This window comes from Gavia stellata, chromosome 9 (genome assembly GCF_030936135.1).
Source record: "Gavia stellata isolate bGavSte3 chromosome 9, bGavSte3.hap2, whole genome shotgun sequence".
Lineage (NCBI taxonomy): Eukaryota > Metazoa > Chordata > Aves > Gaviiformes > Gaviidae > Gavia > Gavia stellata.
In genome coordinates this window covers 3,428,789-3,679,150 of record NC_082602.1, presented here as the reverse complement: position 1 = coordinate 3,679,150, position 250,362 = coordinate 3,428,789, and the positions used below count along the sequence as shown (strand labels likewise).

Genomic DNA, 250,362 nt, shown 5'->3' with positions numbered 1-250,362 from the left:
GCTCAGGTTTGTTGAAGAAGGTGTTGGTGGGCGTATCATAACCATATTAAAGGTTCCTTTTATCCGGGCATTTTCCTTCACAGCCTGCAAGCCCCCGGCCTCCTGCGAGTTGTTGCTTTGTATTATATGCAGTAAATGAAACAACGTTGAGCTTAACTATGAATGAGCACACAATTCCTAGCTGTGACAGCCTTTTAAAAACCCATTTTCTCCACTAAAACCTTGAGTGCTTTCCAAAGGCTCTGTCGGCATAGCCTGAAGAGTCCGCAGAAGTGTATTAAATAGGTAGGACAATAGCTATGTATTAAATGGGCAGGATAATTGGGAAGCGCTTATAAGTCGTTTGGAGGAGTAGCAAGCGCTGTCACTTGTAAGTGCCAAGTGACAGCTTTTTTAATATTGGACAGGTATGTGACAAGTTCTAAGTACTACATCATGACAACTGTACAGCCAATACCTCTTAAAAACAAGACTGAGGTACGCAGGAGGTGACCGGGCTTGTGCCGTACAGGCAGATGGATGCTCAGCCCTTGCTGGTTTAGGTCAAATGCAGGACTGTAAAAGCAAAAGCACATCTGGGGCAGCGCAGAGAGCAGTTGCTGCAAATTAGGCACAGTGTGGCTTTGTGCAGGATGCGGCACTGGAACTGGCAGTCCTGTGGGCTTCCAGGTTTTATGAGGCAGCAGGACTTTTTCTGTGTTTGTGCTCCTGGAAACAGGGGGAAAAAAAAGAAAAAAAAAAAGTCTTTTTATGACCCTGGGGAGCGGGAAAAGCGCCAGGCAGCTGAAGGCTAATGAATTCAGGCCAGCGACCTGTGCCAGGTTATTTTTATGCACGCTGAATTCCCAGGCCCCCTTGTCCGAGGGGTCAGAGTGTGGGTCACCTTCAGTTTCTGGGTGCCACCGCGTGGTGCGACAGCTAACTGCACCCGTCCCCGCAGCGGGTGCGGGCAGCCTCTCCCACGCATGCAGGGCAGTCTCGAACCACCAATGCTTCAAGGCTGCGGAGGCACGGAGCGGGGGCGGCAGCCCAAAGCCGTGCTCGCTGGCTCTTCCTGGACCTCACTGCCTTTGTCTGCCGTCAGATACGTGCGCGGTTGCTGGCTTTGTGCCCTGGGAAACTCCGAGACGCCCTTCCTAACTCCGCTTTGCTCCCTTTTTGTTCGTTCAGGCTGGGACGGGGTGAAATGGCAGCCTCTTCCTCATCCTCTTCAGCCGGCGGAGTCAGCGGCAGCTCTGTAACGGGATCGGGGTTCAGCGTTTCGGACCTGGCGCCGCCCCGAAAAGCCCTCTTCACCTACCCCAAAGGAGCCGGGGAGATGCTGGAAGGTGATTGCTCCTACCCTTCTTCTTCCCCGCTCCTCCTGGTGTGCGGGCAGCCTTTCAAGGGAGTTGCAGAGCTTGGCACCCCGCTGCCTTTTTGGGCTTTAGCTGGCAAGAGCTGGAGGGAGGAAGGAAGCACCAGGGTTCGGGTAGATCCCGAGCAGCCCTGCCTCTCCCACCAGTTGTTCATGAGGAAGTGATTTTTCTGGCAGTCACCTGTTTTTTAGCTCCATGACAACACTTTAGACAAGGAAGTGATCTACCTGAAAGGGAACATGACAGTGTTAATTGCTCATTGTTAGCTAATCCTTTGATGTCGGGCAGGAATTACTGTAAAGATAGCTGAGGCAGGAGTATTTTTCTTGGCAAAATGCGTTGTGGGGTTGGATTTGACGGGGCTAGTACAGGAGGCAGCTTGTATCCCTGCTGCCCAGGAAACGTAAGGCTTGCTTTTGCCCTTGACCCAAGTTAAAGCCTTGCTGCAGAGGTCTGCGAGAGGATAAATGGGAATAGACCTCTCTTTTAATTCTTCAAGGCTGATCACGTTCCCTTTTTGGGCTCACTCTTGTCAGGGTGTTTTTCCAGGACCGCCCTGCGACGGTTGGGGCTCTGATGCAGTGCGGCGTCTTGGTTTGGGTGCCCGAGCCTTGCCACCCGCTTCCTTGGGGTTGCCTGAAGGAGGGCCCAGGCACGTCACAGCTGCGTGTCCCTGCCCCTGCTCTGGGTGAGGGAGGAAGGGCAGGTCCTCCAGATGACAGGGTTAACCCAAGGTCTGTCTGTCTGCTCCTCTTGAACGTCGCCTGTCACCATGCCGCACACTTGACTGCGTGAGCCTGAAGTTCATTGGGGTGGCCCTGCAGCTCAGAAGTGATTGCATTCCGGTGGAGACGAACACGGCGGCGCAGGGCAGCTGGGAACTGATCGCTACCTTGTTTAAGGACTGTTTTTATTACACATTAGAGCCCATATGCCAGTCTATTGAAGTAATTATGACTAAAGGCTTGCTCATACAACGTAACGAGCCCTCAAAACAAATTAAAATAATGAAGCACTTCGTGTTACCAAATAGACAGACAGCTGTTCCTCCCGAGAGCCACTCGGCAGGACGGCCGGGCTGGGGAGTCGGGGGAGAGGGAAGGGTATGTTTGGAAGTAGCACGGGGCAGCACCAACACAGCATTTCAACAGCTTGCGAGAGGATGCTCTGAGCCCGGTGAAATCCCAACTCTTCCCTCTTACCTGGGGTTCAGCTTCAGGTTAGATTTTCCAGGGCCCAGGGGTCTGTTTCTACCCTTAGTCTTTAAAATTGCTTCTCTTCCTTGTTTTTACGGCATGGAGCTTTTACTTGATTTCGCTTTGGGCTGACCTGTTTACCAGTAACAGGGCAGTTCGTCTGCTCTGGGTGGCAGCAACAACTAAACACTGTCCCTGTCGCAGGAAGCTTTAGGTTAGCTTTTTGATTTCTGAGATAAAAGGTGATACACCCATTCTTTCGTCAGGCAGGTGCTAGTGGGTTAGCTGCATACCAGCTTCCCCTTGAAAAATCCCCACTAACTGACTGATTTTTATTGTTACTTTAACTATCTCACTTTTTTTTAAATAAACCCTTAGGTTTATTGGGGTTTTTTTAGACGGAAGTATATAAACTATATCAGTACTTGGCATACAATTAGCTGTGTATTCCAGATTGCTTTATTTCTGAGACAGTTGTGTGATCAATTACTGATTTAGATGGCAAGATACACATTATTTGAAATCCTTTATGCAGGGTGATGGTCTTAAGCCTGTGGGAAATCATAAAGCATTACACTGACACAAGCGTCTGAGCCTCGAGGGAATTGGAGACTGCCATAATAATAGTTGGCTGCTCCTTAGCTTACCTTCTATTTAAAATGGACTAAAATTGCTTGACAGAGGGGATGTAACAGAATATCAGCTGGGGTGTCTCCGAGGTAGCGCAGCCGTTCCCCGGCGGCACCGGGAGCCAGCCAAAGCTCTGCGCAGGATTTGAGTCCGAGGCCGTATGGGCCAGAAACCAGAGCGCTGCATGCTCGGCGCAGGGGAAAGTGTCGGCAGGAGGCAAGCAAGGAAACCCACACCTCGAGCATAAAAATAGGTGGTCAGCGGCACTCAGTTAGGGCTGCTCAGTCTTAAAACTCTCAGATTAAACCACCTCCTTTTTTCTGTTTACAGATGGCTCCGAAAGATTCCTCTGTGAATCTGTCTTCAGCTATCAGGTTGCATCTACATTAAAGCAAGTGAAACACGGTAAGCACCGAAGCGCCGTCTATTTTAACTGCATGTCGATCGGGGAAGATGGCAGGGGAGCGCGGAGAAAAGGCTGACATATTCTCGGGTGCCAACCACAAAAAAGCAGAATGGCCTTTTAAGTTGGCGAATTAACGCTAAGTCAGACCATCATCGAGTCCTTTTGCAAGCCCTATGCAAAGTGACGGGAACCCACACAGCCTGGGCGGGAACAGGCTGTGCCTTTCGAAGCTTGTTTTTCCATCGCTGTGTGCCGCGCTGCCTTCACGAGAGGTGAGGCCAGAAGAGGAGGTTATGGGCAGGAAACGCCCACGCTCTGATCTTGGCCCAGCGCTGACTGTCTCTCCGGCCTCGGGCAAAGAGACACTTGATTCCACCTTTGTTTCTCTGCTGAGCCCTTGTGACACCTGCAGGGTCAAGCAAGGTTTCCGAAGGTGCTCGGGAGACGGACACGCAGGTGCCTGGTGTGGCGTGACGGGGCTGACTCCGCTCCCTACCTCCCCAAGAAAGAGCCTTACGTCTCATTTGAACTTCTGCTTCCCTCCCGGGGCCTTCGCCTGCCACCCAGGTGCCTGTAACTGAACGATGGGCTTGACTGCACGGCAGCTTTCGTTCTCGAGACATTGGGCAGAGCTCAGCACCAGATCGCATCTGCTGCTTGAGGGTCACATCCTTTCCGGTCCCCGCCTCTTGTCAGCTAGAATGGGTACTTCCACGTGTTGTCTCAGACGGGAGAGGTTTTCCTGTTCTCCGTCGGCAAGGGTTGTCAGGAGGAGGTCTGGGGGCGTGCAGCAGCTTGCGAGGCCGTGATCCTATATTTCTGAACTGAAAAGCAAAGCCGAACTTCAGAGCCATTGTTTCCACAGCTCCGGCACCACTGCGGCTGTAGCTACCGGGGGCTGCTGCACAGACTGGCACCCTGATAAGCACCAGCCTTTGAAACTGGTTTGTGGAGCGCCAGTCGCCTCCCTGTAAGAAAGGGGAAAGGCTTAAAAAAAGATCGAGGTCATCATTTTTTGGCTTGTTTGTTTGACAGTTCCCAAAAGCACTCGCTTGCAGGAGGTGGAGTGAGAACAGTCCCTCTTAAAAGCACCCGCTGCTGCAGTCAGCATAAATCGTGCACATTTTATGTGACGCCTCTTGCTAGTAAGTCGGCTTGTACTGGGCCGTTTTTCCAGAGGCCGCTGCGCTGTTAAACTTCCAGCAGAGCCGAGAGAAGAAGGGCTATTCTCATCTCCGTACCACTGCAGCTAATTTAATTGAAAATGGAGCCTGCGTGCCCAACGCACAACCAGTTTTAAATAAAGCTGAGAGGAACAAATTGTCTTGTGGATCCCCAGGGAGGCAGCCCGTCTCTCCGTGGGGACCTTTGTGTCATGAGCATGCTCTGGTTGCAGAGCCTTTCTGCTGCAGTCATCCAGGTCCTCCTCAAAGGACCTTCATTAAAATGAGGAGTTCCTCGTGCTGCACCCAGCTCTACCGTGGGCTGACCAAGCTCTCTCTGAACTTCTCTGTTCTTTTGCACTATAAATATTTATGCTCAAGAAATGAGCTTCATCCTGTTTTCACCCTCATACAGTAATCGGCCTTGTGTTTCCCTGTTAGGACTTGAATTTACACGGCACGGGCAGGGATGGGTAAATACACATTCAGCACCGGACGAGGCAGAAAAGCCTGTCCCTGCTTTCTCCTGTGATCTGGCGAAGTCTAGCCGTTTGCGCAGGGCGTCGTGTAGAGTGGGTTTTATTCTACTCTGTTCCCCACTGACAGCTGGGAATTTACATTTAATTGAGAGGTTTAATTGCGCTGTCGTTGCAAACCACAGTTACCTTTGAACTTCTCGCAGATCAACAAGTCGCACGGATGGAAAAACTAGCCGGTCTGGTGGAAGAGCTGGAGGCAGATGAGTGGAAGTACAAGCCAATAGAGCAGCTCCTGGGATTCACTCCCTCCTCGGGCTGAGCGTGTCTGGATCGCTGCTGTCAGGGAGCAGAAGAAAAACATTCTCTGGCCTGGCTTCAAAACACACCCCCATTTATCAGGATGCTGACAGCTGAATCGGCAGGACTGGCCTTTTTTTTTGTTTAAGTTGCGAGTGGGGATCCCCCATAAAGCTGCCAGTAAATGGAAAGGACGGGATTCTTTTAAGTCATCTGCAGCGTTATAGGCTGGCAGGGCTCAGTTTCTGTAACTTAGAAGGTAGGATCAGTTTTACAGAACGCGGAGAATCACCTTACTGTTTACAGAAGAGGGGAGACTTGCAGCGTAGTGGCGGGGAAAGCAACCCAGTAACTCAGTCTGGCCTTTCCCCAGCGCGTGGCCGAAGGACTGGGAGATCCGCGGGTCGGGAAGCCTGCATCTTTGCCTCTGTAGAGCAGAGGTGCGACATCCTGCCAAAAACGCTCTTCAGCCCTGGCCGTTGTTTTGGGGGATGAACAGGGCGAGAACTGTCCCGGGTCGGTTGAGAGGGGCAAGCAGCGATGCTTCCTCCAGAGGTACCTCGTGTATTGCTGAAGCTGTTTTCTCTCCGTTGCTGTTTCTCTTGTGCCTGCACAGCGAGTGCTGGTAGGACACGGCTCTCTAATGCAGAAGCTGTATCTTTAATACCCTGAAACTCTTTGTCCTTTTTATTATGTATTAGATTGCTCTGTGATAATAAAATACTTCTGTCTTTGAAACCGTTTATCTTCTCAAAGCTTGCTGCGGTGGGGTCTGATGAAAGAAAGGATCAGGTGTTCAGTGGGTAACAGGAGGTTTAATGAAGCTCAGAGGCAGCTTGGCTGTTACGGTGGACAACTTAAGGTCAATTTTAAAAAACCCTCAGAGAGGGTTTACACTCAAAAGTGGATTGATTTTCTTCCAGCAGAAAACCCGTATTTAAATCCATCCATTTTAATCATCTTGCTTTTTGTTTGTACTTCACTTCTGTTCTTGAGGGGAACTGGATTTCCATTTTCTGGTGTAACCATTTCAACATGTTAATTTTCCATTGATTCGAGCCTTAACACCACGTTTTTGCTAGCCAGCAGGGGGGTAGGCTCAGCACTGTATTTAAGCAATTGTACGCCTTATTGCTCCAGATGCCTAATTCTTCCATTTTCAACATCTTAATTTATGAGATGATTTTATTTTTACTCACTATTTCAGTCCAGCCACATCTGCACTGAAACAGATTAACTGGAATCCATCCCCATCTCAGTTATATCACCAGCAATTTGTGTTAGCTAAAACTAAGGGGGGAAAGCATGCAAGTACGCTCTGCGTTTGTTTCCGTTCATAAATTAGTTCTGGTATCAGAGTCAGCTTTTCGTGATCCAGAGCCACGCGCCGCCCAAAAGCCAGCTCCGATCTGCAGACGAAGCCCCAGTTCCAGCTCCGCACCCGCGGAAATTTACCGTACAGTTTCTGAAACCGTGTACGAGCGTTCTCACGTAAAGGCTGCAACTCAGCTGAGACATGTCCCACCCCGCCTCCCCCGTGCACGGCCCGGAAAACCTCCTCCCCGGTGCTGGAGGGCTGCCAGCCCCTGCTCTGCGGGGCTTTAAATGTGATGGCATTCGGTATAAAAACTCCATCCCAGATGGGGCTATTTTGAAAAGAAGGGAGCGTTTCTATCATCAACTTGTTTGTTTGTTTTCTATCATCCATTTTTAATCCTGCTTACTCCGGCCACCTAAACTTACTTTGGCCAAATTTGCCAAAAATACCCCCCATATCAAGACAACATTGTGGGGTTTGGGAACGGAGCCGTGCGCCTTCCACTGCTGACCGCAGAGCAGCGCCCTGAACCCCTCTCGCTCACTCCGAGTCCCACCCGCTCGCCTGCCCTACGTGCTGCAACCACCGTAATCAGATGCAGAAAGCGCCTTTCCTTTTTACTGCTCGACGGGAAACTTTTCCACTCCGCCAGCCCTCCGGGGACGCCGGGGGATCGGCGCCTGCGGCTCTGCCGACGGGATGCGGTGCCCAAGCATTGCCCAGATCTCCCCACGTGCCAAAGGGTCCGAAACACGAAACACGGCGGGGCTGAGATTTCCCCAGGGCAGCGCCCCCCCCTCGCCCTCCTCCCGTTCCTTGTTTTCCAGCCATTTGTCGGCGGCGTGCCGGGCTTGCGGCTGGATGGAGCGGGAGCAGGGAAGGGCCCCGGCTCCGTGCCGTACATGGCTTGTTTGTATGTACGCCCAGCACCAAAATAGACACATGTGCGAGAGCCATTGAGAGGAAGTGAAAAGTTCACCATGTACAGTACTACAAATGCAAAAACATGTTGTTGGCCGTTCCCTCCTCCTGCTCAGTAAACACTTTATGTAAGGCGGCGAGAACCAGAGGGATTGCTGCACGGTAAAATAAAAAAAAACCAAAACAAAACCCTGCGCTCCCCCCCCTCCAAACGCAGGTTTTCCCTGGCAGCTGGAAACTCCCCAGCTGCCCTATTTCTGCTTTGCAGATCTGTGGGGCAGAGCCAGCGCTAACTACTCCTCGGGGGCTTGAAACACCGTTCCCCCCTCACCTCAGGGGTCTCTGCAGCATCACCGGGGGCTTGGCGAGCAGCTCGGGGGCTATTGGGAGGCTGCAGCTGCGAGCGGAGCGGCAGGGGGAAGGGAGCCCATCAGCTGCGAGCAAAAGTTGATGCAGGGAGGGGAGGGGAGGGAAAATAAATAAAAAAAAAGCTGAACAAAGAGCCCCGTTCAGGGCTGCTGGTTGGTTTTCCTGTGGGTGCTCGCAGCAGAACGTTATGTACCAGCGCGCAGGCCCCGCTCGCGCCTCCCCTCCTCGCGCTGCTGGCCACGGCCCCAGCGCCGGGGACGGCGCCAAGGCACGCGCTCGCCTTGCCGCCCAGCCAAGACACCCGGCCGGGAGGGCCTCTCCCCCCACCGAGGATGCAGGAGTGTGGGGCGGCACCCTGGCAGTCCCCCCCCCAAATCACCGGCTCACGGCTTTTGCCTGGGACCGGGCAAAAGCATCCAAGGGGAGATGAATTTCAGAGCCCCCACCCTGCAAACGGCACGGTGCCGATCCGGCACTTGGCATCTCAGCTGCCAAAACCCATTCACTGTCCTCCTCAGGCGCACGTTCCTTGGTTGTCTGCCCGAGTCCCGCATGTCGCGGGCAGGCAGCCTGCCTGCAGCTGCTTGGCCCCGGGGGCGAGAGACGGGCCCGCAAAGTTTGGCTGCAGTGGAGACCTGCCCGGCCGGCAGCACGCTGGGACCTGCCGCGGCGTCCCACCCAGTCCGCAGCCTTCAGCTCATCTGTTAGAGCTGGCCACGGGCTTGGCGCGGTGGCGGAGGATGCGTGGGGGTCACCCTTTGTGTCCCTGTCACTCCCTGCCACTACCAGGGACCCGGTGACCAAGGTTGGGACCAGAGAAGGTGCAAAGGACACCCACCCTGCAAGCACTTAGGGGACACCCCAAAAACCGCAGCCTCCCCCCCCAGCTCAGCCACTTACATTCCCCAGGTGAATGCTTGGACACAAGAGGATCACACCAGCCTCGGTGCCGACCCCGGCCGGCGATCGCGTGCCGAAATAATGTGTAAATCTACCTAAAAGCGGTTCTTTGGGCCACGGAGCTGCTGGGAACCAACGTGAAGTCGGGGACTACACCCTGGGCAGTGGCAGCCTCCCCATGGGGCAGGAATTTGCCCCCCAGCATACGTGGGGCACGGTGTGTGCGCCGAGGCACTCACTGAGTCCCGCTGTACATCTCCTCCCTTCCTCCTCCTCCTCCTCCCCCCTGCAGCCCTGCAAAACCGCTGAGCTCAGCACATCCCGGGCAGGGGCCCAGCCAGGACCCTCCCCAACGCCAGCCGCCCCCACCGGCTCCCGCTTAACCCTTTGCAAAACCAGCCAGGCTGGAAATCGGAGCGACGGAGCAAATCTCATCGAGGGGGCAGGTCCCACAAGGCGCAACCGGCTGGGAACAGGCTGTCCAGAAAGTTTCATCCATCATCTTAAAGCCCCGCTCTGCTCTCCTCAGAAAGGAGGGCAGGTCGGGGGGAAAGACACGCTGCTCGGCCACAAAAATCACGCTGGGTTTACGCCAGCAGCAGTACCCGGGGAGAGGAAACGCAGGGATTACTAATACCGTCGTTAAAACTTTGCTTTCCAGCCCCAAACCATTTCTAGAGGCCCTGCTGCTGAAGAGCAGCCCAGGTCACAGTCTTTTGGGAAGGAAAATGAGCTGCAAGCCCCGCAACGCCTCCCCTCCCAGCAGAAGCGCGAGCGTGCAGCATCACGTTAGGATTATTTCATTTCAGAGATCGAAAATTACATTCCCCTTTAAAACTTGCCGCCACACCGGAGGCTGCTAGCTCCCCTGCCTACCAGGCGATGTTATGGCAAAGAAAGAAAAATATTTATGCTCAGCTTTAGAATTCAAGCTTATTTTTAGCAAGGCGCCTTCCCTGTGGTCCTTTACCTCTTTTTTGTTTATTTGCTGTTTTCCCCCTGTTTTGACCCCAAAGCCAGCAGTTCCTCATCTATTTTCAGCCTCACCCAGCGAACGTTCGTACCAATGACTTGGTGGTTGTGGGGAGAAAAAACCCCACAAGCTAGATTTTGTTAAAAACAGGATCCCAAGCACCATCCAAACGTTTCCAAGCGCGTGTGTGCATATTCCGCTGTATTGCCCACGAGTGCGCAAATATCAGTGTACATTTTTAACAGCTGGGGTTGGCTCGTTCTTTTTTGTACCGAAAAGCAGAGCAGTAGCCCTGCGTGCTGCGGGCGCAAGTCAGGGCTTGTTCCCAGCTCCCCACACATCCCCTCTGCCCCACTGCTCCTCGGAGTGCTACCCGCTCCCCCAGCTTGGACCTCCGCTCCCAAAACGGCGATGGATTCAAGCCCTGCTTCTCCTTTGACCCCTAAAAAGCGATTTCCCCACCGCTAGAGCTGCTGGTGGCAAGCCCGGACCCTCCGCACCCGCCACCCCACAGCTCTTGGGTAGGAGAAGTTGTCCCCGTCCCCGCAACCGCAGAGGTGACAGGCAGCAGGCGCGACGCTGGCATGGGGGGCCTGTCCCCCTCGCTCCTGGCCGGCGTTTGCTCTCCGCCGTGTTTACCGCTGGGCTATTATCAATCTCTGCTCAGGAAGGACAGTACCCAAGATAGATCCCCGAGTGACTTCAGAGTGTGCTCAGCTCCTCCGATAAAGCCGCAGGCAGCACGGCAGGAGGACAAACAAAGCCCTTTATCGCCAATTAATGGGCCTTCGGCTCCCTGCGCTCCTCAGGGTCTGGCTTTGGAGAGGTCACGTACGCAGGGGCAGGCACGCACGGACCTGCGGCGGGGGGACACGCTTCCAGAGCAGAGGGCTCGGAGGAGGACGGTGTCTCGCCCCTGCTTTAGAGGACCGCTGCGGGAGGCAGACGGGGGTTACCCCCAGCCTGGCACTGAACAAAATCCCTTGTCCCAGCCTGGCCATGCCCTGCTCTCGCCCCCCTCAGCACCCTCCGATTTTTAACACGTTTCACTCCAACAGCCCTTACTTTCTTAAGAAACCCGGACGACACCGGCTAATGGGTCACTGGCACCCCAATGACCTGCAGCGCCTCAGGCTCTGGGTTTGGTTTACAACCCGAAGCAGGGCAGCGGCGAAGGCCATTCAGCCGCATCCACTGCCTGGGCTGCCTCAGCAGCAGGATCAGGCCCTGTCGGTGCTCACCACGCAAACACCGCCTGGCAGACGAGGGTGATCAGCAGGCACCTTAAAAACACCACATATGAAAACTCTCACCGCCCAGTCACCTGCTGTCTGTTTTTGTGCCAGCTGGCGCCTCTTTCACAACCCAGAGAGGTGTTGGGGATTGGCCGGGACAGGGCACGAACCTGTCTTGGCATGCGACCCCCTTGCCGCTGCTGTCCCCACCAGAACATCTCTGAAGGCAAGCAGCGAGGCCTGGGATGGGGTCTGGCCCTGGGGGTGCCCGGGGTGAGGCCCAGGCCCAGGCCGGGCACTGAGATGGGGGCCGGGGTGAGGCCCAGGCCCAAGCCGGGCTGTGAGGGGGTGCCCGGGGCTGGGGATGAGGCCCAGGCCCTGAGCGGGTGCCCGGGGTGAGGTCCAGGCCCAGGCCGAGCACTGAGGCAGGGGCCATGGTGAGGCCCAGGCTCTGAGGCGGTGCCTGGGGTGAGGCCCAGGCCGGGCACTGAGGGGGTGCCCAGGGCTGGGGGTGAGGCCCAGGCCCTGAGGGGGTGCCCGGGGTGAGGCCCAGGCCCAGGCCGGGCTGTGAGGGGGTGCCCGGGGCTGGGGGTGAGGCCCAGGCCCTGAGGGGGTGCCCGGGGTGAGGCCCAGGCCCAGGCCGGGCTGTGAGGGGGTGCCCGGGGCTGGGGGTGAGGCCCAGGCCCTGCGGGGATGTCGGGGGGATGAAGCCCAGGCCCCGAAGGGGTGGCAGCAGCCGGGGAAGCCCGGCGGGCGCTGCCGAGAGCGGCAGGCGGATGGCACCGGCCCGGCCCGGCCCCCCTGATGCAACCCCCGGCGCCGTTTGCAGGGCCCGGGCCGGGCCCGGATCGGGGCCGCGCGGGAGGTAGGGAGGGAGGGGGAGGCGAGGGGGCGGGGCCTCCCGCTGTCACCGGGCAGGAGAGACGCCGCGGACGTGCCCCGCACTCCCATTGGCGGGCGCAGGCTGGAGGGGCGGGGCCTCCCGCACCGCCCCTATATAAGGCGGCCAGCCGGCGGCCGGCGGAGCAGAGCGGGGGGCGGCGGCGCGATGCCCGGGCTGTGGGAGCGGCTGGCGGGCGGCGAGCGGGGCCGCCTGGAGAGCTCCGACTGCGAGTCGCTGGGCAGCGCCTCCGGCTCGGAGGGAGGTGAGTGGGGGTCCCCGAGCGGGCGGGGGAGGCCCCGCCGCGCGTCCCTGAGGGGCCGGGGACATCCCTGAGGGGCCGGGGGTCCCTCTGAGGGATGGGGGGGTCCCTGAGGGGCTGGGAGGCGGCTGACAGTCCTGGGGGGGTGCTGTGCCAAGCCCCTGTGCCCCAGTTACACCCCCCGATCCCGGGGTTCAATGTCCCCCCACAACCGTCAGACCCCGGCCTGTCCCCAGGCCGTGCCCCGGCCCACCCTCCCCGCGGGCCCGCTGCTCACCTGCCTCCCGTCCCCTCCGCAGATGCTGAGTACGCCGAAGGGGCCTCCCTGCCGGACCTGGACCTGCTGCACGACCCCGAGGACGAGCTGCTGTGCGCCAACCTGATGGACGTGGTGCAGGCCACGCTGGGCAGAGCCCCGCTGGGCGCCAAGCGCTGCTCCCGGCTCCTCATGCCGGCCCAGCTCCTGGCGCAGGTGAGGACGGAGCTGCTGCGCCTGGCCTGCAGCGAGCCCTGCGGGCTGCGCGGGGCCCTCCTCGACCTCTGCGTGGAGCACGGCAAGGCCTGCCACGACGTGGGGCACATCGCCGTGGACCCCGCCGTGGTGCCCACCTTCCAGCTCACCCTGGTGCTCCGGCTGGACTCCCGCCTCTGGCCCAAGATCCAGGGACTCTTCACCTCAGGGCCGGCTTTCACGCCGCTGAAGCTGAGCACGGGCTTCAGGGTCATCAAGAAGAAGCTGTACAGCTCCGAGCAGCTGCTCATAGAGGAGTGCTGACGGGCCGTGCCGGAGAAGCGACTTACCCAAGTGCTTTGGAAGAGCCTGTTAGAGTGTGGCGGCTCCCGGCAGCCTCTGTAGTTTAGGTTAGGCTGGAGTAGGGCTGTAGGTGGAAGTAGTTTGGGCAGGCGGAGGTCCCCACGGGGCACCTGCCTGTGCCGGGGCGTCCCTGACGCGGAGCAGACCGGGACCCAGGCGGAGGTCGCTTCACACCGTCGATGATTGTGGGATGATTGCGGCGATGCGGCAGCGGGGCTGCTGGGGGGCGGACGGTCTCCTCCTGTTGGCTGATTAATCATGAGGGGTTTTTGTAACAAGGATTGTAATCAATGGTGTTTCTGGGGGAGGGTGTGCGTGTGGGAGTGAGTGACAGCTGGGCTGTAGGTCTGGATCAAAGACAGAACCCTGCTGCGGGCACCTGGGGGGCTCTGGGGGGGCTCCCAGCATGGCAGGAGGGGGGTGGCCCGAAGTCACATTGAGTCTTTGATCATGAGAGGCAAGAGTGGTGGGAGAGGGGAGGCGGGGACGGAGGGCAGGACCCCTTGCTGTGACACGCCGTGGGCGCTTCATTGGTTACAGTTTACACTCATACACTTGATGTTCAAGTGCAAGACTTCCTATGCAATCGTGTTGGGGTGGGTTTTTTTTACTTTTCTAATAAAAGCTGTCTTAACTGATAACCTGCTGTCTCCCTGTTCTCACTTGGGGCTGGAGAGGGATGATGCAACCGCTCCCAGCTGGTCTGAAACCCCTGCTGGCATCCTCAGGAAGCCTTTCCCTGGCAGGGCAGCCCCTGCGGTGGGAGCTGAAGGTTTTGGGAATGGGGAGGGGAAATCCCACTGTGCCTGCTCCTAATTGCAGGCCATGGGGCTGTGACTCAGGGGGAGCTGAGTCAGGCCCCAGCACTGGCCAGGTGCCTGCCTGTCCCCTCGGGGGGGAGCACCCTGGCACCCCAACAAGGGGCTGCTGCTCCTCGCCTGGGAGCTACAGGGGGGGTTTGGGGTAGAAAACCAGGAGAATCAGCTAAAATTGGGAGGGAGATGGGGAGGGTCACACCTGCTGGGGGGAGCACTCCCCAGCTCCAAACACATTCTGCAAAAACAAGACCAATTACCCAAGCCTGCAATTAGAGCTGCTCGGAGAAAAAGCTTTCACTAAAGTGTAATTAAGCCGCTTGGCAAGTGAAGAGCCCGGCGGAAGGTGCGGGGGATAAAACCAGCCCAAAAAGAAAATACTTCCATTCAGATGCAAGTTTGTTCTGGCTCAAGCTTACGGTGTTGGGGTTTTTTTTGCCCCACCCCCTGTGGACAGACACTGACTTTTTGATGAAAAGTCTCACCGAAAAAAGTTGTTTCTGAAAAGGACAACCCACAGCCGGAGCCTTTGGAGCGGAGGTTGCTCACCCACATAAATACCACCTAGGAGCAATCAAAGCAGTGCCAGGCGGGTGCAGCTGGAAACGCACCTTTACAAAGCCGCATTGTGAAAAGGGGAGGGTTTCCCTTAAAATTTTGGGGACTGGGGTGTTTCTCAGCGGGTCACGTGCCAGAGCGTCGTCCCCCCTTGCCACGTAAGGGGCATTCCCATGACGGGATCAGGCGGTGCGGTGTCCAGTGGCAAAACCACCGTCAAACCAGCCCCGGAGCCCCTGAGGGGGCTGGAAAGGAAACGCCAAACCCAAAGTTTTTTGGCAAAAAAGGAAGAGGAGCAGATTTTGGCACTGCTGGCACAGGACAGAAACAGCATGTTGCTCCCCAGCCGTGGCGAGAGATTCACGGTGGGGTGACGGCAGCGGCACCGGCGGCTCGGCTCGGGCCATGCCGTCATCCCCTGCTGAGACGTATTCTGTCTTGAAGCTACACATATAGCTCCATAAATACGTGTATTTTTATATATTGAGCCCCTAAGCATGCGGAGGGGATGGCCCCGCGTCTCGCCCTGCTGCCGGCAGCAGCGTGGCCCCCGCTCGTCCCCTGCCAGCCTTTCCGAGGGCGGGCGAGGGACTCTGCATCACATTGGGTTTTTAAGTTATTACAAGGAATAATCAAGGCTTTGCAGAACGCCCCCCCCAAACTCACAAAAGCAACCACAGAGCGACAGGATGGGCTCTTTGCTGGGGGGGGTGCCCAGTAAAACCTTCCGTGCGGCTTCACGTGCCCCCGAAACGCCCCATGGTCCCAGCCCCAGGCACGAGCGATGGCAGGTGATGCTTTGCTTCTATTTATAGCAAAATGGCCTTTCCGTGACAAATTTGGGGGGCATGTCAAGGTCCCTGGGGTTTGGCAGCTCCCTGGAAGGTGCCAGGAGCTTCCAGCGAGGCTGTATTTAGCCTCTCCTGGGGCGGGGGGGTGGGCAGAGGGATATTTTGGGATCCGGGAGGCGGTGATGGGGTTATTTGTGGCACCGGCATCGGCCCGGGGCTCCCTGGGGCCATTACAGTGGAGGGGAAAGGGAGATTTTTTTGGGGTGTCACCAGCAATAAGGCAAAAGAGGATTTAAATCCCAGGGTAAGGCTAAATCCTTATGTTTTGCTGCCAAAAAGGATGGTGGTGAGAAGTGTGAGGGGGGTCCCCTTCACTCCCTACCTGCCAGAGGATGATGCTCCTGGGGCACCCACCTTCCCCTGCTGCCTCCCTGCCTTGGGTGGCCGCGCCAATTAAAAGCTCGGGCTAACGAGCAGCCAAATGAGGAAGGAGCTAAAGGGCAGCCCAAATCACCCACACCTTTGGTGAGCGGGCAGGGACCAGCACACCAAAATGCAGAGCATCTCTTATTGCTCCGGGCTGGGAATGCCCCAAAACGCAGCAAAACCACCCCAAAACCTGGGGCATGGATGCACCTGATTGAAAAATTAAAACCAAAATGGAGCAGAGTCTGCGCCGATGGCAGCGGGGAGCGGGGGGGTGGTTTTTGCCCAGTGGCCGCGTTGGTTCATGCCGGACTCTCCCGGCCGGCGCGGGCGTTGCGAGAGGCCGCGGGGCTGACTCACTGCCGGGAACGCGGCGCCGATGGGAAATGGAAGTGACTTGACCCCCTGGCCCCTGAGAGAAGGGAAAAAGCGGATGGCAGGGGAAAAACCCACCCCAAAACCTCCAGCCCTTTGTGCGTGGGGCTGGGGAGGAGGAGGGGAGCGCCGATGGCGTCAATCCTGCCCCGGGTGCTGTGGGAAAAGCGTTTTGCTGCCTGGGGGAGGGGGGGATGTGGGAAAAAGAGACTCCATTTGGGAGCGTGGACCCCAAATCCGACCTTGAGGATTTGGGGGCTGGCAGTTTCCGAGCCGCTGCCGTTGGGACGCACATCCAAGCCAGCATTTCCACCCAGGACAAAGGCAGCCCGAGCCTTCCTGCCCGCCGCTGCCCTCCCCAGATGGGGAGTCATCCAAAGGGCACCTTAAAATGCCAAGACACTGCTGCCAGGGCGGTGGCATCCTGGGATGAGAATAAAGCATCCCCCAGAAGAGCTCGGCCAGAGGACGCGGGGGACACGGCTAGCAGCGGCGCTTCCATGGGAGGGAAGGCAGGCACAGCCCCCTTCCCCAGCACGAGGCACCCGGCTGGGAGCATCCCAGTGGAACCAGTTTGAAGCAAAGACGTCCTGCTGAGCGTTCGCTGCCACCTTGTTGGGACCCGTGGCTAACTTGGGGGGCACCACCTCCTTCTCCATCTTCTCCCCGTCCTTCCCTCTCCCACGCCGGGGCGGCCGCTGCAGCGCTGGAGCTCTCAGCCGCTGGGCTTGCCGGGACGGCAAAGATGCTGAATTTCATTCACCGAGCGCCCGTGCAAGATGCAAGGAAGGCGGCGCGAAGGAACTGTAAAACCGGAGCTGGCTGGGGCAAGGATTTGCAGGACACCACCACAGCTGGAGCCTTTCACGTTATAAACATTTATTTATAGATGTACAGTTGTATAATTAATTCTAAATTGAGAGATACAGCCTCTGTGAGCATCCGTTAGGATCTACGCCTTCTCGCTCGTTATTACCCATGGGTGATCTACTTGAAAAAAAATCATCAAAAGGTTTTGGCGGGCAGGCTCTGGGCAAGGAACGCCGTTGTGCAAGACAATTCAGCACCTTCTGCAAACGTGATTCTCATTTAACCCCCTCCCCACGATCTCTTCATGCCGCCTAGCCTGTGCCTCTATTAAGAGCTCTTTCCAAATGCTGTACTTCCACCCAATTCCTTCCACAGGTGGAAGAATCATTTAAAAAAAACAAAAAGAAAAAAACACCCTTAAAATCAGGTCCAAGTCATGGTGGCTGTGGGATGACAAGGCTCACGGTTAACGGGAGGGCTGATAATTTTGCACGATAAATAAACAAAGAGCTGAAGACGGAGCACGTGGGTTCCTAACGACAAAGAAATAAAACCACCTTCCGCCTCGCCTCCTCCAGCCCCTGCCACCCCACCCGGGAGCTGCCGCGCTTTCCATTCATTCCCCCGCGCACGTCGGGGGACAGCTCTCACTGGAAACATCTTTAAACAAAAATGAACTGCAGAGTACCAAAAAAAATTTAAAAATCCAGTTTATTCCACGGAAGGCAGCTCTGCTCGTGCCAGCTTTGCTTCGAAGAGATAGCTCCTAACCTCCCGCTGCCCTAATGCCGGTCCCGCCCGACGGTGAGCGAGTGAGAAATGCGGTGCAGAGCTCAGGCGGGGTCAGAGGAAAGATCGGGCGCACCCTCCCATCTCCCCCGGCAAAACTTCTTTCAACAGAAGCAATAGAAAGCGCCGTTTCTTAGGAATTAGCAGTATTTCACAGGTCTCCTCCAGGAAACATCAGAGAGAGGGTGTCGAGGCCACGGCCACGTTGCAAACGGGAGTGCTGGTGGGTGAGGAACCCCAAGTGTAGGACACACAAAAAAACCCCAACAAAGGGAGACGGCTCGTGGAAAGCCCTCTTTACAGAATGAACGCCGCACGCTGATTACGAGGCAAAATTAAAGCAGACTCTGCAAAAAACAGAAGTTACGTGCACAAATAAACCCAACGACTGATGAGCAAAAACCATCCAGGACAATCCTTCCCGTCGCCGAGTGCGACGCCGGGGCTCAGCTGACCCGCCGCAGCTTCTGCCAACGCTGCAAAACCACACCACAAATCTGGACAGTTTCCCCGATTTCTTTGTTACCCCCTAGAGATTTGGAATTTCTTTTATTAAAACCCGAACGGCAGGTATCGACATCCCAAGCCACAGAACGCCGCTGTCCTCCAGAAAGCAAATACAGTAAATGCAAAGTGATTCTTGTTTTAGTGTGTCAGGCAGGAAAGCGCTGCAGAGCGAGACACCCTGGGAAGAGACCTCCCGCTTCCCCGTTTGCCAAACCGGGCAGAAAATAAAATAATTTAATCATCCAACCCCTGCATAGTTTAAAAGTACAACATATATACAGCTATAAATTAATTCTAAATAGATTATATTTTCTTTTTTTTTTTTTAAAGTTTTCTTTTATCACCAAATCGTCCAATTTCTCTCTCCGTCGGCAGTGACCAGCGCAGTCGCGAAGGGTCTCCTTCCGCTTCACGGCTTCTGCAGTTAGTTCGTGTTATTTTACACTCTACGCGTCTGTTCTCGGGGCTGCGGGATTCCAGGAGCAACGAGACCGTCGCACGCTGGCGGTGTCAGGAGGGCAGGAGGAAGACGGGCAGCTTGATTTCCTGTCCTAGTCGCCGCCTGAGACGTAGGTCGAACGGCGGAGACAGGCAGAGAGAAGAAAGAGGGCGGTTGTGCGTTGCTAATTCTGCAATTCCATTTTTAAGATAAGGTTTGATTCTTTTAAATATCAAGTCCGTCACCTCGGCTCAGTGCACTTCACCAAAAGTCTTCAGGCATTTCAAGAGTCTGGGAACAAAAGCGGTAGCGGTGTCAGTCTCCAGACAATTGCACGTCACCGTACTCCCCCCTTCCTTCCCATCCCCACATTACAGGCAGCGGCTTTTTCAGTCACACTATTTTGATCCTCTGCCTGAGAGCACAGCTCTCTTTTCAGAGCACGGGTACAGAGAGGGAATTAAAGAAAAGCAGGCAATTCATGCCGGTCTATCGTGAAAGAAGAGGCACAGTTAACAAGAAAGCGGGCGTAGCAAGGTAAGAATGGTTCCAAAAACGGGATACACCCAAAAAAAGGCCGAACACGACCCGGAGGATTTGCTTTAAAGGCCAAACTTTCAGATGCCAAGGAAAATAAAAACCAAATAAAATCTCCCCTGCTAATCCTCCTTACTTGTGTCTACAAACCAAGCAGCCAGATGTCCAACGTCCCCAAGAAGTCTTTGCAAGCCTAAATGGTGTCCGTACAACTAACGCTTGGTGCAAACTTCACCTCCGATTGATTTTCTATAGAAACCCTGTTTTCAACTCATTTTGCAGTGGGAGGGACCTGTATGTTTTACAGGCATCCCAGCAGTATCTGGTAGGTGAAATCAGCCCAGCTAATTAAGCAGAAAAAGGACTCTAAACTCCGTGCCGATTTTTTTTTATGATTTTCGTGCAGCTCTCCGGCGACCCAGCACACCCGGTCTCAGGCGTGCTACCTGGGCTCACCTTAATTCAAGCTCTCCAACCCCTCTGTCTTCCAGACTCCCTCTCAGCTGATTTTTACTTTGTTCCCCAGTTTAATGCAATAAGTTACTTCTACAACGTGTTGTGAACTCTGGCCGTTTGCTTTGTTCTCCTTGAGTGTCATGGGAAGGCAAGAGGGGGGCAAGGAACACCTGTTTGGTAGGAGTCCGTTCCCTGTCATTGTATTTCTTCCAGTGCCAGGGGATAACAGCTTTTTCAGTAAAACAGACAAAAAAGCAACCAAAAAAAGGTTCATGAAAATGCGGCAGCTGGCTGCCACGGCCGGTAAAGGCTTGGCGAGATCGGGGAAAAAACTCCCAACCAGCCGAGGCGCGCACAGCGGCTGTATCGAATGCGCAGCTGACAAGACCTCAGCTGAGTCGCCAACACGCCCCGGGGCTTTTGCTCTGTTCCTAGAGACCCAACACCGACAGCGCCAGGGAAAACAGTGAGCCTGGAGAGAGCCGAGGGTGCCGGCATGCAAACTAAAGAAAATCAATTTCCCAATTAACGAGTGTACACTTGAGGGAGGGGGGTGCTTCCCCCCCGTGACGTGTGTGCATCCAGAGGAGACTCGTGAAGATCTGCATCTCAAACAGAGATTTAAGTAAGTACGAAAAGGACGATCGAGCCCCGTTCCGCTGCCAGGGGAAGCGTCACCAGCTCGTACTTAGACCTCTGCCGAGCGGGCAGGCGGTGACTATCCGTGCAGAGAGGCTTGAACGTCTGACAGTCTGCTACAGCTGGGGGTGCCCATCTTCTGTGCTCGCTGATACAGTTCCGAGTCTCCAAAGTAGCGTGCCCGGTACAACAAGCCTTCCTCTGCAAAGGGAAAAGCCCAGCGTTACAGATGCGATGTGGAAGGAGATCCACCCGCCAGGCCACGTCCCGCCACGGGCTCTGCTAGGAAGAGGAGGCACCTCAAGTTCTTCAAGGCTAGCTGAAGCACAGGATGAGGCTGAGGAAATACCCCGTGCCCTTTCGGACAGGATGGGCGTAACATCTGCTGACAGCTCATCCATCCCAGGGGAAGCCTTAGGAACCTGACGGGACCTGCCTCTAGTCCCAGGAGGCACACGAGGCAGCCTACACGAAGGTTACCCCAGCAGCACGGGGAAGAAATGCAGAGGCTCAGAGCTCGATGCAGCGGCCTCATTCGGCACCACTGGGGGCTTTCACAGCCCCTCCTGTGTCCCAAGCGTGCAAATCCTACACCCCGGCCACTGCTCCAAGCGCTGTGATCATCACCTGCTGGGAACGGGCAGGCAGAGAAGTCAGGTCACCCCTGGGACTCAGCAAACAGTTCGCTGCCCTCGCCACGCTCTGCTGCCTGGCTAGACGGCCAGATCATCTCTCAGGCTGTCTGGCTGGGTCGCCGTCCCTCCTAACCCTGCGCGCCTTCAGCAGCACGCAAGGCCGTGTCAGGGCTGCCACCGCAGCCTTCTGAGCAGGGGGGGGATGCGGGACGGAGCACAGCACAGGCTGCAGACTTTTCAGACACGGTCCTCGAACAACTAAAATATTACACAGAGCTGTCAGGGGCCTCCTGAAAATGAGATGGCTGCAACCTTCCCCCTCCACTGGAAATCAGAGATCTCCTACTGACACGGCAGGGAACCTCCAGGGCACAACTCCTGTCTGACCAGTTCTACAGCAGCATTAAAAAACAAAACACAACAAAAAAACCCCACGTACTGGATTGGTCATGAAGTCAGATGGAAAAAAAAGCCAACAACACAGGAAATGTGCTCGCACCATGTTAAAGTGTAACTTTAGCATAACTCAGTCCCCAGTAAAAGACCTTTCCGAAGCTGACCTCATGCAGCAGCCAAGACCCTCTGCTCCTGACCCCACACTACTCACTCTGCTGCTTCTCTTTCCAGCAGTTATTTCGAAGGTTTGCAATATAGTCGTCCTCCACGCTCCTTTCAACATTTTTCAGGTTCGTGCCCGTGTATTCATCTGCAAAGTTCTCAGATACGTAGTAGATGACTTTCAAGTGCTCTGTCATTCTCCGGTGTATGTGACCCACAGACCTAGTTCAGGGAGAAGAGTCAGAACAATGTAGGACACACTTCAAGGGCAGAGCAAAAAGCTCCCAGCTCTTTATAATCCACAACATGCCACAGCACCAAAGCTCTGAAAACATACATCACTCCTATGCATCCACAGACTTGAAGGTTTGGAAAGGAGAAGTATTTCTGGTGGAAACGAAACACCAACATAGGGAGAGAAAACCTGCCAGGTCTCTAGTTAGGTGGGCAGAGCTCTGAATACAGACGTAACTCTGAGGCAGATTGCCCAAGGCCTAAACCCACTTAAAATAAAGTGTTCATTAGAATTTTCAGCACTAATTAAATCTCTCTGCAATTTCCTTGCTGACGACACCATCATCTGTTTTTGGCGGTGAGCCCTAAGGATGGTTACGAAGCTCGGAGGCCGATGCTTGTGCGGTACGGGGTGAGAGCAGCCAGCGAGGCAGAACGGTGCCTGCGCAGAGGAGCGCGGCAGCGCCGAGGTGAGGGCAGAGCAGGGGCTGGCTGCCACAGCTCCCCAGCAACCCGCCTTCGCTCAGCAAGGCTGCCCGTCAGTCGAACCCAGTCCCCTCTGCTAAGATATCCGCTAACCCCAAGAGCGTCAGCTTCCTCTACCACATCACATGCTGCAACCAACACTGCTGCTGCAAGAACAAAATTAGACCTGCTCTGCGCTCCAGCCTGCACCGGCTAGTACAGAAAGCACTTTCTAGAAGCAAATCTCTTCTTACCCTACCCTCGTGGATTTGCATTTCAGACAGAGCCCTGGACTTATTTTCCCCAACACTCCAGCAAACCTGGAGATACTCACTAGGGTGTGTTTGCAAGCTGTAACACAGGACCTGTGCCCAAACGCTAGATTCATCAGGAACAGCTCCATCTGGAGACGCGCCCAAAGTTTCCTATAATAAATACCAGCTGGCTGCTGCGTTAAAAGTGAGCCTGGTTCTTAAGCCAGGTATAAACATTAACTCATCCGGCTCACCCTTCAGTCTGTTATCAGGGTTTACAGGAGTGATTCAAAGACTCCTGCACGTTTCATCAAGGTCCAGCACTCAGCGACGAGTAGTGGGTAATCGGATAGACTGAACATGACCAAAAAGCTCTCTTGGCATTTTTTGAGGCAAAGGCTAACGCATCTCTGGCAGTGCCTGCTGGCAGAGACACAGTCTGGAAGAAGCTCAGCTCACTATTTGACCTGTCAAGACAGAGCCCTAAGCTCTCCCGAAGTTCATATTCCTCTTCTGTATAAAGATGAACTACGGAGGTTACAAAGTGTGCCCTCAAAGGAGGAAAATTTAAGCTCGCAGGGCTTCAGCAGCATGCTTGAGTGTAAAGCATAAAAATAAGGGCAAGACCTGGCGCAAGAAACCTGCCACCTGAAGTCAAGACATGCAATTAAGTCAGGCAAATTCGATGAGGTGTTACTGAAGAGCAGGGTGAGCACAGGCAGGCCCACAACTAGGCAGGTCTTTCGGCAGAAAGCTGATTTTTGAGAGAGATTTACAAAGGCAACGGAGTGACAAATGGTTCTTTAGGACTCTGCCCTTCTCAGTGACACCTTCACGATCAAGAAGTGGCATTAAAATCTCCCCGTGCCATTAAAACCTCACCAGGTTCAAAAGCTTCTCGCCTTCTGCTCACTGAGCTGAGCGCAGCGAGCTCCAGCTTTCTGCCAAACAACAGCCAAGCACAGCATTTCCCTTTACACCAGGCAGCAAAAGGGGCCTGGCTGCCTGCGTGAGCGAGCAAGCGAGCAAGCGACCAGCACCGCCTGCCGGCACTGCACGCCTTTTGCTGGCGAGCTCATTTCATTTGAGGTGCCTTGGTCACTCAGGAAAGACGATGGAGGACTGGATCTGCTCGTTTGCCATTCTCATCCAAATCCAAACTCGGAAATGGGTTTGCTTGCCGCTACCCGAGCACGCGGAGACAGGGACAGCACAGGGAACGGGGAACCGAGCAGCAGGGAAGCACCTGGGGCTGGGGGATGCCTTTCCTCTGACAGCTGACAAGGCTGGAAACAAATCCCTGCCCACTTAAAAGCTGCCCTCCGCTGAATGCCTTCTCGCCCCATAAACTGCTTCTTCACCAGTATAAACTGAACTGGTATACATATATAACGCTTGATTTTATAGTCCTAATATCAACTGCAGAAATCACATCTCAATACTCTTTAGTCTCTCAGAATAACCCTTAACTGTGTCCACTTCAAAACCGCTCCATCTTCCGGTTCCAAGCACTAACGTCATAGTCTTTACCTCGATCCCAAAAGCTAAGCTGGGTTTTATAGTATTTAACATCATCGATGGCAAATGTTGTCACCTGTGAAACTAAACAGGGCCCACTGGTTGTAACCAAGTCTACCCTCTTTAAATACACATAAGGAACTTCCACTGAAAATACATTAAGCTTTCATCAAGAATGATGCAAGCAGCCAGAAATCAAGCCTGTTTTCCCATTCTTCGTTGGCACTGCAAAGTGAGTAAGAATAAAGACTCATTTCATCTGTCAGCCAAGTGAGCAGATCGGGGCATTTCCACGGGATCTAGAATGAAACAGCTTCACTTTCGCATTGTAAATGTCTGGCCATAGCTATTTCACGGCAAGGTTAGAGTTCAAAAATAGGGGATTTCTCTGGGAGTGTCTTTTACTCTAGAGGAGTGTCTTTTATTCCCTCTTCCTCTGTTGCTTTGTACTAGGCATAAACCGAGGCTTTCATGAAGAACAGATCTGGCTTTTGTTTCTCACACCCCAATTTAACTCTACGTCTCAATTCATTCTGCACATGGGATCTCGGCGCTGGGCTACAGTCTCTCAAAGTCGTTTTGTCTGTCCCTCTCTAGGACAGACACACCCAGCTGTGGGTATGGGCTGCGGAAGGTCCCTGTCAAAGAACATCCTCCCTTAGGCAAGTGAGCACCCTCCAACCTTCCCCACACCTTCCATCTCGAGCCCTGTTTGGGAACCAGGAGGCCTCCACTGATGTGTGAGACATCTGGCAGCAAGAGCAATGGTGTGATGAGATAAAGCAAAAAACAAAAAAAAAGAAGAAGACGACAGGAGAAACAGAGAGCCTAGATCCCTACCCCGTCACGCCACCCTGCCCTCCAGAACCCAACTCCCCCCGCAGCTGGATAAATTTTAGAGTAAAAAGGGTACTAACGGCCTCTGGCTCAAACTGTAGGGTGGGCTGGAGACCATCATCTGGCTGAGAGCAGACACAATGATCAGGATGAGAATAGGCATCAGCTGGACAAACAACCCAAGGCCACCCTGAAGGAACAGAAACACACAGTGGAGTGCCACCCATACACTTGTACGCGAAGATCCCATAGCAACGCTCTCCCTCCCAGCCCTAACACAACCTCGATTCTCCCGCTTTTTGCAGGCATTTGGCTTAGGAGGCACCCCAAAATAACTGGGGGGAACCCAGCAGCCCACAGTTCCCTTCCAGAAAGGGCAGCGTGACTCCGGATGCCCCTTCTCCGGATGTGACAAAGGGCAGAGGGGACTGGCAGGGGAAAACTTGTGAGTGAACTTCGAAAGCCTCATGCCCATTTTTAGTTTTTCTAGAGCATACTTCTGTCCTGCTTGTGCTAGTGAGCAGAACTGGTTTTATAGAAAGCCTTCTCCCCTCTTCAGTGTGGGATGAAAGTCATTCCCCTTCTACCTCACCTCCTGAGCTCCCTCCAGTTCCAGCAAAGTACACTTTCCCCTTTGAACTTGAGAAAAAATATTCAGGAAGTTCTTGTTGTTAGGTTTTTTTTTTTTAATATAACTGGCTATCCCCAGAAAATAGTAATCTTCAACACATAACCCTGGTCTCTTAAATAATAAGTCCCTTATTCTCACTTCTCTAGACCAGAGGGCGTTGAGTGCTGGAGATATACTTAGATTTTCTGTGATGAGAAAACATAAAAATAGCTCATGCTATAAAGTATCTTCCTTGGTTAATTAAGCATCACAGATTAGAAACACCCCATCATCCATTACTGGAATAAAACGGAAAATGAGTTCATGCTGGAAGGAGCCACGAGTATCCATATTATGTGAAAAGTGGATATACCTTTTGAAATTACAGAATTAAATCAGGAAGGATACGCTTACTCTGTGGCAAAGACAGGCACGCTTTACTGGTGCAATCTTATTTCAAGGCGGCACTGTTTCAAGACACACCAGCGTTTTTCCCACTGGATGACAGCTATGAGAGTCCCGGGAGAACAACCACCAGTAAATTAAACCGCAACTTGGTGTAAATTCTGAAGGCAGCTCGCTTCCCACGACTCCAGCTTTCTGTTCAGGGGGGTGGAAACAAGCAGGACTGTTTCACAAGACAGCCACACCAACTAGCTCACAATTCATATATCGGAAAAACCTTTAGACTCCCGGCCCCCAGCCTGTTCTCCACTTACGTCACCCTGATGTTCTCGTCTGTCCTGCCTCTGATGGTAGGTATATCGCATCCTGCCATTGCTGTATACGTGAACGTTACCTATAGGCAGAAGAAAACCGTTACACGAAAGTCAGAGTACGTAAGACGGTGCTGGCTGGCCAGGAAAGAACCACAAAAGGTGGCCATGTTCCACATCAGCCTCACCAATAAAAACACAGTAGGAAAAAGTAAACCGGGTGCTGGCAACAGCAAATTCAGGAATTTTAACTTTGAACCTCGTCAGAAGGGGCTTGAACTGTTTCTTTGGTTCGGGCCACGCTCAGCAAAGACATAAGGACATGGAGATTGTAAATGAATCCACACTGTGCTCACACTTAGATCTGGTCTGCCATTACCACCGCTCTCAGTTCAGCCTGAGCAGCATGCCAGCCAGTTCAGAGCTGGAAGAAGGACAGCACATCTGCCCCGCTGGGCTGCTTCCACAGGCTGGAGCTGGGATGTCTCAGTGAAATGGTGATTTGACAGACTTGGGCTATTCCTGAGATCCCTGCGTATGTCCCAGTGCACGAGGTGCATGTCCCTGGTTTTGGTCAGCAGGCCACATGGCCGAAGCCCCTGACTCCATCACGCTGTCTTGACAGAGATGGCTGTAGCTTTAGGGCGAAGCGGATATGGGACTCCACAGGAGACTGATAGAAGAATTCATACAAAAAAATTCTATTCATCACCTGCAGCCAACATTTACAAAATGAGCTATATAAGCCACAGCTGAAAAAAGGGTATTCCTAAGTTGTACTGAGCAGATCGTGTCTGAAGGTGAACTGGTGGTGGGCACGGAGATCCATCTATAGGATTTTGTAGGATCGTATGAAAATTCAGGTTGGAAGTGACCTCAGGAGGTCCCATCTCCCGCTCAAAGCAGGGTCAGCTATGCAGAGAGAATATCTTATACAAGCCTCCTTGCTTCTAATTGAATTTACTTTAGATTAAAACCAATTACAAAAAGAAATCATTCTGGTAGTCTTTCCACCCTAAAAACAGAGCTCTTCCAAGTCTTGTTTTAAATGTCAAAACTGCAGCTGAAAAGGGAGACCGCTGAGAAAGCGGTCCTGAATTCTCTTGGGACAGTGAGGAATGGGAAAAAAGACTGAGCTAAAATAGTAACCTGCTGTTCTTACTGGAGTAGCTTTGCCTCTTTGACAGGCAGAACACAAATGCTGCAAAAGGCTTCAAGATGCCTTTGCAAGTACTTGAGGTTAGTGTGTTAATTCTTACATACCGGATAGGAAAGAGCTACCAGAGTAAATCTTCTCAATTGAAACAAAAATATTTCTTTTTCCAAGTTGGTCCACAGAGGTCAGATAACCACTGCCTCCACTGCCAGTCAAATATGACTAGAGCAAATACAAGGGAGTCTCCTAAAATACCCTTATCCTTACATTACATCTGTGTCTTTTTGATCGGACCTGAAACAGTTACTCGGTTCTTTCCTGCTACCCAAACCATGATCAGCACTGTGGACAGACAGAATACAGATTTAATTTTCAGTTCAAGAGGTTTAAATTATGCTCTGAAAATAACACTTTCCTCTTTTTTATAGGACACAGTGGAAAGAAGGAAGTGGACACTGATCTCGGAGAAACTGCTTCAGCTGTGTAGCAGAGCAGATAGAGATCAAGAACAAGGCCCAGGCGTTACCATAGTTTCTTCCGATGAAAAAGATTGAACTTCTAAAGCCACCAGGCAGAAAAGCCTCCTTCGAAATAGGATTATTTTTACAACTAGCCTTAAAACAAGTCATTTTTCGTTCTAACATTCAACCCAACCTAATAAGAGCTAATGTTGCCAGCATGCAAACGAATACCTGAAGTTGGGAAGAAGTCCAGCTCTGATGGTATTACCTGCTGGATGCTGAGCTCTCCCAAGTACCCGTCTGAACAATTTAGAAAACTCTAGGTGTTTAGGTCATGTGTGAAGGAGAACTCTCTCTCATCAAACTCAGCAATCCTTGCACGGCCAAATAATTCACTACTGCATTGCTGCTCTGTCAAAAGGATCAGGTGCCATTCAAGAGATTAAGGTTTAACGTGCTTACTAGAAGGAAAACCACCACCAAAAAACATGTTGAAGAGGTCCTCGGGGGAGATGTCTGCCTCAAACCCGCGGTGGAAGTCCGAGTGACTGTGTCCGTGCCGAGCAGGGTTGAGTTTCTCGTCTCCAAACTGGTCATATTGCTTCCTCTTCTCTGGGTTGCTCAATACCGCGTACGCATTACCAATGGCTGAAATATTGACAATAAGGAAGCAATTAGCTTCTTTCTTCTACAGATAATACGTTTAGCCCTGCAAACTGCCAGGACTTGCCTTTCTCATTACACAAATGAGATTCTCAACTACCCACGTCTTTTCAACAGGCTACTTCAGCAGCGCAGCACTAGTACCTGGCACGCTTCTCTAGCAAACACAGACAGAAGGAAACCACACCGAGAGACTCAATGAAAAAGGCCTTAATTAATTCAAATGAAGAAGTTATGATATGACTGGTATGAATTCAGTATCTGTCCCTAGAGAAACCCTCTCAGATGAATGAAACTATGAATTGCGAAGGAAATGCCGGCAGTAGAGCAGCTACACATTTCACTTAAATAAACCTGTTATCTCTTTTGAACAACTCATGCCCATATCCTTCAGCCATAAGTAACTGTACAGGAAAGTACAAGTTTAGTTGACAAATTTTATTCTAAAGTGGCATTAAGGGAATTCAATGTCATAACCTAAAACCGGAACCGCAAGGGATTTAAATACGGGCTAGATCACTGAAAGAGACTTTAAAACCTCCCATAAAAGCTAGTAAGGAAACCTTGGCTAGAAGTTGTGTCTGTCAGCTATGAATTTCAAAATTTCCAGATGCCAGAAGTAAGGTGCGCAATTACAAGGACTGTTAACCAGCGCCTGTGACGGTGGAAATGTACTGGAACCAAACCCCCGCCCGTTCCCCAGGTCACTCTCCTTCCAACCTCAGCATGTTTGAGCCTTTCTACCAGAACGTCTGCCTGCCACCCTCCTATTTCTGTACTTCTCTCTCGACATAGTCCAGCTTACCACTTCCCCTCTGTACCACCCTACCCAAGAGCCTCCCTACGTGACTGCAGAGTCTATCCTCTCTCCTCCCTGTGTCGCAAGGAGGCAAAAACGTTCACGGCAGTAGTTGCCTGGTGTATTAAAGGCAGGGGCAGAAGCAGTAGAAAAGGGAGACACATGCCCTTTGGAGGAGATTAACTCCAAGATTCAACATTTTCCCGGTAGTCAGATCGAGGTGTACGGTTTCTTCTTGGACTAGAGATTTGGAGCGTGGAGGATATAATGTCAATAAACTTGTTCTCCTTCTCGGTTATAATTAGTGCACACAGAGCAAACACGTCTACAACCAGGCAAGGAAGCTGGACAAGGGCTAACTCTCAGCATATTAGCTTCTTTCAAACTGTGTGGTTAAGCAATGAAAATGGAGCGGTTCAGGGTTTTGTTCGTTGTCTGACTTTCTGCTGACAAAGCCCAAGAAACACCTCATTCCAAATCAGGATTTTAGCTCAAAGTAGCCAGGTTCAACTCTTTTTCCAACGTCAGCCAAAGGTAGCGATGCAAATCTGCTCCAGGACAGACTGCAGCCAAATGCAACTGTGGACTGAAACAAGTTCTCAGGACAAGACGTAATGCTTTATCAGCTGTCACTGGGAAGACGAATGCCAAGGCTTCAGCTAATACATCAACGTAAGAAAAAATTAACTAAAATCCTCATAGCAGTGCACATTTCCCCCTTCACCCTCTGGAACCAAACAGCTGGACTTCAGCGAGCCCTGCAAACTATAAGCTCAGCTGGGGGGCTGAAGGACGGGGGAGCCAACGAGGCAAGGCTTTGAGGAGAGATAACCCGAGAGCAGATAGCTCTGCAGTGGAGGATAAAGGGCACCTTGCTTAACGCACGACTTCTGGCACGTAACTCTTGTCAAAGCCTTCGGCAAACATCATTATTTAAGATTACAGGTGAAGAAACCTGCCTTTCGCCACTTAGCAAGGATTGAGGGATAAACTATCGAACAGCGGCTTACTGCACATGCGGTGTAGATAGATGTCTGCAGATGCTCGCTCTTTAATCTGGCCCCCATACTAAAACAGGCTCTCCCAAGTAGCTGGGGGTCAGCTCATTATTTGCTAACAGCAACACACTTATCGGTTATGGATTTAAGTCTTAAAAGACTTGAACAAACCTTACGTAAGACTTTTACTGCTGAATTCATGTCTACTAGAAGCTTACCCGAATACTGTATCAATACACTCACGCCAGGCTAGCCTTGCTCCCTGCTCCAGCAGAAGTCTCATGCATTGCACTCCCAAGACGGCCAGAATCAGACCATGCTATTTAAATGGCTTAACACTGCAAAACCAGCACTGTACAACTGGCATCAAGAAGTTCTGCATTTAGCTCAGTGGTAATAATCAAACTTCCACAGCTTGCAAGGGAAAATGGGGTTATATGTTCCAAGCAATAGCATTTCTCTTGGAAAATTACTCCAGTTTTAAGGTATCTTACCACCCAGGAAACACCCCTGCTGCCTGTGTAGAAAGGCCCTGAGAATTGGGCTCTCGGCAGCAGAACTGAAGCTCCTGGTGACCTTTTTTAAGTTCTGGCTGGGCTCAGTTGTATGGCTGGTGCAGCTTCGCCCTTCACCTGGGGTTTCTATCCACCAATTCCACCCGCAGCCTTTTGCAACGGTCAGGTGCTGAGCGCTTGCTTAGAAACCTGAAGGCTTACTGACTGCCTGAAACGCTCAATGAGTGGAAGAGTCTCAACACCAGTTCTGAAGAAGATGAGTTTCCTGCCATTGGGCCTGCCCAGCAATGTTTCTCTCGAGGGATTCGTGAACCCCACGGCTGCCTCTGGTGCTGTAAAACTTACTGGGTCTCTGCTGGATTTGTCAGTAGACAGGGCTGCATCCCAGCACCCGCCCCATGCTGGACAGCTGCAGGACTTGGAGCTTCTCCCTGCTAGGTGAATGCTCCTGCATCTCTCCAAAAAAGAGGACGGTTAACATCCCGAGGGAATTTCCTCCTGAGCAGCGCGGCAGGAGGCTGGAGCAACACTCAGGAAGGGCTGCTAGGAGAAAGGGAAGGAAGGCTTCTCCTTGTCCGACTAGCAGAGGTGAATCCTACTCATGCCAACCTGCGTTTATTATTTTAAGCTTATACTTTGTTCATAATACAACCAGCTCAGAAGAGAGACAACTTTACAAAGAAGAGCTTTATTTTGCTCCACCTGACTTGTGAGGTTGTTTTTACGAGTCCCTGCTAGCCCAACTCAGCACCATCACCTGACAGTTGAGGGCAAATCACAAAGTTGGAAATGTTCTTTACCTTTAAATGCCTCTGTAGCCCCTGGCGCGTGGTTCTTATCTGGGTGAAATTTCAGCGCGAGTTTCCTGTAAGCCTTTTTCAGGTCCTCGTCAGAAGCTTCTCTGTTTACTCCCAGAATTTCATAGTAATCTTTGCATTGCTTTACCCTGCCAGTAGAGAGGGGAGAAAACACGGACAGTTAGTTTCAGCTGTGAAAACCGCTTTGCATTGAATACATCAACGCTGCAACATCTCACGCATCACAGTTTCGATCGATGTTGTTCGGTGAACTCTGGTTTACTCAGCTCTAATTCTTCAGAGGGTGACCCAATTTTTTTCACAGACTCATTCCCGCTGTGCCTGCATTACCAGCACACAAACACTCCCACGGAACAAGTCAAGCCAGTGGAGGTAGAAGGGCCTCTCCTCAGGCTATGATATCACCCGCAAAGGAATGTGATTGGCAAATAAGCTTCAGATTCATCATGCTCACGTTTTGGAGGCTATTTGGGAGGGACTACAAAGGGCAGGATCTGAAGGATAGCTGGGCTATTGGCTTTTTTCTCTCCTCTCCTCAGACTCTGTTAAATCACAGACCTAAAAACAACATCAGCTGAATTCTAGAGGAAGGAAGAGGGAGCTGCCCAGGCCTGTATGCGCAGCCCAGTTCGTTCCGGGTACACTCACAGCCCAGCGATGGTTTCTCCTTCTCACATGACTTCGATGAGACAGAATACGGCAGGCTGGGTTTTTGGAGAAACGAATGACGTAACAAGCATCCCCAAGCTAAGTCCATTAGCCAGAGCAGTTCTTGCGCAATTCAGACCATGCTCATAACCTTAAACAAAGTTTACCAAGTGACTGTGCCTGCAGTTCAGTCCTTCAACTTCCAGTATTTGCAAATGGTAGAAAGGAATAAAGAACAGCTTGAAACAGGGTTTGGAAAACAGGTGACTGACTAAACATGACCTGGGACTTCCCAGCAGGAGCTTTAGACATGTATCATGCTAACAGAGTGAGGCATCCTGTGGTGGATTTCTGCTTTATCGGGCTCTAAGAGAGACCATGGGCAGAATATCATCAGGAGAGAGAAGAAGGATATGCCCTGTCACTTGCTACCAGAGCAAAGCTTAGAGCAGGAGGGCCACCTGCTTCAAGCTATGAGCCATGACTTCCACCTACAGGATGTCAGGAGCATATGGGATTTTTCACAGCATTGCTGAATAACACTAAAGCAAACATTAATGTGAAGTCCGTGAGATGAATGCATCCACAATGCCTCTTTGGACCTCAGCCTGGAAAAGGCCTACGTGCCTACAGTTCTAGCCCTCGTATGTGCCTTTGGGGGAAAAAATCTTATCCCTCGTAGACCCAACCCAGCTGCCTCCCAGGGCTGCTGTAGCTATAAATCCTCCTAAATAACTTTTTAAACACTGAGTCAATTAAAAACCACTCGATATGGTTCAAAGCTGACCTGATCTCCTTACACGGCACAGAACATGAGTTGTTGTCCAACTCTACCTACTCTTTCTGCCTTCTTCTTCATGTTCCACCATTACATGTTTAAAACATTGTGAAAAACAGACTGGTATCGCATGATAAACTACGAGTTGAAGCCATGGAGAGCTGTGCACGCACCTCTTCACTGCATCCACCTGGTCCTGAGTGTAGCCCTTGGGGGCCTCCCCACCGGCCTCTCCGTTGGCCGACGGGAAGTCTCCACTCATTTTCTTGAACTGGGGATTTGTGGACTCCCCGGACTGGGACTGGCCATTGGCTGATTGTTCATTCTTGTTGAGTGATTCAAGCAGAACTGAAATGAGAAAAAGAAGGAAAGAAAAAAAAAGAAGTTAAGAGACTGCCAAGTGCAATCTGCTCTTCCCACTCTCCCATAAAAAGACCCCTCTTCATCAATGCCACTGCTCTAAGACCCCCCACCTTTCGTCAGAAAGACCCTCACCTTTTCACCCAAGCCTTGAGCTCCCACTGCTTCTTGCCCAGATGTGAGGGCTACTGCTGTAGATATTGCCTGCTTCTCCCTGCGCACGCAACCTCCACCAAAACTCCAGGCCTACCCAGCCGGACAGTCCGGGAGCCACAGTGGATCACCGCGGGCAGCACGGTAGGACCCGTAACACGTGAGTCAGAAGGGTGCTTTGTTCTCTTGCGCTGTCTTACCTACGTATTCGATGTGTGTAGAAGCAGCTGTGAAAATCATCTTCTCTCTCAATTACTGAATATGAATTGCATAAATTCAGTTTCCCTTTTCTTAAGTGGAGTGCACATGGGTTATGGGTAAACTGCTGCGGACTATCGCCTCCTCCTTGCAAGGCTCAGACATTGTCCTCTGTCCTTTTCAGCCAAGAGGGGACAAACATTCAGGCCTGGCCTAACAGCACAGGTGACAACACTGTGAAACCAAATAAGGCTCCTCCAAGCACAGAAGTATCTTTCCATCGTGCATTTCCCTGGCAGCTGCATAGCGCCATCTTTTTAAACTAATTTTGTCTTTTTTTAACCAAATATCAGACCGATCTCTTCATGCCTGTAGTTTCTGAAGTTTATATACCGCAACCCCATTAAAAAGAATAGGCACATGCAATATGATTAAAACCAGGCAACGTTATTTACAAAGGCATCAGTAAGTTGACGAGTTTGCAGTCCTTTATCCAGAGCCTAGAAGCGAGAAGGACGTTTCATCTCCTCCTGCAGATTGCACATTACAGACCTTGCACTATGGGGTATCACGTTCTTTATGCAAGCGCAAACAACGCTTGCAGGCGAAGGGACCAGCCAAGATATCCTATCTGCCCCACAGAGCTTATAGGGGCAAGAAAAAACCGCTCGGTAATCCAACAGCCAATACAGGCAATTGTTACAGGACGAAGGATAAAAATGACAGCGGGCTGACGAGCAGTAACTCACTGGATGAGCTTTTGAGCTTGAGGGCTTCACGGATTTCGGCTTTCAGAAAAGTAAGTCCTTCCCTCGCTCATATTTACACCACTAGAGTATTCATAAAATTATAGTCGTTGCTTTTGTGCCTTCCAAACCTGGAGCAAACCACCAGGCATTTTTAAACCTTGTCTCGCGAGGCAGTCCCTCCACCCATCCCACTCTTGCTGTTTTGGGCTCGGTTCCCTACAGCTTGCCAAGAGATTTTTGGTAGTGTGGTTCGCCAGACCAACCACAGAAGTCCACGTATGGCCACAGCTCAGTCCTGTTTTGCTCTACAGTCCCATTCCTATTGCTTCTGCATCCCAAAGCCACGCTGGTCCTCTGTGCAGTCACAGCACAGCGCAAATTCATAAACTACTGAAGCAGAGAATGCTGAATTAGTTTTCAGTTCTGCCAACTCAGCTCCCCACCAGGCACGTGCTATGGATCGCTTTTCCTTGCTTATTAGCCAAGGTCTGTTCAACTTCTGTTAATTTTTCCAAAACTCTCGCTGAAAAGTGACCAGCGGGATTTTGTCTATACCAGCGTGCCCGGCTGCATTTACATAGGAGAAGAGTTTTGCTGAAATCCCCTTGCAAAACCCTTTGCTGATCCTGTGACGAGACCTGTAGGACCCAGCCGGGGTCAGAGTCTGAAGCGCTGGCTGCGCAAGGTCCACGTCGTTGATCGTTGCCAAACCCAACGTAACTCATGAGAAAGAGAAGAGATTTCGCAGCGGCACACGAACTATGTAAAGACTCAATGACCACCGTGTAACTGCGGGATCTTTGGCAACATTTCCCAACTACAGACCCAAAGTGCACGGGCGAGCAACCGCAGGACATCAAGCGAAGGGTCCTTGGACAGCAGCTCTGATGTGAAACTTGTACCAGCGGCTTGACTGGGTCTGGCTACAAATTAGCACGCTGTATTCAACACTAACCTACCCTGCTGCCCCCCTTTCCTCTGCTTTCCTCCCCGTGCTCCAGTTCTCTAACAGCACATACCCCACCTTTTATTCTGGCTGTCCCAGGGCACAGGATTAGGGCAAAACGTGACTGCTTCACATTGCAAACGTGTGCTTGCTGTCCTCCAGATCCGCTTTTCTGGTGCACGCCCTAGCAGAGCTGCTCAGGAAGAGCAATCCTTGTCAGGGCGGGCCTTTCTGTGTGCTAGGCCACGCTTTTTCCTCCAAAAGTCACTGTTCCTACCCAGTAATTTCACAAAAGTATAAACTCTGAACAGTGAGGAAAACCACGCCACACGTACAACAGGCTGATACACTGTGTTTGAGGGAACGGGAAGAGGCCTCGTGCAACCAAAGAGAGGATTACAGGAAGCCTTGGGCTGTCTGCAGGACAGACAAGCTGCAAAACACAGCTGAAGAATCAAAACTCAGATATGGGCTGTGAAAGTAAAAAAGGAACAAAAAGAAAAAAATTTACAGCCTTTTGTGTAAATTTCTGCAACATAAGAACACAGGGAAAAAGAATTGTGTTTGGCTGCTTCTACAAACCACTTCCCAGTTGCTTTTGTGACACATTAATTACATACGCCATAAAGCTTCCAGGAAATGAGGTTGTTCCTGAAAACCCATGAAACTGGCAGAAGGTCTTCAAGAAACAACGTTATTTTTCACGTGCGCTGAAATGAACCGCAGTAGCTGTGCTGTGGTAATCAATGGGGGTGTACGAAACGAGAAGCAACACTTGCTGAGCGGAATAACCGGGGAAAACGAGCACGCTCGAGCGCATAAGCTCAAACAAGGTCTGCCTGCCTGCAAACTGCGTGAAACTGCTGCCTGCCGCTCCTCGAGCTGAGGTGCTTGCGGATGGGATACTGCAGCTATGCTCAGGGCCAGCGTGGTTGTGCTGCTGGACAACCAGAGAGGAGAGGAGAGGGAGAGGGAGAGGAGAGGAAGGGGAGAGGAGAGGAGAGGAGAGGAGAGGAGAGGAGAGGGAGAGGGAGAGGGAGAGGAGAGGGAGAGGGAGAGGGAGAGGGAGAGGGAGAGGGAGAGGGAGAGGAGAGGGAGAGGGAGAGGAAGAGGAGAGGGAGAGGGAGAGGGAGAGGGAGAGGGAGAGGGAGAGGAGAGCGAGAGGGAGAGGAGAGCGAGAGGGAGAGGAGAGCGAGAGGGAGAGGGAGAGGGGCTTTCCGCAGCCCCACTGAGAATCTTTTGGGCCTTGCCAAGGGCCTTCTCTCCCCACAGCGACATCCTCACAGCGATGCTCCCACGAGCAGTCGCGACCGCGGCCCCCACACCCTCCCACGGGTCAGGGGTACAAAAGCAGCGAGAACTGAGGGAGGTACCAAAGCCACCGCGCTCCGCTCCTACTGTGCCTCTTCCCGCCCTCCCCTCCGGACAGAAGGCCTCTCCTCACACCCCCACGCCCGCCCTAGTTAAGGAAAAGGGCCGTGAATCGGGGAGGGGCAGCACCGGGGAGACACACGCCACCGGTAACAGCTTACAGCCGGTAAACAGCCGCCCCAGGGGGCACCGCGGCCCACCGGGACAGCCCCGTCCCCCCCGGGCGGGGGGCACGGACCCCCCCGGCTGACGCCCGGCCCGGCCCGGCCGCCGCAAAGCCCGCTGGGAGCGGCCGCGCGCCCCTCGCCCCCCCGTGGCGGACTCGCCTGCCCGGCGTGCCCCGCGCGCCCCCCCTCCCGCAGGCCGCATGGCGCATGCGCGGTGCGGGTGAGAGGTCAGGCGCGGCGGCTGCCGGCGGCGGCGCAGGCCCCGCTCCCCCGGGCCCCCCCCCCCCCGCGACCGACCCCCCCCTCCCCGGCGCTCACCGCGGACCCGCGGCGAGGGGTACAAGCGCTGCGCCTTCTCCAGGAAGCGGCGGGCCTTGTCGGGCTGGTTGGCCTTGGCGGCGGCCAGCGCGATGCCGATGCACCGCTCCGCCTCGTCCCTGTTCGACTCCATGGCGGCGGCGGCGGCCGGGCGGGGGGGGGAGGGGGGGAGGAGGGGGTGTGGCTGCGCGCGGCCTGATGGCGTCACGGGCGCCCCGCCCCCGCCCGCATTGGCGCGGCAGCGAGGCGGGACCGGGGGGATCGAGCTGGGCGGGGGGGGGGGGGGGCGGCCCGGGACTCCCCGCAGGGCCCCGGGAGGAGGGGGGGAAGCCGCCGCCTCCCGCCCCCGGGGAGCGGCCGTGCTGGCGGCAGCCTGCCTTCCCCCGCCTCTGGCTGCGGGCGGCGGCAGCGGAGGGGGGATCCGGGCCCGGCGGACCCCTCCCGGCATGTCCCGGCCCTGGAAAAACCACTCAGGGAGAAAGGCGGCCCACGGCGGGATGAAGAAGACCTGCGGGCACGCGGCAGCTGTGCCGAAACCCCCCTTCCCCCAACCCCTTCAGGGTTTCTTCCCCCTCCCGTCACTGCCTCGGCACCACAACCCCCAAATTTAGGGCTGCCCACATAAGGGAGGCCGAAGGGCAACCCCCAGGGCCTTACTCGCAGAGGGGAGTGGGAGGGTAAAAGCCCTCCAGGAGATGAGACTCCTTCTTTTAACGTTTCCTGCTTTTTAAGCAGCTCCTTGGACCAGGGATTGTACCTGGAAAAGGCTGAAAGGAGGAGACGCTCGCACCAGAGCTGTGCTAATGAGGGATGAGGCCACTCGGGGGGAACGACGCTCTGCATTGATCACTGCTTTCACAGCAGAGGGGGTTTGATAGATTCAGTCCTACGGGGGATGCAACAGGCTTCATTTTGTTCCAGAAGAGAATTTTGAGACAGGTGACATTTCCACAGAGGCTTCACAGCTGCCCATGGGCTTGTGGGGAGCAGGCAGGGCAGGCAGCAAGAACAAGGATCCCTGGGGGCAGGAGAGGCAAAACCCCCACCCCAGCATGTAACGTGTGTGACAGGGCAGGGACCAACACCTGAACAGAGCGCATACCGGGAGGCAAAGTACAGGAGAGGAGAGGAAGGAGATGACAGTAGATCCTGCTCAATAGCAGGATCAACAGCCGAGTATGAAAATTCTGTTTTATCCCCTCAAAGAAAGCCTGGAGCTTGTGGCTGCCCTTTTAACACCCACAGAGAGTGCTCTTCTCTGCAAGATAAAGGCTGTGGCAGATTGTTTAGGGAGCCATCCTGAACTGGAGCGCATGCCTGGCAAGGGCTGGCGATGCGGGACAGCAAACACGGCAGCACTGGCCTTCCCAGCGCCGACTTCTGGCCTCTGTCTTCCCAGCTCTGGAAAGTCACCCCGTTTTTTTCTCCCCCTTCCAAAACGCCCCATCTCCAGTGACTCGCCCCCAGCCTTAGGTGAAGACCTGAAGCAATTGAAAGAGATGAGCCACATTGTTGTGAGCAACACCTTTACACAATACTTTACAGAGAGGACAGCACTCCGCAAATAACATCTCTCAGCCTGTTCCCGTTACAGAACGGCAATTCCCCACAGAGACGGCTCCCCATTTAAAAAATTAATTAGAGACCTCACGCAGCAGGTTGCTTATGCAAGGCAGGATGGGCAGGAGAGCCAGTTGCTCCACTACTTTTAACTGCTTTTACAGTAGAGACAGCACCTCGGCTCAAGCAGCCCCTCTGCGGGTGCACCCGTCCCCTCCGCCCCCGAGCAGTCTCGGGGAATATGGAACATTCAGCCAACCGAAATCCTGGGGTGCTCTCAGCACCTGGCTGCTCCAGCCTCTGCTCCTAGGTCTCACTGGTACGATCTATCCAGGAATCCCACGGCTTCTTCCTTAGGAGCAATCTAAGAATTAAAATAAACCCCATACCATTTTGTAATAACATTAAATAAAAGTGATTTGGGTGCAGCCCTACGAGCTCGCTCAATGCCCAGCTCTGCAGGCAGGGCGCATCACAAAGCAGAGGTGGCAGCAGTAAGAAAAGTCCTTTTCTTTTTCCTGAGAGAGAGGAATATTAAGGGGCCAGTGGCAAGCAGAAGCTGCAAATACAACAGGCTTTGATTTCTAACTGCGATTTACAAAAATCTCCTGGTATGAACAGTCTGGGCTTGCCAGAGCCTGATGCCACCCTGCAGGCGTCTGCAGCAGCGGCGCTCGCCCGCAGGTGGTGGTGGCAGGGCTGAGACAGGGAAGCCAGGCACTTCTCCCCAACCCCGCTACTGCTTGGGCATGGTGAAGTCCCATGCCGTCTCCTGGGCGCATTTCCACATCGCCCGCATGAGTCGCGTGAAGCCCATGTCCTTGGGCTTCTCCAAGCCTCTCATAAGGCGCTGCTTCATTATGGCAACGAACTCCTTGTTGCTCAGCTCGCCGTTCCCTGTGAGAAGAAGAAAAAAAACATATTAGAAACACTAAAACCCAACAACAACCTCCTCCCTGCATGCACTAACTTTAAAAGGCAGCAGCCACAAGTGTCATTTCTTGCAGAGACTGAAGTCACGTTTGGCTTCAACCTCCCAAAATATCCCGCTGAGCAAGGGTTGCCGAACCACAGCGTTTAAATCCCAACCCTACGGACGCCACCCTGCTTAGCCTGGCACCGCCACGTCTTGCAGGGCCTGGAGCGCTGGGGCTTGAAGACAGAAAAGCAAATGCCAAGCAAATCCCCATGCACCCGCAGGAAACTCTCCACTTTAAGTGATTTAGGAAATTACAGGAGCACAGGGTAACGGAGCTCAGATTTTTCTTAATAGAGTAGAAGGGAAGATTCATAAAAAGTAATCTAGTGAGGTTATTGAGAATTATGTCAACTAAATTTATGTTAAAAATCAGATTATAGTAAATTGGGGCAAATTGTATTCCGTAGTTGCTTAACCACCAATAAATTAAAACCTCTGGGATTTTTATTTAGGGCGCTGATTGATCAGAGGGTACAGCAGCAAGCCACAGCACAACCGACAGCCTGACGCCTGTCTGCTGAGGGGCTGATGCCTTCTGCCACGATGCTGCACATACCCCATTGCCTGTTTTGGTCCCCTGCCTATGCCTCGCAGCTGATAGCACTGATTTTAACTTCTGGGGAGCAGCACAGGAAAGCAACCCACCTTTGGGCAGAGAAGTAATATGAGGGACATCAGCCCTCAAGAAACAAACCCACAGCGCCATCGGTTTCCCCAGATCAAAGGAGAGAAAAATCTCTCTGGCTGATACGGGGAACCACATCATTGTATTTCATGAATGAGTTACTTTATTTCAGAGCTTTTTTCCTGCGTTACATCTGAATGCAAATCTGGGCAGCGGAATTCCAGCAAGCTATCAAGGGGCAAGTAAAATTCCCTGCAGCGCTGCAGGTTTTTGATGTGTGCATGGTAATGTCTATAAACACTGACTGAGTGAAAACAGAAAAAAAAAAAAACCAAACCAAAAAAAAAAAAATCAGGTCTGCGCCTGCTTTTCCACTTGATTCCTTCCTTACAGGGACTCCTCTGGCAACCACAGTCTTTCCCCCCAAAGGTTTGCTATCAAAATATTTAGCAGATTCTCCTATGAGAGGATGCAAACAGAGAATATTTGGCTACGGTTCGGTTTGCTCTAATCTCCAGCCTGATCATCTGGCTTGAGGATGGTATCAGAAAGTGGTACTGAAGCACAGAGAAAAATAAAACAAGAGATGCAACCTTTGAAAGGTGCAAAGAAGGAGGTGGGGCTGAAAGCAAGAGGGACAACAAGGAATAAAATAAAGATTTTTTTTTTAATGTTCATATTTAGATCAGAAAGCAAACAACTGTCTAATTATGCATCATTGCTGCCGCTCAGAGCTGCCAAATCCCGATGACTGTGCTGGAGAAGCAGGGTGCCAGCAAGGTCTCTGGTTTTGGCTTGATAGTTTGGGGCAAATGCAGAATTTTGCTGCTTTCCAAGTCTGAACTGCTGCCATCACCCCCTGGTGGCAAAGAGGCCAATAATTCTCATTAAATCAACCCAAGACTGCTTCAGTGGGGCAACAAGCTACCCCAAAGCGCTCACGTCCTCTGCGGGCCAGCAAAGCAATGAGCTTCCCAGCAGGGTACAGAGCTGCCATTAATTAAGCTGATATTTGTCCAGGACTTTGGAGATAACAAAGAACCAGATAGGCTTGTTGCCAGCACTGGAGCACAATAGCTCATTCTCTTAAACAAAATAGAGTTTTGTGGGAGGGGAAAAAAAAAAAAAGCTGTGTAGCAAGCTGTGCATGCCGAACACTTGTGTCCAGTGCTTTAAGATCAACGTCTCGGAAGCTGGGTACCATCAGATACCCTTCCTAGAAGGGCAGGAGCATCAGTACAGATCCACGGCCAAAAAGCAGACAGTAGCATGGCAAGAAGAGCCAAGGCCATGGCAAGCTTTCATGGCTGGCATTTTTCCCTGTATTTCTTCCCCCGGATCGACTCTTGCCCAGCCTGGCGAGGCTGAGGTCACTCACCGTCGCAGTCGAAGAGTGCGAACACCACGTCGCACACGTGGTCGGAGAGCTCCACCTTGGCCACCGTCCTGGCCACTTGCTGCATTGTCACTGCAAGGGAGGGAGGGCACAAGGTTAGCGAGATGTCATGATCTGCCAACTGCGGCCAACGCAGGCAGGGGAGCGGAAGACTCTTGTTCCTCCACGGAAAACTGCCTTTACGAAAACATGTCATGTTCAAAGAGGTTTGAAATAGGCTTTGTCCCCAGCCTGTTCAACGCATGCCTCAAAACCAGGCTCCTCAAAGCCTTCGCCTTCCTACTGCAACACCCCACGGGGTGTGGAGAGGCTGCTGGTGAGCACCGACGTGCTGATACCTGTGCGTTCAAGATAAACACTAAAAACACTGAGATGAGATGTTTTTTTCCTCCCTTACAAAATCAGAAGTGTCAGCACTACAGCAAACACCAGGTGGGAAACCTCTCCTCATGGGCTTGATCAACAAGGCAGCTCCTTCTGACAGCATCTATGAACCAACTATTCCAACAGGCTGGGAATAAGAAAAGCTGGCTTTCCTGTTAAGCACCCCAGAAGCAATAATTGCAGAACGAACCCATCTCTCCCTGCAACAGGCTCTGCAGCGAGCAGACAAGGTTAACCTTGCAATAAAATAAAGAGTTGTAATGAATTATTTCACTCCCCCCACCCTGACTGGCAGCTGAGCTCATCAGCAAAGAAGCAAGCGGTAGTTTTATTCACGCCTCTAGAAAAGAGCAATCTGTGGAGCTATCAATCTGGCAGAGTTATGCAGTAGATTTTGCTGCATAAAGGAAAAAAAAAAAATCTTCACTGGGCTGGTTTAGCTGTTTCTCCACATATATTCATGCATATCTGGCTGTCCTCTAGTCTCCCTTTGATGGCTGCTAATTGAAGGAAGGAGGGGAGGTAAGAGCAGCTCAGTGTCACTGTCAGGGCTGAAACACCCTGCTCCCTTCCAGATACTCGATAAAACGGAAGGGCTTTGCATGAACGTGAGCGTATCTTAAGTTAAATTGCTTTCCTACAAAGTCTGACACCAGGAAACCCCGTCCAGAGAGACTCTGCACCACGGCCGTGAGCCCATAGCAACTGGGAGGAACATTTAGCTGCAGAGCTCCCCTTCAGCGAGGCAAGAGAGGGAAGTGGTGTGACAAAATCAGACTGAAACAAAAAAAAAAAGCCTCTGCTTTCATCCACAGCATCCTTCTGGGTTCACGCACTCCGGTCCCTTTGCAGAGCTATTGGCCCTTCAGAAATTTTGAAGTTACACGTCAGAAAGGAAAAAATAAGCACTCCATCTATACCATAACCGGATTAATTAGAAACTGCATAAAGTGTTTCTAATAGGATTTTTTTTTTTATGAATATTCAGATTATTGGTTCTTTCCACCCTATTTCTGCTCCCCTGAGTGAGGTTTGGGGTTTTTGGGGAGGAATCCACAGCCATCATCAGGTCCTTTTCCCCTATAAAATCCCTCCTTTTACTAAATAATGCAGGAGAAAATGGAAATTAAACACAAGGTGGATTAAAATATATATAATCTCAAGAACGCACCCGCTGTTTCCCTGCAATTATTCTTTTTGAGTTAAAATCCTTTCCTAGATGAGAGATGTAGCTCTGGTCTGCAGTTATTACCCTATATTTCAGTTCTGTCACCGTAAGTCAGGATACGGCTGCCGCTTCTGTGCATGTCCTGCTGGCAGCCAGAGCCTGCTTTGGAGAGGGCAGAGGCAACATAATCATTAAAGAAAACTTGATTTGTTCCCCAGCCTTACGCCCAAACCTTGCCAACCGAGCTATGGGGAGACCGCACGTCTCTCCCAGCCCACCCACACCAACCAGGCTGCAGAATATACCGCGCCATGCACGCAGCACAGCTCTCAAGAAAACCTGGGTAGCAAAGGAGACTGTGGAATTCACATTTTAAGTGCAGGGACAGCCACCACCTCCGTGCATCCTGTTCCTTTCAGCTCTCTTCTGAATACGCACGGATTAGCCAGCAAGATGCAATATGATCGACTGAATTAACTACAACACAAGCGAGTGGGCGCATTAGATGGCAGTAGCCCTCCAAAAAGGGCTTTAACGGTCCGCCGTTTAGTTAGCTCACACTGACATCAAACGCTCACAAATTAAGTGACAAAGCTGCCTTCAGCTTTCCCCCTTGATCTGAGAGGGGAGGGACTGATGGCCAGCAAAACAGAGCAGAGGGTGACTATAAATTGCACGGGTGTAATGCAGTATTTATAGGTCCTCTGTGATCAAACGCCACAATTGTGAAGCGGCAGCAAACGCCGGAGCCAAAAGGTGGATGGCATAGTCCTTTTTACCAAGAGAGATGCCCTGCCTCTGGATTTTATACATGCCTTTGTAAAAGGCGCCTTTCTCCTCCCCAATTAGGCGATGCTTGTTCCCTAAATACAGTCCTGGCTCCAGCCAGCTGCAAAACACGCGCTGTAATTCCTACCTGCCACGCGCGTTGCTGGGGGACTTTGGTAACATGTGTAAAGCTCAAGGAAAAAGAGGTTTAGGTAAAAGAGTTTAAAGAAACTTATTTCTTAGCTTATTTTTTCCCCAGAAAGTCCTTCTGCTAGGGAGGCACTTTAAAACACCTCAACTTTGGCAACGGCAGAGGTTTTAAGCGCTATAAACCATCTCTTACCCGAGACCCAGGCCTTCACACAGCAAAAGTAAATCTGGATTTCCTGAGACAGCAACACCAAATTTCATTTAACTCCTTTTAAATGGAAATAATCTTTAAAGGTGCTCAACCAAGCTTTGATACCATCCTTTTCCCCTGGTGCCTTGGGTACCCTGCTGAAGAAGTTATTTGCTACAGCCTTATACGGAAAAAAAAGAGTTAGAATGATTTCTTTAATGATAAGTCATGTTTTTCTGCGGAGTTTTCATCCCCCTCCTTCCATCTCTACAGGGTGTCGCCTGATCCCTCCCTCCTCTTCGACGTGTGCTTATTTATTTTTCACGGCCGCAGTTTTACCAGCTGTAATTTGTACTTAAGGCAGCTGGTTACTGCTTCCTCCATTATTAATCCAACTGCACAAGTGTCACCTCCATGGCATCGTTCTTCCTCGATGCAAAAATTCTGCAAAAATGTTATTTCACAGGGACTGCGTGACTGCGCTGTGCTCGGTAACGATTTTGTTGGGTTTTAAGGAGTCGTAAGGAAGGGGAAAGCGTTTCTGCTTTCCACTTTGATGCACACGCTGCAGACTACAAGGTATCTCAGTGAGGCAAATAAAATTGAAGTAAACCTCCCAGTGTCATTTCTTTACCATTTCACAAAGTGAAATAGGTTCTGTCTGGGGAAACGTCTCCTAAAACAAAGCTTGTCCAGATTTGGGGTTTTGGGGTGGCTGCATCCATCTCTACACAGGCAAGTCCCCTGGATTTTATGCCACCAAAAATGAGTTCCACGTTTCTATCTTGAAAAGCCATGAGGCTTTTAAAATTTCAAGTGTTAGTGCCTCCCACTGGTTCCTTTAATGAGCCATCCGAGTTATTTTATGCAAGTTTAGTGTCTGACACAGTTATCTTTTTTTTCCACTCCAATTCTCAGAACCACACCATGAGTAATGCCTCACCAAGTGCTTACAAACAGGGCTTTTCTATGGGCGAGAGCCTAGCCAGATGGCAAACTTCACTTTTTTTCCTCCATCTTGACATTAATCACACATTTGGCCAAAATAATGGGCAGCTGGGCTGCTGCCTTCATTTCCTGAATGGCACCCAGGGTGACAGGAGCAGGGTTCCCTGCCCTGGGCGGTCCCAGCTGCGGAGGCAGGACATACGTATTTTGGGCTCCCAGAAATCAGGCTACGTAGGGTCTCACGTTGATATACACGTTTCATTTTAAGCATCCCAGTTAGAAACGTTGGATGCCATCACTGACAATATAGCTAGCAAAAATATATTTAACATTTTTTCCAATTGCACGTGTACATACCGGAATATCCATCCAGAAGAGAGATGTACAAACCCTACGCAATCCTGTGGCACAGCACATTTTTCTTTTTCTTCTCCAAATGTGAGGCTGCAGCCCTGCAGCTGAGTAAAAACTGTTTTGACATCAAAGGGAGCATGACAGAAAGTCATGGAGATCATGCTTCTAGGAAAAAAGTGGAGCTACCAGGCCAAAGGCAGAGCTGATCCACTGTTTATGTAACATTCGCAGTCATAAATAAGTAAAGAGAGGAGATTCCAACACAGGAAGTGGTTTCAAAACTGAAAGGTATTCTGCATCTTCCAGGGGCTGTTGATCCACAGAGAGCTTGTCCTCAGGGTTACCGAGCTGATTTCTTAAAGCCTTGTGGACAGGCATCCTCTGCTGTGACAGAGCTCTGCCCGACAACTCGTTGCATCTGTGCTCAGCAAACACCGCACCGTAATCGTGCATGCACTAAAACCAAAGGGCAGGTGAGCTCCAGACCCCTCCTGCTTGAGGACACAGTGCCAAGCACTTCCCTGGTCCCTCTCCGTCGGGACACGCACATACACACATGTCAAAGCACTGCTGTGAGGGCAAAGGTGACAACCCGTGACCCTGACTTGCCTCTGCGGGACACCAGATTTCATCGTTCGACTCTTCTTCTCACAAATTATCGCAAATACTCATCCAGGCTTTCTTACACACCCGGAGAGGCTGTGGCATCTCCACCCTTGGAGATATCCAAAACCTGACTGTAGGTGGCCCTGGGCGAGCTGCTGTAGGTGACCCTGTTGGACTAGAGGGTCTCTGGAGATCCCTGCCAACCTCACCGACCCTACAGAAGTCCTCCCCACCCAACTACCAGCACTGACTATGTGCCATTACTCCAGAGGAGCGATCTGAGCTGTTCCTCCATGGGGGACTGACTTCTTTCATCCAGCTCCAAAGGCAGATTAAAGCAAGCAGCAATTCGATGACAAATACACATTGCACTCAAAACTCAACTCTACCTCCCTCCAAATTCCCTATCAAGTCTGCAGCTGTTTCAAGCTCCAAACTACAAATAAAATGATCTTCCATTAACCCCTCCTGGGCTCCAGCCCCACTCCGAGCCAGCCGAGCCACCGGAGCGAGCAGCAGGCTCAGCCGTCTCCCCTCGCCTTGGCCCATCCCTAGCGAAGCGCATCTGTGCCTTGCCCTGAAACACAAAGGAGTTAGGCCCTGGCTTTCTGCCGGCACCAGAAGAACGGCTGCTTGGAAAGTCTGGCTGCAGGCGGTGCCAAAAAAAAGTGCAACTCACACCCTCGCCTCGAAAGGGGAATGAGCGACGAATTCGGCTCCTGTCCTGCTGCCAGCTGTAAGCCCAGGCTGGGAAAGTTTTCTAAGTAATGCTTATGATTTAAGAGAATGATGGCTATCATGTTTCCAGTAAAATGAAAGATGGACTAACAAATAATCTGTGTGTTATTCTATGGGTCATTAAAATAGAGGTTTATGATCCTTTTTAGATGAAGAGACTACTTGATTTCAACACAGAAAACAGGTTGTCAAGCTATGGCTGTTTGCTGCCATCCATTTTTTTTCCTCTTCAATTTTAAATGGCACTTCTAAAATTATAATAACGTTTGCTGGATTAGGTTAGCAGCAATTTATATGACACACAAAATATCCTCTTCCACTCCCTCCCCCCCCCCCGTACGATGAGTAATTTGTACATTTGTTGGTTTTTAAATAAGCAACCCTGTAAAAGCTCGACTTTTGGAAGAGTACACCCCATTTACTGCAAAACCCATGCGTTTCACTGCAGCTTGCTTTGCACCTTTGTTAGGGCCGCAGTAAAATGCTCTCTTCGCATGTCCTGCCAGATACGCAGGAGCATCTCTGGGTTGAGCAGCACAAAAAGATACAAGGGACGATTCGTGTCAGCTACCAGATACACGCAAAGAGGCGATTTGCAGAATAACCCTCCTCTTCTGCCTGAGTCCGGGGAAATCTTTCCCAACAGCCGGGACCCTGCGGGCAGGGATGGGGGTCCAGGGACAGCAGAGCCCACGAGCGGTTTGAAGCCATACCCTGCACACCACCAACCCTCCCCAAGGTTTACTTACTTCAGCCAAATACTCCCAGCTCAACGGCTGTGGCTCCAGCACAAGCTCATTAATTGCACATAATTAAACAGCAATCACACTGATTTACCAACTGCACACGGACTTAAATAGTCCACAAATACATATTCTATGACTGGGCAATTGCTAATTTACTGTAGGCACCGAGTAAATTGGATTTGCTGGGCTATTACCTCCTCGTGGGACGCTGCAGAAAGGGCTCTGCGCAGCAGCAGCACATCCGTACTTCATATTTTTACTTTTGAATGAAAGAAAATCCTATCACCGTCTTTTAACTTTAAGACTTCAGATAATGGTGATCTAAAACAACGAGCACAGATGATTTCCCCCCAAAAAATCAAAGACGAGGAGGGCTGCTGACACACGCAAGAAGAGATGTTACACGTTTGACTCCCTCTAATTCCACTGCCCAAAAACCTATTAATGTCTTAATATTCCCACAACAGCAGCAGTTGGAAGAATAGCTTACTTCCTAAACATTTAATTTTGCAGCTGCCTAAATACATCAGCATTAACTTTCTAGTAGACACAAGTTTCCACTTAGCCTGAAAAACTTTTAACGAGTTTGCCATCTTTTTTTTTTTTTAAAATATTCACGGTCTGAGTGTTTTAAAAAAACCCAATTCTTAAAAAAAATCTAGAAAAGAAAAGCACACACAGCTCTTATTTCTAGGCAAAGCCTCTCATTTTTAAGAAAAGCTGAAACAAAACTAGGCTTAAAATATTCCTGCCACCATCTCCACTGCTGGTTAGTGCCTCTGCCGCGTCAATCGCAGAGACCTCTACAGCAGATACAGTTCGCAAGAAAACTTCTTGTAACACCAGTTGTCTTTGCCAACAATAATTTCTCAAGTACTTTGTAAAAGGAGGAAAAAAAGTCACTCCAGAAGATGGGGATGAAGAAACACCGCTGTGCCTGGGCACTGGTACCAGAGCCCCTCATATGCTCACTAGGTCATCTTGCCTCTGCACGCATCAGGGCTGAATGGTCCGGCTGAAGGTATCACCATGATATCACTGCTTACTAATTGGTCACCATGATATCACCGCTTCCTAATCTATTCAGGCTATACATTTCAGCCTTTTTTCCCTCTCTATATCTAACACTGGGGAAGTATAAAACCTGAAATCCCTCTTTATCCACAGACTGCAGCGAGTAAAACCTTTCATTACAGGAAGGAGCTGAGATTTCCGTATGTTTTTAATCCATCTGACTGGGCTCATTAGACAGCTTCCCCAGTCCAAAGACACGGCATGAGTTGTGCTCCCTCAAGCTTTCAGCGCCTGTCCGTCTCGTAAGTTTTAATACCTTTATCAAGTGAAGCTCCAGCCATGTGGTAGAAGCTCAAAGCCGTGTCCACGTCATTTATGTTCTTCAGAAACGTGAAGAAGCTCTCCACCTCCTCAAACGTCAGCCCCTGCAATGGAGAAAAGATGGTCTTACAGTGATGGGTAAAGAAGATCATGACAGTACTTGGATTAGCAACGACAAAGTGACTCATTGGCACAAAGCTGTAGCCAGAGGAGAACTAACCTGCACACTTAAAACACTCCTACCCTGACACCTGCGGATATGGGTTGTGACTCGTACTTTACATTAAACACCTCTGCTCCCCTCCCAGCCCCATCAGTCATATGATGGGAATGGCCTCCCCAAGCACAGTCACTGGTGGCAGAGACCAAAAAGCCTTTCTCCAGCACTCGCTCTGCAGTCAGCTCTTGCCTGGGGGATGGACACGCCACGAGCTTGGTGCTGAGGTGCCGGAGACTGCTGCAAGCAGGTTCGTTTACATATTTTTTCCCAAGCCTGCATGCTTGCAATGACAATAATGAAATAGTTGACATGCTGCACAGTCTCTCACAAGAGATTCAGCGATCCCTGGGGGATCCACGTCTTACCCAGCGTCGCAGAAGGTGACACTGCAAACCACAGCACGCATAGACGTGCCCTAGTTAGCTCTGCTGCTCATGGCAGGATGGCTGCCGGGCTGGATCGCCGTCTGCTCTACTTACTGGCACAGTCGCCCGGGGCTCAGCTCACCCTGGGACAGGCGAGCATGTGCTTGGTAAGCGCCTACAGCCGTGCATCCAGATAGTCACGGAAAGGCATCCTGAGATCCCCCCAGCGCTAGCACCGCTGCATCCCAGCACAGCCAACGGGCAAGCAGGGGATAAGCAACACGTTCCTCTCTGCACCGATCGGACATGGCAGGGAGCACTGCGGGGGAGCGGCTGCCAAGAAACACAGCTCCAGGACCCCCACCCGGTTACACTACACAACACCTGATTTTATTGACCCGTTTAGCACCAGCACGACTGCATCAGCGTTGGGACAAGAGCTGCAGCTTCCAAATTCCCCCACCACGGCCATGGCCTGGAGCCAACGAAGGAGGTAAATCATCACCACAGTAATAACCACTCAGCCCTCCTCTCTGAAGAAATAAATCAGCTTGTCAAGAGGAGTCCAGGTTTAGGCCCCTCCTATCCTGTCTAGCACGACAGAATGATATAGGAAGGTACTAAAAATCCCAACTGCATAACACAGCACGGTTTCGTGGTCTGGATGGAAGAGCACACATTCAGCAGGTACTGTCAAATAAAAAAATTATTTGATCCATTGTAACCCTGCTCAAACCCTTACCAACACTTTCTAATCAGGGAAGAACCCACCTATCTTGTTCTGAAAGAAAAAGCACATTTTTTATGATCTTCTCATACAGACACGGTGCCTCTAGAATCGCAAGCAGAAGAATTACAGAAAATTTGCAGCTTGTTCCTATCTTTGCTGTAACTGTGCAAGCGGCAACGCACCGCCGATGCACGGTGCACAGTGTGCACACCAACAAGTGCAACAGCAGGCTCTGCCAGTGCTGGATTCGTGGATCCAGACCAAAAAGGATGAGGTAGCAAAATGCACACATGGATAATGGATCTGAAAAAAAAACCACCAAACCCACACCCATTTACTGTACAGGGAGCTTTCTTTAAATGTATACCTGCTCCGCTTCCCAAGCGGTATGCTAGATGATGTATGGCATAATTAAATAAAATACTGTCCTGGCAAAAAAAAATAAATCGATCAAACAGGTACTTGTGCAGGAAATACTGCAAAGATTCCTCTGGTTTGTATAACAGATCTAGAGAAGAAAAATATCTTTGCAACTCACATACCCATCCAGATGCCTCCCTGCTATGCATTTTCCGACTGACATGTTCCTGCCTGGGAACAGAGCACTAAAAATGTGGAAAGCCTGTAGGAACCAGGAGGTGTGTGGCCACTTTCAAGCCAGCAGAAGACACTGTGCTGTGGTTCATCTGCTCCGTTTGGGACATCTGACGTTTGCAGTAGTGGCCGCAAAGCATCCCAGCAGCTATTCTAAGCAAAGAGCCCCAAACTTGGCATTTTCCTGGAATTTTCCACCACAAAATGGCAGATGACAAGGCCAAACAGCATTGCTGCCTGTGCAAAACGGCCCCTTGTTTAGTACCAACACTGCGGTTGCTATTGCTTCAGCGGGTAACAGGGAAGGTTTACATGCTTACATACATAAACTTGTGGTCCTTTCACCAGCTGAAAAAGCAAAAGCAATGACGTACGGAGGCGCCCTACAAATCTGGGCTTTCACATGGATAGAGATACTGAATCTCCGTAGCAAAAATGCCATCGGTATTATGAAACTTAGTATTTTATTGATAAATCCTGTAGTTGAGGTGGCATCAGCCTTGATTCCTTTCCAGCTACAAAAATAAAATCAGAGACTGGGACAGCCTCAGCATCGCACCGATAAGTCGACAGATGAACGATCGCCTTCATCAGTCAGAAGCCTGGGTATGGGAATTGATCTATTGCCCATCGATGCGTTTGTCAGTGCTGCTCGGCTCTTCATAAGTTATTCACATCTCCATTGACAGACCAATAGATATTTCTATTGTGTATTAGAGGCTTGTGTTCATTTGGAATCACAAGAAATTGCATTTCTGGAGAGGACCAGGGTAAGCAATTATGGGACCTGGGTGATCACTTCTTTCAAGGCATTTGTAGATCTAGCTGTTGATTCATAAGCCTGAATCCTTTCATCATTTAAGTAATACTAGCGATACATAAGCAGGCAGACCCCAGAAACACGCATCTGCTTGCAACGTGCATCTCGCAACAGCTCAAACACCTTCTGCAAAAGATAGGGCTTTTCACACCTGGGAACCCAGGATTCAGCCGGGGAGAATTACATCCCACTCCCACCTTCTGCCATCGCAACAGAAAAATATGCTACACAACCCCTGAAGCACATGTAGAAGGTGACCTGAATCAATAGGTTCTGAAGAGTCAGCTTGCTTTTCTGGCTGTTAGGGAGACAGAAACCAAATACTTTGCTTGTAAATACTGCCGACGACTCCAGTCCTTTTTTACGAGGAGAAAAGCAGCTGTGTAAGTAAAACGCAAGGGGGAGGATCATAGGCAATTTTAAATAAAGTAGAGTGTGGCAGCTCTGCTGAATACGCAGAGGAGTTCCTGTACCCAGGGTAAGATGGGATTTTTCCTCAAGAAAAAAAAAAACAAAGCAGATTATCAATTAACACAAGAAAACATGCCACTCAAAAGCAGGAATGTAGAGTAACGATGCAGGAAAATGGCTAAAGGTTAGATTAAAACCAGAGCTTTAACATTTTGGAGGCTGCCAGGAGTGCCTTGTGCAGAAAAGGTAATTGCATCAGACAATGGAGATGATGCTTAGCAGATTTGTAAGAAAGCACTTGCAAGGTAGATGGCATTTCCAAGGTAAAGCTTGCCAGGTAGGTTTGGTACAATACTGCCATCCCCCCTCCCAGCATCACGCTATCAACATCGTTTTGTTCCCACTTTCTCTGGAAACCTGTACTGCTTTTGGCGTAGAGGGGAGTTACAGCAGGTTAGTAAACTGTGCAGATAACGATACTATCCTGCTACAGAAGTAGGCCAGTGAAGTGTGAAAACGAAGGGATTTGGAGAGAAATTCTGCAAAACATGTTTGCATCGTAAACCGCTCTGACCTACAAGGTATTCAGTGACTGGAAAGTACTGTAGGATAAATGAAGCATCTGGGGGGCTTTAACGTCTCTCCAAGGTTTGGGAGCTGAAGAGAGAGTAGTAGGTAGCACCGGCTCCGCTCCCTTTTTATAGGATGGGAGTAAAGCAGAACCGGACCGAAGCAGCTGCTTGCTCTGCAGATATCTGGGTTACAAACACAGAGGAAGAAGCAACGCCAGCATCGAGCTTCTGCGGTTTCGAGTGGGAGAACGCTCTCTGGCTTAATACTCCATTCGCTTACAAAGAAAACTTTGCGAGTCCATCCCTGAATAAGTTATCTAGAAAGCTCAAGAGGCTGTTAACATGATTCTGGTCACAGTGGTTCTGTTTCTAAAGAGATGGGGAAACTTAAGCTATGTAAAAACACTGACGGCTGCACCAGGGTGATCCAATAAAAGTAAGTAAGTGTATTTAGATACAAAGTGCTGCACACAAATCTGCAAGGGATAGGGTCTTCTAAAATAGCCCAGAGGAAAAAAGAACCCCACAAACTTTCAAGAAAAGGTTCTCTTGTATAAAAGACAATGCAAAGTTAGGCACCAGGCTGGATTCTCCGTGAGCTAAGACCTGCTGAAGTGGAGGATTTCAGTGCCTGATTTCTCTAGCTCTCCATAAGCACTGACTTTGAGCTGCCCTGGCTGCAAAAAAGGCTTATCTGCCTCCAGTGCAAAGTGTCTGGTATTCCAGGCATCCTTTACATCTCCTTAAACCACTAAATATCTCGTACTTGTTAACAGAGAGACCATCTCGTTTTAGGATTTTGGGTGTTTCATTCCCCCTGTCTAAGGAATCAGGTGTTTTCCACCAATTTTCGTCCTATTCCCAAATTTCTCTCCTTGAAAGTCCTTAGAATAAAGACTTGCTCTGAATCCGGTTATCTGCAAATAGAAACACAATCTGGCTGATTTGGGGATGAGGAATAAGGTAAAACCAAAAAGTTCTTCCTCTGCCACAGATACCAAGGTCTTGGCTTACACATGAAAGGAAGAAAACATCTGCTGTAAGAAACCTTCTAAAATAACTCCCTCTGCCTAATTTCTCATACACCCAGATACTGTTTGATAATATATATTTGTGTGTGTATATATATATATATATATATATATATATATATATATATATATAAAAAACCCCAAATCACAGTAAAAGAATCAGCAGTTTGGGAACCTTAACACCAGAGCTGATATCTTCTGTTAGACACATGTCACAGTTAAGTATTTTTTCCAAGAGTAATCAAATGATTCCTGTTAAAACTCAAGAGGAGCACAGGTATTGGAAAAGCTGGATCTGCAGCGTCTCGCTCAAAGATCAAATAAATGGACACAACCTTGGAAACATCAATAGGCTTATTTAAGCCGGTGACAAACAGCTTGAGAAGTGAGCTTTCCAAATATTACCACACAACACATCTCAGCTCCGATGACATGTTGACACCATCTATTGATAACAGCCTTTTAAATATTGAACCTATTTTCCTACAGAAGAGGAGGGAATCTGCAAAAAAACCCCAAAACAACCCGCTCTTGCTGGCACCCCGAGGCCACGAGAAGCTGGAGGTACCACGGCTCCTCTGGCAGGAACGCAACTCTGAGTGTGGCCTTTTGGCTCGCTTACGGTTTCCTCCAGTTTTTAACTTTCTGGCATTATTTGCAGTTAATAGAGACCTATTAGTCTACGTGCTCTGCTGTTTCAGTACACCCAAATTCTCCTCCAGCACCAGTGAAAGAGGGAGAAAATGGGGGAAAAAAAGTCACTGCAGTGGCTTCACGTGAACCGAGGATTCCTGCACATCACAGGAGACCAGTTGAGGCACCAGAAAGGGACAAAAAAGGACTACACCCCGGCCAAGACTTGCGTTTTATAACACACTTTGCATCTAATCCAGTTAAGAAATAAACACCAGTTCTGATGTCAGAAGGAAGCGGCTCCAAAACAGTCAGACTGACCCAATACACAGCCAAAGACTTTCCATGCATTCTCATTTTGACTAATTGCTTGTTTATAACCTAGTTAATAAAAGAAAAATCCATTTTTATAGAAGCAGATGTGAAATTCTAATACTGAAGTAATTTAGCAGTCCATACTTGCCTTACCTGAAAAAGCACGTCCTTTTGGTACGTGTGTCTTATTCCAAGGTCTTTTGCTAAATTAAGACGTGTAGAATCTGCAACCTTATTCCTCTCTAAATCATGAGTAATTCAAATATTTTTTCACATAAGTTCATAACTAAATAATAAACTACCCAGTCACAGAAGCTAATTAATCCAAGGTCAAGCCAGTAACTTGCAACACGTCTTCAATGTTTATTCTGGCTCCAGACCCAGGGTGCCATTCAGCCAATTTAAATTTTGAAAATTACAGCATCCATTTTAATCGGGGCAAGCCTACACCCTGACCTGGACACTGACCACTGCACTCCCACCTCTTCCATCTCCCTGCTGCTAGCGAAGTATTCATCATCTGCAAAGTCAGCGTGTCTCCCCGCACTGCGTAACAAGGTGCGGGTGCTTTTCTTAAGATGGAGATTGCTTATTCATTTCTCAGCATGGTACAGGACGGCTGCCCCCACCGCAACTTCCCAAATTTGCCACCGACGCCACTGACCTCTCCGTCTTGGAAGCGCTTCTTGAGCTGCTTCAGCATGACAGTGAGCTTCTTGGACTGCACCCCGCTGTAGGCCAGCAGCATGCTGCCGAACTGCCGCTCCGTAATCCGCCCCTCCACTGGGTCATGCCGCTCAAACTGGAAAGGGAGGGGGAAAAAAAATAAAGAGAGATGAAAACAAGGCCGTGCAGCAGAAAGCTCCATCCAGGGGAAGGGTGTAAAAAGGCACTGTAATACAAAATGAGCATTGCAGGAAACACTGCTGAAGGAAAGACCCTAACGCATTTGAATATTCGCTTCCCCCAAGACTGTCTCCATCAATAAACCAACATTTTCCCTATGTGCCATTCCTCGCACAACCTGTGGAAGAAGTCTTTGTATCTCACGCTCCTAGTTTTATCTCGCAGGGGGACAGCATTTGTAGAGCTGGACTTGAAAGGGCAGGATGATTACTTTAACTTGAAACCAAGCTAGCATCCACAGGTCTCCAAAGGTGTGAAAAGCAAGAACAAATACTAAGGTGTTCTTCACAGGCACTTCCAGCTTGGACATCTGGATAAGCATCCAAAGAAGCTGGCTGCTGCAGTGACATTTTCTGATCGATTGAAAATCTGCGCAGGACTGAGCTAACGTGCAAGCGTGTGCTTCAAAAGAAGGATGTGTAGGAATGGTTCTGTGATTGATATAAAGGGGGCTGGTGGTCAAAAAACTAGGGAAGAAAAATCTTGCTAAAACTAAGTCTCATTGTAGCTCTTCTCTGCTCCAAACCCTGTAGAGGTGGATTCAGCAAGGGAAGGTTCATGGAGGTCTCCAGATCTCACCTTGCCCAGTCCCAGAAGTTCTCCTTCTCCTAAGCCTCTTCAACGCCTTTACAAACACTGCTGTGAGGCCCCTGCAGAACCTCCCACGAGCCTTTTGGCAGAGGAGGATCTTCTCCATTAATCCATCTCTCCAGCACTAGTTTATGCTCTCCTGGCTTTTGTTGCAGGGGAGAAGGGAAGAGCAATTCTCCTGACTTGGGAAGGTGCTGGGGTTGAGCACCATGTCTTTGCTAGATGAATAATGCAGATTTCATCTTTTCCTTTTATTCCCCCCACTTCTTTGTGGCTCTAGAAACATCAGCATTCGACTTCAACCGACTTTGATTTCACAGATCTCAGCATTCAGGATCCCTTATTTGATTTCCTTCATATTTATCAGAAAGCATATAACCTACACTATAGCTGATCACAAGCCAGACAATGACATTTAACAACAAAATTAATTTTTAAATTCCTATGGAACAACTCAGTACCACTAACTTGACATTATATTGCCTGGTGAGTTAACCATTTCTGCCTCAACCATTCTTCTGTGCTTAATTACACAGCTAACACAAAAGCCAGCAAGGCACCTGACCGAGATCAAGGTGGGGAGATGAAAGCTGGCAGATCCACCAGCCTTGCTTTCAATCCGCGTGTAGGCAGAACTCCAGACGCGGCGGCTATATATGCTTTCAATATACAGTGCTCTTCAGCTACACTATAGAGCGACTAGGCTGCTTGCAAACAAGCTATTACCATTTCCATGCTAATACCAAGCTGGGGGTAAATATTTTTTGGTTATTAGCATGTCAGCCAGACTTTTGCTGCTTTTCCCGGTAGGACACCACGTGATTCCTACCACATTTGAAATGCATGAAGCGCCAGGGCTGGAAGGTTTGGAGGCAGCTCCCAACCAGACAAATTCTGCTTCTTAGTACCTTGTGCTTTTGCTTGAGTGGTCCACACAGTATTTGGGACAAAAGATGGAGCTTTTTACTGGTTTCCGATACAGACTTTAGGGTATACTCATGATGCAAAACACTGGTCTCTCCCCTTCTTACGTGCTGGGGAAAGGAGAGGGAAAACTCATTTGGAGGAAAAGTAGGTGTTCTTCATTAAAAAGCAGAGGGAAGCATTTCTGCCATGTTTGAAGAAGGCAAAGAAGTTTTACAATACCCAAGAGACACAAAAATTCCCAGTCAGTACTGTTTCAAAAGCAGCACCGATGCTTTTTTCTACTATAATATTCCTAATTTCAGCCTGAAAGACACAAACCAGTATTTTTCTACCAACCACCTTCAAATATCCCAAGTTTTAGCAGAGCATGAGATAGCATCTTTTATTAAAGGATAAGAAGCGGGTCTGAATATCTCAAATCAACCTCGTAAGTGGTGAAATATGCTTAGAAAAGTCTTGAGTCCACATCTAGAAGCTCGCTGCATTAAGGAGCAGGCATTGTGCAGCTCCACGGGGTAACACAAGCAGCACAGCTCCCTGCAGTCTTGCAGATGGGGAAATAGAAAAGGGCCAACTCCTCACAGTTTTTTTGTAACCAGGCGTTCAGATTGCAGTCAGATTTGCGCTACTGGATGCAAAAAAGACCAGAAAAGAAAAATTTAAAAAAACTCTTTTCATTTTCATTTTTTCCTGACGTGTCTCACACAAAGCCTTTTGGTACCAACTTTAAGAACGTTGAAGAAGTCTTAACAGGAGCGCAATGATAACCACATCATTTCAGCTCAGCTTTCCTCTTTCTTTCCCATTTTCAACCGTGCCCCTGAGATGTTCAAAGCAATTGGCCCACTGCTGCTGCAGAGGGTCTCAGCGAGCCCTTCGGCTCCCCTCGCTCCGGCTTTCCCAATTAAAAGATGATGAAACACACCTATGGTTTAAGGATTGCCTGGGGCAAGTCAGTACATTAAGAATAACACTGTAATTTGCAATCAACATTTGCAGCCATGCAGCTGGGAGCAAGGCAGAGAAGCATGCTTTAAGCAGGATTACTTGTAAAATTCAGTGCAAACTAACTTCTGCATCTCAAATGTCACTATTGAAAACTGAGTTATCTTATTTAGTGGCACCTATTATTAAACGTTTACAGCTAGAGAATAAGCAATGGGGAAAAACGCTTATTCCTCCTGTGATTCACCTTCTCAGCTTCTGGCCCTCGGGGTTTTAGGGATTTCCTTGGTGGGAAGCTGCAGCTGGACCGGTATGTCTAAATGGCCACATCACAGATTCTTCCCCCAAGAGGTTGCCTGATGACACTTGGCACCTGCTAATCCTTTTACATTATGAAAACGAAGCATACTGGCCCAAAAGTCTCCCGGCAGGTACTACTGGTACACTTTCAACCATCACGCACGCAAGGAAAGGATGGACAGAGGTTTGCAAAACATGCAAACTCTGGGTTTGGGCAATCTGGTCTAGACCGGGCACTGGGGATTCTTCTGTACTGCAGGGAAAATACAAATCAAGCAGTGCTATTGCATCGGCTGTCAAAGACATGAGCCAAGGCAGGCGGGAAAAGCCCTTCTGGAGGCAAACCCTTCTACAGCGTCTGTTAAAAATAACTCCAATATTCAAGTACGAGGATCTCACCAGCTCTGAGCAGCAGTATCACAACGTGGAGCACAATTAGCATGCTGATGCTTGCAATATTTTTGGCGCCTGGCAAAATTTATTGCATATGAAGTAGAGCACCCATCCTACTGCCGTAGCCTGAGTCTTGATCACAGCAGTAGCAAGAGCCTCACCTGCAGCAGACCCACTGCGTGAGACTAAAGCTCTTTGCATTTATCACACAGTTGGGAGGTTGTGTTGAAGGACAAAATAAAGGTAAAACAAATCTAAGATGAAGGAACTCAAAGAACTTAATTACAAAAATCTCTAAAGTACAAAATTGTCCTGAGACACTGTGAATAAATGAACTCATTTCCCCTCCCTGTGGGCTCCAAAACTGGTTCCAACTTTTAATTTCTGCAGGTGGTCATCAGGTGCAGTGATGAGTCAAAACACCATACAAATATTATTCACAAGAAATAAAAAAGCCTGAAAACCATGGAATTAATCCTTCTTATTCCTGGTTTATCTCACTTCAAAAATGAACACCTCTAACATTAAATCGAAACACTCACAGATGCCCCAAGTCAATTCCTGGCAGCCAAGCGTTATGCTCTCCCATACACAGGCACGCAGCGGCGTTCACTGCAAAGGCCAGCCTGGAAAGGGCTGGCAAACAAGAGCTGGTCAACAACCATTTTTCAAATTCAAATATAATCACCACTGAACTGAGAAAAAGCAACGAAATCATGGCGATGGGTAAAGAAAGCTCAAATCTTGCCTCCAAGCTAGTGTCAGGTATGTTTAAATTAATTACAGAAGCGATGAACAGGGGATGTCATTTAAAGATGATGGAGAAAAAGAAAAATTTTGGTGAGAGAATGCTGCCTGTTTCTTTCTGATATGTTAGCAATCATGTTTATTCATAAAGAAATTGGGTTTCAAATGATTTGTAAGTGGAAAAACCTTGGCTTCAGCTTTATAAAAAAAAACAAACCAGCTACCCCTGACACCCCCTTTCCCACCTCCCTGTCTGGGAGCAGAGGTACCACATCTGTGCTCTCCTGCCTTCTTGAATGTCTTCTGGCCAACCGAACACAGCTCACCCATCATCTCCACTTGAAAATGAAGGAGTGTGCAAAGCCTACATTAATTTTTCTTTCAGTACTCAATACACAGCCTATGAACAGTGTTAACTGTTAAAACCCCCCAGGTATTTCAAAGGCAGGAAAACCAGCATCCTTTCCCAGGTAATCATGATCCTTTGCCTTCACGCATGTGACATGACTGTACAGGTTAGTTTTCCAGTCACTCGGGGCGGGGGAAAACCCAACCCCCCTGCCCCAAGGATAGGATGCAGGGCAGAGCACGCCGAGATTTATTACAAGCAAACAAGTCCTCTGACAGCCTTTTTCCCTTTCATATATCTTAAAGAAAGGAAAAGCACGGCTAAGGCAATCGCTCAGCCGGCATCGCAGGGTGCCAGCCAGCACAGGACAGAGCAGCTCCTGTGAGTGACACCCACCATTGGGAAACTGGGGAGGGAACTGGGGTGTGTGTGGGGGTGTCCTACCCCTCTCCAAACTGCAGCCCCAAAATCTACACACATAATGCAGATGGACCGGTGAGTCCAACACCTCTGGAGCAGCTTCCGCCCGCAGCCACTTGGTGCCAGCAGTGGATTCTGCATCCACACACCAGCAAAGATACAGTAAATAATGAAATATAACGCTCTCCAGTGTTCTTCCCACAAGCCAGGATGCTCGAGGTGCTGAAGAAATTAGTCTAAAATATAATAGGCAGTATTTTGAAATTCATTAAAAGCCAACATGACACACAAGGAAATCAAAGGCATTTATGGGAGGGTAAGAAGGCAGAAGAAATGGGGCACAGCACTTCACTCTCCCACTGCCAGCCTGACCCAGCTTCGCTAGCCCAGTCCCAGTAACCTGTCCATATACCACATTAGGATACTTTACAATCATTTAAAAGACTATGCATAATCTCAAACATGTGTTAAATACTCCCACCCCCCCAAAATAAAAAAAAAAAACACATCAGACAGGGTGAACATCTTGATGTTCCTCTATAACCTGAAATGTGGGGTAAGCTTCCTTCTAGCTTAGCTTTCCGTCTGAATAAATAACCCTACTCTCTTTGCTTCAATGAATGGAAGAAAGGCTTCAACACATGAGGAGAGCAGAAGGCAAATAAACAGACAATTTTCTCTGCTTCCACACCCCCTTCGCTGCATAACTTTATAGAAAGGCAATACAAGGATCTACTATAAAACAACAGACCCTCTGCTTCCAAACGTCACAATTTTTTTCCCAACTAATCCAGTCCACCTTCTCCTGTGGGAAATCAAATGCCAGCCTCTGAGAAGCATCCAGCCTGAACTAATTCAGGGACACCACCATGAGAAACATCTTTATTCCAAGAAAATGCTGGAACTTCTTAAACACGGACATTGGCTTCCTTTCATCTCTCCTTCTGCCACCAACAGCTGCAAGGCTCATTGCCGGGAAATGAAGCAGCTCTGATGGCTAAGGAGCCATCTGGCACGGGCAGGAGGACCTCCTCCAGGTCCTGCTTAACCGTGGAGGCGGGCCATCGCAACTGCTTCTGTAGAGTCAGGCCACCCGCCTCCATCAATGCGGACTTTTCCATTCTGGGAAACACCAGGGAAACCAGGAAAAGTTATTGAAACAGGGGTACAAACAGCATTGTGTCTCTGTGAGCATGGACCTGCAGCCGTGGTGCTCCGTAAGTCGTGGGGTAAGGGCTGAATCGCCCCTTCCAGTTCAGGCTCGGTGCGGTGGGATGCGGGGCTTCGGCTGAGACGCTGCAGTGTTTCAGAAAGAAAATATAAGATGAAATTGGTGCCTTTCAACTTGCCCCCAGGACATCCCTCCTTCAGAAAAAGGTCAGACGTGGGTACCAGACACTCCTCAGGGGAAGACTTCTCGTTCCAGCTGACTCTCCTCCCTCCTCATTAAGTTTGTCATAACCAATAGCGTTAATATGGGAAACTTCTACCTAAAACCCCAGTGCTGAAACCCTGTCTAATCAGAGACTGCAAATATAAAAAACTGCTTAAAAAGAGAGAGTAGTGTATTTTCATTGCCGCTACCAGACCAAACCATGCTCAAGAGAGCACCACCGGCTCCGCAATTGCCCGAGGAAGGATGCCAGAGCACCAAAACCTTTGGAGAGGGCTTAGCATCACCATACAACCCGTGAATAGATGTAAAAACCCTCATGCTTGAGAAGCAGAATTTCTTACCCTTCCTAACCTGGCATCGCATTTTTGGTCTGTATGCTGAACTACGGCTTATTTTCTTTTGCTTGCTTTGTTTGCTGAAGAAGATTGTTAAAATAACCATCACGCCTTTCCAGGGGCTGCACTTGGCATACATTCAAATAGCATTTAAGATCAACCAAAATCAGCAAGAGCCTCGAAGCCCATCGACGCGAGAGGGAAATACCCAGTGGAAACGTGGCGCAGCACAATGAAAACGCAGCTCGGACTTTTCCTAAAGCAACACCACAAGAAAAAGCAGTGGCACCTCCCAGGCTGCTTACCAATTACCTCCATGGTGCAGCCTTTCCAGCAGCCCCGGGGTGCCAGGATGGGGAAAATCAGCTCGGTCTGTGCTTTGGGACTTGAATCTATATTCCTCAGACTTATCCCACGACGGGAATACCAACTGCTGAGCCGCATGGACAAAGCAATACTCTGGACTGCTTTTTCTGCAATTTTGTCCATACCTATCAGTGCATGGGTTCGTCCGAGAGTTACTGCATGGCTTTGCTAGTCTGTAAACACCGGGAAAGAATATAAAACATGGTCACACCAGTTTTACAAGGGATTTTAAACACAAATACTACAAAGCATAGTACTCCTGCTGTGCAAGAATCAGCATCTTCAGCTTATGAGGTTTTTATTTTTCAGAGATATTCCTAAACCCACCTTCTGTAAATTTCACGTAGATATTGAATTTCAAACTAGCTGCACCCAGGCATCCCAGCAATATAGTTTATCCTCTTTGCACACTCGTATTAGCAAAACTTCTAGCTATACTTTAACAGGCTCTTAAATTTCTAGGAAGGCTTCTCCTAAAAACCAATCAAACTATATATTCCCTAAAATCTCAAAACAAGCATCTAAAAAATAAAGGTGCATATGTGCCACATTTCCAATTGAGATAGCAAAAAAAATAATCTGCAAGGGCTTTTGGAAGGAGAGAAGAGTTGAGGGATGATTTTTGAGCTTATTTATGCTGGTTAAACAAACATCAATAGCAGAAATATTGCTAATACTAATTCTGTCAGGTTTAGGGGTAGTTGAAAAAGGTGACCTGTTCTGAGAGCCACAGTGTGTGTAATAAGGAATCAAAAGGGTCTGGAAAATAATGATTTGTAGGGTAATATTCGGATTCACAATATATGACCCTTTAAAGTGGTATTTGCTCAAAGCTTTATTTGACAGGCTGTAATACATTATTTATCTGCTAACTACTGCAGCACTGGCTCTGTTTACTGTTCTGGAGAAGCAGGCTGCCAGGATCTCTTGTCAAGTGGCATATACAACTATGACAGAGGAAGGAAAAAGAAAAGGGGAAAAACACTGAACATCTTCCTAAATCCCAGCAACCTCCTCCGTCCAAAAAAAATTAACAGATTTGGGAGTAAGCTGTGGTGTTTGCACAGACACCAAATAACTGCCAAAAAAGACAGAAAGACAAAAGTTTCTAAAGGCTTTTTGTTTGGAAAGATCAAAGGTCTCAGAATATTAATTTTTTTTTTTTTTTTTTGTTAATTATGCTGAAAGATTCCAGTGCACATGGATCTAAACCACTGGGTTTTGCAAGGCTAGGTTGGAGGGGCTTTGAGCAACCTGGTCTAGCGGAAGGTGTCCCTGCCCAGGGCAGGGGGGTTGGAACTAGAGGTCTTTAAGGTCCCTTCCAACCCAAACCATTCTGGGATTCTATAGAAGGTGAAGGCCAGCCCGCTCCAGATACAGCCTGATGTACTGCGCCTGCAAAAAGCCACTGGATGGGATCAACAAAGCCCAATTATATCATTTGGTAAAGAACAGTCAAAGAAACAGCTCTAAAAGATTATCAGAGCTACCAACAGCAGGAGAAATAGAAAATGGAAGGATGCGGAGGAGGAAATGCTGAACCCAGCCTGAACCATTGTGCACAGGCTGTTCTGGGCATCACCCTGCAATGCTGGGCAGCGCAAAGCCGAGCCGCCCGAGGAAGTTGGTCCAGAGCTGGATAACCCACACAGAAAAGCAAACCACGACCACCACAACCCACCTCCGATGCCTGGAGCAGGCTGAGAGGCTCCCTGCCTGCAGCGCTGCAGCAGCTCCTGCTGCGGCGTGCTGCAAGACCAGCTGTGCCGAGCTGGCACGCTGCCTGCTGCTGATGGCAGTCCTGGCTCCACCGGGGACAGGCAGGCAGCACTGCAAAGTCCTCAAGTTTGGAAACCACTTCTGAGCCTTGTTAAAACTAGCCAGAGCATCTGTATTATTTAATTGCCCATTAACTCGCTCCCCTACCTGATCCCCTGGACTCAAATACGGGTTGTACAGCTGGACCAGGTCAGGAAAAATGCTCCCAATGCTACCAGCAGCAGCTTGCTTCTCTTTTTTATCTTAAAAAAAACATATGAAAGAAAAGGGAGCTATTTTCACACGAGAAAAATCCAATCTTCCGAACGCTTTCCCTGTTTGCACTTTCCCTCTGCTCTCCGAGCGCAGCTTAAGTGAATACATAGCAGCCAGGTTAAAAATGTACGTCTGTCAGGAGCAGTGCAATCCCAGCAGACCAGGTGTTTGACAGATGCTTTTGAGATTTCATTGACCTTGGCATGCCACTGCTGCCTGCAAGGGGAAAAAATTAATTCCAATCACCAGCAACTTGTTACTCTTTAATGAGCAATTAAAAAGAGGTTATGTAAAGTTGGCCACACCTGAAATTAATCCTCATGAATCAAACTAACTTCTTGCCAGCTCTGAAAAGATATGCATTTTCAAATTTCATGCAGTGGAGGAATGAAAGGAAGGAAACGTAAAGGAGAGGAATCAGTAATACTAAGGGGAAAGGACACGTCTGATAAATTAAAGGGAACACTTGCCTGACCGCTGCGACGGAGAGGGGAAAGAGACCAGCAGCCACCTCCCACTGCTGCTCTCCAGACCTGGCTGCACTACTGCCATTCCTGCCCTTGACAACGCTCCCTGTACCTCTGCACGAGGAATGGAGCAGTTTTTCCATCTTACAGGCTCACTGAATGAGAAAAGACCAAAGTTCAGAAGTAGTACAAGCTCCCAGCCCCCCCGCAGGGATACCCCCAGGATGGCGGAGCCATGAGTATCAGAGCCAAACCGTTACTCTGAAAAACACAAATAAAAATCTCCATGGAACCGATAAACACAATTTTATTAAGAAATATAGCTCTCTTACTGCCTGTTACAAGTTTACACTGCTTCTGCTTGACCTTGGCATTCAATTTGCCAAGAAAAATAAGTTTGCAGCAGTTTGACTCAGCCTAGCAGGGAAAAGCGAGTGTTTGCATCCTGCTCCCACGTCCTTAATGCACCAACGGAAGCGAAGTCGGGAGCTGAAGCACAGACAGCAACACATGGAGGTGCGGAACAGCTCTGTCTTCGGAGCTTGAAAGGGGAAAAAGAGCAAGAAGACTAAAGCGTTTGTTCATATAGCAGAAGGACAAGGCAGAAGTCAGATACCTGCTACAGGAATTGCTCATCGGTAACTTCCCAACCAGCGATTTTAGCCTGCTGTTAGCATGCAGAACTCGATTTGTATTTATTTTGGGTCATGCTTAAGAAGCTGGCTGACATTCTCACCCAAGGAAGCACAGCAAGCCCATTGGGTGATAAATGTTTTGTTTTTTTCTGTGATTAATAAAACACATTGCCCACGCTCCCGTAGTCACTGTACTTGAGGGTCCATGGGAAGATGGAAAACATGCAGCCCTGAACATCTGCTTTGCTTTTTGTCAGCTAATCAGGACATTGCAAATGCCTCAGCAACGGCTCTGCAATAACAAAACAAAGTCGCAGAAGCTTATTAGATGGTTCCTGCCTTTGCCACCTCGCTAACAGCACAAAACCCAGCACCAGCACAAAATCCTGCTCATGTGCCGAGCTTGCCGGTCATGCTGGCATTGGTCCGAAGCCTTCCTCTGTATGGGGCTTATACACCCAGGTACATCACCCAGCTAACGCAGCCACATGGCTGCAGTCCCAACACCACGTTCATGCAGATGTCGCCAGCCTCTTGCCCGTCAACTTTTGGGACTACCTGGCTCTTGGTTAATCTCATTGTGCACACATGAACAAAAGCATCTATGCTAACTAGCTTATCCCTTCTACTTTATGGACTTGGCGATACAAACCTTCACACCCACTCTTGCGGCACTGTAATTAATCAAAATACCACTCTTGGGATTTTATTTGCAGGGGTCCTACAAAAGGCTCCGCTGCCTGCGTGAGCGCAGGGCTCAGCACACTGCACTGCAGGAGCTCGGGAGCGGATTTACACACACTTCATAAACCAAAGGAGCCTGTTGTTACAGAGCAAAACCCTCTACTGCTACTAACGATGCAATAAATAGAAATGCCAATAAAATCCTCAAACGGCTTCCCCTGCAGAGCCGCTGCATCAACCACATTTAAGTCACCCAGTTCAAATACAAGCAAAGCAGCAGCATATACCATAGCGGTGTTTTCTCATCAGGTATTGCAATGGTTGCTTTAATTAGTCCATGAAGCACCCATCCCAAATGAGGAGATGGCAAAGCTGCTCCTGCACGCTCGAGCGATGTCCCAGCAATGCTCACAAGCAGCTGCAGCACCTCAATGTACATGTATTGTCACACCCATGCCCGCTTCACTGGCACGCTTCTGGGCCGCTGACTATTTTGGTCTGCTGACCACAGGACGTTCTCAGCTTGATGCTGGGTACTTGCTTGCGTCACTGCCCTTAACCTCAGCGTGTTAATGCCAGTCGTAGCACTGCAACTGCTCACTTGTCACTGCTGATGGAGCAGACTCAAGTTACAGCTAGGACACGGTTTAAGAAGTGGCTCCCTGAGCGCTTTTACTTGATTTCAATCCAACAGGTATGTTGAAGATGACCACACAGACAGACGCAGTCTTCCCGTGCTCACGTAGGCTGAGTATGGCGTTGACTGAAGCAGAACCCAAGGGCCAGTGCACCTATCGCTCCCTGAAGCACACCAGTTAGCACCCCCAGGATGTCTCATCAAGCATTTCACAGCTGACATGCAGATGCTTCATGATCCTGATGCTTTTATGATCCTGAGCCCTCCTAAACCACCCCGCAGCTGATACCTGACTCTTCCTCCACCTTCCAGAGTGAAGCACTGGAAGGGCTTGATTTCTCCAGCACAGACAATTTTCCCACTCACTTTTGCAGCCTGTACTGGGGAGGAATTAGTTAGGAATAGTGTTTATTGCATCTTCTGATAGAAGCACGAAGCACAGCTTTTGGTACCTCGCCCGTGACAGTGAACCACCCACCCACCTGCACTCTCCCTTCTTAATGAAAAAAGGGACTGAAATTCAACCTGTCTTGTATTTAAACTAAACTTCCCTGGTGCACATTTAAGCCTCTCATTACCTGCTCTGCCGTTACTGATTGATGAAAATTACTTGCCTCAGCCTTCTTTATAGTGACTCCTCATGTTTACTGAGACAGTTATATCTCCCTTCTGTCTTTCCTTTAAGCTGCACATGCCATGGCCTCATAACTTATTCCTATTTTCCAGATTTTTTTCCATACTAACATCCCACTCTGAATTCTTACCAAGTCTTTGGCCAACGCTAGTCAAAAACTGAATGCCAGCTTTTCCCCAAACCCTGAGACTTTAAGGTCAACCTGAAAGCTTTATGTGACCCTTTCCATTCACACACCAAGACAAAAGCAGGCTGCCAGAAGCTTTGAATACCATCAAAAACAGGATGAGCTGTCCAAATAATTTCAACTACCTGCCTAGAAATTCCCAGCTTACATATGTATCCTTAACTACAGAGTTCCCTGACATGAAACTATTCATGGTGATCATATGATCCCATTTTTAACTGGAGATGTCACAAAATTCTGTCATCCACAACACCCTCATGGCTATTCATCACAAAGTCATGGTCATCAGCCTTATTTATATTTCCTAAAACTTCTAACACATTAAACACGGAAGAGGGAGTATATAGATCTGTGGGAATAAACCTGATAAATCCTCTCTCCTTGGCACTAAACCCGTCAGGGTTTGTCCATCCCTGACTCTGGGGGGGAGAAATCCTTCACATCAATTTCCTCTTCCCTTCCACAGCTGTTGTTTAAAGGTTATTGGCTATCAACATACCTTGAAGCTAAAGTCAGGGGATGACAATGGTGACACAGACCCAGAGCATGTGCTCTCAGACTTGGATTGAGACAGGTATGATCTCCAAGACATCCCATCCACTGACTCTTTCATTCCCAACCTGCCTCTGCCAGATAGGATTGACCAAGAGAAAGAGGTTCAGGCTGAACTTGGTATGTAATAGCACAAAGGGACAACGGGGTAGCAGAGGACCACCGCAGGAGGTCTCCCCTCGGTAAACAGATCTGATCCTCCATTGCCGTCTCCCATGTCTCTCGGCTTCATAGCATCCATCCTGCAGCTGCACAGGCAGTCTGCAAGTGCACATATATTTGGTCTGTTGTCTTAGCAGAGAAGCAGCTCCTAGGCAACACACCAGAACACAAATGTAAAAGCCAAGCTGCTCCGGGTTTTTCTTTGGTTACCTAAAAAGCCTCCGCTTTTTAATTGTACTTTCAGCTTATTAATATTGCCCTCCCTGCTCTAATTCTGTGCTTTCTCTATTCCCTCTCGCTGCAGCCCCTGTTTGCCCTTCACCACCCCCGGGGCTTGGACTGCCTCCCTCCCACTGCTCACGGCCCCGCTACAGTGCTTGTGCTCCCGGGGGCAGAAGCATTCAAGCCGTGCGGTACACGTTACCAAGCCTGCGTCCTCCCGATGCTGCATCCCCACCTCACCTTCCCACTGAATCGCCCGTCCTCTGGGATAAACAGAGGACCAGTGAGGCGCATTTTAGGTTTTCTGTATTTAACGATCAGCCCATCCTCCCCTCCTTCCCCATGGCACACTGAATGGTTTCAAAGCATATCTTTTAACACCTCGTACCACAGCTCCACTGGTGCATCCCAGGTGACTCAAACCATCCTCAATATGTTTGGACATCAGAGATGCCCCAGTGACAGACACCTCGGGTAAGCGCTGCAACCAGGCCAGGAAATCACTAACAAAGAACCCAACCAATTTTTGTATCTGCCATTAATTGCCCCATTAAAGAGACAACTTCACAACCGCTGGTTTGGCTTTTCATATGTAAGGGCCATGTGAAGGAAGAGAAAGCAAGTAAAGGATTAAAGGAGAAGATATAGATACGCAACTAGATATAGAACTGACAAAACTATCTATGTATACAAAATCCATTACAGGACGCAGAGAAGGAGGAATTTGTAAGAAAAAAGGGAAAATGTAACATCCCCCATCATGGTTCCCACGGTGGCCAGGCCAGCAGTGAAGCTGACAGTGAGCGGATCAGCAGGTAAAGGACAACTTTGTGAGACAACTCAGCTAACCATGACAGAGACTGCCATAAGGGTGACTTAAAATGAAAATGTCTTGTATAAGTTCAATAGCATATTGACCTCCCAAAAGTCCAAGGTTTGGGCCCTTCCTTACAAAGCTTGGGCAATCGGACACTGCCAGACTTCATTTTTCAGGCCAGGCAAAACAATTTAAGTTACTCTTTTCTTTCACCTAAATCACTGCAGCAGATACAAAGATACACGACTCATTACTGCAAACTTTGTTGCCTATGTTAACAAACCACTGGAAATCTGTATCAGTCTGCAAGCCCATACGAAAACAAAGCAGAACCCAAAAAATCTTGAGTAAGCTGGTAACAACCCAGTAGTTTCTAATACTTGGTACAGGATTAACTCAGATAGCAACTACTCCAGCACTGGGACTCAGAACAGAAAGGCACTTACAGACTCAAGTTACTACCCTAAAACCAGATTGCAAAGCATTATAAATGCCTTCTGAAACCAGAATATTTGTTAAGACAGGGTTGAGATCCAAAAAGATCTAGGACTTTCTAATGGGATATGTGCAGATGGAAGAGCATCTGTCACTCCTCCTTCATAAAAACGCAACCAAGCAGCAATTGTATCTGCATTGGTCATGAAAACAGGAATTTCCAGGGTAAAGAAGTTACTCTCACATGACCTCTCACAGAACAGACACATGAAATAAGTGATTTTCTGGATGGCAGCAATGACGTGTGGTACCTTTGCCATATTCTCACAGAATCCCATTTTACTTCCCTTTGCTCCAGTGCTTGGAAGACCTTTTGCTTGGGACAGACTGCTATTGGGGCATCCTTGGGTAAACAACGATCTGTGAAGATCCCTATGTTTAAGCATAAGGGTACACATCTGCACGATGATCTGACTCTTCAACCTATCTGGCAAGCTCCTCCATGGGAAGCTGCATCCCACCGCCTCGAAGCGTAGACCCCAGATCACACCAGACTGAGACGTGGGGTTGCTCAAAGCTGTGCAGCACAACCTTACCTCTCCAGCCATGGCATCGCCCGCCAGGAAGACAGCCCCACACCTACAAGGCGTAGGGCTGGATTAGTACCTGCTTCACCAATTCAGCTGAGAACAAATGCCCTCCGTGAGCAGCTGTCAGGGAAACAATGTACTATAGAAATCTCACTGCAGTCAAACGGAAAAAAAATTCTTTACTAAGGTCTTACACCATAGGCACATATCCCACTGCTGGCAGAAAGAGACCTAGGGAAATAAAAGACAACTAAATATGGAGATTAAATCATTGCTATTAGCAGGTTTTGGGTTGCCTTTTAGGGGTGATGCGGATGCAGAGAACAAAGGGCTAACACATCTTTTCTACACGCACTTACAGAATCATAGAAAAATTTAGGCTGGAAGAGACTCACGGTCTGGCTGGGTCTCCTCTTGGTCCACCAAGGACACGGGAATATCTAGGACAGACACTAAAAAGCAGAAATAGCATAAACGATGATGTCAAGTCCTATTCATCTTTCTAACTCACAGAGTACTTTCACTCCAAAAAAAAAGCAAGCACCGTTCGAGCGCAATATCGCCCATGCTAACAGGACACATTATAGCTGCAGAGCCTGTCCAGACAAACTTGTCACCGTTTGCCACACTAAGCGACAAGAAGAAAGGAAGCCTTTCCATAGGCACTAATGCAAGGCAGCGTGAACGCAGTAATAAAACGGCGAGGACTTTGCTGGGAGCTTGCCCCATTGGGCGGGTTGGTTCCCGTGGCTCAGCCTTAGCTAAGCTGGGCCACCCCGCAATGCAACAAGGAGGCCAGGGCTTCCTCAAAGTAACCAAACCACAAAAAGTTGTAATAAGCCGTTAAAAGCTTCTCCTCTCCCTCTGGCTGTGGTTACTTTTCTCATCCTTCCCTTCCTGCAACTGAGCTGATTGCCGAGTTTCCATAAAATGATAGAAAATGAACTTGCATCAAAAAAATAAGCAGAAGGGAAGAAGAAAACACCAGGCCATGGTTACTTAAACATGCTGTCAGCACTTCAGCCATAAGGAACATTGACATGTTCAGGGCTTTGTCTGATCTAATTCCTCTGAGAAAGTTTCTGCTCGATCTTAACAAGCGATATGCACGAGTATTTTGATAAGAAAAAAAATGACCCAAAATTAGTAAGAGGAAAGCAGGTTCAGATGGCCAAAACCTATTGTTCCACCTTCACAGTCCGCAGAAGAAACCAGCTCTCAAGTCTATCAATGGCAGATAGGCCTGGATCCTGAGCCGAAGGGAAAACAGCTTTAAAAAAGGTCTTACTTAAAGTAGATTTCTTTTGGAAGAGAGAAAGCAAGCACCCCAATTCGAGAACAAAGGCACCATGTCACACGGGGGCTGCACCAGCCCTAGGAGATATTCTTCAGACCTGCTTACGGTGCATATCCCCAAAGCCTTTTCTGAAGTTCAGACACCAAACACAAACAAAAAACGCTTTTCAGATTAACAACCCAGCTTCACACCATGTACTAATTTTGCTAAGCCAGCAAAGGATGAGTCGATGAGGGTACAAGAGTTCAGCTGAGCCCCTGGCAGATCTGCCACCAGCTCTTTTCTGCTCCTTCTTGTCCACTGCTATCACAACAGCCAAGCCAAGCGAAGGATCCAGAGATGATCTGCATGGGCAGTTGAGCACATGGCTGATGAAGGACCACTGTGCTCACAGGCTCATTACCCAAACAGACACATAAAACTAAGGAAGCCGTTAAAAATCAGCTACGTGAGTTACCTGATGCTCTGTAGCACAGTATTTCCTAGAGCCACTTCTCACATTCTTCTGATTTGCCTGGGTCAAGGTAAATACTTGAGGGATGTCTCTTCTCTGAATTACCCTGTTTTTAAAGTGGCTGAGTTCATTAGAGCACTCCCTGGAAAAGGAGCAACGCAAACCCACTATACGCTTGCATGAAAAGCCACTTAACCATGAACAAACACATCAAATGTGAAGCAAGGAGAGAAGGTGGGAGATAATGTCAAAAGAGATAAAAGCAGAAGAGGAGAGGCCACATTGCATAATGCTGAGGACAGAAATAGGCCTGTATTGCCTAAATTGATGAGAACTATGAACAGAAAAATCAGGTGCTTTAGTATGATGAACTCAGGAAAAAATTAAGTTGGGCAGAACAGAACTGTTAGCTTTGCACAGACCATTTTTTCAGTTAAAATGAGTATCAAAAATGCTGAGCACAGCATGGTACTGTGTTCAAGAGTGCTGTCAGGAATTCAGTAATGACGCATTTCTGATATTCATTAACTTACCAAGACATAAATACCTTGTACTGTCCCCAATTAATAACTAACTTTTTAGAAAGGCAACTAACATTCACCAGAAAGTGAATCGACTGAACACAATCTACTGAAATCACTAAAACCTAAATTAATACTAACCTGTTGCAGGAGGAAAATAAGAACAAGTGCCATTAAACTGAAAAAAACCCATTGCTTCTTAATGAGCTAAGTGGGGACCCATGGAGGGAGCACAGGACTCCAGCACAGGGTCAGGAATAACACTTCAGTGCCTCCTCATTGCCCGTCCCTGGAGCGAACATGGCAGTGGGAAACCGGAGCAGGATGGCAAACGAGGATAAAATAATGTCTATTTCTCTTCCCTTTGTGTTTCAGCTTATGTTTCTTAACCTTAAAAAGTATTGCGTTTGTTTTCAATTTGCAGAGGCATTGAGGAATCGACACTTTCCGGTTCAAGAAGAACATTTTCTTCAACCAACCTATTCTCCCTGCAAACACAGAGCCACCCCACCTGCTTTAATGACCAGTTACATGAAGTCAGCAAACCAGACAATTACCTTCACAAAAAAAAAATTAGTCCTTGGGTCAGTTTCTTACTTAGATTCGTAAAACTCCAAATAAAAAAGGGAAAAAATTCATGTCAAGTTCACAACAACTGACTTACTAGGAACTTAATAAAAAGCTGTTCATTAGCTGGATCACACATCCTGAGCACATGGATGTTCATACATCAGACTGAAGCGATAGCGAACTCCGAATACTGTTGTCTTAACAGGTTATGGTTGGGGGTGGGGTGGGGGGGATGCGTGTGCACAAATCCTCGTTTCTGATGCAAATAAAAGCCTGGCTGTGCTCAAGCCAGGTCGAACCTTTGAGCCTGCTGCAGAGAAGGGCACCTTTTCTAGTTTAACTGAGTCAGCTCTGCTTGAGAGGCTGAGACACAAACCAGAGTCCCCCGTTGCTGTTCTTGTACTCACTTTATTCAAAAGAACCAAATTTTGAAGCTGGATGCTTAAATTCAGGCTATGTGACTTGGAACAGGAGATTGGGAGCTGCTGTTAACTCATGGTAATGCAAAGAAAAAAAGAGAGACCTTGAATTCAATTGAAAGGTAAAAGACTCAAAAGAGATGGACAATATTTCTTATAAAGTACATTAATCCAGGAGTGAATAATGGAGGTCACATAACAGAGATCACCTATTTAGCAGAATTCAATCAAGGCTCGAACATTTACATAGCAGAAATATTCAGAATAATGAAGCAAACAAGAAGGTGAGGACAACAGCAAAGATGAAGAGCTTTAGGGATGTAATATTCCCTGGTCCTTTAGGGCACAGCTCACTCATTAGGACTGAGACAAACCTCCCTCGGTAAGGTAGCAACAGACCACTCACAACCTCTATTGTTTTTTTTCTAAAGCATCTCATAATCATCTCCATCAGCAGTGCCAAGGCAAGCACCACATGGAGCGACATGCACCGGGGATGTGCTGGCTGCTGCTGCAACTCCACAAGAGCAGCTACCGACAAGAGCTGGAAATGTTCCTGGGGAGCACCAAAATGATCATCAGAAACTTAACAACAGGTTTGATCTGTGAGTGCTATGAGCCACAGCTGTAATAATTCCCTCTGAACCCTTCCCACACTCTTGCTCTTCCTCCAGAAACCACGTCATGCAGCACAGTCCACGCTGCACTGCCCTCCCCCGTACGTAAAAATAACCCAAACCTCGAGCTTCAGAATATCGTGCTGCAGTTTGCGCTGGAAGTCGAGGAAGTGGGAGATGGTCAGCTTCCCCTTCAGATCCGCCCCAAAGAAGTATGTTGTCAGTGCAGAGCTGAAGCCAGTTTTTAGGGTGTTTCCAGTTGTAGACCGGTCTCTGTGGCGCATGCCCATGCTGGTTTGGGAGCGAATGATGCTCTGGACCTAAAAATAAGAGGGAAGATGTCAGCATCAAAACAACCACTGGAACTTATACTAGACAAGTAGCAGTATGAGGTACTCCAAGCTCAGCTGTGCCATCCTCTTTTTTTTCCCCCCTGAAATAATTCTTAAAACACATGACAATTTAAAAATTTGGCTGAACTTAGGCTTCGGTTTTTTCAGCCCTCTTTCTTAAAAGAGAAGTACAAAATGCTTAGAATGAGTTTTAAGACACAATTCACCCAGCTGGCAGATGAGCATTTTAGCGCTGATCCTCCGCCTGGTCAGCAGAGAGCAGCTTGTTCCCAGTGAAGTTGCAGGAGGAGAGAAAGCCGCGGCAACCTCCGGGAAGACAAAAAAAGCCTGCACAGGTTTTGGAGCTTCCACTCCTGCTTTACCGCACATCCTCATCAGTTCACACCAACTCCAGTTAGCTCACATCAAGTTTCCTTTCCCCTTGTGCACAAACCAGGGGGTTTTCTACCCAAATGCACCCCCCTCCTTGCTGCCTGCTGCTCTCTGCCGTGGCTGGAAGTTGCTCGCGGGGGCTGACCCACCCAGAGCAAAGGGTTTTCCAGAAGTCCCGCAAGGCAGCATCAGCCCAAACACAACCCCAGCGGCAGCGCCGGCAGAGTAACAAGTAATGCAGAAGTTTCTGAGTTACCAGCAGACTGGGATATTTGCATGAAGACAGCCGAGTGTGAAAGCACACATTATAACAGCGATATCTCAATGTTTTTAACAAACTATGCAGGCGAAGAGCCTCCTCCTCCCCTGAGCTCTCAGCAGCGCCCTGTACCTTCTTCGAAGGCACTGCTCAACTTGAGTGGGTGCTACAGGACAGGGCAAGGATGTGCAGGACAACTCCCCTACCTCCTACAATACGGCAAAAGGTTGAACTTGAAGGATGCGACAGCCTGAAAAATCCAACAATGTGTTATTCTAAGGGTCCTGTGCTAATTTAAGGGGCAGCCAAGCCAAATGCACACTCACCTCCTTTCTCCATCCCGAAGTATCCCCACTACCCCTCCCCAGCACTTGCCCGTCTGAAAGACTATTGCAGTGACATGAGAAGCCAGGGTTATTCTCTGCATAGTAGCTGATCTCTTCCAACAAGGCAGAGGATTCATATTAAGGACAATGAGTGCGAGAAAGGAGGGAAAAAAAAGCCAATCGACGTGTTGCCCAGCACTCAGCCTTGATAGCACGGGCTTCCCGAAGCTCCAGCAAATACCACTGCTTTGTCTTCAGCCTCTTCCTCCCGCTGACAAAAGTTGGAAGGGAGGAAGAAAAACAGCTGCCAAGAGCTCCAGCTGTCAGAAGGATGCCAGAACCTCGTTATTGCGGTGTACGATGTGTTCAATTTTTTCCTAACAAGAGAGTGAGTGCTGGAACAACCCCAAAGGGGATACTCTGGAGGAGAACACCGCGTGTTGCTGCTGGGCTCACCTCGCTTGAAATGCTGCCTCTGAACAACAGAATACTGGCTATTCTTCCACTACAAAGAAAATCAAATCAAGTCAGGGGAAAAAAAAAAAACAGAAAAAAGGTTTTGGGTTTTTTTTTTCCCTTTGAAATATGCACTGTGATGTGAGGAAGGATTTTTGCACTGTAAATAGCAACTCCTTTTGCTTGGTGCTCCACTTCAACTGCGAGCTCTGCATGCACATTTTGGAGACAAATATTTATAAACTGTCTGAAGCAATGCAGTTTATGACCAGCTTGGAAAACTGCCCCTGTTTCTGCAGAAGCAAGTGTTTACCACACTGCAGGCTGTTCAATAGAGCATCTTTTCCCGGATGTTATTTATACAGCATCCTACACCCCTCTTCTTCTCTCCCCATCTATAACAAGTATCAGACAGTTTGAAAATCCATCTGTGGGCACTGAAGCCAAAATTATTCAGCTGGTCCTTATTTTGGGTAATCCTTCTAATACCCAGAAAGGCAGGCAACCACTGCAAGAAGTTGTCTTCCAGGCCAACCAGTGCTGTCCTCCCACACGGTTCATCGATCATACGAGGATGGGAAGCACAGAGATGCTTCACTGTCTTTTGTACGTATTTCAGCCTAACTGTTCATGATCTGTTTCATCTTCTGCACCAGACAAGAGGAAAAAAAATAAAAAAATCAATTAAAATAGTTAATGGTTTGAAGAGAAGTCACAAGCAACACTGCCTGTGAATTTACTACTTTTCATCTGACTTTTTAATTAAAAATAGAAGAGTAAACTAACAATTTACATGCTGCAGGATGACAAGTTGAAGATGATACTGATGCAGGCACCAAACTATTCAGTGCTATGCACTAACCATATACATCAACTGGAAAAAAAAAATCTGAGGCTCTTCAATGAGGCCTGAAGAAATCCAGTATTTTTTTATTAGGTAGTTAAAGCCTCTGACTTATTCGCATATTAGCTAAATTACTGCAAGTAATTTTCTGTCTTGATGAACACTCTTAAGGTTTTTCAGACATTAATGAGAAGAGGGATCTGCTCTTGCCTGTCTCCAGAGATGACATGTGAAAGAGGAGTGAGAATTTCATTGCCACTTGCTCACAGCCAGCAGGGACGGGCCACTGCTTCTGTGACAACCCTTTTCTTTGCCTCCTTTTTCTTCCTATTCTCCCCCAAACGATGTTGCTCTTTCAAACTGATACCACCTCTAGTAGCATATTCCCCTGAAAGGGTCAGTTCAGCTGCCCCTGCCAGGTAAGATGGTTTTTTCCATAAGGAGTGAAAAAGAGTATTTATCATATAAACTATTGTGTGTTATATTTTATATATGTATAATGTTATATATGTGCCTCCCGCTGAAGCTCTGTGTTTGCTTTAATTCTGTTTGCAAAATGCAGCAAGTCAGTTATAGTGATACCTGCGAAGACGTTGTAAGCTTCTTCACTTTCCAAAACAGCTCCTTCATCATCTGACTCGAAAGGTCTGGAAGATCAGCCTTCACCAAAATACTCTGATGCTAACCAGGAATTTTATTCCTTTATATAGAGGCAGATGATGCATGTAACAAGCTTAACAAAAAGATGTCCCTCTTCCTAAGGATTTTTATATGACTTAATGCACATATAACTTCCCTTTGCCTACCAGATGATTTGAAACCATTTAATTCAATTTTGTACTTTCATCTTCGTAACACTTCTGAAACATTCATCCTCAAGAAACATTCTTTCTTACTTTACATGTCTAATAAAAAAGCCAAACATGACACCTGCGTTAGCACCTTGGCATCACCGCACTTTTAGTAGGTGGTCAACCATTCTCCACTTTTCTTAAATTCATTTATCTCCATAATAGACTTCTCTCTCGAACATCACTAACTACTGTAAACCACCTTTTGAATTGTTAAATATTGTCAGATAGCTGCAGTGGAGTGCTATAGTCATGCACTATGCAAATAGAAGGAAGAGCAGTACTTTTTCCTTGGGAAAATAGGAAACTTGGAATTTTTCATAGCTAAATCAGTAGTTTGTAGGGAGGCAGTGCCAAACAGCACAGTAACCTGGACACAGCGGCGTAATCGAGTTTGCACTCAAAGGCAAATTAATAAAACTCCTGGGTTTACATTATAAACTGTCATGTGAAGGGATATCATGCTGGAGATAAACATACGCCCATTCTCCTAATAGTCCAAAATTTGCATCTAAAAAACGTACAGTTAACCAGATATAGTACACAGCTCTGGAGCAAACTCATAATAATGACATCATACCCACAAGTAATAATTCAAAGAGGATGACAGCAAAAGAGTAGAAGGGGGGAGATTAATTTACCAGACCTGCTTTGCCACTAGTTCTTCCCATTTATAGCAAGTGCCCCAAGCACGACCTCTTACAGACTCTTCCGAAGTTAACCAATCTTTCGATCAACTGACGAGTAAGAATTTGCAACTAGATTACTCAGGGCCGCTTTGTTCTCAGATATCAGCACACAGCTTTTCACCATCTCCGAACACGTATGCCCACCAGCATAAGAAAATCCACAAGGGGAGATTAAATTTTTGACCACGGAGTCTTGCTTCTTTTGCCCAGAAGCAGCAACTGCCACTTGCCCGTTAAACGTACAGCCCTGAGGGATGTGGGGTCACAGAAGTGCCAGGGGCCACAAGAATATTAGGTAGATTAGTGGTGTATCTCCTCTACCTTGTTCTTTGATTACAGAGGTGGTGACTCCTCACCCAACCAGCCAGTTCTCTTCTTTGCAAATGCATTTACTTTTCCTTTCGTAAGTAGCACACACATGGAGCTCTGCTAATATACAGCGACTTCAGGATGTTTATGAGTTTCCAAAGCCTTAAGGCTGTTTTCTACATAGGCAAGAAAACCATACACTTCTGCCTAGGGAGGTCAGACCTTTTCCCCACTGACAGCTTGAGTCTTCAATCTATTCTCCCTCTAACACAATCACAAACCATAGTTTATAGGAGGACCTCACCGGTATCAGACATGCAGGCTAAGCTCGTTAAAAAGCCTGCATCAAACTCCCTGCTGATGAAACCTCAGAAGAAGTAGGGGAAAGAAACTAATGAAAACACACTCTCAAACAACATGTTTTTAGATTACGTTGAAATAAATCACTAAATTCTTCTTTGAGGCAGACTCGCCCTGGTTGTTCTCTGAAGACAAAAATCAAGGAATGCAATAAAAGCTGTGGAAGAAAGTAGGATCAAAATCCTACGACACCAGTACAGTGAAAAAAATTCTTTATCTACTTTGGAGGTGACATCTTGTAAAGATACCTTGGTGACAAAGTCATAGGAAATCGGAGTTTATACTTACAGTTGTCCTCGTTGAATGAAAAATTATGTCTTGAAATAACCAGTAAAAAACCAAGCAGGCACTGAGGCAACACAGCAGAGCATAGAAGGAAAAGACGTAAACCAGCAGTAAGCACAAATATAAATCGCAATAATGCCATAGAGGAGTGCTGCACTTGTGACTAAGATGCCAGAGCATTAAGAAGTCAACCTGTCGTTCAACTTGCCTGCTCAAACTCTTCCATGTCCACCTCGCCATCACCATTCAGATCAAACATCTTAAACGCGATTTCAAAATTCCTCTGGGGAGCTACATATAAAAGAAAACAACACACAATAAAAAACAAAGACCATTTAACAAATATGCAAAAGCTCAATTAAAAAAAAGGTACAAGTTCACAATGACTCTATCCAAAAGCAATTTTCCATAATTCCTGCAATTTTAAGAAGAAAATGCAGCTCTCGGGAACCTTTAGGTACAAGCTTCATGGTGCTCCTTTTACCAAAGGTCTCAACAAGGAGGTGGGACGGAGGAGATGTTTCTTGAACAAAATTTATTCCATTTACAGATAGAAAAAGCACAAAAACAAGACACCATCTGATATTTCTAATAACAATCAACAGACAATGACACTGTAGCAAGAGCTCCAGCCTGCTCCATACAGTGTAATACCAATTTGGACAGAGGACATTCCCCTGGCGCTACAGAGCACTCTCTGAAGCAGCCGGTGGGTGAGGAGCCGACCTGGACTTGGGGTAATTCTCTTCCAGACTCAGCTCTTGTCTCACTGTGCAAATTTAAACAAATCATTACCAGCTCTGTCTCAGTCCAGTTATGACATTGAGATAACAGACAAGCTGGAGGTCACCAGCTGAGACGCACCCGAGACGGCATAGTACCTTATTTTTCATTGCATTTAGTCTATGTTGTCATGGTTTATTGAGCCAGAATTCTGTAAAAGCATCGCTTCACAGCCACCCATCACAGCAAAACCACACTCTTTCCCCTGCATCCCACCAAAGAATTTCAGTATGCTTCCATTTTGGGCTCTGTAACCCATCACCATTTAAAGCTACATCATCATGCCACAATTTTTTTTCCAAATTAAGCTAATATATGAGAATTTGTCTTGTTCTGCTATGTTCAAGTACATACCACCTACAGGAATTTTGGTGTTTGCTAGGATTTCTAGGGAATCCTCTAGGCTGTAACAAGTGCTTAGATTGTCATCTTAACATGATCAATTAAAATTTAGCCCCTTTTTTTGTTCTGAAGATGGCTCTTCCCCACCCAAATCTGGCAGCAGGATGTGGATCACTGGTGAGGCTCATCGCCCCTTAACCTCATCTGTTGCAATCAACTTGTAATGTTTCTTGCAGATGCTCGACAGTAATGAGCTTCTGCAAGCAGCGTTCTGCGTTAAGGCATCTCCCAGATGGGGGTGAGGGGGAAGCGCAAAGAGGAATCACTCAGACAAAAAGAAATTAATATGGAATTAACTGAACGGGATTTTGTACGTTCGTCACAGCTTCAATTTCGGGCCAGGAGACTTTTACACCACGTTTTCCTCTTGCTATAATAAACTGTAGCACTTTATCACTAAAAGATCCAGCAAACATGTTAATGAGCTCACTTTTCCAATCAAGTTGTGCCTTAAACAGATGTATAACAACATTAAACTCAATGGTAGGAACGGCCTGTCACTAGCCGCTTGATATATACAGCTCATACAGTCCTGCCGTTACCATCTCTGGATTTCCAATTTCCTCGTGCCAATTATTTGGGCTTTAAATTCCAAACACCACGTGCATAAGCCATGTCTCCTATAACCACGGCAATCGCCAGCAGCACGTGGTGAGTTATTTTGTACACAAGGCTGCAGCAGAAGCGATGCCTTCACCCAGCTTCTCTGTCCTGCCTGCTAGGATGGGGAGACCTTTGCTCTCCAGCCTTCATTATTTCAGCGTCCGTCCCCAACACCAACTTCATAATCTCTTCAACGATGCAATCTAATTAAAGGGATTTAGACAAAAAGCCTCCTCTGTGTCCATCCATCATTTCCAGGGATTAATTCCCCATTTGCTTGAGAGCAACAATATTAAGCACCTTCCAGCTACCCTCCTAACGTTTAAATAACACATCCAATTTTAGTCACTTGAATTGCATGTACTGCATGAAAGCCTGGATGCAATTTCTCCTTATTAGCCCCCAAAATCTAGTGAAAGAGTTGTTTCCTCTGTGAGGAAAGAGGGGACTACACAAAGCTCTAATCTAGTTACCAGATGCTAAAAAAGGAGCAATTTACACATCTCATCTTTCTTCCTCCATTTTCCCTGCCAGGGTACAATGATGTATATTCTGAAACTGGAAAATTTGTTAATCCTTGTTAAAAATTGATGTTTGGGGGTTCCCCCCCCCCCCCTTTTCTTTAAGGAAAAATATAACACCATGTCCCATTGGCGCAGACACAGGGTGGACAGCGAAAGCAAGGTACTTAACTTACCCCTCGCAGAGGCCATTTCCTTCCTTTCCCTTCTCTAAATACACTTTTTGAAGAGCAGTGTACCAAAGCCCCAGAGGAGGCAAAATCAAAATGAACAGTTCAGCATCAAAAATCTGCAGGGTCAGTATTTTCTAAAGGACAGGGAAGGAAAGTGTCTTTAAATTGGCAAATTTAATTACTTCATTCCTTTAGCTAATAAGCAACACAGCCCATTTCTTCCTCTGATCTGCATATCTAACTCCAATTACTTGTAACGACACTTAAATCCAACAAATGTGAATCCGAGCCAGGGAAACCAGAGGGCACCGAAGACAATTAGCTCATCCCGCTCCCGCTCAGGAAGAAATGTTCATTAAGATGTATGTCCCTGATCTCCGGGCAGCCTGAATTTATTGGTCCCGAGCGAGATAATTCTGCCTCTCCTCTTAGGCCTGATGTTTCTGACCAGGATTTATTGGGGAAGAGCCATTCCGATGGCAGCTAACCCCCCTTGCCTACCCTGCCCCATTACTGGTGGTTACATCAGCCTGTACAACCTCTATTTCTCTTCTTCCTCTTGTACTTATATCTTTCAGAAGCTTGCAGACCAGAAGAGCAGCAGATACTGGTTTGCCTAGCTAAACTTGGCCTTTTTTTCCCCGTCATTTATTCTGCCCCTCAATTTTACCCTTCTCAATTGCAGCTTCTCTAAATTTCCCCTCTGCCTCCTTAATTAACATCCCTCAAAATGAACGCAATATTCCTCCTGCAACGGTTATCAAAACCATTTAAAGGACTGTGTGTTTTTACAACGGCGCAATGCCTGTCTTCACAAGGGAAAACCACTTCTGGATTTCCCCAAGTGCTGAGCTGCATTGCCAGCTCGCTCCGATCTTGTGAGCTATCCCCTCACCATCCTTTTTGACATTATTCAGAATCAAGATTTTTTCTTTGCAACCGTTTTCCTTCGGGCAACGAGTCAGGAACCGGTCAGAGCAGCCGCACTTTCTTTTCTAGCTTTATTTCTGGTCTTTAGGTGTTCAGGAGGACATAACAACTTCCTCACGATTCCTCCAAATCATTAACACAAATGAAAAGACGGTATCGAAGCCCACATCAATACCAACTCATGAGTTACCTACTCCCTGCTTTGAAATATATGCAAATATGTCTAAAAGAATCAGGCTGAAATTATTCTGCAGATCCATAGCCCCACCAGCTCTACACACCAAGTTGCTTTTTCAGCTAACCTGGGAGTTAGTGCAATTAACATTTTTCTTGACTCATTTGTTCAAATAAAATATTTGGCAACAGAAAGGCAATAAGAAAACCAAAAGCCACACGCAGTAGCATTCCAAAGATGAGCAACCTCCACCAGACAAACAGATGACGAGCAGCAGCATTGACCACATCAAAAAACCCACCCGATCCATCAGCATAAAGCCCCAGGGAACCTCTGAGGCATTAGATGGGTTGATTAGGCATCTTTAAGCCAATTATGTCATTTTTAACTATTGTGAATTCTTCAATGGACCAATTTGCAGCACTCAATTGCTTTTTATTGCCATTTACTCTCACCAGAAGCAATGCATTCTGAAAGACAATAAATGCTCGCTGATGAGAAAGGCCACATTTTACTATTTTTGCGCTCATTTGATCTTCTCTTTCCCCCAAACTCAATGCTCCACACTTGGAGATACCTTTCAACAAGTCTTTCCCTCCGACTCCTGTTGCAAAACTCATGCAGTACCTGGCTACAGTCACAAAAATTAAGTGCCTGCAGAGCATCCTTCTCAAGCAGAGGTACCACGTTTTAGGAAAACTATTGTGAACACACTTTTGGAAAATAAACGTTGCTCCCTTGAGATGTAGTTGAAAATTTCTTTGTCTGAATTTAAACACAGAGCAGCTCAGGACTTCAATATCCATCCTGAAGCCTTGTAACTCCCCAGGCAGCTCCAGTGTGGGATGAAAGGTCAAGAATTCAGCTGGGGAGTTACTTTAAGAAAAATTAGTCATTAGGAGTTAAATATCCTATGACTGCTTCTTCCCCGTCTATCCCAAAATTAACAAAAATATATGTACAAAGGCCATAGTACCCTGAAGCTGAAAAAATTATATCTTCATAATCAATCCAAAATTAACACAGTCCTCCTAAAGTAGAGACAGATTTTCATCTAGAGAGATGGCTCTTCAAGCCTTGCAGCTTTAATATTTTTCCTTTTTTCAGCCCACAACATTAAAAAAGCTTACCTTATTCCTCCAGCCAAAGATTAATCAAGGTTTCCCCCCCCTTAAGTTACATGAATCAGAACGGCCATTATTCTGTCTGACTCCGCACAGCGGTATTTTAGCTGAGAAATTTTTCTGTACGTGTTTGAATTGGAACGTTTCTGTCTGAAGGGGAGAATCGGGGTCACAGATGATCTCACCCTTACAAGACTGCGGCCAGCACTGCTATCTGGTTCACTGTAAGCGACTGCACCAGTAATCGGGAAGAGCTAGGTGATGCACTTGCACATAATGCATCTCCAAATGCTGTAATATATTTTGAGAACAGTTACAGGCTTATAGGGAAGCAACTATCCATAGAATATAGATGGCTGAGCCCAGCTGCAATAAATATGGGGGAAAAAAATCCCACGACATGAAAACATCCTAACGTTGCAGATATTTTCCTTTGAAATTATTCCACTATTTCAGAAAACAAATCCAAATCCCACCAACTTTTTTTTTTTTCATGTTAATCAACCCAGAAATGTAAATAACAGGCAGCTAAAACAACCTAGTCTACAGCATGGAGACTGAGCCACAATATCATTGGTTCTGAAGGTAAAACATCTTTAAATAGCTAAGGGTTATTTCTTATCACAAGGAAGAATCAGAATTACCTCTGAAATAATACAAATGCATCATTTTAAAAACTAAGTATACAAATCCCACTAAAATACAGACTGAAGCTTTATAGCAGTCTAACACCCAGAAAATCAAGTTTTTGTTTGATTTTCAATTCCAGTTAAAATCTAAAATATAATGCTGCTTTCATGAGTGGAAAACAGGTCTCATACCTAGTAGAACTACACCCTATTTCTATTACTGGCACATGTTTGGCGTAGGTGTTATTTCCCAACAGCACGAGCCGGATCAAGTTGGCGGGACTGTCACGGCTGGGTCACTGGTGCAGCTCCACAAGCGAGGAGAGGCTTAGGAAGTGGCTGATAAGGAACCTGCCATCAAGCAAAGTAAAAATACCACCGCTACTAATAGTAAGAAAATCCCTAAACAACGTAGACCAAGAGAAATGAAGTTTTTGTTAGGTCCTCATTCTAAATCCATGCTGGTGGTTCACATGCCTGAACCCAGGCACGTGGATTCACACCCCACTTGAGCATCAAAGCTCCATGAGCTGCACACACCCACATTGCCACCACAGACATTAAGAGGTGCCCAACAGAATGCAAAGAAGGGGTTAAGTAGTAGAGTTGACATGGAAAATCTCAAATAAACTGTCATCTTGTACAGAAACACATTGATAGGACACATGCATAAGGAACAGCTAAAGGATCCGGCATGTGAATGGATGCTCCAATCCATCCTTTGGAAAGCTGTACCATGACAGCGTGCTACCTCCAGATATAGAAATTCACGCCAAGCATGCAGTACACTTTTCCTTAGAGTGATGTCCCAGATAATGCCATTTTTAATCTTTCTTCTGTTTAATCAATTAAAAAAAATTAAAGAAAAAATGCTATTGCTGTTTCACTTCTCTATTTTGCTTGTCAGCTTGTGAACCAAAGAGACTGTGTAATTCCAACACCCAATTCTGTATTTTGGTTTTAACGTCAATGACAAACGTACGCCTCAGTTTCAGAGATTTGAAAAAATGCGACAGCGCCTCGGCTGGAGTACAAGACTTACCCTTCAACAACTTCTCATCAGTTACCACATGACTCACAGGGCATTGCTGGAAATCAAGATTCCCTCTTAAATGCCTCTCTGAAATAAGGACCTGGAAACAGCAGCTCCAGACAAAGGCCATTAGAAGCTGTGCTCTCCAGAGAAACCCTGGAGAAAAGGTTTCTCCCCAAACATCTGCAGGTTCTGGGATATTGCTATGAGCAACACAAAATTACTCTATTTCCTAATTCTATGGAAATAATCATGAGTAAGTTTCTGGATCTCCTCAATCAGGCTAAGAGGTGCCGTACGCAAAGTAGTCCTTCCCTGCTGCAAATTTACCATCCTCAGTGATACAGGAGGTTGGTGGAGATCCATCAGCCCATCACACCATGCAAATGCAAGGGATGAAGAGATGAACAGAGAAAGACCAAGTGAAGACTGCAGGCGGAGAGGCTGGTAGAGCATCCCATGCCCTAATGTTGCTTTTCAAACCAGAGAGCTCAAGCTCTGCTTGGGAAGATCCCAAACTGCCAACTGAAAGAAATCTGTCCTGTTTCTGTCCTTCAGCATGGCTACCAGCCCATTGCAGAAGTGGGATGCTGAGCCAGGGAGCCCCCAGTCTGACATGAATCAACCAGGCTTACGTTTGGAAGTTGGGACACCCCTTGGGAAGCGATCTCTGTGCTGCTCAGATACATCTTGGAAATCCCACGGAGCAGTGACTGGGCTGGCAGAAAGGTACTGAAGACATCCCTGCACCATATAGTGTGGATGAGATGGACCCATGTATATGCATGTAGGTAAACGGAGGGTCTTGAAAGTTAAGAGTAAAGATAAAGTTAACATGAACAGGACCACAAATAAAAATATTCCTATAAACTCAATGCAACCTTCTATCTCCTCTTCTTGCAGAAACAAGCCCTATGGCACTTAGTGCTGCTTTGCAGGATTAAAACACCACTGGTAAGAGAACAGGTCTCACTTGTGCCAGGGAAGGAGGCTGAAGACATTCATGTCAGCCAGCAACACATATTCAAATCGGCCACAGTGCAAACAGACCCCAGAGATCACGTAACCTGTGTGCAGCAGTGCGGGAGAACACACCGTGCCACCTCCATCGCAGGGACCCGCACAGCACACAATATTCGGCCAGAAAATAATTTCCAGAACTAGATGATTTGGGATTTATTTCCTACACACAGGAAAGAAAGAAAAACACCCATGTGAATCTATCCTAGGCAAGAGGCCTCTTGCTGCCATCCCTTATGGGTACTGGCCGGCACGCCATGCTCTATAAAGAGCCCGCAGGAGATGGAAGAAGGAGCTGCAGGTCTGCTACGAGAGCCCTGGTAAGAGAATAATTACTTTGGTTTGAGCCAACGCTATTTAACCCTCCCTTCCAGGAGGAGTAAATCCAGGCACAGCGACAGTCCAATTATGGAAACAACACAGACTTACTCTTTTAATGCCCAGCTCCCTTCAGTGCCTGGTAATCAAGTAGGCGTTAGCGCACCTGGATAACGGACGACATTTGCTCTGAAACTGCAGTCGCTGATGATGGAAAAGCTCTTTCTCGCTTTCCTCCACCTGTTCTGCAAGTCCAAAAGCAAAAAGCTCTTTGGTTAGGGAAGCGATGTCTTTGCTTTCCTATGACATTTGAAGGACCCAGGGGAAATCCCATCAGCATTTTGCTTATCCTGTATTTTGCTCATCTTTCTACCTCTGCCCCAAAACACAGGGAGCAGCTGGAGTGACAGAAACCATGGGGTATCCTCAAGACCACTCAGCTCTCATTGCCTTTAACAGAAGGCTGACTTTCTGAAGCAGTTAAATGCTATTTTATTAGTTCCTTTAAAAATACATTTTCACAGAAACACAGCAACCAACGAGAACAGACAGTGCTAGAGTGAAAAATGGCTTGCAAATAAAATATGGTGACAGACTTCATTTTCTGTGCAATATGCAAACAGTTCTCCGCGAGCAACATACAGATGAAACCTCCAGCCCTCTCTCCTCCTCTCCTTCCCCGGCAGCTGCCACACAGTCTGCATTTCAGAGAATACAACTGAAGTGAGCTTCAGATGAAGCTGCAAAGACAAATTAAGTGAAAAGTTTCGGGAAGCACTCTCAAAGCCCAGCGGTGCTTTTGGTAAGGCCAGAGAGACGGGCAGGAGCAGTCTCAGCAGACTTGCTGGGCACAACCCTACCGAGGAGCACAAAGCCCGTCGGGTTTCTTGTTTTCAGAGGTTATTGTTAATCAGTTTTGAGTTCAATAAGCCAGACAAGACCATGATTGATCTCTCCCCATCACTTCTGAGCATAGCAGTGGAGCGCCTCTCCCTCCTGCCCCCAGACCAGATCTCACACTCCCGTTCTGATTACCATGCTTTAGTGCTCAAAATGCCACCTTCCTTTCTCAATATTTAGTGGCCTTTAGGTATTTGATGTAATCTACAGCTCGCTCTTGTCTGGATACCTTCTGAATGTTTGGGTTATTTAAACAACACAGTGAGAAAACAGATATTGAACTGTCAGGTTTAAGATGTACTTTCCTCATTCTATTTTATTTATTTCCCAGGGCGAAAAAAATAATCAGGAACTACCGGATTCCTGCAAGGTGATGTTCACTAGTAGGAGAGTAAACCAGCCTGGCATAACAGTCAATTTTCTATCTAGCCACAGGGCAAGGTTTGTTTGGGAGTTTTATTTTTATAAAAGCCAATGCTTTAAAAATGATACCAAAACTCTGTGGAAACAGTGTTTGACAGTAGCTCCAGAGACATATTCAATAACCATTCAGCAAACTCCCAAAATACCTAAAAGTCAGTCTAGAAGTCCCAGAGCACTTTTTTCCCACCTTTGTTTTCCCCACCCCCCTTTTTTTGAAACCTCCTTCCTTGCCCATCCCTCACATGATCCCTTAAAGCACAAACCACCCAATTCTGTCTCCTCTCATTAGTCTGACTCCCCAGTAACTGCGAACACATTTAAAAGCCCAAAAACAAGAGGAAGAAAGCCCATCCCCTCCTGCATAGCCCTCCAAAACAAGGCTGGGTGCTACGCTAACACAAGGCGGTCCCTTTTCTTTTATTCTCACAAAGCTACTAAACCAAAGCAAGAACAATTTCTCCTACTATTGCCTGTGGAAACACATGAAATTAATTTTGCGCCCTGTGTACTTGTTTAGGGGGTTGTTCACCACCGGCACAGCCATAAAGCCAAGGGCTCAAGCGTTTTCTAAACCACGTTCAGTAATGCGATACTATAGGTTTGAGAGTTCATTGTCATCTTTGGAGACTCAGATAAAAAGTCCTTGCTACACAAGTGAAAATACCTTAGATAATTTCGGCACAGGCGAAACTAACATAACAAAGGAATGGCAAAAGCCTTAAGAGTCAGTTCTGAGACTCAGTCAAACAAAAAGCAGATTAAAATGATAAAACAAATTCCCTGGATTGAACCAGCTTTATCTCTCAGTGTTTGTTTTCATGACATGAAGGTCACATACACGTCTTCCCCCATCACCTCCATTTGACAACAAACAAGACCTTGAACATTGCTTCTCCCCGGTAATAGATCCTCCAAAATGCTGTGTTCAGTAGATGAAGAGCTGCCTCTTTCATTTGTCTGCAAGAACACAGGGAAGAAAACAAAGCACCCATTGCTCTTACAAAGCACCACTGAATTACCCAGCTGACTCCCTGAACAGCACAGAGCAGGTATCAATGGAGGTCTATAGTAAACTGGGAAGTGTCCAGCTTTTTAATTCCTCTAATCAGGTCATCATGAAACAGATACTTACAAGATTAGATGGCCAAGTTTTCTCTGTCTCTTTTTTTTTTGAAAGTCTGAAAATAAAATGTCTCAAGTTCATTTGGACAGTGGCATATTCCTCATTATCCCACATTTTCCAATGGGGCTGAAAAATAACTGCAATTTATGTTGACTTTCCTGTTTGTGAAGCAGCATCTTCCAAGGGGCTAGAGAAGCTCTGCAAAGGAGGTTTTGACTTCGCTTTCCCCATGAAGAAAGGCTAGAAACGCCGTTTGACATTACCAAAGGCTTCAGTTTCACTGTTTCTTGCCAACAAAGTCAACTTTTAAGTGCCAGAACTTCAAGCGCAGAAGACTCTGCTGGAACAGATTAGCAGATCACAGAAATATCACAAATGCAAGTCCAGTGCAGCAGGGTGAAAAGACAGAGGTATCTAATGATACTTGTTGAAATGTAAACAGCTTCACTTCTCTCCTCATTAGATTACATCACACACAAGCCTGAGCTTAGCCAAGGGAAAATACAGCTGGAGAAGAGAGTTTGAACAGTCTTGTAACCCGTGAAAAGCTGGAAAGCAATATCCATCCAAACACAAGAATATCACATGAACACAACTCAAGAACACATCTGCACTTACAGTTTTGAACAGCAGGTCAAATGACTCATTAAAAAAATTTGCTACATTTTAAAATGAGAAATGACTCTTCAGAAGTCATCAATCTGCTTATCTTCCTGAACCACTCAAAGCTGAGTCTAAACCAGATGAAGCAATAGCAATTATTCACTTAGCTCGAGGTTCAAGCAATCAAGAATTCCTTTCAGGGAAATGTATGTAGACAACAACAGCAAACTCACTGCTTGTAAACCTTCAAAGCTTAGAAAAGCAGTAATTGCAGAGAAAAAACCCACTGTACTTACTGGAAAGGACCGTCGTGAGGAAGATGTAGTCGGAAAAAGAAATGAGTCCACATTCTCCAAGCGCATAAAATATGCTGTCTTCATCGGCAAACTTCTCTCGCTCCTGGGATAGTTTCTATTTATTCATCCGACCCACATCCCAAAAAGAGAAAATAAAGCAATCGATTAAATAGAGAAACAGAAGGCTTTATTTGTATCCTTATCACCAACAAGCCATTCCACATACACACACCCCCCTACTATATCCATTCATATACAGTGGACCTTTTCCAGCCTTCAAATCTGTCAGAAATGCTCTGCAAAGATCAGTGCCTCCCCATCTCAAATGGGGATAAGGAATTGCACAATATTAATTAGTTGGTTTAGCCTAGCTGAAATACAGGTAAATAAAACTATGTCCATTTTGCTTAAAATCATTTGAACCTTTGAGAGATTAGTGTTATGAAAATCATATTTTTTTAAATACAGGATTCAAGAAGGAAATTATTATATTTCATTAATAGCATTTTAGTTACACTCTGTTGTAGCAGTAGCCAAGAAAGAACTATTTCACATTAATATAAACTATGATCAAAGTTACCAAAAACACATCGTTATTAGAATCACACGATTCAGAAGCGTGTTTAGCAAGCTCACTAGGAGAACTGGGACTGATACTAATCTCCAACTCTCTCTTGCTCCAGTTCTTTTTCAACATCTTGTTTTAATAGAAAATACCACGTGTTTTATCAGCTCATGTCCCTTACTAAGCTAAAAATCCGAGTCCCTTTGATCCGCAGAACCTTCAAAGACTGAAAAGGATCCATAAAACTGTTAGGAAATCCACACTGGTGACCCATTTTAAGAACATAGCAGGAGAAGGCACACGCACACACGAAAGAAAATGAAATTAATATAAAGGAGAGTAGGCATGGATGAGGTTATTCCACAGAAACCAGGTCATGCAAGCACAGAAGCATGGTGAAAGCAAGGCTGAATTTAGGAACGGTTTTTGGGAAAAACCACCAACAAACACCACCACACGAGGGTCCAGCTACACAACTGTCCCCCACCATTACCTCTGTCTAGCGGAGATCCCATCATATACAAGATAAAGGAAAGAAAACTGGTTAACCAACAATAAAATAAGCAGGCAAAACATAACATCAAGTTGAACGGTTAGACTCGCGAAGAGCAAGAAAGTTTTGAAGCAACCAGGTTGTTGCTTCGACTGGGCGCCGCTAAGAAGCCTGAGTAGACATCCCAGCAAGAGTTAGCACGTAGCCTCTCCGGGTCAGACCCACTGTCTGCAGCTGATGTCTCTCATCCACCTCAGGGTTGGGTTTTTTTGAGAGAACTCACCATTGTATGTGACTGCAGAGTGGGGATGAGCTCAGCTAATAATTTAGATGAAAATTTAACCCGTATCTGGCTCGGAAACCACAAGAAAAGAGACAAAAATAATCATATAGATCACCAAAAAAAGACAATTCTCAGGAAAAGAAGTTAAGCTCGACTGATCAAATAAAACTCTTCCCAGTAGCCCATCCTTTATCATCTGGAGAGGGTCAGGAATTGAATAAGAGGTGAATCACTACCAGCAGACAACATGCTAATGGCATTCATTTCATGCAAGATAACTGCTATTTATGCTTACGGGACAACAGGTTGAAGTATCATTTACTAGAAAAAAAAAGCTTTTGCTTCCCTTCCCATTGAGATGGATCCGAAGCAAAATTACACTCATGTTAAGGACAAATAAACAATGTCTGGTTTTCCTTTAAACCGAAGGCAGGATTTTTGTGTGATTGCTGCCAGCCGTGTTGCCAGCAGCATCTCACCTGCTCGTGTGATTTACTGTCCCTTCCTCCAATTGCCTGTCTTTAGCAGCGGTTATCATCAACCAGCTATTAGCAGCCTACTTCACCCGCTCGAAGGATCCCATGAAAGAGTTCCAGAGGTCAGTTTATTAATTTTTATGGGTTTCTTTTCTGCGCTTAAAATTCACAGTCGGCATCAAACAGCTCAAAATATTCCTCATAAGCTGAAAACCACATCCGTAGACTAACAGTAAAAAAATTATTAAATTAATTGCTCTCTGAAATATAAAGATTTAGACAGATGGGAGGGACAAGCATTTACTCTTTTGCATCTTATTTTGAGCGAACAAAGTAAAAATGTTTATTTATTTATTTTAAAGAAGCATCTGCTTGTCAGAAACATGGGGAAGGAGAACATAGGCTGTGACTACGCTGCCCAACCTGCCTGCAGCTAACAAGAAACGGAATTTTTCTCCCACTGATCTTAATAGGAGAAAAAACATGCAGCTAAGTTGCTACAAGAAGAACTGACCCAATCAATAAGATTTTCAGGCTCTCGGCAGTAGGAGGACCAAAGTTTAAAAAAATTCACAACTTGCCCGTTTATTGTCTGCTGGCTCACTGAGAAGCTGCGTGTTCGATTGCTTTCCACAAAGTACATGGGAAGCTCACCCCACTACAGGGAAGGCTGAAAGCATCCTTCTCGGGGGTTGTTCCCCACCATTAAACATTGTATTCTACAGAATTATATTATAAACCCCATGAAAAAAGAATGAAATAAAAAAAAATAAATCAATCGACCTTCTTCACCAAGCACAACATGGACTGTTGCGATCCCTCAAAGTTCATGGTGGAGAAACCCAAAATCAGTCCTCACTAACACCTAAAACCACTGTCTATAGACCTCAAGTTTCATTTCCACATCCTACTTTCCTTCTAGCATACTATACCATCCCTTCTAGCCAGAAAGGTAATGCACGGAATCAGAAAATGTAGGGAAAAAAACCCTTTCCAAGACACCATTCTCTTTTAGAGACAGGTCATCTTCACAAATTAGTTATACACACAATTCCGGGACAACTTTCACATTTCACACCCTTTTGTATCTGAACGCAAGCTAATTCTCAAAGCGCTCAGTTAAAACAGACAAATGTCTTCCATTTAAGGATTTTTCTATGTTAAATCCATTCCCAAAACCAGAGTAGTTGATTAAGATCATTCAGCACGCCCCAAAACCATTCAAAACTGAGCATTCACGAGCGAGCAAGCCACGGGAAACAGTTTACAAGTATGATGTATTTTTTTAATCAAGCAGTAGGTTCATATTAAACAAGCATACAAACAAGCAAATTAACATGTAAAAAGAAAAAGGAATCCAAATGTACCATTGCTCTCAGCACAAGCATGGCTGTAGAAGTTCAGTGAAAAGCCACCAGTCCAGTCTCAGTGGAATAAAACTTTACAGGCATTCAGGCAGATTATCTTACAATACCAGACATCGACAACGGGTGAAAAAAATAGTGTAATTGCTTTTCAACATACAAAGCTTGGTTTGCCCTTTCCAGCTCAGGCTCCAAGCCCAACAAACAGCACAAGAACATGGGTCGAACACATCAATAACAGCGACCAACCTCCCCGCTCTGCAGATCCGTGTGCTGGAGCAAACCGAGTTGCATGCCATACGCAGGCAACTCCCCAGACTTCGGTTACGGACTGGCTCCAAGCAAGTAAAGCACCCAAAGATATAGCATGAAGTTCACATATTCTATGCCAAAACTGTTCTACCACTGGAGTCTCCCTCGAGCCAAGTACATGGTACAGCTCCCAGGCAGAAAGGATTCTGGGGGAGAGAAACCCACTGATTCCTTCCATTCTTCACCAAATATTACCTTCATTTTGGATTTAAAAATTGGTTTCCCAGGGCTGAGTGAAGAGTGAAACGTGTTAATACTTAATTATGCAAATCTGAAAAAAAAAGATCTATTTTTAAAAATTAAGGGATGTCTTCTCTGCAAAGGCAGAGATGGACGCAAGGTACAGTGCTGGCGTTTGCTCTGCGTTCCTAACGCACATTTAGAAAAGCCTTATCAGCTAAATCCTTGCAGTTCCACTTCATTTTGCGCTTCAGAGACTACATAGTGAACAGCATCTAATTTGCCACTTTGGGAAGAACACATTCTTGGTAAGTCGCCTAAGAGTTGACAGTTTGCGTTTCAATCTGGAGGAGAAAACACACTTTCGGCACATTTATTCACATAACTTCTTCATGTTTCAACATCACCTTGTACTTATATACACCAAAGCTTCAGGAATTTATCAGCGTTATGTGACCACTCGACAGTGACTTACGCCTTCCAAAATGACAACAATAAGTATCAAAGGGCATGCAAGATAATGAGTATTTCTCCAGAACCAGAAAGTAATTTTGTAAATTAGTAAGGAATTTTAGATGAACCATAACCATCTTTTATTGACAAATGTCATCGTACTCAGTTTGTTCCTTTTTAAAAGAAATACTTTAAGGTTACCAATATTGTGTAAGCAAATACAAAACCGTGAATGTTTCAGTGAAGTCACCTTGCTGCAAAGTAATTCTCTTTCAGTCCCAACTGACCACCTTCAATTATGCAAACCATTTAAAAGATATCTGTTAATGTACTGCTTTTATGGTTCGCTGTAAACATATAGGAAAAGACGTTAAAATTCTGTATGTTCAGCCTTAAAAAGAAATACTCTCTTTTCCATGGTAGGAGTTTCCAAGAAATCTGTGTTACAAGTTTGCCTAATATAGACAGTTTCTTTCCTTGTTTCCGAGTTTTCTGGCTTTATAAGTAAAGATGACCCTCCAAATTATTGCAGTTTTGGGATACGTGTCTCTTTACACATGAAAGCTCTCTAAGAAGAGAAAAAACACCCCACATTAGTACTTGTGCACATAACATTAAGCAGTACACATAGACATGAAGCACTATTAGTCCTGCTCGCACATGGCTTGATACCTTGGGCTTAAATCAGTAGACAGCACTCCTATACATAAAAAACTATTAGGAATCCTTCTAAGGATGGGAAAACAAATATTTTCATAAAATTTATTGGACAGTCAATTTAATTAATGCATTTTAAACACTCTTTAGCACCTACCACACATATTGTTGGACGTCTTCAAAAATATTAGCCAGTATCTGCCATCTTATTTGCCCTACACAACATTTCAGTGTGTAGAGACGTGGCTCCTGTTTGTCTGGTCCAGCAGAGCCTACACAACAGCATCGTGCTGGCACCGACTACTATAGCTCCTTCCCAAGCAGAACTGTTAAATCCTGGGAAATATATACCGAGAGACTCACTGACTAATGCGTTTGCAGGAGATGCTCCGTATTAGTCTATCACACAAGATAGATAAGGGAAAACCCTTAAGAAATGCCTGTGAAAACTGCAGGCAATGCAGCCTGCTCTGCGATCTAAAAATATTAATGCTTTGAACTCTGTCTGCATCAAAATACTGAACTGGAGGCTCTGAAATGAAGGAGATTTTCAATTTTTGCTCTTTTTTTGAAGATATAAACTTTAAAGAACCAAAGCCATGTATTTATAGAGATTTCATGACAACTCATGTTGGCACCTCACTACCTACAATAAGAAAACTGAAATAAAAAAATAAAAAGGCTTTCAGAATCAGATTTAAAAATTGAGCCTTTCAGCTCAGATGTTCAAAAGCCCTTTAGGGAAAAACAGGTAGGAGAGGTCCTGCCACACTATGAAACAAGGACGAAAAAAGGACTTGGGGGAGAATTGAGGAATTTACAGTTTTTAAAGGTAGCTTTATAATGTGGATGCAAAATAAGTAATTTTAGATGCACCGCCTGGGATTTTTTATATCACTTTATTTATCATTAAATAAGAAAAGTGTTTAAGGTTGTGATGGAAACAGCACAAGGACTTTCTGAAACTCATAAACCTCTTTTTGCAGTGGAAAAGTTCACAGTATCATTCCTAGTGGCTCTAGATAATTTACTATGAAGTCTACATACTAACACAGGCAAACGCAAACAGCTTCTGCGTGGCAAATCATGGTGGGTGAGTGTTAGCATAGGAAAATGCTTCAGATTTACTGTTGGCAGATAAATACTGCAGCTTATGACCTTTCAAGAGTCTATTTTAATAAAGAGTTTTTTAAAACCTTCAATTTGGAGGTTATTTTATTTGTATATACACACAGGGGGACAAATCTACAGAGCTGGACATGGATAAAGTTGTTCTGCATACTCTTTCTCTCTCTGAATTTGAATTTGGACACGTACAGAGAATCAAAAATTAGTCAGCAATTATTACTACAGGTGGTCTCCTGAGACTGGAAAGAGAAATCTGCATTCCCTCCTTCCAGCAAGGCTGTAAATATTCATCACCTTTAAAACAAACGGCACCTGAAATGCAAGGCCAGCATTCTGTACGACCAAGAAAAAAAAATGACACAGACTTTCCAGACCCTTCACAGGCAGCAGACCCACTCATGCAAGGGAGAAACCCCTGCTGGTAAAGCAAATAGGAAATGCCTCGGAAAAGGGACAGTCTACACTTCTGCTCCCCTCCGCTGCGCTGTCTCAGTCCTCCGCAGGGTAACGAAATCACAATCTGTAGAACCACAGCGGTATTCGTCATGGAAATTTGATGGGGGAGGATTAAAATTAGGTCCTTGATGTCCCAAACCATGCTTCTAAAATGAGTTGACTTTTGACACCTTTGAATTTAAATGGCTGTTTAGGTCTCCAGATGGAAATCGAGATACTGCTTTCCCTCGTCTCAGCCCGCATTACCAAGATGAACTCATTATGTTGATAATGCATGCTACTCGTTTTCTCAGATAAAAATACCAGTGTGAAAGTACACGAGGAAAATAATAATTCTGTATAGAAAGCAAGTATTAAACATTAGCTCAGATGATGAGGTTGGGGCCATACACTCGGTACTAATCACCCACCAACTGAGAAAGGGGTTTGGGGAAAAACCACATGTAATCATGTAATTAGAGATTGTCATCACGATTGCAGATGGTTTAAGGAACCGAATTAAGATACAGCTAAAAATCTTGCCATTCCCTTCCACATTCTCAGTCCTCCTTTCTTCTTCGTCTGCTTCTCCCATCCAGACCCCCCTCCTTCTGTAGTCAGCGAGGTCAAGCATCTCCTAAAACATTCCCTCCCATCCTGCTCAATCCATCCTCCTTCCCTCTCCCCCCTCTTCTCCCTATTAGCTCCATGTTATCCAAGGGCAGAGTTTTCAGAGCTCACTTTTTTATCCCTTAAGTATTAAACATTAACCTAACACCAACAAAAACTGTCAAAGAAATTAAAGCCAAAAATGATCACATAAACCACTTTCTGATTCAAAGACTGCACACACCTACTAAGGGCACTTTGTCACCAAGCTGCTTATTTGTTGTTAACTTCCCCTATGGATTTCATTAAGGTCACAAAGCTACAGGGCAAACTGAAAGTGCTTAGAGTACCTTCCCCTCTTCACTTACTAACACTGAATGAACTTCGCTCCTCTTTCTAGTTCCTTTTCCTAGAAAACATCTTATAACTATAGCATCTAAGTATCTTCTTTCTAAAATATTCTTTAATATATTTCACCCTCCATAGTTCTGTAACTTGAAAAACCTCAAGAAAGGTTGCAAAAATAACCTTCCCCAAACTTACATACATTCAAATACCTGATGTTTCCCCGCAGCATTTGGCCAGAGATGCCTGTCCTTTCTCACAAAGCAGAACTAACTTTGTGGCCTTGAGCAGAAAATGCCATTTTCCAACAGAGCCAGCTCTATCGCAGTCTCATCAAGCTGAAAAAATAAGTCAGAAGCCTCAAAAGACACTGCGAAAATCAGAGGACAGGGAGATACACGTTTGAGCTTTGCTCAAAGATGTTCCTGTTAATAAAGCCAAGTATTAACGGCTACCCTGAGGACTGTGCTCTTAACAAGCCAAATTCAAGTACTCTGAAATAAATTCTTTAGGCTGAGGATGAAGGAAAGGATTCGGGATTATTTATTAAAGGAACGGGGAGAAGGGGTGAGTGTACACTGTCCCTTTTATGTGAAAAGTGCATATTATGAGGTCTGAAGCACAAACTAATCAAAGCACATGCTGTCTGCTTTGTACCTGCCAGAAATCCTGGTGGAAGGGGAGAGGGTTAGAAAAGGGAAGAAAATGAGGGAATGCTTGGTTACACCAAAAAACCAAACCATAATTAGAATAAAGACACAAGTATCAGAGATATTAGTAGCTGGAAGAAACAGCGGCTGGGTACCTAGAAACCAGAATAGAGCATTTTAGTGGTATCTGCTAAACGAGCCCTGTGAAAACGAGCAATAGAATTAGCAGTACAGAAAGATAACAGCAAGTAGAGCTCTGTCAAAACTGAAATACACCACGAATGTTTGGCAGAGGAGGTAGGAAAGGATGAAGCCTGTTCTGTATGTGGACGTAAAGCAGCCCAGGCATCCACAGGGATGTTTGTGTACCTGTAGTAGAAGCAATTAAGTATTTTCTTTGATGAAATTTGTTTTTCTAAAAAACAAGCCAAGAGAAGAATTTGCAGGTCATGTCCACACAGGTCCTAGCGAACAGGGAAAAGCAGAGAGGAACACAAAAGTAACTCAAAACTGCTAACCAAAGCAGACGGGAGGACCAGGTTTGGCTGGGAGGAGAAAGCTAGCAAACTCACAAACATGGACAGTGGTGTCAGCAGAGAAAGCCAAGAAGAGAAAAATGGTGTCAGCTCAGATTTGCTGATTATCTGCAATAAACTGCTTCTCTGCTTGTTTCTACAAAGGGTCTCAGGCAAGAATTATCTCCCACCAGTTTGTTATGACGCTTTTGGGGACAGCAAAGGAACTTTCATATAGATAAGCATAAGGTTATCACCTATGGAAGAAGATGCCTCCTGGTTATTGTGTAAATACTACCTGCACTGAGATCAGAAGGTGAAGGAATTTAAAAGCAGGAAATCTGAAATTGGACAGCGATGTTTTACATAGATTATGGACTGGAATAGCTGAATGCTTCAAGGCATCTCCAAGCAGGCCATAACCTAGACTCAACAGCTCAAACTGCTGACACTGGAGACCCATCTATTTCAAACACTCTTACAACAGACATTGGCAAGACCTCATACAGTTGGATTTAGAGGACTCCTCACCTGCTTTCTTTGCATGTAAGCTAGAGAAGGTACTGAGTATCCTTCTCGGTTAATGGGCTCATTAAATCAACTGCACATGCACTTTACACCACTATTAACTGAATTGCAATAGCTTGCTTTTGTTAAGGTATCATTTAGACTTGCATCCTTTAAATGAAGGTTTCAGAGGCACTTAAATGTCACAGGAGCTTAGAGCTCTGATCCAATGTTTGGCTCCTGAATGTCAGCAGGAGTTTGATCTTGTCTCACTTGCTGCAAACTTGGGTCTACAGCAGCTCACACCACTCTGGTGCAAGTCTCACACTCCAGCCTTAGCTCATACACAAAGCAAAGGACCCCAGAAATTCAGGCTAATAAATAAAGGCTCTTTTTCCACCTCTTTCAAACCTGGCAGCAAGATCCTTCAATCCACCAGAAAAGGATGGCTCATCTACCTCCAGTCCTTTTCATGGGGATCCTTCCCAAGGCTATTTTTTTAGGTTCCTCTGCTCCTGAGATGCTCTTTAAATCATCTGGCAAGAAATCTTCCTCCTGAGCTGGCTCCCAGCAACTTTTCTTTAATGGACACACATCTCCAGTTACAGGGCCTTGGCAGTGTAGTTTAAGGTAATCATTGTACTGGTCCATGAAACAAGCCTGCATTATACAGTGGAAGCAAATTTCAGATGTTTTAACTGGCCCTTACAGAAACCATCTGAAATATTTTCCTTTTCCTTCATTTTGCTATTGCTCTGCATTACTCTACAGCATCCCCAAACATCTAGAGATGTAAATACAAATGCTGGCAGGAAATACTTAATTCATAAATTTAATTAGAAGGTGCTGAAAGCCTCTGTAATTACTTACTGCAGCAATGGTAGGAGGAGGGTAAGCTGTTGCTGGTAGCTCGAAGGCTTTTGTTCGTATTAAGCAGTAGAAAAATTTTCCCCACAGGAGAACAAAAAGAGTAAGTCAAGTGTATTCTGTATTAAACTAATAAGCCATCTAGGGTGGGTTTTTTCTCCTAAATAGGTTAGAGGTTTCTTAAAAGCACTACATCTTACCTTCGGAGTGAGCACCTGACTGCACAAAGACAGATCTATGCTGTGCAGCCACCACATCCATTTTCTGCCTCTGCTCACGCCTTTTCACCAGGCTGCATTGCGGAAAGCTCAGCTGCGGGATGCCCGGGAGCTCCCCGGCGCTGGCTCACCAGGACGGGGGCCACACCGAAGGACCCAGGTGACAGGGCGTGATTTTGCTCTGAACAGGGTGGATATGCAGCTCATGCTTTAGAGGAACACCACTAATAGCATCGGTTCTTTTTTTGAGAGATTAAGCTTGTCAATCATTAATGCACAAGCCAAAAAAACCCATCAAGTAAACAGAGAGGGCATGAAAAAAGAAAATTTTAAACCAAATCTGTATTACAACTTATGTAACATTAATGAAGCTTATGCCACATTACAGGTGCTAAGATATATACTTCTACTTAGTGAGAGCTTATGCATCACTATCATCTTGCTAAGCAAGATGCAAGCAGTGAGTGATGAAACAGCACAACGCCTCAGTTTGAAAATAAGATGTGCAAAGAACATCTCCACGTCACTCTAAAGCGCCCTTTCTTAAGCCCTAACAAACATTATACAGCAGGGGAACAGCACATCTTAAATTAAATAGGACTTCACTCCTCCTAACCAGAGGCATGCTTATCAAGATGGTAGGACAAGAGAAAGGACAACATGAGCTATTTCTCCTACAGATGGGTTAAAAAAAGCATTTGCTTTCCCACCGCCAAAATGCAAGAGGAGGAAAGAGACACAGTGGAAACTGAGCAGATGAACAGTTGTGGTCTGGACACTTTCACGCCACAGCACTCTGAGCTACACATTAGATGATGTCTATTCTCACATCAGCCTTTTGTTGAGACTCAGTATGAATGCTTTGAAATGGTTGCAGACTGATTAATATTTTTTTCTACTCTGAATGAATAGTAATCAATGCCTCTTTTCCTCTACTTGCCAGAGCTTGCTTCCCTGGGGGAGAAACCACCACACTCCGACAAAAATAAAGCCAGGGACAGAACTGCCTCCCTACACACTCAGCCCAGCAGCAGGTCAAAGAAAAGTAGGAGTTTGTGTTGGCAAACAGATCTGACCAAGGGTTTTTGCTTGATGAATGTCTCCAGGGTTTTTGGTCTCGCAATGAGTGAAGAAAAAGCATTTAGGCTCAAATTACAGGAGCATTGTTCCCATTAATAAGGCAGTAACATTTATCTCCCTCTCCATCACCTCTATAAATTATCACTAGTAAGAAGGAGGAGCAGGAAGAGGAAAAAAGCAGGTATTAGATTCTCACCGTAACATTCAATCCCATGCACAGCAAGATGCTTCAGAAACCCGACAATTACAATACAGAAACACATCACTCCACAAAATCCTTTGGCAAGACCTGTCCCAATCACTGCACGACAGCCAATTAGTTGTTTTGATGGTAGTTTTATGTAAATAACATTGGTTCTGTGAGAAGAGCAGCTCATACATCTGCTTACTGATGCCACAGTATTTACATCTCAAAAACACGTGCTCAAAATTCACACCAATACTTTAAACTTTGTCCTGTAATATGTAATTAAAATGCAACTGACTGCACAGCTGGTTCTATTCTTTTTAACCTAATCTCTTTCTAAATTATTACTTGCACGAAACCCTGGGTATACATCTTTGCTTGGAACTAAAATTAACTCTCTTTTCTACTCTCCAGCCAGTATCTAGCCTGCAGACTGCCAGTACTTGTCACTACCACAGCTTGCTTGTGTCTGACTGCTCACATACTCCTTTTCACCTTAAAAACAAAGAGGAAATCTCCAGTGAACAAGCCTATGACTTTTTGAGTGCACGCCTGTACCAGAAGCCCCATTACCTCTGCGTGACATTCGTAAGGACGCTTAGGGGAACGATGGACCTCTTACCCTTCTGCTTGAGCTCATCAGCTCTGCCAGCTGATGAGCTTTCTTTCCCAGAAAGGGAAAGCACTAGAAAGTTGTCTCCAGGTATAGGATGCTTTGATAACCCAAGAGGAATACGCAGTTGGAAACAGGCAAGGAGGAAGAGATAAAGGGTTTCATCCCTCGGGTGCTACTATGCAAGTGAAACTCAAATGAGTAAGGTCAGCTCTGCAGCACCTCAGCTGGTGCTTGACTGAGTAAAGACAGTGTTGTTTTTTAAACTGAAACACAAAGCAAGCCATAAAATGAGAACAAGATGCTATCAGACAGATCAATCTACTGTCAACTTCTTTTATTACCAAGGGAGAGCCAAGGCCAACTTATTTTATACTCTCCTGGAATTATCCTCTCAGCTGGACATTACCACTACCCTAATAGCCACAGCCAGATTTAGTCAGTCCCAAGGTGTCTTTAAGCAGACAGCCAAGCAAACAAGAACCTCTATTTCATTTTCAACAGAGCAAACTGCTTCTAGACTGTTGTTAGACTGGGGGAAAAAAAAAACCCTCACATCCTCGGAGAAGATAACAATAAAGAGAAGTCCATTGCAATACCCTAAATCTGCAGCCTCACTTTCAAGACATCCAAACCACAGCGTACAGACATCCAAGTGCAGCACCAACATCTGTAAGGTATATAAAAAGCAATTTCACTCTGCTACCGGTCAGAGTGAAAGGTGGTAAGCGCATAAGGCAAAGGGAAAAGGCTATCTGTTCTCCACCCTTCAGCTGGCACAGATGGTCACCACGCTGAATGGCAAGATCTAAGAGCATGGATGATGATGCACAGTCGAGCACTGTACCTCAAACACCGACTGTGGATTTTAACTGCCTCTGTCACATCTGAATACGTTAGAATTCAAGCCCTCAGTGCTGAGGGTCAGAGGAACAGAAAGTTGAGTTCAGCAAAGGGATTGCCTTTGGATCTTTCACCCAATGTGATAGGAACCGACTGCAGAGTGCTCAGGAACAGAGGAACATTTAGCAAAAATAGCGTGGGATTCAGCATTTCTTCCCCACAAACAAATCTTGTTTATGTAAAGCCGAAGGGATGAGCACGATAGCTTGACAAGATACAATGATGAAAGTGAGCAGATGCAAAATAGACTGACACAAACCAGAGGGAGAAACATTTGATATTTTGCAAAGAATATATGTACTTTCTTTTTGTTGGTTTTGGGGTTTTTTAATGATGAAAAGCAGACATTGGGTTTATGGCAGGGAGAGAAGAAAACAAGTGTTCACAACACGCTTCGTAGTTTTATGCGTCAAAACCAACTGCCAAAATACTACCTTCCAATTGTCTGTTTTCAAGCAAAATCTCGCTCTGCTGCCTGGGTAACCAGAGCACTTGTACACCGCTGATGACAGGGACCTCAGGTATCTAATCACCTTTTTTCTTTACCTTTCCCAACTAAACACAAAACAAGACAGGGAACTGCACGTGTTCAGCCCACACTGTGTTTATATAAAGCTTTAAATACATTTTTTCAGTGTCAAGGCTTTCTGGAAATGCCTGATGCTCCATGTAAGGTACATCACTCAGCAGTGAAGGGATCAAACACTGACTTCCCTTTGGAAAAAAACCAGAAGCTTTATTTTCAGTTGATGCAGGTTAAATGAAAATATTGCTAGAAAATGGAATACCATTATGTGCCCATGATGATACAAAGGAAAATTAACTAACCTGCAGATATCTGTATCAAGAAGTCGATAGAGCTGCTAGTCCTAGGGCCAGAGCTGCCTTTACCGTACTCCTCCATAGCGTGGTTAATTGGGTCTCTGATTTGCATAACAACAGGTAGGGTGCTGCATGGCTCCACTTACGCAGGCACACAAAACTACATCAGAGCATGCTCAACATTTTACCAACACATATCGTGACAGCACAAGCATCCAGAACAGTTGTGTACTGCCGCAGAAAGGACCTAGGGTTCAAAAGGGGAACGGAGTAAAGCTGTTCGGTGGGGGGGAAATACATGCTTGGGATGCAGATACAAACACAAGAATGTTTCCTTCCCTTAGGAATCTGGAGATGAGTCTGGAAGGGAAAGGTCAAGTGAGTTTTCCCCAAAACGGCGCAGCTCGTCGAGCTCTCACAGTCAAAGAAGCAGCAGGGAAACGTGATTACAACCTTTAATTTCCTGGCCTACCAGTATATAAGAGGTGGTAGTATTTTGTCTGTAAACATTAAAACCCCTTTAAAAAAATATTTCTCTTTCACTATCATTACATAAAAAGTACCATAAAGCTACTAAACAACAAAGCTCAGAAGAGAATACTTCAAATACTTCATTTAACTTACACCCACATGCAGGTAATAATGAAAGGACTCTAGGTTAAAAAAGCCACTGAATAATACACAGTTAATAGTCTAATGTGCTCACCTTCCCATCATAGCGTTTCACTATAAACTGATCCAGGCCCAGGTCTGAAAGAGAAAAAAAGATACTTCAAAAAAAATGCTCTCAGAGTGTAAAAGCAAGCATTTCTTGGGTTTTCTGTTCGAGTGGGGATTACAAAGTAAAATGTACTGTCTGAATAACATCAGTAGAAAGTATAAGGACAGAAGGAAAATTTTTTTCTGCTTTGTGCATTTTGTATTCTATATTTTCATCATGAAAGACAACAAACTCACGGCATCAGAGAAGAAAACCTCCTTCTAGCAGGGACAACAGGAGCACAGCTCCCAGCATCTCTCAAGAGCCTGACAGACCCATCCCAAAGCAGATTTCCACACTATTACCAGGCAAACATTTTGCCCCTGATGCCCCATGTTCATGCAACTCTTATTTTGTTTCTAATAAAACCTTTTGAATGGCTCACAAAGAATTGTTCCCATAGTTAATTGGAATATCCCCAAATATATCCAAAACTTGTTCAAATTTTAGTATAAAATTGCTTGTAAATAGGTTTTAAAGGAGATCAGTTGTAGCTGCATCTGTAAGGTGACAAGCGCTTTAGCTTGAAGGATATTTTGGAGAAAGCTAAGGAGAGGGGTTATTTATACTAGTAAATTCAATCTCTCATACCATCACAAAATGTTTTTGCTGTCCTGAAAAGGGGGGAAAAAAAATCCCAGCATTTGCAGACTTAAGGCACAGAGCTCTCAATCTAATCCACAATGCCCGGCTGGCTATACGTACACTGATGAATGCACACATAAGCAAGATGACAATATTATTCAGGAAGATAAATTATGTGAGCTTTGCAATCCGAAGTCAGGAAGATGTACCTCGAGAGTAGATTAAGCAGAACTCAAAGCAAGCACTTCCAGTAATTCAGGAGAGCATGGGCTGATTTTGGGTTCTCTGAAGAATAAAATCACTCAGCAGAGCTATGCCCCATGCATTTTCTGCCACTGTTTATGATAATTATCACAGCCTCATTTCAATTTAAATTAGAAAAAAAGATGAAAAAAACAAAATAAACCTCTCCCACTCCTGCTGCATCACCTGCTTGTGAAGGAGGATAATAAAACCCTTCCCGTCTACTGGAAGGGTTCATAATGGTTACGGTGCAGCTAAAAGTCCTCCGTCACCAATTTCAAAGGTCAAGGCAGCTGTCAGAGGGCTTTCTGGATTTGTGAATATTCAAGCCAGAAAGCACCTTCTCCATATTTTATGTGCCTGACAGTAGAGTGAAAACTGCATATTGATACACATTTTCAGACTCTAACTATCTTCTGAAGAATTTTGTCCGCCTCAAAGTTGTGGGTATAAATGGAGTACAGTAAGTATTGTCACATTTAGAGGTAGGATTCATTTAATAAATGTGCTTATTTTACCAGACATGTGTTATCTGACCATCCATCTGGATGCCGACTGCTAAGCTGAGTCTAGCTTTATGTCCACGTGTCATAATAAAGTCATTTCTCAAGCACACCTCCTGTTCCCATGCCAGGAAATAGTGCTGTAAGACATATCTCTGACAGCCCAACATGACACACATACTTATGGAAAGCTAAAAAAGGACACAGGTTAAAAATAGCAAGTCAAAGAATGTCTTAAAGGCAACGCCCCTCCAACTGGACACTACTATTGGGAAAGCAAACACGTTTCAAAGACGACCCAAGATGAATGGATGCTCATGCAGATGAACAGTAAGAAAAGATGAACTAACAACTGTTTTCTTTTATATATATATTTTAAAAGTTTATATATTTCTAAGTGTATAAATGTATATCTATATAATACATAATTAATAATTATTATTATATGTACATAAAATTATTCAAACCATCAAATGACACCTAAAAAGGCAGAATACCAGTACTATGTTAAAGGAAAGGGCTGGTAATATAAACTTTGTGCTCTCCACAGATGTAACATGAGGTGGGAAGGAGGAGAGGTGAAGTGGGGTATGACCGGAGGGGACTAAAAAGCACAAGAGTTAACAGTAATAGGTTACAATAGAGATGAAGTCAGCGAAAGAAAAACACGCTGGTGAAATCAGGAGTGTTGAATACAGGGTAATTTGCCTCCAGACTGGGGTTTGGTCCAGCCCCATTCACCTAAGCACAGAGATGTTTGTTTCCATGTGTTTCATCAATTGCTGTGGCATGCAACGAAAAGACACGGGAAAACAAAACATCTGGGTAACCTGAGATTATTCCTGTGCCGGACAGAGCGATGGACTTTGACATACACGTCGCTTTTCTGTAACTGCATCCAAACCCTCATGCCAGGGGTAGAAGCTGCCAGGTCTGTCCTCAAGCTTAAGAGCTCCGAGCATTTCATTATTCGCTGAAAAATGCTTACAGCACCGTAGCTGTTACAGAAACGTCATTATCATTACCTATGTCATGTCAGCCTCCTTTGACACAATCACATCTGACGAGAAGCAAATATATAACCTTGGTTTATGCATGTCTCAGATCAGGGAGAGAGATTTGTATGAAAACGCAGCACAAAAATTTGTCACTTCTGCTGCTGCCTTTTTTCAGGTCACCGTATCAGTATGCCCTGGAAGACAGCTATTGCAAGCACAAGCATATTGGTTTACATCAGTGTTTTATGCTCACCCTTTCTCCCAGCCGTGCACAACGATATCCCCTCTGCTCTGCTGCATTAACTACGCTGCACTCTTAAGTCCCTCTATAAAACCCCCCTTACCATAGCTCCCGACAGACTGAGCCAATTCAAAAGCTGAAAAAAGGCATTTATATGTTCAAGGCATACAGTTTTACTCAATACATTTTCTTTTTTCCAATAGTTCATTTTCTTTTTTATGGACTTAGCTACGTGGTTTTTCCACAAGTCTTTAATCTTAAAAGTTGACAAAAGGAAACCAAGAAAAAAGAGGGACTGTTGCCTGATGCCTGTGTTGTTCTTTCTTTACATGACATAAAAAACCCAAAAGGCTTTTCCTCCAAGACGTTACAATAGGAATTCGGCGTTTGCGTAGGCTGGAGAGCTAATGAAAATACTGCACAAAGGAGGACAATCACATCTGAACAAGGAAAGGAAAGAATGTTAGTTATTACATCTCTGTTATTCAAAAGGCAGTATGCTAAGTTAAAGCTACCACAGGATTGTCTGTAAGTGATACACTCATAAAACAAATATCCCCTGGCTGGGCTATTGCTGACAAGCTGCAGGAACGCAAAGTAATAGGCACATTTAAGAGTAAAAAAGATCTTTCCATCTTTCACTAAAAAGCAGGGGCTGAAATACCATTCTCCCAGAAATGGATTAAAGGATTTCCTTCAAGAGAGATGGCAATGAAATCCAGAAATTGTTTCAGAAGGATACCTGGCTGCTTCACGAAGCCTCCCCGGGACCGAAAGCAGTGCGATGCGCACCACAGCTACTCCAGATGGCATAGTGACCACCCAGAGCAGCTGGGCTTCGGTGCTTGTTTCCGCTCGAACAAACCCAGAGCTTTCGCCATGACCTGCCCCAGAATACACCTTTTATTTCCACAAAACACTGTACAACACCTCACCTTTCACTACACATCTGGATTACTGAAGCCCCTTTTGCTCACCCAGCCAAGGGTCCTGCACCAGCCGCTCATCTTCAGCAGCGCCAACGGTGACCTGCGACAATTTCCAAATTTGCTCGCCATAGCCAGCTTGCTTGTAATCTTTAAGTACCACTATGTATTACTCCTACAAATTCTGATACCACCTAAACTACCATCAGGGGACCAAAAGAAACAACAGCACTGCCGTGGAGTAGCTAAGCAAGTAGCATCACTGTAAGTGTTCTTTCAGATTAGACTGACACCACTTACTCAACCAATACCAAGAATAAAGGCCTCCACTCTTATTCATGTGATGGTACTTTTCACAGCACTCTAAAAATATTTCAAAATAAATGAAAATTACTTACACTCACTGCCTGCCACAGTGGGGAAAAAGGGGTGTTCAACAGGAGAACCATAATCTCTGCGTTTACTTCTGTCTTTTTGGGCTGGGGAGGATGTTTTAATGGAGAAGGAATTATTTATGTCAATGAAAAAACCACACAGAATAACCTGCTGTTACTCTTGTTTGGGTCTAATCAAATCTAAAGTCAAATGCTTGTTGTATTTCTATTGATTAACAAAAACATACATGCCACAGATTCACTCAAAGCTAGCTAATTGCCACACTTGATAAATATCTAAACAATTACTAAGCCTTTCATGTTACCCTGTAAAAAAAAAAAGGCCACGGGCAACAGATTATAGATTGCCGTTTTAAAAAAATATTTAACAAACGAGCTTCCAGAAGAAGGATTGTATTATGCCAAGAACACAGTTGCAATGAATTAGAAACCATCACCAGTTCCTCTGGGATGCCAGCAGTTTTCCACTGATGGAAAAACCTTTTCAACTCCTTCCAGTCTTACATTCTTGTCAGATTTTTCACATTATTTCCGTAACATTTACTCATCATCTGCTTTTCCTTTCCTGTTGCTTGATATATAACATGGACTCTTTTTCCTGCAAGTAGATGAGCAAAAGGGCTAATTACCAAGACTGAAGAAGAGCCTGCTAACCATGCATGCAACATGCTACGTTATGGGAGGAGAAAATGCTGGATGAAGTTTTCCCCTCCAGAGCTGTAACCCAGCTTTTGATTTTTGTATGAGTATTTTGCCCTGAATTTAAAATGTAATCTGCAAGCAAACAGTGAGCTGCCTGAGATTTCTCAGGGGGGCAACACTTTCAGGTTTGTGTTGAAGTTCAGAATTATTTTGTCCTAGGAACTACTTTGCTCTCATCTATCTCCCCCTCCTCTAACAGGCAAGTCAGTCTCTCTATGAGATGTGCATTCATAGCGCAATAGATCAGCCATACTAACCTGGTATCTATACTGGAAGCCCTAATTATGTGTTTCTTCTGATAACTATCACATAAGCACACACGTAAACGCACCTCTCACTTGTTCCTCCTCGGCTAGGTTCCTGGGGTCTTGTATCAGCCATGACAGGCTCAAAGATGATCCTTGCTTAGGACAAAAAAACCCCACATCTATTCACCCTCCTGATTCTGGAAGATAACCAGCAAGTTACCTCCCCTTCTTACCCACATCCTTTCCCTGAAAACCTCTCCAGCAGATGTATTTGGGGGAGAACACAGAAATACGACCCCATCAAAAACCAGAACGCAAGCGCAGCATCTCTAGTTTCCTTCTGGGTCTTAAATATCCCTGTCAAGCACTTTGTGCAAGTTTAGGGATCTGTACAAGCCTAGGGAGTCCTCCCCCTCCCCACCAGACCAGGTGAGCACTTGTCACAGCTCATGACTGCTGGTTATATAGAAGGTCAGATCCGTACTTTACAAACTTAACTCAAAATAACAAATAATCACTCAAGCATTGCAACAATCCAGAACCCAGCTGGTGCTCAGCTGCTCATGAAGCCAAGACATAAAAAGCCCCCAACATTTAAAAACTGAGAATCAAGCTATATGGTCTGATCAAGTCACCAGACATCAGCTCCGTCCTTCGCAGCTCCTCTCCTCCAACATTCTCCTATACTCTGCAGCAGAGAGTGGTTGATCCTGAAAGTTATCTTTCATGCAAGAGTTTGGGTTAACCAGGGAGGTTAACACTGGGATCGAAGCACAAGACTGGTTTGGGTACAACCTGTCTAATTACAGCGTGCTGTGATAAGATATGAAGCCTTTTTTACTTCTTTCAATCTTTACTACAAAGGCCCAATAAAACTCTGGTATTGGCTTAGTATGCCACAGCTCCTTTGTAGTCCAGGATGCCCCAAAGTACTCACTTCCCCCAGGAAAACAATCACTGCAGAACGGAACCAGAGAAACTTGGGGAAATGGAGGGTACTCAGAGGCTAGGAAAGGGAGGAGGACTTGGCAGGCCAGCGCCAAGCAGGTCCAAGCACTTGGAACATTCATGTAGGCCAACAGCTACATAGGGCTACAGAGAACATGGCAGCAACAACCTGTATCCATCAGGCACGGTTACGGCTCCTGTGAAGTGTCACGGCTTCATACACCTTTTTCAGCAAAAGCCCATCCTGTCTTTCAAGAGCTGCAACATCTAAAAAGGGTTTTTCGCAAACCCGTACCCTTCCCACCAGAAACTCAGAGGTAGTATTTTCAGCTGGTTTTGGGCTGGGGTACCAAGCAAGCGCCAGGTACGAAGCAACCATCCCTGCTCATCCAGCCTTGGAGACGACCTACCTCTTGGGTACCAGAGGAGGTGGAAGGAAAAAACAACACAGGACTGCAGGGAGCAGATATCACTGCCCACGCTTCTGTTGGCACTTGGACTCTCCAGAGAGCACATAAAGAAATTTTAATTTTTTTTTTTTTTTTTTAAAAAGCAGCTTCCAAGTTTAATGCCATTCTTTGGCTTATTCTGACAGACACTTCCAAGCTCAGCAAGAGGGTCAGACCTTAAGCACAGCTTGCCTACTTGGGAAAGCTACAGCAGAAAGTTTTACTGAACTATTAAGAGAAAGCAATCTACAGGAGCTAATGAATTGGCATTCATTTTCCCCAAGCTAGCAAAATGCAGTCTAGAATTCAGTTGATGCTTTATTGACAATAAATCAAACTTTCCCCTATGTAATCCATAAAAATGAATCAACCATACGATACCTCGCAGTTGATAAGCTGTTTAAAAATAAATACAACAGGGACTTAGATACCTCATTACTCCATATCACTTGCATTCCACAGTATTTTCTCTCCATAAAATAGCAGACATATTAACAAGAAGTGACTCGCTGAAATTACGACCAGCATCTTCAGCATTCAGAGCATACCCTGCCCTGCTCATGTCTTGGGCTGCTTATGCAGGACCACATTAATCCGCAGGACCAGAAGGCGATTACTTTGCCACCCAAACCTATCAACAAAAACCACTCATGGAAAACCTTGGGGTCAGTGGGACTGCAGAAAGTAATCCATAATTCAGTTTAAGCATTAACCTACCTAGCTAGTACCGTTACAGCAGGCCACGTCACTATCTGAAGAAGATTTCCAAGGAGCACTTGGGGCTACGTCACTACCCGAAGGAAGAAGCTCCCTGGGATGAAGGCAGGATGCTCCAGCCCTGGCAGAAGGCACACCTGGGTCATGACTAACAGAGAAAGCAGCCCCAGCATTTCCCTGCTAATCTATAATCTAGATTATCCTGTGACTCAGAAGTACCGAACGGATGTACAGAAATAAACCGACCAGCAGGTAGCAGTCTTTGTCTTTGCCTTTTGGTTTTAAAATCAGAACTTTTTTTTTTTACTACCAGCTTTTAAAACGTTTGGGAACAAGGTTACGGCTGGTTTGACTTTACTGTAGCATTATGTGTTTTACTCTTCTACTGTTCATTATGTATTAAAAAAACATTTACTGTGATTGTCATGATGTGCAGCACTCATAAGGAACAACCATCCTAGCAGCAGCTTTGTCTAGAAGCAAGTCCATGATGGTAACAGTCCTTAAGACTGATTTTCAAACCAACAAGCTATAAGATGCCCACACTCCTGTTTTGCCTGCTGATGGGCAGCCGAAGCTCAATTTCCATCTCATTCCACTTTCCAAGAGCACCGGTAAGTATCACTAAGGCGATTTTCTCCCCTTACAGCCTGCTTTGTGTCACTGACTGGCAGCACTGGCAGGCACTTAAAGGCACGACAGTCTTCACGGGGCCGTTTAAGCCGCTCACCTAGCCAGGATAATAATAGTTACAGTGGAAAGTTAGTGGCTAAGACTGACAAATTATTTCCCATTAGTCACCTTTGCTTCTCTCCAAAGTAGGTGTTTTCTGAGCACTCTTCCACCTATTTTCTGTGCACACTTTAAAATGCACCAAGCAGATACATTGCATGGAAGTAAAAGAGCATCAGATGTGTTGAAATCAAACATAGGATGTTTTCTATTTTTAAGCTGGCTGACAAAAGAAGAAGTGACTTGCATGGGAAGACTCAACCAGGTGCTTTTCAAATTACCAATTCAAGCAGCTTTAGATAGGCAAGACAGTAACACACCATTTCAACATCTATGAAAATTATCTTCTGTTTATTGCTTAAACTACTTCTTCACTGAAGATGGAACCATGTAGTTCATATGAAAACTACAGCCATTTTCAGGATTTGATGAAAACCTAAGTATCAATTTACCAACATGCTTTTAACACTAATGCCAGGATTATTTTTTCTTCCCTCCTGCACACACTTCATATTGTTGTTTTCTAAGCACAAGCATACATGGTATTTATTTAGCAGCTGTCACGTAAACTATCAGAACAGTTTCACAGTTGGTACATAAACCCCACTCTCAAAAAGTTAACATTTGGGGGCTGAGGTTCTTCATTACTGCCTGCAGAGAGAAGAGGAGTTTTAATTTGACAAAAGTCTGTTTCATTCTTTGAGATACAAAGTGGGAGACCAAGAAACCTCATTTCCCACGTCTCACTCAAAACATGAATCTCCTCCAAAACAGAAGACGGACAAAATCCTTCTGCCGCCCCACAAAAAACAACCTCTTACCAAATGCTCAGGACACAGCTTTCCAGACCAGAAAAAACAGTGTCTGCTCTCCTGCCTGTTGCCTGCCAAGCCCCCACAGGTATCACAGTTGATGTGCTTCTCTACAATCCACAGGGAATCTGAAGCCGGCAGAGGTGAGTCCCACCCTGGCCAGCAGTATCACAGCTCAGCCAGGCACACAGGGCTGCCTGGACCCCTTTATTCCTAAGGTTTTCCCTGTCCAAGCATCTTCCTTTTGAAGGTTTATGAACAGTTCTTAAAATGTTTCAGTTGAAGGTCATCTTTCACTAGTAAATACACACGAAAGTCATCTCATCTGCTCTTCAAGGGCTCATACCAGTGAGATCTACTATGCTGCAATAGCACTTCAGGCAATGTGGAAAGGATTTGGCTAATTTTGGGTTTGGAGTGTGAAGATGGAATAAATAGCTTCAGGAGGTGCTTTCTCGCCGTAGCAATCCCGGGTTCAAAGCTCCCAAGAAGCACACCGCGACCGGCGCTTCTGAACCTGAATGATCACCATTATTTGGCACCGCTGCGCTGCTGCCAGTCCGCCGTGTTCAAGCTGGCACGGACACGCTGCAGGCTCTGCTGCAGAGACAAGTGTGGCTCCTGCACGGCTGCACTGGTAGCTCTCTGCCTTGCTCCTGCATTCATCATATCTCCGTTATCCTTCTGCACATGGCCACATTGCCATAACACATGGGTGGAGAACACTTTTTTTTTTTGCCTGTGGCAGCACCCTAATCAGACGGCAACCCCCCCTTTTGTGCTGTACCTCTCAACATAACAAGACAGACAATACCTGACAATGTAACTGTTTGATGGGAAATATTAAGATCAGGTCAGCAAAGACTGGAGAGTTTATTCCCCTTCACTGTACTAGTTTCTCCAATTACTACACACACATCACTTACGTTCCGGTTGTTTTTCATTAGGTGTTATCGATCTCACAAAATCCTGTGGTGTCATAAAAACCTCTGATTCACCGTGCTCGTTTATGACTTTCAAAGTGGCAAAGTATCTGAAGATTTTGTCCGGCGTGGAGTAGGCTCTGATCCTGTTCTCATATTCCATCACCTGGAAATGAAATTTAACCGGCATTAGATGTGCATGGTTCCTCCCGCAACACCTACACGAGCACCTTGGTCCTCTGAAGGTTTTGCCACATGACTAAGCTGTGTGCAGCAACACAACACTTGAAAGAACTAATGCTGAAAGGGTCAAAATCCCTCCTTGAATTACCAAGAAAATTGGAAGTATAAACTCCTGATGTCCCAGAATTAAGAACAAACACTAGAAGTTTTTACTATTGATAAGTTTTGACTCTTCATGATGGCAGAGAAAAAACAAATGAACAAAATCCCTGAAGGCGCTTTTAAACACGAACATAAAAAAGCACTAGTGTCACATCTGTGAATCTAAAGCAGCTCAACATTTTAACCACAGTGTTGAAGGGTCTGATTTATGATTAATAAATGAAGTAAAAGAAAAGTCTTGGAGAGCTGGGAAAGACCTTTACTTTCAAGCCAAGTCTTGGAAAAATATACTTGGAGCTGCAGCTGGTTGCTCCGTCACCCAATCTCATTTTTTCCTCTTTTCTATCATACTGCAAAATTCTGCAGAAACATTCTTTACTCAGCCCTCTTCTTTCCACCAATCTGCCACTTGCTAACTCCGCGAGTAGTGATTGTTTTGTACCTAGAACTGCTTTTCCCAACGCACAGCTAGAATTAATCAAAGAGAACAGAAAGCTTTTATAAACAAAAATCACAACATAAGGCCACAAGGGAAGAAAAAGGCACAAAGACCTACACTTCATCATATATTAGAGCAGAAAACTTTCCATCTGAGTTCAGCTTTTTATTCCTGCATTATACCATGTTTAACAGTCCGTAAGGTACTTGAAACCTTCAATATTTCTGGCCAAAAGCCACAGGAGGAAAAAAAAACCACCAATGATCTGCTGGAAGAGAACAGGCAAGATCAAGGGTACTGCCAAGGCATCTGTAGATCATTTATGGCTTTGGTCCTGTTTCAGCCTTGTCCTTTAACTTGAACAACTTCTCCACCCTGATGTTTATCAGAAAGAAAACACGCTCTCCAATTTTTCATATTTCTAGGATAAAACAAGCCAAAGGCTTTTAATGCCCCAACCCAGGTTTGGGTAAAGTTGCTGCGGAAAGCAGAGCCTCTCTCCTCTAGACTTGTTCCAGCTCAGCTCCCTGGCAAATGCGACCAGGGGACAAGCAACACGTGGCAGAAGGTCCCACTGATATGGCTCTGACATTATCTAAAGCATTCTCCCTATTCTTCTTTGCATCACCATGGCTTTTTTATAATCAAGCCCATCAGGAACAGACACACGTCCTTGCATCAACCAATAAAACCAGCTCACTCTTTCCTGTCGCCACCTGCATAGAAGAAAATTTTTGTCACTACTCCTTTTTATTACTAGCCTTTGCACCTAGAATCAAACTTCATCCCTTTTTATTGCTTCAGTCCCCAAGGCTCTCCAAAGATAAGGGCATTGGATCAAAACCAATAGTTATACTGCCAAGTTACAAGTCGCTGTCTATCAGCCGAACCGCAGTAACCGACAAGAAGCACTTTCCCAGCTCTTTCCAGCTGCAAAGCTGCACGTGTCTTTGTCTACAGCTCCCACCTGGCAGGCGGTAACTTGTTATGCCAAAGTTATCTTCTGACTTGTGATTGCAGGCCCATATCTCACCCCTTCCTGCATCATGACCTGATCTCGTTATGAATAACACTCCACCCAATTTGACCAGCCAAAAAACCATAATTAAGTACTTTTACCTTTGAGCAAGACAACTAAAACCAGCTATAGTGTCAAGCCCAGGACTGGAGCCAAGGGCAGACACTGCAGACCACAACCCACAGCTCCCTCCATCCACGACACCCTTTCAACACAGCCTGCTTTCTAGCTAACACACTTGTCTGCCTGAGACTTTACATTACCCCTGATTTTCGAAGCCGGCAGAATAATTTCTTGTAAGGCACTATCAAATGCTTTCCTTCATCCCAGCTAGGTAAGCTGCACCTCTTTTACTCAACAACTCCACTGCTGCACCAGAGACATTAGTCTTGACATTTCTGTCAGCAAAACCATGTTGCATCCTATTCCACTTCACATCTGCCATGGATCTTTCCTCTGCATCTGTTTTAAGATCTTACTAAGATGCTACTGACAGACCTGTTGCTGTCAGGTACTTTTCTTCTCATTTTTGGAGTATGGGCACTGCTGCTGTTCCTCACCTGATATCTTTACTGAGACCCTTCCTTACCAGTCCAGAAACTTCACTGCCAACTTTTTCGTTACCCCAAGCTCAGGGTGATCCTCAAGGCCCCTGCTTTATTAATGTTAAGCAGTCTACATTTCACTTTGACTTTGGGCACAGCAATTTTCCAACACCCTGTTCAGATCCATGCCGCACCTTCAAGTCCACCACGATCATCGCTTGCAACAGAAGCAAAGTGTCCATTTACTAGGTGGCCCTTTCCTAGATCATTCGCCATCCCGCCTTCTATCCACACACACTGCAAAATGAAAAGCTTCCCCGGATGACTGCCAGACACTCATGAAGACACAGTTTTGAATATGCAGCTCTAGAGCAGGGAGGGTCAGTCTGTTGCTCAAAAGCCACGTACAGCTCCCAAAGCGACATGGCATGGCTCACAAAAGCCTAATAATGACACGGGCTGAAAAGAAGTCTCACGTCTCAGCATGCAGCATAATAACCACACATAGATCTGCAAACCCAGACGTTTGTTCCCACGCAGTCTGTGGTTTCGTGAGAAATGTAAGAGTGGTTTGGGGCTTCCCCACCTCCAACAAAAGCAGCTGAACGCCCTTGCAAAGATAAGACCTAAGGGTGCAGCAGGTGGAGAGTTGAGAGTCTCATTGTGCATTTGGTCTCAGAGCACTATCAGACAGCAAAATGGGAAGTTAAGGATTTTTAATGACCATCTTCTCCTGACACAGTTTGCCACGTCTGGATGAAGAGAGCTAAGCTGACCTACCATCTCCATGAAAGCTCAAAGCAGCCCCTCTAAGCCCACTGCAGTATAAGGAATGGGTGTTAGCTGTTAAGCAATTTGAGTTTCAGATCCAGAAGGGAACATGGTTCTGCACAGCTACTCAAAGTTTCATGGGAAGCTACCGTTAGCTTTAATTATTTGCAACCTTTTGAGTTCCAGCAATTAACTGTGACATACAGAAAAACCACAATTTTGAGGAGTAATACATTCCTGAAAATCTATGAGGAGCAACAGTCCTGAAGAATTCAGATTCTACTTTTTTGGTTTAGATTGTAACATGCTTGTTTAGTATCTCACAAGCTGTTTTCATCACAACCGAAATCACACTTATTCCTCAAACTTCCCTATGAGAAGTCAGCAAACACAGCAACATTCCTTCCCTTTTGCCCGCAGCTGAACTCACAATTACCTCATTTTTGCTAACATGATCTAATCAGCTGGCAAAACCTAACAAATATGTGACAACCCATCCGTCTAAACTTCAAGACTAGCTTGAACATGAAGCCAGATCAAGAAGGAAACAGCTGAGACCCTACAAACAGGAACAACTCGCTCACTCAAGACCAGGTGCTAAACACGAAGTGGGCAATAATATGGGTGCCCTGATCTCTTCACACAAATGCAGAGATAAAAAGCACGCGTGTATGTATTTGGGTGTACAAACCACCATTTGTGAGATTTTTTTTACACTACTTCTAAACAATCTGGACATAAAATCATCCCAGACAAGTCTCTCCTCCCATGACCTCTCGCCTATGAAATACTCAAATACTTTCCTGGCAAAGCATGCACCCAAGCAGCTGCCTTCCCCCCGTACACACCAGTCCTCGATGCAGTGGACACTAGCCAAAAACTCTCATCCTGCCCCCAGAACTGCAGCCTCATGTAATCAGGGGCCTCCAGAAAGATATTATGTGACCAACAGGGATGGGTCCCTTTTTGGCATTTCTTAATAGAGTAGGTACTGGAGAAGAAAGATGAGCATGTAATCCCTATTGCTCTACAAGAGCAAAGCTGCTGTCGAGACAGTCAATGTTTATGCTAAGCCTCAGGTTAAAAGGAAAAAAATTAAATCCTGTGCAGCCATGAAAATAAAGCTCTAAATTAACATCTCAATTCACTTCCAAAGCATCACTGGGGCCTCCCTGACCATGTGGCAGAACAGGAACTCTGGCAGTCCAGCTCCACCGCACACATCTTAGCAAGGTAAATTAATTAGGATTCATTTTCTTTGGGTCTCCTACTGTCATGCACACTAAAATTAAGTCTTAGCACAACAAACACTCCTAAGGCAGCATACCTGCAGGACCCAGCAAACACTGCAAGTGGATCTTGATAAAGCCGTCCTAATGCTGCATGCAAACTCTTTCAGCAAGTTAATTAACACGTCAGCCCACCCACATCATGTATTACCGCTCATTAGCCTTCAAACTATAAAAGCACTCAAACAATCTTTTCCTTTCCTCCCTTATGCAGTCAGGACCTGTACATTGCATAGGCTGCAAGACAACCCGCGCCCTGGAACCAGCCACACACGATGCCAGTCCCAGCAGATGCCAAGTGATTTATATTTCAACTTCCTCTTCACTGAATCACTACCCAAAATAGCAACGTCACACCTAATTTATTATTTCACCACTAATCATGAACTTCATTAAAAGCAACACTGGGATAACAAACACGTGTTAAACACTTTCAATTAAGCTGAATTTTTTTCTCAAGGAAAACCCAACACTATTTTCAATTAATTATGGGAAGAGTTGGAAAGGGTTTTTCTGTGGATTTTGTTGTTTGGTTTTTTTAAAACACATATAGAAGAGTCCGGAATTCCCTAGGTGCTACGCAAATGATTAGGGGAGCAGCACATCCTGGGAACAGCCCTGATTTTGAGTCAGGAGCTGGGGCACACCTTCCTCTGCCATCTGAGCTGGAAACATTCAAACATACCTCCTGAGATGACTCATGAGGGCAAGTGCGGATCAAACACCAAGCCCACAACAGAGCCGCTCAAACAAACACAGAACCCGGCACCTGGGAGACTACCGGTTACATCCTGCATTAAAAAAGCAAAAGAACCACTGGCATTCAGGTCACAGAAGGTACGTTCCATCTTAAGGCTGGAGAGAAAAGGGCTTATGTCAGCAAAAAGACTGTGAGGTCTGTTTTAAGCAGTGCTCTCCCTGCTGAAATTGCTGCTCCTGAGTCTAGCACTGTAGAAGGAAAGAAGGCTGTGGACTGAGAAGGGATTCAAGCTGCACATCGCTCCCACCGGACCTCTTGGGCACCCTCCATGCCTGGCTCATGTCTTATTTGGAAGTGTGGCCACATTCCTCCCTGCCTAGTATGGGAAGGAAAGAGCTGGTCAACGTAGGCACGTCTCCTAACGACTGGAATAAAAGTCCTCGCTTGCAAACAAACGTTCTCTGGCTTCCCTAGCCAGAAGCAACTAGCCACGTAAGACGAAAAACAATCATTACATTCGCTGGATCAACAAATGTTCTTTTTGTAAAAAAAGAGCGTGGATGAAGGTGGATCATTTCTTTGCTCTTTGCAACCTGCCTCCATCTGCTGACACCGGAAAAAATAACCCACTTTTCTTGAGTGGTACTGGCAAAAGTTGAAGTTTTGCTGAAGCTGTCAGAGTACCTGACACCCAGTTGCCAAGAAAATTAGCAGAAGCCAAGAACCCATATTCCTGGGCAATTCTGAATATCTCAGTGTAGTATCTTACAACATAACTTCACTGAGCTGCCACCAGCCTGTCACAACAGGGAGAGTTAGGAGCCCCAAATACAAGAAGGCACTTGCAATTCCAAGTTGTGTAACCTACTATAAACAAGAACAGAATATGATTCAGCAACTTCAAATGAAACAGCTCTTAATTTTTTATGAAAAGCTGTTAAGCCACTATACACGACCATCCACAATTTAACCGCTAATGAGATGCAGCCTCCAGGATATGGACTTAAAAATAATTATCAGAAGCAATTCATACAGAAAGGAATTGTGAAGAGCATATACTCCCATTCTCCTCTTTGGCACTGCAAAGATATTAAATCATCAAACACAGCCCAATAAAACCGACATCCAGACAGGTTTTAAAAAAATAAAAGATTGCTGTCTGCCAACTCTCAGTTACAGGACCCTCCATCAGTCCAAATCGTACATCTTGTAATAACAGTGGCTACAGATAGTACCAAACCAGTTGTCAGACAGCTCTGAGGAGCCCAAAGCTCTCAAGATTGCCCAACAGTGAAGGCAGGTCACAAGCTGACAATATAGTTCATTACTCAGGCTCTCCTCCTCTTGAAAATGTGTCCGATATGAAAATTAAATAGGCGTAAGCATCAAGAGAGAGACGCAACTAGCCATGAATGGGGAGCAAGGCTGTACTTCAACAGCTACATTTACGTGGAATAATTAAAGGAAAAATTAAAAGTACGCCTTTCCCATAACCCTCCCTTCCACACTCATCCTCTACTTCTTCCTACCCACACTGTGTATGTTCACAGGCAAACGAATGGACTCAGACACACACGTGCTGGATGCCCTAGATGGTTTTAAAGCCTTTGCACTGATTCCCTACTTTGTATGAGCCATCCTAACAGCCATCAAGGCAGGAGCCTTGATTTCTCAGCAAGCCACTTCTTGGACACCCAACTGGAGATGGGAAAAGAGGTGTCCATTTCAGAGGATCAGTGTACTGTGCTTTCCAAATAAACAAGTTTCAACCTAAAGAAACTCAAGGTAGCATGCGATGGAAGTAGGTTCCTGAAACAGTAAGGTCCCTTAGAAAAATAAAGACAAGTACAGAGCAAAAGCCAGACTCTATACACGCGCTGTACCACAATCTGAGTAAGATGTTCTGCAAGTTTTCCCCCTTTTCCCATTGCAGTGCAACAGCTGCAGGTGTAACATGCCCAAGTTTGGTACCTTACGGTCCCTAAACCCGGAACGCTTCTTCTTCTTCCCTTCCGGCTGAGCCTCCTCGTCGCCTGATGCAACGGCCTTTCTACCCTCACTGCCGCTGCTCTCCTCCTCCTCCTCGTGCTTCACCTTCTCACTTGGCTCTGTCCTCGGATCGTGTTTTACAGAGGACGAGTCTTCTGCGTAGGCCCTGTACAAGGGGAAGGAAAACACCAGTTTAGGAAATTGAGTAGGGTGCTAAGGCTACAAAGATGCCCCTGCAAGGCTCTCCCTGAACTAAACAATTGTTACAGTTCAGCGTAGAGGATTGCAAAGCAAAAGCGAAGTAGTGATCAGTCTCCTTGGACTACTGTGTGCTTCTCCCTGCTGCAATCAAATTTCTACACCCTCACCCCAAAACCCAAACTAATTATCACAGTAAGTTTTCCCAGTCCAAGAACGCCAGAGCAAATCACTCAGTGATTTATCATACCCTCTCCCAAAAACTACACATGCAAGAAAGACTGGGAAGGGCATACCATACCTCCTCTGGCACTAAATTCCACTGCCGTTCCCCCAAAAAAAGATTTATATACAGTGATAGAAATGTGTTTTACCATCAGCACTGCAGGATTCAGAAAGAATAGCCTTTTTGTTTCAGCTCAGCTGATTTATTTTCTATCTCCAGCAGGTGACAGGCTGTTTTATTTCCCTCTTCCACCAATGACTCTTCAAAACTCCAGTGCTACAGGATTTGTGACAACAAAAACTGGAGCTGTTTATTCTCAAGCTGGCAATACAACTCTGGCAGAGCAAAGGACCCCTGTCCCTTGCTGTTCAAATACAAAGTTCTTCAGCAACCCTGTTTGTAGGCCAAGGCTCAATACTCAAAATCACTCAGTCTAAGCCATGAGCAACTTTCAGAATTGCAACTGGCAATAGGGTGGTTAAATAAAAGCAGGATAAATCCCTAAGCCAAACAATGCTATGGCTTTCCTATGCTTTACACATAAAGCAGTTTATAACCAGACAGAGCTCAGACCACATTAACATCAGTGAAATTATAATCTAAGGATACATTAACATGTCACAAGCAACAAAGCGAACGGTTTGACAAAATTATTTCTCTTTCTAAAGGACTCAAACAACTCAGGCAAACATCCTAGCCTGCCTGTAACTTAAGCAAAGCCACCTTTACCTGTCATTCCTGGTGGTTTATTTTGGACTAATCACAGGGTATGGGGCTCGCACACAGGTGCCACTCACTAGCCAGCAGCCTTAAGAAGGCTGGTATGTTGGTACTCCCTGTAACTGTGAACATGGTCATTTATAGCTGTGTGATTTTATTCAAGAAAGGCTGCCTTGGGAGTAAAACAAAAACAAACCAAGATTTTTGAAGTCTCCCGAGCTCTAAGCAAAAGGCTACATATATTTCATCCTACCAGTTTCCTGGAAAACACAGATGTGGTATGTAAAATTAACAGAGAAGAGTCTGTGCCTGTCTCCCCAGCAATACACAGCTTTGCAGCAATGTCAGCGCTTCATCTTCCAAGAAGAAATGAGGGTAGGTGCTCCTTCAATTAATTTAAACGCTACCAAAATAAAAGATAACACACTCCTTACCGGCATCCAATAATTCACTAACAGTCACCGTACAGGATAGATGGGGAAGGGCTAAAGAACTCAAATCCTTTCACAGTACTGGTGGGAAGCAAGAATTTTATTATTCTAGAATTAACTCCCAAAAAGCATAATTAGGGATAGAGTGAATCACGACGAAAGCAAAGTAACTTTTGTTCCTATTGTGACAACTACTTGAGCAAAGTACTGAAAGCACTTAAACAACCACCAAGATTCCAGAACTGCTTTGAAATGCAATAACCCATGGCACTACAGCTGGTTAAAGAAGTTCAGAGGTTTCTAGTCCACACTGGGACACAATACAACTCCATCGCAAGGATTTGATGTAATAAAATACACAAGTGCTGGGTGAAGAGCAGTACTAATCATGCCTTTTCTTGCAAATCGGAGTCTAACATGCCAGCCTTTCCTTTCTGAAAAGGTCCTAAGCCTTTATTTGCCAATATATTTTCTAAGTCTTACAGCATAGAACCATCTTTAAGACCCCCAGTGAACCAAACTTTCAGAGACAGGATCCAAACCCGAGTCCTCCACAAGCATCTTAAGACAGGGAAATCATTTCCCCAGAAGAGCCAGGCAGCTGTTCTGTCTCTTGGAGCATGAAGTCCATGCTGGCACCTCTCCTGAAAGTTTAATCAGCACTGGCACATCCCTGCGGAGTTGTGGTTTTGGCTGATATGCAGTTTGCTAGAATAAGCCGTTGCCAGCTGAGGCTACACCAGCAGCACTGACAAGGAAAGCCCTCGTGTAGGCAGGACACCCGTCTTAAGTAGCTCTGAGAGAATCTCTTGGGAAAAGGTCCTGCAGACAGAAAAGCAGTAAAAAATTGATTGCTTATCTACAAAACCAAGCTATTCCATATGAAACATGCTAGAGAACAGCTGTATCAGTAAAGATTTGCTCCTGAAATGCTTGACTGACAGCTAGCAAACCAGGGAAGCGATAGATGAAATTCAAAATCAAACATTTTCAGCAAATCCTACGCATTCCTTCAATCCATCACGCTGTCAAGCCAGTTGGCTACAGCAATACAGACGTAGGCTGTTTGAATACGGTCGGCTTTTCTCCCCCGCCTCTAGTTTATCCAGGTAACTGGCTCTGCTCTAGAGTTAGATCACCATTCCAGCATACAAGCAAAACGAGCTATGAGAATAAAAGCAGAGTTTGTAGTCTACTCCTCAAGCAAGGTTTTGGACAGTATCTGCTATCCCTCACCTCCAGGCCACAGCCCAAACTACTCACTGAATTAACCATTGAAGGATCTGCTCTCTATGTACACCTACTACTCTGTGTATTTTACATCCCGCACAAACATCCTCTGTTGAAATCTTTGGCTTCCCACAACTGCAACTTCCATACTGTGCCCACATAAAGGAGTCTTTCAATGCAGATGTCAGAGTACGGCTGGAAAAACCCCACAGCTCCAGAAATATCCACCCTACTGGACTGCCATCAACAAGTGAAGACTCTCCACCTCCTTTTTTGATGAGACTGACTTTCCAATGGCATGCCTGTTGCTACAGCTTCTGCACAAAAGGGAAACAAAAAGACAAAGACTCCCTTCACTGTGTGCCAGGACTCGCTGCCAGCCTCTCTCCACAGAGCATGCCTGCCCCAGATACTAGCTGTCATGCTTCAACCCTCCCAGTCTCTTCAGGTTTTTTTCCCCCCAGTGAACTGAATTTGAGGCAAAGACCGTATTTTCCACCTACTTAGTAATCCCTTCTTTGAATCCTTGGAGAAAGCCATCAATCAAGCGTAAGATTAGGTGCATCATCCCCAGAGAAAACCACCTAGCTACCACAGAGGACTACTCGATGCTAAATTCTCACGTAGCAAATTGTTCTTTGAGAAAGCCAAACACATGCAACCATAGGATATACACCCACGAAGAATCCTGGTACTCACACCAGGCATTGGCACGATACTCCATAGTTGCATGTCTTCCAATTAGAGAAATCACAACCCTGCACTCTAAAGTATTTTTCCTCTTTAAGTGAGAGAAGCAGAACAGTGTGCTAAAATAACAAAGCTTTGTGCCGGAGATAACTGTGCTCAGTTATTCTAATCCTGTGGGCAGTAGGAAAGCACTTAGCTATCAGATGCTATTTAGTCTCAGAAGCAAGTGTAGGAGATCTAACAAGAACTTGGGTACCCAGGAATCAGCAAAGACATTGCCACCAAACAAGAAGCAGGAGAGAGGAATCCTGCCTTACAGATGTGTTCTTCAGTTGACTAGAGTTGCCACTCTCAGTATGTAAACATCTGGAGACATCCAAGTGAGGTTTAAAAGCCATTTAAAACTTCAGGCTTTACATATTGAAATGCAAAAGGAAGCTTGGACACAACATTCAAAAACAGGCAACCTCCAGGGATTGGGAGTACTTTCAGTGAGGAGCTCTGTCTCATCTTCAGCTCAACCATGTTCAGCGACTAAGCGACTAAATTAGTTAGCTGAAACTTTAATAAGAAATTACCCAGAAATGATAAAGATCCACAGCCCAATTTTTCAGGATGTCGCCCCACTCACAGGGCTTTTTACTACTTTGCTTCCTTCCTCATCTTTCACAGTACTTGACGCTGACGTAAAATAGCACAATGAATTTGTGGCAAGAACTGCAACGAACACACCAAAATTAAGACAGATTCCAGAAATGAATGTGAACAATTAGATTGAGGAGACAGCTCTGGATACCAGCCATAGCCTAAAATAGGTCCAAGAACATAAGGAGACAGCAGCGTAGTCCACAAGATGTGCACGTCCTGCCTTCCACCCCAGCTAGCAGCCGGAACGTCCTCACAGAAACGCCTTCAGCTACTGATGATGCACTCCAAGGAAGAGCTGGACCAACTGGAGAAGTTCTGACAGGGAGCAGCAGGAATGGTTAACAGTCCAGAACACTCTGTGGGAAAAACTGACTTAAGTAAGTCAGATTGCTGTAAGAAAGATGGAAAAGAGGAAGGTGAGATAACTGTAATATATATAAAACACCTGCTGCAGGACTGTTCTCTTGGTCCAGCAAGAACAGGACAAGATGCAGGATGTGTGCTTCAGAACATCATAAGGGAAGAGACTTTCACACTGGGGAAAGAAGGAGAAAACTGTGCATACATACGTATGTATACACACACACACAGAAAGCATTTAATGTTAAGGACAGGGAAACACTGGAATCAGCTGCTGGGGAGGATTTATTCCATCACGGCTCTCTCCATCTCCAGCAAATTGCTAAAAATAGGTGAGACAGCTGCCTGTCAGGACTAGCGTGGAGGCACCCGGCCCTGCCTTGGCAGCAGACTAGCTGATTTCTCATGCTCCCTCCCACTCTCCTCTGCCGCAGCCCAGTTTAGGCACCAGCACATGGGCGCAGACGGACAGGCCAGAGCGCGAGAACCTCTGCTTCAAGCCCCTTGAAGGGGACTGCTCTGAAGAACATGAACCCGAATGGTTTTAGGTCAGTCTCACCAGCTAACTCAGATAGTGTGGGGTAACATGCCGCTCCTTAGAGATGACTCCCCGATAGCCTGCAGAGGAAAACAATTGCTTCACGAAGGCTGTCAACCCTCATGACACATGCTGGAGGCATCCTACTGACATTACCCTAACATCCTTGTAAACTATAAATCTGTTAACTTCTTAATCCAGGAGACACTGCTTTCATTTCCAAACAGAGCTCACCCCGAGTGGGGTACGGGACCGTACCCCCAAACTGCAGCCCTGACAGATGCACACAGCTGCGACTCAGTTACATCTGCCATGCACAGAGAGAATCGAGCAGAGAGCCATAAGCCTGCACTCCTCACCTCCCAAGTGCACTGCTCACTTGAAATTCTCTTGATCTGAACTGTACTTTGAAGGCTGACAGGCTCGATAGCTTTTTCCGCCCCCTCCCAAGAAAATGGCAGTTGCTTTCAGTCACAGCTGCAACTCCCCTTGTATTTGCTCCTGGGCACGCAGGCGGTCCGGCAAGGCAAGGTAACCGAATAAAACCGTGAGGCTGGCAGAGATGGTGAGAAGCACGAGGTAGGATGACAACATGAACCCAGAAATATCACAGCTGGCATCCTGTTCTTTATCCCTGGTCCTCCCCAAAAGACAGCAGGCTCACTGCTGTCACTCACCGGCATTTCTTTTCAAGAAAAAATATCTTAGGTTGGAAGAATAAGGGAGGCAAAGGAAAGTCTCCAATGCCACAAGCTCTTTAAGGTGCCCTCAAACACAGAACAGCTTTTCTTTCCCCCTTTTTATTACTTTTTTTTACAATACTTGAGGGTTTGTATGAGCCTGGCTTTATCAGTTGGAAATTATGAGCCAGACAGACCAATAGATACAAATAAATCTGACTTAGAATGACAACTACCACCTGCTGAGGATTGTTTCATTGGGTATTCAAAGCGTATACCCGAGGCTGAGAAGGATGCTGTAACTGCTAAAAAATACAAGTGAAAAACCTCACAACTTCAGTTCAGAAGAAAGCAAGCCCTGTAGAAATAAGGAAACAGAAAAGATGGGAAGAGAAAGTTAAATGTACTCCATGTAAATTGAAAGCTAGGTACTGTAGAAAATTGATAAGGGACACAGAAGCGCCCAAGGAAGAGGCAATGTCTGAGAGAACATGATGTTTTTATTGTCCAAGTTATCAAAACCAACAAGGAGCATGTAATAAATTAAGATTATTGTTTACTGTGCTATTGGAAGTGACAGAATTACATATTTCCAGGTGAACACTTACTCTGTTTATAATGCTTTATATTCTATTTATCCTGACCTTCTCAAGAGAGAGCACAGACTCTCTCCACTTGAATGGTAGCAAAGGTCTATATAACACAGCAACACTATAGATACGTATTTTCTACTCAAGACTTTATTAAGCTTTCTGCAGAAGTCTGAGGTTTAGTTTTAACAAGAGTTGGCTGAGACTCTCTGCCCAACTGCTGATGATATTCCATAAGCCTTAACTCATTGCTATTAATATTTAAAAAGAGTAAAACAGGGCAATAGGTGTTATCACAGACCTGTTATTTTGACAAAGACTGACGTTGGACAGAGGAGACAAGATGATCTTTAAAGGAAGGTAAAGAATAATTTCATGACAGTCAACAGGGGCTTATGGAAAATAAGTCTATGCTAGATGTAATTTCTTGGTAAGATTACCAGTGTTGTTGATAATCGCAGTAGCATTCACTTAATAAATGCAAGTTCTCACACTGTATTATTCCACTTGCTACTAACTGATACTGTGATTAATAAGCCAGAGCAACACAAAAATCAACACGAAACATTCAAATGGATTAAAAACTGGTTAATAACATGCTTCAAAATATGAGCATTTGATCATCAACGAGTGGCTGAGCTTCTCCCAAGCCCTGACAAGGATAAGTTCCTGGCCCTACGCCACCTCTTTTATTAATGAGCTAGAGGATGAAGTCCCTGGGTCCCCTGCCATCTCTCAGTAAAGATTCAGAGAGCATTAGAAATTATGGCCTCGCTTGCTCGGTAAGCTGAGCACAAGCAAGCACACAATACCCATTCAAGACAGCCAAAGAGTAAGGGGAACATCTAGGCACAACGAACACAGACATGTTTACGTGACTAGTTTCATCCATCCTAGACATTAATGGCTGTGAAAGCCACGTTGTGCGTTAGCGGATTGCCAGTTGATCATCGCTCCCGGTGAATCATCGCAGTCTTAAGGACAAACGCAAACCTTGTATGTACAAGTACAGGAATCTCAAATCAAGTCTAAATATTAAATAATGTTCCTGTTTGGCACTGATGCAGCCCTCCTAGGCTACTGTGCTCAGGCTCTTCAGCTTTTTAGCATCTTTTTTCTCTAAATCCTATCCAATCTCTAGATCCTACCCAATCAAAAGCCACAAATTAAATATTTAGTAGGGTAAGTTTTTCAGAGACAGAGACCTTACTCCTCCCAGGCTGAGATAAAGGAATAAATTGATCATAGCCTGTGTTCCTGGTAGAGGAACAAGCTGGAAAGCTCTGTAACCTAATAACAAAACCAAGAAATGGCTGCAAGTAGGCACTAGCATACACTGAGGCCAAGAATAACAGAGCCTTGTTCACAGCACAGATAATTAACAATTTCCCTGATGTACAGATTTTCTTCCCCGAATGGTTTCTAAAAAAGTCAAGATTGAGTGGGCTCCCTCTGCTGAGGCAGGGGGAGATAAGCTCTAGATCAAGCAGCGCTTAGCCAAGGCAAGCAGTAATTCTGGGAAGTTGTCTGTTTACATCTACCTGCATTTTCAGCAATCAAGTTCATTTGCGCTGAAGCACTATTTACTTATCAGGTATGTTATACACATCAAATATCAGCTAAAGAAAAACTGATGTGAATTGTGACTTTCAGTATTGATTTTCTTCAAGTTCCTTGAAAATATTTAGTTTCTCTGTAAGGACAGGCAAATCAGGTCTCTATACTAATACGAAAATGCAAACGTGAGTTCATTAATCCAAAATGCACTATTTTCCATCTAGTTTAACTAGCCTGTATTTATAATTAAGCATCATGAAGAACTTTTAAGAGCGAGCAGCCCTAGCACCCAGTTACCTGCCAGGGAAGGAACATGAATTCTCATCAGCATCTGTTCCCTTTCCCAGATCGTCCACAATAAGGCAACAAGCCATTAAGTGAAGATGTGCTACAACATTAATCACCGCAGCATCTGGTTTTGTCGTGCGAACTACAGGCTCAGTCCTGCAAGGCAATAAGAAATGGGTGCGCCTATTCATAGGCACGTTTCCACACCAGAGCGTTTTATAGGCTCCCAGCAAGCAGCGTTTGTCTTCCTGACCATGCTACTCAATCCATCTTCATTTCCACTGACAACACAAGAACACAAGAGACCAAATGTAGAGTGACAATAAGCCATCTTGCTAGAGGACTGAAGTTATATAAATAATTCTCTAGAAATAGAGAGGAACTCAAGCAAGTCAGGGGGGAAGAAGAAAGGAAGAGTGCTCCAAGCATCTGACCACCGACTCTCACAATTGGAATGTGCAAGATGGAGTTTTTTAAATCCAGGGAACATCTTATTGCTTGGGGAACCCAAAGGAGTGTGAAACCTTTATTTGACTTATGGGAAAAGGTATGTGGGCTACGAGATCCCTTGTGGGGGAAACGAGGTCCCTTCAGATTTCTTAATTCCCTTGAAACCTGGTCTTTAACTAAAAGCAGACAGCAGGGGAAGGTCACAGGAGGTGAAAGACCGGGCTAACACATCACAGCTTTCAGGCCGTACTGCTGTTCACAACTGGAAGACCAGAGAAGGTCATTCCCGGCGCCACTTTTTGCTCTCCAGCCTGGGATGCGTTCACGCAGCTGCACACTTCTGAGAATTTGGCCTCATGGTCTTGGGACAGAAGTCGCAACGAATTCAGCTGCAAGTCAAGGAGGAAGCAATTCCCCGCTATGTCTATACCAATACCAATTAAAAACTGTTCTGCTCTAACCAACTCTAGGGCATTTAATAGCATTATTCCCTTCCTAGCCAGTACCTCATGCAATCCCTCAGCCCTTTTGGCAGACTGAAAACAGATGGGCTGTGTCGCGTTACACGAAGCCTCCTCAACCTCACAAGCCTTTTGTTCTCTTCAGCTGGCCCCACAACCAGCAATAACACATGATCCCATATGTGGTCTAGAGACCAAAAGAAGAGCATATAGCTACCACCAGCAAATCTCAGCAACCGTCAACTGGGGAAGACAGCTGAAGCTGTAGAAGTTTGCCAAAGTAAAAAATGATAAAAACCCCCAAGGTTAGGCTAACTTCTGTTTTAAATCCTTAATTAATGAACATTATCCCCATCCTTAGTTTTCTCCCTTACTTCCTCCCTGCAGATCCAACCTTTAGCACAGCCCAGAAGGCAGCCATGTCATCGGGCAGTGTTGAACATTGAATGTTGTAAGATAGTGACAGCCGTGACAAGACTAGACCCTAAAGGGGCGACACTCAATGACTGCATTGGCACTTTACTTCCAAATCAGGAACTATTCAAAACTAAGTGATATTTACAATTTCTGCGCTTCCTCTATTGAGCCAGGAAATTATTCCCCCTACTCCACTCCCGAATGATGTGGCTTCTTGGAGAGAAGTTGCTTTCCAGATAGCTACTGGAGGACAGCCAACACGCTCTTGGGGATGAGGGCAAGGTGAACAGGTACTTTTAGTTACTCGGTGCAACGGGGCGGCAGCAGGCGGGCACTTGGCCACCAGAGGGCACCCGTATTTTTTAAAAAAACAGGTTAAAAAGTGCTATTTCCAGTGACATTAAAGACCCAGGGTTCGAACAACACCTATCCTGTTAAGAGACAGAGGATTTCAAGTGCAGTCCCCATAAAGTCACAGCAAACCGAGACAATTCGGGAAGCAGTTTCTTGCATCTCCACCTGGCTTCTCCGCACACATCCCAGCTCTGATTTGCTATGCAACATTTAAATAAGATATTATGAGCGTGTACTGACCAAACTCCAGGGCTCTGCAGGCTTAGGGCAATACCTGTGCTTTAAGCTCTGCAGGGTTAGCTGAGGTCACTCCCCCCCACAGCAGTTCAGATGTTCTCCTAACTGGCTCCAGTTTTTACTTTGGCTCATTCCCCGGCATCAGATTCTTTCCTTCCCCTGATGCTCATGGGTAAAAATAATATGAAGCCAAAAGCCACCTGAAAGGACACAGTGCTCTTTCAAGACACCACTCATAGATCAACATGTCTTCAAGCCTTAGAAAACCCTCAGCACAGCAACCCCAAGGATAGTCTCTTAAGTCTGTCACCTCTCAAAGAATTAAAAAAATGGACAGAGCTCTCAAAATAAAAATAACCTAACATGGGTAATACCTACATTTTTTGTCTTTTCTCTCCTACATCAGGTTAAGTAGTACCTGACGCATCTATAGCTATAAAACAGGTTTCTCCCCTCTTGACTATGATTTATGTGGTTTCCTTCGTTTTACTAGAACAAAGATTTTTAAATTCTCAGTTTCAGCTGGCATAAGATATTTCCAGCAATTCTGCCATTAAAAATGTATTCTAAGCAAATTACTCTAAAGCCCTTAAGACACTGATGCAAAAAAGCAATGCATTCTTAAACAGAGTTAGCTAAGGGCTGATCTAGGCTTCAAAATTAATTCCAGAAGCGCCGATGGAGAACAGCCAAACACAAAAAGCAGTGAAGGTCAGCACAGCAAGGAAAACAAAGGGTCTTTCCTACAGAGGATCTTCCAGTAAATCGGTTGATACAGGATGGCCAAAGAAGAAAAGGGTGGAGGAAGAGAGGAAGAAATGGTAAAGATGGAATGAAATCTGCAGAAGTGGCAGCCAGCACCTAAACAGCTCAGCTTGCTGGTGAGGAGTGGAGCCTGAAAAAGAAGAGCTTTAACAGAATGAGAATATACTGTCAGGGCTAGGAGCGGGTATCTCAAGCTTAATTGCTTTGACTTAAGCACAGGATAGGGCAAAAGGCAGAAGAGCACAGAATAAGGCCAAGGAGATGCAGCAAAATGAGACTGGGTACCGCGTTAAACACAAACATGCTAGTGACAAAGGATCTTGTTATTAAGCAACTTCCAGAGCAACACAGATGTCTTGCCCTTGTTCTTACTGCTAATATATTTGGAAAAGGATAAGAAATTAAGCTTAACTAAATACTTCCAGTCCATCAGGAAGAGCAGTGGTAAGACTCTGCTTACAAAGGTCCTTCTGTGCTCCCCAAAGGTACATTCACTCCCTTATTTCATTCAATACTAGGTTGATTGAGTGACAAGCTTCAGCACTGAAATGCCAGTTTAAGTGCTTTCAGGTGCCCGGTGCCCACAGATTCAGCCAGGAAGGTCTGTGACATAAAGAAGATACCTGTGGGCTTTTAATAACACTGCAAATGGGTATTTGGAACTACAAATAGAGAATACAAGTTTTACACGAGTATCAGTAACAGAATATTTTTTATAAACATTAAGCTTGCCACAAACTGTAAAGTTCAGTACTTCTCATATATTAATGCCTCATTTAGATTAGCCAATGACTGTGCCAAGATTTATTTCAATTAATTTATTCCGTTCATTATACCAATGCCCAGATACTGAATTGCTTCTGTTGCCAGCTGGAAACCCTCAGAGTTTAAGTTATTGCTTAGCAAGAGTAAACTTCATTAGTCTTCTAAGCTCAGTTATTTGCATTGCTGAAGTATTCTTCACCACGGCAGAACAGAGCAGCATTAGCTGCTCCTGCCGTATAATTATTTAGATGAGATTTATTCCATCAAAGGCAGACAGCAGGAGCTCCTAGACGACAGTGAAGGAAAGAAAACCAATACTCACCTGCAACGGACAGTTATGCAGAAAGCTACATACAGATCAAACATGAAGATCCCACCAACCCACCTCCAGTCTTAGGAAGACACAAAATAAGTCTTTCCTATCTCACATCTTACAACCACCGGGATTTTTTTATGTACATCTTTTCAATCCTTGATGACTTCTCCACCTTTGTGTGGACTTCCTTACCCCAGCACTGGCTTCTGATGCTGCTCAAAGCATATCCTATAGAATCCATCTGAAATACACTGGTTTCAGGCTGCACATGACAGTCAGAAACCACCTGAGAAGTCCTGTCTGTCTTCATGCTAAGTAGTGGAAAGGGTGAACTCACATACAGGCACCACCATGTTAATCCCTTTTTGCAAGGTTCTTCATTATCAGAAGTACAAGAAATCTGTTTTGAAATAAAAATACCTGTGCAGCATAGGAGAGTTTCATATCACAACGAAAGCACGGTTGCTTCACTAATCGAAAGAAAACAAGCATCATGGGTCATCCCTACAATAGACTAACTGCACCAACAGAACTGGTTACGCAAAGGACCTCCCTAACCTGCTTCCCACTTAAATACCGCTGCAACATTTAATAAATCAAAATCGCTTACTACTAAGCGTAAATACTCAGATGCACACAGACTTTCTCTCTGTAGTATACAAGTTACATTGTCAGTGACATTTGACTTATTCGATCCCCATGCCCTGGCTACATTAGATATTTACCTCCTATAACTAATTCATTACACTCACTGCTACTTACTGTAATAACCGAGGAGGTAACTACCTGAATAACCCAGGATGCCGTTACAAACATTTTTTATTCACCTACACTTATTCTCAAACTTGACTAATCACTCAATTTATATATTGTGAAAGATAAAAGGAAATTTGCAGTTTCTTATCCCTCGTTTATTTAAACACAATGATAAAATGCCTATTTGAGAGTCTGTTTAAAACTCCTACAGGTGTCAGTATGAAGTATTTCCTACACCAAACATATCAATTTTGTTCCTCCTCTTACTCAACAGCTGTATATCAAGTAATTAAAGTAACACTGTAAGCCTGGATGTACTTTTATTTTACAGTTACAGACATTGTGGATTTATTTCATGGCTCATATAGGAAAGGAATACTTAAATCTGTACAATTCTATTTAGTGCTTTACAAATTTATAAGAGACAAAGGAGACAGAGCAAGGAAAGAAAAAAATAGAAATCACAGCAAATCAATCTCTCCAGGTTGATGAGCACTGGGGAGATCACAGACCACCCTACATCAAAGAAGCTGTTGTCTCCTTTGTCTGATTTCTATCAGCACTCTCAGCTGAGCAAGGTCAAGCCTGGCCACATTGCCCAGGGGCCTCCAAGGAACAGCCAAGTACTCCAGGAGCCAAAAAGAAAAAAAAAAAAAATCAGTCCCTGAGATCACCCCTGCCCTAGCACTCTGCAAGCCCTTAGCAGCTCTTTGTTGCAGGGAGCACCTTCCTCCTGATAAAAGGCAAAGCTAACCACTGATAGTTTGGCTGTTTGGGTGAATCTGCTGCAGAAGGGAGATAGTAACTTGGTGTCTTTGGGAGAGCTTTACATAGGACATGATGTTGTACCTACTTTACAATCATGCTGAGGATGTTTTAAGTGGAAAAAACCCTGCCCACTTCCCTGCCTGAAAAGGGGTGTTATCCTGGCCATCCCCGCAGAGGCGTTCAGGTCCTGTGGATAAAGAGGCACTACTTAAGTGCAGATTATTAGCAAAATGCAGCATAAGACAACACTGTGCTGGATCACTGTGTTCCTCCTCTGCCTGAGCAACTCCTTTTAGCAGACATAAGAGGTTTGATAGCTCTAGGAACAGCCAGAACAATTACCACCATCTTCCTCCTGTAACATTCAAACTAGAGCCTTCTAGCCACAACACAGGTGACCAGGGGGCCAGCAATAAACCACCTAAATATCAACAGGGAAATAAGATGGGTTTTCAGCAAAGACTTTACATTCAGACTCTAATTGCAGCCATGAGCTTGAGTGACACTGTCAGAGCCACACTGCTTCCACGTTTTGAGGGAAGAGAAGGGAATCCTTGATTTATTTCAAACATTGCATGGGCCCAGGGTTCAGTGAGGGTCACATCAGGCAAACACAAACATCCCCTTTCTCCTCACAGTTATAGAAACAAGCTTTGCACTTCATTGCTCAGAGCAGGTGTTCTCAGATTCTGGCCCTTAAAAACCTCATGAGTCTTGTGTGCAGCTACCTTACCACCAAAAGAAGGACTGTCCCCTTCTGCTCCTCTGCTATGTTTTGTATGTGAAGCAGTCAGCAGAACACAAAGAAAACCAGAGCAGCATCCCGTGGCCAAGCATGCTGTCCCTAGCAGCCCTCCTAGAAGCCGAAAGCACGACCTTCTCACCCAGGTTGGTAAAGGCAACAGATTTCTCTTTGCACAACACCACAGACCTATGTAGCATCACCACACCAGGGGATGCCGGGCAGCAAACCCCACCAAGGGCAAATAGCCCATTAAGGACAGCTACAGAGGAAAACGATTCAGCCCTGAGCTTTTTCACATCTCTCTGGCTACTCACAACAGCAAAGAAGCTCCACAGGGAGTCAGCAACAGCCATTCCTTCTATGCGGCAGAAGCAGGACAAGCAATAACGCTTTGCAGATCTTAAACCCATCTGCAGGTACTTACCACAGGACTAAAGCAGCATGAGGTGTCAGGCAAAAAATTAAAAAAACAAAAAAATATATATTACCTCTGCCAAAGGAATCTGGCACTTGCTGTCGCTGCAGTCGTCCCTATGAAAGCTGCCGCCACCACGAGCCTACGCCTGATCCTGGGGTGATGTGCTGTCCCATGGTAACGCCGCGAAACAGCAGACAGCCCAGCTGCAACAGGAAAAAATCGAAGGCGGAACATCCTGTCAAATAAGAACAACACATTAGTAAAGCAACAAACCATTTCCACTTGTGGACTCTCATGCTGACCCTCAACCAGATATTTGCTCGCATTTTTTCTAAAATAGGAAAAGTTACAGAAAATAACTGTCACAGGTGTTTGTTAGCTGTTCTACAACAGGCATATAACCTGTCTAATAAATAGCAAGTTATGAGTATTATGTATTGGCATACACCTGGCTGACACACCTTGCTGTAACATCCCAACTACTTACTCAGCTGCTCTTACAGCATTTTCCAAATTCCTCTTCAGCCTTTCCCCAGCACGCTTCATCAAGAAGAAATATTTGCCCACTCCCGCTCAAGTACCAAGGCATGGAAGATGCAGGTAGATCTTACAAGCAACTACAGCAAATAAGAGCCATTTGGCCAGAGGGAAAGACACAGATGGATTTTAAAAGGCAAATTAAACCAAATAACAAGCAAACCAACCAAACCAAAACCCAACCCAGTCATTTTAAATTTCCTTAAGAAAACTACTGTTTTTCAATCACTTTTTTAGGTAGCCTGGAGCAAAAACATTTATACTCAACTTTAAGGATAAGGCAAGTTTCAAAGTGTCAAAACTCATAAAATACAATCCATAACCCGTTACACAATGGTATCGAGACAAATGGGAAACCAGAGCTACAAATCTAAACATTATTACAACAGAGAAATCTGAACCGCAAAAATGTCACCTCATCACACACACCAGCTACAGGAGACAAAGCAATTTTTGCTCGCTCACAAGATTGAAGGTGAAGGGTAAATGTTGCCTCTGAAAAGAAAAGGTGCTGCATCTTTTAGTGAAATAAAGGTTTTATTTCTAACTGATGCAAATTCAATTTTCCGATCGCGGGGTCAGCCTTAAAAAGAAGAAACTGGGAACAGAATGGTAAAAGAATTCCCAAGGCCAGCAAAAACATTGGAAGTGGACAGCAGGGTAGCAGTGCCCCAATATTTTCCTTTTGTTCACCATTCTTGCTGTTCTATTCAAATATTCCCAGCCAGAGAATAACCACAGAATACAAAAATAAAATCACGTCTATTGGTTTGTATTTGCTTTTGCAACAGAAGATGCCACTGCGCTGTTCTGCTAAACCATTAACTTCCAACAATGGGAATCTTGGGATCGTTTTGCGCAAACACATCTTACATGTGTGGTGTGTTATCCCATTTCATCTATAAAGAATTGAATATATTACTGCCCTTTTCCACCGATTAAAGCAACATGCAGCTCAGGATTTCATAATGTGAACTGGCGATATGAAGTTAGGGAGGGGAAGAGAGGAAGAGAGAGGGAAGACGCACATAAAATATTCAGCAGGTAATTTTGAGTGCTCAATATCTTTTAAGGCAAGAGGTGGCAGAGATGCATCTGAAGACTTCACAGCACAATCCAGAAATACGTGGCGAGGGGAAAGAAAGCATAGGTTATGAAAAATCATTAGCAAATCCCTCATCGGTGATTTTTCACATCAGATCCAAGGCTTTCGCACGGTCCTAGGACAAGGGAGATGGGATGGAGCACCGGCAGGTGACGGCAGGCTGGGACAAAGGTGGCAATACTGCTTTTGCCGGGTAGGGCAAAGCCACAGGGTGTCCGTCCCTCGGCACCCTGGTTTATGGGCAAATACCACAAACTCCGCTGCTCACAGCTAGCGCATCTGAATAGCATCCATTTTATATTCATCTGTGCAGATATTAAAAACCAAGTTTGCACTCGGCATTACCATTTTGTTTATGCCTTTAAAAATAAATAGGCTTAAAATGAAAGTTTTAATGGAATACAGCCAACTAACAGCACTTACTCTCCAGCTACAAACAATAGAAGATTTCGTTATGGAAAGCAGCTCTTATTTCAAATTTTAAATTATTTCCATCCTACACAAACCTGATGTTCCCATTTCATCTCCAGGGCTGAATTTCTGTTACACATGCAGAGAAAAATCTGCAAGTGTTATTTTCACAGAGAAGCTAATGTTGCCCTGACTTGGGTTCCCTGTCCTAATTACAGCTTTATATGCATAAGAAGTAATGGATAAGGGAAGCATTGCCAGTATCATTTAATCAGTCAAAATGAAAATCAAGCCCCACAGTGCTTACTTTTTAGCTTGAAGAGATTTTTACAACATTTCAGATTGTTGGCTTTAGTACTGCATAAATGTTTGCTCTGTCTGAGCCCTAAGAAACACTAAATTATCTGCTTTGTCCAAGTAATCTCCATCCTTGATGGTGCTGGGACATTCACCCAGACAGTGCTCACTTGGTAGCAATTGCCTGAGAGAGCTGAAAGCAGGCAGTTCCCATAATAACCCTAAAATAGAGAGCATCCGTATCTCAGAACCAGAAAAAAAAAAAGCACATTGGAAGCTGAATTTTCCATGCTTTCCATCTGCAATTTCACAAGCTTTCCTAATTTTTATTTTTTTAAAAAAATCAAAATTGCCGTGATATTTGATATGTTTTGTAAAAAGCTCCAGGCATTTAAGCCCACATCACTCAAGAAAGCAGGTGCTCACTTTTTAAAAGACTAAAAATAAGCATCTTGCCCTAACTGCAGCAATGAAAAGCTTAACACCACGATCTGCAGTAGGATAAGGAATAAAACTGAGATCAAGTATAAAATTCCCAAGGACTGATGTGATTACAGCTCACAATAAGAAATAACCTCAATTCTTGCATGATTTAACGCAATATATCTCTTTTTTTTTTTAACAGGATACACCAAAGTAGCTCAGCGAAAAAACCAAACTTAACTCCAAAATACCAAAAGTAAGGTTCAAACATAGAAGTTACCACTATGTTCTAGCATTACTGCTACAAGGAATCTCTAGATCGTATTTTTGTTTGAGAGATAAGCCAGTCTTAAGTTCTTGCTCAGAACAGCTCTACAGTTACTTTCAGAGGTTGAATTCATATCCTTGGACAAAAGAAATAGTTGGGGCTTTTTTCCACAAAAGAATGACATACCTACTTTTATTTATGCCACAAGACATGGGTATTTTTTTTCTTAAGCAGAGCAGTCAACCCACAGACTTGAAGATTTAAAAACAAAAGTTTTGTTGACTGTCTGCTCCACCATAAAATATGAGCTGCTCCACCAAAACCCAATCCTCAGAGCCCAAACATTCAAAAAGCTAAAAAACCCCACAAAAAAATCCACCTCACCCCAAACCCCTACCCAGGGGGGCCCATCCTGGTACCCGGCTTTCTCTGTCCACTTCGGCACGATGTTTTTACACCTCAGCTCCGTGATTTAAACTGTGTTTCTGCCCCAACCGCTGCAGCAGCTCTTGTGGCCATCAGGTAAGCGCTCAGGGCCCTGCTCTATGGGTAAACGCAGCCGGCAAGATGGAACAGCGTAAAGCCTCACGTATCTGTAATTTAGCGTTAAACGTGTCTTTGACATCCAGGAAACCCACAAACCCATTAGGGAAGTACGGCTTCCGATCCGAGAAACAACGGGCATCATTCAAACTGAGGAGATCCAGACCGCTTTAAAAGGAGAAATGTAAAATTATTTCAACAGCTACTTACATTCTGGCTTGATGTGGATGTTTTATTTCCCCAAACAACAATCCTATGTCCGCTAACCTGTTTTGCAAGGAAATTCAGACAGGCTCTCTGCTTCTCCCCCCTGCCATGCCCATCAGCAGTCCAGCCCTGGATTTTTTCAGCGCACATAAGAATTGGCAGATCCCAACTCTCTTGCATCCTTTTTCAGACACCAGAAGAAAAGAACAAAAAGACTTGCTCCCGTTTTTCCTGCACCCTAATTAGTTGATGGTTTCAAGACTGAAAGCACTAAGTAGCCCAGCCCGGGGAAAAGGAAGGACTTCTTCACACTTGGGTACCCCATAGCACTGAACTTTTTGTCGTCCTTTTCGGCAACCCAGAACAGCCTCAGTTTTTAAGATGAAACAGGCTTAAAGCAGCTTTTTGATGTCAAAGCTGGCCTCAGTGGTGCAAGCACACAAGAGGGAGAACAGTAACCGAATAAGCTGATGGGTGTTTAATTTTTAATGAGAGAAGGGTTCACAGGCGCTTTTTATTTGAACAACTTCACTAGGACATGGTAAACTTGCGCATTAGTGCAGAACATCAGTTGTAAATTTAAATGAAAAATACTGTTATGTAGCAAGATCTCAAAAAAGGATTTGCATTTACGAGGCATTGCTTAGGCATAAAGATTTCTGCAGAGACTGGCTGAGATGGAGTCACTAAGAACTGAAAAAGCTTTCTGGAGCCGTATGTTTATTAAAAAGCAAAGTTAGACATTGCCAGAGTAGGCAAATTCCTCACCTACTTCCATCTCAGCCCCTGACTGTCAGTCACCTCACCCCTGCTCACTGAAGCCAGTGACACCCGGTCCAGAAGACGTGGGGTGCCCTGAAGCAGAGAGCCAGCGGCAGAAGAGTGCGGGTCTCGGCTCCCCACTCTCCTGTCTCCATCTTCTCAAGGGGATTATTGGGAAGAGGGGAAGGAAAAATTGCAATGGGGAAAAAAGTACAACAAATAAATCCAACGGGAAGGATAAGTCAAGACACAGGGGAAAGGGCAAAGCAATTCAGAGAGAAGTTTTCACCGCCAACACTAATATAGAAACACTTAAAATAATCTGAGATACGTAAACCAGGGGGAAAAAAGACTCTTAGCATCAAACCTGCCTTCACCAAAATTAAGTTATTAATTTTGACTCCTCCTCCCCCCAGTTCACCATACTTCCCATTTACAAACTGGTACCAGTGAGAGACATTTGTACAAGGGTAATCCCCACAAAGGGTGCCCAGAGGTGGATTCTAGCTACTGAGGCATCAGGATCCACTCCTTCCTGCATCCCCAAGAGAGACCGAACCGTTCCTGCACTTTTCCCCTCCTGTAACTCCAAATTTTCACCTTAGCTAGCGCAATTTTCAGATAAAGGATTACTCGCATTACTGAAGTTATTAGCTTACTAAGACGCATAAATCAGTTTTGAGAATGAAAATGAAATCTAGCAGCAAAAGTAATTTCTTCTCAGATATGAGATTGGGCAATATTTGATCACATTAATTTCGCTAGAGAGGGGAACGACATTTGTTTCAGAGCACAATTCAAATTGATGGAGAGTCTACAAAGCACCAATCGATAACACGCTGCCAGGTCTTTAGCAGAAACCTAAGCCACAGCCTGGCAATTTCTTTTTAACTGTCACTGCAGTAAGGGTTCACCTCTTCCTAAAATCCTCAGCCCTGAAAATGCACACTTCCCAACTCCGCAGCTCTGTAACTACACCCAACCATCGCTCGTCCTCCCCTTTGGGACAATCAGTGCGATCCCTCAAATAGCCAGGATTTAGTATTAACCTTCGTTCTGCTCTGAATGCAGCTGCTATGAAAGCCACACTACTGCATTTCATAACATGTTTAAAAATTTAGTCTAATGTTGCCCTACCAACACGTTTTGGTGTTCTGCAATCACCTCGCCATTAACATGGCTTATTTCGTATAACAATTTACCAGGACGTTATCCATTAAGACTCCATTACCTATGCCATCCTCATCTCACGAGTTGTTTTATTCTGCCAAATTGATCATTTAGCATCGTAAGACACAAAGTGAAAATCAAACAGCAAAACCGTGGCTAGTTGGAATCCAACTTGTTAAACGACCACTTTACACACAGGTGTTATCCTCAATTTAATGCATACATCTTTATATTAGCTATGTTTAATTTAAGGAAAATGTAAGTTTCTCTGTTATTGTCAGTTGCTCTTATGTCTCCCCTATTTTTAAGCACCACATACTCACACCTGGGCTCTCACTGCTTGAAAACAAATAGTCTGCTAGGAACTGCAGATCATCCTGAGATAGCACGTACTGTACAGAAGAAATAACCATCCCTCCTTGGGCTGTACAAGTCACCCATGCCCATTTCTACCAAGTCTGCTGCAACAGGAGCTTCGCCTTAAACTCGAGCAAACTGACCAGAGAAGAGGCATGAACCCCAAACACTGCCGCACCGAGCCTAGATTAAAACCGACAAGACTGAAAATAATTTTACTGATCTTCAGTGCTAAGTAGAGAAGACGATGCGGTGTGCAGACACACACAAGACTTATGAGTTACCTTTAATAAAGCATTATTAGTAATTGCAACTGGATTATTTATAAGGGTGTAGGTCAGTAGCTAGCTTGGTCTTCTCTTGAAAGGGAGACAGGACTGTTTACTCACTCGGGAAAGATCTTTGCCCGCACGCCTTCAAACATTTGAAGTCTATCTAGGATTAAGACTTTGGTGCCAACTAAAATGGCAGAAGTAGCATCACTTGGCAAGCTCAACAGCAACCCCAAATCTAACCTGCTAGCTGAGTTGCTAAAAGACTTGAGTGGATGCAGACACCACAAACTGCAGCTTTTAAGAAACAGGTGAAAAATGAGTGTACTCAAACAAAATAAACCAGTAACATCTGTTGCAGCAGCACTGAAAATAGCACCTTCAGCAAGGATAAAATATTTGCTTGCTACTTCAGACAGTCAGTCTCCAGCAATGCACGGTACGTTTTTAAGGGGCAACTATAAACTTACACAGAAATGAATGCTAAATGCTGCTTTTTCCTGGTTTAAGTTTTCTTTTCCCCTCCTCCTGCAGCCTATTCCTTGGGCTTTTCTACCTAGAAAGTATTATGGTAAACCCCAGCACTGACAAACTCCCTAGAAGCCTCTCTATAGAAGCCAGTCGGTAAGTAGCAGAGCTGTAAAAACAAAAACTGAACAAAAAACCTACCTCACCCCTTATTAAGGCTAATGACCCTGTTTCATGAGCTACTTCTACCTTAATCGATCCAATGTGAAATTTGCTTTTTCCAATCACTATCCCCAAATAATCAGGCTGTCTTTGCAAACCAGCCACAAGAGCAAGTGCACCAGACCCGAGGCATTTTTGCAGGAGGAAAAAATTGACACCGATGTGAGGAACAAAGGTTTGTCAGAGAACTGTTGGCAGAGTGGTAGAAAACATAACAATTCTGCCTTTTTCTGTAGAAAGCTGCAGTCAGCAGGAATACGGCTGCTGAATGACCTGAGTGATTTAACTTGCCTTGCACAATATGTGTCGATGGGATGTGATTTTCCTGAGAATTCCTAACTTTCACACCAAATGGGAAGACTCTCCTCGAAGCTCCTGTCCTTTCTCCAGCTGACGGCCACCTACCTGCATGTGTACCTTACAAGAACAAACAAAAAAATCCCAGAGCAGTTAAAGTAGATTTAAAAGGTGCTTATGGCTTACTTGGCTCCAAGAAAACTGGTGTTAATTCTAAATGAATAAACACGTGTTTCACAAGAAAATAATGCTGGAAGAGAAAAATGTAAGTAGTCTGTGGAGAAAGCAAAAGCCTCAGTAGGCTGTGAAGGTGACAATTCAACAGCCTTGCATTACCTGCAGATACACGTCCAGCTCCAGAAAAAGACAAATTTCTTTTTGGAGGTAGACAGCATAATTTGACATGGTGAAGTCTGTACCTCCATCCCTGTGACCGTGAAAACAAAAAGTGAAATATCCATCAGTGGACAGAGGAGTTTTACTTTGCAGTCCACCAAAACTTCAGCCAACAGAAAAGGTGATTACATTAATGGAAATAGCAACCCACAGTTACATACTGTAAAAAGAGGTGTAAAGAAACACCTCCATACCAGTGCTGTTAGGGTTTAAATTAACAGAGGTGGGGGCAAACTCCCAGACAACTCCGATATACGGCAAGCGCATACCTGGTGCATGCACTGGGCAGCTGCACACACAGCATCTAATACAGTGACAATCCTCCTGTATTCTTTAACACTGTCGGACATAAGGCAGGCGTCAGTTCTTGCAGATCCTCCTTGCATTTGTATCATAGCTAAGATTTTAGTGAAAAAATACAACTACTCATCCAGCTCTTGAAGCAAAAAAGCTGGAGATGGAAAGTTTGCATCAAACTAATGAAAACACAGATGTTGAAGTGGTGGTACATAACCCAACTAGTCTATACAGATACTGGGTCTGATTTCAATTTTGCCATAGACAGGCTTTGTCTGCGTCACAGATTGACACGCTACAAATCATGAAGCTACACGGATTCACAAGTCTCATGTTTCAAGCACAGGTCAGCTGCAGGCGTTGCTTGTCTCAAGCCTTGATCTTCTTTCTTGCTGTCTGCATGAGGATCTTGGGTTTCACTTCAAAGAGCTATAAACTCTAACAGAAAAACCCAAGAATTTGAGATTCAGGGACCCTAGAGACTTAAAAGAAACCCCTGCACCAGGGAAACGAACTATTTTCTATTTAAAAAGCTAAATCTGAAAAACCATTACTTCAAGCCACTGATTTGTTTGTGGTGGGTAAAGGAAGGGTAACAAGCTGTCACAGGCTGCAGGGACAGAAAGGAAACCCTATAACGAATCAAAGGCTGTTTATGCAAAGCATTTAAGGCCACACATTCGTGGCTGTTATAAACCAGCACGAGTAGCTGGCCTGCCACCAGCTGTGTATTCCCAGACACCTGGCTATTCAAAATTCCCAGTTACAAGGATCAGCGCTTTGGGCTGCTTTACTTTCTCCTGCCCCACATCCACAGTTAATGCCACCCCAGACAAAAGGATCTCTTCACACAAGAGTACTGCCAGCTCCAAGCGATGGTGGGACTGCAATTAAAAGGTGCTCTCAGCAGACGTTAAATCCAGAATGCATGGAAGGCAACTCCATGGCAGGCTTCCTTGGGGAAAAAAATGGCCACTGCACTCACAGACAAGGTAGCAGGCAAAGATAACCCCAAATTTGCTAGCCAAGGACTTTTCAGATAATGCTACAGAAGCCGCAGTAAAACAGTGCATGATCTGAACAGTCAAGCTGTTTATTTTTTCTGTTTTATAATATCTTACATCATTCACTAAGGGGCAAGCCTGCCAAAGACTCTTGGATAGTATGTGCTTCGGCAGACAAAGTGCATTTCCACTCAGATTTTACTATGAGTCCTTGCATTTCTTACTGAAAGTGTCAAACACATCACCTGAAAGAGATTTATAGCCATCCTCCTCATTAAGAGATAGCCATACGGTTTGCAACATACCTTTCTCAAAACAGTCTGCTTTAAAAAAAAAAACAAAATATTCTTGTCAAAGGCATACAACGCTGGCTACAATACTCAACAACCCTGGGTAACTGTTTCGTACTGAATTATCCCAAACAGCATCATCCCACTCAAAGCCACATCTACACTAAGACGCTTTTTCACTAACACTCCTGAAACTTCCCAACAGGAACACACAGCATCTGGAAAATTAACAAATAAGGTTTTTTTATTGTTGTACACAAGTGTCCTCAGCCCTACTGCATTAAACTGTGTTAAAATACCATGCACCAGCAAGGCTACTGGAAACTTGGGAAGAATAAAACAAGTATTTCTATATCCCAGCTCAGCCCATTTCAAGGAATGTTACTGCAGCAAACGGAACAGCATGCAGCAATGTGTTTTTATAATAAACCTAACATGACTGCTACAGAACTCATTTTGCTCAAGAAATGCAAAAATGGTTGTTTCCACAGTCTAGATCTAAACATAGCTGATGGCTCCCTCAAATACATCTGAAAAATGTAATGCTTATGGGATACTGCTTCAAAGTCCTTCTGAGACCTCAAATGATTTGCAAGTCTTGCAGTTTATCCTCTTAAACTGCCTGAGGACAACGGTACAATCTCTCCTCTGAGAACACCACCGCAAGCTTACCCGGGAACCTGACTTCTCAGCCCGAGAGGCACAACAGGAACCTGTACAGAGAAGTTATACAAAGACTAATAAGGCACGGGGAGCTCCAGAGAGCCCCCAGTAGGCAGATGTTAATGATGTAAGCAAGGCACACGATTCTTTTTCCTCCAGGAGCATGATATTTCAACTTCTTTAGTTCAGGAAGCATAACGAATATCACAAAAGTTTCTGCAGAAAGCAGGTCATTTGGAGAACAAGCCGTTTCCACGAGTAAACAAAGAACAGGAGTTACATGAGCTTAGGATACACTGCTGAATACGCACATTACACTCTTTCTAGCACACCACTGAATACCAGAAAATTTAAGAGGATGGTTATAAGCCACAGGACCCTCCATGCCCTCTTCTGGCAGCAGCTATATTGGCTAAATAAGCTGCTGCCTGAAACTGGCAGCCACCACAACCCCCTCCAGAGTCCCAGAGAAGCAGGCCGCGATGACACTAGAACACATTTCCCTCGCACCCCTGGGCTGGCCAAGAAATGCTCTGTTGCTCCAGATGGACAAGCACACACAGTTTGAGCATCTTCACTTAGCTTTGGTTGTTTGTTTTTTTTGGGTTTGGTTGTGTTTTTTTTTTAAGACACCTCCCTATGTTCAAATGCATTTTTACTGAGTGCACAGAAATAGCGAGTTGCATCATTTTTTCAGGGTAGGGGGTTTTTTTGATATTTATTAAAGTGGCATAACTGAGGCTGGGTTGACAGTAAGCTCCAGGCAGCAGCCTTCTGCCACAGCTCACTCCCACGCCTGCTTCGCTCCTCCTTCCAAATCGCACAGCGCTGCCGAAGCCTTCCAACAGAAAAGTCAGCACAACTTTTCACACTGCAAAAAGGCAACCTATTTTTCTATAGCTTTAGGTAAAAGCATGGACGAACGCTTCAGAACAAGAATAATTCCAAACAGGGCCGATTTAAGGGTAAATATCAGCCAGATTATTAGTTCAGCAGCGTTAAAAGTACCTGAGAGCAGGGCCACAGCATGCTGTGAGTGGCACACAGCCCAGCAGGCAGCAATACCATCCTTACCTGTAGCACACGTGTATTCGCTCCCAGCTTGCGGGTCAGGCAGTCACGAAGAACGCTGGGAATTACTTCTCAGCAATTGCAGGGCTGTGTTCTAAAAACAAGAAAAAAACATAATAAAGATTATAACTCTTTGCTGCCAGCAACGTGCTGCACACAGTCTACCTCCTGGCAGCCATGCTGTGTATTAGCGCTCACACATATCAACCTCAGCACTCGCATGTTGGACTGCCCGCCAAATAAAGCCAGGAAGCAAAAAATGGTCATGCTGCTGATTAAAAAAGATTAAAAAAAGCCAGGCCTTTCTATACTCTCAGCAGTTTATTAACCCAAATTCACCCCAAAGGTTTTTCCAAAGACAAACTGCACACCAAATACAGTTTGGCCATTGAGTGAAGTTAAAGCTGTTTAATGAATAGCTATTAAAAAAAATAAATTGCTTTGACATTAGCTATAACACACAGCAATAATTCACACAGCCCTGGCAACGCCAAGAGCAATCCCCTACAGAGACAACAAAAATAAACCAAAGGTGGAGAGCAGGGGACTCCGCTCCTCGCACTCCCTAAAACACTCCCCGCAGGCCCCCCTTGGCCCAGGCACGGCGCGGGGGTGGGTGTGTGTGGGTCCTTCCTTCTCCTGCGGCTTTCCCTGCAGGAAAAGCTGAACGCTGTAACGGAGACACAGACCCTAAGGTTTATTCCACAGGGAAGAAATTACAGTACTACTGCAAGGGCCCGTAACAGCAGCTCTCCCTCAGCGCCTGGGCCTGGGCCCCCTCAGGCCTGGGCCTGGGCCGCCCCCTCAGGCCTGGGCCCCCTCAGCTCCTAGGCCTGGGCCGCCCCCTCTCAGCCCGTTTCACGGTGAGCACCCGCCTACATGCCCGCAGCCCGCTCCCACCGGGGCGCAGGAAGCGCCGGCCCGAGCGGAGGCACCGTGCCCCACCGCCGGGTGCGGGGGGGGGGAGCGGACAGGACCCCCCCCACCCGACCGCGCTCACCTCGACCCCGCCGCCGGCCCCGCCGGAGCGCGCACAGGCCCCGCCCGCCACGGCCGCGCTTCCGCCAGCTGTGGCACGCCGGCAGGGGGCGGGCTCGGGGCGGGGTCTGTGAGGGAGGGGCGGGACCCTGCGCGGGAGGGGCGGGGCCTGAGGCCGGCGGGGCGGGGCCTGGGCCGGCGGGGCGGGGCCTCTGTGGCGCCCCGGAGCCGTGCAGGGCCGAGGAGGGGTCTGGGAGGCGTCTATACGTGTCCTGGAGGGCCCGTGTGTAGGGTCTCGGGGGCTTATATACAGGTCCTGAAAGTCCTGTGTGTAGGGTCTGAAATGCTTGTATATACCCTATGAGGAGCGTTTGTGTAGGTCCTGTATATAGGTTCTGAGGAGCTTGTATATAGGGCCTGAAAGACCTGTATATGGGGTCTCGGGAGCTTATATATAACTTCTGAAAGGTCTGTTTATAGGGTCTTGGGGCCCATATACATAGGTCCTGAAAGGCTTGTATGTAGGGTATGAGGAGCGTTAGCTATAGGTCCTGAAGGGCCTGTATGTGGGGTCTGAGTGGCTTGTCTATAGGGTCTCAGGGGCTCATATATAGGTCCTGAAAGGGGTCTCAAGGGTGCGTATGTATAGGATTTGAGCAGCCTATATATACAGGCCCTGAAAGGGTCTATACACAGGGTTTGAGGGTCTATATGCAGAGTCTGAGGTACCTATGTATAGGTTTAAGGCAGCAGTGTAAAATGCCCAGGGGCTAAGGCAGCCGTCTATAGGGTCTGTGGGGGCTGCATGCCCTTGGCCTCTTCTGCCATACCCTATTAAATCTCCCCACTTTTGTTCCTGCAATAGGTAATTCCCTCCCTCCGGGCAAACGCTTCACAGGCCGGAGAGGCTCCCCGCTGCCCCATGTCCCTTCCCGGAGCAGACAGGCGCGGAGGTGCCCTCGGCGCTGGGAAACCTCCTGTGAGACCCAGAAACCCAGGAGGAGAAGGGAAAGGGAGCTCTCCCACCACGGCAGAAATGCAGAAAATTGCATTTCTCAGGTGCTGCTCACTTAAACTGCAAGTTCCTTGGCAGTGTATGAGCCGAACTGCTTGCTCCTGCTTTTCTTTTTTTCCTCCTGGCATGTCTGGTTGCGCATTTCCATGTGTTTCCAATGATAATTCGGTTTAAAAACCAAAGGGATTATCTTGGGAGATGTATCTCTCCTGAGCAGGTAATTCTGCGGGTCCACAACAGTCGCTCGGCTCCGGACCTGCGGCGAGGAGAGCCGACGCTGCTGTAGCGTGGCACGGCCAGAATTAGAAAAGAAATAGAAATCGTGGCCGGTTGTAACTATCCCTCCCGCTCCCAGCTGTGCCTGCGAGCCTGGCCGGGCAGCGTTCACCACCGCCTCCTGTTTCCGCGAGGGTTTCCTCCCTAGGCTATGGAATTTACAAACAAAATCTCCATGGGAGGGTTTATTTTTCCCAAGGAGCATAATATTTCCAAAACACTGGGGGAAATATTTCCACTGAGCTGCCAGCTCGGCATCTCCCAGCACCACAAACTTCTCCCGTACTGGGGAGGGCGGGGAAGGGCTCAGGACGATGCCCGCAGGTAGGAAACCTCTCCCGAATCCAGATAGAAAAGACGCTTTGTGTCCCGCTGCTGCGCTGACCGCATGTCCTTGGCGGTGCCTGCAGTGCTTGTCCCGAAATGGAAGGGGCTGCCCGCTCCTGGGACACACAGACAGGGAACCCGGGTGGGGGACAGCATCCGGAGAGGAGAGAGAGAGGAAAGAGAGAAAGAGGGAGGGAGGGAGGGAAAGAAGAAGAAAGAAAAAAGGAGAGAGGAGAGGAGAGGAGAGGAGAGGAGAGGAGAGGAGAGGAGAGGAGAGGAGAGGAGAGGAGAGGAGAGGAGAGGAGAGGAGAGGAGAGGAGAGGAGAGGAGAGGAGAGGAGAGGAGAGGAGAGGAGAGAAGAGAAGAGAAGAGAAGAGAAGAGAAGAGAAGAGAAGAGAAGAGAAGAGAAGAGAAGAGAAGAGAAGAGAAGAGAAGAGAAGAGAAGAGAAGAGAAGAGAAGGAAGGGAGAGAGGATGGGAGTGAGGGAGGCAGGGAAAGAAGAAAGGAAAGAGGAAAGGAAAGGAAAGGAAAGGAAAGGAAAGGAAAGGAAAGGAAAGGAAAGGAAAGGAAAGGAAAGGAAAGGAAAGGAAAGGAAAGGAAAGGAAAGGAAAGGAAAGGAAAGGAAAGGAAAGGAAAGGAAAGGAAAGGAAAGGAAAGGAAAGGAAAGGAAAGGAAAGGAAAGGAAAGGAAAGGAAAGGAAAGGAAAAAGGAAAGGAAAGGAAAGGAAAGGAAAGGAAAGGAAAGGAAAGGAAAGGAAAGGAAAGGAAAGGAAAAGGAAAGGAAAGGAAAGGAAAGGAAAGGAAAGGAAAGGAAAGGAAAGGAAAGGAAAGGAAAGGAAAGGAAAGGAAAGGAAAGGAGAAAAAGGAAGGGAGAGAAGAAGAAAGAAGAGAAGAGAAGAGAAGAGAAGAGAAGAGAAGAGAAGAGAAGAGAAGAGAAGAGAAGAGAAGAGAAGAGAAGAGAAGAGAAGAGAGAAGGAAAGAAGGAAGAGAGGGTGGGAGTGAGGGAGGGATGGAGGCAGGGCGGGAGGCAAGGAAAGAAGAAGAAAGAAAAAAGGGAAGGGAAGGGAAGGGAAGGGAAGGGAAGGGAAGGGAAGGGAAGGGAAGGGAAGGGAAGGGAAGGGAAGGGAAGGGAAGGGAAGGGAAGGGAAGGGAAGGGAAGGGGGAAGGAAAATTACATGTGCAGCACATTTCCACATGGAAACACTCCCCGGAGTGGTTTCATCTTCAGCCAATGAATATGAAGAGGCCTGGATCCTGGATGCAGGGTCCCGTCCTGCATTCCCTGAACCTGGTGCCCAAACCAGCGCTGGCAGTGGTCCTGGGAGGGGGCAGAGGGGACGCGGCGGTGGAGCAGTGGCTGCTGCAGGCCAGCAGTGATTTCCACATCAAAAATCCCTGGGAGGCTCATGTCGCTGTTTCAACCCCATCTTTGAAAACGCCTTAATTTCTTATTTGGGGTGCACCCCAGGAAATTTGGCATCTCCTTTTCATGAGAACGAGGGTAACGGCAAATGCTCCTGCCACTGAGAAGAAGCAGGCGGCAAGGCAGCTACAGTTTTATTCATCCTTCCAGGGGCTTTGCCTGTGGGACAGGGACCTCACGGCGGGGGCATACGCCTCCGTAAGCCTCAGCATCCGTCCGGGCTCGGAGAGACCCTGTAACAACACGGGGGTCCGGCAGGAGTGCATCCCTCCCACAGCACCCACCTTTTAATGGCGATGGGTGCTGCCCAGGGATGCAAACCACGAGAAACCTTTCTGTGTAGGATCTATGGGAGAGGAAAGCAGCACCAAGGGCATCACACCAGCCCAGCAGCGCTGTGATTTCAATTAATCTCATGCGCTAATAAGATTTAAACATCAGGAAAGCGTGTGCCCGAGAACCTCACCCGAAAGGGGCTTTTTTGGACGGCAGAGGAGCTGGGAAGGAAATGAGACACCTTGAAAATAAATGTGGCCGAGTGCCATCAGAGGCTGGGATTTGGGGGAATAAATGCTGCTCCCCAGGACAGAGCAATGCCCCGGAGTCCCCATCCCAAACGGTTCCCACAGCAATGGGGGAGCATCATATTTTTTAGCCATCTCTGAGATGGGACAGTCCCAAAATGTGAACTTGGAGGCTAATTTTTGAACGGAGAGAGGGACCCCAGCAAACCTGGCGGAGGGATGCTATTTTCTCCGGGGTCGTGGGTGGGCGCGTCGGCTGCTGCGGCCATGCCCGGCGGCTCAGGAATGGGGTGGCAGCGGGAAGGCAAAATGAGAAAGGCACGCCTGGGTCATGTGCGCCTCGGCATCTAGATCAGAGGGAGGATTCGCTGCTGGGGAGGCTAATTTTAGGTATTTTAATTTTAGTTGCTTCCAGATGCCTCCTAGGTTGGCTCTCTTTAGGCTTCAATGAACCCCCCATTAAAAAATACATTTTCTGGAGGCGTAAATAGACGGTGATTGCGCTTCAGGAACACGGGAGGCTGCTGAATCCTGCCACTGCCCTCCTGCAGTGAAAACGCTGCAGGGATTTCTAGGACGAATCTTTTGGTGAGGCTTAAGGTGATGCCAGAGACTTGGAGGGGTCGCTGCGGGGCTGGGGTGCAGCGGCACGCAGAGGTCTGGCCGTCTGCGATGGAGACGCCGGACCCCAAAAGGAGGTGGGAGGAGAACACGCCGCAGCGAGCAAATGCTGGCATGTTTGGGTAATTCGGGGTTTATGGCCAAGGTCCTGCGATGGGACGGGGACCATCATCCTGCCCAGCCCAGGGGCATTTCCCCGTCATACCTTATTGCTCCACGAGCAGCCGTCGCGGTGCTCAGCTTAGGGAAAATGGCCAGCACCGTTCCTTTATCAGCAGGTAGACTGTGCCCCCCTATCTCAGGGCTATGCTATGTTATCTGCATTAGTCTGAAAGCACCAACCTTTCCTCTAAATAAAAGGAGATAAGATGCACTTGGACCCGGTATCCTCCCAGATTTCCTCATCCACCCACAACCAATGCACCTGCATGGATTTTGCACATGCATCGACCTCCGTGCGCAGGATTTTGCAAGTATCTCGGCCCCGGACATCTATAGGAATAAAAGAGGGTAAATCCTAAATTTAAACAACATGAAGAAAGTGATGAGCCCATGGACTAAGAGATCATTTGAGGTTTTTTTGTTCCTAGCCGGCTTATTTAAGCCGAGCACTTTGGGGCTTGCTCAGGTCTGAGCCAAAGTGTTGGGTTTGCCCGTGGCTCATCACACGCTCGCTTTCCCTTAAATCAGCATTTTATTTGCAGGAGGACAGCATCCATGCCTCCGCTGGCAGTGTCGGGATGGTTGATGGGGGTTTGAGGCTTTAGCTTTCCACTTCAGTCTTTCCCGTGGCAATAATATTAATTGCGGACACTGGCGTGCTTTTCCCCATCAATTCTTCTTGGGAGCAACTTTCCAATATTCTAATTATAAGCACCAGGAGAAAGCCTCGTTAAATACACGATTTTCTCTTTATTGCTCTGCAAACAGCAAAGGGAAGGCGTGGGTATCGTTCACCTTGCCCTGATGCCTGGAGTGCATCTCTGCTGGAAAAAACCTTGCCGGGAAAAGCAAGGAGGACCACCAGCATTTTATTATTGCTTTTTTTGCTGGTGGGGCAGGGGGGCTCCGGCTCATCCTGCGGCCATTTACCAGCCTCTGGGCTGCACGACAGAAGAATGGTTATTTTATCCAGGCTCTTTCTGTGGTTTCCCATGGGAATATTTGTGTGTTGGGGGGGAAGAGTCCTTCTAGCAACATGATCGCCCGCATGCTGTCTCGGCACAACTTCACTTTACTTTTGTAAACTCAAGTGGAAGATGCTCCTAGCAGGGTACCGGGAGCTATTTGACCTAAAAAGACGGGGTTTGATTTTGGTGCCGATATCGTCCTCCCATTTCGTCCCCTGCACTCTTGGGAAGCTGTTCCCTGCCGGCTCCTTTAATTGCATGGGGTATTGATCTCAGGGCTCGTGTTTAATTCCCATTTCTATGCACTGTAATGAGCACCCACGTGCTCAGCACAGGTTTGCTAATGAATTATTGGCCTTTCTGCCACGCTCGGCCTTTGCTCGCAGCCCATCTTCCCCCGCGTCTGTCAAATACTCCCTGGAAATGTTTAAACTCTGCCTAAAATATGACTTCGGGGGAACACTTCCAGCTCCCCTTTAAATAGAAATAAATACCTAAATGTGTAATTCAAATGGCTGGAGGAGTAGGGAATAGGAGAGAGTGGTTGGGGAAGGTCCGGCAGCCCAGGGTCTGCTGGACGTGCCCATCCCTGCCCTTCCCTGGAGCTGCTGGCACCGAGCCCCCATAGCAAACCCTACAGGGAGGGCAGCAAGGGCTCGTCCCAAATCCGTCTCTGCTCATCCAGCCGAAATAAAGCGTTGGCTTGAGTAGTTTGTGGCACAAAGAGACGGCTCTGGCCCGAAGCGCTGCTGGGGCTGCATCCTCTGCCCCCCCCGGGACCTTCCCCATCCTGGGAACTTCCTTCCTCCCCCTTTCCCACCTTTCTAATCGCCCCTTTCCAGCTCCGCCGGGCTGCGTTAAGCCCAGTTTTGCCATTTTGAGGCTCTTAAGCCCATTGTGTGGGGACACTGCCAACCGTACCGGGGCAAGGCTGATGTCCCCGGAGAGGGACGCCCCGGCTGCGGTCCATGAAGTGGCTCTACGGCCGAGATGCGTGCGGGAGCATCTTCCAGTGCCGATGCTCCCGGGGTCATCGCAGAGGGCTGCGCTGCACAAAATCCTTATTTTAAACCGTTTTTTCATTCCGCCATCAATTTTCAACGCAAGAGGAGAGGGAAATACAACGAGCTGGGGCTGAGCAAAGGTTCGATCTGAATTTGTCTTTGCAGATGCTTAGACTGCATGCCCTTGGGACTGGCAGTCTCCTGCCCATCTTGGGAGCATCGAAGCCTTGAAAGCAAACCGTTGTATAGCAGCACTTGCTCTTTTAGCCCGGGGAAGCCCTGAGGTGGGTTTTGCTGCTTGCCCTCCGGCAGCGGAGCTCGGAGCCGCTGCTGCAATAATTCTCCCTGATCTTGCAAGAAAAAGCAAATAATTATTGAAGTGCTAAATGTGCCACGCTGGGAAGACTGCGGGTAAATCCTTCCAGAAGGCTGTAGTCAAGACTTGACGGCTTCAACCACGTTTTCCCGACCGACAAAAAGAAGGAAGGGAAAACCCATCCCTGTAAGAAAACCCAGCCAGAAATGAGGATTGAGGTGAAGGATTGCTCAGGGACAAACTACGTGGCTCCAAAATGACGTTGCTTGGGGAAAAAGCTGAGAACAACCCTCCAGCATCTGAGCGGACGGCGAAGGCAGGACTCGGGGAAGGCAGCACTGGAGGAGGTGGAGATGGAAGGAGGAGGGCACCGGGGTGCTGCCATGGTGTGGGCGACGGCTGAAGCACATCCGTGTCACCTTGTCACCCGGTTGTGCTCCCCTCTGTATTTTTAGGAGGACTTGGTGGCAAACAGGGGTGGTAAATAATAGCCGGAGCTTCTCAGCCCACGTGCTCCTGATGATTTCAGCAGCCTCCAGCCTCGTCACAGCATTCTCCCCATTAATTTCCAGCGACTCGCCTTTCCCGAGCATCCTCCTCACCTCCCGGGAGAGGGTGCATCCCGATCGCTCCACACAGCGAGGACCCGGGCTCCTCGACTTCAGAAAATAGTAATAATAATAATAATACAGGATCCCAGCTGCTTTTAAGCCGTGGCACTTGGTTTCAGTCCCAGCCGTAACAGTATCGCTGCACGGGGGAACTGCTTGTGCATTAATATTTTTTAAAGCTCCATTTTCTAACAAGCAATTCTGGGGCCACTTCCAGTATTAAAAGCGGTAGGCTCCTTTCCCTTCCAGACTATTCCTTCCCAGGAATTAAAGAGGAGTCGCTGGCAGTATTGTAACAACTCTCAAGCCGACGGGAAAAGGCTTTTCTAAGAAAAATGATCCAAGTCAATCACCTTTCAAGAAACAACTGAGCACATATCGCTTATTTAGCCCAGGTGCTGCAAGGTCTATGCCGGCGGCCCGACCCACCACGTATGCGTGTACATCCCTCTCTCTGCAATACATATATATATATTTTGGGTTTTTTGGATCACCCACTTTTTATACCATTCACCGAAACTGCCACGGGGATGGGAGGCCGGTTTGACCTGGCACCCCAAATCCCTGCGCGGCATCCCCAGGGCCGCGGTGGTGCCTCTGCGGCCTCCCTTGCTGCACTCCGTCCCCCTGCACCCTCTCCCCCGTGCACCCTCTCCCCCGTGCACCCCATCTCCCTGCGCCCTCTCCCCGCTGCACCCCGCCTCCACGCACCCTCTCCCCGCTGCACCCCCCTCCCCTAGAGCACCCTCTCCCCGCTGCACCCCCCCCACCGTGCACCCTCTCCCCCGTGCACCCCCCCACCGTGCACCCTCTCCCCGGCGCACCCCGCCTCCCCGCACCCCCTCCCCTGCCGCACCCTTTCCCCGCCGCTCCCAGCCCCGCCCCCTGCCCGGCTCTGGCCCCGCCCCCGGGATGGCCCCGCCCCGCCCCTCCCCACCGGCTCCGCCCCGCGGCGCCCCCGCCGAGGAGTTTCCCTGCCCTCCAGCCCGCGCGCGGCCCCGCCCACCGCCGACAGGGGAGGGAAGGCAGCGGCCAATCGCCTCTCCGGGCAGGGCGTCCGCGCGGCGCCGATTGGCGCTCCCGGCCTGCCTGGACGGGCCCCGGGCCGGCGAGGGGGGCGCTCCCATTGGCCGCCGCCGCCGGCCGGCCCCGCCCCGCCGCTCCCCCTCCCCCCGCCCCCCAGCCGGGCGGCAGCAGCAGCGACCGCCGCCGCCGCCGCCGCAGCAGCGTGAGGCGGCTCCAGCGGCGCGATGGCGGCCACGGCGGGCAGATCGCTGCCGCTCCTCCTCTGCCGCCGCCCCGCCGCGCTGACGGCGGCCGGTTGCTTCCCGGCGCTGGGGCGGCGCCGCCAACAGCAGCAGCGACACCGGACGGTGAGTGAGGCGGGAGCCGTGCCCTTCAGGCGGCGGCCGGCTGAGGCGGGCGCGGTGCCGGCAAGCCGCGGGCGGCGGGGGGGGGGGGGCCCGGCTCCCTCCCCGTTCCCCGGGAAGCGGCGGCCCCCGGCCCGGCCCCGGCAGCTGCGCGTTATTCTTAGCGCCGTCGCCGGGCGAAACTTGAGCGGGGCGGGCGGCGGCACCCGGGCCCCCGGCCCCGCTCCGGCGGTGGGCAGCTCCCCGGCCCTCCCGCCGCCGCTCTGCCCCGGGAGCAAGCGACCCGCTTCCCCCCCCACCCCCCTCCCCTCACTCCGCGCCGTGCCGGCTCTTCTACCCCCCTCTTTCGGGAGGGCGCGGGAGCGGCCCGGCGGTACCGGGGACGGGCTCCCGGGGCGGGGGTCGGGTCCCGGCGGGGCGCGGCCGCCAGGTGGCGCGCGGGGCCGCCGAGAACGGCGCCGGGGCGGGGGGGCAGCCCCCGCCGGGCCGGGGGGGGGGGGCGGCGGCAGCACCGGCCCGCGCACCGACGGCCCTTCGCCTTTCTTCCCGTTATCGTTTCCCTCTTTTTTATTGCCGCCCCCCCCAAGGTCAGCCGGGGGAGGGGCGCTCGGGAGGGTCCCCAGGTCAGCTCCGAGGCGGTGACATCCAGGTTGGTGCGGGGGGGGGGGGGGGGCAAAAAATCAAGCCAGTTCTTGTTTGCTTCCCCTGCAATGGCTTTGCCAGCAGAGAAGAGCGGCAGCACATGCCTTGCTTACTATGTGTCTCAGGGCGGAAAAACCCGTCAAGGCGGCAGGTCGCGTCTTGGAGCTCGAAAGATTTGCTAAAAATACCGGGAGGTTGTGTTTTTTTATTTTTTTTTTTCCCTTTTTAAAATTAAGGGAACAGTATGTAACGGTGGGATATTCTTCTAGCTTTTGCCACAATCTGCTTTATTGCTGCCTTTAAAAAACGCTGCCGTTGGAGGGACGCACCTGTCGCTCACTTCTTGTTTTGCTGGAGCAACTAATCACGAAACGACGTAAACCCACCAAAATCCTCTATAAATTGGGTGACGGAGCAGGGCTCTGAGCTCCCTTGGAATAGCGGCTAGAACGCCGGATCCCTGGGGTGCCGTTTAAAGAGCAGCTAAGCGTTTGTGCCTTGTATCTTCAGGGTGTCGGTAGTTCCCCTAACGGTGTCGGTATGTTTTCACAGCGATGGGATGCCAGAGGCTCTGTCGGTATCGAGTGTCTCGGTTGCATCAGTCCCATATTTGCAGTGCGGTCGTTCGCATGTGTGAAGTGTGACTTCTGCAGCGTTGACCTCAGACTTTGTAAATACCAACCTGGCAAGCGAGGCCACCGGTACCCTGGATTCTGGTCAGGTGTGGAACCAGCCTTTTCAGTTTTTGTAATCATCATTTAAATTGTCGCTTTTAGCAGTCTCTGGACCAGAAAAGAATAAATTATTTATCTAAATTTAAGTTGACCTTTGCGATTAATTTAACAGGGACTCAGATTCACGCTTGATTCCGCTCCTCAGGCAAAGTGCGGCAGTAAACGTCCAAGAAGATTAAAAACAACCCTTAAAAAATATCACCAATCCCTTCTGTTTGTCTGGGATGCTTTTCTGCCGCTGTGGCCTTAGCTGGGCGGACGTGGCTGAGGTGTGGGCACAGTAAAACTGTACTGTCTAAGCTTTCCCCTTCAGGTGCTTGGGGAAGAATAAGGATTTTGCTTGTGTCCCGTGGACTGATGATTAGAAAGTTCTTCTGCCTTCAGCACCGGTTGGGTTATGCTGTTTGATTTTTTGGCAACTTGGCTGTTAGCCATTTGTGGTGTTGCAGGGATTAGTTTTGGGGGTTTTCTTCTTGTCAATAGGGAGATGGTACGCAGGTCGGTTCACTAGGTGTTGAACGGTGAAGTGTCCGTGTGAACCTAGCGATGAAGTGAGAGCTTGCTCAGAGCAGGTCGGTACCCAGTACCCTACCTGTTCCTTTGGACAGAATCTGTAATGTGCCTATTTATCTCCTCACAGAAAAGATGAGTTATCCTTTCCATCATGCTCCGCTTGAGAAACTATGCGGGCCGGTGGGAGAGATTAGAGACCTGAGAGCTGCTGAACCCTAGAATAAATGATCTTCAAGGAGAAATTACAGGAACTGGAGCTCTTCATAATAAGGAGAAAATCGAAAGGAGGTTGCTGCAAAGAGGAAGTAGAAACCCAGAAAACCTGTGTTGAGTAGGAGAAGAAGTAATGGGCTTACAGTGCGAGAAGAGGGATTTGGTTAGGTGCTGGGAATCTTTTTACTGACAGTAAGAGTAGTGAAAGGCTGAATTATTTCCTGGGAAAGCTGTTCGAGCCTGATTATTGGAGGTGGTTAGGTCAGGTTAGACTCGCATCAACCGGTCATGGCTGATGAAGAATTGATCCTGCTCTGTGATAGGACTGGACCGTATAAACTTCCCGAGTTGATAGACAATAGGAGAAAATAGGTAGGAAGAGTTTGTGTAATATAGGTGTAGTTAATAGGGTGATCATATTAGGTATGTCTGTGCAGTATTGTTTTTAGTACAATAAATTCTACTCTGTTACTTCTCAGGATGGCTGGTTCTAGCAGAGGTGACAAATTAAATGGGCTTTCTTGGAACAGGGCAGAAATGCTAAATGGTCTTGTGGATGAGTTCTTTCAAAAGGGATATAAAATAACGCTGGAGGAGCCTGGACCAATTGACCAGACTACTGTGAGAGGACAATACTTTAAAACAAACCAACCAACCAACCCCTCCAGATGGGTAAAGGGTAAAGAATGAGGTCGTGATAACATCAAACAGTAGAAAGGGCAAGGAGGTCCAAACTCTTTATTAAATTCTTGGTTTATGAAGGTTCAGATGGGAATACAGTAATATTGGGAGATGTAGGGCTTGAATGAAGCATTCACAGCTTTCTTAAGAGTCTTGAAAGCTGTGAGAGAGTTGGGAAAGGTCAGCGGCCTCCGCATATCAGTGTGGGGTTATGGAGGACCCAGAGAGTCTTCACGTTCGGTCCTAGCTGAACAGTATCACAGGGCGTGAGAGATCTTGGGAGGAGGACGCAGAAAATTTGAATGAGAAATTAATTTATTGATCTCAGAATAGGAAGAAGCAGGCAGGAGGAGGTGTTTACTGATACTTGTGAATTTCCTCTCTGAAAGAGATGATATTGTGCCTCGCAGGGTGGCTGCGAAGGGCAAGGAGAGAGCCAGTTGGCATAACCGTGTAGGAAGCGGGGCTGGAGCGTCCGTAGTGTTGGAAGAATATGGCAGAGCTGAGTAAATGGACTTATAGCAGAAGTATTTGAGGCTGCATCTCTTTCTACTCTCCCAGTCTCTCTTAAACGTACGTGAGAGCAGAAGAAGCCTTGTAGAGGAGGTGAGAGTTGGCAAGCACCTTTGCGGTGGAGAAACTGCAGAAGTAGGCTGGAGGGGTTGTCGTGTCAGGGGGAGTGGGTGAATGGCTTCAGCTCTGGACGTGAGCACGGCTGAGTAGTTCGTAGAGCGAAACATCAATAGTATTGGTGTTTGTTTTAAATCGGCGCTGTAAGCGCTTCCTCGTTAGGAGGGAGCTATGGAGATCTGATGCGTTGCTGGGAGGTCACCTGTGTGCTTAATAGAAAAATTGCTGCTATTTGCCTGTTAGACAGCTTGCCCTCAGAAGAGCGTGGAGAGCGAATTAAAGTGGATGTTCCTCAGAGGAAACTTCCTTATGAAGAAAGGGAAGCCCCTTCTTTGAGTCCTACTTGTTCCAGGTGCTGTGGGTGTTGAGGGTACGCTGTCCAACGTCGAGAGCTCCGCACCACTGAGATGTGATGGGGCTGGGAAGCAGTCCTTTGTGAAAAAGGCTCACAAAGAAGTAAGCTATAAACGTTTCTCAAATATGCGGTGGTAGACGAAGGACTTAAATAAAATGCTTTGCTTTTGTGTGTTGAATGCCTAATCTTTGTGGCATTCTTCCTACGAAGATTAGTGTCTCTTGTTACTGCGTTTCTTAGCACATGTGGCCAGTGGTGGAGTTATGTTGGATCGGTATGTAATCGGCTGGTTCAGATCTGGAAAAAATACCTGTAGAAAATCAAGGGCTCGGTTGTATGTGGCGTTCCTATGGTAGTTAATCCTGGCAATTCTGGGTAGATCAGGAATAATGATTCCTAGTGACAACTTCTAAGCCTAAAAAGGAAAAACTGAACCTAATTGAACTGCAGCCAAATTTCAAGTAGGTATTGGGCAACCTGCAGGTTTTTCTCTCTGCTCTCGATGAGGACCAGCATTACTTATGTCGCGTTCAAAAAATGTGTGGACGTGGCATTGTGGGACATGGTTTAGTGGGCATGGTGGTGTTGGGTTGATGGTTGGACTTGATGATCTTACAGGTCTTTTCCAACCGTAATGATTCTGTGATCAGTCCTCCAAGCAGGACAGGATTTTGGTGCAGGTAGCCCTGTATTAAGGATGCAGTAGACAGCGTATCCCACAAAGATGAGAGGACTCTCTGCTAAGGAAAGGTGTCCTGGGATGTGAGAAGCCTTGGGAGGAGGATGCAGTGGACATGGTGCTGAGCCTGCCCTTCGCTTGCCATAGATACAATGTGTATTTGATGATTTTTTTAAATTTTTTTTTTTTTTTACCCCCATGCTATGGCTGAAACTGTTGCGGCACCAACTTCCAGAGAAGCTGTTGCTGAGTAGCGTGGTAATAATTTCCCTGGTAGGTCCCTGTAACCACCTCAAGCCCTTGCTGTCACAAGCAACAGTTTATTGCCCTACTGTTGCCCATCTCTTGAAACAACTTTATTTAACAGGTGAAGCCTGGGGCTCGCAAAACGCAGGTAGCGGCAGTGCCTGGCTGCAAGGATGGTGAGACTTGGAAGAGTATTTTGGTGTGGTGTCTGTATTTTTGCTGAGGATGGAAACTGGCGGGCTGCTTTAATTAACTGGACTTCTGTTCTCCTGACCTTGCATACTGTTGATTGTGACTTTCAAATGAATGATTAAAAAACTGAAGAATTGGTGGCTCTCTGGTGGTTTGAAGGGGCATGAAACAATTATTCTTACCCGATCTTTGGCTGCACTTGTTGCCTGCCCTGACCTCAAACGTTTCCCGTGCTGGGACGTCGTAGGAGCGGTGACATGGATGCTGCAGACCATGCATCTGGTGTCACTTGGGAAGTCAAGATGGGATGTGGCTTGAACTGCAATAGAAATAAATACATACCAACCCAGCAGAACGTTTATAAAGCCGAGGAAGTCCTAGGAAGAGTTGATTTGACCGTAAAGATGGGTCTCTTCACCAAACCCCTCTCTTCTCCTGTTTCTTCCCTTGCCTCCTTCCCAGGCGCACACACTTGCTGTCCCGCTGACTCCTCGCTTGCCTCACCCTGGCAGAGGGTGTAGCTGTCGTTGCCGCTTGCCCGCTCCAGTGCTGCCTAAATTGATCAAAATGCAAGGCAAAGCAAGGTCTGCCGCTTGATACTGGATTTACTGCCAGAGGGAAGGCTGCAGCTCAAGGCTATTTCGCAAGGTTCAGAAGGGAAGAGAACTTTTTCAACACTTCTACTTCAAATGAGAGGAGGGAGCCTGCCCTTAGCTAATTATAGAGCAATGGAATACCAGTACTAAGTTGAAAATTTTGTGCTTTTTAGCTTTTTTGTAAGATTGTGTTGGGATTTTTTTTTTTCATGAACAAAAATTTAGAGGGGGATGACCAGCAAGTATTTTTCGGTGTATGAAAGTGGCTGAAACAGTCTCTTGATCATATTTGTTCTTACCGAGCAAAATAGGTTTTGAAGGGAGGCTGAAATAAAAAAAAAAGGCATTTTGTAGCTTTTGATGTGCCTGTTCATTCAGTGAATAGGGAAAAAAGCTTTACTTGGTCAAGAACACCTTTCCAGGGCTCTTCTATGTGAAAGAGGAGCGCTGTACAGAAAGGAGTAGATGTTGAGGTTTTTTTGACAATTATTTGATGATACTACTTTTTTTATTTATAATTCAGCTTGTGGGAATAATCGGGACTTTGTATGTAGTGTCTGTGATGGGAAAGCAAGTTACAGTCATGGTAAAATTGATCCAGTCATTGGTGCAAAAATTTGGGGACAGATCTTTTTCCCTATGGGGAGTGTTTCTCAGCTGCCCTCAGACAGGATGGGTCTAGCTCTCCTTACCAGAATCGAACCTGAAAAAGGAAAAATAAGTTAAAATATTTTGTTGTTGTTCATTTTCTAAAGCTGTTTATAGACTAAACTTAAAGATGAAACTTTCTGTGCGATTAGGTCCCACCCAGTCTTGAGGGTGAAAGGTAACTTGAGGGATTTCATTTCAGATTTGTGCTATGAGTCACTTGTTTGCCGTTCTATAAAATAGCATACAGATGACACAGATCTGCAATTTAAATTATTCTTCCATTTGTAGGTCCGTGGCAATGTAGAAATGGTTTTAGATTCTTAGGTGGCTTTATTTTTCGTTTTTTATTTCCTTATTTATTGTAGTGTCAGCTGGTGGTCGCTCTTTCTGACACCCCAGCTGCTGCTTTCTGCTCCCGTGGCCTCTGGTAGCCCTGTGTGGGTCGAGAAGCTGTCCTTGACAATTTTGCTAGATGAAACTGTGTGCTCTGCATTCGCCGTGGAGGAATACTTCTAATCTCTGAAGTGCTCTCTGGGTGAGAGACCACTTGTGATACCGCTGATGTGCTGTTGATCCTATTTCAGTACTTGCTTTTAGAGGGCGAACGAGAGCGATCTGGCTTTAAGGACTGTTTTGTCCTTGAGTATTTAATGATGAAAAGAAAATGACTTCTCCCTTTTCTATTAAAGTTTTGGCAAAGGGTTTTCTTCCTGTTATTAAGGTCTCAATTGGTCATCAAAATGAGATGTCATTTTAATGAAGATGAAAATATGCAGCACTTAAATGTGATGTGGAATTATTTTCCAGTAGGGCAAGCCTATGGGGTATCGCTTATGTCTCATGTAAAATATGAAGCATGTCCGCTATCTTCTTCTGCGTTCTTGGCAGCTCTTAAGGAATTAGGCAATGTAGAACAACTTGCATAAGCAGGAGAGGGGAAAAAACACTGAAAACAAGCTTGTTTCAGCGATTTGCTTTTGTTGGCTTCCCCAGGAGGAGGAAAGGACTGCTGTGCAAGGAGGGAACTCTCAAATCTCTGAAACTGCTTATTGGAATAATTAAAAGTTGAATTTCACTTGGATATATAACTTAGAAAGGATCTACCGGGGGGCGACCACCACAAAAAAGCCCCTCTGGGTGATGGTCAGTCTTGCGTTCTGTCTTGCAGCCTGCTGGGAATAAAATGATTCACGCTGAGGTCATAGCCTAAGAAGTTTTATAGGGTTTAAGAAAAGCTTTGTGAAACGTATTGCTGTTTTGAGAGGATTTTGGAATAATGCTATGGTAACAATTTCGATTGCTCTCGTCACGCAGGTCCCAGGACGTGTATGTAGCTTGCTGCTCCAAAGTTTATGTAGCCTCAAAGTGGTGTGAGGTTGTAGAAATGGGACGAGGGAGAACGGTTGCCAGATAAAAGTGGTAAGCCTTGGCTTTGCAATGTACCTCAGAGCAGCATCTATTCTTCTGTGTGCGTGCAGGAACCGGGGACACCTGAGCGCTCTGTCAGATGGGCACTGCACAGAGCTTCTCGCTGCAGAGCACCTGAGTCCGGAGTTGGGTGAGGACACCTTTGCTACTGGATTTATCTTGGGTTGCAAGGAGGAATGCAAAATAACTGGGTTTCTTCAATCAATGTGCACGCAATTTCAGGTGGGGAAGCTCACCGAGCAGTTCAGGAATGAAGTGACCGTAGGGTTGGCGGCTGGCAAACAGCATCCTTTCCTTCCAGATTGTGAGGGGACTTTCTAGCTCATCCTCCAATTTTCTAGGTCGGTTGCTGGAAAAGAGTCTGAAGTTACTCCATGTTTTCCCGGTTCTGCATCACTGTATTACCTTGAAAAGCAGCGAGCTAGGCAAAGCTTTCCTTGTTTTATTTTGTTATGGAGAATGTCATGTTTCCTTAAGCAGCACAGTGAGTTTATTTGGATGAGCTCCTGTCAATTATTACCATCCTTTGCAGCTGCTAAGGAAAAATGTGTTCCCTTAATATAGTAATGGAGACGGTTAGTTTCTACATTTGGGACTCGTATGTTTTGGAAATGGCTGGAAGAGCAACTTTAAGAACCGTTCAGTTAAAATCCAACATACGGTCCTTGTAATTCGTGGCTTTGTCAATGGTTTGTAAAAGGTATAGCTTCCAATGAGCAGGAGGTACTCCCTTGACATATGGGCTTGCTCACTGTCAGCTGAAACGTGAATTGGCGGTATCTGCTGAACCGTGACTGTTTATTCCTTATCAGCTGCTCTTCTCTACGTGGTTTCCTTCATCTGTGCGCCTACCTGTCACTTGACTTATGTACTGTAGACCCCCTTGTTAAGGCACGGTGATAATTGTCTTAAAGCCCTCATTTTCTTTTGCCAAAACTGACTTCTAATGATGCTGCGTTCTTTTTGATTTGCAGCTGAAATCTGTAGAATGAATAGCAAATGGATGTTCATCAGCCAGAATGCAGGTTGTGAAATTTAATCAGAATAGTGGACTCTAAGGTAGGTCTCAAAATTAAAGAAATCAGTTGTGACAGATTATTGTAAAAGGAAATAGAGTTATTCTCTCCGCTGAAAGCATTTTTTTATTAATACATCCTCATACTTTACCCGTGTCATTTTTCTTAGGTGTTTGGACTTAAGTGGCAGGGAGTTTTCTGCCTAGCAAAGTAACTCCAAAAGTCAGAATTTTAACTACTACTCTGACAAATGAAGAATTTAAGAGAAAATGGGCTGTTCAAGATAGCAGTGACACAGGAACGTCTCAAGTTGTGTGTTAGAAAGCAATAGCTGGGGTCTGGAGGATGTTTTTTTGTATGGAACTTTTCCTGTATGACTGCTCATTATGTACATAACGCTTACCACTGAGAATAATTTGATATACCATGTCCCATTCACGTTTCCTGGTTCTAGACAAAACTCAGACACAGTCAATATGCAATGCAGCAGCAACCTTTTTAAAGTAATTTAAATTAATTGGGAATCTGTTTGAAAGAATACTGAGGTTTTTGCATGGTGGGAAGATGGGAGGGGAGGCTGGCAGAGAAAGTAATTTCTCCCTGAAATAATAGTGAACTGAAAAAGTGCAGAGATTTCCCAGGGGAAAAAAACGTAATTCCTTTTTTGGAGTGAAAACACTCTAATTTATCATGTGACTTGGGAAATCCTCTTGGCTTCCTGCAGAGGGGAAAGGAGGAGTTGACTATTTCGTCGGATGATAGAGCGTGGCATGTTTGTGATGCATAACAGCATCTGCTGCATAAAGAGCTCCCAAGGGAGACTGCTGCTTGCTGCAAGGCTATTCCTGTTATCAAGGGACTTGTTTCTAAGGCAGCGATAACAGAAATTCCATTGTCTAAATATTTAGTAGATTTGATAATTACACTAGTACAGCACTGTATGGTTTCCTCTGAGTTTGGGGATATTGTATTTAAGAGGAGAGTAGGATTCTTCACTTGGGCTTGGGTGTAAGGGATTCAAGAGAAGCCACTCTAGTCTCTATCTTATGAAAGAAGACTTGTATTACGAGCAGTGTATATTGCTAGTAAAGAAACAAGCTCCAAATACTCCCCTCTGAATTAAAGGAATATATTAAAGCATTTTCCCTTCCTGTTGCAAGTTCCAGATAAGCTGCTCTTGTACTTTATGAACGGCCTGGAAAACTCATGACAGAGTGCTGTTTGGCTTTCATTCAGGCTACGGTCAGTGCCACGCATCATGCAGAAGGACTGAGGAAGCAGAGGGCATGTTGCTCGAGCCTATTTCCAGGCAAGCGAAGGCAGTAGGAGTAAGTGTTACGTGAATATCCAGACTCCATTTTGGCTGCAGCATCACATGAGATTGAACATACTGCTTACTTGCAGCACGCCCGCTGCAAAATATCAGGTTAGTTAATTGGAGATAACTTTGCTGCTTTGAGGCAGCAATTTTTTCCTGAAAAGCTTTTTCAGTAATAGAGCTTTTTTCATCATTTAAAAGGGTTGTTGCTAGAACTTCTTGCGCTCTTCAAAAGCGTGTTACAACGCCATATTATTCACAGAATTTACTGGCCGGACAGATGAGGTGAGGCTCTTAAAGGAGAGAACTTTGGAAACATTTCCAGTCAGAGTCTCGCTGCGGACCTGGTTTGGTTTTTTTTTTTGTGGTTTTGTTTTGGGCTTTTTGACACCTGGTAAAGTGGTGTTGAAGGGAGAAACCGTTACACATGTTGAAACCTCCATTCCTAGTTGCTTGGTAGGGTGATGCCAGTCCAATTGCCAAGTAACAGGAAGCTGATGGCCCAAAACAGAGGTTCGGTTTGAAGCCAAAAGGCCATGGATTTCACCGACCACAAAGTTGAATAGAGTGATGGTGTCTAGGATAAATTTTTTTCTTAAGAATAATTTTGTCCAAAGATAAAGAACATGACTCAGATTTATACATGTACTCATTAAAAATAAATCACAATTTTGAATCAGCTAGTCACTCTTGTGTGTAGGAGTGACCATTTCCTTATTTCCTTTCGGCATTTAATGCTCAGGAGAGTAATTTTAAACAAACAGTTTCTCCAAGTACTCCTCTTCATTATTTAGCTAGATGGAGTAGGGCAGGATATGAGACTATGCAGATACGGTCTTTTGAGTGGGCAAGGATGCTGTAAGAAAGGACTTTGAGAAAGCATTAATACCACATGGGTACTTGTGACATGAATTGTTTTGTAAATAGCATTTTGAACAGATGTTGTTTTTCATCCTTCTCCAAAGGTGGGTTGTTTCTCTTGACTGTTCCTGTATGCTATTCAGTTTTTCTCTACGTAGCAGCTCCTTTTCTTGTGTTGAATGTCTGCTTTTAATTATAGCATCATGCTTTTTTCCACTTGCAGTCAATGATACACACGTTGTATCTGTTGCAGGACATCCTTCTCTCTCCTGTCCCAAGCACTCTGGTAACACACAGCTCCAGTTTGAGTGGAGCGCCCAGGGCTTTGGATCAAGGGCGATGAGTTTGGTGGAGCTGCCGTTTTCATGACCTACTTCTTGGGCAAGCAGGGAAGCAAAAACTGCTTTTGGTGGCTCAGATGAGAGATTTGGGCTTTTTTTGTCTTGGGCTGAAAAATAATCAGACTCCACATTGATACAGTCTTACTCTTCAAGGTTAGGAACTGGGTAGCCCCTGAATTATTCAAGTATCAGCGAAGAGGAGGGGAATGGACAAGAACACCTAAGCATAGAACGGTGTTGCTTTTGGGATTTAAAACAAGCACTCTTTTTCTCCTAAGGCATTGTTGGTTATTGCGGTAAGTCAGATGTAATTAATTTCTTAGTTTGTCCTTCAAAGAGAGGTAAGTGTGTAATTGACTCATCCTAAACACTTCTATCCATGTTTTTACTTTCATTTAGGAGATTTGGCAACACTTGTAAAGCCGAATTGCTATGATTAGCCTGACATTTTATATAATAGAGTGCACCATAGAGCACTGTTTGTTCTTGGTATTACAACGTCAAAGCACCACAGTACTTTCCAAGGCAGTATTTACATAATTCGTATGGATTTCTACAGGAGATGGAATCTGCCTTGCTATGGGACAAGCAAATAATAGGTGTACCTTCGTGTTCACTGGGTATGCGAGCTTGTTAGTATACGAGTTCAATGGCAGCACAGAGCTCTGATTGCCTCCTTCAGGACATGATTCTTCTAGCCACAAGTTAGAGCTGCTGATACTTCAAGCAGGATTCTGGCTTGCGAACAGTTAAAAGTTTTCTTATAATTTTGGGAATGTGGAAATACGTGGCTTGCAGGCGCATGAAGCAACCTGAAAAAAATTGCATGGAGACCCTACTATATGGGTGTCTGAGTAAGCTGACTGTGGAAACTCACACCTCACTAGGGATGCATATCGTTACTGAAGTCTATCATTACTAAATCGCCTTAGCTAAAAAGTAAAGTAAGTCCTTACCTCCTTACCACTGAACACACACACACACAGAGAAAACCCCTCTGATTGTTGTCTGGTAATTTTTTTAATGCACTCGAACTCTGTTACTCTGCCTCCTTCAAGTTTTTCTAAAGAAAACAAAGAGAAAAAAAAAACAAACCCAAAACTTTCAATCTTTTATTGGCGTACTTTCCAAGTTCAGGATGCTTTCAGTTGTCATAGTACTACTATCCCATCAATCTTGTTTTTGGGTTAGGCTAATTTAGTTCTCAGAAGTACTTCCCTTTTTCTCCATTTGTAAGCATGATGTAGTTTAAAACACTTCCGCATGAGTTATTCTGGCCACAATTTGCCTTGGAAAAAGCACTCTCTGAAACACTTCATTTGAAGACAGTTATACTTAACTGCTAGTGACGGGCTTGGTTTGCTAGCGCTGCAAATACGCATGAAACTTGTTTAATCTAAAGCAATTAGAAGTTGCGTTTTGTGCGTGGTGTTTACAGCTGCAGTTGTCCACCTCTGGCTTTATCTCTGCGCTGGGATGAAGCTTGCACCTTACTATTAATTGTCAGTCATGGTAATCATTGACTTACGTTAGGCTTTTCCTATCCTCATTAGCCGGCTCTGCAAGCTTTCCAGCCTGAAGCTTGCACGAATGAACAGATCTACCTCTAGCTTGTCTGTTGTCTGAAGTAATATAACTAGTCAAAATAGAAGAAAAGACATATTTTATTGTTGTTACTGTATCTTCTCTCCTACTGCAATGGTATTTTCCAGAATCTCTTCAAGTTCTACTGTAGGCTGCCTGAGATGCATTAAAAGCTGGTACATAAACATGAGATAAGCACTGGAAATCTGTGCAACTTCTTGGTGGAGCAATTTGGATTTATTGTATATTATCTGAATGTAAAATCCTTCCAGCTCTCACTGTGAAAAATATCTACGTAATTCATTGCAGAACTGAAAAATACTACACATGTTGAAAGGACATTGTAAGTAGAAAAACGTCATTTTTTTGAAATCAGTTCATGAAGTCGAGCAATATTGAGAGTCAACTTGATAACTTGCTGATCCATATAAATAAATCTCACTGACTCACTGGGAAGCTAGAAGGGAAGGAGAGTTTCAGGCAGAAAATTAAAAATAATGGGGGGGGAAAAGCAGATGAAGAATAGGATGCAGCTGAACTATTGTCATCTGTTCATATTCCACTTTGCCATCTATCATTATTATAAGTACAGGAATTTGATGGCACATCAAAGCACTTCAGTGACTTCTATTATATTCCTAATTTATATTCCGGTAACTTTGGTGCAAAGATGCTGTTCTTCCTCACTACTTGGTCTTTCTAGTGCTGTTGCTGCAACATTACTTTTTTTCCCCCTTGCTTAACAGTGTACTTGTAATGATAAACGCTTTTTTTTTTCCCCCTGTCCTAAGGCTTTTATCTAGCAATAGGGTTTTTTTTCCCTCATCCTTGCTGTGAGAATAAGACTACCAAGTTATTGTGGGGCTATTAGTGGCACTTCTTCAAAAGAGTCTGAAGGAGCACAACCTTACGCATGACCCAACATAAAGAGTCTTAACTTTTAACAGTTATAATTGCTGTTTGCAGGCTTAATTGTGATGTGGCTTTTGCAGGTAAATAATCTGATAGGAGAAAAATAACCAGTCTCTGACTAGACACTTGCTTCCTTTCTACCCACAGCTCTGTTCAGCCATTAATTATCTTTCCCACTCCGCAGTAATTGAGCTGTGAAGCTCAAAGGTTGAACAAAGTATATTAACCCTTGTGTCCCGAGGAGAGGAGACGGGAAGGTATGCCTTTGTGATGCCTTCCCATGGCTGGAGTGACAGTGCAAATGATCCTCTTTTTGTCAGCTTTAGCTGGTGTTCATAAAAATACTTGCTTTTAGGTAATCTTCAGGTAGAATTTAGAGTAAGAAAGTTGAATAAAAGATGTGACAAAGCAATGTGACACTTTTCTTTCCTACTAAAAGCTGCTTGTTTCTTTTTTTTCTTAGTAGTTGCATAAGAAACATCCTGCGTCCCTCAGCTGTAAATACTGCTAGCGGGGCAAGAGGTTTTATCAGAAACATCTTCACACTGCAGCATGGGCTGTATGAATGTTAGCATTAGTTTTTGTAGTTACAATCCAGTGTCCGGTGCTTTCTTTGGAGTACAGGAGCTCCTCTCTTTGGAGCAGCAGTCCTTGCTTCATCTGTCATGAGACAGGGAATCTCCCTGGGTCCTGTGGAACAAAATACAAGTATTGCGTATGTTTGGGGTGTGGTTTTTTTTTCCCCTTAAGCTGCTACTTAAATGAAAATTGCCTTCGGATCTCTGAAGCAGGCCCCTGAACGCTCCTTGTGACCTAGTCGACTGCACACCATCTCTTTCGATTGCTAAGAGCTCCTTCCAGCCCCGTGATACTGGAGGTACTCTTGCTGCTGTTCCGGGTGTGCCCTCTATTATATCTTCAAACGCGTGCACATCTAACGAGGTACAACCTCGCCTTGTACGTTAGTCCTTCTTTCTTTCTCGCGCTTATTCTGGTGTATCTGAGGTGCTGAGCCTCTCTGTAGAGCTACCGACTGTGACTAATGCCTTCCTTGCTGAAAAAGCTGAGTACCAGTAGCTGGCAGGCTTAATTTTATATAAGGTGCTGACTTCAAGCTCCAGAGCCTCCGATGATAAATATGTCTTACCTGTATCTCTCCCTGTCCTATCCCTTTTCTTCTGTCTTCTACCAAGTATAGTTTCTAAAACACAAACCCAAACAGAGTACATAGTGGTGCAAAGTGTCCACTCAATCCAGCACAAGCCATAATCTGTTTTTGCGTGCTGGTTACTACCAGTCTTACATTTCTACAAATTAATCTTTGATTAAAAATTAGCAAAAAGCTGTAAAAGAATGCAGGCGAAATAGCAAAAAAAAATCCCAAACCAGCTATGTTTTAGAGCATTGTTGGTTGACTCATCTTGTTCAGACCTTTCACTGGTGATAATTTTAGGAAAGAATTGTTACTTCCACTCTAATTCTTAGAGCACTACTGGGAAGTTTTTGGGGATCCTAAAACTCCTGGGGGCAGTTTTCATTCAGAATTTGTTGAAACTGATTTTTGGAATACAAAGTGGAAGATACATACTTTAAAACATCTTATCTTACTGTACTTATGTTAAGATTATCCCAGTTTAGAAAAATAACATGGAATTACTGTCAGTAAAACAGTCATCTGGCACAGACTGCTGTGATACAGATTTAAATGGTTATGCCATCAGTATTGCTAACAAATCCCTTCCAGTGAACTGAGCAGAGGTTCGGCAGCAAATATTTCTGGCTTGCTTGTTGTTTCCTAAGTTCAGATGAGATCAAATGCCCCGTGTCTGTTTGGACAGTGGGAAGTTTAGGTGCGAGTTTCTTTACGTTTTGCTGATTCCACAGTCAAGCAAGTGGAAAATGACTTGTCTTTTGTGAGTTTTAGGGCCATCATGAATTCTTTGCCCTCTCTTGGTTTCTTTGAAAGCATTTTCTGGCAAAGAACCATTTCACAAGGCATCCCTCATGAGGCTGGAAATGTTGGACTGCACACAACCTCACCGATTTTGTGGTTGCAGTTATAGTGCGCTCTGTTTTCTATCTGTTTACTGTGGGAAAAGTTAATGTTTGGGTTGGAGGACAGCTCTGATCTCCCTTTCGAGTTCGAGGTGTGAAGGCATTCGTATCTGCTTTTCATTAGCGAAAACTGGCGTTTGCATATTCCTCTGCCAGTAAAAGTGTGCAGGATGACCAACTGGCTGTTCGCCAGGTTGTCGGGAGGAGTAAGCATGGGTTGAGAGGCAGGAGCTGCAGGGTGACCCTGCCCGGGAGAGGCTGGCGTAACTTATTTCACGCTGGCTCGGTAGTCGCCACCGGCAGAGAGGCCTCAAAGGAAGCAATTTCTGCGGTTCCTGTGCTTGAGCTTTAGAAATCCTTCCCTGCCTGGATACAGAAGAGCTTTTCAGAGAAGGCTGAGGCAGCTGTGGGGATTCTCTCAGGTTTTCTGTAAGTAAATATTTGGTTTCTAAGAATCTCTGCCCTTCGAATGGTGACCTTTGAGTCATTACTGAATTAAATGGCATGCTTCTTGGACCTCTTGAAGGTTATTTGACCTATGATGTTAAACAGGCTATTGTTCTGATTTTTAAAACTGCCTTTGGGATCGTGTAGTAGTTTGTGTTGCAAGTGTGAGCTGGAAAGAAGGACGTTTATCATCAGACTGGTGTCGGTGAGTGTCCGTGACTACGGGAGCATGCAAACAGACCGACACCAGACTGCTTTGGTATGGGGTTTCTTCATGCAGTTCTCATGCCTTGCCAGGGATAAGCAGAAATGGATTGTTATTTAATACGACTAAATGAAACTAATGTAATCAGCCTTAAGTTTACTAGATACAGATGTATAGTACTGAGTATATGACTGTTTTTGTCAGAGATCGTATCCTTGAACTGATGGCATGTCTACTTCTGCAGTGGCAATAAAAAATAATCACCTCTTCAAATATCCTATTACCATTGTTGTGCTTTAGGAAGTATCTTTGTGGTGTTGAATCTGTACACGCGGCTGTGGTAGCACGAGGGTTTGATCTTGATCTGCATGCAGTGTAGTTACGCCAGGGTGGTTGCTGCTGCAGAAAGCATGCAGTTTGCGTACGCTTCAGAAAAGCGCAGGAAGATTGAAGGGCAGAACTGCTTACCAGCTGGGGAAGCTATCCCTCTTTTCCAGCACCTGCAAGGAAGGGAGTTTATATTGCTTCGAAAGTTGTATGCCTCTCTTACCATTGCATTATTTAACTGGGTATTTTCTCCATGCAATGTCTAGTAAAGCTTTTCGTAATACGTTTCAATGTTTTACGGCCAGAATCCACAAACCGTTAGGACAGAGATTAAACCAATTAAAAATGTTGCTGATATATTAAGGGAATAATTTAAAAAAAAATACAAATAACAAGGGGGGAAGACAGTGTGATCGCTTCTGTTATGCCTTGTCTGCCTTTTTCTCCTAAGGGGGGATTTTTCTGTCCCTCTAGCAGCTTTGCTCAGTGCCCAGAGCAAAACCAGCTGGGTAGAGCATGGCATCCCGCCCTTGGTGGGTTTGGAGGGACGAGTCCCACCTGGCCCTGAGGGCTCTTCTCCCGCTGTGGTGGTTGGAGCGGCTTAGTGCCCCATAGGTGCATGAGGAACACCTGTGTGTGCAACAGCCTGATGGGGAGCAGCTGTGGAAGGGGCCCCGGCTCCCCTGAGGAGTCTGGGGGATGGCAGCAGGCAGAGCAAAAAGGCTGCAAGAACACCACCGCCTTGCTTGGTGTTGCGTCGGTTTTCCCTTTCCTCAGTACGGAGTGTGTGGTGAGTAATATGTGTTATTTCTGCCTAGAGGGTTTTGGGCTTCTGCTTGAATTAGCCTTCCAAGTTACTGAATGTGTTGTGTTGTAATTATCTGGCGTTGTATAGTCCTCTAATCTTGATGTGTTGGGGTAGTGCTTGGGGTGTTATGAGTGCTCGGCGGCTGGGGGAAGTAAGAAATTCTTTGTAGAGAAAGAATGTCCTATTTACCACCAGGACACTTGCCTAGGGGAAATAATGTTTTTGCCTTGCAAGCCTTGTTTTCTCTTCCAGCCTTTCCCCAGACCTCAAAGGCAGTACATAACAGACTTGAAAACTATGGCATAGGTATTTTCAGTGCCTCTTATCCTTGTTTGTACTTCAGTAAAAACTTCATGAAAAATCTCTTAATTCAGGAGAAAACCTTTTTAATCTTCACAACTAAGACTTGATGTTTTGGTGGTTATGTGTGCACTTAGATCAGAATAAGCCTTTTACAAAGGCAGGGCACAAAGAATAGCTTTTTCAAGCTTGCAAGTGGTTGGATAAAGTAAATAATGGTAATGCAACACAAATTTTCATCTGCTAATTAGATTGTGTGTGATAGTGCGCTGGGTATAGTGTTTTAAAATAAATAATTAAAATGCCAAAACCTGGATGTGCATCCTATCTGCTAGGGTAAAACAGAGAATTATAACCAACTTTCAATAAAGGAAAGCTGACTGTTAAGACCGTGTTGAGTGTGAGAAGGCAGAGCGCTCTCTGAGCACATGCTGTAAATCCCTAGCTGTGCCCTCTGTTTGGGTAGGCTGTAGGGCTGCTTTCTAACATTTGCCCATGGAGTAATTGGTTCTGGGTGGAGTTTTGAGTAAAAGCTCGTGCCTTACCTTGTAACTTATCTTGGGAGTTGTATTTCCTAGCAAAAGGACGAGGAGTTTAAATGAATATATGTATTTCTATATGTGTAGCTAACGAAGTTTCGGTTTTTCTTCTAGTGGGGCTTGCCGTGGCCAAAGCTGTGTCTCTTCCCCCAGAGGCAGTTGGTCTGTGGCTTCCTAACACGGTGGTCACGTTTTAATTCTTGTTTACCAGCTGGGTGAATACTCTGCTTCTGTTGCTCATCTATAATGGCTTTTTGTAGCATATATCTAGTAACTTCGGCTAAAGAATCTTGTCCAAGTGAGCGTATGTGTGTGGAAGGGTTGTGGGAGGAAGACCTTTGCCTCTTTCCCTTCTTTCTTCCTTGTATTTGATTGATATTTCCTGAATGTGTGGTGGGAAATATCATCTACAGCTCTTCCAGAAGTACGAAGTCCTCCATTGATAAACAGGTAAACGCACACTGTTTAGTATTCTTGTTCTGAAGCACTTGGTATCTGTTCTAAAATTATAAATTCCTCCCTCTTGTTTATAAAGTCAGTTTTATTTTTGGTTTTCAAGCTAACAAATAGGTCAATATTAAAAAATTCTGCAGTCACTTTTTCAACAAAATTGTGTAGGCATGATTATCTGGATTTTCTTAGAGACAGAAGTCTAAACAACTATTGCTAGAAAATGTCTTGGGTAAGTCTTTATTAATAATTTAACGTTGCTTTTCTCCATGACAAAATTCAAGTCGACTAAATAACCTGAAGTTGCATCTTGTTTTTTCCGAAGGGAACAATATCATGCCAGCCTGTGTGGGGCCTTAAGAAAGTATACACCATCTAGGCATAAACAGGAGTACAAAGGAAGGCTTCTTCTGCAGGAATAGGTATTAGTAGAAATCTAAAATCCAGTTCCTCCATGAGGTTGCCTTATACTGAACATTAATTTTGTATAGAAAGAGTAAATGAATTTACGTTCAGACTTAATTTTCTTAACAAGAACTGATGAGGAGTCCTCCCTGTTGTCGGGACTAGTGGCAGCGTTGCCTGTTCTAGCATTGCTTGGTAAAATTAAGTTCTTGAAAAGATATCTATGTGTGGGGTTTCTTTCAAGTTTCTGACCAAGTAATTCTAACAAAAGTCCAGGGTTCAAGAACTGCATGAGTGACCCACTGGGACTGAGTTAGCAAGAGGCAGTGTTGATGGCTTACTGCAGGTGTACATGCTCTTACTTCTCAGGTGGTTTAACCTAGGAATGTGGATATACCCTCTTCAAAATGGGCTCATGAAATTGGGTTTTCTTCTTCCTTTTCTGCCAGGCAGAGCATGGAAGCTGTAGCTGTTGAGTGTGGGGCACAGCGTTTGAATGGTGTTAGGAGACTTGGGTAGCAGGGTGGCTATTTGAATGTTAGAGGGAATGAAAACTGAAGTAAAATGTACAGGCAGATTATTAAAAGTTTAAAAGGTGCTGGGATAAATCCAAATATCGGTGGGGTGGTATTGTGGTTGTTAAGTTACCATGTGCAACTTGGTAGCTAAAATTGCATCCATTTAGGACCTTCAGATGGGGCTACTTTTCTGATAAGCAAAGAAATTATTAACTAATCACACCTGTTAAGTAAAAAGTAGTGTTCATAGATGAGTGGTGATTTTGCTTGCAGTGTGTAGGTGTCTGAGTACAAACTTATTGCGGGTTTTTATGTTAGGAACTTTTTAGAATGGAGAATTTGATCATCGTGAAGGATGTTAAGATATTTTAAATGATACTTAGCATGGCATTGTCAGTGTTCAAGTTGGAAGAAGGGTCAAATTTTGCAGGTTTTCCCTATGAAGGTTAATCAGCAGTAAACCTAACAGTTGTTGAAAATGATTGGGTACTTTTGATTGGAGGGGATGGCTGCAGGGTGGCAACTTCAACCTACTCGGAGCATGGCTGGATTCAATGCTACGTCATGTTGCTTGAGGCCTTGTCCGGTTGTGCTCTGAAAAACCTATGAAGATGGAAATTCGACTGCCTCTTTGGGCTGCCTTTTTCTGGTGCTGCACAGCTCTCGCAATAACTTGTCCACTTTTTTTTTTTTGTGCTAATGAGAATTCTGTTAAAACAATTTGTATCTTGATATTTTGCTATGCAACCCCCAGAAGAGTCTGGCTCCATCTTTCCTGCAGTTCCTCTTGAGGTAGAAGGAGAGTCGCTGGATCATGTAGCAGCCTTTTCTCCAAGCTGAACAGGCTCTAGCCTCTCTGTATGTGTACCTCTACTGTAGCCTCTTATATATCGGATGCTCTAGACCCCTGACCATCTGGTGAACCTTCTCCTGGACTCTTTCCAGTTTCAGGCTTCTCAGTTGTATTGTGGGTGTGCACAACTCAACTGTGCTATGCCAGGTGTGGCCTCATAAGACAAATAACCCACAGGCAGAGGGAGGCAGTTTTGCTCTTATTCATGCAGCACAACATGTGATTATAACTGCGTTTGGATTTGAACCTCCTGAGCTGCTTGCTTGCCCATTCATCTGACTACTGAGATGCTTTGCCCTTTAGTATGCCAGCTATTTCTCCCATCTGATGTGGTCTCTAAACATGCCAAGAGTGAATTCTCTGCTCTTGCCCAGGTCAGTGAGGAAGGTACTAGTGTTGCCTCGATACTACCTGGCTTACACACGGGCTTACGACCAAACAAACAAAACAAATCTCTATTTATAGCTCCACTTTTGCTTTCCCATATCTTATTTTAATGCTGCTGCGCCACATCTTCAGTTGTCTTGAACTGCCTGCGTTCTGGGGCTATATACTTCTAGTTCAAACATGATTTAATTTTTGGAATTTGGCAGTACTGTTCTTTCCACACTTTAATTAAACTCTTGCCTGACTAATGAGGTTCTTCACCACTTCCCTTCCACCCCCACCACATTACTTGTTCTTTACTGATATCTTTTTGTTCATCTCTGCAGTATTTTACCATTTTGATCTTCATGCTTTTGTCTACCAACATGAAAGTAAAAACCTGGAAGTCTTGGATAGTAAAGGTTTCAGTTCTTAGAGGTATGTTAAGAGATGTTGAATATCATCATTGATTCAAGTTTCAGTGTCTGTTAATGGCAATTAACTTCTGAGGCTTTTTACATAACACATAAAGGGCAAAAAGAAAATCTTTGTTCTCTGTGTGCTAGTGTTGAAGTTTCATCGAAGGTGCAAAATGTTCATGTACTTTGAGAAGAACCTAAAAATTGCACCATGTATGGCAAGTCCAATACCGTTTTGACTCCATTGGATATATCCTCCTGTTTATTGGCAGGACTGACCAAAAAATAATTTGGGAGGAACTAGATGGGATTTGTTCAAAAAGTGACATTAATCTGTGTTTAAGGTTAGCAATGACTGATAAATTTTTGAGTAGTAATATAGAATGGGATATGAATTACTATGGTTAAGATGGGATTTCATAGGTTTTCTTTATCTGCTGATGAGAGAAATTGCCGTAGCATTTCTGAATGAGGTTGATATGGAGACCAGTCTGTTCATTTCCTCATATGCCTCTGATTTTTCTGGCGAGAGTTTAACTTGTATATGAAGAATTCTAAGTCTAAGAAAGCATATTTATAACTGAATTGTGCTTTAGAGCTCTGAGCGTGTTGTTCTTGGGTGGTCAAGTCAGTAAAAGGCGTAGGATGAGAAAGTCTATTCAATGTGTTGCAGTATTTTGAGACCCACTGAAGGCGACGATCAACAGGGTGATTAATACAACTACTAAGTCAACACTGTTATTAATTCAGTGACTGAATCTTTTAATCCCATTTCTCCATGAATGTAGCCATGTGTAGAAGTTCCTGGCAGCTTAAAGCCGAGGATGAGATGGTGAATGCTTGTGACTCAGGAACTGGTGGGTGCAGTGGTCAGAGCTGTAATACTTGGTTACTGTATTGCCTTACCGCTGTTGTGGAAACTAGCTTACAGCTAAAAAACTGCATTCATTTAGAAACTACTTGCTGCATCTTGAGTGTGTGCTTTCCCATCTTGTTGGGGCACTGACTGGGTATTCAACTAAGTGCAAGCTTTTATTTAAAGTCTTTGTTCTTAGCTCTTGCTGTATTTTTGCAGGTATTTGGACAGTTTTTTGGCAATTGTTATCCATACAATCATCTTTCTCCAGGTTGTAATTCTGTGTTAGATGGCTGTTAAGCTTGGGAATGCTGAATGGATGTGGCAGTTGGTTCCTCTTGAGAACTGTCAAAAAACCCCCATTTTTTCCAATACAGGCAGCCAAATGGAAGGAAGTCATCAAGGGTTTTCTGAGCCAGGAGTGTTTGGTGGGCAGAAAAATGTCTTGGGTTACAGCATGGTGGGTCTTGACAATCGAGTTATTCACCTTCCTAACATTTGACCTGATAGATGACTTAAAGTGAATGTCCGCATTTTTCCATGAAAAATAATGAAATGGCAGATAAAACTGGCTTTTCTAGTTTGGCTATAACTGTGCTTGACTCTTTCTTTCCTTCCTATGGCTTTAGTCTGGGCACGGTTGCATGCTATGTGGTAAGACTATTTTGTTAGAAGAATGTTGCACACGTCAGCAAGAGCCGGTTTGGCAATATGCACTTTCTTGGGGTGTTTTTTTTTCGTCTTTTGAAGATAGGCAGTATACTGAGCAGGTGGTAATGAGGGAGTTCTTTTACAGCTTCATCGCTTCTGCTGGCGTCTATAAACAGCAAGAGCAGGAGGACTTGGCATTATTTGATGTGTATTTATCTGGCAAACTTGTAGAACCTTTGAATACTATGAAGATTAACTCAGTATGCCTTACATAAGTTCTCCAGTACTGCCTTACAGCAACCCTTGCTGTTGTGACATTTGTTACTTGCTTATCGTGAATGGTGAAAGCACAGGGAGCGTACAGATGTTTTGTTGATGGCCTGAAATTGTAGGTTGGGTCTGTATTTGTATATCAGTCATATGTTTTGGATAATTATGATTCTCTTGCTATGTTCTAGGCTACGTGGCTGAGCAGAAACATGCAAAACTATTCATATGAGTCTGCGGACACATGCAAAATCTTTACTATGAACCTGCAACCTATCTTTTCTCTCTAACCAGTTCAAATGGTAGTGATGGAATTCATGAACAAGTCTTTCAGGTGAGGGTCTGACCCTATGGCTTGTATCCGTTCTTGTCTTAACGTTTCAAGAAATATTCTCAAATATCTGGTGGACGTAATGCTTTTGTCTCGTATAAGGTAGATTTATTTCTTGAAGGTTAGTGGACTACCATGATAAACAAGTGACTTGGCTGATATTCTGTAGCAGGTCAAGTATCCAGGACAACTTCTATTCAGTGAACTTGTTTTGAAGGATTTTTCAAAAAAAAAAACCCAAATAAACATGCTTTAGACAATTATCTGTTCTCTACCTTGCTTTTGTGGTAGATCTGAATATGAAAGCGTGAGTTTGATTAAAATAAATGCTCATGATTATACCAAACTGCAAGGTGCTGTCCTGACATTAGGGTTTTGATGTTACAGATGTACAATCATTTTTTTCTTAGTTAGACTGGTTTTGGCACAAGTAACACAACACTTGTATTTTAAATGGATAACGCCTAGTTTACAAACATATGAGGCTTTCTTCTTTCTTTCTTGTTGTCTTTCCTTACTGAGGTGTTTCAGGCGAGAATCCCCGATACAATTGATAGGGTTGGGGGGGGCAGTGGAATAAGTGCAGGAAAGAAACTTTTGCTTTTTAGCTGTGACTCTGTTTTGCTTTATTCAGGTCAAAGTGAGCACCATGCTCAGTTTGACAGTCACTTAGGCTGTGCTGAATGTTTTGTTGTTTGTGTTTTGGTTTTTTTTTCCCCCTGCTGTACCAGACCTGTTCAAAACTGAAGCAAAACTTGTGATTTTTCAGGTGATAAACATAGTTCATATACAGATGGCTTAAGAGGGAAATTTTTTAACATGAAGCAGATGGAGTGGTTTTTGAATAAGTTGACTTAATTCCTCTAGGGTCCCCCAAGTTCATCTCCTTCAAGGCTAAACTTGCGAGAACCTGATCTGTAACTTCATATGCAAAGGACCGATTTGGCGTGGCTGTGAGATTTTAATGCTAAATGTGTACACGAACTTGGCAGCTGTGCTCTGGAAAACAGCTTCTAAATACCTGTTGTATAGCTGATTGAACTAACCTCACTTGCTCCATAATTTTATTTCAATGCTAAACTTGTCTTCAGATAAATATAGGGAGTAAGGCGATGGTAAACGCTTGTGGTTATGCACTTGTTATGACTACACCAGAGTAAATTATTCTTTGGGATGAGAGAACTGGTAGTATCTGTAGATCTTGCTAATCTCTGTCAGGATGTTAGTTCCTGGAAGGCATTGTCTGGTCTTTTTTTGTTTTTCTGCCCCTGAAAGCATGTATAAAAATAAATGTAATAGAAATGGGTTTCTTAGTAGTTTTTTAATGAGGATCAAGATTAGACATATGTAATAGTAGCAGCAATCACAGGTATGCCTGGGCATCTCCTTAGGACCGCTGGCTGGGATGGGATAAGCAGGCAGGATGCATCCTGCCCCACTACAACTCTATTTTGCAAAATTACCAAAAGCAAACAGAGACCTTTATCAATGGGTAGAGAGATTTGTGTGTATGTAAATAGTGCGAGGCTGTTTTGGACCTCTGTGGGTTTGGTTTGTGTGGTTTTTTGTTTTTTTTTCCCCCCAGCTTGATGTTAGCTCATGGTGCTTCCCCTTGTGTACTTTAGGCAGATGGCAGGATTGTAGGTATTGATGTGAGTTGAGAGAAGGTTTCCATAGGCTCTTGTCTCTGGCTTTTGTTGGCAGTTCTACCAGAGTCTATAAAAGCTCCAGTAGAGGGGCTCCTGAAATACAAGACAGGATCAAAAATGTACTTTCCTCATGGGCTGGGTAAGGGTTTTGATGCAATTTTAGTAATATTTGTCCACGATTTCTGTTTTTCAGTGCTGCTATTCATTTTTCTCCCCTACCGTTAATAAATCTTCTTTGATAAATTCTACTTGTAGAAATGTCCTACTCGGGTGAGGGTCACGACTTGGCCAAAGCCATCTTGAACTCTTAGTACAAAGCTTAGTTTGCAGACTGCGGCAAATGAAGCGTATCAATCTGGCTCTGTTCAAACAAGTTTGTCTCTCGTGAATGCAAAGCCAGATGATGTTGGACGCAGGGTTGTACATGGAATGTGAATTCTGCGGCTTCATGATTTATCTGGGGACCAAGTGTTATCTAGTAAGTGATTAAAAAAAAAATCACAGAGAATCCAAGTGAGCAGTGCTGTGGATGTCAGGCTGTAACAGATGGTGACCAGCTAAGCTGATGCTTCTGGGTGGGTTATTTGCCTGCTTATTTGTCCCCTGTACCAATGAGGCCTGTCCTTTCCCAGATCTCTTTGGTTTTCCCCCCTCTTCAGATGTCTCCAGGTTTTTGGAAGTGGTTAGTGGCAAGGTGGTATGTCGAAGGATGTTGTGATGGGAGATAAATACTGGAAGTAACCACGTTGTTAGGCAGAGTAGAGGCAAGCTGTCAGTCTGATGGATGCTCTGAGAGGTGTCCTCAAGAAGCAAAGCCAGACCTGCTCACCGGAGAGAACTTTGAGTGTCGATGCAGCAGCCTTGGAGCGCTGCAGGACTTGTGCTCTATGCCTGTCTGCAAATTGCAGTCTAAGTCGGGTTTAACAGCATTTTGCAGTAGCCAGAAGAGTTGTGTGGGAGAGGGATTTTTTTGCAGCACCTTTGAAATAGCTTTCCTATTTCAAACCCATGTGCTTTCCTAGAACTTCATGTGGGCTAAATGGTAAGGCTATAGTTGCCAGCTGGAAAGTGGTTTTCTTTTGACATATATATTTTATTGCTAGCATCATGGGGGGGATGTTACTGTGCTGGGGCGATGGGAAGGCTGAATAGAGGAAGAACAGATGTGCGTTGCAATAAAGGGCTGTAGAGGGGTCATACCACGCTGTTTTACACTCTAATGGGAACAGATGGATCCAGACTTCTCTTCTGAGTAATGAAGTCATCTAAGAGACAGAAAAGTTGTACTGACATGATAGCACTGTATAGTACCTGAACCACAGCTGCTTACGCCCCCTTAGTTTTGTTCCTCAATTATTGATGGAACAGGCTCCTGACAATTTTTTGCCTTTTGCTGTAGATCAGCCGCTATTTGGGTTTCTGAGGTAGAAATTTCAGTGCTTCTGTTGTTGCTGTCCCGACTTCCTGCAGCGGCTGTAAATAAAAGGCCTGGCACATCCAAGAATGCTGCAGATGCTTGTGGCCTCGACGATCCTCTTGACATTAGCCTTGTGGATCAGCTCCTCTCTCTCTTCTCCTCCTTCACTTCTCCTAAAAGCTCTTAAACTGCTGTGATGTTCAGGTTGGGGGAGAGCAAAGGGCAAATGTTAGTCTTAAATGTATTTCTCAGAGACAGAAGGAAGTTTTTTTGCAGCATTAGGTTGCCGTACATCAAAAAATAGCTTCCTAAAGCACAAGCTTTTTCAGATTTTACTACTGAGCGCTGCCGGAGCTCTTCAATTCAAATTTGGTACCCAAGTGCAGAAGTTTCTGCGAAACACCTACATATTACAGATAACTTTAAAATGCTTAACATTACTTCCACAGAAAATCCTGTGGAGAATGGATTTCCTCCGTGAATCCCTGTGGCTATAATTATGATGTTACTTTTGGCAAAAATGACATAATTTAATCCTCCTTAATGCTTCGTCTCTGAAATAATAGGTGACAAAGGAAATGCAAATTATTACATTTCTCATTTTAGCAAGATAGGATATGTCCAAATGTAACTGTTGACAAGTAAAATGAATTATTACATGCCTTGCTCTGGTATTCAGTAGAACTTAATGTTGCACAAAAATGTGATGGAAATCTAGAACTCCAGCAAAAGATAGTCAGTCTGAATACAGGTCTTCTTGTTATCTAGTTGGGAGCGTTTAATGAGTTACGCGTCCTTTTCCCATTAACTGTTTAAAATCATAATGAAAGTGTATTCTCGGTTTAAAATGAAAGCTGCAGCTTTTTTCTAAGCTAGTTTGTGGTCCTCCATTGGCTTTTCAGAAATCTGTCCAAATATTTAGCTCGCTTATTCTATTCCCCCTCATTGTTTATAGCCCTGTGTTGGTAGGAGACCGCAATGATGTTTGGACAACGGTTTGTCTTCCATGAGCAAGATGCGGTGGCTGTGTGTCTGCATGCGATGCTTCCTTCTTTCGTAATGGTTTGGTTGGTCTTTTGCTGCTTGAATGTTGTCTTCCCTTAGCTTTCCATTGAAATTGAAGGACCAGGTCCTCACCTGCTCCTTTTTGAGGGAAGGAGCAGGTGAGATGTGTGGATAATCTTGTTTCTTAAGGATACATCGAAGTTGGCCTTATAAACCATCACAACTGCATTGCTCAAGCAAACTGTTTTGCTTGATAAAATGTCACTTTAGTAAAACTAGACACTTTTGATGGCCTCCAGCTATACCTACTGGGATGGTACTACTTGACAGGGAAAATTGTGGGGGTGGTCTTCTATAAAATGACAGTGGACCGCTTTTCATTCCCTCTGGATCAGAAGTGCTCCGCTGGCTATAGAATGAGTAATACTGCTCTAATGTATCCCTGCTAGCTCGTGTTAAGAGCCTGTCACAACGTACATTGAGATTTCATTTTTACTCTGTGTTCCTTACAGGATCTCTTTGCGGGATAGTTGGGTTACACGATGTCTGGCGTGGGAGCTCTGAGCCCCTTGGAACAAGGGGAATACTGTTTTATTTCCTATCATTAAGACGGTCTGGGGCGCACAAGTGACTACAGTATGTAACTGTATAGGCACATCGGGTGTTTTCATAGTGCCTGTGCTCTTCTGTTCTCCAGCCAGTTTTCTCCTTAGAGGTTTGGGAAGCAGAACTGGTATGCAATAAATACACCAAGTCTTCAGTTCATGTTTTCCTCGTAAAGCTGCAGAGAAATCAAAATATTAGGGATACTGGCTAGAGTTTGTTGCCAAAAGCATCGCACCCTTTACACTTTATGTAGTGTATGTGTGCTGGTTCTTAGCCACGTAAAGGTATGGGGAGGACCCATCTTGCCTGTCATGGATACGGGGCTTTAGGGCAAAGGAAAGATTAGGGGCAGATGTACGTGCTGAATGGCTTTGACAGGGAGCTTGAACTCTTCCCCTGTCAAACTGTCAAGGAACTGGGCAGCCTGGTTAACTTTACGATAAGCGTTCCCGTTGATGTAGCACTCTGTTCGCACTAATGTCACTTCTTAGAAATTACACTTCTTTATCTTGCTTCCATTATAAATACTTGGGGAAACATGTGTGCTGCAGTCCATGGATCTGGAGGTCATGTCCCGCTTCTGAAGAACAGCGGAGACCCCTCATCTCGGTCACTCCTTGCTGATCTCCCAGGCACTGGGTGCATCCCTGGCTTGGGAGCTTGTTTGACACGGAGCTTGTTCTTGCAGAAACTAAAAACAAAAGCTTTGCCAAAATCTCCTGGTATCTCTGGTATGAAGCTTGAAAGTCAGTGATCCCAAGGCTTCCCTGAATATTTCAGTTCTGTTCTCCATTCATTCAACATGTTCTTAGTGATAGGAGTTACAATTACCACTCTGTATAAAATGTTTTGTGTGGTTTGAATCCATATAAGGATCTTGCTGTCAAAACCACAGCAATCATCAAAGGGCTTTTTCTGAAGGAGAGTTTCCATAAGAATGCTTTTGAGATTATGCAAGTTGGTTATTTTTGAAATATTGGCACCAGAGCTACTTGCTCTGAACTCCTCTTTCCCCTTTATAGAGAGGCCGTAACTAGTTCTGATTATAAAAACAAAAGAAAACTAATGTCCCCCTCAAATTACTCATTAGAGACAGCTTGGAAAAACAATGACATCTCTAAATATATTGGATGGGAAGCCTTATTTGGGTCCCCATCTTGAAAAGAAAAATGTTTAGTGTCAGAGTTTTGCTTTAAATCTACCCCAGAAACAATATCAATATGCGGACTAATGAGACATAGGTGTCATTAGCCGTGTTGGGTCTAGCAGTTGAGTCAACTGTAGTAGTTTGGATAGTCCTTGTTAAGAAATGTCTTCTAAACACCTCTCCATTTATTAAAGAATGTGGAAGTCCTTCCTACTACAGTGTAACAGTATTTTTACAAAAGCAGTTAAGTGTAGATTCAATTGAGCTTCACCGTACAGTTAAGAACGGGGTGCTTTGGGTTTTTAACTTAGTCGTAGTGTTTTTGGGAGATAAAAACTGCGGTCACCATCTGCTTTTCATATCCTCAGATAAGGACAAACATTCTTCCTTTCAGAGTCTGCTAGATGTATTTTGAGCCGTTATGCTCGATGTTAATGCTGGAGTGAAACACGAAGATAGTTTCAGGGGTCTCTGAGGTCCCTTCCAGCCTGGGCTGTGCTGTGGTTCTTGCCCTGCTGTGTCCTTGGTGGCTTGCCTGGTCCGACTGCAGTCAGTGCATTGCGAAATTGTTTGTATGGAAGAGAATGTCATGTTGGTCATCGTGGCCCCAAATCCTCCTGGCAGCTTATATTTTACCAGGTGGTAGGATTGGAAAACCAATAGAGTTGAGACAAAGGAAAAATAAGCTTACCCTCCTAGAAGGGACTGTTCAGCTGCTGTTGTAGCTTCTGAGATGTAGCCAGTTGGTGCCAAATAATTATATGCTCTCAGCTGGAAAGAAGCTGCTTCATTCCCTCTAGCAGAATATAAAACTAATTTCCTGTGATTGTCTGCTTAGCCCTACTTGAATATCCTGTTTGGGAGTGTTTTGAACTGTCGAAAGGTTGAAGTCAAGGCCAGCGATGAGCTCCTCCGCTTTGTGAACAACTTGAGTTGAGAATCTTCTGGCCGAGTCGCGGTGGCATTCTGGAGCTCACCAGGCTTGGCAAAAAGGGACTTTTGTGGGTCTTTTGTGTCCTGGATTTCTGCCGTGCATCTCCTGTTCCCCTGCTAGACCTGAGCTCGCCCTTGAGCTCTTAGCCCCATCCGTTGGTGTGAGACCAGCAACCCCTCTCCATGCATGTGACAAACTCCAATACGTAATGGTGTCCCATGTGCAAGGAAGCTAAGTTTAAAAGTACCAAATATATACACTTATTCTTTTTTTCTCCCTCTCTCTCCAGTGCCTGGCAAGTGTTTTGCCAAGTTCAACCTCGTAGAAAGCACCAGCTTGGGCTGCAGAATAGAAACGTTGGTAACTGGAGCTGTTGCTAGTGGTATCTCTGCTTCAGCACATTCATGATGGCTGTATCTGAAACAGGGATCAAAATGCTTGTTTGTTTAAAGATTGTGTTTGTTTTCCTGGCAAAGGCAGCCCTTACTGAAGGGAGGCTGGTGCTGCAGGCAATTACTGATTGCAATGGCCCACTGGTTTTAAACCAATGTACACTTTGCCTCCTGTAGTGAAAGATCTTCACAGCCTTGCCAACCGCAAGCCCTAACCCCACCCCAACAGAATTAGCCTTAAAATGGGAATGTGAGAGCCTTGTTAAGTCTCTTGTAATCCCCCGCACTCACAAAAACACAGTGCTTATCCCAAAACTGTAAATACAAGACCACTGGTGTAAACGGGTGGAGCTGCCAAAATAAATACGCTGCAGAAAGATATCTAGAGAGATAAGTGTTAGTGCTTTGGGCACATTTAGGTGTAATGCATTAGGTAATTAGGAAGTGAACAACACCTACTTAAAGATGAAAACAAGTACCTTCATCTAACCTTAATTGGGTGTATTACTCCCCCCCACAGCCCCCTTTGACTGTGAGGATATTAGCGTGATAGGTATCTGAATATCATTAGGAGCTCTGATATAGCCAATCTTCTTTGCTTTGGAGTAATTCATTTCCCTTTCCTTTGAGGTAAGAGTGAAGCAGAAGAGAAGATGGGCAGTGCGAGACCTGAGGCTTGATAAAACAGCAGCGTAGGTGTATTCAGTGTTGTCTTTTGAAGCATTTAAGCTTGAAGTGATTTTCAAGTTGTTCTACACTCTTTCTTCCCATTGTAGTCGGAGGGCTGCAACACTTGACAATGAACGCAGTGCCTCTTCCATAAAGCCTCAGAAACGCTCGGATGATTAAGAAAACAAATATTAGGAGACCTACCAAAACCTACTCTTGCTTTCCCTTGGGACAAATTCACCTTAACATAAACTCCCAGTAAAGGGATTTCTTTTTTCTGAGCTGATAACCATGGTGACAAAGGTGCTTCAAGTTTACAGCCTTCACTTCAAAATACCAAGCATGCATATATATATACACACAGAGGACATCCTGAATGGTAATTTGCCTGGGATTTTGGGTGCTTCTTGTAGAACATGAATGTCTACCAAAAAAACAGAGGAGATAAGGAAAAACCTGTCCATTAAATGGTATCCAGTAGAGGAAATAACATTATTAATGGTTCAGATATATCCTAAGGGTTTTAAAAATCCTGTTTTCTCCTCTTTGCTGAGTGGAAGGCTTTGTCCTCTCCAGGAGAGCCTGGAGTACTGTCCCTGTGTAGCTTGGGCTTTCTCTTTCAGTAGTGTGTATGTAACCCGTCCCTGTGCTTTTGTAGGCATGACTAATCTTGCAATTTGAGCTTCTGTTTCCTGCAGGAAAAACCTCTCGAAGATGAGATTCAATTCAGTTCTGCAGCACCCAGTTCCTATTGTGTAGAGCAAAGAGTTTTGCATGTCTTACAGCAGCTGGTCATCTAAGTACTTGTCTTTAATGAGCTGCTTGGTGAAAGGTAACTTTGAATTTATTTTGAGTGAGGATTAAACTGTGGTGTCAGAACAGGAATTTAAGACTCTGGAAATTTCAGCGATACTAAGCCTGTTGTGATTCTTCAATTAAGGTGCTCTAAACTGAAATTAGTGTAACTTGCTTTAGCTTTCTTGCTTGTGTCCTCATGGGGAAAACCCTTGGTTTATTTTTTTTATAGCCTGGTATCATCCTAATCTGACTTGTCAGGGGTTTTACTAGCTGGAATATACATGCCCTAGGGTTGTGGAGCTAAATGCTGACTTAATCTGCAGTCTTGAGGTTTTTATAGAGACACTGCATTGTCTGTTAGAAATGTAATTGATGGCTGAGCTTTGAATCAGAAAGACATTCGCATATAACTTTTTCTTGCTGTGGGGAGGCTCTTGCCATGTGTTATGAATAGCCTGAAATGACATATGTGCTTTAGGTAGTACTCGAGAGTATCTGCTAATTGGTAAGCCACACCTTAGTAAGCCACCCTCCTCTGGCTTTTATGCAAGTTACATCTTCATCTCTTTGAGCTCTTTATCCTTTTGCATGTTAGCACGGGAGGGAGGGAGATGGGGGGCTAATGAGGTTTTATACTCATAGAAATTGAATGTCTAGTCTTCAGTGACTTAAAGCACTACCTATCTTTTAAGAGACTTTATTGGGGAAAAAAAGTCTAACTTGATCCACCTGTTTGTGTTGTTGCTTACGCTCTTAATGAAGCAGCAAACTGTTGCTGAGCCTGTCCCTTCCTGGCTAGGAGGGACACTTGTGATTGTGGCCAAAGAGAGCAGTGGAACTGGTGTGATCGATGGCTGTTGAGAAGCACTGTGCTGGGGCAAGGTGCCTGCAGGGTGATAAACAAATAATATTTAGCCGTGATAGCACCCTGCTGTTTTCTTTCCTTTTCGTTCTCACTTCCTATGTTTCTTGGGTTAGAGATATGTTAATAATGACTTCCACTTCATTTCTTCACAAGGAAATTCTCCTGGGCTGGTGTTTAAGTCCTTTGAAGTGTTTTGTTCCATGTAAATTACTATAGAAGTTAGTGATACATGTATGTGCTCGGGTAGGAGGGTAGGAGCCAAAGCCAGTGTTATCCTATAGTTAGTTGGAAAATCCTGTAGTGCTATTTACATAGGAATACTTTGGCAAGCGGAAAACAGGAACGTTAGTAACTACATGCAGCAAAATGTACAGTTAGTTATCTTCAATATGCATATTTCAGTAACTCTCAAACCTTTTAATCTGTTTACTTCACCATAGCAGCAGGAACAGAAACCTCTCAATTGTTTGAGCTGTGCTAGGGTGCCTTAGTTTTAACAGTAATCTTTAATGTTTCTCCATAGCCGTGCCAAACAATGACTACTGCATTGAAGTAAATCTTGGTCTCTTTGGTCCATCCCTGAAGCGTTGCTTTTCTGGAGAAGGGTTGCGCTTCTGGGAAGAGGCTGCTGTGGGTGATGTGCTGTTCTCCCAGTCTCAATCATTGATGTCCTCGTCCCTCAGTGATGATTTTCCCTGACCCGTGTTCCTATGGCCTTTGTGTTGGATGTGATAACGGTGATGTCTTTCTCCCTCTCTCCTTCCAGGTCATCACTGCTACTCTCATGTGATGCCTTCTAGTTTTTGTTGGCTCTGCAACCTAGTCTAATCACACTGAAAAATCTTAATGTTGTTCTGCTTCCACCTTTCTAAACAGGATGGAAACATCTGTACAACCTGATGACTGCCAGGTCATTTGATAGTGTGCTGTAAGGTCACATAATAAGCCCTTGTATAGTAGGCTTGTTTAGACAGAGTTCCTGTCAACACTGAAGACTGGAGAAGCTTCTAGTCTCATGCCAGTTCTGAATTTAAATAAATGGCTCTGCTGAGGAAAGGTCTTGAGGAGAGAAACAGGGTCAATATTTCCAGTAGCACTCTATAAGAGTCGTCATGAATTTTTGGCATCTTGAAAGTTGGAATCAATCATGCAGCACTAATCTAATTTGAAGTGATGAAGGATCCTTGAGTGTTGCCTGAGACAAGAGTTGGCACCTTAATGCTGCTCTAGTATCAACGGTAAATATCTCTGATCTTTAAAGGGAAGACTCATGAACTGAGACTTTGAACTCCCCTGGAATTGTGTCTTCCACTGGCTGCCTTGAAAGCCTCGGTGTAATCCCCTAGGTTGGGAAAATGTAGAAATAGCTGTCTAATTACACCTCTTCATTTTTATCTTGGTAGATTAGAACCTTGAGGGGCATGTTAAGGCATATTGGGTCAGAGGTACGTTGACAGCGGCAGGCAGCCTGACATGGGTTCCTAACCAGGAGGTTTTCAGGGGAGCCTTTGGCATGCCCCGCTTGCTTTGTTGAAGCAACGATGTTTGGGCTCAGCATCACAGCATGAGTGCAGGTTTGGCCCGTCCACGTTGAAGAAACCTGTGTGAATTGGGAATAGCCCTGACCCCCTACCCTTTTTCTCAGATGCAACTCTCTAGTCTCTTCAGATCTTTATTTATGTTGCTGCTTGGCAAGTGCCTTAATCCAGAGATACTTTTACTTAGCCTTTGGTTATTACACCTATTGTGCTAGGCTGTAAATTCTTGTTCAGACTGTAACCACTGTTTCCATCCTTCTGTTTCCCTGTATGATTACTCTCTTGTTTAGAAAGCAAGGATGTGTTGATTTTCAGAGAAAGTGTTTATCTTTGCAAGAGATAACAATTCTATTTCCTTCCTCTCCATGTAATTGTTGGTGTGCTTTGTGTTCTTGAGAGGCGGCAGCTTTTTCAAGCGCTGCTCTCTGCTGCTTTTGGTGTTTATTCCTCCCCCCGTATGGTGGTATTCCCCAATTCAGCCTTAAATAATTTCAAAGCTTATATTGAGGTAAGCGATGAGGAGTCGGACAGGATTTCCCAAAAACTAGAGAACATTCTTATTCCTATTTTGTGAGCAGAGGTGAGTAACTTTGTTCTCTTCTCTTGAAGAGAGAAAGGAATTTTGTTCAGCTGATAACGTGTTTTTCTAAATCGAATGTCTATAATCCATACTCGGAGAAATGTCTTTTATTTTTTAGTTTTGTAATCTAACAGGGTTCTGAAGTCCTTTTGGCCCTCCAACGCACAGATTAAAAGGGTGGGAAAGGCTTTTTGCATTCCTTGAGCTTTGCCCAGTCCTTTTGCTGTGAAGTTTTTTTGCTCAGATGACTTAGGATGAACTGTACTTCAGAGATGATAGCTGATGCTTTAGCCTCTAGACTTTGCTTCTGGCTGACGCAGGAGACCTGCTATCCTTTGGAAGCCTGTCTTCTTTCTGTAGGGAAAGGGTGGGGATGGGAAGCAATATTGCCAAGGTCTTTGTTTATTACAGGGTTAGCAGTGGAAAGTCAGAGGTTCTGCAGAGGAATTGAATTGGTAAGCCTCTACGCGTTTTAAAAATGACGGTGCAAACTTACTAGAATAGCAGTGGGGAACTGTTTCTTCCTCTGTGCATCCTTTGGTGCATGTCTAGGGAATGTTTCTGTTTCATCTCTTAAACTGCTTTCTTGAGGCTCTGCTGATTTTTGTGAATACTACTTTCTTCTGGCTTTTAAGTTCTTACACAATACTGTACAGAATAAGTATTTTTAGTCAAGCTTCACAATTTTGTAAATCTTGGCTTAAAATCGTCTAGCAAAAGATCCAGGGGGAAGAGTTGAGTGCAAGGAATTTTGGTTGTTCAGATAATGTATCTATAAAAAGATCAGTCTTCTGATGAATAATGCACTGTGCTGGCAGGAGTTTTAGAGGCTTATCTATAGTGGCTCTGGGAGTGACGTGGATTTTGCAAGTAGCAGGAGATAGTGTTGCCTGGACGCTGCCCCACGCCTGTTGCTGCATCAGCAGATGTGAACAAAAATTAAGATATTGTGGCAGTGCTTGAATGTGCAGTGGCTAATTTAGTGTAACGCTTTCTAAAATAGAGCATGTACCATTCTAAATCGGTGAAAAATGTCTGCAGCTGGTTAAAACAAAAATCTCTATTAAAAATGAGAAAAATACTGTAGGAACCGAAACGTTTCACTTGGGTCAACAGATGGTCTACAAACTTACTCCCTATTGTATACAAAAATAAGGTGGTACAGGTTTGCGACGTACCATGCGGCTTTGATGACATTGAATAACTGTAATAATAAATTGTACCCTGAAAGCCATGAATTGTGATGCAGAATGCTGAGGAACAAATAATAGTATACTGTGAGTTAGTATTCTATTAAAGGTCTGTTATGACATTTAGCTGCGTAGCAAATTGAGACCTTAATGTATTTAGTTCCTTTGTAGGGCTCTGCATGCTATGAGGAAATGGACAGACTGTAGAAATGCCTTCAGTGTTATCAGTTGCTTTGTCTCCAGCTTTCAGAGTTTGTTGTTAAGAAACCAGTTGGCATACTGGAGTGAAAAAGGTATAAAAACATTCCAGCCTCACGTACTGCATCCAAGACTTCATATCCAGGTTAGCAGCTGTTTGCGTTGCCTCCAAACTACAGTTTTGGTTGCCTTCAGCTCCTGAACTGATGGGCCATGTGAGAAACGCAGGGGAGTCTAATAGTTGGTATAATGTCCAGTTGTGATATCAGTTGTGTTTTCTGTAATGCATCTTTCATCTCTACTGCTTTGAAACAAGCATATGCTGGAGGAATACTCCTGGGGACAAATCTAGATGTGATCTCTTATTCCTGAGGGACAAGAAGAACGTGTTTTTCTGTGCAGGGGAAGGAAAAAAATCTAATTAGCTGGGATCTCGGATACCTGAATTGTTTTGGAATAAATTTGTTGCACTTGAAAATGCAGGTCAGTTGTGGTACCAAGACTGCCTGAAATGGAGATCTAAAACTGATGCAATCTGAGAGGAAAAAGGGAGGTGACTTGTTTTTCATGGCATCATCCCAAAAATCATGGGTTTAGCAAATTTTATTTTTGACGTCATATTATTTTTCTTTAACATTTTGGACTATGTGCTACTACCCAGAATAGCTGAGGCTATAAAGAATCATTGAAAAGAAAAAGTGAGCACTTGGGGAATTCTACCATGAAATTGGGCAGAAACAAGAAACGTGAGCATTACTTCTAAAAAAGCTTGAGTCCTGTTAAAAAAAAAAAAAGCAATCACTGAATTTCAAAATATTAATGGTATTAGACGGTGGTTAACCAGGCAGAAAACTGCTTTCTTGCCGTGCCCTTCCTATGGTGTCAGTAACCTGACAACAAAAACTGCAGTCTTTTTTCCCTCTTCTAAAACTATCGCACACAGTGTTGTGGAGGGAGTGTTTTAGCTGTGTGTCATAAATGCTGCTAAGATGGGCTTTGTGCATTATATCCTTGGCTCTGTGTGGCTGGAGGATACCGAGCAAGAAGTCTTTGGTCACTGAAATTGTGCTGCTGGAAGTCTGCCTACTCTGTTTTGGCTGTTTGTCCTAGACGGCAGAGTAGGAAAATGCTTGTTGTTTAATATGTAGTTAATAAAGAAGAGGTTGTCAGGGAAAATAGATGCCTCACTGTACTGGTCTAGCAGTTTGCTTGACTCGCCCCTCAACACACCAGAGGCAAGATGCCTTTTCCAGCCATTTTAGCAGAGGAGGGTGCGTAGGTGCCCTTTCGTGCTCGCTGTGAGGAGGGAAGCAATGCGAACACTGCAGCGCTTTGGGCGTGCTGTTGAATTAGTGTAAGGGGCTCTGTGGACACGCGGGGGTTTCGGCTTGCGCACCTGACAGCGTGCAAGACTAGTGTGCCTTAGAACAGAGGTCAAGTTATCGCTTTTGTATGTTAGAGCTGTTAAATACTTATGCTGACTAATACTTAGCTCATGAAAACATCCTGCAGTAATCCTCTGTCTCCCCTGAGGATGTGGAGTAGCAAGGATAGAAGAGCAGCAGATGTAACTTTATCTGTAACTGGCGTGTGAATTCTTCAGAGGCATATTGTCCCCCTTCCCCTGAAAAAATCTTCCACTTTGTCTACCTACAGCCAAAATTTATAATTCTCTGCAGCTTCTTTCATGGGCGAAGATTTGTTTTAGGCATAGGTGCATAAAACTGGACGTAGTAAAAACCAAGATGCAATCAGTTCTGTTAACAGTGGAATTGATGTGCTCTGCTTTCCAAAACGGATGTTATCCTTTTTTTTTTCCGTAATGACTTGCATAGTAAGTTCTTTTTGCATGTCATTAATTATAAATGCTGATAGTAGTGATGGTAAGGTAAAGTCAAGATTTACTGGGACTCGGTTCTGCAAAGCAGGTATGGCTATTTGTTGGAAGAGCTGTTTCTATGGTGTATCTGTGGTAGGTGGGGTGCTTACCGAAGTGACCTGGGTTTGAATCTTGGTTCACAGAACTGCGTAGGCATTTTGCATTATTTATTGAAGAAAATGCGTAATCAGGCCTGTTTTTCTATTTCTGTCTTTAAAGCAACAACACCGCCGCAGTAAGGGTAACCTTTCAGAGCTCCAAATGCTAGTACTGTTTCCAAATCTGTTTATTCTGAGTTTTGTTACATGCAGTTTATTTCTCTAAAGCCCAGGTTTCAGAAACACATATGGAAATATTGCTGTTTCTTAAAACATTGGTTTCCTCCTTCAGTGGCTGCAGTGAAAATGATTAAAGCATGACACAACTCTCCTCCTTAAAGACATACCGAGTGAGGACGGCACTAATGCTGCTTGTCATCTGCTTTGTAGAGTCCGTAATTTACGGGGTTGACAGGAACAGCTTACCTGAAGTGAGCTCCGTCAAGTGTATTTAGAATAAATAACCATGGTACGTATTTTGGAAGCTATATTGGAATTCACTGTAGCTTTGAACTGTAGGCTCTTCAGGACAGGGCATTTTATCCTGTACAGCCCAGAATACAATGGATCTGATAACCTGTCCTGGTTGCTATGAGAGGAGGCGTAAAGACTTGCTTCTTTATAAGCTTAGATAAAAGACAAAGCTGATGGGCTAATTGCCTTCTTTATGTTTTGCCATATGCTGCTACTCTGGAGTGTTATTTGCTATTGGCACTTACCATATAGAATTAAAAAAATTCTCTTTAAAAGGCTGTCTCTGGGGAAGTATCTTCATACAGAAGGAGGTGGCTAGCTGAGACAAATAGCTTCATATGAACCCTTGTAGAGGGAGAAGGTGGCTGTAATAGGAGATATAATAAAGTGTGTTAAAAGAAAAATCATTATTTCACTGGGCAGGCAGCTCCCCAGTGTAGAAATTTGGCTTCTAGTATCTTTGACCCTATAGGAGTTTGTCTTGGACCGTGCCTGGCTTTTCCGTGCTAGCAGTGTGCTTGAAGAGTGATGGGTGAGTCATTCTGGAAGTTGGGAATGCCTTCTGATGGAAGCTTTTTTAATGGTACTAGATAGTTTTCAGCTTGGCTTTCAGTATTCAGCTGAGACCAAGGGAGACGAAGAATATCACGTGGAAAGGACTTGGATGGCTTTCGAAGCTTTAATGAAAAGAAAACTAAACCTGCTGTTTTGCTGACACCGCCTTATAATACGAGACCATTAGAGTGATCAAACAGTCTAAGAAAGCAAGCTGGAGAAAGAGCTATTGCTCACATAATGACAGATCTTGCCTAGGAGCAAACTGTGGTGTATATAACGTGTTTTGCAGTTTACTGTCTGTAATGTGTGCGTATACACGTTGCTGGGTATGTGAAGGTATGGATCCTCATATTCCATGGCTGGTGTGAAGAAGGGGAGAGTACAGCAAAAGAAGGGAATAACCTTTGCTTGGCCTAATGCAACATAACAGTGCCTGCGTGAATAGCTTGCTGCTCTCCTGCCTATTGTAGATACTACAAAAACAGGGATACAAGTTCACAAAAAATTAGTTTTAACCTGTTTGTGTCATTTTAAATGGAGACTGAAGGCACAAAATGCTTGGAGCTGTTGATAATGCAGTCAAGCACTCTTCAAATTCATCAAGTCAAAAACTGGCGTCACCGTGGGGTTTTTTCCAACTTTGAGACAGTCCTTGAACTCCTGAAATGGGAAAGAGTGAGGCTGGTCACCCTGGATAGCCATGCAAACAGAGAACAAAACTCTTTGGAGGAGAGTGTGACTTGAGCTCTGTTTCCTTAACAAAACAGTCCTGGCTTAAGATTTTGCTTCCCAAGTGTTTATGATAACAACTTAGTGCCAGAAATAAATTTCCACTGTCCTTTCAGAGATTTTTTTGTGTGTAACTAGTGGAAATAAGATAGCGGCTAGATTCTTGCTGGCAGGTTTAACTGCACAAATAGACATTACCTCCCCGAAAAAATAATATCCAAGTAAGATGAGCAATCTAAAATCCCTTGGCTTTAGGGCACAGTCACACAATGTGTGGGTGTTCTTATTTTCTGTGTATTTTAATAAGCATTGAGAAGACTCGGTGTTTTCCAGGGTTGAAGTGCATCTCCACCAAAGTCAAGACCATCTTCTTGAGCTTTCCAGAGGTCATTTGGCAATGAACAGCTTTCTTCTTGGTCTTGACAGTCTCATAAAAAGCAATAGCTTTCTCTTGTGAGGGAGAAGAGAAATGATAGCCACAGGGCACTGGGACTCCATCGAGCTGCTGATGGCCTAGGGTATACTGCCCAGTTTGTGGGAATTGTGGTAATGAGGGACAAGTAGATGGCAGAAGAATCGTTGGCTTACTTGAATATTTTCTTGGTGCTAGTACAAGAACCGAAAACTGTTGCTTTACTGTTTGACCTGAAAGCTAACATTCCTGTATGAGCTGGAAAACTTTGCCTTAAAATCTGAGTCTTTTTAGAAGAACTGAAGATGTTGACCACGCTGTAGCCAGCATAATGGGATCATATCATATGCTGTGAAGTTGCTCTATGTAAATGTGTGAAAACAGGATTTTATTTTGTGAAACTCATCCCTTGGGTATCACAAAATGGGGAGTTGAGATGGTTTTAATGTGCATGTAGGATGTTAGTTAAGTACGCTGCTAAAAATTGTCTACAAACCCTCACCAAAATAATTGAGGGTATGTTCTTGTGTTTGCTATTCTCCACAGCTTGTTTTATAAATATCTTGAAAGCCATTGTTTTGGCACTGCTGTGTGTTGTGTGTGCCTGTCTCAAAGTACGTGGGGTTGGTCTGAAGAGTAATAGGTCCCAGGGTGCTCCGAGAGGTTGCCGGTGCAGCAGTGGGAAGTGTGTTGGCACAGTCCGCAGTGATGCTAACACAGCTTGCAGGGAGCAGATGCTTAATGTGCTTTCAGAGCAGATCTAATGGAAACCACTCCTGGTGCGTGTGCAAGTCATTCAGAGCACGTGAAGTGGATGGAGTGTCTCTTCCTAGAAGGATAAAGGCAGTACAGTGTGGACAACTGTGGATGTACGCAAGAGGAAAGCTGCTGAACACTATTATTTTATTTTGTTTTCTTCCCTGGAGCTGGTCCTTCAAGTTTGGCTGAGATAAGAGACTACAGCTATAAAGCAGTCTTTTTTTTTTTTTTTTTCTCCTGATTATGTCATCATCTTTTAGCTGCATATCTGTTAGGCCATCTTTAAACAAAATCAAAATCTCATATGGGGATGGTTACTTTCTTAATGCAAGTCACCAGTATTAAACTAGCCCTTTCTATAGAGGGCTAGAAATGTCTAAGGCGATTTGTGTGGTATTGAAAATGGCTTCGCTTAAAATGTCTGTGTAAGACAGCTGACAGCAGCTGGCACCAATTTGTGTGAAATGCCTGGTTTGCCTTGCATGCATGTTGGGAAGTCAAACTGAAGAGCCTCCTGCAAAAGACACTTAGATACAGAGAGGCACTCTGTAATGACAGATCTAAAAACCATTGTTCAATCAAGCTTTGTAGCAGTGTTGTCCAAGTTAGCTTATGATTTGGTTAACAATAAGGTTTAATTGCCTAGAGTACTTGCCTGTGTGGAGATCTATTTAGACAGATTTCTCTTGTAAATATCTCCAAAGAAATTCATGCTTTTGTTATTCCTTTTTAGCTGTATCACAGAAAGCCATGTTCTTTTTCACAGCTATTGATTGAAATATTTTGGTATCTTTGATATTCCATTTAAAGCCATAGTAAAAAGATGCTAGAAATAACATTTAAAAAAAGCAGCGTGTTCCGTGTTTTTTTCTGAACTGCCTACCCAAGAAAATTTCACATCAGAGCTATAGCTGACTTGGATTTGATTGCAAGAATAGTGGCAGCTCCAGGCAATAGTCACTGTCTAAGGAGTTACTGAAAAGGCCAGCAATTTATAATCCTCAGGGATATCCCATAGCCGCCTTGTTCCTCTTAGCCTGATTACTCGACTTTTGACCAAATGGCTATTTTGGGATTATTTTCAAGACAGAGAAAATCTTGACTGGGTTGGGGTTTTTTTTGACTTCTGAATTTTGTTGGTATGGAGCTAAAAAGACATCTTGTGGTTGAGATGGCTCCACTCACGCAGGAAGGTGAGGAAACTGCTACTGTGTGCGTGGGGGGGAGTCCTGATCTCCATTTCTGTCTGGGCCCTGTGGTTTTGGCTTAGGAGGCTGCCGACTTGCGATGGGAGTATCTGTTGGGAAATTGCAATCTCGTCGGAAGCAGAAGGGGTACATAAACACTACAGGATGACCAGGTGGCATTTAAATGTACTCACTCAGGTAAATGAAGCCCTGAAAGTGGCTCTGTTGAGTATTCTGGGAATAAATACCTGCATTCCCCCTGCTCCTTCCCATGAAGGTCTTCATGTTGCATTTTAGACGCTTCCCTGGAGAAGATAAAACAACCTTCGATTAGTGAAATGGCTCAAGAAACTGTTGTTACTCTAAGACCTGAAGCCTCAGCTGGTTTCACTGGAGGCTAGCCCTGGGTGCCTATCATGGTAGTAGGGCTTTCCCTATTTAACAGTAGGGACGTATGTTGTCCAAGGTCTCAAACATGGAAATTAATTGGTGAGAATCAGGTGGGACTTTTTTTTAGCAGCCTTCATTGTCAAAGTAGGTACCTGTTGCAGTGGAAAGTGTCACTGTAAGTGGAAAACATGTCTAGCCCCTCATTTTATTACAGAAGAAAAATAGCTTTGGTATCACAAGTAATGCTTTCGTGCATCTTGTGCCTGATGTTAAGGAACTGAGGTTAGTTAAGCCTCACAACAGGGAATGAAATAAATTCAGAGACTGCTTCTTGTCTGAAATACAGATGCCCTGATGGGATAATACAACAGTGCAAGTTTCTGGTACAGCGAAGCTAGGAAGTCGTGTGATGTAAAAATAGTCATAGGAGATAGGAGTAAAGGGGAGCTGTCTTTTGAGCCTGCTCATCAGAGTTTGGAGTCGAGCAAAAAAAAAAAAATAACCTGAAGAACCTGTAAGAGCTCTAATAAATATGTTGGCTGGGGTTTTTTTTAGCCCTTCGGTGTATTTGAAATCTTTCTACAGTGGCAATATCAGTTCAGCTCTACTCTGCAAGAGAAAATGTTTTTCTTCTGATGCTGGTGGAGTATGCTGAACTCATCTCAATTTGCCTGTGGGAGAAGGAGCAGCATAGCCTTGAGGTATGTTACCTAGTGCTCAGGTAGGGCACGTGTCAAGGGGTCTCTATCTTTTTCTCCATTACACTTCTGTCTGCGCATCAGTTCTGAAGATCTGTAATTTCAGGATAAAAAGCAGTTCAAAACAGTGGCATGTACTGGTCACCTTCAGAGGCAATTGTAGCAAGAGTGGTGTAGACCTGGAGTAATGAATGCGGTTTTCTCTCTCCCTGAGATTGGATGGAAAATCCGGTGTTTTCTGCCTGGTGGACTGTGGAAACATCTCTGGGCATGGAAGTGAAGTGTGTTTTTTGTCTCTTAAGTTAGTAAACAGCACCGTGCTGCAGGTTCTGTGGCTGTGTGTTTGCTAAGCAAGAGTATGGTGGTGGTTGAGGTTGTTCAGTACTGCCATAGATTTCCTAAATGCATATCAAAATTAGTAGTTGAAGAGGCAAGTAATTCTTTAAATCAGTTTCTGCTTCATAAATGATCTTGAAGAAAGGAAGATGAAAATACTTTATTAGATGCCAAGAGACTGTAGCTTCTATTTCCCACTTTCACACACCTGCAAACTAAAATGTCTTGTCCTGAGGCTCGGGAGTCTTGGTTTTCTTCCTTATACCATTCTTGAACAAGGAAGAGAGGGGCTGTGTTTTCATTCATAGGCTGCGTAGGATTGAATGTTTTGAGAGCAGCTTCAATAAAACTTTAGCATTGCTGGTTGCTATGAGCTTGTGAATATGAGTTTATTTTTGTCTGCATTTACAAGCTCTGCCACCTCCATAAACTAAAAACATGGCTCGCTGCTATTGAAATGGGAGTGAAATTGCGAACGCGAGGCTAGCAGCAGATTTATCTGCGCTCTCTACGTGCTTTAAAGCTCAGCGGCATTGCTCTCACGAACGTGCGAGAGTGGTGAAGACAGCTTGTAAGCAAGGCTACAGAGCTAAGGAGATTTAACATATAGTGTCACTCAGATGTTTGCTGCCTGTCATGCAACATTCAGACTAAAATACGTGAGTTTCCCCCTTCCTTGCATGATATTAATATCACTCTGACATAAATTAAGTGTTACGTTGCAAACGTGCTCCCCCAGCTATGTAATAGCCTGCAAGCTCCTGTCTTTAGGGAAATCATATAGCAGAGCCTTGGAGAAAGTGTGAGGGCAAGAGTGTGTTTACTTATCCTGATTTATTTCTGTCTATAATAAGCAATTTTATGATCTCATCGTGGAGCATAGACATTTTTCTTCAACTTACTGATACTGTGAATATGAACTTTCCACTGTTCATAGTGGTACCTCAGCTGACTAAAGAGACACATTATTTCTTGTGAAGAATGATTAGAAGTATTCTACTTCTTTTCCTGACTCCCAAGTTATTTTTTTGCATGTGTGGTATCCAAAATGTGGCTGATGCTTACCTATTTATCAGTGTCATGCTGCCATTCTCCCTGGGTGTTCATAAAACCAAGTATATAACAGGATATTGGATAAATACAATGAGCAGAATATGGCTGTATCTAATAAGCAACCAAGTTTAAATTGTAAAATGTAGTTTCGTGTTTTGTCTGAAGCTTTTGCTTTTGTGTTCTGCTGTTCTCCTTGTCTCTGAGGTGCTGAGCATCCCTGTAGAGAAATGCTGCTTAGTGCCTGACAGGTAGAAACTCTGCATCATAACACACTATGTTTTATTGCCTACGTTTTCTTTGTTTTGCAAAGGGAGAAGCATCAGCTGTGGAAATAATTTAATTCTTAACGTTGGTGCTTGTTGTCCAAGAAGCTGTACTTTGGTTAAATGAGTTGGGGACTTTGGGCGAGCGTGTCTACCAAAGGGACAGTTCCTACAGGTTTATGCACTTAGCTTTTGGGGTTGGTTAGCAGTCTCATGAATTGTATTTGCTGCACACAGACTCTGTGTGGGTCTTCAAGTCTGTCCCTTCTTGAGCCTTTTCTGTCTTAAATGCAGCAAGTAAAGGTAGAGGTTTGTCCTCCTTGAAGATGGGGACTCTGGCCTAGAGGGGGAGACACCGAGGAAAAGCACTTCCTAAATGCAGCGACCTTCTTGACTGCATTGCTTGGTTTGGTGAGGTGCAGGGGCGGCAAGGCTGCATACCTCCTGGGTTTGTTGTAAAGTTGAAGCACTGAAGGCTGATTTTTTTTTTTTCCAGACAGGTTTATTGAAATAACACGCAGTCCAAATGGCTGATGTTGCATCTTCGTATAAGGTCTGATTTCACCCCTGCCCTTCCTGTAGCACTCTGCTGCGGCTGGAATATGGGTGAGAAGTTGCATTCTTGGTTCCCTTCCCTTTAACTGCTCAGGTTTCCCATCACAGCTGCTTTCCTTCAGAGCTTACTTATCAAGAGAGGTGCCGAGCTGTGCGGTTTGAGTGTGAGTTCCCTGGCTATGTCTGCAACAAATGCTTCAGCCCTACGAAATTTGGTGGGCAGGTTCAGTTACCAGGTGTGATGTAGCTGCTAGCTTGGGCAGGACGTGAAGTTCCTCTGAGCTTGAGAATTTCAACCAAACTCCTGATACTAAGAATATTCATCTGCTTCAAAAAAATTACAAAAGCAGGTGGTACGCAGCAGTGAGAAATCTTGACTTGTCAGTTGGCATTTGCTGAAAATCTGAAGTTGTTCTGTAAACATAAGCCGTTACCTGTTGTGTACGTTTAGCATCATCTTAGGCATCTGTTTCAACTATCTTCAACCATCTCAAATACAATATAATTGAAAATAATAGCACAGAATGTATTAATTGCAGAGTACAGTATGTTACTATACAGGAAACCAGCCATTGATGCAATCCCGTGGACTCATGTTGCCATGTTCTGCGTGGAGCCGAGCGCACTGTCTGGAGCATGACTCTTTCCTGGGCCAGGGGATTCTGGTGTAGGTCTTGGGCACTCTTGCGGCTGGTGAAACAGCAACTGTAGGAAAAATAATGCTTATTCAATTCTCCTGTTGGAGAAATGGGCTTCTGTGGGGAGTGTGAATGTTCAAGAGAAAGTAACATTATGTTTAATGTAGAGATTGTGGTGTGTAAATTTATTTTTTAGTAAAAATCCCTGTTGGTGTCTCAGAATTCAAGCACTTTGCCTACCAATCCCAATTTCTCAACGTAGTTAAAAACAGTCTCATTTCTCAAGCTTGATTATTTTAATTTTTTGAAGGAAAAGACATCTGTTAAAACAGGAAAAAAAACCCCAAACCCGTGTTGGTTCTTTCATGTAGTTGCCGTAATTAGTTCTGCTGCTTAGCGTTACATGTGGATAGAAGATATTGCATTGGTAGATGCACCAGACTAAAAAGAATTTGTTTTTAGTTTCAGTAAATACTGTAGCATATTACAAAGATTTCATTCTGCGGCAATAGCTACGGTAGATGCATTTGGCTGCAGTAGAAGAGCAGAATGATTTCTGCAGGAGTAACTCATAGCCTTACTGCAACTTTGGATCATGCTTGCACCTAGGTAAATACATATCCTTCACGGACAAAAATTATTCTTTGTTTAGCAAATGGGTAAATGCCAAGGATCTTGAAGGGTTAACGTTTTTAGGCTAATTTTGCAAAGTCCATCTATGCTATATAAGTATGCAAACTACTTCTGCGTGAAGAATTTGTGTATTGTTTTGGGTGGGTGATTTGTTGCAGTCTCTGATCACTTGAGTGCTTTTTCAACACTATCTCTTCTATACGCTAATTTTCTGTGGATTTTCTTGCTTTTGCTCTTAGAGCAATGTAATTACTTCTGGGAGCAGACTTGCAAACAGAAAATTGATGAGGTAGGAGTGTAAAAACATATTAATGTATCTGTTGGTATTGCATGCTGTAGTATGCTAAGAACTGGGGGAGTTGATGACAAAAATATTCTCATCTGTTTTTGTACATCCATACGTCCCTGCAGTTGCTTATGGCCATAAATGCAATGCAGAGATAAGGCTCTAATTTCAAAGCATCAGGGGAACCCCTGACACGCACGCAGAGAGCAGCGCGTTGAAAATGAGACTGCGGAATTGCCTTGCCACTTCTGATGCTTAATATGGGAGTTGCCTGCAGCAAAGGTAATTCCCGAGAGCAGCAGTTGCTAGCAGCGTTGAGAGGAAGGAAAGAGACGGAGATTCAGTTGAACTTAACTTCAAAGCCTTCTTTTATTATGTCGTATTGAAATCTGTTCAGCAAAAGTATTTCATTGTCAGGGGAGCTGGGATTCCTCGTACCACATCACTCTTCCCCCACCTTCCCACTTAGTATGCAGGGAGAGCCGCGTCATCCAGCAAGGGTATCTCCCGTCTCCCACCTCCGTCTGGTGCTCGGCAAAGCAAGCGGCAGTGGACGCAGGCAGCCCTTACTACTGATGCTCTGCTAATAACCTTCAGGCTCCAGCGGCAAGGTTCTTGGCTGTATCGGCTGAAAGCTGTAACTTAATTTCCCGTGTCGGGTTCTCTGGGATGCCCTTTGTCTCTAAAGCAAGCCCCCTTTTAAATAATACAAAAGAGGGGATTACACTCCCTTCTGGAGCGTGCTGTTGAAAATGTTGCTGCTGGAGTAACAAAATTTGTACGAGAAAAGCCTGCTGCTAACAAGTAGCTTTCCTTTCTTAAAAGAGGGAAATACATATGTGATAAGGAGACTGGAACAGATGGTCTCAGTGTGTTTGGTTTGATCAGTGAGTTTGGAAACAATGCGATTTGAGTGCTCTTGTCCCACAGTGTTAATTATCCTGGGGGTCTCTGGAGCGGGGAGAGAAGGGAGGCATTTAATTGTGAAGTCTTGCTTCCTGTGCAGTGCACATTAAATGGAAATCCCTTTGTTTGTATTCATTGCATCATTCAAGTATTCATTTTGAGATGCGAACCTTGCGGTGTGACTTGGCTGGTTAAAGCAATTATTATATCTAGGGATTTCCCAGAACAGCAGGGAAATTTTGATGACATCTCGCTTTTCAAAGCAATTCAAATATTTTGACCTGTAAGCAATGGAAGAGAAAAAAAGGTCACTGTTAATTAGATTATTGTCCATCTGCACGTTAACATCACTCTCTCGGCTATTGCCCTGTGCGTTACTGATGATGTGTAGCAGCAATTAGATAATCTTTCTGTAGCCCTTTGCTTAGCTGGACTTCAGTTCTATTCTCTGTGGACAAGATGTGATTGTATATGATTTTAGACTACCTGAAACACAAATCTGAGTGTCAAACAGAGGTTGTAGGAATTAACCGCTATCACTTATGCAGATACTAAATTACAGCATCTGCACTGAAAAATTACTCTAGAAATGACAGAATTAGTGTGAGACTGTTTTCAAACTAACCTTGTTGTATAGAATACGTTGAGATTTCAGTTTAGTTTCTCTGCATGCGAATTTTCAGGTGTTGAGAATATCAGCCCAGGGCTTGGTGGCTGTGCCAAGCCCTACTGCACGCAGACTCTGCTCTTGACTGTTCCCATGTAAACCATCAATACCTGTGTGGTTTTTCACCAGCTTTGGTGAAGGCATTGGTGTACAAAAAAACCCAAATCTGTTTTTATCTAGTCTAGAGCAAGTTAAGTCTGAGAATGCTGAAAATTGTGTATACTGTTAGCCCTTTAAATAAAACCAGGAAAGTTGATTTTTAATGGTAAAAATGCTCAATTTGTGTAGGGAAGCTTCTAGTTGTGTCATCAGACCATGTATGAAAAGCTTATGCTGGAAGTTTAGGCATGTGTATAGGGAATTGCAATATAAATGTGTTAACTGCTGTGTACTTGAGGATATTAGCTTCTCTGAAATGTGTTACATATTTCTACACACCATAGCCAAATGTTCTTGAACATGAGGTGCAGGTTAATCAGTAAAATTCCTGTTTGAAAAAGATGCAGATAAAAATATTGGCAGTCCCTCATGCTTTTTCCTTGAACTCGAGGCTATATACAGGTTGCTCTGTACATAAAGTTGGAACTAGTCCCCTGAGCGGTGAGATATTGAGCAAGGTGACTGCGGCATGGATCATCTCCTGAGCATTTTCCCAGGGCCCGGAAGTGCAAACTGCCAAGGAACGATGCCCAGGGACAGGAGGAGAGTTTGTTCCCCTTCCCAAGAAAAAGGGGAGCTCTGGCTGTGGTCAGGCAAAGCTACAGGCAGCGAAGGGACAGTCCTGGGCAGGAAGGGAATCCTTCTGGAGATCCTGGAGGTGGGCTTTCCATGTGTCAGCTGTGTGGGCTCGCTGTGCTGAGCACAGGAACAGCTATTGGTGGTTAGGGACAGAGGTTGAGCACGGCGAGGATGCCTGCCCCATATGCGGAAGAGAAGATTGGTCTTGTGTTTTAAACCCTGTGAAATTTGGTGGTAAAAGTCGAGCAGCGGTATGGTTGCACAGCAAGTGTGCCGAGTGAGGTGGTGTGGTGTTGGTTCTCTGTTAGTTATTGTCGAGAGTGAGAAACCCGTCTCCAGTTTGAGTCTCCGTTCTCTGCAGCTAGAAATCTAAGAAAGGTCCTGTTACGGACTTCCATGAGCCTTGTTTTACCAAACAAGGCACTATTTTCTAAATAAATGCTGCCAAAAACATGTGCCAAAAATCTATGGTGCTTACAGCTGTTGTGATGGGATCAGGCAAGCAGGGAGGGCGAATGATTTTCCGCTCTTTTGCCCTTAGGACTGCAACTTTATTTTAACTTTACTTTCTTTCATGCTGCATGTGAAAGGTGTTGTGCCTTGGTCCATGCTGATGGAACCAATACTTTTATGTTTTGCGAAAAGCCGTGGTACTCTTCTTCCTGCCTTTAGCAGACACTGAGAATGCGTATGGTGCCGAAGCTGGGTAAATGGCTAGCAGGCACCTGGGTTGGATGGTTTATTGTATGGTCTATGTACCAGCTGTGCTTACCATTTTCCTGTGTATATACCAAAATAAACATTATTTGTCTTCAAGAGGTTCCTTCTGAAAGAAATAGATGCTCTATTTTTATAAAAACAGGCTTTTCCTTACTTCTCTCCTATTCTAAATGGCTGGGTGAGGTTTGTGTTATGCATTCTATGTGGGCCACTTGCCAGGAGGAAAGAGAGGTGAGGCATCCTACACCTCTCCTCAGATTTTACTGGGCAAATACCTGACGAATGTACTAAATCATGGCAAATAAAAGAAGGTCCACTCTTGGTCTGAGGATCCCAAAGCCAGGCTGTTGACTGCGGTGCACAGTGTAATAATTGCTGGACTCGGCTGTTTTCAAAGAGTTACTTAATGAAAAGCTTTGAACAGTTTGGGTGAGTCTTGCACTGGAAGAGAGGCTGGTAGTCAGAGGTTTGTATTTATTTGTGTTGGTGTTTCAGATTGAAGTTTACAAAAATTTCCTAACTTGTTTGGCTTTAGTGGTGTTTCTCAGCTTGTGACCTGAAAGAGGAAATGCGGCAGAAGAAACATGCCCTTGGCTCATCCTGCAAGCAAGCCACTTGGAAGCATACTGAAAGCGTTCTTAATTTATTTTAAGCATGGTGAGAATTTGAGACCTTAAAACATCGTTCCTCTAGAAATCTGGCTTTCGAAAGCACAAGCCCAAGCTAGTTACTTGGGGGCACCTGTGGTCCTGGCAGTCAGCGCTTAGGTGCCAGGTATCTTCTAACTGTATCTTCCTCAGAGGTTTATGGTAAGCTGGTATCTTAGTGCACACCTGCAGATAGAAGTGAGTAGGCATAAGTGATGAGTTACTTTACTTGGTTGCCAGCAGATTTAGCAGTCTTTCAAATCCTACTTTATTCTTTTCCTGAAGCGCTGAATCTCAGCATCTGGACCCGAAGATCTTCTGCCTTTTCTAGGTATTATAAAGCACGTAACTACAATGTTAGCTGAGGGTGACGTGAGCCTTGGGAGACAGCTGAAGTGGGACAGGACCGATCTGATCTCTTAGTAGAAATTCAGTACCTCTTTCAGAAAACAGTACTTTGGTTCCTATGAAAGAAAGGTGCTTTGTATTTCCTGCCCACTGAATAGTGGGAAATTGGACTGGGGGAAGAGGCGAAGGGCGTGGTATTAATTTTGGGTAATTGTAACCCTGAACTTGAAGGGAGGAGCGAGCTCAAGGGGCTTCTCCGCTTCTGTGCTGCTTAATATGGATTTCATTTTGATTAGGTGATTGCGGCATTGACAAGGCGCCTTCTGCCTAAGGGAAAGTTTGAGTTAGAAGCTTAGAGAAAATATGCACAGGTTTCTGAAGAAAGGTGAATTTGGCTGCTAACTTGGGTTTATTACAAAGAGATGTTGGGGTTGATGAGAGCAAATAAGCTTTTCTGTGTGTGTCTTAGAGTGCTGATGTATTGCCTGGGCTCCAGAGTGAGTTTAAACCCCCAAATTAATAGTGGCGCTTTTATTGAAGTAAATGTCTGTAGTTCATTAATACAGCGGTCTTCTCTAAGCAATGCGAAAACAAAGGTCTGACCCAGCCATGTGGCGATGTCCTTGTGAGGGCTAAAAGTTACCACTGTGCTTTTATGGAAGTCAAGTTAGAAAATTCATCTGAGGAATTCATGTCCTCCATTCATGGAGAACAAAGTACTCCTGAACAGTCAATGTAGTATTTGAGGCTTTAATTTTTCTTAGCTTTATTCAATTGAAGTTGTCAAAGCTTCAGCTGCCGCTTTTGGCAATGCTCACGTGGTTTTTGCTGGGGAACAAGGATGAATGCAAACCAAGATCTGCCAAAAAGGGGTATGGTTCTTAGTAAGGTTAAGGTTCTACTAATGCTAGACTTAATTTCTATTTAGAAAGAAAATGCCAGCCCCAGATGGGAGCAGGGGTGATAGGTTATTTCTCATCTTCCACTTGTAAATGCCACAACTAGGAAAACCAGCAGTCACGTGGCTAGGCAGCAAGTTTTATCGGTTCTCTTATCCAGCTGATAACTGTCCTCACAGAAGAAAAATGGTTGTGCTTGAGCGCACAAGAGGCCATCAGAGAGCATGGTCATGGGCAGGAGTTGGGAAGGCAGCCCCTTTCAGTGGCAGCACAGCCTGGGGTCTCCTTAATTAAGGTAATGTGACAGATCACACTCCTGTAGTCATGAGGCTTCATCTGTATAGTAGATAGAGCTATATTTTATGGTAGCAACACTCGGGATTCATGTAATATGTGTTTGTGTTAGCATCGACTGGTCCAGGGAAGCTTCCTCCCTAAAGCTTCCTTGAAGGTAAAATGCTCTGCGGACACTTAAGTCCGGTGCAAGATGGATGGCACACGCTGACAGCCTGTGGGGAATGTGTTGGCAAGCAGGCAGCTGAGCCTCAGAGAGGGATGCAGGGCATACATCAATGCCAAAGCTTAGTCTTGTTTAAAATGCAGCCCCAAGAGGGAGATGAAGTGTTGATTCTTTGGATTTCCAATTGGCTGCGCTGTTGCGCGTGATTCTGGGTGAAACTTGCTTATCTCACAGAACACCAAGGTAGGTGTCTCAGAAATTCATGTGAAGGGTGAAGAACTGTGGGTTGCGTGAGATTCAAGCAAGTAAAGATCAAAATGATGATGATGTATCAGGTGTAATAATGAAGGTACCAAACAAGGAGTATCTCCCAAAGGCAGGGTTTGGACTCTAATGTTTGGAAGGTCCATAAAACCTTGCTGTGCAAGACGGGTGCTGCTGGCGTAACTCCCACCCACCAGCAGCATTGGGAAAGTTTTGTAATTTCTCCCAACAGGGGAGCTGTTGTTGCTGTATTTCTTAATCTGGGAGCGGTACGGGCAAAAAGTAAGACTTGGGATGGAGGCATCTTGAGTGTGGGAGTCTATTTCTGCTCCTTGCACCCCTTGGCTGTGTTTTCTTTGCAAATAATGTTCCTTTAAAAAAAAAAAAAAGTAGTTGCCAACCTGCTGACAGAGTTGGCTTGGTTCACTGCAGCAGTTCATGTGCAGTGCTTTGAACCTTTTGGAGAGACTGAGGCAATCTAGTACTTCAGATTTTTCTGTAGTGTAGCAGTTGAATTAATCTTCCAGGATGCAAGACACTTGTGTGTTTTAAAAAACCAAAAAACAACCAAACAAAACCCCAAGGAATTTCAGCTTGTTCATACATGGGATCTAAACAAATTTATGGTCTTAGACAAATGCCTGAACTATCATGCTACAGGGTTTATTCAGTCTCTGCTGTTAGAGCCACTTATACTGCAAATGGGACACTCATCGGGCTGGGCAGGAATGTGTCTGTCCTTGTTACTGGGGTCCTTGGTATTCTGGTGCGAGGGGAGGGCGTGCATTTCTGTGAGCAGTGCTGCTGCTGCTAGCCCATTTAGAAATTGATGTATCTCTGAGACTGTTGGATGTCGAGATAACAAAATGTGAGATTCAGTTTCTAGAATCACTATTGGATAACTAATATTTAAAAAAAACAAAACTCTAAGCCTTGCTTGTTTAAAAGCTTGTGTCCACTCACCAAGGTCTTTATACCCACTGACCACTGTAACTTCAGTAACGCTTTTGAAGTGGTGTCTCTTGACAGGATCCAAAACAATTTTAATGGATTGGTCAGTTCAGTGCCAAGTTGGGAGGAAAACAGGTTATTTGAGTAGCCTTGACCGTGGCTCAGCGTTGCCTGGGTGAAGAGGCCTGCTGAGCTGGCTGGCAGCACGCAAGCACAGGCTCCTCGTGCTTCCCTCGATGCTGGTAGCGCAGGCAGAAGCTCTTCCTGAACATTTTGGACGAGATCTCCCCAGGGCGCAGCTTAGGGTGGAAGAAGCCTCTGCTTTGTGCAGCGCATGCGCTGCTTGTCCTTGCCAAAATAAAACTAGTGATGGGCGTTCAGTATGAATGAAATCTCAGCGTTGAGTCATCCCCCCGGGAAAGACTTTGCTCAAAATCGTAAGGCAGAAATGAAGTGTCTCCCGTTTTTGGGCCACTCCTGCCCATCGTGTGCTGGTAGCAGCAAGGAGGTAGCCTTCAGTTGAAAACATTCATTCCAGTTATCAACCTCGCTGGCAGAAAAGGCAGGCACAGAGCCCTAAGCGTTACTGGGATTCCCTGCTCTTTATTTATAGGTCTCAAGCACTGCTGAAAGCAACCAAAAGGAGAAAGTACTGGACTTGGAGTGACACGCAGCTTGCTCTAAGCAAAGCATGAATGGGGTGGTTGGCTTTGAGATCACGCTTAAAGCTGATGTAGTTAGCATAATAATAACGTCCTCTAAATCATTCTTTCAGTGTGATGGCAGATTTTGCAGACATTAAATTTAAAGTCGCTGTCTGTAGCATGGGATAGATGGGGTAATGGGTCTACTGAAAGATGTCCACTTATTTATTAAAATTTGGGAGGGTACCAAATAGTAAGAACTCATTTCTGTGGAATTGAATGGGAAATGACTTTTTTTTTCTCACTTGCAAGAGAATTCCACTGCCAGTGAGTGAAGCATCTTTTTCTTTAGTCTTGGGCAGTTACAGCTCTCTTTTTTGATCACAAGGCAGGAAAGGCCAAATGCAAGATACTGACTGTCAAAATCAGAAGTCAGGTCTTAGGCTCTGAATATTTTGTGATAAGGATGCCTAAAGATCTATTTTTGTGTATGTTAACTTTATCAGATGTTTTTCTTCATGGAAAATAAACAAATAGTCTGAAGTGTGCCAAAGTCTATTTTAATTACTATATTCTCATAAACCTTGAAATGCTAATGTCTTATAAAGGGGAGCTGCTTTTAAAATACAGGCTGGGAGAAGGGATTATAGCTCATCATTGAGATCACTGTCCAGACTGTAAAAGTCAGAATTTCGTATACCATGTTAAATATATTTTCTGTACTTGCAGCAGGGAATGCCGATATTCCGTAATTTTTCCCAGGTGTATGTGCTTTTCATTGCTGTTGTGCAAGAAAGCTTTCCTGGTTCTTCAGCTCCATTTTTTTTGCCAGTGTATGAAAATAAAACTTAATAAGAAACAGGTTAAACTCCCTGTAAAAATCAAGGGGCGTATTGGACTAGATTTTTAAATATTTAGGCATCTAAAAGGCAAATAGGTTTACTTATGTTCATTTTTGTTCCTTTTTAATTTCCATGGAAGTCAGACATCAGACCTCCCATATTTCTTCTGGAAGTTTCAAAAGTATCTGGTTGGGGTTTTTTTTAGCCCGCACATGCTAAATTTTTATGTCTATTTATTATTACAGTTAACAGTAGCTTCACATTTCTTAAACTAAATGCTATGAATAATGTGCGTTCAGAATATTGGTCCATCAAGTACCCCTAAGGTAGCTACATTTGACTTGGATATTTATCTTTCAACTTGAATTTGAAAAAGTCATAAAAATGTCTTATTTAGTAATTCTCTTTGGTTTAAATATATCCAAATGTGTATGAACTGCGTAGCTATTTACATGCTGTGTATTTTCTGAGATAATAAGCATAGTACTAAACTGAGAGCAATGATTACACAGTTTGATAGATTGCACCTGAGTGTAGGTAAACCTCATGTCACTGCACATGAAAATAAAGTAGAAATGGTGAATATATTTAGGGCTGACTATTCAAAATTAGTTTTCCTGCTTGGTGATTTGACTTACTGAAGCTAGAGATTGTTGAAATTGCTTGTTTTTGAAGTCATATATTCCAAAAGTAATTTTTGCGTTTGCAGTATTGCTAAACCAGCCACAAAGAATAGGTAAGCAGGTTTTGCCAGGCTTGATTAAATCCAGTAATAATTATTTTTTTCTTAGTTAAAAGTGGATATGACTAATGTTTTTGCTCTTGTGTTTGATTTTTTAAGAACTCCAGCTGAAACTTTGACCCAAGCATCAATTGCTGCTCCCAAACTCCTACACTGAAGCTTTATCCCTTTTCCCTTTTGTGCTTTTCACACTTAAACACGTTGGGTTTTTTTATCATGGTCGTGCCTTTGAAGGTAACTGGGTTCATGTAGATCGGATGGTTTTCATTTTCTATATCTTTGCTGCTCCTAAGTATTGGGGGCTGGGGGGAAAGATGGGGCTAAGAAGCCATAATTTGAAACTTACTTTTTTGTTAGAGCAAAGATTAGCTTTAGTGAATATATTTCTTTCCCTCCCTTTCCCAAATGCAGGCTGAGAGTTACTGCCAAGTTCCTCACAGGTATAGGTCTTTCAGGAAAAAACCCTACAGTCTTGACAGTACTGTAATTGCATCCCAGGCAGTGCACGGAAGCACTGGCAGGGATCGCCTGCTGATCCCAATCCAGGGTTCTGTCTTTGCACAAGTTTAGCTCTTTTCTCTTCTGGATGCTGAGAAATACCTCCCTTAAAGTTCAAATGGCAATTAAGAATATTTTTCCAGAATTTCAAGTTGCTCAGCTAACTGTGTGCCCGATCCTTCTCTGAAACAAATTGCATGGAAATAACGCGGATCGTAACTGGTTGAAGGGATTTACCTTGGTGTTATCAGGTGGCAATTCTGTTGCGGTACCCGTTATGCTCCCTGTAACTGCTGGATGGTGCAGTGTTTAGGTTAAATGAGGTGGGCAAATGCAGGCTAAATGATCTGTGATACCTGATCTCTGGGCTCTAATTTTATTTAACACCTAAAACAGGGCGGGGAAGAGAAGGATGATGCTTTCCCAAAGCAGCACCTGAATTCATACCTTCACAAGCAGAACTATTAACTTCAGGTTTTCTCCTCAACAGATGTCTGAAGCTACACATAAGAAAGTAACTTGCTAAGCGGCACACTAATTTTAATGAGGTTTTTGTAAGCCTGTATTGGTGAACACAGCAAGGTGAAATGACACCGCAGTTGAAGACTAGGCAAAAGGGTGGCGACTGCTGGGCAGGCTTGTGGCCTCAGCAAAGAGCAAACTTGCTGGGGGAAGTGAGTACAGAATTCCCGTCATGTCTGGGGACTTGTCCCTTTTAGCTCGAGTTACGGGAAGAGGGGCTGTGTAAGCACATAGCAATGAAATGCATCCTGGTGTTAGCCTTGTTTTCAGCAGTGCCAACATGCAGCTGGCAGCACAGAGGGGCAGCAAGTAGCTGCTGAAGTCATAGCTGTGCAAAAAACTGAGCTTTTGCTTTTCTGTAAATCCGTAGCCTCACAGCAGCTGTTCGAAGTGTGACCAGCAGCCTGCCAGTATATCCTATGAATGCTCGTCCCTCGCCTTGTGCACCCTCTCGGACTACTGCCTTTGAAAGGGCACACGTTCTTCTAGAAGCCTTTGCTCAAAACACCCTGTTAGCTTTAGCCTTTCTCTAATGCAAGCACAGGCTTATAGCCTGCTGCCCTCCCCTAGTGTCCTTGGGTGAAATGCAGGCTAGTAGATGAATTCCAAATGTTTAACAGAAAAATTGCTCTAAAATATTTATTCGGTAATTGGGTTGAACAGCTTTTGCTCTCCAATTTAATCAGCTATTTTATACCCGCTTCAGGTAATAGACTGAACGGAATGTTTTGTATCTTACCTCTTTTTGCATTATTCATAGTCTGTTGTCTCTCATCTTGCGAGATAAATGACCTCTGTTTTCAATAGTTAGGTTTGATTTATTCTTTCTTCAGCCTGTGTAATATTTAAACAATTCCCAGGCAGATTCGGAAGATAACGTCTCGAAGACACGAAGTGTAGAATTGCATTGATCTAGAATCCACTGATGCATCAAAATGACAGCATCCATTTGAGGGGAGAGCAGACCAAGAAGAACTTGTATTTGAGGATTGTAAGTTGTCCTTCCGCAAACCAATTTTTTTTTTACTGGCAATATTAGAAAACCAGTTCCTTTTAATCTTGTCCTGATGACTCATCTACTCCTTGATGCTATAAGGCTATCTAATACCAGAAGTTATATACTATGCTTTTTGGCAATAGAACTGTTTTAAGAAGTTTGTCCCTGCACTTTATCCTGCTTAGCACAGCAATTGCTTGACTCCTGTGGAATGCATATGCCCTGTGCAACAGCCTGAGGGGCTGTGCTCCAAGGAGTGCCATGTTAAGAGGTTAAACCTAAATCATATAGAACAGAATACATAAATATTGGAGGGTTTAATTTAAGTAATAGTGATGTCCTGGCAGCATACCCTTGCACAGTGGGTAGTAGGATGGCGAAGGGTGAATGAAGAATTTGGGGGAATGAAGAGAGAGCTGGTAGCGCTGAGAACTCACCTTTAATATAAAATGGAAGTTTATTTTACAAGGAGCAAGACAAAAATAAAAATGGAGATTTGGAGCTGGATAGCGTGTTTTGACTTCCGTACTTCCCTCTTTCAGAGTTGGGCAATCTGTTTGTGCTTGAGGTCTGTATTATAATCCTTCCTATGGAGGATTGACTAGAGCTTCCTCTTCAACACTTTATGTGTGCAGGTACACTGATAAATGACATGCTGTTTACCTGAATTACCTCTTTTGGTGCTTTCTTAAATGAAATCTTTCATTTGAAAGAACCTAACGAGTAGTTTAAGTGCTGTGCAGGCAGATGGTTGTAGAGAGTAAGGCAGTGACCACTTGAGAAGTGACCCAGCTAGCACACTCATTAGTTACTTGAAATAGGAAAAAAGTGTTTTCAATTCAGAGATCACTCTTGAATGGCTCCTTATGCAGGAGGATAAAGAGTGAGAGCGTGTGCATTCACACACATGTGAGTATGTTAGAGAAGTGTTCTGCAGTGTCTGGTCTATTATTTCTCCATTTCTGGTGAGTCCTTGAAAATAGTTTTGTGATTAATCGAACTGTTGATGTACATCACAAAGCAGTGATCTCATGGATAAAGTTGCTTAGAAAGTACATTTTCAACTATTGTAGAAAAGTTAGCCAAGCATTGAAACACTTCCATTTTTTTTCTTGTTTCTGTGCCAGAAATTTTAACTGCCTTAAATATCCTTGGCTGTCTTTATATGAGCTGGTGATAACTTTTCTTAAGTTCATGAGCCAAGAAGCTAATGAAGGTTGCATAGTTCAGTAAAATATTTTTCTCGGCCTTGCTGCTGTAAGGAAGCGGTTGTGGAAGTTTCCCTGGATTGTAATAAAGAGCAGTGAGCAGTAGAATGACGAGAGGCCAGGACACCTGCAGAGGGTGGACATTACGAAAGCTTGTCGAGAGCATCACGCTGTGTGCAGTGCTGTGGCTTGAGTCGCCGTGGAATGTACTGGGTGATAACAACACAGTGCAGTCCAGGTGACTGGAAACTTGGGATAATGGAAGTAGGTACTGGTTTCCTTCCCCTGGTAAATTGACTTGCAGTTCTAAAATGTTAAAATACTCTATGGCTGGTATCTGGGAAGAAGAAAAGCTTAACATGAATAAAATAACTGGCAAGGCTGTCAGAAGGCAGCCTGCTGGAAGGGGAGGTTTTCGCTTGCTGAGCACGTGCAAATGTGCTAGTGAAAAAGAAATGCTGAAGCTGCTTATTCGTGATCTGTTGTCTGCTCCCAAAGGATGGGTTCCAGGTTCAGTCGCTGCACTCTTTCAGGCATTCAAGCAGTGTGCTCTGTGCAAGAGGGATGGGGGTGACATTTGCACATCTTCTTGTGACCTGTTGAGAAGCCCTGAAATGAGGTGTGCTACGGGGCAAATGAGTATTTTCAGTGCAGTATAGAAACAGGTTTCAAGATTGTGCTTGATGTTTAGTAACCGATTGCATTTTGAGTTCAGTTTTGATCCTTGTCCCTCCTGCTCAATTCATACTACTGAGTGTGATGATGTGGATCTGCTTCCTTCTGCATGTTTCATCACCAAGAATTTGCTCCAGGAGAACTGTCGCTGAGCCACCATTTCTGATGTAGCAGTATGGAAAATTCTTTTTCACTGTTTTATTCTCCCAATGGCTTTAAAAAAACCCGAACAAACAAATTTCCCAAAACTTAAAATGAAGTACCTGAGCCTTTTGCTTCAAAGCAACTTAGTATTTCTGCATATAAATAACCCCCCTTCCTCTTCTGTCATCTTTCTTTTCCAAGAATGTAGGGTTTGTTTTCCCTATGCAATGTGATTTGAGTTCTTAAATATGTTATTCTGTAGACTGGTGACAAGCAGAGGCATGTTCCACTCAAATTTTAAGCCAAAACTGGTAGCCTGTGACAAAACTACATAGATTTTCACTCTGACACTAACCCTGTAACTCTTGACCAGTTGTGCAGTTATAAAGAGAGAGCTTTAGCTTTTCTATTCCTGCCTGTCTGTATGGGCGAGTGCATGAAGTGCTTATGTTAGTAGGGTATGTATAGTATATGGTGTCATGAAGTGTGTTTTGAAGATGCTGAGGTCAGAAGTGTGGGTGGGGGAAGCTGGTGAACAGGGCAAGGGCAGCCCCTCTTGTGCCTAAGTGCTAGATGACTAGTGACAGCTGATGAAACAGCTGCAAATGTAATATATGAGGTTGCCTAATCTGTGGCATAGCCCAACCATGTATCACTTCTGGTATTTTAGCTTTGCTCTGAAAAGGTATTATGAATAAATCCAGATGACTGTGCTTTTAGTCGAGTGCAAGACATGCTTGCTCGCTGCCTTTCAAAGATGATTATGTCTTTGGGTTTAAGAACCTAGTCAGGGTTTTGTGATGCAATGGAAATGCTCTGTGAAGATGTTTGCTTTCAGCTAGCTGTGGCCACGGAGAGCTCGTGGAAATGTTCAGGGTGACAACAGAGCCGGTGCTTGTAAGAACTGACCCCCTTCCGCTGTGCTGCCTGTACCTGACAGACACGTGTGGGTGCTTTTGAAGGAGCTTGTCAGTGTTTTATTTTGCAGAGAAATGGGTTACTGCTCTGAAAGTCTAGTTACCCCCCACTTTACGTTGGTCACTAGTGGGCTTGTTCAGAACTGCAGTATGACTGCAGCTGAAGCTGCCTTTGCGTCAGGTGTGGATGCCGCATGGACGGTAAAGGTTTGTTTAATTTTTACTGAAGCCCTTGCTGTTTGTTTGCAAGCTATGTTTTTTAAAAAAAAATTAAGTACTGGAAAATTGCAATCTGAACTATGTATGAACTGGTTGAATAAAATCTCCCTTGTCCTGTACGCATGCTTGACTTATGTCAGTTGCTTGCTATGTACAGTAAACTGAATGGTGTTCTCCTTAAAGGAAAAAAAAATACAAATGCGCTAGTACAGAAATACAAATTTACAGTAAAATGGTCCTCTTGCTTATCCTTGGATTTTTTTGGTTTTGATTTATTAATGTTTATAATGCTTTGGGGTTACCTGAAGCCCCTAATTTTTTCTTCATAAACAAAAACAACAACAGATTTTCTGTTCTTTTAGTTTGTGTAGGTTCTACAAAATTCTTCATGTATTACAGTGGCATGGATGTCCATGAGCTGCTTTAATAGTACGATCTTTGCTAGCTCATGAATTTGTTCTTGTTGATAGCCATTAAAGCTTAGTGGCTTCTTTCATGCGAGATTCCTTTTCAGGGATATGGGATATCTTTGCTCGGTTGCTGTATGAGACTTCTCTTGTTCCCAGGTGCTGTAGCACATAGGAGAGGGAAAGAAAAGGTGCCAGTCACCCAAATGGCTGTTGTGAAATCTACCTTCTGTGAAAAGCCAACACTGACACTAGTTTAAAGCCTCCATTATTATCTCAACCCCCACTACAAGCAAGCTCTTGGCTTTTTCTTACTGTTCCCGAGGACCAGACAAAGCCAGTTACTGCACAGAAGGCAGCTTATCAGGGACACTTGTCTGCTTGAGTGAACTGATGTTTCCAGCTATTCATGTGGTTCACCTTTAAAGAGAAACTTCATGTCACTCTGGCAGTTGATAAAGCCAGAAAGTTAGTCAGCCCTGCTGCTGTACAGACGCTGTTCAAGTGTATGTGTTTGCATAGCTTTCGTTTCCACTGTTGGCCAAGAACTTCACAGGCCCATCTTTCTTTGAGATGGAGGCTTGCACGTCTGCTCTTGCTGTATAGCATTCGACTTAGGTTGCAACGTATCTAGTGAGAATCAAACCAAATAACTCGGTGAAATTTTATATAGAGTGAAGTAGACATGAATTTTGAGGAAGCTCAGCTGAGCAAACAGGATCTGACTGAAAGAAGATACTCAGCTCAGAAATAGCACTACATTTTTTCAGGTGCTTTTGGGTCATGGGCCGGACTGTAGAGTGCCTGCTGTTGTGGTTATAAATCCACTGCTACACAATCTGGACTCTGTAACTGCCTTTGATTCTGGCACTAACGAGGAAGAAAGACTTTGTGGTTCAGAGGCAAGGTGTGGAGGGAATGAGCTGCTAAAGCAGCTGCTAAGCAAGACTTTGGCAAAGTCAGTAGCCGTGGCTGCTGCAGCAGAAGGCCTTGGTGTCACAGACTTGCAGAATGGTTCCTCTGTGCAAATTTGTATTTGGACAGAAGGTTTTCCTAGAAGGAGAAAACAGCTGTTTTGAACTTGCCTGTTTATGACTCCTTGACAATCGATTTGGGCACAATGATGTGTTAAATGATTTTTTTACTGTTTATTTATCCACTTAATTTAGGATCCTTGAAGGAATCACCAAGTGGAATAGGTGGAAAAACAATCCCTTCATAGACCTTGGCCAGCTGTCATGCGGTTTTTGAAATAAGCTTCTTGCTAGACACTGTGCTGTCTAACTTGGTGTGCATTTGAATTAGTCTGCTTCCAAATAGATGTGGGGTACAGGAGCCTTTTTCAGGTAGCAGCAAATGACTGAACATGCTATGTTTTCTCCTAATATGATAAATGCATAAAGCAGCGTTTCAAAGTTGGAGCTGATGAGCTCTAATACCCTTTGCTAGAACATGCCATAGGAAGTCTCAGGGTTGTAAAAATGAAGTAGGAATGGTCTTTGCACAGTCGGTGCTCAAGTACAGAAAACTGGTGGTCTTCTGCTCGGCTGTTACAACTTGTATGTACAGTAGTGCTGCTGAAGTTTTCCAACATCAACCTGTTGTGTTGTCCTTCACAGGTCACCATGGATGCAGGATGCCAAGCAGGTTGGACTAAAGTTACGGCTGCTTTTCTTGCCTCTGTTGTTAACGATAAAGTGTATATAGTTCCCCAACCAGCGCTTTAACAGCTGCAGCTGTATGCCTATGCAATCTAAGGATCAGTGGTGGTTGTTTCTCTGGAGGTCCCCCCCTTCCTGCCCCCAAAATTGAGCATTGCTCTGTCAGATGGAAAAGATACCACATGACAGCTAATGATTTGCTTAATAGCGCAGTTAAGCACCAGTGCAATCAATCTAGTGACAGAGTTAAAATTATCTCCTAATTACATTGAGAGTCAAAGAAATCCTGGCTCATGGGGGGAGGAGGGGAACAGGGAAAGAGATGGCATTTAAATGCAATTCTAGGAAGGTTTGGGGCATAAAAGGAAGTTCATGTCACCCCAGTAAGGTGAGCCTGACACTTGTGTGAGTTACCTCTAGCCATATCAGAATGAGCATTTTAAGCCTCTTGCTGGGATGAAAATGGTGTGGGAAAGCTTATTGAAATCTGTTTTAGGCTATGCAGGCTTTCTTTCTGTTTATCTTTCTAACTTCCTTGCGTACAAAGTCCAGGAGTACTTGTTTTTCTTATCCAGAAATAAGCCACCACCTAAACTAGCAAGTGTCAGAGGCGCAATTGAGTCTTCTGCGCAATTCTTACAAATGAGGGGTGGTGTGGCAGTTGTACAGCACCGTGCTATAAATCTCCCAGTACCCAAAAGGGTACAAGGTGGACCTCTGCAAATCTGCGGGGGCTTGTTTGTGACTTGGCAGTGTGGAGGTGGCTGTAAAAGAAACATCTGCAGGGTGCTCCTGCAGCTAATACCAACTTCCTGGTACACAGCAAGGGACTGTGATGCCGATGACATCTCTAATGCGGATTTGGTGAAGTAACAGCACCACAGCGTGAAGTTGAGTTGGCTTTGCATGCTTGTGGCTTTCAGCCAGCAGGGACGAGGAGTGCTCTAACTTCCTGGTGTGATTTCTAGGGGGATTCAGGGAGTTGAAACATCATAGAAGCTGCCTCTGGCCAGGGAAATTACATACAGACCTGACACTTTGGTAAGAGGAGTGATTTGGACAGGATGCTTTCCTACAGATCTTGCTGCTTTAGTGAAACCAGCTATTTAAGCTTCTTTTATTCCTTAGGCAAGACTTTCTGTGTGGAAGATGCAGAATTCCAAAACATGAGTTTCAAATTACCTGAGCTAAGAATAATAACTGTGTGTGGGGAAAACTCCCTCTCCCAGAAGAAGTCCCCTCAACTGCCATGTGCTTTCCTACAAGCTTGTCAACGGGTTTTTCCACCAGCCCCCAAAACCAAAAGGGTGGTCTTGGAGATAATGCTTTTCTGACTTTTTCAGTGGTCTGGAGGATGAGGGTTTTGACAAGCCTTTGGTAATCCAAAGAGTCATGGTGTCAAAGTCATTAATGCTCTAAATTTAAATCCATCTTTCCTTTCTACAATAGGCAAGGAAGAAAGCAAGGAGAACAGCATTTATTACTGATCAGACTCATTACTGTGTAATGTTGGTCTGTCAAACTTGCTTCTGTATTATTAAATACACAGTATATATTAAAAACGAATTGCACCTAGCATGAGAAATAGAACAGGTCTCACAAATGTTTCTAAACCAGTGACCACTAACAGACTACATTCTAGCCTGTAAAACTGTTACTGTATCTCTTTGTTATTAATTAAAAAGTTGAGATACTGTGTTTTGTGAAGCGCATGATGATGGCAGCCTCCTGGTGTAAGTAGGGGCTTGTGACGACTTACAGTTGGTGTTGGTGACATTCAGAAAGGCTGGAATAGGCCAGTGTTTTCCCGGTCTTGCCAATGCAGCTTAACTTTATAAATACCTTCTTAGCTGTTGCATGCCGAGAACCTCTTACTGCTACGAAAAGATCAGGTGACCTTAAATTAATTCTGTTGCTCTTGTCTGTAGAGATATTGGAATGAATCTTCCTTGGTTTCTAACGGGGAAAAGAAAAAGAAGAGAAGGTTGTGCCTGTCACTCACCACCCATCAGTGATTTCACAGACTATATTCAAACTCTTGCAGTTCTAACTTGGTCTTTATTCTTTCCCATGCATTTTTTTTTTCCAAGGTAATAGTTATGTTCTTGAATTACAGGAGTGCAATGCAGAATGACTCTTTTGCCTTTTTAAATTGGAATACACTGTGCCTACTATGGGAGAGGGTAAGGTAAAAGGATTTTAGTTTGCTCTACAACCTCATTATTGATAATAGCACAAGGTTATTCCAAATGCCACCACAGAAATCATGTTTGCCTGTGGACAAACAATCTCTTCTCATCCATGTAAGATGTACTTCAGCTGAGCGGATTTGCTGTGTTTTAATATTCCTGAGATAATACTGCTTGCAGTTGGTACAGTGTCCTGCTCTGCCATGCAGCGTTGCAGCAAGGCTGTTTCTTGTTTTGCTAGCTACTGCTTTTCAAGCAGTAGCTTGGTTTCCATCATGACTGTTTTCTCTCAAAAATTAGTGATCTTGGGTATTTAATCTGGACTCGATGTAAGCATTACTGGTTTGTGTGTCTAGAACAGTGGTCTGCTTTCCTGCTGATTATTTTGCATCTAGAGCTCTTTTATGGGATTGCCTGGTATTCAGCTGGACAGCCACTTACACTGTGTACAGCCAGCTATTTTAAGTACTTCTCTTAATGCTTTCTCAATGGCTAATGTGTTTTCACTGCTGTGCTGAGAAAGCTGAAACTTTGCATGCTACCTGAATCGGTTCAAGAGTGCTGTCAGGGGACCTGGTCTCTGCAAATATAAACTATTTCGTTGGAAGTGTCTGGGCCTCGTACCTGAGCTCTTAACTAGTAATGCCTTGCTGTGCTCCATCTTGTTTTTGTAATAAACTTTGTCTATACTAAAAAAAAAAAAAAAGAAAAAATTACTGTCATAAGAGGAATCTGTTTTCAATGTCTCATGAGAATATTTCTGGACATGCGAGCTTTTAGCAGATGCAGTTGGAAATATGACTAGCAGCTGTGACAGCCAATTGTGGTTCACTTACAAGTTGTTTTGATCTATTTCACCCATCAGTGAAGTAGCATAAGCAGGTAGGGATGAAAGAAACTGATTGTAATGGAGTTGTAACCCTGAACCACTCTTCCTTTATGTCTGGATCTTCTAAGTTTGTTGATACGTATTTTGGAGATGATTGCAAGCTGTGCCTCGGTGCAAGTACAAGACTGCAGAGCTGTCAACCCAGCCGATTTCACAAGCTTTGAAGACAAGGCAGAGTCTTACCAGTATGTCAGCTGTGGAAACTTCCTCTCTCCATCATTTGTTTGCTCAATACACACAAAATAAGACTACAGCAAGACTCGGATGGAAACTCTGACCTCCTTTAAGATGATGGCATCTTAAAGCGGGAAGTGGCCCGACTGTATAGGACTTGAGCTTTTTTCATTAGGGAATGACCCAAACTGACTGACTGGTGCTGGTGAAGGTCTTGATAAATCTTCTGGTATGTTAAGCCTGGTCTCACTTGCACATGTGAAATCCCTGTAATGCAGACAGTATGACTGAGTAAAAGTGTAACTCATCTCCAGTGCTGTGGCTGTTCTGTAACAACGTGCGTGCACGGCCTGGGTGGTTGTAGGGGGAAGGTTTTTGGCTCTTTGCTCACCATCTGACACCGAGGCAGGGGGTGAAGCTGTCAGAAGGAGGTGTATGTATCTAGGAAGTTGAGGGGGCTTTTACCCAACTTGCATTAGCACAGGCTGTGGGCGTGTGTGTGAGGTGGTATGTACAGTTGTGTGGTGGCAGATGGGGGCTCTCTGGCCTCTTAAGACTGTCCCTGTAGAGAAGAAAGCTGGGATTCAAAGTTGAAAGAGCTTTAATTAGTAGCATTGGCTCAAAGGAAAAGTCCTAGTTCCCGGGTCTATTCACAGCAGTGAAAAAGCATTAGAAAGGTTCTTGGAAATAGAAGTATGGAGACTGTCCTACTCCGCATGAGCTGAGCCAGCCTCCTTGCTTGGATCGAAGGCATATGTTTTGAAGTTCTTACCTCAATGCCTCTCCCTGTGTAGTTTTTCCAGGGAGGCTTTTTTGCTCTGTTTCATGTTTATATTTAATTTTCCTGAGAAGAATGGTTCAATTTTCATTAACTAGCTGAGACTGTCAATGAAAATACAAACTGTAAAGGTGTCTCTGACAGCTTGTATAATTCGGAGCCAAATTGTAGATTGCCGCCGCCTTGGCCACTGAACACCTATCACAATATATTAAACCCAGTTTAATTGATTTGGAAAAGCTTTAAGGAAAGTGACCTAGGCAAAGACCTCCTGTTACTTTCTGTTGCAAATCCCCCTCTCCCAGGATAATATCTTTTCCCACGGCTGTTGATTCTTAAATGATCTTAAAGGACCACTTTTCTAGTCATTTTCTAGTGCTTTGTTTCCAAGTCTTCTCGGTCTCTTAATATGAATTAAGCCTCAGCGTTCATACTGGAAAGAAGTGTGAACTCCAAACCCTTTGTAGCATGCATATCTCTGACGTGTGGTTTACAGATTATAATTTGGCAAGGTATTCAAATCAGCTTTTCAGGACTGGCTGTTGAAAACTGACTTGTGTTGGATCTTCCTTGTGTCTGATTCTTTGGATGAAGCTGCAACAGTTTCTGTGGGAAAAATTTTTAGATGGTTAGAGGTATAAACACAGATGTTACGTTCTGGAGTTTTAAAACAAAATAAAAAAATACTTGAGTTGAAACAATCTGAAAAATTTCAATTAAAATCCTACTAAAACAATTCCTGTCATCTGGACTGTACAGAATTAGTAGAAAACAGTATTTTTAAATGAAAACCCCAAACAGAACCAAATGTTTGGGAACCCCTTTCATGATGTTCCCCTATAATCCTAGTTTATCACGTACACTGGGGGTGGATAACTTGATAACCGTTGAAAATGTGTAGGAAAGTTTTTGGTCTGTTTTTCTTAAAGGTTCCTTTAGCCTAGTGATTTAATTTCAATGCATTGACTTAATTAATCATTATATAAACTAAAGGTGTGTTTGTGCATAGTGCATATGCCCATAAACCCAGTTTCAACTACTTTCCTTAAGATAAAGGAGGGAGGTCCAGGAAGTGACAGAATTAATTGGTGCTGACGGGGGCCTGGCTGCGGGCTCTGCAGCGGCGCCTTAATGGGGAGAAGCAGCCCTTCATGAGGGTGTTTAGCCTCTCGTCCCCTCGTGCTCAGCCTGAAGGAGTGATGGATGTGACTGAACTTGCGCTGAGGGTGGCACTGGCTGCCAGATGAAAAGATTGACTTTACTTTCCTGAAACTTTGTTTAGCTGGTAGTGCCCCTGTCGTGCTTTGATGCATTTAAGTATAATTATGTTGTTCAGTTTTGTAGCACGGTAATTTGTGCAGGACATGCTGAAATGAATACCTTTCATCTAGTGAGTGCTACTAGGAGATGCTGTTACAGTCTTTTCCTTTATCAATGGTCAATTAAATAAAAACCTTTCAATCTCTGAGTCTCAAATAAGGAATCATCCCCCAGATGACTGAGGATGAAGTGGTCAGTGCAGGCGCTGGAGTTCCTGTCAGACCCACATGCTGCCAAGGTCAGGAACAGGGGGTTTTGGGGAGCAGTCCCACAGATCAGATTCCTCCAGGGGAATAGAACCGAAGTGGCTCTTCTGTGCGTACCCCAGCCAGGCTGGAATTGTAACACAACAGTGTTGAGGAGCTTGGGAAATACTGCCAAGTTTGCATTCCTGAAACCACGCATCGAGTGCTACAGGGTACCGTATGGCTGTTCCTTGTGCTGTACAGAAGGAGTCAGCCCCAGTTTCCTGTCTCCTCACAGAGAGGCCAGGTGAGATGAGCTGAGGAAAGCCAAACTGGGAAACCTTCAAAATGGAAGACATTTAGACATCAGGTTCAAAATAAGCGTGTTTGTGTTCTTACTGCGCTTCATTAACATGCCAATAAAGATTTACCTCTGCAGAGCACGGCCTTTCACTTGTGTTTAACTTCTGCTGAGTTGCCTTCTTTAGGCACATGCCTGTGGCACACCATAGGTGAGCATTGTGCCATTTCCCCTCTCAGGATGGAGGTGGGAGGCCATCCTGTGAAATAGTCAGGTACAAGGTCCGTTGGTAACTAAAGGATATTAAACATTAACATATAGGGATACTATGTTCGCACAGAAGTTCCCTTGATCTGTGGTCTGGTAGCAAAGCAAAACAATGGTCCTTAATGGCTTTAAAATATTCATATAATTTTCTTGGAATTTTGTTCATTTTCTTCTATTGCTCTCATATGACGATAATTTGCTGGGGAATGTAAGTGATTTAGAAGTCAAAGTTGCGCAGTAACAATTCTCGTGGCAGATAGCTTGTTTAGGGGGGAGATGTCAGGCATCCACTCTTAATCAAATGGAAGATTTTTCCAGGGCTTCATGATCAGATGTGTGTGGCACTAGCAAAAGGATTGATTCTTATTGTACTAATCACAGCTGGTAGTGAACTGATACAAACTGAATGTAGACAGCGAAGAAGCATGCCAATCTGTATATCCTAAGCTTTAGTATTTCTTACAGAAGAAACCTGGCCAATGTCAACTGGCCACAGGTATTTGTAGCTGTTCATCAAACCTATGTTTTTCGTCTTAGGACCTGAACTGGATGTGAGAGAATCTGTAAAATTTATCTGGCGCTTCTGGGTGCTAAAATACTTTAAAACTCCCCAGCTAAGTGCCTCGTAAAAGGATTCAATCCTTAAGCTAATTCAGGCTCCATACTTACCCTGTAAGGCTCATCATCTGGAAGAAGGAACTACTTTTTGTCTTTGGACTGAATTGGTGTGACTTTGTTGGGGACAAAGGAACTGCCTCTTAGTGTCTGAGGCATTCCTCCACAAAGGCGACTTATGTTTTTGCTCCACCAGTTCCCTTTTTGGACCAAACCGGGGTAAGGTTAGACGGAGATGGGATTTTTTTTTTTTGTGGTGTTCTTTCCTGCAGGGAAACTGATGGTGTAGGACTCTCCCAGTACTGCGATGTTCTGGGCTGCTGTGGCTTGCATAGTGTTGTATCTCTGTTTCAGAGTGTGCAGCTTCTCTGAAGCTGCATGTACGCTGGCAATGACTCCAAAGTCTCCAAGAGCCTGCTGTTTCTTTTCAAGAGCTGAAAGCAAGGTTCCCTCGTTTCTGAGTTTATTTCCCTGGAAGACCAGTGCAAGTTGGCTGCTCCCCAGCACGCACGGAGGCAGAAGGAATTTCCTTGCACTTGTGGAAATATAGCTTCCTAACTCTGCTTATTGTTTCATTCTTGATGTACGTACTAGGGATATGTCAGTAAGCTGCTGTTTCCAAACCAGGAAGCTTTCTATGCAGTAGGGCAGCAAGGTGGGAGAAGAGGGCTAAGAACTCTTTTAAACTCGCTATAACAAAGACAAAAGGAATTGCCTAATGGGGATGGTAAATGGTAGAGGCAGAAAAACAAACAAAAAACCAAACAACAGTCAGCTGCCCTGGGGGAATCCATCTGATTCCTTCTCTCTGGTTATGCAGTTTTCAGCTGTGAGCGGCTGAGGGAGACAAAATCATGAACTGTGAAATCAGTGGGACCAGAACTCACTAAATTCTTCAAACTGCTTTTTAAACCAGGGTTGATGGCTCCTTTAATTTAAGAGAGGTATCATCCTTTTCAGTACAGGAAGATTCAAGTAATCAATCTGGAAATTAGGGAAAGGAATTCAGCTCTGCCTTGCCTTTGTGCTCAGGTTTCAAAGCTGATATAGGCTTGAACGTATCATGTTATTTTATTTGGTTTCTGTTTTTCAAACCTTCAGAATGCAAAGGAATTGAAATTCTCAGCTTTTTTCCAGTAACCATGAGGGCTGTATTAAAGAAATGGAATTCAAACCATCCTACTCCAGTAAAGCAGAAATATTTTAATAGTGAAACCGTGATCTGGCATCACAAACCACAAGGGAGATGTTCCAGCCCTGCTTTGGGTTGTCTCCTATAGGTAGCAAGGACTGTGTGAAGTTTAGATGAAAGAAGGATTATGGTGGTCTGGTGTACTGTGGCTAGCATCTGTTTCAAGTAGGAATAGTGTAATTCTCTAAGTTGTTGACATTTGCAATAAAATTAAGAATATAGACTGAGAAAAGGTTTTGGTTTGGGTTTTTGTTGGGGAGGGATTGGCGTGGGTGGTGGCAGGGGAAGCACCTGTTAAGCAGTAGAGACTGCTTGACCAATGTGCATAACATGTCTATTAAACTTTTTCCTTTCATTACTTCCTCTTCTCTTTCTTGCCCCCAAGAGGCTCTATCAAAGCCATCAAAAGCAGCGATGTTCCTGTCACAAAACTCATCGTTGCAGCATGTCCACAGCAGCAGTAACGCCTGCGAGAAAGGCGCAATGAAGAAGTTGCTTCATCCCTTTTTTTTCCCCTTTTCTGCAAAGAATGCAATTCTTTCCTCCTACCCCCACCTCTTCCTGGACACTGTGGATTACCTGTTTCTGTTTAGCCAGATGGGCAAAGGAAGCAGGATGAGAAGGGAATATTTATAGCTCACCTCCTGTTTATGTTCCTTTCCTAGCAGATGTGATGAAGCTCTGTACTAATGCTGGAAGAAGAGAAAATTCAGGCAGGAATGAGAAGTGTGGCAAATGGAGACCATTTGCTAATGTGTAGGTCGAACGAAGTGCTTCCAAATGCAAAGATTAACACTTCCCACATCATACTGGCATTGCCTTTTTTGCGTCCGTCTCCTCAGCCTGATTTTAAAACAAAAAAGAAAAACAACAGAACCAAAGAGGAACAGCACTGCAATTCAGATGGGTTCTCATTTGCTTGACCTTCATCCGCAGAAACGTTGCCCTGTGGAGGCAGCGGGTGCGAAATCTTCTTTTGGGGGCAAAATCTGACCTCTCGAGTGGGATGTGAGCAAAGGCGTACTGGCAAAGAGAGAAAAAAGTGAGTTCAAGCTGGTGGGATTTAATCAGGGAAGTGCTCGGGCCTTGGGAGGCAAGCCGTATGGTTTAAAAAGGCAGCAGTTTGGACTTGTTGGAAACTGGGGAGAAAATCGTGCTCAGGGCTGTGGGGCTCCTTCGTTGCAGCCGTGCTCCTGCGGCATGGCTCCCAGCTACAAGGGCTTTCCCTGCCACGCTCCGCTCTCTGGCCAAGCGTTTGGGGTTTTTGCATGCTAGTTTGCTGCGGGGCAGTAAAGCGGTGTGGTTTAAATGTTACTCTTGCAAGAGCAAGCGCTGTTTTATTGCGTACCGGGCTCTCAAGCAGAAGCACGGTGTGTGCCTTGAAGGAAATACTTCACTTAATATTTACTGTGTGAACGTATCCAGAGACGGTAGCAAAAAGTTGGAGGGGGCCTTCCATACAGGGTTACTGATTTGTTGAACAAATCCTTGGTAAAGTTGGGCTCAATTTCGGAGGAAGATGACGATATTTTCAAAGGGAGATCGTGGAAGCAGGCCAAGGTGTCCAGATGTCTTGAAAGAATGGAGGTGGCAAAGAAGGGAGTGAGAGATGCAGGCAGAGCTCTCCGACGCCAGACTGGCTTGTTTCTGTCTCTTCGGAGGTTTCTGAGGAAGCCAGGGAGGATGCTGAAGAAGGCATTTGAAATTAGCAGGGCTGCGCCTGGGCGCTGGCGGCAGCAGGATCCCTCTTTGCTGGTATAGCGGGCATAAGGGCCGCTGTCAAATCTTCCCCCCCATCCCCTTGCTGTCCACAGACCCACGTGAGGGACTGCTGTTGGTGTCCTCCTCGTCCGAGGACTGAAAAGGTCCTGTCTGTGCTCAGAGCCACGCGTTGGTTCGTTAGCCAAGGCCTTTATTTGCCACCTGTGCTTTCACAGTTGCTGTATGGGGAGCCCAGGGGCTGAGGGCTCTCTGTGAGGAGAGGCTGGGGCTGCCTCAGGCCGGTTCCAGCCGGTTCCAGCAGCCCCTGGCGCGAGGCACAGCCCAGCCCCTCAGCCCTGCTGGCGGCACCTCGGGGAAACTGAGGTAAGAGAGGGGGAAAATGCTGGAAAAAGGAGAGGCATGAGGAAAAAAAGTGAAAAATGAGAAACATTTGCGAGCGCTGAGGTGGGAGGAGGGGGAGAGGTGCTCCGGGTGCCTGGGCACGGACTCTCCGGCCGCCTGTGCTCCGGCGTGGGGCCCTCCATGGGCGGTGGTGCGGATGTTTCCAGGAGGAACCTCTGTTCCCTTGCACCCCTCAAGGTGGGGGAAGGAGTTGGCAATGAAGGGGTCATCTGGATCCTGGAAAAGTACTGGAGTGGGGGGAAGGTGTGTTAATTTCTGTCTGTTTCTTGCTGTTATCTACTTCAATTGGCAGTAAATCGACTTTCCCCTAGTCAAGTCTGTTATGCTGGTGAAGGAGCTGGGTGAGTGATCTCCCTGCCTTTATCCCGACCCATGAGCTTTTTTCCATCTTGCACCCTCCTGTCCTGTTGAGGAGAGGAGTGAGAGAGCAGCTGGCTGGGCAGCTGGCCATGGTCATCCCACCACGGTTATATGTACTTAAACCCAGTAGGAGCTTATGTACTGGTGCAAAAATATTAGTGGTTTGTTAAGTTACACATCACGGAGCTTGGACAGCAGATGTCTGATCAGAACATGGTTTCGCTCTGCGTCTCCTCTGCTTTGCAGACATGGCTCGTGTGGGGAAGCAAAATGGGAGGACAAAAGGGGACCCAACGCCTTAGGATGAAAGTACTGTTTCAGAGAGATCAAAATTAACAGACTGAATCTAGGAGCAGGAGTAGTTGGAGCCCTGAAGTGAGGGAAAGATCAATAAATGGAGCTCTTCAGCACTTTTGAGGTGGGTGTATGCTCGGGGAAGCTCACAGCAATTTTTGTCCCTGAGATGCTGCCCAGGAGGTTTTAGGACAACCACTGTTAGAGCCAGGAAGGACATCCAGTTTTTCGTGCTGTGCAAGTCAGGATAGAGAGGAAAAGCTGTTGCTTGTTGGAAGAGGTGAGCTGCTTCATGTCTGACTTAAGTCAGCCTCATTTAAAAGAGGCCCTTCATAAATTGTAAAATAGATGCTGCAGCTGGCACTGGCAAATGTATCTCTTAAAGGTTTCACTCATGATAAGAAATTTATACACAGAGAATGCTCTGTTTTTCAGGTGCAGCTTTTGCTGCTCTGGTATGCCAGATAATGAGGTAGCAGCATGTTTTACTTCTGTTTTAGATCAAGATAGTCATCTTTTCCATGCATGGGGTGTTTGTTTTCTGGACAACTTCTTTTCTGATTTTAATTAGGGTTTGGAGACTTGGTACCCCAAAGTTGTTACCATTCTATCACGGATAATTACGTAAAATGCAGAACATTAGCTCTCCCAGATTGCTGCCTCTTTTCCCATCAGAGAGCACTCGCTGGTAGCTAAAAGGCTGTTTTTTCCAGTAGGGCTTTATTTAACTTTGTCACCCATGCAGAACTGAAGTAGCTACGTTAGGACCTATAGAGATGCTGTTACTTTTACCTTTTTGGCTTGTCCAACATAGACCTTGACAAGGCAGGATGAAGTCTTAGTTTTAGACGAAGGACTGGGATTTTTTTTTTCTCACGCTCCCTTAATCATTCTGGGAGCGAAGCTGCTGCATAACCCTGAGCCTCTTAACATGCATCTTACTGCAGATAAGACAGGAAACAAAGAATCGAATGGATGTGAAAAGTGAATTTCTGCATCTGTTCTCTTGAGACCCAGAAAGTTATTCGGGCACTTAAAGCTTCTGACTTCAGTGGTCTGACTTTGGTGCTTTTCACACTCCAAATATAGCTTATTTTGGGACTGGTGGACAAATCTGACTCAACTGAAACCTCGATGTAGTTATTCAGCACTTGGTTGCTGAAGTGGTGAGCTGTCGACTGTTTATCTGCAGGCAAACAATTGTGAGATCTGGTCAGCAAAGCTTGAAACAAGTTCCTCTCCTCTGCCCCGCAGTGCTTCAGTCCCGAGCTTCAGCCTTCTGGTACATTTCTGCATAAAGCTGTTGAATTGCAGACATTGGATAAAGGCTTCAGACTTTTCTCTCCATTTCAGTTTTAAAACAGCCACCCTTCAAGAATAAAAATGATTTATGATTCCTTAAGCTCTCGCTAACCTTGGATGGCAGAAGATGGCATTTAGGTCTCTGCTGACTTTGAGTTCGTTTGTTCCTTTTTTTTCTTTTCCTAACCGGTAGAGACTGTTTTCTAAGATAAGAAAATTCTTGCAGCAGCATGTATCGCAAGGCGCAGGTCAGAACTGCAGGAGTGACAGATATGTGTAGTTTAACCTGTGTCTATTTCTGTAAAACATAATGTCAGCATACTGCTGTGGGGTTATTGAAACACAGAGTTGGTTCAGACCCGAACCAGGGTGAAAGAATTGTCAAAGGGGTTAAATCTGGGGACACCTCAGGTTTTTGATGAGTCACCTAACATGCCCTGGTTTTCAACCCGTTTTGCCTTTTTCCTTGTTCTTGCTTATATTGTGTGAGGGCAGGAGACTTCTGGAGCTAGCTTATACCTGTCAAATGCTCATGGCCTTAAGGTAAAGTCTTTGCAGATGCTATCTGATAATATCTTTCAGTTATATAGCTATTTTGCAATGGAATAATGCTGGGTTTAGGATTTTCTGAAAACTGCTACTAAATTTTTGGGCTGCCATGCAAATCTGGTAGAAAGTCAGACTCTTGGTGTGCAGTATTTCAAAAACAGATGGTTAATGCCACATAAAAGGGAAGAGCAAAGCACTGAAAAGCCTATATCTGAAAGAGCCAGCTCCGCCATGGGATTGGGTAAAATAAGTATATAAACAGCACTTTGTGGTAGTGCTCTCTGACAGGAGGTTTTGTGTCTCGCTGTATAAATTCTTCCCACTTACTATTGTATCTGGTCTGATAACTATTTTTAGAAGGATTGAAACTGAAGTTGCTGGTTTCAAATAGGAAAAGGTCTTTTTTTAAACTTCGTATAGAGACTTCCTCTCCTTAGGTAAAATTTGGTTCTGAAAACTGGCTTACATGTGGTGTGGCTTCTGATCATTGAAGCTTCTGACTTTTTTCATAATGTAACAGTGATGCCAAGACAGTAGAGCTTGATTTGTCCAGGATGTGAGGCTGGGCAAATGTTTGTTTGGTTGGGTGTTTCTTGAATTTTAAGCCTGTTTCTTCAGGTGGGGGGGCATTCCTGGTTGCTCAGCAGTAGCATGTGGGTGTTTGTCAGCCCAGAAGACTTGCTATTTTTCAAATGTAAAAAGGCAATTTTGCCCTTTGGCTCCCAACACAGTGCGTTTTTTTAAATGTTACTTTTGCGAAAACATGCAACTTCCCACTTAAGTTCAGTTACAGCAGTTTAATGCCCAGTTCTCTTTTCCTGTTAGTTGCCTGTTTGACTCAACTGTCGGAAGCTGAAAATGCAGTTGCAACGGGAAAAATTTAGTTACTTGACTGATTTTCATTGTCAAGACTGAGAAAAATGGAGTGTAAATACAGCATAAATGAGAGCGAATTTCCAAGAGCTGTCAATGCACTGACCATGTGGGCCATAGGTCCTGCTTTCAAGACCACTGTAATTGAAACTATTCTCCATTTGCATAGCAGGCTTCAGAAGAAAAGTGAAGTAGCAGATAAAGCTATTTTAAGTAGATCATTGAAAGCACCCTCGCAAAATATGGAGGTTTGGACCATTTGGCAGAGAAATAATTAACAGCCTGGGTTTTGTTTGCAAACTTCCATTAGAAATGTACTTAAAAAACAAGACCTACCTGTGAGATACAGCTGCCAAACCTGCATTTCTATAAAGGTATTTTAGAAATCAACAAACAAAAAGAATCCCAGACCATAGGAATGCCCATATTGATGGCAGCTGTTGAAAAATCTTGAATGCTACTCACTGAAATATATACCACTGTAGACAGATGAGAGCTGGTGTTGCGCCTTATTCTTTTTTAAAATGGGTCTCTCTTGTGCCAAAATTGTAATTTCACTGTTGGGGGAGGATTAGTATATAATTAGTACAACTTATCCTAGAAGACAGACTTTAAATCAGTCTGATTCTAGATTTTCATGAACAAATTAGTTCCTTGCCAAGGTTGCAGAGCATACAAACCATTCATGTGCTTTCTTCTTATTGGACTCTTTTTTTTATAGTTCAGTGCCACAATTTTTGGAGTTTCTCTTGAACAATTTGTTCTTCTATGAACAAGCACGTTTACTACTTGTACCTTAAGAGTTTGGCTTTACTCTCTCTGTAAGGACACAAGAAAAAACATGTAAGTCAGCAGAGAAAACAACCTAAGAGAATGAACCTCTTAATCCACAACTCCCTAACCCTCTCCCACTGTTATGCTAAAACTTCTTTTTTTTTTATTTGTAAAGGCTGATGCTGTTGTGTGATCTCTACTTGCCATGTCTGCCTAATAATCTAAATTGATTTCTTAAAACTGCTTAACTCAACGTGGCTTGAAAAATACATTTTACATGAAGGGGAAAAAAAAAAATCACAGCTGTTCTGTTATATGGTCTCGCTTTAAACGCTGTGCGTTGAGAGTGAGGTGTGTAGAGGTGAACTTGGCTGAGGGGGGAAGCCCTCCTGGGTGACAGATGGAAGAGAAGAGGCTGTTCTTGACAGGCGCTCCTGGTTTGTGGGTACCCCTGCGGCGGATGGGAGGAAATGCCTAGCACAGGCATTGGGGTAGGTGATGGCGGGAGGGGGGACAGGAGGTGGCACTGGGCTGCGATTCTGCCAGACGAGCGGCACTGAACATTTGTCCTTTTTGCTGTGCTTGTGTTTTCCAGGTGCATCAGAGGCTTTCTCCTTGGCAGAGTGTGAGGGTGGTCTATTGCAGTACAGTAGTGCCCTCTGATGGTGAGTATTGACATGGAGAAACTCCTGGCTCACTTTGGACTTCCCGAACTTAAATCGTGTTCCCTGACCCCCTTTTCTGGTTGAGGCTTTTCTGGCTAGGAGGTAATCCACTTTTGAACTAAGGAAGCGACAGAGAACAAAGTTAGTCGAGAAGAATTAAGGAAATAGTCAACTTTTCTAATAACTGGTCGTACAAAACCAGACAGGCTTTATAAAGAAAGATGTAATTGCATGCAACTGTCCATTTTTTTGCCTGATGTAGCTGTGACGGCTGTGCAATGCCTACCTTTCAGGGTACTGTGTGCCTTGTTAACTTCGTTTCTGTAATGAAAGTGCAGTTCATGCCAGCTACTTGCTCAAACGGTTGAAAGCACTGTTTGCTGTAGTGAAGAAGTTGTGAAGCCAAGGCAATTTTGTTCCTTTATTTAAATTCTGGGACAGCTCAGACATTAAGCTTTTTTGATAAGGTGGTTGTAACATAAAGCAAAAGAATGCACTGGTGGAACTTAAAAAATCTCAGTATGCCAGAACGCAAAGAGGAAACGATCAGCTTTGAGATCGCTGCCTGCTTAACATCTGCATGCTGTGTGCAAAGACTAGAGCGCTTATGCTGACTGACACAAGCTGTTAGTGGATCATCTCCCCATTAAGTCTTGTTAATAAAGCCTGAAAGCTAATAAAGTAAAGGGCTTCGGTATAATTGCTTCCCCTGCCAATGTAGTGAGTGTGTGCAAACACAAAGAGAACATGACTGCTGTGTAGAACTCAAAAACCTGAATGCTTAAATAGGTAGAAGTGCAGAGGACAAATACACGGTTGAGAGGATAATGTGCTGCTTGCCTGATTTGATTTTTACCTCTCCTTGTATTGTGCGTGAATAGTTCTCTTGTTATTTCTTTCAATAACTTCACCTTTACCAGTAGTAAATGTTCAACACTGACTTCTTTGGCCACACACTTTTTTATAGCCTAATGTATTGTTTAAGTTGTTCTTATGCAAGAACAGAAATCTTTAAAAAATACTAATGACCTGTTACTGGTGCACATATGGTTGAGTCAAAACTTTGTGGTGCTCAGATGGAATTGATATCTCAAAGTAACCTCACGCTTAATATAGTGTGTAAAGCTTTCAAAATCCTCCATGGTCTTATTTAGCAGCATCCTTGGCCAGGTTGTAGGTGCCTGTAAATGTAAGTGAAACACATTTGTGTACAATTACTTTCCTTTACTTGTCCTGTGTATTTAAATACTGGCTTAACATGTAATCGGTGGAAATTAGCTAAAATGTTTGCTGTATAATTAGTGAAATGCCAAAATGCTTTGTCCGCTTAGTAACTTGTAGTTGCCCTCATGCAGGCAATCGACAGGCCTGTCAGAGCAGAGGAGAGCATGGCAGACAACCATATCACAGTGTCTTGTTAATAAATTTAACTGGAGCTGTCTGTTGCTGTCTGTTAGGTTTGTGTTATTGACATGTCCTTTGGATTTTTTCTTTTTTTATTTGCCTCTGAGCTCTTCCTTCTCCAATGCAGTAAAAATCTGACCAGACATTACTTGCGTGGGAGGTATGAGAGGATCAAGCTGGAATTATGGGCTTTCCCCACAGGTGAATTTGGCTAGAAAATCACTTTTACGAGCTTTTTGTAAGGAAAACATAAACCAACTGTAATTCCAGATGTACTGAGCCTGTCCTCTGAAAGAAATAGTTCGGTCTTTAACACTTCACCTAAGCTGGAAATCCTTGAGAAATGTTTTTTTTGTGTGTGCTACCAATGCTGATGACTCTTGGCGCAGTCTGACCTATTGTATTTATCGCTGTGGTCTCCATCTGGTCTGTGGAGGGTTAAAATGCAGCAGGGCTGGTGCTGGTAGGCACCTCCTCCAAAGTTGGCAGTCATGGAGCTGCCCTTGTATCGTACCAATGGGGATACACGGAAAAGTGTTGGTGCAAACACTGTTACTGTTCTGTTCTACAATAAACTGTCTTACTACCTGTATAATCAAGGTAGCATTTTAAATAAAGGATGTTTTTCATGTCTTGTGGTTGTGTAAACAGCACATAAGTTGATGTTATATATGCTGCTCACAGAACCAATGAATTCAATACTTATTTGGCTATTTAAGCTTCTAAACATGTTGATCATACCTGAGCCTGCTATCAGGAGTGAAGCTAATGCTAATCTATTTCTTACTACTCTCTTGCTCAAATACTTGAGTGAAAGAATGCAAAAAATCTGAGCTGGTGTCATAACAGCTGCTGATAAGGAGTTTGAAATTCTATCTAACAGTCCAAACAAATTGGCACTTTGCTTTTCTTTTTTTCAGTAAATATCTGACTGTTGTCTCTGAGTTTTAATCTTTGAAACACTAAAGCTACTAAAATCCTGTCAGGTATCTGAGTCTTTAGAATGGACATCTGTAGGTTCCCAAATACTGGGGCCTCTTGGGATGCTTTAGTCATTTTAGATGTCCATAGCTGGTCAGTTCCACCTAGTCTCTAAAGATGGCATAAGGACCTCTTTGTCAGCGCTGGAGAGCAATCCCCTTGAAGAGGGAAAAAGCCTTTGTACGCTTGATTCAGTTGATGAAGGCACGTGACAGTACACTTAAAAGCCTGAGAGAACTCTTCTGGCTTTATAAAAGTGTACTTGGCGCATCCTTTCTCAGCATCCATGAGCCTTCCTTTTCAGAAAGGCATGTTGCCCCAAGACTTGTCCTAATATGCAAATGATCCTGTTATAAACCAGTTCATCATCTGGCAGCAAATCGCTGAAAGGGGAGGGAGGTATACAAGCCTTTGGTGGCAAAACTTTCTGAACAGTGGTGTGCTGAGAAATAATTTCCTTCGGTAGTTAAGATTACATTATTTGCTTCTCTCTCTACTTGCGCTGACTTCTTTGACCAACTAGTTTTGATGTTAGCTGCTTAAATTGACTTGGTGTGTCAATACATGTGTTAGATGAGTTCAGATGGTGTGGTTCATGTAGTTGGCCAAAGTTACAACAGGTGGGAATACTAAGCCAGAAGCCGTGTGGGTGGGTGTGACTGCACAATCCTTGACAGCAATGCTCTGTGCAACAAAAAAACCTTATGTTTTTACATAAGAAAAATACGTAGCAATCTGAAGTGAATCATTTTTAGGCGTGCTGCTATATCTTAGCAACTACTGTACTGGGGGAAAATTTCGACTTTGTGACTCGATAGAGGGCTTAGGGAATACGAACTCTTAACTTCTGTTTTTTTCTATGTATGGGTAACCTGAAGCACGTAGTGGCCTGTCTTTCTGGCGGTAAAGTAATAACTAGCTTACAGTTCATGCAGGTCACTGCCATAAATTTTAGAAAGGTGCACTGAAATCCTTAAGAATGCTCTGAAAAAGCTCCTGACAGCACTAAAGAAATGGAAAAATGTTGTTTTATCTACACCTAAGTAGTAATGTCTGTCTTCTGAAGTACAAAGTGTATTGATCCCATGAATTTTAGATTAAATAACCTTGAAGCTTAAACTCGGAGCACTGTCCCTGTAGCCTCCAACTCCTGATTGCTCTCTTAAATATTTGTTGCCTTAGGACAAAGAGGAGGAAATCGGAACTAAACAAGAATAAAAAGGTTTTAAGTAGGTCCTTCCTTGATGTTTCCTAATGTACATGGTCTGCCTTTGTCTTCTGGGCTATAAATCCTGATAAATTGCACAGTGTTTTGTCTTCCAAAATATTTTGGTTCTCAAAAACTCATCAAAACATACTATGCTGTCATGATGTGGCTTTTAGATTTTATGTTGCCTTTAGTGTAAACAGGATTGTGCTTAGAGTAAATATCTTTTACTTTTCCACAAAGCACAGAAAGCTTAACAGATACTGCCAAGTTAATGGGAGTGAAAACCTCTGACATCCCTCTGTTCTTCTTTGATGGACACATCTCTTCATAAAAGATGAACCAAAAATTTAAAGTCTGTTTCACTTTCAGCTCATAACCATGTTTGCCCTTTTCTCCGTGGGACAAATACAGAACTATTACAAGAAGATCTGTCAATTTTTAATGCTAAACTTGTATTTGTCTCTTCTTTGTAGAAGTGACGGTGGTTTACCAAAACGGGTTACCTGTGATTTCTGTGAATCTTCCATCCCGGCGTGAACGTTGCCAGTTCACGCTTAAACCTATCTCAGACTCTGTTGGTGTGTTCTTACAACAGCTGCAAGCAGAGGACCGAGGAATTGATCGGGTTGCAATCTACTCATCAGGTACTGTTGTTTACAAACTAATTGATTTACTTGCTTGCCAGCTATTTTCATCCAACCTTTTGCTTTTTAAGTAAAAGCTTGTTATGGTGTGAGTTTTTGGACATTCCTGAAAAAGTAGAGGGTAAAAACGCCATTCCTAGAGTAAGAATTTCCTGTTAGCTGTCCCTGTGTAGTCAGGTCTACCAAGGAAGTCTGACTGTAGAGTGAAGGAAGAAGAGGAAAACATTCCTAATGCCTAGCTTACCTCCGTTAAGACTAATATCTATCTTTTTGGTGAATTTTCTACTATTTAATAGGGAAGATGCAAGCTATGCAACCTATGTAGATGTTCTAATCGATTTTTAAGTAATTGGGTTTAAAAGGTGGTACAAGGGAAACAGTATCTTGTTTAGCTGTGAAAACTCAATCATATTTGACTTAATGTTGTATTTTGCTGTGTTTTGCTGAATTGCTACGTATCTGCTAGCCACCAAAGCTCTGAAATGTCGTGAGGATCTCTTACGAAAGCGCCATCAAAGCAGACACTTCCCTAAAAGTCTTGGCTTGGGAGGGATGTGTTTACTAGGTTAGTCAAAGCTGTCCGATACCAGAGACTGAAATAACTATTTCTAATGCCAGTGGGGAGAGATGAAGGTCACTTAAGTGGATTGTATTGCAAAACACAGTAAAATATTAAAAGTGTGTGGGATGAAGTGAACTACTTTTTTGTAAGATGACCCAAAATATCACGAATTTAGGGAAGCAGCTGCATATATAGGTCAGCTAGCATTTGCCATGTAAGGTGTCCCAAACTATATATCTGTCTTTGTCAAAGGGTATTGTCTGTGGGGAAAATGTGAAAGCCCAACAACTGGATTTGGGATGGCATTACAACTTGCTTAGCCACGGCACGTTTAGGTACTTTGTTTCTGTTGTTTAATGAGGCATCTGTGTTTGTCTTACAGATGGCACACGTGTCGCCTCCTCCACAGGTATAGATTTGCTTCTGCTGGATGACTTCAAACTGATCATTAATGATGTCGCATATCATGTTAGACCACCAAAGAGAGGTAAACCAGCCTGGTTCTGGTAAACATCAGAAATAAATTTCAGTATTGAGTTCCCTGCTTAATTGCAGCATGCTTTATTAACTTGTTTGAGAACATGAAGTGTTATTTCGAAAGGAAACCTTGCAGTTTCTAATCCTGCCCTTGGAGTCTAATTTAGTGATATCCAAGTAATCGGAGTAGTCAGTGATGAAAAGCAAATATTCATTCTGCTCAAAGCTAGTACCCTCCCCATAAGAGGAATAAATGAAGAAATGTAATTTCTTTTAATTTCTAAATTTTTTGAATTTTTTTTTCTAATTACTGAAAGGTAATTTAATTTAACTCTTTCTGAAGGAGTGCAATACAAAATGGGAATTAGATTGAAACTTACATTATCTGATTTGGAAGAATAAATCGTTCCCTCACCTGACAGTTAACATTGTTTCCTTTTAAGTGTGGTACTTCAAGTATTGCAAATAAACCTTGAAACCTTGTTAGCTAACAAACAGTGAAATAAATGAGACCGTGCTCTTACAAGGTTACATTACTAAGAATCAAATAGGAAGGGAAGCCAACCTATTTTGAATCAATAAGAAAATCCTTTTAAATAATGGGTTGTGGACACTTGTGTAACTTTCAGGATGTGAAAACTTGCAAGAAGCTTTTGAGACACTCCAGAGTTACCAGCAGAGGCAGGAACTTGGTATTTTCATCTACCAGCTACGCTTTCTCCTATGCAACTTTAAAGGCTTCATAAAGCACCAGGTTCTTCCACGCCTGTTGCATCCTCTGAGGACTTAAACAAAAGGACTGGCGTTGGAAATGTTGCTCTGATTGTTCCTTGGCTCACAGATAGTGCGGGATTTTTGTCTACCTTATTGTTCCATTACTGTTACAGGCAATAATATGAAGTTTGCAAGCAGTATTTTTCTAAAAGGAATTTTTGGCCCTGTAGACAAGCAGACAAATTAGGAAGGATTTATGACTTGACTTGCACGTCCAATTGAGGTTAGATGGTGGAAATACTTTCCTCTATTTATTTGCATCTTTTCCCTAGTGTTTGGGCTTTCTTTTCTTATGCCTCTCTTCAAGCAGTAGATAATGAGCAAAATCATTCAAAAGGCAAAAGCTGTGAGGGAACTGTTAATGTTCCTTTTACCATGTTGAGCAGCCTGAATAAGACCACAAGTTAAAGCAAGTTGATATATCAAAAATCAGGAGACTGACCATATCTTTTGGGCCTGAGACTACCCTGGATGGCTGACTTGTAGGAAGATCTGCTGATATATGGTATCTTCCTCTGTAGATGCAGTTAGCTTCCAAGGACCTTTTTGCAAGGAAAATAGTGAAAATGTATTCTAGTGTTTTATTGTTCACAATATCAAAATACCAAGTAAAAAGTAAATTTCTGCCTCGGGAAACTTGGTGTAGCCACTTGTCCTTAGTATGTGGGAGACTCTGGAATTTGGGAGTGCAGCATTGAGTGAGATGTTGTTTCTCCCCTGTCTGTGGGGTTAGACTGACCTTTACTAGAGATGTGTTTTTCCAGTCTCCTTAAAAGCGCCTTAACAGAAAACTCTCCATTAAGACTGGATGTCTAAATCACTGGATATCACACACACACAAAAGTTACTTTCTGCTCTATCACCCCACTGCTCTGTGTCTCGCATGTGGTGTTTTCACACACTTCTAAGACGTTGTAAGCCAGAGAAGTGGAGTGAGGATTTCAACAAGGTATCTCTTCCAACTGATAGCCCCTGAGAGCAGGTGATGGTATCAAGCCTAGCTGGTCTAGTCTGCAATTTTTAATACAACTAAATGAGAATGCAGACATGGTGTCTGTTTCTGCACTGGAGAAATCGCTGTCCCAAGGTAAGGCAATTCATACATCCCACTTACCTAATGTTTGAGAGAGCAAAGTCTGTGTTAGAGCATCGGTTTTGGTTAGCTCGCTTGTATGATATACCCATTGTGCGCTGGTAGGTGAGCTCTGGGATCACCTAGGTTACGTGAAATTGCCACCTTCGATTTATTTGCCAAGGAGATTTCTCTAGTTAGCTTGTACTAAAATGAATGTGCCCGTAAATAGGCACTGAGATTAGTTCTGTGAAACTTTTCAGCTACTGCTTTTCCATTTTTACAAAATCACCCTGTGCATTTTGAAATGGAAATGCCAGAACGCTGTAATCTTAAATACTAGGTACTTTTGATGGTCAGTTCAGTAGGAACACTTTTTTTTTTAATTCATAGGGGCACAGGAGCGCTCTAGCTGGAGGTGGATGTGGCGTGCTTTGGGTGCCTTGGTGCAGACAACTGAGTCACTTCGTTCCCTTGAGCTGCTGGTGTTAAAACTTAAGCTGTCCATAGCTTTTTGTGACTTGAAACTCTTTTACTTGCTGCTTGTTTGAGAGTTGCAGGCCAAGTCTAGCTTTCCCAGAAGATGAGTTGCTGCAGCTTTTCCATGTCAGTTCTGTTTTCTGTGTTGGTAAAATCATATTTTGAGAAGATAACCTAAGGTACAAGCCCAAGGATGCTATAAAAAATTAATTAGTTTTTTATGTTTATTTGGCTAATGTCAAGTTCTTTTGCTTTAATTTGAAACTTGTTGTTTTCCATAGGGAGTGTGTAATACAATACGCCTAGTCACAACTTGTTTACAGGTTGATTTCCTTTTGGAATCTTTATAAATGCAGGGATAAAGGTAGTTTCAGATAGTGGCCCTGTTACTGTCTTTATTTAAATACTGTGAGGGAGAATTTCATTACCCGGTAGGCAGTACAGTGCGTGGTTGCCCACAGTGTTGGGAAACTATTCCTGGCATTGGTACTCAAAATAATTGTCATAAGACTGCATGTTCTGGGGCCACTAACCCAAGATCTTTGGTTGCTGTCATCAATTACTTTGGTTGCTGATGGTCCATAGTCTGAATTCTGGCTGTTTCTTGACAGCTAGTGTGATGGATTATACTTGTTTAGTTGTTGATTTGTCTTTGTTAAGTCTTGTGTATAAATACGGATCAGAAGTAGCTGTTGATATCTGTCAAGCTAATAGCATGTATTTCTTGTTCTTATCCAATTTTAGGAATATCCAATAATAAAGCCTGGTTTTCTCTTGAAGAAATTGCCTTGTCGTAGAGTGCTGGAGTTCTTCCAAAGGCTTCTTTTTTGAAAAGATGGTTTCATGTGTTTCCTGTGCAATGTAACAACAGTTTTGTAGATTAATGCATATAAAGCAGTCTCTTTCTTTCCTAGAGCTCTTAAGCCATGAAAATGCAACGACGCTGAATGATGTCAAGACATTGGTTCAGCAGTTGTATACCGCCTTGTGCATTGAGGAGCACCAGCTGAACAAAGAGAAGGAGCTGATAGGGAGACTAGAGGAATTGAAGGAGCAAATAGCACCGCTAGAGAAAGTGAGAAGTTTCTCATTGTATTTTACTTATCCTCCAAATGCAGCCTTAATTTATTTCAAGGTTTTAATTAGGTCCCTGGCATGTTTCAAATAGTTCTAAGATCACTGAAGCAGAAGATGCCCTGAGTGTATACCAAACTATGTCTGTTTCTACCTTCTGTGGAAGTATTTTGGTTCCTTGCTTTATATAATTGGAAATGAACTTGGTAGTAAATAAAGACTGGGGCTAATGCAACAGAACATCTCTGAACACACAGAAATAAGCAGTTCTGTGAGGTATCCAGAGCATGCTCAGAGTGAAATATGGATGATGGCAGGATACTGATGGAAAAGAAGTCTGGATTTGTCTGCATAACATAGACTCAAATAATATGTCTCAAACCACTTAGCATTTAATATAAATACAAGTTGTTATTTTTGTTATCTCTTAATTATATTAACATAATTATTTTTGAGAATACAAGGCATGTATTTCTATCTCCCGTAGGTAAGGATGGAGCTCAGCAGGAAAGCAGAGAAGAGGACAACCTTGGTGTTGTGGGGAGGCCTGGCCTACATGGCCACTCAGTTTGGGATTCTGGCCCGCCTCACCTGGTGGGAGTATTCTTGGGACATTATGGAGCCAGTCACCTATTTCATCACCTATGGTAGTGCGATGGCAATGTATGCGTATTTCGTAATGACTCGCCAGGTAGGACTTATTGTGTTGACATTGACACTTTAATAGAAGACTTCCTTTGAGCTCTAGTCCATAGAAAAATAGCAAAATTGTGCCTGTTAGAAGTAGCTTTGCACCTTCCTTATCCTGTTGGAACCTAGATGCCGCTTAATTTAATTTTTGCTGTCCAGGATGGTGATGTATGGTAGGGTTTTCTGGTGGTGGTTGTTGCTGATTTCCTGGTTGTTTTACCATAAATGCTTATGTATGTTCTGTGATTGACTGCTTTAGCTATACAGGTTCATCTACTGACAGGTAATGGTTTCTGCACACACACACGCAGCCTCACACACACTGACTTGCACCGGAGGCCTCCAAGTGCTGTGATTTATCAGCCCAGATAAACTATGGGTACATGAGGTACCTACTGAGTTTCAAGGAAGCACACCTCTCTGACATGAGATGCTGGCCTTTTTAAAGAGACAAGAAAGGTTCAGGGATCATGTTTGAAATGCTTTTGTTAAGTGTTTCATGGATCTGGCCTCCCATCCTGATGAACAATCCTTCTCTGGATCCTTGTAGTTGTAAAAGACTTGGTGTGGATTTCTAGTACATGGGTTTTTCTCATCACTCCCATTCAAACTTCCTAATTTCACCTAAATAATGAGGGAGGAAGGGCTCAAAAGAGTCTCTACTGTCACAAGACCACCAGAGCAGACACTTCGGGTGTTCCAGCATGGTGTCCCAGTGGTCTGTCAGCTGCATCATTTCAGGGGCTGAGGACATGCGTGCCCCTGTCAGGGCTGCTGCAATAGTTTTTATCAAGTGCGGTTGGAACTTCTGCCATGTTTGAACTCGGATCGGATGTTTTAATCGAATCATCCATGTGAACTAGTACCTCTTCTGCCAGACTTAAAATCGTAGTGTTTTAGGGATGGCTTGACTCTGAATGCAGCTTTTCTCCACCTGACAGCCCTGATCATTGGATGCATACCAGGCACAGAGGCTGTGTGATGTTCCAGTGCAAGGGAGAGTTAACTTCAGCAGCCAGACCGTAGAGGCTATGTGGGATTTGGTGTGAACAGCTCTGCTGCTCCGAGTTATCTGCACGCTCTTAAAAGCTGTGACTTTGCAGTAGAGCATCCCTGGCAAAAGCTGTGGTATTGGGTTCTTGTTCTTGCCTGCATAGCTTGGTTGAGAGATGAACTTATGAGCAGCTATTGTTGCTTTAATTAGCCTTTGCATGTTTATGACCCTAAGAAAGAGAGAGTAAGGGCCATCTTACAAAGGCTTGTTCTAGTATTTATAGCTTTTTCCCCCATAAACTGTCAGTATTGGAACCCTGAAACGTGTTAGGTTTTTGTTCTCTCTGCGTGGAAGGATTCACACATTTGGGACAGGAGAGAAGTGATGGTAACTCACTGCTGGAGTGTAACATACTAGTAGAGAAGCAAATGCCTGACTGTACTGGGTCTGGCTGGGATGGAGTTAATGTTCTTCATGGCAGCGGGTGTGGTGCTGTGTTTTGGATTTGTGACCAAAACAGTCTTGATAACACACCAGTGGTTTTGCTGTTGCTGAACACTGCTTGCACAGCATCAAGGCCTTCTGTTTCTTGTTCCTTGCTCCCCTGCCCCTGGGAATAGGCTGGGGGTGGGTGAGCTGTTGTGAGGGGGCACAGCTGTGACAGCTGATCTGAACTGACCAAAGAGATGTTCCACACCATGTAATATTATGCTCAGCAATGAACTGGGGGGGAGTTTCTCTAAAGTAGCTGTTGCTCAGAGACCGGCTGGGCATTGGTCTGCTGGTGGGAGGTGGTGAGTGATTGCTTTCGCATCACTCTTCTGGGTTTGTTTTCTTCACTTATTAAACTGTCTTTATTTGGACTCAAGTTTTTCTTGGTTTTTGCCCTTTTGATTCTCTTCCCCGATCCGGCTGCGGGGGAGTGAGCGAGTGACTGGGTGGGGGCTTAGCTGCTGGCTGGGGTCACCCCACCACACAGAGTGAGCTTGGACAATGCTGTCTGGTCTTGTGCCTTCACTGACAGAAGCTAGCCATCCTCCCAAAACACACCTGATACATACTGTGCTAATGGTATCCTGTGTTGCATCCTGTTGATGCTTTATTCCTGTCTTTTTTTCTTTTTAGGAATATGTTTATCCAGATGCCAGAGACAGACAGTACTTACTATTTTTCCATAAAGGAGCCAAAAAGACACGATTTGATCTAGAGAAATACAATCAACTCAAGGATGCAATTGCTCAGGTACCAAGAATTTTTCCAGAAACAAGACAAAGAAATTACTGCTTGCTAGCTCTTAGCTGCTATTAATAGATGCACCTCAAACAAGAATGGATGTATCTTAGGTTTGCAGCCCATTTTCCTGTCACAGCCCCAGTGCAATCATTGAATTGGCTTTGATATGCCTAAGAATAGAATTGCTGGATGTGTAAATCAACATGAAACAGTTGCCTATATCTATCTGTAAGGGCCTTTTAGAAACTGCTGGCAAATCTTGAGTTGCTTCAGGCACTTCATGCCTCAGAGGAGCCTAATTCAAGATTTCCTTTCTTCTCAGCTCCTACACACCAGATGGATTTAGCGAGGAATGAAGACTTGAATCCATTCAGTTCATGTCTTCCTGACATAGCACTTCAGTGCGCTGGGTTGCAGTCCTGGAAAATAATGTTCAAAAAATTTAGCTGTATTGTTAGAGGCAATGGGGGCAGATTTCTCATATTCTGGAGACAGACAGTTTTGGCAGACTGTCCGCATTGTGGGATCTGTTCAACAAAGGAGTCGGGTAGAGATCTTTCCTCGTGTTTCTGAGAGTCTTTCTGCAGAAGGATGGCATGAGCAGAAAAAGCAGAACTACCACATTCTTTTTCACTGCTCTGTATCATTCTCTGTTTATTCCCAGGCTCTGGAAATGACAGTGTAGGATATCCAGGGGAGGATGTGTTCTCTCCTGCCTTGGAGAAGGAGCTGCGCAAGGAGTAGAGGGAGGTCAGGGCTAGGCTCTCTTGGTTTCATGAGAAAACCCAGGAAGACCTCTGGGTTTTCTCATGCCATGTTGAATACAGATTCCCTTGGGTGGTTATATTTTCATGGAGCTTTTCTTCTACAATCAACCATTCCCATTAATCTAGGGTTTTATTTTTTGGTTTTTTTTTTTTAAAAAAAGGGTTCCTGTGAGTTTTTTGGGATCAAATCCTTTTAAGTGAGTGCATGCAGACAAGTTTAGAGAAGTACAGGGCAAATGTCTTTCAGTACGTGCTGAGAAATGGTTTTCCCAAATATGAGCCTGTGACATTGTTTTACTTCTTGAATGCTTCCCTTCTGGACAGGGAAAACAAGGAAATATGGAAAAGCTTTCTATTCTGTAAAGGGGAACGGTATTGGGGAAGGTGTATTGGGAGCTTGTTCTTTATAATGTGTTTTTTACTTTTAGGCAGAATTGGACCTTAAGAGGCTTCGAGACCCACTGCAGGTTCACCTGCCCATCCAGCAAATTGATGAAAAAGACTGATCAGCAAAGAAGCTCTGAACCCCGGCAAAAAAACTGTTCATAGCTCCTGCCTTTTTAATTAAAAAGCATTGCAGGTGGAAGCTGGGAGGTGATGTGGGGGTGGAGGGTTTTTACCTTTAATCAAGACAAAGGACTGTAGGGGGGGGAATCTCTTAAACTGAAGATGGGACTTTGTGGAATGTTAGTTCTAAAAAGGGCTTGGCAAATAGTCATATTTAAAAACTGTCTGAATGGCAATTGTGTACAAATACAGGATTGGGGGGGTTCATGAAAAGAATGTAATGCTGGGGTGTAGGGGTGTCTTCTTCCAGCTTTGCAGGGTCTGCCTCTTGATAAAGACACCAGCAGCCTGCTTAGCTTTTTAAATTTTCCCTTACCTGACTCAGATCTCTCTTTCTCTCTCAAAAAAAAAAAAGGAAAAAAAAGAACAAAGAATCCAAGCCACCTGGAGCTATGGCTGGTGATCAGAACTTGCACTCCACCGCCAGTAACACGCACACTTCTGATCAGACTTGGTCTCTTTTATAAAGTTACTACAAGACTGCTTTCTACTGGAAAACCGTGAGCTTCCCCTTCCCGGCCCACCCCATGTGCTCCACTGACTTCCTCCTTTGCTTATTTGTAGCACAGATTGGTTGTAGCCAAGTGAGAGAAGGAACAAGTTTTCTTCTGGACATTTGATAATTGATATTTTGGATTATTCCATAATAACTATATAAACTTTGCGTCCCAATGCCCTTGAGCTCCTTCTAAAAATCAATGGCAGCATTGCATGAGAGGTTTTTTATATTCAGTCTTAAGAGAGGGAGATTCCCCTCTTCCTACCCCAAATCTGATAGCCACCTGGACTATGAAATTATAAAGGTTTAAAGGATTATGAAACTGTTGCAGAATCATGACTCCTACTTAAATGAACAGTTTTGGAACATGGAATAATTAAACTTGATATTTGACTGCTTGTGTAACGGGATAAAATGGTCAAAGCATTTTCCTTGCCCAGAGGCTTTTTGAAAGCCCAGGGCTCTTACAGTGCAAGACACAAAACTACTTCCATTCTCTAGCACTTTCCCCTACTTAAGTAGCTTTAGATGAACTTTGCACCCACAGGTCAGGATTTCTTAGGAGTGGCTAATGACATCTCTTGTTCTTGGCTAAAAGAAATAGAGGAAGGAAAGTCAACCCATTGCCCTCTTTTCTAGCAAGGCTGGCTGAACTCTAAGCAGATAAACCATCTCTTCATTCAAAGCGGGTCAGTCTGTTTTAGCATCCTGCTGATAAGTACTGTGGAGACAGGATGAAGGTAGGAGAAGGGCACTAAGCTTTATATACAGAAAAGCTGGCTGGTTTTTTTGATGTTTCACTACTACTCCTCACTGTGTCATGGAAAGAGGCTTCTGTTTTTTTGGAGAACCATGTTTTAAACAAAAAAAAAAAGAAAAAAAATCAGTATTAACTAGATGCCAGGTGCCTTGCAGATGTGGAAACACAGCTGGAATTGCTGCCTCTTACTCAATGGCATGTTGGACCGAATTGGGTGCATGTTTCTAGGGGTTTTTTTTCCTCCATTCCCCTTTTCCTCTGTCTTTCAATTTAATTACATTGTGTGATTTTTTTTATCTGTTTTATCCTGTTTGTGTGGTGCGTTTTAAAGGGAAAAAAATGAACATGATCCTGTAGCTGAATCCTTGGTGTGCGTTTGGGATGAGGGAGGGAGCATGGAGAAAAGTCCTTCTTTAAAAAACAAAACAAACTGAACATGTGTAAAATCCTGTATCATTTATGAAATATGTATAAAAGAGCAATGTACTTCTGGAACAATAAATAACTATTCAGTTTTTGAATTGGTGCTCTTGAATAACGTTATTTTCCCCAGCTGAGAAAAGAATATTGGATGTGTGGCAGCTGCTTCCTGAGTTTCCTCCATTTCTTTTTGTTTAGGTTGTTTCTTCTTGACCTTACATCACTGAGGCCATGTTGATGCAGATAATAGCTTTCCTGAAGAAGCTTGGATGGAGATCTTGCTGCCATGCCTAGCTGCGTAACACAGGGATCTCAAGAGCAGTTGAGGTGGTGAGGTAGAGATGTTTGGTCTAACAGAGATCTGCCTTTGTTTGACCAGCATAGTAGCTCCATGGGGAGGCTAACAAAATCTGGACATGTGTGGCAGGTTGCAGGATAAGAATATATTTGGGTGTATAACACCCAGCAACCTAAAACATACCGAGTGGTGTCAGTGTGTTTCTATGTTGCATTCCAGTGCTGTTTCAGAGGAAAACTGAAGTTTTAAGCTTCTGTTAACTTTCTGGGCCTTTTGAATGGCTGTGGCTTGATTTGTCATGATGACATACAGTTTGTTCATTAACTT

At 45.1% G+C, this 250,362-nt stretch overlaps 5 protein-coding genes across 7 annotated transcripts; 3 read left to right on the top strand and 2 right to left on the bottom strand.

Moving 5' to 3' along the window:
* Positions 1–1,170: 1,170 nt before the first annotated feature.
* On the top strand, positions 1,171–6,272 carry ANAPC16 (anaphase promoting complex subunit 16). Of its 2 annotated transcripts, XM_009821991.2 has the most exons (3): positions 1,171–1,328; positions 3,515–3,589; positions 5,436–6,272. In XM_009821991.2, the coding sequence occupies exons 1-3, from the start codon at positions 1,187–1,189 to the stop codon at positions 5,549–5,551; spliced, it is 333 nt and encodes a 110-aa protein (XP_009820293.1). In that variant the 5' UTR covers positions 1,171–1,186; the 3' UTR covers positions 5,552–6,272. The 2 variants fall into 2 exon arrangements, with proteins under 2 accessions (XP_009820293.1, XP_009820294.1); XM_009821992.2 differs by lacking the exon at positions 3,515–3,589 and having other exon boundaries at positions 1,174–1,328.
* A 6,021-nt stretch (positions 6,273–12,293) lies between these two features.
* DDIT4 (DNA damage inducible transcript 4) lies at positions 12,294–13,598 on the top strand. The gene is made up of 2 exons (XM_059821396.1): positions 12,294–12,390; positions 12,687–13,598. The coding sequence occupies exons 1-2, from the start codon at positions 12,294–12,296 to the stop codon at positions 13,160–13,162; spliced, it is 573 nt and encodes a 190-aa protein (XP_059677379.1). The 3' UTR covers positions 13,163–13,598.
* A 3,478-nt stretch (positions 13,599–17,076) lies between these two features.
* On the bottom strand, positions 17,077–37,401 carry DNAJB12 (DnaJ heat shock protein family (Hsp40) member B12). The gene is made up of 9 exons (XM_059821044.1): positions 37,269–37,401; positions 33,180–33,354; positions 31,563–31,708; positions 28,250–28,435; positions 26,174–26,253; positions 24,925–25,034; positions 21,586–21,758; positions 20,393–20,544; positions 17,077–19,002 (listed from the first exon to the last, which is right to left on the bottom strand). Exons 1-8 carry the CDS (start codon positions 37,399–37,401, stop codon positions 20,423–20,425), a joined length of 1,125 nt encoding a protein of 374 aa, XP_059677027.1. The 3' UTR covers positions 17,077–19,002; positions 20,393–20,422.
* A 1,384-nt stretch (positions 37,402–38,785) lies between these two features.
* MICU1 (mitochondrial calcium uptake 1) lies at positions 38,786–148,318 on the bottom strand. Of its 2 annotated transcripts, XM_059821115.1 has the most exons (15): positions 148,284–148,318; positions 147,287–147,377; positions 136,294–136,458; positions 121,598–121,781; positions 114,523–114,685; positions 105,044–105,087; positions 98,633–98,644; positions 91,734–91,739; positions 90,676–90,790; positions 79,828–79,910; positions 74,638–74,835; positions 55,571–55,708; positions 49,211–49,319; positions 41,811–41,900; positions 38,786–39,725 (listed from the first exon to the last, which is right to left on the bottom strand). In XM_059821115.1, the coding sequence occupies exons 3-15, from the start codon at positions 136,455–136,457 to the stop codon at positions 39,565–39,567; spliced, it is 1,467 nt and encodes a 488-aa protein (XP_059677098.1). In that variant the 5' UTR covers position 136,458; positions 147,287–147,377; positions 148,284–148,318; the 3' UTR covers positions 38,786–39,564. The 2 variants fall into 2 exon arrangements, with proteins under 2 accessions (XP_059677098.1, XP_059677097.1); XM_059821114.1 differs by lacking the exons at positions 91,734–91,739; positions 98,633–98,644.
* Positions 148,319–156,757: 8,439 nt separating this feature from the next.
* Positions 156,758–249,832, top strand: MCU (mitochondrial calcium uniporter). Its single transcript, XM_059821170.1, has 8 exons — positions 156,758–156,880; positions 235,060–235,129; positions 239,198–239,368; positions 240,313–240,417; positions 243,648–243,808; positions 244,295–244,498; positions 246,617–246,733; positions 247,924–249,832. The coding sequence occupies exons 1-8, from the start codon at positions 156,758–156,760 to the stop codon at positions 248,038–248,040; spliced, it is 1,068 nt and encodes a 355-aa protein (XP_059677153.1). The 3' UTR covers positions 248,041–249,832.
* Positions 249,833–250,362: the final 530 nt, after the last annotated feature.

Bases quoted from the DNA above. Each gene is read 5' to 3' on its own strand.
- DNAJB12 (XM_059821044.1), bottom strand. From the start codon at position 37,401: ATGGAGTCGAACAGGGACGAGGCGGAGCGGTGCATCGGCATCGCGCTG. The intron at 31,709-33,179 runs GTGCGTGCACAG...CTCTACTGGCAG, and splicing joins CAGGTGGATGCAGTGAAGAG to GGTAAAGCAATGCAAAGATT. The intron at 20,545-21,585 runs GTGAGTAGTGTG...TTCCCTTTGCAG, and splicing joins CTGGAAAGAGAAGCAGCAGA to AGGAAGGCTTGTTGTACCGG.
- DDIT4 (XM_059821396.1), top strand. From the start codon at position 12,294: ATGCCCGGGCTGTGGGAGCGGCTGGCGGGCGGCGAGCGGGGCCGCCTG. The intron at 12,391-12,686 runs GTGAGTGGGGGT...TCCCCTCCGCAG, and splicing joins CGCCTCCGGCTCGGAGGGAG to ATGCTGAGTACGCCGAAGGG.
- ANAPC16 (XM_009821991.2), top strand. From the start codon at position 1,187: ATGGCAGCCTCTTCCTCATCCTCTTCAGCCGGCGGAGTCAGCGGCAGC. The intron at 1,329-3,514 runs GTGATTGCTCCT...TTCTGTTTACAG, and splicing joins AGCCGGGGAGATGCTGGAAG to ATGGCTCCGAAAGATTCCTC. The intron at 3,590-5,435 runs GTAAGCACCGAA...AACTTCTCGCAG, and splicing joins ATTAAAGCAAGTGAAACACG to ATCAACAAGTCGCACGGATG.
- MICU1 (XM_059821115.1), bottom strand. From the start codon at position 136,457: ATGTTCCGCCTTCGATTTTTTCCTGTTGCAGCTGGGCTGTCTGCTGTT. The intron at 105,088-114,522 runs GTAAGTGATGTG...TTTCTCTTTCAG, and splicing joins TAATGAAAAACAACCGGAAC to ACCTGGGCCTGGATCAGTTT. The intron at 49,320-55,570 runs GTCAGTGGCGTC...TCTCCATTGCAG, and splicing joins AGCGCTTCCAAGACGGAGAG to GGGCTGACGTTTGAGGAGGT.
- MCU (XM_059821170.1), top strand. From the start codon at position 156,758: ATGGCGGCCACGGCGGGCAGATCGCTGCCGCTCCTCCTCTGCCGCCGC. The intron at 235,130-239,197 runs GTGAGTATTGAC...TCTTCTTTGTAG, and splicing joins TACAGTAGTGCCCTCTGATG to AAGTGACGGTGGTTTACCAA. The intron at 243,809-244,294 runs GTGAGAAGTTTC...TATCTCCCGTAG, and splicing joins AAATAGCACCGCTAGAGAAA to GTAAGGATGGAGCTCAGCAG.